Source organism: Pituophis catenifer, unplaced genomic scaffold (genome assembly GCF_029215685.1).
Source record: "Pituophis catenifer annectens isolate HBS135680 unplaced genomic scaffold, rPitCat1.0.hap2 SCAF_3, whole genome shotgun sequence".
In the NCBI taxonomy this organism is placed as follows: Eukaryota; Metazoa; Chordata; class Lepidosauria; order Squamata; family Colubridae; genus Pituophis; species Pituophis catenifer.
In genome coordinates this window covers 38,734,021-39,022,378 of record NW_027256883.1, presented here as the reverse complement: position 1 = coordinate 39,022,378, position 288,358 = coordinate 38,734,021, and positions in this window count along the sequence as shown.

The following is a 288,358-nucleotide window of genomic DNA, read 5'->3' as shown; positions in this document are numbered from 1 at the left end:
TATGAGAAATCTGCAAGAATTTTAATGTTGCTGTTGGCTCATCAGTTGATTGGGTTGTAATGCAGAATTCTGGGAGTTCATTCCTGGCAAGCTCCTTTACACCTACCATAAATGGTCCAAAAATATCTTGACAAGCACAGCCCAGACATGGTAATTCTAAATACATCATTACACATGACTAAGTTGCATAATCTTGGCTTCAATAAATGTTCTCCAACTTGCCATCTTCCAGGTGAACAGCATGAACAATGACAAAAAGCAATAGGAACAGTAGTCCAAATCTTTTGATGGCGAGGGTTGTTGGAAAATTGAGGCTTTAAAAAGTCTTCTTGCTTAATGACCCTAATTGGGACCACAACTCCATTGCTAAGTAAAGCAGTTGTTAAATCATGTGACCACAGCTTGTGACCTTCTGGGGAAGTCATAAATGGGATGCTGCAACTGTTGTAAATGTGTCATGGTTGCCAAGTGCTTAAATCATCAATACGTGATTACAAGAAAGCTACCAAAATTGTAAGTGTGAGGACTGGCCATACATAACAGTTTTCAGCATTGTTGTAACTTCAAGTAATCATTAAATGAAGGGTTGTTATGCAAGGACTGCCTGTATGTATCTTCCCATCTTAAGAACTTGGATTTCTACTGATAATGTCTGATACTTGTAGCTTCACTTCTAGCTGAAATTAGTTTTTTTTCTTCCCAACACATTTTATGATCAACAGATTGGCACCTGAATCTTTTAATAAATCTTGTCTCAGTTGCAGTTAGGAAATTTCTTTTGTGCCTTGATAATTGTACTAGGTGTTAAAGAGGCTAAGAGATTTATCTCAGTGTAATTGGCAATACATGGCATAGTTTTAGCTTAGATTTGCTCATTTAAAGTTCACATTAAGTCTCTAAATAATCAGGTTCCTTGTACCAAGTGATCAAAAAGTTTAGGGTTACTAGAATGAAAAACCTGGAACTGTGAAAATCGCTCTGTAATACCACAGCATTCGAAAATTAAATTTCTGCAGTAACGAATTACGATATAATGAGGTCACATTAGAGGAATAAGAGGCCCAGATGCCTCAGTGATTTAATCTATCTTTTCTTGTAGGCCTGCACCTAATTTTAATGAGTATTTTGATAGATAACATATTTAGTTCAAAATAGGTCTTTGAAGATGGTAGTGAGTGTATTACATTTTAAAGATGCTGTGATAGAAATTCATTTCTTTAACTAGCTGATAAGGAAAAACGACTCCACGAATGCATTGGTATCTGACATACTATTATGACCCATCTGCTTCAGTAGAGTAAAGTGACAGTAATGTATCTTTATTGGGCTGCTTCCTTGATGCTGCAGAGGCTCATTTTCCAGGGCTAATGAAAAACCAAGCGATATTAATGAAACAGGTATCTATGGTATGAATCTTAACTTCTTACAGGGATTTGGACAACACCAAAAATAAAATGTTCCAAGTAAGGTCTCTAAGAGACACCCATTTGTGGAAAAGCATATCAAAGGAAAATTAAACAGAGTACTGTTTTTCTGTAAGAAATGAAACAAGTACCTGTGGCCTTTAAACACATGGGATGAAACAAAAACCTACATCATTTATTATTATTAAAGAATCCCCATCTTTGCATTTCAAAAGACATAGGCTATAATTTGATCCAAAATTCCAATTCAATCTTACTATCTGTTTTCAGTGAAAAGAACTTATCAATCCAAGAAAAGAATGTGTTCCCCTGTCAGAAGATGAGCTGTGCCAAAAACTAGATTTAATGAGCATCTAGTTTGCCATGCTAGAGTACTCTGTAATTTGATAAAGACTTCCACATAACAATCTTTATGCCAGGGGTGTAATCCAGCAGGTTCTGACAGGTTCTGGAGAACCGGTAGCAGAAATTTTGAGTAGTTTGGAGAACTGGCAAATACCAACTCTGGCTGGTCCCAACTCTGGCTGGCTGGGGTGGGAATGGAGATTTTGCAATATCCTTTCCCCAGGAGTGGGGAGGGAATGGGGATTTTGCAGTATCCTTCCCCTGCCACACCCACCAAGTCACGCACACCAAGCCATGCAATGCCCACCAAGCCACGTCCACAAAACTGTTAGTAAAAAAATTTGAATTTCACCACTGCTTTATTTTATTTATTTATTATTTATTAATGAGATTTATATGTCGCCTTATCTCCAGCCAGACTCAGGGCGGCTCACAACAGTTAAGAAACATCTAATAAAAAGTTAAAAAATAAAATCCAAATTTCATAATTTAACAGTTAAAAGTACAATTAAGACTAACAAGTTAAAATTAAATTAGAATTAAAACCCCATCAGTCCAGGCTGGCCAAATGAAACAGCCACATTTTCAGGTCGTGGCGGAAAGAGCGGAGGTCGGGGGCCACCCGGAGCTCCAGGGGCAGTTGATTCCAAAGGGTAGGTGTACCCACAGAGAAAGCCCTCCCCCTGGGGGTCGCCAGTTGACACTGTCTGGCCAACGGCACCCTGAGGAGGCCCTCTCTGTGGGAACACACCGGGCGATGGGAAGCTGTTGCTGGCTGCAGATGGTCCCCCAAATATCCCAGGCCTAAGCCATGTAGGGCCTTATAGGTAATCACCAGCACCTTGAATCTCACTCAGAGGGCAACCGGCAACCAATGCAAGTCGCATAGGAGAGGTGTAGTAGAGGGCTCTCCTATGCCCATCTAATGCTGCCAGTCTTTTAAGATTCTTTTAGAAAGTTGTTTCTTATATATACTGTACTTTCTGTTTTATTTTTTATATCTTCTAGCTTTTCATATTTTTCAGACTCTGATGTATCTTCTGTGCTTTTTAAGTCATAGTACCCCTTCTTATTTCATTTATTTTATTTATTTTAATTTTTATTTATTTTTATATGCCGCCCTTCTCCGGAGACTCAGGGCGGCTTACAATGCGTTAAGCAATAGCCTTCATACTTTTGTATATTTTATACAAAGTCAGCTTATTGCCCCCACAAACCGGGTCCTCATTTTACCCACCTTAGAAAGGATGGAAGATTGTTCAGTTGCTACTAAGTATCTTAGCACAGTTTTATAATTTAATTTAATAATACCATTTACACTATCTCAATTCAATTAGGCAATATATTATTACTACTACTATATTTTCCCCAAAATATGACCCTGTCTTATATTTTTTTTTGAGCCCCGAAATAAGCTCTTGGCCTTATTTTCAGGGAGGTCTTATTATTTTGGGGCACGTGGAGCAAAATGTGGCTCCTTTTGCCATTTTACCTGATTTCCAGCTCTGTCTCCTTAACCCTAACCAGAGAAAATGGTGGGGACCGGCTGCGCATGTGTTTAAATATTTTTGGGGAGAGCTTATTTTTGGGAAGGGCTTATTTTCAGGGGGTAGCATATTTTAGCACATGTGCTCAAAAGTGCGATTGGGCTTATTATCAGGGGATGTCTTATTTTCAGCGAAACAGGGTACTATAAAACTATACATCTTATGTTTATGGTTTCAGGATTTGGAAAGGCTAGCACTTTAGGACTTTCTGGAAGGCCATAAAAATTGGAGGGGCAGAATGCTTTTCTTGTGCCACATCCCATCGAACCTTCTGATAGCTGTAAATCCTAAGCAAGTGTCCAAACAGGGTGGACAGAATTATTCTAGTAAGGGTAGTCTCTTAGATGTCCAGAGTCAGATGTTAAGGGCTTTAAATGTAGCATCCAAAAACTTGAATGTTGGATCCAACAACTCGAATATACCTGTAATTGTAGCTCTTATAATAGACTGCTTAGATTGACAATAAGCATGTGGTGCACTAGATTTTGGATCCTCTGAAGTTTCTGGGTGGTTCTCAGGGGCAGCCCCATGTACAGCACATTACAGCAATGTAATAAAAGTTGACAAGAGTTTGAATTACTGTCCTCAGTAGATCTTATTCCAGGTAAGAACACAACTAGTATTATCAGTTTTGAATGTTGAGCTCATTCCAGTTTTAAAGGTAAAGTTAAACATGAAATAATCTAGCATATACTTGTATCAAATCTAACTAAAGTAACATAGCTTTGAAATAACAAATCACACATTTGAAGCCTCAGAACCTGTTAAAATGTATAGTGACTTTTCTATAAGATTATCTTTAATTATTTGGGACTTTGCCATCTTTTCCTATTGAATTTGTATTTTTCTTTCTGGCTGCTGTTTCAAATACTGAACATTACGGTACAACATAGCCCTCACCAACCTCCAGCTCTTCTATTATAATCATGTCTCATAATTTACAGCAGGTACAGTTAATGATGGCATTATTTTTATTTATTTATTTATTATATTTATTTGTTTTGTCAAGCATGTATTAGATAACAGATGTAAGTACTGTATATACATGATTATTAATATATGAAATGGATATGAATAAAAGAGAACATTAGGACAGGGATGGTAGCAGAGGTGGATTTCAGCAGGTTCTGACCAGTTCTGGAGAACCGGTAGCGGAAATTCTGAGTAGTTCAGAGAACCAGTAAATACCATCTCTGACTGGCCCTGCCCCCATCTATTCTCTGCCTCTCAAGTTCCAGCTGATCAGGAAGAATTAGGGATTTTGCAGTAACCTTCTCCTGGTTTGGGGAGGGAATGGAAATTTTACAGTATCCTTTCCTGCCATGCCCACCAACCCATGCCCAACAAGCCATGCTACGCCCACCAAGCCCCACCCACAGAACCGGTAGTAAAAATTTTTGAAACCCATCATTGGATGGTAGGCATGTTGGTGTGCTTATGCACGCCCCTTAATTATAGACCCTGAATTTAGAGTTTATCAGGCTGGGGAAAGATGATGCTGTACCTCCAATATTTGAGAAATACCCCAGAATGCCATACGACCCGATTAACCATTAATGGAGCCATTGGCTATAATTATAAAAAGACAGATGCTTTAAAAATACAGGTCCTCTTTGACTTACGACTACAATTGAGCCCAAAATTTATGTTGCTAAGCAAGATAATTGTTAAGTGAATTTTGCACCATTTTATGGCCTTTCTTGCCATAGCTGTTAAGTGAATCACTGCAGTTGTTAAGATAGTCACCTGGTTGTTAATCTGCCTTCTTTGCTTGTCAGAAGGTTGCAAAAGGTGATCACATGACCACAGGACACTGCAACTGTCATAAATATGAGTCAGTTGACAGGTATCTGGATTTGGATCACATGACCTTGGAGATGCTGCAACAGTCGTAAGTGTGAAAAATGGTCTTAAGTCACTTTTTTCAGTGCTGTTGTAACTTTGAATGGTCACTAAATGAACTGTTTTAAATTGAAGACTACCTGTATTGTATACTTCATTCAACCACTGAAAGAAAGATTGAACCCTTTAAGAGTTTAAATTGACTCTTTTACTCAAAGATCAGGATATAATTGAAGATGGAATCTTAAAGTGAGCCTTTAGGGCTATATGGAACTGGATTAAACAATGGGACTCGGATAGATCTTAACAATCAAAATCATTCTACTGTAGTGACTTAATCTTCCATGCTTATTTATAGAATGCCAATACACTCATTTGTTTCGCATTCAAAATCCTTGGCAGAAGAGCCAATAATGATTTTATACTTGAATTTATATAATTATAATTAGGGGTTTTTTTTTTGTTCCCCAAAAGTGAAAAGAAAACACAGTAGATGTCTAATTCTGAGTGTAGCCTTGTTATGTATGAAACAACTAAATCAGGACAAAAGCCAACAAACATCTAACTAGCCCTTGAAAGCATGAGATCAATGTCATTTTGCCCAGGTTTGTTTTTTATTTTAAACAAAAACAACATTTCTGGAAGAAATAGTTTTAGGAAAACAAAATAATCCCACAAGCTCAAGTAAAGGGCTATCCGGTTACAGTTCCTGAATTACACAGGCCAAACATCTATAGAAATGCATCTATAAAAATGCACAAGAAGGCTATGAAACAACTTCTGACCCGATTTATATAAAATGATGGTTTGGGCTAAGTATGTTTTGTGAGCCCAGCTATTTCGACTGTAAATCATGAGCTCTCTGCACCTATAAACCTTTTGATTCTTAGGGATAATAGATGTAGAGATAGCAGAGGAGCTCTGCATGCTTATGTCCTTTGCTTGTCTAAAAGACATGGCATGTTTCCATTTATAACATCCTTCCCTTTTAACTAAGAAAAATCCTCAGAACTTTCATTATTTCCTTCCACTCTCAATTCAGTCTTCCTCCTCTTCTGAGCTATGAGGTTTGACTATTTACCTAACTCACTAAGAGGAGGCCATAGGAAATGGCCTTGAGGAGAAAAGCCATACCAACAGTCAACTGGCTCTTAACTACAGATAGAATTTCTCATAGCCATGTTATTTCCTAAATAACACTTGCTTTATTTTTTTTTTTATGCAAATACCAGCCTTAAGAGTATCAATTATGCTCCTAATTTTAATGCTTTTCTTTCCAGACATTTTCCTACTTCATAAAGCTCTTGGCTATCCCACAGATTTATGATTTCCTATGCTGCACATACCCACCCAATTACATTTCATTAAATAAATATGTATTTCAATAATTGTTTCCTAACAGATCATACTAAGAAATTGACTGCAACTATTTTTGAGGCTAAAATTGTGTTCACCATGATAATTAGTTACTCTGAACCTAAAGCAAGTAGGTGAATCAGGTTGGTGGACAGGTAGATGAAATTTGTAGTTGCTGAATGGAAACTATTCACGTTATCCAAAACTCTGGGCCTGATTGTGTTTATGACCTTTAACAAGTTTATGACTCGTTATGCACGGTCACTCACGCCCTTGTCACCTCACGCCTGGATTATTGCAATGCTCTCTACATGGGGCTCCCCTTGAGGAGCACCCGGAGGCTCCAATTGGTCCAGAATGCGGCCGCGCGGGTGGTGATGGGAGCGATGTGGCGCTCCCATGTGACCCCCCCTGCGCGAGCTGCACTGGCTCCCAGTGGTCTTCCGGGTGTGCTTCAAGGTTTTGGTTACCAGCTTTAGAGCGCTCCATGGCTCAGGACCAGGGTACTTATGAGACCGCCTTCTGCCACCAGTAGCCTCTCACCGACCAGTTCGCTCCCATAGAGAGGGGCTCCTCAGGGTGCCGTCGGCCAAACAATGTCGACTGGCGGCCCTCAGAGAGAGAGCCTTTTCTGTGGGGGCACCTGCCATCTGGAACGAGCTCCCCCCCGGAGATACGGAGAATCCAAGACTTACGCATCTTCCGCCGCGCCCTAAAAACGTTTTTATTCCAACAGGCTGGTCTGGTCTAACTCTCCCTTTTAAATTGGCTTTTAAATTGGGTTTTAAATGTTTTTTTAGATAAATTGGATGTTTTAATTTGTTTTCTGAGCCTAAATTATTTAATCTGTTTTTAATAGTTTTTTAACTTTTGTATGTCTTTGTATTTTATCTTGGCTGTTCACCGCCCCGAGTCCTTTGGGAGTAGGGCGGTATACAAATATGATAAATAAATAAATAAACAAAAAATATAAACATTTGTAGACACTGTATAACAAATCTACAGGAGCACAAGGATAGTAATCTTTGCTACTGATAAATAAACTGAAAAAATATCATGCTTTGAACTGAATCTGACTGTATAGTTAGCATGTATACATTTTTAGTCAATGTGTAGGACAGGGGTCCCCAAACTTGGCACAAGTCTTAAAGCTTCCAAGTTTGAAGACCTCTGGTGTAGGAGAAAACTAAAGATTGTTTCCTGGTGCAATTTCATTTTGCTTTATCAACTGAGCCAAAATGTTAATGTCTGATCATTACAGATCTATTCAAATAAAGCTGCATTTAAAACTGGGCCTTGGTGCCTATCCAATGGTATTGCTATAATATCCTCTTGAATTAAGATTGTGAAGAACAAAAATAAGTTCATGGACCTAAATTTAAAATCCAGAGGAAAAGATCGAACAGACTTTAAGAACAATGTGGCAATAATATTCCCCACAGCTCAGTTGTTTTGCTATTTTCCTGTACGTAGAAGATAGCAAGTTATGTAAACCTTGGTCTAGTAGGAATCATTGCAGATAGTAATTTGGCTGCCATATTTTATTATGTTGCATATTACAAATCTAATTTACATTGTGCCTATCTGCCATAATGTGTCTGAGACTTCCATTCATATGTTAATGCTGGAAGATCAGGTTGCCAGATGAATTAGGCTTGTGCTTGCTATTTGTGTATGACCGTTTGCTTGATGAAATAGTATGTACTTGTTTATGGCTGGAAAACTATGTTATCTAACTCACTGTTTGCAAAGTATGTTGTAAGAACAACACTTGCCAATCTGGTGCTTCCAGATGTGTTGGACTGCAATGCCTATTGCCAGCTGCCATAGATATACTGATTACGGTTGTAGTACTGTATTAACTCTTCTATTCAACAAAGCTTAAAAGTTGGGAAGGCTTTCTAACATTAACAGTGTGGAATATGTCTCTACTTTGTGGTGCCAAACAGTTATTTTCTAACACTTTACAGTTACAGAATCATTTATCTTAAAATCTGAGGGAGGTTAAGCTCTGAATAAGAATCTGAAGTTATCATTGTTGGAGAATGACATGTTCCATGCGTGCACACAAGTGTAAATGTTCAGTTTTAAATAGATAAAGGAGAAAATAACTTTTAAAAAACAGAATATTTTTTATTTAACAAAATTGCCTTTGAAAATAGCAAAATTAACTAGATAAACAGATTGCACCTTCATAGGAATGTTGATTATTTATTATTAAGAGAAGTAGATATTTGGTGGATTTTACAAAATAAGAAGATAAGAATAATATGGTGATTGTAGCTATGGAGAGCTCACTGGGAATAAAGTGTTAAAGACAGAAAAGTAAAACATGAAAAAAAGAAGCTTACCTTACTTTATTGACTTCAGACTTCAGAAAGGCTGAGTGAACCTTGAACTGGTCAGAATTGAACTCCATGCTGTTGCCAGAGTTGCCTGCAATACAGCATTCTAACCACAGCTCCTGGCAGTCAACTTCCCGATAAGAGCATCACACCAGATTTTTTTTGCAGAAAGTGTTTGAGGAATTTGGCAAGATGATGACTGAAACAGTTGCCAATAATTTGGATGCTTTTAAAAAGGAAATGGAAAAAGGATTTGCAGAGATAACAAAAGGAAATGAAAGAAGTTAAGAAGATTGAAAAATCTGTAGGACAATTGGCTGAAGGTGTAAAACAAATTAATGACAAAATGAAGTACTGGAAAGTAAGTCAGTAGTTATAAACAGAAAGAAGGAGAGAGATTTAGATAATTTGGCCTTACTGGAACTGAGAGAAAAAGAATTTTGTTTAAGATTTGGAACAATTCCAGAAAACCATGAAGAGATATCAGAGAAAAGATTGTTAAATCCCAAAATTTTTGGATTGGGATGAAGATGAAAAAGAGTCCAAGATTCATAAAGTTTATACAATTAATACACAATTTTCAAAATTAAGAAATTTTTCAAGGGAGGTTCTGTGAACTTTGTAAGAAAAATAGAGATTAAGTTCTGTAGCAGCAATTTAATATTAGATTGAGAACTGATAATTCAGATGTAATTGTGCTTAGAAATTGCAATTAGAATACTGCGCCAAAGAAAAGGGTGTTTTCTGACAAATTCCAGCAGAAAAAGTTTCCATTTAGATGGTGTAAGATGAAAGGAGTGGTTTCTATTTTTAAACAGCAGAGATTCAGACTAAATTCTGTGCAGAAATCAAAAATCTTTCTGTGAAAAGTTGAAGAAAAATGGGAGGAAATGCAAATGGAAAAAACAAGGATAGATGTGACTAAACAAATGCTTCAACAAAATGACAGGACAATGACTATATCACATTGAGTGCTATATGTACTGATATTTCTAAAATCTGGATGTAATTATGGATTCTAATGTTTAACTTGAAATATAAGTAGAGCAAATGCTCTTCAAAAGAGTGGTGGTGGTGGTGGGGAGATAAAATAAGATGTGATTTGCTTACAAGAAATACATATTAGGAAAAAGGGTATAAGATATTTGAGCCCAAAAATGTGGATAAAGAATTAATTTAAGCAGGAATGAAAAAAATGGAGATTTTTGTATATAAATTCTCAACTGTATCCAGAGCTTATATTGAATGATCCAGGGGCTTCCTCTGACTTTAATTAGTTAATTAGTACCTTCTAGTCAGCTTGTGCTGCTGTCTATAATTGACAATACTTTAATCAGTTACTTGCTGAAGACTTTCACTGTAATTTTTGTTGGTGATGTCAAGTTAAAGCTTGCATCCTCTCCCCATTTGTCCTCTTTTCTAATTATCTGTGTCACCTTTGCCTGTTATATCTGGTAACCCTAATTTAGAAAAATTATGCTATTGCAACAAATCAAAGACTGCAAGCCTCATTGAGTTGCAGCTAATCCGAAAATTCAAAATGAGTTTCATGTGTCTCTTTAACTTCTGAGGATATGCAAATGTATTGAGAAATACAGTACACCTTTTCACTTCTTTTGTACCAAATTAAAATTTGCTCATCATTATGCATATGTGAAATTTTCTTTCTGCTGCTGGGTTTTGTATTGTGAGGTTTTAAATATCCAGTTCTTTCCTATCATTCTATCTTCTATCATTGTTATCACCAAACAAAAAAGAATTAAATACAGCTTTGTGGGAATTTAAAGATGAATAATATTTAACGTTATGGACTATGATCCATTTTATCATATCCTTGCAGTATCTTGTGTTTGAATGAATATGTACCTATAATACATAATACAGTGATGGTGCAGTGGTTAGAGTGCAGCAGGCTACTTCAGCTGATCACTGGCTGCCAGCAGTTTGACAGATCGAATCTCACCAGGCTCAAGGTTGACTCAGCCTTCCATCCTTCTGAGGTCAGTAAAATGAGGACCCAGATTGTTGGAAACAGTATGCTGACTCTGTAAAACCGCTTAGAGAGGGCTGTAAAGCACTATGAAGTGGTATATAAGTCTAAGTGCTATTGCTACTGCTATAATAAGAGGATAATTTCAAGGTCAATTATCCATATTTTCTGCTTTTCATTTCTCTCTGTTTTTTTAGGGTTACTATTATTTCTAGTTTTTCTTCTGGCGATTTGTATTTGTGTGCACAAACATTAAGACAATTCAGGGGGGCATTTCATGCTTATGATATACAGGATGCAGTTGTATACACCAAATGTGTACAAGATCAGGAAGAAGACATTGGTGAACTGAATTAATTTAATTTATATGCCAAATGTAGGTAACATCATTGCCTGACTAGATGGCTCAGTGGCTAAGACACTGAGCTTGTCTATCAGAAAGGTAGCACAGTTCAGCAGTTCGAATCCCTAGTACAGATCTCCTGCGTGAGCAGGGGGTTGGACTAGATGACCTCCAAGGTCCCTTCCAACTCTGTTACCATAAAAAAGAAGATCATTATTTTCTATGTATTTAATAAGTTTCTCCTTTTGTAATATTAAAAAGACAACATCATTTTTACACTGATTTTGACTCCACTAGACCATATGGATATGTCTGAAGCTTCACTGATAACATATAAATGTGGTTTTCCCATTGCCTTTTTATGGGTTTGTTGTTTATTTTCCAGTTTAGATCTTGGACTTTCTGATAATCTCCATTGGAGTTCTAACTAGACTCGAGCTTGTTTAGTTTTTCAATATTAGCCAAAATTGGCTATTAATTACAATTGGTAGGGATTCTGCAACATCGGCCCCAAATCTGTATATAACTCCAAACTTTTGGATGCAGCTCACATAGCCCTAACAGCAACTTGAACAACAAAAACAGCACCACATTTTTTTGTAAATTACGGTAGTAAAATGCATGGAGAGGGATTGGCTATATCTTTGGGGATCCACGTGTGTTGTTCTTCTTTTCTAGGACTCCATTGAAACTACTGCCATAATGAATATGCAGTATAATGTAGTAGGACAACTTTTTTAAAAAACTTCAAAAGAATAAATAATTGTCTTGTTGGAAAATGTTGCAAATCGGAACTCTTTTCTCTGTCGCTGCAACATACACTCTTTTTATCTCCCTTCTTCTCCCCCACACAACAATGAGTGACATCTATAATTGTCCCTGAATGTCCATTATTTAATATTCTTAGTTAGTGGTCAAGCTGGGCAGAAGCTCAAAGAAAAGAAGGTTTTAAGTAGCAGGCAGAATAGCCTCCATTTAATTAACAGGTGCCAGAGAAGCTTTATGACTTTAAAACTCTTTGGAGTGATTTACCTGCTAAAAGATATATAAACCATGTGGAGTATATCCCAGGGGATTTGTTGAGCATTTCCTGAATTGTAATGATGTGGTTGTTTCCTGCCCTAGTAATAGCTGTTGTCCCAGAGCACCTTAGCATCACAGCTACTAATGCTTGTGTTCCCTGAAAGCTACTAAAGTACCAGCAGTTGCTGTAAGTGGCAAGAATGCCATGTAGCCTATCCAGCACAATCTAATGGAGATTAAGAGCCATTAAGAGCTCTTTGCTGCAATACAGTTGCTATTGATCAGGCTAACTCAGTAGTTCTAGCCAATGATCTGTTTACAAATGTTGTCCCTTTCCTGAATTTTACTGGCAGAAGAAAACCTATAAATGTCCACTAAGCCACTTGGACCTTCTGTTTCCTTTTCAGCCATGCTTAACATCTTGTGTTCCTGCTCTTTGTGACCATTAATAATTGTTCTTACCCAAGATTTCCAACTGTGCAAGCATATTTCGCTTTACATATCCAAAGAGACGTGTGTGTGCATGTGATATCACATCAGGCCAAATCATGCAACTCAACTTTCAGTGAGAAGCTTAGGCCATAGAGAAACTCAGTAGCCAGTGGGCATAACAATAATTTCAGGGATGCAACTTCTGTGGAGCAAGAAAATTAAAAACATAAAACTAACACTACTGTTTTAGTCCACTCTTCTGTGATAAACGCCTGCATCTGAGAATTCACCACCTAGTCATAGGGTAATAGTTTTTCTACTGCATTTAAAAATCAGGTTTATAACAAATGAATGTGTTTATATTGGCAAATATTTGAAGAATTGAACAAAAGGGGTTTTGATAGAACTGGACATAAGCAGTCTTTCTTCATTAAATCTTGGGCTTTCTATGCTGGGATAGTAAAAGAAAAATTATCTTAGTTTTTAGGCAAGACGTCCCGTTACTAATGTGTTTTTCATTAAAATAAAGAGAAATTTCTTGTTTTGCCTTGGATTTAATTGAAGCATGAGAACACCGGAAAGCTGCAGGTAATTTCTCAGATAGTCCCTTCTCAGTATATATCATTTCTAAAACGAACTATCCTTCACGAATAAGAACTCTATCAAATAAATAAATAAAATAGAATATATAAAAATTCAGAAAGATTTCTCTATTCAGCATCAGTTTCCATAGAAATGAGTCTTGCTTTGGATGTTATCCCAGTCACCACAAAGGTGTAAACTATAAAAAGGCAGCAGCCTATGATCAGAACCAGCAACTCCTCAGAAAGGAAATAAATATATTGTCCAGAAGACACACCAGAGTAAGAGGTCAAGAAGAAGGATTCTTTCTGGCTACTTATTGACAAAAGAAGCAAATTAATAAAGAAGCTATTCTGTTTATTGTCTTTTATTCAACATTTGACAAATATATATATATATATATATATATATATATATATATATATATATATATATATATATATATGCATATATATATATATGCCTAGAGATATTTTTATATAACAACCCCCTAGGCACACATATGCAAATGCACACAAACTCACACACATACCCATCTTCTTTTAATACATTTAAAATCTGATCTATAATGCAGAAAGCATATTCTAGGCTTGTTCCATAGACAGCTCCATGGATCATCAGTTCCTTAAATAATCTTGCAGCATTTTCTGGTAGCTAGCTGGGCCTACCAACATGGATGTTCTGACTTTGCTACCTATATAGTTAAAAGTCACAATTTAGGATTTACCACAAGAATTTGAAGGGACAACACGCTGACTTCCCTATGCCCTTTTCAGGGTAAATTGCTCCAGCTAAGCCTAAAGCCAAGAATCATTAACACAGGAGGTTCCCAAGAATGGATACAGTCCTTTGATTGGATCTATTCAAAACTGACCTTGCCTCTCACTATTCCTGCACAGGATAAATCCCTATAGTCAACAAATTGCTGTCAACAGCCTCCTTTCCAAGTTATGCCTCTTCATGATTAATCATAGTAGCAATGTGTCCCTGAAACATTTATTTTAAACTCCAGTAATGCGACAAGGAAATTCTCATATCTTTTAGTGTTAATTTAGCTTTTCTCATCTCCCAGATTGATACTCTCCACATATGCTGGATGATGATGAGGATGAGGATTTCATGTTTTCTTCCTCTGGAAGGTTCTCTCTTATGTCATAATGCTACATCTCTTTTCATGTGTTGCATCTCTTTACCAGTCCTCAGAACAGTGATTACAGATGAGAACAGGAATGATAGGTGTAAATGAAAACACACCAGTTTAGAAAAGATACATTAACCATTGTCCAGTATGTTGAGCTGCTCTTATGTGTTTGCCGGTTTTCAAAGAATTGTAAATGCCCCTCAGCATCTAGCAGATCCATTCATAATTCATCAGGAATCTCACTAACTATAATTTAAACTGATTTGTGATGGTGTTGGAAAAAAATGAGGGCCACTTGCCATGATATACAGTACAAAGGATAAAAATCAGCCAACATTTTTAATAAAAATATACACAGTTATTTTTTGTTTATAGATTTAACAATTCTTTCAAATGTTTCCTTGTGTCTCTTTTCTTCAGATAGTTATGCATCATGCCATTTTCAAAATATGCACTGAAAACATCCAAGCTATTTAAAAATATTTTAATTAGGTGGCAGCCTTTCAGCTCTGTATAGAATGATCCTAAGACATTTTTCTGCCTGAGGTAAAGAAAATGCTGCTATTTGCCCCTAGTTCACCTGAATGGGTGTCTCAAAGCAGAAAATCTCATATTTATCTGTCCTGCATGCATAATAAATAAAATACGTAATAATTAGACACCTTTTTAATAATCAAAGATGCCTCAGGAAATTGTCTCAGTTGGCCTCATAGTAGGGCTGGGTCTGGTCCCCTGGCCTGCAGAATGGTTGGATTCCCTCTCCCGAGAAGGGAATTCTGGACATGGGAGTTACTCAGAACTGGGCAGCATATGAATTTAAATAATAATAATCCAATTAATAAGCACTATCTTGATGTGGTTGTGGGATCTGTGTGCTGTGAGAAAAATCAGAGCTATCCCAGAGGTTCAACCATACTGGCAAGTCTCCTCGGAGGAGCCCAATAAAGAGTGTTTGTCCCATAAATAATATGGTAAGATGTAATTTACAGATACTCATATTGGCTTTCGTCACCCAAGTCAAAAAGGACAGTTGGAGTTCCTGGTGACAAATGGACTACAGGACTCAGGACTGTTGGCTCAGCCGCCAGAGCCAGCAGCTGCAGGTCTACTATAAGAAAAGTTATTTATCTGTTGCAAATATACAAAGATTGAAAACAATGAAATGATATGTTATTACAAATCAAGTTGAAGAGGGTACCTGAAAAGAATGCACCAGTTCTGAAAAGAACAACCACAATCAGAAATATCAGAACCAGGGCTAGCAGGTCAATGTCAATTCATGAGAAAAAAAGTATGCAGAATTGGAAGAAGTACAAAGATTGTCCAACGACAAAGAAATTGAAGCCTTGCCTGAAATAGTTCAGAGTGTAGAGGCAAACCAGGGTCAGTTGGCAGTAGATGGAGTCAGCATAGTTATTGAATTGTTTTCATTTCCAAACCAAGGTCCTTCTCTGCCTTCTCAGAAAGAACAAAGCCATATAACTAAATAGCAATAGAACTTAGACTTATATACCGCTTTACAAAGTTTTATAGCCCTCTCTAAGTGGTTTACAGAGTCACATATTACCCCCAACAATTTGGGTCCTCATTTTACCTGCCTTGGAAGAATGGAAGGCTGCATCAACCTTGAGCCTGGTGAGATTTGATCTGCCAAATTGCAGTCAGCCGGCAGTCAGCAGAAGTAGCCTGCAGTACTGCACACTAACCACTGTGCCACCAAGGCTAAAGGAAGAAGAACTAAAACAAAGAACAGGAGAGCATCTAGAACAGTACAAAAACAACAAAACAAGGTTGCTTTCATTGAAGCTTGTTCCAAAGAAACAGTTAGCACAAGTTTTAAAAAATACTAATACTGTACTATAAAATATAAGCAGCAGCTCATTGCAAGAAACAAACCAACTAATGTTTTACTTGGAAAAGCTTACATCTTCAGTGCTATCTGTAACACCATTAAATATCCACACCTACCTATTCGATCCTTAGGAAGGACTTGATAAATGGATAGAAAAATACCAAATCCAGTCTAAACATTTGGCTGAGTGTGTGTGCAACCAACCATAATAATGATAGTAACTGGCTGGCTTATTTTGGACAGCCAGTTCTTATTAGGTACAGCTATTTCTGGATGCTAAGGCATGGTATTCTTCAGGTTGAAAACTCTAACATCAGTTAGAGAGTGAACAGTGTACTTTAGTGATTAGCTGGTGACAAGCCAAATGTTGTGAAAAATCCTGTCTCCTGAGAAGTTGTGAACTTAACTCCCATCATCGCCAGCCAATATAGAGTATCGATAATGTAACTGTAATATCCCAAATATCTGCAGAGAGCAGACTATTTATCCCTAGGTAGGAGCCAGAAGGGCCTGAACTCTTGCAATATCTAAGCACATTGTAAAGTTCCTGGAATAATTAGCCAAGCTTTTGATCTGTGTAATTTAAAGATCTCACATATGTAGGATTTAAAAACAAGAACAACAAAAGGAAAACTCTACTCTTCCAGTACTTCTCCCCTGTTATTCTACAAATTGTCTAGGCACTGGTTTTGTCAGAATACTTTTCCTTGGAATTAAAATTGCTCTTTACCTTTTCCATATGACTACTCCATACTCAACATAAAAGCTGCTGATATTCATGTATACTTTCTTTCAGAATCCAAAATATGTGAAATGGTTGTTAAATTTAAGATAGTTTACAAGGCCATTCCATTTGAATACTAAAATATTTCAACATGTACCTGCTAAATGTAATGTAAGTGTAAATATTTCAACATGTATTAAATAGAAAATGCTGAACTCAACAAATGCTGAAGTCACTGACCTAAGTTCTAGAATGCCAACTTTTTCCTTCTGAGTCAGTAGATGAAATATGGAAATAAGCCACCCAGAAAGTCAGTTCTTACTGAAAGCTCATGCTCAACCCTCCAAACTCTTACTGTTGTCCCTCCAAAATTTATAAACATCTTCTTCTTCTTCCTAGCGTATTCCCACAGGTGCAGGGCCCACTTTTTGGGTCATTGAGTGCCACTTTGCATGGTCAGCTGTGTCTTCAAGGTGCAGGCCCATGGCTTGCATATCTTTGTTGATGGTGTCTTGCAATCTCTGTTTTAGATGCCTGTGAGGTCGCCGGACATTGACTTCTAGTTGGTAGGCAGTCTTGGAAGGTGCTGCTCTCTGGACATATCCATACCAGCAGAGTCGGCCTTCTTTCATCTTCTCTATAATTAGTGCCACACCAATTATCCAAAATGTATAAACAATTTGGAAGAGTTCCCATTATTAGATACTTAAGGCAAGAAGTAAAAACCCATCTCTCTATCATATCTAGCAACACTTCAAATTTTAATTCCTCTAGAAAAAGAAAATACTATTTCTTGACTTGTGAAAATCCCATTTACTATGTTGGTCCATCCTGTACATTTTATTTTACTCTTAATAGAGAAGCATAGGATTAATGTGAAAAGGAATTTGTACAAACTATAGAGATTTCTAAGAACTAATGATAAACAGTGGGAAGAAATATACATGCATAGACTTGTGTGCATAAATTCATATGCGCGTGCACACACACATACACACTGTGACACTGATCTGACTGGAATGTCAACAGCACTGCAATGCAAAATGCTTTACAGCTTTACTTAATAGATTCATGTGCATTTTCTACACCAGGAAGGCTTAATTAAAGGCATCCTGAGAACCTTCACATGTGAATTCCCTTGGGAAAGCTTAGCTCTTATCAGGCAAAGGCTATTGATTCAGGGGAAGAGTGTTTGGGCAGCATACACCACCACTGGGATGGAGTTGCTTCAAAGATAAGGTAAGGGCAATAAATAATAATGATTATTATTAGCTGTGTGATGACTACTGTATATGAGGAATGCATTTTTGTCTTTTAACCTACTTCCCCTTTGGGGAAAATGAACTAGCATAGACAGGAAAGGTCATCTAATCTAATTGGAGAGCAGAAACGAGACAGTCATAGAGTGCAAACATTAGGAATGCTTCCTGGCTTTGGCCTTTTTCTATTCCCTGGATTGTATGCGTGCAAAGTATGTAAAATAAAAGTGAATAAATTAGTGCCACTTGAAATGCAAAAATCCAGATGACCACTAGAGTTAGAACTTTCTGTATCTCTTTGCTGTCCTCTTGTGGTCAGTCAAAAGTTGGCAATCCAGATATAGACATCTTAAAATAAACATTTAAAAGCTCTGCAGAGTTATTTATTTATTAGACTTTTATCCTGTCTTAATTTTTTTTTATAAATAACTCAAGGCACCTAATATTTTTTCCTCCCCCTATTTTCCCCACAACAAGAACAATCCTGTGAAGTACACCAGACTGAGAAAGAATGACTGGCCCCAAACCACCTAACCAACTTTAAGGCAGGACTAGAATACACAGACTCTTGGTTTCTAGGCCAATACTTTAACCAAAATAATTATGATTTTTACAAGTGGAAACATTCCAATATGTTTTTGCTAAAGTTCTATGGTTTGCCAATCCCTGGTGGGGGAGGTCTGGGAAATTCCATATATGGTTTGATGAGTTTCTTTGGGATTCGCAACAGAGCACGTACAACTATCTATCTTCCCTAATAACCTCATTGCACATGCTGTGCTTATTATTTTAAATGCTATTTTCCCATTGATGCTCTTTCTGTACTAAATGCTGTTTCCCATTTATAGTCCCTTTCTCAAATGAAAGCTTGCAAATTGTTTCTTCTTTTTTTTTTACATTGTCCTGAAATACTGCTTATTGCTATTTCTCCAATATGTGTGTGACCTTCCCATTTACTGTGATTTTTCTGGGAACTTCTGCATCTCTGCTGTTTACCTTATGAGTGCTTACATGCTGTCATGGAATAAAATTCAACCTATTTCTCTGAGTTTTCATAGCTGCTTTGGCATGTATTGTTTTAAGTCCTTTGTTGTTAAAAGTCTCATTTGTACAAAAGTCCTATTTCCTGCAAGACTATATATCCAGGGGCATCCATGTGAGGATGTTAAAAAAAATAATTAAGATGACAGCCCCAATTGGGCAATTGACCCAAGTAAAAAATGGATCAGGACTTTAATCATCCAGTCATGGCCACCATCTTGACTTTTGGAATCCTCTCCCTGCATATAAACTCAGAATAACAAGTTGCCATCTGATATCCTACTAAACTATGAGAGCTCCCCTTATTCTGGTCTGGTAGATGTCACCTTATTTAGTTTTCCTTTGATGTGCTCCTAAGGAACTGAGTATTCCAGGGAAATGTTAAGTTTACTTGTCCATCCTTCAACTTTTAGTACAGGTGGGAGGTTATTGTGGAGGTGGAGGGTGTCATGATAAATGCCTAACTACTATATCTCCCTGATCACCCGGACCTTCAAGGGTTAACTAACCACATATCCCATAATCCCTATAACCACTCCTTACCTCTTAGCCCCTCCTCCTGGGTACAAAAGGTCCGACCACATGGTCCACAGATGATTCCAGATGTATACCTGAAAGAGAAAGGTACAAGGTCAGTGACCTCCAGTACCAACAGATCAATAATAAAGCTACAGAAAAGAATTGGAGTTTGTCTTTGAGTTATTGGGCTAGATCCAGCTTTTAACAAAATGGTAGCAGAGGTCGGTTGCCCATAACTCCAGACAATGACTGAACCCAACACCTACCCTGAAGAAGCAAACAGAGCACAGACCAGAGCTCTTACCAAGAAGATGGCTGAGAAGCTTGCAACCAAAGCCACAGCCATGGAGGAGACAGAAGCTGGAAGCGAGCAGGACTCCAGCCTGGACTCACAATCAGATGAAGAGGGGCCATCCAAGGAAATCACCGCCCCCGAAGAAGAAACAGCACAGAAAATGAATAAATTCAAACTCTCCATCCTGAAACTGATGGAGGGAAGCAGCGACAAAGAAAACCTCATCGCGGACCTTCAAAGCCTCTTCGAGCAACAAGAAGCAGCGATTGAGGCCCCAAAGACCACCGAGAAAGAAAAGCCAGCAAAAAAGGGTAAGCCACCCCAACCCGATGATCCTGAGCCGGCAGAATCCATTTCCGCGCCCCCTTCCCGGCGGCCATCTTGGGACGAGCACCAGCCAATGGGAAGCCAGGATTTGAATCCCTTGGCGCGAAAATGCCCAAACCCCGAAACAGACGAGGGGGACTCAGAAAGCGACTACGAAGAGCCCGACTCTGAAAGCGACCACGAAGAGATCACAATAACTAAGAAAAAAACGCCTACCGATCTCGAATTGCAAAAGGCAATCGAGACCATCACCGCTGCCCTAGGCTCTGCTTTCGAGCCTCCTGCGGCACTCAATAAATCAAAGAAAAATCCTGGAAAGCACAAGAAGGCCAGGACAACCAACAAAGACCAGGCAACCGAGTCACAGCCAACTAAAAACACCGCACACACCAACAACCGGCACAAAAGACCGCCCACCTGCAGGAAGAATCAACCGCAGAACTCGAACTCACCACCCGCTACACCGACAACGCGAGGCCCGAGGGAGAAGAGAAGAACCAGCTACTCACCAACGCCACGACATCCATCAGGCCAGTCCACGCGACCAGGGACCAGCGACCACGAGGGAGGACCCGCCGCCGCTGCCGCCATTACCGCCGAGCCGCTGGGTGCAGGGAATCCTCGACCTACGACCTCCGCTGCTGCTGCGCCGCCGACCCGCGAAAGTCCTCGACTTGCGACCGCGTCGCCCCCACACCTTCTGCCCTTCTTCGCCGGGGATCCGGCCATCCAGCAGTGGTGTCCACCTTCAGGAGGAATCTTCGGACCCACCGGGGGCGGGCCCAGCCTCCCACCGACAGGCCTAGGCCTAGGCCTGGGAGCTCCAGCAACAGGAACCTCACCCGATGGACTCCAGCGCGGAATGAGCTTCACGCATGCCCAGTACCTGCCTGTAACAAGAGAAGCAAGTTACATAGATCCAAGCAAGTACAGAATGGCCACAGACATCCCAAAGCCTTATTGTGAATTTAATCACATTTTGGACCATGGACAGCTTCCCCCAGTAAGTAACCTTACTAATATTTCTGGGGCAAATTATACCAATTTGCCAAAATTGCAGTTAGATGGGGGTAATATTATAGAATGGAGCCAACAATTAAGAGTTGCTCTCATGAGAGAGAATGCACTGTTCCTAGCTAACAGACCTCCCCAAAAGCCCTGGTCACTGGATATTGACTGCATTCATCACAGGGCATTTTGCATCATGTTAACCTCCATTCCATCTGCTATGTATCCATCTATTGAGGACAATCTAACTGTTTATGATATTATGCAAAAACTATGTAACCTGTTTTATAGCCAAAGCAGAGCCACTACCACTAGGCTATCTAGGGAGTTCCACTCCACCAAGCATAAAGCAGGGGTCCCCATGAGTGAGCACATCTTAAAGATGAATGCTGCAAGGGCAGAACTCATGCAGAGGGGGGAAATCATCACTGAAGAGAGCATGATAAGCATAATCATAAACTCTCTTGATAGCAGCTGGGACAGCTTCATGACCCAACTAAATAGCCTCAGCTTGCAATACCTCACACTAGGCGCACTGACCAGTCAGCTCGTTGCAGAGGACACTCTGAGGAGGGAACGCCAACTAGCCAAAGGGGACCCTAGACCCACAAAGAGGGTGGATTTCCAGGATAGGGCCAGGGATACCTCAGAATGTTATTCTTGTGGATCAAGGAACCACTTAAAGAAGGATTGCCCCAGGAACCATAGGGATAGGGGACAGCATGACAGTAGAGGGGGAAGGTCACCTGAACGCAGGTTCCCAAAGGAAAGAGGGCGAGGGTGGTCACCCAACCCCAGGAAACACCACGAGCGCAGAGACCACTCCAGGGACAGTAACTCTGGCTCCATGTATGGGATCAGGCACGATGACCCAAATGACAAACACAAGATAGAGAGAAACTCATGGCTTCTAGATTCAGGGGCCACAAGTCACACTACCTGTAACCCAGAGCTGCTAGACTCACTCACAGAAATAGACTCAGAAATAAAGGTGGCAAACCAAAGCAAGGTCAAAGTAGTGGGGAAAGGAAACATACACATCACACAGGTAGGGGACTTAAAAGGAGTACTGTATGTACCAGAGATTCCCCACAACGTGCTAGCCATCACAAAGCTGACACGAGACACAAATATAGAAATAAAATTTAAAGATGGAAAGGCACACTTGATCAAGCAAGGGAAAGAGATAGGAAAGGTAACCATACACGAGGGACTTCCCTACTTTACACCCAACGCAAGGGAGGAAGAAGGCATTGATACCAGCACAAACCACAAGGTAGATAAGTATCCAGAAACAGAGGGGGTGCAGCAGGAGGCAGGATGTAGCCATGAGAAGACAAACAAGTCTGTATCTATCGGCAAGCCATTGCATGATAACTGCGCCCACCTCCTCCACAGGAGACTGGGACACATAAGCTTCCCCATTGTAAAGAAAATGACGGAATGTACCGAGGGTCTCAAAGTAAAGAAATGCGAAAACTACTTGGAGTGTTCAGTTTGTAAGCGTTCTAAGATCAAGGTTAAGGCCATCCCCAGGGGATCCAAACGAACCACGGAATACCCCTTCCAATTGGTGCATATGGACTTGGTAGGGCCAATGAAACCCTCTGTAGGACATAGGAAGCGATTCTTCCTCACGATTGTGGATGACTACACCAGATACGGGTATGTCTACTCCCTCAGACACAAAAACGAAGTGTTCCAAAGGTTTAAGGAATTCCACAGAAGAGTAGATATGCAACATAACATGAGAATAAGGCAGATAATGACTGATAGGGGCTCAGAGTTCATGGCCAAAGAATTCACAAGGTGGCTGAGGGAGCAGGGCATAGCGCATTACACCTCTTCACCCTTCTCCCCCTTTCAAAATGGAGTCTCAGAGAGAAAAAACGGGGTGTTGCAAACCATGATGAGATGCGCCCTGGAGGATGCTGGGATGGGGCAGCATTTCTGGTCAGAGGCATTACACTACGCTAATTACACCCTGAATAGACTGTGGTCAAGCTCTATCAATAAGACACCATATGAGATGCTATACAACAGAAAGCCCAACATTGCACACTTACACATATTTGGCGCCCCAGCTGATGTCCACATTCCCAGACAGCTAAGAAGAAAAGGGGAAAAATTATCAAAAAGGTTGAGGTTCGTGGGTTACGAACCGGGCACAAAGGGCTACAGATTTGTCGACAACAATAACCGTTTTGTGGTTTCCAGATCAGCCAGTTTCCACGAAAACGCAAACTGGTCGAGGGTACACTCCAATGACATCCCAACCAATAGGGTCACATTCGAGCATGACCAAGGGGAAATGGAGGTCAGAGAGGTCACAGGGCACAAAGCCAACCATCGCAAGGCGAGCGTCAAAGGTTGGAAAGAAGGGCACCCTTCACTGAAGATAGATGACCTGACGGACAAAGAGGCAGACAACATGCAGGAAACCGAGCCAACCCCCAGCAGGCCAATCAGAGAAACCAGAAACAAGCTACCAAAGAAGTTAGAGGACTACGTTATGACCATCCACAACACCCATTTCACGCCCAGCTCATATGAAGACATCCTCGGGCTCCCCCAGGAAGAGAAAGAAAAATGGATGTCTGCCATGGGGAAGGAGATGGAAAGCCTAAGGAACCTCCAGGTATACTCACCTGCCCAAGTTCCAGAGGACAAAAAACCAATAGGAACCAAATGGGTGTTCAGGGTTAAGACATTAGAGGACAACAAGGTCCTATACAAGGCAAGACTAGTCGCGCAGGGTTTCGCCCAAAGATACCCGAAGACTATACAGACACCTACTCGCCAACCGTCAGGGCGGAGAGCGTCAAAAGCGCCCTGGTGGTGGCCACCATCCTGGGCTTGGAGGTCTTCCAATTCGACGTACAAACAGCGTACTTGCACGCCGAGCTGGATAAAGAAATATACGTCAAAGCGCCGCCCGGGTACAACAAAGGTGAGAACCAAACCTGGCTGCTGAACAAAAGTCTGTACGGGCTCAAGCAGTCAGGCAAAAGGTGGTATGACTGCCTGGCCAAGGCCCTCAGATCCATGGGCTTCGAGGCCACCTCAGCCGACAAATGCTTCTTTACGAGGAGAGAAAACAACACATTCGAAGGTGTGCTCGTTTACGTGGACGACATCTTGTACATCAGCAAACACAAGGACAGATGTGACAAGTTCGCCACTGACCTGGGTAGCCACTTCTCCTTAAAGTCACTTGGAAAGATTGACAGATACCTAGGGGTCCAAGTGATAAAAACCAACAAGGGTTTCCGCCTCTCCCAGAGAGAAAAGATCATCGAGCTGCTGTCCAAATGCAACATGTCCGAAGCAAAACCCAGCAAGACCCCCATGCAACCTGAGTTCCTGAAGACCATGTATGAGGAATCTGAACCTTTCACAGACAACAAATTGTATAGATCAACGATAGGGTCACTGCTGTACATATCCAACTGGACTAGGCCCGACATCGCCTTAGCCGTCAATCTGCTGTCCAGGCATGTAAGCAAACCCACGGTAACACACTGGAACACCATCAAAAGACTACTTAGATACTTAAAATTCAGTGCGGATGCCCTACTCTGCCTAGAACCAGAAACATCCGAGAAACCAAAGCTAACCTGCTATGCTGACGCTGACTGGGCTGGGGACATAGAGTGCAGAAAAAGCACCTCAGGCTACGTGCTACTACTCAACAATTGCCCCATCCATTGGTACACTGGAAAGCAAAAACTGGTGGCCACATCAACTACGGAAGCAGAATTTGTTTGCCATTTAGTATGGTTCGATGACCTGCTCTGCGACATCTGGGCTGAACCCTCATATCCAATAGTTATCCACGAAGACAACAAGGCAGCGATAGAGATCTCTAGGGCCGATGCCATAGGTCAGCGTTCTAGGCACATTGACATTAAATACAAACACGTCAGGCAGTTTTCAGAGATAGGTTTCATTAGGGCAGTACACTGTGACACAGAGGAGCAAACAGCAGATATCCTCACTAAACCCCTACCACATAAACAACATGCTTACCTCATGTCAAAAATGCGTGTCTGCTTGTAATTCATGCCTGTACCTGTGTATTCTCTGTATGTATGCAAACACCGCCCCAGGTACCCAGTTAGGCATTTAGAGGGGGTTTTGTCATGATAAATGCCTAACTACTATATCTCCCTGATCACCCGGACCTTCAAGGGTTAACTAACCACATATCCCATAATCCCTATAACCACTCCTTACCTCTTAGCCCCTCCTCCTGGGTACAAAAGGTCCGACCACATGGTCCACAGATGATTCCAGATGTATACCTGAAAGAGAAAGGTACAAGGTCAGTGACCTCCAGTACCAACAGATCAATAATAAAGCTACAGAAAAGAATTGGAGTTTGTCTTTGAGTTATTGGGCTAGATCCAGCTTTTAACAGAGGGATCTCTACTGATGACCGACTACTCTGTGAAAGAAATAGAATTATACCAGCAACCTGCAGCTCCAAGGCAGACATCTAGAGTCTGTACAACAGTTACAGTTTTCTGAAAAGCACAGATGTCCCTTAAACCAGTACCTGGTAGTTAGTTAAATTATGAAAAAAAAAACCCAATTCCCTCCTGTGGCTAGATTCTTCGTAGTTCTAACAAAAACCCATCGTGTTTAGTAAAAAGTCATGCAGCTTTAAAGCAGCTAAAGAATTGATTGGGAAAGGAATTAAGGATGAGTGAAATGTCACACTTAGGCAATGCTAACTTTAAAATATCAGTGTCTGAGATAAATGATGTTAGTCACACTATCAGAGGCTTAGAGGTTTGCTCCGCTAAGGGCCTCTCTCTGTTCTTACTTGCATCTCACAGTGCAATAATAAAAGAACATGTTTTCCCAAGCCACTTTGATAATAGATCACCTTTACAATAGAATGCAACCTCTGTTAACTTGGCCTCTCTGGATGCTTTGGACAATAGCAACCATCATCCCCAGCTAGCTGACACATCATGCTAGTCAGGGATAATGAGACTCACATGGTAAGGTGCTACATTCCCAAAAGAGAAAAAGAAGAACAAAGAAATGGAAACTATAGTCCCAGCTTTTTATTTAGCGACAATCCCAGGGTTAAAATGAAATGTAGATTAAATCCCCCCACCCTTCTTAAAGAGAGAGAGAGAGAGAGAGAGAGAGAGAGAGAGAGAGAGAGAGAGAGAGAGAGAGAGAGAGAGAGATTCTTTGTTCTTTCTTTTGCATGTGTCATCCTAACAACTGTCATGTAAGGTTAATGACAGCCTCTCATTACCCTTGTCAAATATATAATAATGTGGTCCAACAACAGAGCTGAATGGCTGCTGCTTGTCAGATCCTTGTTTTGCAGAGCAGATGGTCACTATATTTGGAGCAGCCCTGCTGAAATCTATCAGCACGATCTGAGATACATGTATGCAGGAAGCAGTTTGCTCTTAGCATGGGTTGAATGCTAAGTGGGGCTCTCGTGAGACAAGCAAAGGGCTCTCCTCCTTCATCTTCTTCCCCCTCTTCTTCTTCTTCCTCCTCCTCCCCATATCAACAAAACAAGGAGATGCAACAACTTCTTTGTTTTTTATTACAAACACAGGCACGTCTCACCTTTAAGAGCTCTCGAGGTGGCAACAATAAGAAACAAACACAATTGTTGTATTATATTATAAAATACTTTAAAATCAGCATATACCTTGCCAGATAAAACTCATAGGCCTATTTTCATATTTTAGTGTTTGTATTGACACGTTAACTACATATTGTTTCTGAATATTTTAAAAATGGATATAATTCCACAAGATATAAATATTCTTATATATTTTTTATATTTTTGTTGACATCATGGAAATCCTCAATACCATTTTCTGCTCAAAAGAATCTCACTTTTGTAAATTGTAATATTGTATCAAATTTCTGAAGATTAATCACACACACACACACACACACACACACACACACACACACACACACATATACATTATATAAAACTAGGAATTAAAATATTGTGAATGTTAAAGTTTCTTAATGTTTTGAACTGATACCTAAAAGATTCTGCTGCAAGAATTTCTCTGAAATACAGCATTATTAATTTCCAAAATATTTTCCATGTAAAATGCATTAATGATCTTGAGTTTTGGTTTTTATTCTGCTGATTTTGCAGATTTCCAAAATCCCTCATTGTGCGACATCTTTAATAGGCCTAGCTAAAATGTCACAACAATTTGCATGCTTTTGATAGATTTGCATATTTTTGTGACCTTTTAGTTGGCTTAATAAAGATATTACCTTAACATGGTTTGGGTTTTTTTTTCTTCATGGTGAGATTCAAATTGCTTTGGAGAATTGCAGACAATGCAATGTAATGCATTTTTTTAAAAAAAAAACCTTTAAATTGAGAAGGTGATGTGCTATTAAATCTGCCATAAAGTATTCCTTGCATAACTTAACTCTCAGAAATGTTCATTTTCTGTGCATGTGTTTTTCTGTGGGTGTATGGGTGTGTATCAACAGCAGAAAGAGAAAATGTGCATCTACCATCGCTATGATGTTTTTCTCTGAATGAACAAGTGCTCTTGGGGTTGTTGAAGTTAGTTATAAGTACATGACAGTTTATTTCTATGACAACTGCTATGATAAAACACATCATTTCCCTTCCTGTTGCTGCATCCCTTAATGCAGCAAGAAAAATGTAGTAAAAAAACAAACAAACATTGCTGGATGCAGGCTTGATTTCTCATGTGATGTTTGGCAAGTAAAGAACTCTATCACTCCTTACTTATGGGGCATTCTATACCATTTTCTATGCTGCAGTTGCCTAGATTTATATTGAGGATACCCAATGGTCTTTGAAATATAAGGTGAAAAGGTTTTTTAAAAATGTTTTCACTATCATATTTACTATAATATTAAGCCTAGAAGATTAAGAGTTTATGAATCCCTGCATTGGGACTGGCTTTCCAAATTCCACTTTCCATGCCTGAAAAAGATGGACCCTTAAGTCAAGTGTCTGAACTGAAGATAAGAATGCCTGTTGTCTCCTACAATATATATCCCATTGGACAACTGCCATGGTATAGAAATCCTTGTCTCTTTGCATAGTTCAGGATGGAAAGCAGAGGTGGGTTACTCCCGATTCAGTCCGGTTCTATAGAACCTGTAGTAAAACTGTCAGGAGGCTCCTCCTACCTGCCACGATGTCATCATGGTTGATCTGCACATGTGCAGAAGCGTGCGTGTTCCCACTGCGAACCGGTAGTAAAGGTAAGTGGAACCCACTCCTGATGGGGAGGTACCTTCTTTGCTGAGTTCTCTGTTCAGATGCTGCAAGATGCTGAACGTAGACCATAAATGCTCAAATTCAAATGACAAAAGCAAGGTTACATCAACGCAGTACCATCTTCACACCTTTTGTAGAAGTATGATATTGAATATATGAATGAAAGGAAAGGAGCTTGTGGCATGATGCCATATTAATATTACTTTAAATTTGATGAAAGCCTTTGACTCTGTATATGCTTCTGCTCTAAACTCATGTTTGATTTTAGTAGTTTGGTCCAATTTCCCATCCACTATTACAACAGCCTTGCCACATTTTTAAATCCTGTGAATTATGTTAATTTGAAGTTAGGCCACATGGCATTGGTGACACCTCTATGGCTCACCACGTTCCTGGTGGAAGAGTGGAACTTGGTGGTCTGGGAATCTCTGATTCTCATACCAGAGAAAGTTAGTGTAAGTAGCAATGTGGTCATTTCTTGGCCTTACTAGAATTTAACTTGGAACCGGCCAAATTTAAATTCCTGCAGGATTTAAACATGGGGACTAACATATAGAAAGGTACCCTGTTTCCCCCAAAATAAGACATCCCCTGATAATAAGCCCAATCGGGCTTTTGAGCGCATAGCAATAAGGCCAAGCACTTATTTCAGGGTTAAAAAAAAATATAAGACAGGGTCTTATTTTCAGGGAAACATGGTAGTAGTCTATGGTATAGGTTCACAGTTAAGTTATTGTATCTGTGGCTTTCTGCTGTAATTCTCTGCACCTTCCTACATCTGCTCAGAAATGCAAGACAGGAGAGAATTTAATTAGATATTTCATATAGAAGCAAGGAGCTGGCATTTTGCAAAGCAAAGGAGAAACAAATTATAGTTTAAAATTATCCCTTTAGCTTTCTCTGGGTGACAGGAAAAAATTAGTAAAATAAAACTCAATTAGCAAAAAGGTTGGTAGCCACTTAGAACTCTTGAGGAGTGTTTGTGTATGTTAGTGTATAACACACACACTTCAAAATGTCTTTTCGATAATCTGGTTTATTCTTCCATGTGATATAGATAGAACGCTGTTACATTTCCAGAGGGTTTTTTTTTTTCTTGCATGAAGACCTATCAGTTCTGATTCGGCAATGACATTTCCCCCCATATGTTCTAGCCTTTGGAGACTTTAGTCATAAATGTTTTATTGGTAGCTAAGAGCTTTGGCCAAACATTTTAAAAGTTTGTGCAGAACATGATGCATGGTGGCATCATGTTTTTCCCCTTTATCAATCCTCTTGGGAGCCATCAGGAAGTGAGGGCAGTCATAGAGAAAGCTGGATCAGCAGAACCTGGCCTGTTCTCACAGTTCATTTCTTCTACTTTGCTTGCTCTCTTCAGAAAACAATTCTACAGAACATGGTGGTGGTGTTTTTTAAAAACAAACAAACCTTAAATTAATTCAGATGTAAAAGAAAATAGCAACAATAGTAATATTTTACAAAAATATTGCAAAATTACACTTAGAATTGAATTACACTTAGAATTAGTGACCAGGACACCATAATAAATCACAATTTCCTATCATTTGATGGCTTAGCTTAAGTCAGTGCTTCTCAGCTTTGGCGACCAAAGACGTGAAGACTTCAACTCCCAGAATTCCCCAGCCAGCAATTTCAGTGGTAGTTGTAGTCCACACATCTTAAACATCTCCAAAGTTGAGAAATACTGGCTTAAGTCATTGGCTAGAATTGGCAGGTAATCCTCTGACCTTTTTTTTGGCTAGGTTAAGATCTTTACTATCTTCCCTTACTTCAAAGTGGTATAAACCATTTTAAGCTACTTTTAAAATGCTTCCTGCTCTTGTGCCATTCTTCCCATGGATTTTCTTACGGATGGCAATTATTGTTGTGCCCACATGAGGTACACAAAATATGCTTCAGTATTTGAAATGATCAGATAAGCATATGGTTAAATATATTAAGTCTAGGATTATTTCAATTATTTTCAGTTTGGATTTTTCTCATACTTTCTTACTTATTTGATCACTGAGATAGAAAATAGATAGAAAGAGATAGAAAAAGAAGGAAAAATGACAATGTTTTAGGATAGTGTTTCTCAACTTGGGCAATCTGACAATGTGCAGACTGTAACTCCCAGAATTCCTCAGCCAAGCATAGCTTCAAACATCCACACATCTTCAAACTGCCGAGGTTGAGAAACATTGGTATAGGACGCAGGAAGAAGAAACTTGGTGAAAGGTTCAAATGAATTTTTTTTGTCCCATTTGACACTTTTCAGAATCTTTCAAAGTCCCTGTCCTGAAGGAGAATCTGGAGCCTAGATTCCTTCTCCATCCATAATTTGAGCTCCTGTTGAGTATGAAAAGCAGTTATTAGTCAGGACAGATTTGTAAGAATGTTTAACATGATCTCTATTATCATCTCCACTCCAGGGAAGCTGCGTTCTTAGGCCAATTCAAAATTCTAAAATAGTTTTCAAAGGCATTTCAAGTACTGTGAAGAAGAAGAAAAAAATAAATACCTTATTGGAAGCTGGTCAAGGTTAGGATAACCTCCTTGGAGGACAGGGGTTTGGGGGGAAAGTACTTGCTGTTGAGCACAAATGTGCATGGAATGCTTTTTGAAAAAAATGTGCATTGACCTTTAAAGAATATGCACACTGCTTGGGAAGTGAATTAGCTGCAGGCAACAATAAAAATGCTTCAGGTCAGCTGGGAATTCAGTGGTGCTTTCCTGCCTTTTCTCTCTTGGAGATTTCGACAGAGAAAGTGTGGTTCTCTAGGACCATTCCTCAAAGCTGATGATAAAAAGAATCTTACCTGCAATTTATTATGGATAAAAGTGAATGCAGTATGGACTCATTCTTCTTTCAAAGAAACTGATCCCAGTTTGGATCAGAACCATGAGACTATGGTGAGGAGAATCCTATGGTGAGGAGACTATGGGGGGAGAATCTGTGGCCCAGCCGCCCTTTGAAGATCTCCTGATAAGTCCCAACTTCTTTCCCCCTAAACAGTAGAGTGGAAAACATTAAGATAAATTATGCATGGATTGCTAATATTAGCTTAAGAAAAGCAATTTTATCCGGGGAACAAATTCTACATGGCGAATAGGTACCTTTTCCCTCAAGTATCACAGGGAGTGAAGGTTCATTAGACATGCTTTGTTAACTTTGTGAGGTAGCTTGCACAACAGGCATGCCCAGTTTATTGTAGCTTTATTGTAAAGTTACATTAACAGAATTTTGCAAGCCTGCATCTCTTCCCCCTCTTTTCTTTACAAAGAAACTTTAGTTGAAGAACTTAGGAAGGAGTCATTTTGCAGACTCAGTGGCTGCATGTCTGTATGCCATTGCCTAGTCCGTGACTCTTCTTCCTGCCTATCAAGGTCATTCTCATATACTCTAACGCCTAGATTCATCATTTTGTTGGATGGATCATAAAAGAGAAAGGTTTAGTACATTCCAAGAACTGCTTATTGAAATGTTGCCTTGCTGCTGAATCTGTGTACTATATGAAGCTGGAGCATTTAATCCATTTATATGATTTCCTTCTTGCAAAAGTAACTCTGGGCAGCCAAAAACATGTAAATAAAAACAATTATTATAAGAACTTTTAAATGAATCCTCTTTGAAGTATGTACAGAATCAATATCCTGATCAAAGATGATTCCCAATTATACAGAGCTTCAGACTATTCATCCAAGCATGGATTAAAGTTTCCTTTGATCATTGCAATTATTTGTATATTGCAATAATTCTTTCTCAGTTTAACTCTCTATATATTTAGTGCCGCATAATGGGGTGAGCTCCCATTACTTGTCCCAGGTTTTGCCAACTTAGCAGTCTGAAAGCACATAAAAAATGCAAGTAGAAAAATGGTGGGAAGGTAACAGCATTCCATGCACCTTTGGCATTTAGTCATGCCGGCCACATGATCACAGAGACGTCTTCGGACAGCACTGGCTCTTCAGCTTTGAAACGGAGATAGTTGGGAATGACTAGCACATATGTGCGAGGGGAAACTTTACCTTTACCTTATATTTAGGCTTACCAGGAAGACTAGCATAGGGAATTGGAAGCTATGGCCTTCCCAGTGTTGCTACTGCTAGTCCTCAACAACCATGCATGTCCAATAGTGAGGAATGCTAAAGGCCATAGCTCCTCACATTCTGGGCTAATATAATAGAAGCTATGCAATTCATTTGCTTTCAGATCTTGCAAAACCAACATGAGTCTAATTTAAGTTGCACTATCCATATGTCTTTTGCATGAAAACAATTTGATAGCATACTAAAGAAGATACAAATGGTCCCCTTTGATTCAGTCATGCAGTCCAGTTTTCTTTTTCTAATAACAGCAGGGAAAATGCCTCTGGACTTGCATAGGAATACGTCTAGATAATTTCTGGAGCAATTCTCATGCTCTTGGCTCCATAGAAGTCAAGTTGTTGAAAACTCATCTGAATTGAATTTCACTGTATATTTTCTGGCACTTAGTACAACCTGTCCACTTGAATTAATTGCAAAGTGAGCTTGCATTTAATTAAATGTGGCAATAGGTTCATCAAATGATCATCCCTTCTGCAGTCTAGTTCAAAGATTCTCAAAAGTTTTGCGTCAGCGGACACATTTGAAAATTTGAGACCATGTTGTAATCTATTCTAAAATGGCCATCATAAGTCAAAGTATAGGTCTTCTGCAGTAGCTCATCTAGACTCTCTTCCTCAAGATATTATTTACTATTTTAGCTTTTGTCCCAAAGGTGCTTTTTCAAAAGGCAACTGACTTTCTTTGTTTTTCCTGGAAAATGTTTCACTTCTCATCCAAGAAGTTTTCTCAGTTCTGAGTCAGTTCTGAAGAAGCTTCTTGGAAGAGAAGCAAAATGTTTTCAAGGAAAAACAAAGTCCAGTTTCCTTTTAAAAAGTATCTTTGGGCCAACTATGACCTGGATGACTGGGAATCTCCATAGGCATATCTCAGCATTTTTCCCTTCTGTGCTTGGATATATATGTCCAAGCCATGCAAATGCCTCGGCACAGAACATAAAATAAAGCTGAAAACCAGAGCTATGCTTCACAATATGCTACCTTGCCAGACAATCAGGTTTTAAATGAAAAGAATATGAAGCAATGCTAAAAAAAGTTGGGTGGATCAGTCTATGACCACCACGGGAGGCTTTTATAGGCATGCTGGTGTCCCTTTATTACTGAATCAACTTCTAATGTCAAAAATGACATCAAATGAGATGATGAAGAACAAATTACCTGTAATCCAATAAATTATAATTCACTTAGAATTATAAATTATAATTCACTTAGAATTATAAATTATAATTCACTTGGAGCTTTGCTATTGAAGTCAGTGATCTCTGGATGACATTATGTTTAGTAAACAAAATACAAATGTCCTCACTGAACTGCTCATGAAAAAAGAACTTGTGCTATTTGGCAAAGTCCCTGAAGATAGTTTTTGGTTTGTTTGTTTAGTATTTGTAGAAAACAATTTAAAAAGAATACCAGATACTGCTGTATCAGCTACTTTGATAGCAGGCTTCATCTTGCAAAGACCCAGCAATCTATCTCAAGGCAGCAGAACACTGTATTCCTGACTGAAGCAGGGCTAATCTGTTCAATAAGATTCTTTGCATTAAGGTCAGGGCTTTGTGTGTATGCGCAGAGCATGTGCAGATGCAAGCATTAGTTATTTCTGCTCCTTTTAAGGACTAGAGTGCCATATTATTTCAAGATTTTATTTTAAAGAACACTTTCTTTAGCCTACCACAAAACAAAATAGCCATGTACACACATTGGTATGAACTTACCTACAGCCATTTCAAACCCTGAGGTCCTTGACACAGTTATTGTTGTGTTATAAGCACTGGTGGGATTCAGCAGGTTCGCACCTATTCGGGAGAACTGGTTGTTAACTTTCTAAGCAGTTCGGAGAACCGGTTGTTGGAAGAAATCCTATTTTGTTGTTTTTTTCCCCCACTTGACAGGGCTAATCCTGTAAGGAAGGCAGGAAGGAAATGTTCTGGTGTTGTTTCTAGCCTAATCTTTATTGCCCTGCTTACAGAAACTGCCTCTCTGGTTAACCCTTTTTACATTGTAACAGCTAAGGCGAAGTGCCCATCGATGTGGCCATGCCTACCCAGCTGGTCATTAGGGCAGAGAACCGGTTGTTAAATTATTTGAATCCCATCACTGGTTATAAGTATGATAGTCCAAGGCACATGGAAAGCATGATGTGGGAAAATGCTATGTACTTCAAAAGGCTATGACTTTAATGGCATTTTCATAAAATACATAAAGTAGGAACTGTTTTAGTAATTTTGCAATGTGGAATGCATTTTTAACATGCCGTTTGCAATCATGTTTATTCCACAGTAGAAATTTGCAGCATGCCTTTTAATTTACATGGGCTGGATATAGTAATTAAGCCATTTTCTCATTTGTAACATAACTGATTGCTTTTCTTGTGTGCGTGCAAAATAATGTGAATACTTGTCTAAGCTAATCATTCTTCATTATTTACGAGCTTGAGTAAAAAAAAAAACTGAACTATTCTCTATTTGGAAGTTAGAAAGAGCTATTTCCTAACTCAGAAAGACAATAGTGAATATGTTTGCTGTATACATTCTGAACATGGGCAAGCTGGCACGATCAAGGAAGCAAGCACTTCATGAAGTCACAGTTGTCTTTAATGCTAGTCTTGGGATAAGTAAAGAATCTTGGAAACTGCAAGAATTCTCAACCTTTATTTATATAGTGATTTATCAATGGCAGAATTACTTTGAATGGATAGAAGCACTTTCTCCCAAATTTCTAGGTACCTGCGTTGAGTTGCCATTTATAAAATAAGCTAGTAATTGATTCACATTCTGCTCTTTATTGGGTATATCTAATCTTTCTTTCAGCATCCACACAAAATCTCACACATGAAGGTACAAATAGAATGTAAAACATGTACATTACAGGGCAGTTCAGGTTCCAAATATGAAAATTTTCATCTTTGTTGAGTGTCTTTTCCTCTTCTTTGATTCGATGATCATAATCTTCTCCTTCCATGTCCAATCCTTTCCACCCGCTTGGAAGGAGAAGGAAAACCTGAGGTGTAGCTTTTCTTCACCTTACTCCTCCCATTTCTTGCTTTTTCAGAAAGGCTGGTGAATAATACTGCAGGAAGTTCTCAGTTAACAAGCGCAACTGAGCTTGGGATTTTGGTTGTAGCTAAGTATGTGACCATGTGATGTGACTTGATGTTACAGTGATTGTAAAGTGAGCCATTGTGGTTGGTGAGCAAACCACATTGTTGTTAAGCAAAGCCATTCTCCCAAATGGATAGGGTTTTTTTTGCCAGAAACAGCAAAAATGTTGTGAATCACGTCATATGGATTGCACAATGCTGCAATTAATCATAAAAGCAACCCCATTGCCAAAAATATGATCATGTAACCTGTGGGGGCAATAAGCTGACTTTGTATAAAAAAGAACACCGCTTGGGGGGGCCGAAAGCCCTACTAAGCAGGTATATACAAAAGTATGGAAGCTATTGCTTAACACATTGTAAGCCGCCCTGAATCTCTGGAGAAGGGCGGCATATAAATTGAACCAATAAATAAAATAAATAAATAACCATGTGTGTGTGTGTGTGTGTGTGTGTGTGTGTGTGTTGTGGCAATTGTAACTTTAAAGATAAGTCACTAGTAACTCTGATTAATATTCATCCTGACACCAGGCATAAAGCAAGAGGCACATGGAAATACTTCTCATTTAGAGATACATTGAATGATATCCTACACCTGTGATGGCGAATCCATGGCACATGTGCCAGAGGTGGCACGCAAAGCCTTCTTTGTGGGCATGTGCACTGTCGCCAGCAGCTCTTCTGGTTTTCAATATGCGCAAGTGCACGGGCCAGCTGGACTTCCAGTTTCTGGGCTCTGGCGTGTGCAAAGACAAGCTGGCCTGTGCGCCTGCGTGTGCCAGAAACCCAAAGACCAGGTGACTTTCTGGGGCTCTGGTGCGCATGCACACACACGCATTCCGGTTTGGCCACTCGGTGCTAAAAACGTTTGCCATCACTGTCCTACACTTTTAAAGGAATTATTTTGTGTATCTTCATGAAGTTTTTTTCATGAAGCTTCGGAGATATTTTTCACGGGAGTGATTACTTTCCTTCATTACACGCAATCTTAAAGTTAATGTATTATTTATTTGTCATAAGATGTGGGTGTGAAATTATTGTTGATTGTCCTCCTTGGATTGCATTTCTTGCCATGCTGTATTCCTGCAGATCTTTCATCTGCACCTGATACACAAACAGGAGAAGGAATAATGAGTATAGGGGGATAGGGGAAATATTATGCTCCTCGTGGGCGAAAATTTAACTGGTGTGAAGCCATTTAGAGCCTATGTTAAGGAAACCAGCACAAGAGCCCTCAATGTGGAGCAAAGCAACCATCTCTCTTCCACAACTTATGGAGCCTCTGAGTAGGATGTGTGTGGTACGCAGCTGCAGATTTATTTATTTATAGTACCAAGCACTTGAGGGAGCACAGCAAGCTGTTTGTGACAGAGGCTTTTTCTAAGTCAAATTGCAGTGACACACATATATATGCAAAAAAGGCCACTCACACCTACACCCCATTGCTACTGTCTCATCTTTGCAAGGTACAATGCTTGATTATGCTGTTTGCCTCAGAGGAGACCGGTTTCCTACAATAAAACAATATAATCTCCCAGGCAGTAAATGTCAGAAATCCTCTTCAAAAAACCTTTTATACAGCTGATAAAACTGGGGCACAAAATCAGTGAGCAGCTTGTAAAAGAGGAGGCAAGGGAGACATATTCACAACAGAAAAGGAGAAAATGTGCAGTGAAGCATATCAGCCAATCCTCTTTCATCTTCTTACTTATTCTGCCTCCTCTATAGCTGTATGAAAATGTTGTTTAATTGGGAAAAGCAATGACAAAACCTGGCTGGCAAATTGGGATGCATCTTGCTAACTACTTTTACTTCTTCTTCTTTTCTTTTTTTTTTAGCTTACTGTAGTTCAGCAGTGAAGGCTGCATGTCCTTGGCTTCTGCAAGCTTTGGTGCTTTCTATGAAATATTTTCATAAAAATCCAAGCAGCTAACCAGTAAATCAAACAATTGCAGTAACCTTAGCTCCCTTGCATATTTGCTTATGGCCTGATGTACTATGTAGTCTATCCCAGTTTATTCACAGCTATCCATGTGCTTGTGCTGAGTCCCTCTAATTCAGTCAGGCAGAAATACATATTTAATTTAGTTGGGGTGAAACAGTAGATCTTCATAATGCATCCAGAGACCAGTGATTGGTCCAGCCCTTGGCTTCTTTCTTAAAAGGCTTTTTAGTATCCAATATAATGCCAGTTTTAAAGTATGTTTTACATTTTTTAAACATTCAGGTCAGGGGTGGGTTCTACTTATCTTTACTACCGGTTTGCATCGTGCCCGCACGCTCTTCTGTGCATGCATAGATCACCTATGATGATGTCCGGGTCAGTGGGCGAAGCCTCCCTCCGGTTTTTACTACCAGTTCTTGCAAACCGGTCCAAACCAAGGGCAACCCATTACTGATTCAGATTTTGATCTTAAATTTATTAATTCTCTTGAATACTACTCAAGGAAGAAAGGCAGAGTAAAAATAAAATAAATATATAAATCAAAGGGAGAAAGGAAGCAAGTAAGTAAGAAAGCAATGGCATTACAACAATACACACACACTCTCTCACACATACATATAGTTGCAATGCCATTGCTTTCTTACTTGCTTCCTTTTGCTGTGTGTCTGTGTGTCTCTGTGTGTGTCTTACCATACATTTAGCATTATCCCCAAGAATTAAGAGTTTTGAGGAACTGCCATTAAAATTCAAAGTCTGACATATTTTAAAGTTTTGCTAAGCAAAATTTCACAATATATTTGCATACTTGATTTTGGCTACTTTCTAGCATTCTAATTATCAAGCACAGATAGATATAATAATATCAATAGATCATATATATATGTCATATAGTGAATATAATTACATGCTAGGTTTCTCTTACAGTCTAGAAGGGTATCTCATTATGTTTCAAATTATCTTATGGGGAAAGCAGGATGGTTTATAAGCTTACCAAAGGTTACTAGTAGCAGTAATTTTCCTAAAAGTCACAGCTCCCAATTAGAAATAATTTGAAATTCTCTCTTAATTTATATTGCTTAATGCAGTGGCCAACACATTCCATAATCTTATGAACCATGCAGAAATTCTGTGACTAACTCAAGGGACTTGGCTTAAAAAGAAATTGTTGCAGCCATTTTTAGTTTTTCCTCAAAAGAAAGAATATTTTAAAGATACTATAGGATGTTTAGAGGTAGCACTACATTTCAAGTCCACAAGGAAGATGCCATGTGGGACTCCACATAGAATCTTAAACTCCGTTTAAGCAGCTGAAGATCATAGATAAAATGTATGTGTGCATGTATGTGAATGCACATTCTTCATGTGATTTGAATTACCACAGTGTAGAAAAAAGCCAAGCAGTATGAACAATGTCTCATTTCAGCCAAACAACATGCTAATACATTGTGTTGTAGTGAAGCAGTTAATGTGCTGGATTAGAACCAGGTTGAATTTATCACTGACTCAGTCACTGGAGGCTCAACCTCTCTAGGGAGAGGGGCAGAAAATTATATGTATTATCTTGATGACCATTAGGAGTGGAGTATAATTAGAATAAAAGGATCCTGAAAATAACTTCTTTAATGTGTCCCAGGTTTTCTTTGCTAGAAATTAGAAATAGTGAGAAGTATGAGAAATGTGACAATTGTGGCTCCAATATATGGTAAGAAATTAATAGCTTATGCAATGGCCCTGGGACTCAAAGGTCTTTTAATTTTACAAGAATTGTTCATGGTAAAATTGATCCAGCCTTCTGGGTTTCATCCAGATATACTAAACTACAAGTCTCATGATTCACAATCTTATAGTAAGTCTTGTCATAGTTCCATGAATCAGGAGGGTATCTGGTTGAAGATAGCTAAATAATGTGCACAAGCTGAGACCACAGGGCCATGAATATGTCGCTCCCCACAAAGCTTTGGATGTGGTCCCTAGAAAACTCCAAAGTTACTACTAAGTAGTGATGCTGAATGTGACAGAAGGAAAAGTATTAAATAAATTATGTTGAAGTATGGTATTAGTTCTTTTTAATTAAAGATAAATATAAAGAAATTCTCTCTCTCTCTCCCTCTCTCCCTCTCTCTCTCTCTCTCTCTCTCTCCCTCCCTCCCTCCCTCATCTATCTATCTATCTATCTATAATGCACACACAAATACATGCACATGTGTGTGTATAACATGAAGGTTGGGGGCCTGCTTTAAAGCCACATGCACACCTTAGCCTGGAAAAGCAACTGAATATTCCAGACTCTCTTTTTCCACTGATATAAAATCTTGGTATACCTAGGATTTTATGACATACACTGAAGTCATGGTAGGCTCTCTGCCAATACCATTTGTTCGAGAAATGCTTTGGCATAAATTGAAGTTTCTGGAAAGAAGATTACTGTATGTAATAGTAGAAAGTAAGGATGGGAGTTTCATTTATATATATATATAAATGAGGATTGGGGCTATAAAAAGCCCTTTTTGCCAGTGCCACTGAAATGAGAAGTGTGACTGATGTCATTGGAACTAATTTTAGGGACACCCTTGATCAACTTAGCAGCTGGCAATGACAGTTTCAGTTTCAACCAAAAGAGGGCTCCAATGCTTTGATTTAAGCACCAAGTGAAGCTGTTGTATTATTTGGGATTTAATTGTAAAAGTAAATCTCTAAATTTCATTGTACTGGATTCCATGGAATGTGTTATGTAAAGTAATAGTTTTAAGATTATGTTTCCTATTAGGTTAACCTAAAGGAGGGGTAGCTCAGCAATTAAATCTGAGCTAGTAATGGCTTCCAAATATACAATTTTATTTATTTTTTAAAATCTAATTTATATGGCTGTATATCTCAACAAGTGATTCTGGACAGTGAACAAAGTTAAAATAAAATAATTATTTTAACTTAAAATACATTAGCAACAGCAACCCATTTTTAGAGGTGTGCGGCTATCTCTTACATAAATTGGAGCAAAATTATGGAAATTGTAAAGAATAAGCCCAAGCCATCTAGTAGCCATCAAAGTGGAGAAGGATGGCCCAGGCAAAGTAATGAAATACTAAAGGTATTAATTAATAGTAAAGACAGAGAAATATATCCCTTCCCCCATCCCATATTCATGGTAATTTATTTCCCAATGTGGAAATTTTGCTACCACTTTACACATACCTGTTCAATTCTCCTAATGTAAACAAAAGATGGGAATAGCTACTGCAGGATTGTGTAATGTTTTGGTTTGCTGGAGAAGGACAAGGAAGCCCACGATTCAAGGTTCCGTTTAGCTAAAGCTCAAATGGGGGATTTTAGGTGAATCACTTTCTCTCAGCCCATCTGCTTCATAGTTCAGACTGACTATAAAATTAATGGGGCCATAATATATCAACCACCTTGAGCATCTTGAGGAAAGAAGATACACAAAATAAACAAATGAAAAATGCCCATTACAAATATCCATTAAACCAGAGATTGAGTCCAGATTTAGTCATATGCACTGTAGATCCACTACAATCAGTGAGATTTCTTTTACTCATGATAAGTAGTACATATCTGCTTTCAAATAAATTAGAATAAATAAATTTACTGCATTTAAAAAAGATGTACAGTTGACTTCCATGAGATTCTATATATTCAAAATATTGCTTCACACAAACATTTTCCAGTGACAATCTTCCAGATATGTCAGTCTTTCCCAAATTCCATGTTAGATGGAATTATGGAAGTTAAGTTCAACTTATATGCAGGCCATCAGTCTGAAAAGGCGTCTTCTGGTACATTGAAAGTGGGATAGAATGGGAATGAGAAGAAGGAATTATTGATTTCTTTTTTGTATAAAATTTCATAGGGGAAATATGTGATGTATGTGTAAAAAAGAAAAGAAATGAAATAATTTAGACCAGCAGAACAAATCTAAATATCTTTTTCTCTTGTTCTTAAAAATGGATTTTGGGGGGGGGCGGGATTATGGAACTACTTGCCTAAACATTGATTCTCCCAGTCCTTAATCAAATATTTGCAGTTTAATACAGGCTAAATTTCTGACTTTGATGGTATTAGCCATTTGCTGCATGAATCTAGTGACCGTACTATTCATGGTGCTAAAAACACTGTGTGCTTGCTTACTGATGAAAAACAAGATTCCATGTGGAAATACTTTTCTTTTATCTCAGGAAGCACACAACTTCTAAGTTGAAAAAAGGTAATGGATAAGGAGGTAAAATAATCCTATGTAGGGTACCAATTTGCAAATTAATCAGATGAGGCAGCTGATTTGCCTAACCAACATCACCCCACCACACGTAAAAACTGTGGACATCTTCAAGGATTACCCACATTATGTGGCTTGGTACAGAACAAAGAGCATACTGGATTAAATCTTACATAAATGATTTATTGTCACATTTTTTTTTCACCCCACACAATTGTAAAGGCACCTGCCTGCATGTATATACTCTTCAGAATGAAGCATGTGCAGCAGAATCAGATAATCTGGTGTACCTCTGCACAATCTATTTCTTTTTTCTAACCAGGAAGGTCAATGCAAACAGAAAAGTTTTTTTAAAAAAAAGTATAAGAAAGACATCGTTATACAGAGAAGAAAAGATATGCTATAAAACTGACTACCATAATGGTAAATTATTTTGTACTTTGCCATTTTTTAAAACTTGGTATTAGTTTATGCTCTTTCTTACCATCCTAGAATCATTTTTTTCCGGCATTGTAATTTTTTACACAGTTTCATTTAAGAGTGAACGCTACCACTCTGAGTAACAATATATAAGTGAATCAGGAGAAGGGCTGTGAATTCTACTGTGATGCAGACATAATGTGCACAATATCATGTTGGAATTGCTTTCAGAACTTCCTTAAAAAAAAAAAAGACAAACTTATCATTCATTTTTACCGACCTTCCTTCTTAAATATGAGCCATAGCTGTATGTTCATTCAATTAATCTTACACTGACTTCATTGGGATTTAAACTGCTTCAGTACATATGAGAATGAGACCTACATGGGTATGTTCCTTGTGCATGGCACGGATTTTTGGAGCTCCTAAAAAACTAACACAAAGCAGCGCAAAAACAAAAAACAAAAAAAGGTTTGGTAAACAGACCATTATTATTTTCTGAGTAACATGGACATGATTTAGGCATGAAGTGTATTCACAACAAACAATATGTATATCTGTATTTACATAGAATGAGGAAAATCAAGTGTGTATTTCCAGGCCACCATGTCAGGGAACAAAGAATAAATTCTACTGGCAATGGAAAACCTCCTATGCAAAATGCCTGGCCAGTTGTTGTCCAGCAAGGCTTTCATTTCCTGCACTTTTTGTATTTCAGAGGGAATGAGGGCCTCACCTTGGGAAAAATATAAAACGATCTTCCTTTCAATATAAATGTCTGCCCCAAAAATCAATTTCAATTTCATCTTTGTTTCATAAAAAAAAAAAAGAAGAAGAAGAAGAGAGAGGAACGGAGGGAGGGAAAGAAAAGAAAAGACCTACAAGGCTATAAGTAATAGCTACCCACAGTTTTCTTAATAAATATTTCTGGAGCAGTAAAAAGCTATATGAATGCTTTTTTCTACTTGTGAACTGGCTACACTTTAAAAACATCTATAACTAGATGAGCAGATAATGTCTAGATTCTGATTCCATCATTTCTTTTTCCAGAGATGGCTCCTTCCCCTACCCTTCCCTTCCTCTCCCGCTGCTCTATTGCCCGGCATTTTTTCCAAAGCGCCGCTTTTTGAAATGTGCGAGGGATTGTGTGACATTTCAAGAACTGCTATCAATATGCATCCACAGGTACAGTTATGTCCTGTACAATAAATCATCCATCCTTTGTGTTCAAATAAACATTAGAGGGCCCTTCAGTAGCAACTCCTTATCTCGTCTAGGCAGGATTAGAAGATACGCTCCTCAAAGCCCAACTGGATATATTTTGCTTGCAATCTTGCTTAAATTATCCTTGCTGGATATAAACATCCCTTTCTTTCTAATTTCAGAAAGGGGAAACAATGTTTTCATTTTAGGGATGCTAACTCATCACCGGTCCCCGCCTGCAGCATTTACTCTCTCATTTGCTCAAATGCTGCATTCTTTTAAATTTACTTAAAAAAAAAAACAAAAAAACCCAACACCCTAAACTGGAACCATGAGAGATTTATTATGGAAAGCTACAGCAAGGAGAAATGTATGCCAACCTTCCCCCCTCCTGCTGCTTCAGTGATTCAAGCATTGCCTCTGCAAAGTCAGTGTGCTGTTAAGGTAGGTAAGTTACGCACACAGCCTCTATCGTTCTTTGTGCTATTATGTGGACTGGAAGCTGTGCAGTTGCCTTATTTGCATCTTTTCCTGTATTGGCATATCAAGTGAAAAAGAGATTGTTGGGGTGGGGTGGGGTGGGGTGGGGTGGAAGAAAGGAAATCCACCAGCTTTTAACAGATGATATTGTATTGAAAGCCTAGCTTTTAATGAAACCACATGTTGGAAATTTTAGTCTTCTGTAATGGTTGATGCTTCTCTTTTCTCTGGAGCAGATTGGCTCGTGCTGCATTTTCTTCTTAACCTAGATTCACATTAAAGGGGTGGCAGTTTAAATGCACTGCCCAGTGTTGCTGACTAATACAACCCAGCCTTATTCTTCCAGCTTCTTGCAACTCCCTCCCATCACCATACAATGCAAAGTCACCGCAACCAGTAATGTGGGCCAGATTCTGTTTGGTTTGATTAAGAAACATCCTCAAGGAGAAGGGCAGGGAAGGAGTCTCTTTGAAACTTCCCCACCCCAGCTGATGGCGCAGAGACAACCACTTTCTAGCTAAATTAGAAATGTCAGAAAATGCCATCAAGGGGAAGGCATTCCAAGAAGACTATTGTGGCTTGCTGGCTTCCTCTCATTCGCTCTCATCCTTCATAATATTAGCACCATATAGATTTAATAATGAGATGACTGGCAACATTTTGATGATGGAGCAGTTTCTATGATCTGCAAAAAAGACAGCATCTGCTTTTCCCGTGTACCAATTAATTATTGATGCAACTGAAAATTCAGGAAGACTTTTCTTCTTTTAGTATAAGGGAAGAAGAAGAAAGGTTGAGCATTTTTGCCAATCGGAGGGGAATTACTGGTATATCATCCTGACCTTGGAAGGTGTGTTTGTGTGTGTCTGTGCATGCGTGCGTGTTGTATTGTATAATGCATGTGTATGCTCAGATACACACACACAACATATTTCGTTCTTTTCTTCTCATCACTATCTCTGCCAAGCAGGATGCTGCTGTGAAATTGTCACTCTTATCTCTGATTTCTATTTTCAATCTGTGCTTTATTAGTGCTTTTAAAAAAACAGCACAATTCTCTACTTACTGTTCCGTATAACAGCTTTCTTCCCAGTGCCTTTTTTACAGTGAAACCTTCTGCTGAATGAAAGAGCACTTCTAAATATATAGGGTTTATTTGTTGCTGCTTGTAAGCCAGTTCATAAGGGTTTTTTTTTTCCTTTTTGTTTCTCTCTCTCAGATTACCTGGAGTGAAATGTTACTCTTTGATCTAATGTGATCTCTTTATCATGGGAAAATCATACTCCATATTTATTTAGTATTCTCCAAATATTTCATTTTCAAAAGAACACATGCATATATTTTATACCTTTGCAATCACCTACTTCGCCATTGGCGATTAATCTAAAAAAAGATCGAATAATTCACTGCCCCATGCCATTCACATATCACTTGCTACCATCTGTGCTACTCAGCAGCAGCAAATGATGGGTAATTAACTCAGTGCTTTTGTCTTTCTGCCTCCAAATGTCTGACACATATATAGATTTGGTTCTCGCTTATATAGCTTTCGTTCTCCCTCCCAATTTGTTTCTCCCTCTTCGTATATACTGGAGAAGAAAATAGTGGAGGCTTTAGATAAAGAAATGAAATGATGCTGCATACCTGACCAGCCTGGGGAGAGGGAGGAAGGAAAAGTACACACACACAAAAAAGCAGCGATACAGTGCAAAGGAAAGAATAGAAGCCCCCTCCCCAACCTCTACCAAATGCTAAATCTAAGAAGGCGAGTATCTCGCCTGACCTTTTGCTCTCCTTAATATCAAAAGAAAAAAAAAGGAGTTGACAGTGGACAATGCCTGCTTCGAATGCAGAGACTACCTCCTCTAAAGCTTTGAGGTCAAGGTCAAGATGCAACCATGAAGAAAAGCTTCTCTGTCAGCTGGAGCATGAAGGGGAAGCATGAAAGTGGGGCCATATTCAGGGAAAGTAGCAAGCCTGGACACAAGCTAGTGATCTCTCTAATTATATATTCTCTGCTAAGGTGGTGGAGCACCTTAATGCAGGACAATTGTCTGGATATGCAATCTTGCTATTCTAAGGAAAGGGGAAAAGACAGATATCCAGTGTCATGTTTTCAGCATGTACAGGACTGAAAATATCCCTTTGGTAGATTTAACATGGCACATTTATGTACAGGAGGAGGGTGCGGATGGTGGGGGGGGACAGAAAAATCTGGTGTAAAAAGAATTTTCATTCTCGAAATCTGCTAGCAAAATATGTTTCACATTTCAGGGGTGTTGATGGTCTTAAACAAACTGTAATTGCATTAAAAATACAATTGAAAACCCCCACAGCGCGGGGATAAATACAAGAAGTGGCCAGAAATAGATCAATGGCTTTGGAAGCTTATTGGATTATCTTGGACCAGGTGTTATTTCTTGATTTTAACCAACTCAGAAGGTTGTTATTAGAAAGGAGATAGAGGGAGGAGATGCTATGCTGAGTTTATTAGAGGAAGAGCACAGTAATAAACACTGGGTGCATTGTTTCGTATAGGTTCTGGTAGGAAAAGAGCATGTCCTAAACATGTGGTATGGGTTGCTAAAACTATTTGTTCTTGAAAATTTTCCCAATCTGGTACTCTTTAGATGTACTATGTCTGCAACTCCCAGAATTCTTCTTGACTATGTACATGCTTCCTTGGAATTTGGGAATTTAACATTCAGTACATCTAGAAGATACTTATTATGGGAAGATTGATCTATTACAATAAAATCATCAACATTATCATCATCATCATTATCCCAGAAGCAATAACTAAAGTTTTGGTAAAGCTTCATGTCAATTACCAATTTATAACAAAGCATGAAAATTTGGCCTGTTACTTTCAGAAAATCCACATATTGGGATATTGTTGTGGCACACCAGACTCAGAAGATGAGGAGGTTGGGGAAGAACCTGGGCTAGTTTTGGAGCCTGGGGAAGGCTCTGATGGATGCTCAGCATTGAACACAGAGATAGAGCCAGGGCCGTCTGGCATTTCCCAGCCAGAGAAGCAGCTGCCTTCGGAGTCAGAGATGAGGAAGAACAGTTGGGGCCTGTTCCAGATGCGCATATGTGCAGAGCAGATAGGAGAGGTGAACAACGAAGGACAATGAGCTGGCTCCGGAACCAAAACAAACATGGATGCTGACTGGCCCCTCCCTGGCTGGGGAATAAATAGGAAGCAAAGGGAGAGGTTTGGTTGTTGCAGACAACCATTCGCATTTCTGGAAAGTTTGCTCCTTGTGTGTTTCGTGCGACAAAGACTGCCTTGCCAGAACTGAGGTTTGTCTATTTCTCTGTTTGAACTGACTTAATTGGCAGTCTCCTGGCTGGGAACTCACAGCCTTGCATTTATCATAACGAGCTGATAAGGAATATTGTTTCATTTAACTTCTTGCAGGACTCTTGCCTGGACTTTCTGTTGGTGAATGCAGTTAATTCCCAATGTGTAAATAAAGAAGTTTTTTTCTTTGCGGAGAGTCTGTTTCTTGCTTCTGCAAAGGCTGCGAAGGCCGGGTTTCTTGCTTCTGCAAAGATTATTTGTCCATCTTCCTCTCCTCATCAACTGTTTTCAATAGTACCCTACTCTGAATACATAAATTATGTTTAAATATTAAGATAGAAGCTACATCCCTGTTCCATGAAACTTATGGTCTGCTACCAAAACTGTGTGCAACAGTTGTGCACAGCGATGGTGCAGTAAATATAAATATTGCCATTGTATCTTCACTCATGGGTGTAGATATAGCTTTATCAATTATATTTACAACATATGCATTTAAAATTATCACAGAAAATTGTCCACATTTTTATTAGAATTTGTGTATTTCTCTGCTTTAAATGAAAACTAAACAGATTTCTCCATCAGTCTACATTTCTTCACAATTCTGATATTAGGACAAGGGCAAGAGTGGAATCAATAAAATTTAACTCCTTCCCACAACAACTACAGGGATTGTGACTATTGTGTGAAGAAGATGGATTCCAGAACCAAGTTGCTTTTAATCTATTTTCAACATACCCTACTTTCTGAAAGTTGCTGCAAAACATTGCTGTAGTGCAGGGGTTGCCAACCTTTCAGACTTCAGGTACCACTAAATTCATAATTTTAAATCCCGCGGACCACTAATATGAATTTTTAAAAAAGATAAATAGTATTTAGTGAAATATAAAAAATGCAAATAATTTTTCTGTGGACCATCAAAATTTTCTTGCAGACCACCAGTGGTTGGTGACCGCTGCTTTAGTGCAAAAATGTGCTATATATGGATCTTGATTTTGCACTAAAAGTGGCAAACAAAAATATGCATATTTGCCAACAATCTCTGTTTATTTCTGTACTTGTAAAAAATTGGTTTAAAAAACAAAGTTTATGACTTCTGTCATATATGTTTAATTTATATAGTTACTATTATACCTTTAATTATAACATACACTCTCACTCTTTTTTGTTACATGCAGTTTTCCAACCCTAGCATGAAAATACATAACAAAAGCTTTGTTGTCTACATCCCACACACATTTGCAGTATTTTCCATCGTAAAAGCACTGCAATTATCCACATTTTTTTTTCCTCCAAAGCCATTTCAAACTGCAGTGTAGGCTTCTCTTCTGCATAGGCATACTGTTTTGCATGCATTCAATTTTTCTGAATTGGGTAGGATGCAGGAATTTATCATATTGCCTTGTATTTTAAATGATACCAAGTTCCCTGGGTTGCATGAACTCTGATGAGAAAAATAGAGAAACTCCATGATTGTAGAGAAAAAGAGTCAGGTACATGTTACCAAACTATCTATGTGACTTCTTGACTTCCTCCAGATTATATGTTCCTCTTTCAATCAAATACATTTCTATTATAGCTTGCTCAATAGAATGACTTGATTTTGTCATTTAGTGAATGAATGAATGAATGAATGTAAACTACCACTTTTCTGCAATTCTGTGGTGGAAATCATTCTGATACTGATAATCTGGCATCCTCTCCCTCTCCCCTCTCCCCTCTCCCCTTCCCCTTCTCCCTCACCCTCCTGCTTCCCTTCCCTCCCTTCCCTCCCTTCCGCTCTTCCCTCTCCTCTCCCTCGTCCCCTCCCCCATCTCCCCTCTCCCCTCCCCTCTCCATTTTCCTCTCAACAATTGATAAGTAATAAAAGTCAGTTTGTACAAATTGCACTTTTAATGGAAAATAGATGTATTGCAGTGAATTGGGCAATCAAATGCAGCTTCTCACAGCCAAGAGACAAACTGCAAGACTGAGAGCAATAATTCCCTCAGAGAAACCAATGCACTGTGCGTTTCACTGAATCAGTACTTGGCAATTTGATGACCTAGTATTTTTTCATTGAAAGAAAGGAAGGAGAACACAGAAAATTAATGGATGCTAAAACAGGCAAAGAATATCTGGCAATTTTGCTCATTGACTGCAACAGGTAAACCCTAGAATGACAACAGAAAAAATATTAAAATTATTATTGTAATGAGTGGAACACACACACACACACACACACACACACACAATTTAATTGTACAGATTAAGAACCATCTTTTACATACATGTAGATTTTTTAAAAAGAATGCAAATTACCTTTTTCCTCACAACTTTGCTGTTCTCTATACAGCAATGTTGTAAGAAAATCTATAGCTTGAGAGAGAAGTAAAACAGATCCTTCTCAACTTCTCTCTTCACTCTTCTTTCTTTGCCTTCTTTTCTGCACAGTGTTTCTTGATTGTCAGCAAACTTTTCTGCATTCAACAAAAAGTCAACTGGCCATTCTACAACCATCATCCTGAAGGAGTTTTCTGAGCAAAACAAGGGGGTTGTGGTAGTGACAACAGGATCTCTGATAGTTCTCTTGAACCTTCTCAAAGTCATCAGGAGGGAGACCCAGCCACTCTAGTGGATGGAGTGCCCCAGGTGACACATTAGGAAGACATTGTTGGATGGTTGTATCCAATTCATTAGCTGTCCCATCTGCTACTCAGAGTGACTTCTTCATTCCATTTAATGGTCAGATTGGAGATAATTGATCTGCCTATTTATTGGAAGGCACCCAGCAGATCATCAATTTCAAGTCCCTGGATATCCAATAGTTAAGAGTTGGGATGGATTGCAGCCTTTGAAATGTGGCTTTTAAGGAGAATCTTTAGAATCTTTTGAAGTCTGAAAAGAACAAATCTTGAAGTCCTAGAGATAGCACAAGAGAAAAGAAATGTCATAAAAACCATAAAAAAGAAGCTATTTATGAGCTATTTATGTCTACACTTAGAAGTAATTCTCATTCTATGCAAAGGGCCCTGACATTACTAGAAAGAGCAGTGGAGTAAAAAGAGATAGGAGACAACAAAATCATGAAGAATGTGCAAAAACAGCACAGAGGCAGACATAGTGAAGACTAAGGGTAATCAATCTCCTGAAAGGAGAAGCCACTTGAACTGAACTGAACTGAACTCAGGGAAAATTTAATTTCAATAGTTACATCTATTTATGGAATTCTTGGTGGCTTCTGAGCTTGGTTATTTTCTTGCAGATATTCCATTATCCAACTAGGTGAAATAATCAGCCTCACAGTAATGATGTTACCTAGTTGAGTAATGTTGTATGTAAGCATACAACAGAGCTCAGAGAGCATCAAAGACTCCACAGTTCAACCCTGAGCTAAAGATATTGTCTTCTACTACATTTTTGTTAGATTTATATCTCACCATTTTTTCTAGGAGTAAATAACAGCAGATATAATTCTTTGACTTCCATTTTTTTTACAAGTTGCAATAGTAAGTTGGACTGAGAGAGGGAGAATGATTTGCACAAAGTCATCCAGTGAATTTTCAGGGCAATGGTGAAGCACAGTTGTAACCCAATTATCATATAATGATATTACATACATATAAAGGAACACGTTTTAAAATACACAAAATAGAGAATATTTCACTGATTGATAGCAACTTGAATATTGTAACTACTTTAGCAACTGTCTCTGGAATATTGCAATACATGGCTGCTGATAAATAAAAAATATACGAAAGACACATTTTATTCTTTACATTTATTTTATTTTTATAGGGTTATTTTCTGATGGTGTCTGGAATAGTACATTTTAAACAAAGTAAATGTTTATATAGTGTGTGATCTAAAAAAAGGAGGTAATAAAAATATAGCCATTTTGAGTTTTTACTCTGTACCTCTATCTATTATATATATAGTTTGAATTAGGATTCCAGCATGGCCTTCCATAAACATGATATACAGAACTGGTAAAACAAACCTTCAGTGAGAAAATTTGTCAGTGTATAGCTTCGCACTGCATACGAAAAAATGATGAAGGAATTATAAATAGAATACTTCTCATGCATAGCGATTTCACTTCAGATGTGTAAAATCAAGATTTAGAGGGAGGAGGAGGAGGAGGAGGAAAAGAAGAAGAAATAAACCAATGCCTTTCCTTTGCTTCTCTTCATGCACTGATGCTTTGCTTGTATTGATGATTGAGATCATCACATGATCAACCTCATGTGATGCAGATGGGAGACTGATATGTACAAGATGCCAGCAAACAGAGAAGGAAAATGACCAATGAAAGATGTTACACAAGGAGTCCTGACTGATGGAGAGCAAATAAAAAAAAGCAAATGTAATGTTCCCTTTTCCCTGTCTCTGAGCAGTCTGCTAGACAAATTCAGGCCAGCCTCCTTGGAGAGAGAGGGGGGTGGAATCAAGCCATTCAAGATTACCCTACTTACAAATGAGTAAGAGATTACCTTCCTTGACAATGAAATACAATAGCAGCACTGATCTGAAACTGAATTCTTCTCTTGGCATGCTTTAATTTTATTTTGAGACCTTTTCTGAGCTAGTGACGAGTTGATTAAAGAGGAATTGTCTCTCCCACCCCTTCCTTTCTTTCTCTCTCTCTCTCTCACAGACTTGATTGCAAGCATGAGAAATGAGGAATAAAAATTCTGTAGGCAATCTTTTCCGAGCTTCAAATTGCCAAGCTACTTGTGTTTATTTCATTTGCCCACATTGTTAATATTTTAAAATAGCAGATTACAGAAAGAACATGGATGATGGGGTGAGTGTGCATACATGGGTGTTTGATCTACTTGCAGACTTTTTGAAGTTTATTCATATATTATTGCCAATGTCAGTTTCCTGGGAACCAGTGAAGGGTACAAATTACAGTGGCCATTGCAAACAATACTACGAAAGGCAATAAATCTATTATTATCATCACCACAACCATCAGCGCTACTAATACCATCACCATTACCATCACATCTGGAGCCCACATTTTAAAGAAATGAAATTTCAAAGGCCTTCCAGACAATCAAGCTTCTGGAAGGTCATGAAAAGGAAATCACCCTTATATTTATTCCAGAGTAGAAGAACCCTCATAGAGAATGGCCGCTTTCAGAACTTTCATATTACCTCTTGGTAATTGGGCATTTCCTATTCGTGTTCCTAGAATTATCTGGAATAGGTAGCCTCATAGATACCGTCACAGAAGACTTGTAAGTCCATCACCGAACTTAGAAGCACGCCAGTCGTTACCGAGCCTCCTGATACAAAAGTGCTACTGCACCTTCCTTATCTTGCAGTTCCACTTATTTTTTTCTTTCCAAGTCTCCATTATGTTGCTTTCATTTTCTTCTCTCAGTATACAAGTGACATAGCCTTAAGCTAGAGTCCTAGGTTTAAGGATTCAGTTAATATAAATTAATCTCTGGGTTTTGCTGTTGGACTGTGATTGTGAAATCAGAGGCAAATGTAAAGCATCTGGCAGACCATAGGGCTTGGAGTGAATCTACTCACTTATTCTGTGAGATTCCTTGCCATTAGAATAGATGACCTGGGAAGCTTCCAGGCATATAAAATCTCATTTTAGTTCATTCAGGAAAGATTCAGCATACAGGAATCTATGAATTTGTGGATATTTGCAGGTGTCACAGAAACTGCAATTGTGAAAGCACCAACATAATTAAGTCCAAAGAAAAGAATATAAAACAGCCATCTTACTTTATTATAGAAAAACAGGGAGCTGAGGCGGTAGGACCTTTCCTCCCTTGAAGTGAGACAATAAGTTGGGAAGGTTTGAGTGAAAACAAAGTAGAAAATTGGAGGAAAAGAAAGGAGTAGGTGGTGGAAGGGAGCACAAGAGAAGGAAGTCCCATTTCATCAGCCTGACCTACCTAGTCAGGCAGGGAAGGTATGTTGAAGATCCTGTCAGCCAAAGAATTCTGCCTGGTAGGATCCAGGAAGAGACCTTTCTCTGCTGTTGCCCTCACCCTGTGGAACACTCTCCTCCCCAGTGGTAATGTGGGCCCCCACTTTCCTCACTTTCTGGAAGGCATGAAAACATAGCTTATGGCCTTGCTTGGGGCACACAGAGAAACAAAAAGCTACGTGGCTGGTCGACATCCTGAAAGCCCTTCTCCATCTTTTAATTAATTTTTAACATTGCTTGCCTCTTTTAAATTTTATATACTATTTTTACACTGTCCAGAATCACTGTGTGAAGGAGATAGGCTGTTTTAAAATTGGGGAAAAAGTCTTTAGTCTTTACAGAAAGCTTGGAATGGGAGGTATATGAGGCAAATTTATACCTATGGTTCTGCCAGCAGGCCTGGGGAATCCAAAGCAGGATGGAGCCCATTAAATGGCTTGAATAAATATGTGTTGTCGCCAGGATGGGGATGGGTAGGGGGCTATTTTATTATTTTTTATTATTTTATTATTTTCTTTTATTATTTTTATATGATGTTTTTATATTTGTGTAAGCCACCTTGAGTCGCCATCGGTTGTTAAAAAATATGGAGCCCACCACTGATTGTATGGAAAAATAAGAGTTAGCTTAAATGGTTGACCAGTATGGCTGTGCTGGAAAAGAATAAAAGAGAAGTTTATTATTCCATTAGTTCACAGTATAGAAACATTAAAAGAGACTTGGGGAAATGGCTGTTATCTCCAATACTGTTAACTTTGCTACCCCAAAAGAATTTAAATAGGCATACAGTTTAATGAGATGATAAAACTCCTTGGCTAGCAATTCAAGTCAATATCAGAGCCCATAATATATTAGTCACGTTGGCCCCCAGAATTCCCCATAGGTTAGAAGTAACATTTCAAAATTGTATATTAACACAATCAGCAGCAGCACTCAGCAATACAAAGCATTTTAAACCATCTGACTGACTAGATTCATTGCTTTGAAGCAGGTCAACACTTTGATTCACAAATATGCATTGACGGGGTGATTACCATACCATTGAATTTTATTGTTGCATTGGCTTTGCCTTTCACTCCTGTACACTGCTGTGAAGTAATTGTGTGAAACAGTGAATAAATTAGTAATAAATAAATAATATTTTGTCAAATTAGATAAGTCCTTTTAACTTTAGTTTTAGCTTCAGCTTTAGTATTTACTGGTCCAGATTCTATTCTGTTCTGTTCTGTTCTACCCCCCCTCTCTCTCCCTCCCTTCCTCCCTCTCTCTTTCCCTTCCTTTTTCCCAAGCATATCTTTAGTTATAACCCATCTCTAAGGTTAGCATGTAGCAGAAGACTAAATGCTTTCATTTTTTCTTGTATAATTCTCAAGGAAAATTTTATGAAATTTCATTTTATAGCCTGCACACAGAAATGTTAGTGGCAGAATAACTGTATCAGTTGGTCACTCTGGTAGTTAGACCGAAAAAAAAGGATAGGATTTGCTCTGGTCATATTGTTTTGCATAGTTTACCTCTCATTTGAAGCGGCAAACATTGCCCTTATTAAATGAAAGGAGCAGACAGTGCCTTGCATGTTTGCTAACATAAGCAAGATCAAATGATTGCTCATTAGGAAGACGCCCAATTATTTCTCTCTTTTTTTTACTAATTAGAAAAATAATGTCAGCTTTATGATTCCTTTGCAAAGGTTTATGACCCATTATCAGGCACCTGCACAAAAACACTGCTGATCAAAACCCACGACTTTATTTAACCCTGGAGTCATGGAACTAGAGGATCTCTGATCATTTTTATGAAGTTTTCTTTGCTCCTGTCTCATTTCTCTAATTGGGGAACAGACGAAACGTGCAATTTTAAAACAAAGTCAATTTTTTTTCTTCAGATTTCACTGAGAAAGTTTTATTTAGAAGTTTGAATGTGGCCACTTTTGGTTATTTAAAATTTGGAACAGCTCCTAAAATTAATATGAAGTTAAATCATATGTCTGCTTTATTTCACCCCTTAGAACCATGGATGCAAAGCAGTTCGATAAAGGTGTTTGCTCAAAGGATCATTAAAACAATGTAGGGTATGTGTGTGTGTGTTTTAAATGGAGATGGTGAAGCTGAAGTTTTCTCCTTTCTGTTACATGCTATCACTCAGAAGACTTTCTAGTTACAGGTATTATTGACTTACAAGTAGTCAATCTTGACTAATAGTCGCTTAGTGACTATTCAAAGTTATGACAGATTTCCCATGGGGTACTTACAACCCAGTTCCTAAGTTCCAAAAGCCACCATCTTCCACAGGTAGATGACCACATGTCAGGTGCTTGGCCACCAGCCCACATTTATGGCTGTTTGCGGGATCCCATGGTCACATGACCATTTTTGCTGAAATCTGGCATTTACTTTTTTGTCAGATTTTGACAAAACTGGTCCATAGCAAATAATTGGTTCACTGAACAACTGCACATTTGCTTAACGGCTGTCACACAAAAAAAAGGTTGTAAAATTGGATGGTTGACCTGTTTTATGACTGTCATGACTTACAACCATAATGGACAGGTTCTATATGGTCATACATTAAGGGCTATCTGTACCCACAGTTTCTAATCTAAAAAAGCCCTATAGAATATTTCTCTTATAATGTGTTCCCCTGGGACTTAATGAAAAGCCTGGGAGACTGCATCCTGAGTGAGAGATGATGGGAAAGCAGGGCTTTCATATACATCCCATAATTATCTTATATATAAATAAGTGTAAAAACAATATGTGCCACCCATGGGAAATATACTGAAATTCTTTCTCTTTTAGAATAAAAAAATGTTGTCTTATTAACTGAAAGAGAACTGTAAAAACAATGTAAGAGAATCTTTTTGTGAGGCGTTAATCAAAGCCTCAAGTTTGCGAATTAACAGCAAGATCTTAAGTGAAAATCAAAAAGTTAAAGGTGTTGATATATGACTAAATGAAAATAGAAAACAATCCCATTGTATGTTTCTACAACAGGAACCAATATCCAGAAAAGCAAGTTAATTTCAAGATTCAAAGCAGATGGTTAAATACAGTTATACAACAAGAGCAGTAACACTCCCATTGCTATATACTGACAGGCAAGTAACACTAACTAAATATTAGTGTAGTGCTACCAGTGGGATTACATTGTCCATCATATTAAAGGACCAGAAAGAAACATAGAATAACAAGACATCTATAATGCTGCATTTCAGCATCCCACAGCTGTTCTATCACATGGTATCTACTTCACTAAAATACTCACTTCACTTTATTTTGTCCTGGTCCCTATGACTGGATCATTTACCTTTAGAGCTGCACATGTGTATATGTGTATATATGTATATGTGTATGCATGAACGGTGTGTGTGTGTGTGTGTGTGTAATATAATAATATAATATAATGTAATGTAATGTAATGTAATGTAGTGTAGTGTAGTGTAGTGTAGTGTAGTGTAGTGTTATAATAATATAATATAATAATATAATATAATATAATATAATATAATATAATATAATATAATATAATATAATATAATATAATATAATATAATAAAATAATGTATTTGGACCTGAAATGCTGCTTTGAAAGGGTTGCTTTAGCGGGGAAAATAGGAGGAGGAAGGAATATTATGCCTCTTGGTTGTCTTATCCCAGTAGTGAAATCCATTTTTTTATTGGTTCTGTGGGCGTGGCTTGGTGGGCGTGGTGTGGCTTGGTGGTATGGCTTGGTGGGGGTGGATACTGCAAAATCCCCATTCCCTCCCCACTCTGGGGTCAACCAGAGATAGTATTTGCCGGTTCTCCAAACTGCTCAAAATTTCCGCTACCGGTACTCCAGAACCTGTCAGAACCTGCTGGATTTCACTCCTGCCTTAGCCCCTTATTTATAAAGTAATAAAGGGATAAAAACCAATTCATCCATCCATCCAACCAACAAACAAACCACTCTATTAAAAGAATTGCTCTCTGGTTCACCTATAGGATTTTATTGCTTTTGATCAATAGAAAACTATTGCAAGATCGCAATGCAAGCTCTGCCTCTTTCAGAGATGGGGGCAAGATTGCAATGTATTTAGAAAAGCTGCAACATTGCTTTGATCAAATTGGCTCTTTGTTCCTGGCACACCATGGGCACCACATCCCCTTTCTCTGTTTGGTATTAATGTCCTCTGAAAAGGCATTCATAGTACTGTATTTCTTATTTTATATCAAATCAGAAAATATCTGATTTTAGGGGGATCACTTTCAGGATGCTGCCTCCCAGATACCACTGTCAAATCTGAAAATAAGTTAAAAGCATGTGTTAAATGGCTTGTGACTAATGTATTGCCCTTTTAAATAACTGAGTTTACCTCCATTTGAATGAACAGTATTACCTGTCAAATGGAACTACAGTGTTCACTTTCATTACATATGGGGTAAAACCCATTACCTTTCTTACAGTGCTTTTACATGTATTGTCTTAGCTGTTCCACCAGCACCTTCAATACCAGAGCCTGTGAAGTTTAATTTAAATTAAACTTAGTTTAAATAATTAGATCAGATTTGTTCTATATAGATTTATGATGTCATAAACTACTTCTGGCTATGAAGCATCACCACTATACTGGGAAGCCTAAAAGATAAGAAAGGAAATAGAGTATAAGGATGTGGCATTACATCCATTGCAACCAGAAAGGTTGTGTTTACTCATTGATTATTCAACTCTATCACATATTATGCAGATTATAATACAACATAATAAAACCCCCATGTTTTGAACAAACATTTGAAATATTTTAATATATTTTTTCCTTAATAAATAAAAATGGAGCTTCAGATGTAACCTAATTTATTATTTCATTGGCAGTTTTTCTGGATACTGTATAAAAAGTTAGCGTGAAAGTGTTGAATTGCAAACATGGGATAGTTGTGTCTTTATTCATTATTCTCTTATCTTTCTGACTCTCAACATAGTGGAAGAGAGCACAGTATGGGTCCTGAGAGATAGGCTTAAATAACTCAGGCTTTTCTATCACTGTGTTATTTCCTAAATTAAACTTGATTTATGATTTATTTTTAAAAAAACAGAAGCACTAGCATCAAGAATACTTTCTGATAAAAGTTTTATTCTTAACTTTCTCTCGCCAGGCAATCTTTCTGCTTTATAGAGTTATCTGGTTTTTTTCAGCAGTAACATATTCTGTTTTTTGTAAACCACTTTTCCCCTTTCCCATGGTGGCCTGCTCCTTTTGGAAGGCTTACAGCTAGATGATCAATGGCTTTGATTCATTTCCTATGGATCAGTTGATCAATAACCACAGTTTGGGGAAATCAGAGTGCTTGCTTATTTTTATAAATGGAACCAAAAAGACAAAAATAGATGCTGCCGTGGTGAGTTTATTTATGCTTTGGTTTCTGGTTGTTTTTGTTAATTTGTATATTGATCTCTATGAAGCAGTAGCAAAAGGATGCAAGTTGGTACAGCAGGCCAAAATTACTTTTTATAAAGACAATGGCCCTCCATGTAACTGACAACATTTGGTTAATTCATTTTTCCTTTAGTGGCTTTGGGGGATGCTATGTTGAGCTTCATAGTCTAACACAAATAACCAGTAGTCCATGGCCCAAATGCAGTAATAAGAAGCACCTGATAGATGTAGAAAAGCTGTCATTCCCTGGGCAAGCAAGGTCACTTTAAGGACAGTGCAGCACAATATAAATAGCATGACAATCTCCCTTCAGCCAGGATGATATCATGCTGGCAAAATGATGGTACATAAAAAGGATCTATTTCAGAAGACTATAAAGGAATGTAATTTAATTTCAAGCATTGCACTATTTTGCAAAAAGCTATCAATAGCAAGATACCTTCCCAGTTACATTTCAGTAACAGGAAAGGATCTCTGCCTACAATAATTTGTTGGAATAAAGCTGAATATAAATTAGCCCATAAATGATATTCACATATCAAGTAGGTAGGAGCTCTTCTGTTTGGACAGTAATGGGATACAGTCCAAAAACCTCAGTAGTTGTATTCTATCCTTTTAGGTCTATTTTGAGTCTCTTTTCAAATCTACACTGCAAGTTAAAAGCAAGAGACTGCAACTTAGTGGTTGAAGTGCTATTGAGCGTGCTTTTACATAGCCATTCTTTTCACTCTCCTACAGTTCAAACTGACCAGCTTCAAAATGCTGAGACAAGGCTCTGACAGCAAAACTTCAAGGGGGAGGGAGGAGCCAAAACTCAAAATTAAGGGAATGTTTGTCTCAGCAAAGGATTTGTCCTCAAGCTCTTAAGAGCTTCAGCACACCAAGCAAAAGGACTAGATTTATTGTATTTTCTTTTATATTTACCTATCCAGCAATACACTCTTTTGGCTTTTGGGTACAGCTGAGTTGTGAGATGTGACAGTCAGAGACTGCTTTTGAAGTAACTGAAGGTGCTGTGTGGAAATGTTCCGAAATAAAGCATTAAACTAAGACCACAGCATTAATGAAGCAGCAGAATATTATGTATGACCTAGTCAGGTAAAGAATTGTATTTAATATATTTAATATATTAAATTATTTAATATATGTTTGCATGATTTATTTTTCCAAAAGTTATGAAATGTAAGGCCCATTTTCTTTCAATCCATAAAAAAATATGTTACAGAATGATTTCAGTTAATACCATATTTCTTCTATCTTTTTTTCATGTAGTGCTTAAAATGCTGTAGGGATACTTGAAGTAACAGATTCAATGTTATGTATAGTATATAATATTAACAAATGATATTGCAGTAAGCACTAGACTAAACACAGAGTAGGACCATTGATATCAATAGGACCAGTTAGTCATGGCTAACTTGTGCCATTGATTTCAATAGATCTCTTCTTACTTTTTGTAGCTAACCCAAAGTCTATGATTCCATATCATGGAGTAGGGCGGTATATAAATCTAATAAAACAAACAAACAAACAACAAACATATGCCAAGAAATTTAAATTGTCCATTTCCATGTGTTTATGGCACATTTGGTTCAGGAAAAGGGCAATATTTCATTTGGCTTTATTAAAATGGAGTCTAAAATCAAATTCTCATAAGTTGCTGGTCAGATTCCTATCCATGTGAATGAAAAAATACTACGTGTCTTCATAAAATCCATACTTTCTGCCAGTTTCAAGAGTAATTTTAAATAATATGTATAACCTTTTGTCACACTGCTGAACCAAATATATTATTGTGTATAATAGTTTCCAATCAGCAAATAAATAGAATTTGCATGCAATGGACAATTTCACTTAAAGACCACAAGACTTACATAAATTATTCATCTTCTTCTTCTTAGAAGAAGACTCAGAAAGTTTTAAAAGCAACCCAAGAGCCTTCAAAACTTGCCACTAAATAGTAAAAGTAGATATTGAGACTAACACTTCGTTTATTACTAAATTTATTACCAATTTACAACTTTGATTCTTGGAAATTAATACAGTTAGTTGCTAATAGAGAGCCAGTTTGGTGTAGTAATTAAAGCTTCAAGTTAGAAAGTGGAAGACTGTGCATTCTATAGCTGCTCAAGCACAAAGCCAGTTGGGTGACCTTGGGCCAGTCACTTTTTCCCTAGCCCTAGGAAGCAGGCAATTGCAAAACATTTCTGAAATGACTGATCCAGGCAGATGCTAGGAAGCAAAACTGACTTGAAGGCATTAAATAAGATGTTAGTTAATTTGATCAAAAATAGAATCAAAATGCTATTTTTCCAGTCCATATCCTACTTTATGAAGTATAGCTTTTGCAGGCCATTTACAGGTCAAGTGTGGCATTCAACACTGAAAGCTTGCAACTTTTAGCATAATGGCACCAGAAGGAGAGATCAATTCCCCTCCACACAAGATTTTTCAGTGTACACATCATGAATTTTATTAAATATCTTTGATACAAGTTGCAAAAAGAGATTATGCAAATTGTTTATCCTCAATGTTTTTCCGCTCCTCATGAATGTATTTTTGCATGCATTGTTCCAGAGAGTGCATTTTTACTCATATTACTTTCCTTGTAATAATGAGCACCTTGTGGGTGCTCCATCACTGGAGGCTTTTAAGAAGAGACTGGACAGACACTTGTGTGGAATGGTGTAGGACCGTGATGGAGAACCTATGGCACGCATGCCACAGGTGGTACGCAGAGCACTCTCTGCAGGCACGCCAGCCGTTGCCCTAGCCCAGTTCCACCACTCGCACCACCTGCCGGTCAGCTGGTCTTCACGTCACTGCCATGCATGTGCAAGGGCAGGGCACATGTGGCGCTCGCACTGTATTTTGGGAGTGTAGATGTGCGCGGCTCCCACACACCCCATTTTGGGCCTGGAAAGCCTGCACCAACCTGGAAGCCAAAATGGGGCAACGGGACACACAAACACATGCATGAGGGCGCTCGCATTGCATTTTGGGGGTTCGTGCACATGCGCTTTGGGCACTTGGCACCAAAAAGGTTAACCATCACTGGTGTAGGCTCTCCTACTTGAGCAGGGGGTTGGACTAGAAGACCTCCAATGTCCCTTCCAACTCTGTTATTCTGTATATGAACTTTGGGACATTTTTCTCATGAAGGACACAAACTGTATCACAATATATATCTAAATATGAATTTCAGCACAAATGCATATTTCAGGTTTTATGTTTTGAGAAGGCTGAAAATAATCCATTTATCCTTCTGATGGACCAAATTTCTTATCTATCCCAAATCATTACAGATCTGATGCTATAAATTAGTGTATGAACTCTATTGAATATATCTCAAAATGTTACAAGAGCCAATAGAAAGAAGTTTTAAGAAAGCAATAAAATTAAAGTCTCTTTCCTATTTAATTGTTGATTGAAAAAGAATTTGGATACCATATCTTTTGCAACCATGTTTCCCCAAAAATAAGACCCTGTCTTATATTTTTTTGAACCCCGAAATAAGGTCTCAGCTTTATTTTCAGGGAGGTCTTATTATTTTGGGGAGGGGATCCTCTTGCCAGCTTACCTGATTTTCAGCTCTGTCTCCCTAACCCTAACCAGAGGAAATGGCGGGGAGCGGCTGTGCATGTGTTTAAATATTTTACAGGGGAGGGCTTATTTTCGGGGGAGGGATTATTTTCAGGGGAGGGATTATTTTTTTGGGTAAGGGTTTATTTTTGGGAAAACACGGTACTCAGACAATAACAGATACCTGTTAATGCATTTAAATATAGCAAAGATGCAAGCTTTCATTTGAAATTAAAAGGAACTTGAATTACACTATCATTACTGTTGGAAAAGATATGTGAATAGTTGGATGCAACATAACTCAATCCCATTTCTAAATCAGTTGGGATTGCTTTACATGCATTCAAGCAAACACAACTCTGTATGGAGATCTTCTTTGGTAATATTTTCTCAGCAACAAAGGGAGAAATGTTTCCCAAGACCAGTTTTCAAAATTTGTTAATTTTAATTTAAATATATGCCACTATGTTTTTATGGGGCTTTTTCATAATCTTTTAAAGTTTGTTGGGAAATTACTTTTTAAAATAGGCTTACTGGCAGTGTTTGAAATGAAAGAACTAAATATGAAGCTAAGATATGACTCATTGAATAGATTCAGACAAGTGACTAGTTTCTCCTAAGCCTAAAGCATTCTTCTATTAATAGCCATTGATTACCTGTTCAAATATTATCTGGAACTTGCTGAATTTAAATAAGGATTTTACTTAATCTGAAAATTATTACCATAATCAGTGATAAAAATAATATCAACAGCAGGGGTAGCACTGTGCAAATATGGCATTTGGGGTTTGTTGTATTTGGATAGGACACCATAGGGAAATTTCAGGTCTATTGACAAGATTGGGAAGTTTGAAAGCCAATCCAGAAAGACAACGAGTAAAATCGTTCTCTATATTGTTGCCAAGGTGAGAATCTTTTATATGTGTATAGGAGTTTGAAGGCATCTTTGTCATTGTTGCTATTTTCTGATTCTGTTATTCAACATAGCACAAATATCCAAAAAATTTAAATACATAAAAACATAGGTAATCTCGGAGTCTATGAATTTCAGTCTTGGCACTGGATACAATTACTGAAAATAATGATAATTTATTGTACAAAGAAACTATCATTTTGACTATCAGGCCACATCAAAAAAGATCTCATGCAAAAACAGTTTTTAAAAACATGATATTATACTTCAGATTAAATTGTCTAAGAAATTTTAAAAATGAATATTTCCTGCTTATTTTATTTCATTTGTAGATACCTTTACACAGTATAAGTTTCAGTGATAAGCTGAAGATAAAACTTGAGATTTTCTCCATACACAAACATGTTGGTTTATGGACAACTCTGAAACTCAATAACCTGCCTAATCATTTTGCCAATACAGCTTTAAATTGGACTGTTTCCCCTAGAAAGTAAATAAATAAAAGCTACACTTGGAATTTAAGTCCTTGCCACTATATTGCTTGGTGACTCAAGTATTGTGTCAAAGGGCAAGTTTGATTCAAGGATGGCCTCAGACACCTGCTATCTGAGGTGAAGGACAAATTAGATTGTTCCTGTGTCATGAACTGAAATTGACTGGATTGTCTAGTGAATTGTATTTTACCACTCACATTCAGCATTCTCCTTTGCTGGAATAGAGTTGCAGACTAATTTGGGAACTGCAAATCATTTGAGTGCAGTGTTTCTAAACCTTGGGAACTTTCAGATAGGTGGACCTCAACTTCCAGAATTTCCCAACCAGCATGCTGGCTCGGGAATTCTGCGAGTTGACATTCACAGATTCGAAAGTTGCCAAGGTTGTGAAACATTGGTTTAGTGGTACTCACAGCTCTTTCCTGTCTTATCATAGCACTCTTCCTTATCTTCTGTGGACCCACAAATGCTGCAGTAACAAGGAACTTCACCATCTTCAGCTAAAACACCAATTACTGTTTGTTTTGATGATATTGGTAATATTACTTACTTACTAATTAATTAATTAATTAATTAATTGATGCTTTATTTATTTATTTTCACACTTTCCATCTCACCTAAGTAACTCTAGATCGTTTACAACAACATAATAAAACAATATTAAAACATGACTGAAAGCAAATTAAAAAGATAATTAAGAAAAAGTTATGAGTACCACACTATTACCGTGTTTCCCTGAAAATAAGACCCTGTCTTATATTTTTTTGAACCCTGAAATAAGTGCTTGGCCTTATTGCCATGCACTCAAAAGCCTGATTGGGCTTATTATCAGGGGATGTCTTATTTTGGGGAAAACAGGGTACTAACCTTGACCTAATATCGTATATTTTTTGTGGTTCTACCTTTTTGTATGGTTCAGAAACAGCAGCTAACACAAAATGCAATTGCAAATAAGTTATGTGGTGCATCTAACTGAAAATATTTTTTTGTTGTTGTTGTTAGTTGCGAAGTTGTATCCGACCCATTGCGACTCCATGTTTATGACTGTTAAATAGATTGTTTCAATTTCTGGTGATTATCTATATGGTCCTAAACAAGTTGGGACAAAGATACTCAAGGTAATTTTTTTCCCAGTGTAATTCTGTTTGAATGCTACCAACATCACAATTCAAATTCATGTCACAACTCAGGGGACAGAGAAGTGCCCTCTTTTCTGTGTTTTTGTGTGTGAAGGTGATATATGTAAAGGGGAAAAAAGTGAGGGCTTGTGGGGAACAATCACATTTTATTGTTACATACAGGATCACTTTGAGGGAGTCTGAAATGTATAGGAGAAGAAGAAAGGAAATTGTAACTCCCTGATGACTTCCCCTGGAGGAGAAGGAGACAGATTACAGAAACTAGGTTGTTGCCTTTTGCTTGGTGTGAAAGGACATGGCTTATGTTATAAGGTGCTAGTATCAGTAGAAACAGTGGTGGGATTCAAAAATATTTACTACCGGTTCTGAGGGTGTGGCTTGGTGGGTGTGGCTTGGTGGGCATGGCAGGAGAAGGATACTGTAAAATCTCCATTCCCACCCCAGTTCAGTGGAAGGTTACTGCAAAATCCCCATCTCGATCAGCTGGGCAGAGAATAGATGGGGGTGGAGCCAGTCAGAGGTGGCATTTACTGGTTCTCCGAACTACTCAAAATTTCCACTACCGGTTCTCCAGAACTGGTCAGAACCTGCTGAATATCACCTCTGAGTAGAAAGGATGGCTTGGGCTGAGGCAGCCCACAGTAAGGTCATCCTATGTTCTCATCAGATGCTACATGACCAGCTGTAAAGGCCATGCTATAATTTACATTGCCTTTGAGAGACTTATGAAACATTCCCAAGGTAGATAACCGATAAACTTGTTGAAATCTGGCCTTTTTGCATTCTATTGGCTAAGAGCCCAATGATCACTATTGTTGTGCATGACCATAAAAATATTTTGTTGTACCTGCAGTATCTCAAATTGCTTTTATTCCTTATTTAAATGGTTTCCCCCTCCCCACAATAGGTTACAATTATGTGGCTGCAGCCAACAACTTCAATTTTTTTACCCTCTGTTAAAATGCTACTGGCCACATCCATTGGATATTTACTTGGTATCTGCAATGGAAAGTGTATAGTGTTTCCTCTGGGAAATAAAACATCTGCCAATTCTACTGCAGCTGAAAATATTTTTATTTATCTTGGTATCTGGGAATTATAAGGGCCCTCTGCTTACTGATTAGCGATTTAGTGATTAGTGATTTAGGCTTACTGATTGAATAGGGTAATTATATAGCTTGTTTTATTTTATCCTACTTATAAAATGTAACATATCTTATGTTCTACTTTTAAAGTGTATATTGGTTATTACAGTTTAGGACAAATGATAAATAAATGTTTTCAGTGACAACCAAGCAAGTTGATTGTTGTATTGGTTATAGTAGAAGGTTTATATTTTTCAGTCAATATGTGGAAAGTTCTGACAGAGTGGTTGAATGGAATGCGTAAGTTTGTGATGCTGGAATGTGCTCCAACTGAGAGGTGGAGGCTCATCCTGGACTCGTGGCAGACAACATGCATCATTTTGAAGACTGAAGCAGGAGGAAGGAAGAATTGGAGAATTGGACTGTGTCATGCCCCAGCAGAAAAGGACACACTGCATTGATAAGGAGCTGTGATGGTTGGAGCAGGCTTATGGAAAGGTGCCCAATCCATCCAAGCCCTATGGCTGACTGACTAACATCGACCTTCCACATTTGCAATCCAAGTTTCACTTTCCTAAATCATATTGGTGAAATTTCTTATCTGCTGTCTGCTGGATTTAACTGTGGGACAACCTACTAGTCAACCTGGTAGACCATCAAGACTATGCATTAGTGGTTGATAGTCCATTGCTGTAACCATTATGCCTGGTTACCATTAGAACTATTTCAAGACAAGCTAGAATTTCAGTATGTCAAAACGATTTCAGTTTGAAACTCTGGCTTGTATTTTCTCATTGGCACAAATATACATTTGCTCCTAGGAAAAGACATCCAGAATGGATATCTTTTCTGGAAAGACATTTCCAGAAAAGATATAAATTGCCTTGTGTGATACAGAAGCTAGCATCTACTTAATGAACCATGAGAGAATCTGAATGGAGCCAATGACTGCATTGGAAGATCTATGTATTAATTTATAGTGTTTGCATTTTAATGACAATTATGATAGAACAATGCTTCAGCTGTACTGCTCTATTGTCTTTGGGAGGCTCTTCCTTGCATTCATACAATAAGCAGTCTGTATTATAACAGTTTTCAGCATAATAATGTAGGCAGTAAAATACTTTAAAAAGTGTTTGGTATCTAGGGGCAACATATGTTAATTCTGAATCTGGACCTTGCATTAATAGTATCACTAATTGGCAAATCTATTTTCTTCATTGAAGGCCCAGCTGCTAGATGCTTCCAAAAGAATGGTATATGGCCATGAAATGTGGATTTAAGTTGGAGGGATGATCATAGATCATCATCACCTCTCAGTTAATTCATACTTCATTACTTACCTGATTTAAATATATAAATAGTAGTACAGAGTTGTCCTAAAGTTTTTATTTATGAACTGGATTGTTATTCAATGCCCTACCCAATTCAGTCTCATTTGAATAAAATTCTGCATACATAATTCCATTTTAATGTAAATTTATTATAGAAAAGTATATGTCTGCCTTTTCCAGTTCTCCATTGTTTCAGAAACATTGTATATAACTATTTCTACCACTGCATCATTTTAATAGTGACCTTGGGATGAAAGAAGGACAGCTACTGCTTATGATATGGAGCTAAGTCTAAACCTGATCTTTCTCACTGGAGAAAGTTTATCTATGTCCTTCCTCCTTCCCTCCCTCCCTCCAATATAGGTGTCCATGGAATCTCTTCTGGTATATTAAATTACATTTTGACTAATAATGCCATTTTGCTTCTCCTGATCTCTGCAGCGGTTGATTTTCATCTCTAGCTATGGCATCCTTCTTTTCACATCCAGATACTTAAGTGAATGTTTGAAATAATGCTTTGGCAGAATTTTCTATGGATGCTGTGTTCCACAAATCATGAATTGTATTAACAAACAGTATTTAAAACTGAGGTTAACGTATCATATTCTGCTGTGAAACATTAATGGACTGCCAGAATCTACCAACTAGATCAAAGAGGAGAAATGAATGCACGGGCTGTAGTTGCAGTATCACAACTGCATGTGCATTGGGACTGAGCTTGCAAACTTCACTTAATTTCATCATGGTTCCATCCTCCAACTACACGCAAGGTTCAGTCTTACAGCATCGCCTCCATCTTGTTATAAGGTTGAGGAACTGCAGCCGTCAATATATATATATATATATATGTATATATATATATATATGTATATATATATATATATATATATATATATATATATATATATATGTATATATAGATTAAGGTACAGTTTTTGTTTTACAGCACTGCATGGAAAAACAGTTGCTGCTAATAACAGCTCTGTGGTTGGTTGATTTAAAACAGGAGGACAGCTTCGAATGACACGCAGACTGTTCACCAAGGAGGATATTCTTATCTTTAAGCCTCTCTGACTGGCTGTGTTTAATCGTGCTGAGAGGCCAAATTAGGCTGCAGTGTTCGGGTATTGCAGAAATATTTAGAAATGGCTCTTCCTTCCCTCCTTGCATTGCACATTGGTTTTCTGAAATAAAACAGGAAAACATGGTGCTTAGATTTAAACACATTGTTTAGTTACTAGTGTATATTAAAACAAAACAAAAAAGAAAAAACAATGTTTTTATAATCTTCTTATATTTTGGGGAGGGACAATATTTAGGAAATGGTAGCTTTTAAAAAAAAAATGAATGAAGCAAAGGAGGGGCACAAGAGATTAGCAGCCCAAAGCCTCAGTGGTTGTCCCGCCCTGTTCTGTGTTCTTTGAATCCAAAAGACCATATTTTGCTTCAAAATTCACCCCTAAGTAATAATCTATTGTCATTTGAAGTAGTCTAGGTCATTAATACAATTTCTGTCATTGGCACTACTCATGCAATTTATATTTTTTTTTCATGATTACGCATTTACATCATTTGTATCAGTTTACATCGATTAGCATAACTATGTAATTGTGCAAATGATGTAAATTACATCAATGATTAAATCCAGCTTTAACAGACATTTTGATTTAACAGATATCTATTTTCCCCATTTGATCTATTAAACCACAACTTTATTATTATAGAAGAATTAAGAGGCATATAATAGAAAGGGACATGGTGGCCATTTCTACTGCCTCAGTTCACATTTTTGTTAGGCAACAGTATCTCAAGTGCAGAGCAAATGCAGTTAATGAATAAAATGACATCATGATTATTATGGAGGCAAATTCCTTGGCACAGGGGTTTCCAACCCCCAGTCTGTGGCCCAGCACTGGATCATGGCCTATTGAGAATGGGGCCATGCAGGCAGCATGGGTGCAAAGTTCCATTTGCACAACGACAAGTACTTGTGCAAAACCATCCTTTCCCCCTTCCGCCACCGCTGCTGACAGTCCACAGAGCTGGGATGGTTGGGGATTGCTGCCCAGCACTTTCCTGGGATGATCATTGTAGCAGGAGAGGATACTGTATGGCATGATGAGCCTCTTAGATATAAGAAAACAAGCTGAAATGTAGTTGGCAATTCAGTCTGAAGGACGCAGAGTCTCTCTCTCTCTCTGTGTACATATAGATACAGATACACAAACATAGAAAAACAGGGTTGCAAAACATGCTGGAATATAGTCTTTTAAGTTCCATCTTTCTCTAAAGTAATGCTTCCTAGGACAAAAATCTTGCAAATTTAGACTTAAAATAGCAAAAGCTTCTCACATTCTAGTGAAAAATATTATAATACGGTAAGTATCTTTGGACTAAAATAAGTTCCTTTACAGGATTGGACCCTATATCTTTTAAATGCTAACATCCATACTAGTTTCCTCTTGAGTTCCAAATATATTTTCCTTTCTGGCCACATTTTGTAAACAGCAGTGGGAATTACAAGTATACCTTTATTTTATTAGGTAAAATAAAATATTATTACAGTTTTGAAAATGAACACCTAAGAAATTGGTGGTGCAAAAAGAACAAATTATTTTTTTGTTCCCCAAATCCTTGTCTTCATGTTTTCTAGTTTAGGGTGGAAAGAAAGAAAACTTCACAAATATTTATCTTTACTATTTGCAAGGAATGATCATAACACAAATTATTTATCCAACAGCTCTGAGCTTGTAACAGTTCCAATAGATTTCACATATCTTCTTAAATTTCACTATCTTTAGCTTCCTGTTGTTTTCAAAATTGTTTTTCCTCCCTCTTTGAAGGTATGTTCTTTAGAATCAAGATGTAGAATATCCAGGAAATTAAATTACAAAGTGTGCTGTTATTTTCTCACCCAAAATGGCAATGAACTTAATTCACTGTCAGTTAATAGTGAGTGTATCGCCAGTATATTAAGTTCTGCATAACTGCAGTGGCATAGGAGCCATTCACTGAAGCCTAATGCAGGCAAGAAAGTGTGTTAAATCAAATAATATGAATAATTCATGATACAGTGTTTTATAATCTGAGAGATAAACAGAAAAAAAAAGCAAACAAAATCCTAAATACAAAGAGGTTTCCTTTTTCAGGATATTTGTTTGTAAAAAAAAAAGTTTCTATTTGGTAGAGCAGATTATGAAATGTATATTCAAGTCATGAAAACAACACAACAACTCACCCCTGCTCCCAACCTTGCACAATGGTTCTTTCCCCGGACAGAATTTCTCAGTGCCATAAAACAAACTATCTGGTAAAGGCTTTGGTTATTTGTAGTGTTTTTGAACTTTCTGCTGTCTTTTTGGTGTTGTTAAAACTGGCCTTCTTCAACCCTTTGCAACCAATTAGAAAAGCAAATAAATTATCCACTTTATCTTCCTGCCAAAGAAAAACTTGCATCTGCATTTACTTCCAGGGAACAAGCAGGGTAATGGGCCTGCAGCCTTCTAGTGAACCTTCCTCAGCCTGCCTGCCATTTACATAAAATCCTGGGAAATGGTGGGTAGTTGCCGAGTGTAATAGAAGCATGAGTTGGATTTGCTCTTTGTGGATGTCAAGGCTTGTCTCCTTAAATGCCCTTTTGCAGCATGAAAACATTAGTTGTAGTAAACAGATAAAAAAAGCATTTTGGTCTTATGTGAAGTTACATTGTTAGTTTTCTAATGGCTTCAGATGAGACAACAGTAGCTTTCCCTCTTCACTGTCTCAGTTGCTTGGCCATTGCTCGTTTTCTACTGCTTTGAAACGGTGAGGGCAAACAGAGTTCATTATTCTGCTGTATTCCAGGCTGAAATAATTATAAGCCTAGGCCATCTGTGCCTGTCTTTTACAACACTTTCCTGAGGACAAATTAAGGGCACTTGCTTGAGGTCAAAACGCACTCCTGCTGTGATGTCCCCATCTTCCACTTGCAGGAAAAAGCAGAATAGAACAATGCATTTCAAAGGCCTTAACAAAATTATAATTGGTTCTAAGCTACAGTTACAGAGTCTGTGCTCAATTTAACACATTTGCATACCCATAATCAAATATTACTAATACAAGCTACTGTACTTGCATAGTGAGAGATAGAGATAACTTTAAGTCAAAACCAGTGTTGAATAAGCATATTGCTGATCACCCAGTGGATATTTCCATTGGTCTCTTATGTCCATGTGGCCTACCCAATTTATCTTTAGAGAATCCTCAAAGATGATCTTGCCCTTTTCAAAGTGGTTATGAAAATAAACAGCTTCTCTCCTCTCCTCTAATATCTAACTGTCCCGTGGTTTACTTTGAGTATATTAATTAAAGAATGACATTAGGACGATGAAGGAAACATGCCTTATTTATTGCAGAACCTACCTTTTGAAACAGCACACTCTGGCTTGCCTGCATTCAAGCAATCTGTAAAAACTACACTTTTCTCCCAGTCTTGTGTTCAGATATTTGGGCTGGAGCAGTGGTGGGATTCAGCCAGTTCGCACCACTTCGGGAGAACCTGTTGTTAACTTTCTGAGCAGTTTGGTAAATTGGTTGTTGAATGAAATCATTAGGGCAGAGAACCGTTTGTTAAATTACTTGAATCCCATCACTGGGCTGGACTCTTTTGAGGTCATATGGAAGAAAGTTATGCTGCTTTCTCAGATGACTGTTGTCTTTTTATGTAAAGCTTTTTAGTTTTGTGCACCCACGGCAAGTTGTTCTGGAGTTGGGTGGTCTGGTAATCTATAAATAAATATATAAATTTATGGGATTTGTGCAGCCAGTTGCTCATTTGCAATATTTTTCTTTCCTTTTCGGTCTTCTGTAGTCATGTTCTAATCCATGCATACACACACAACAAGCAGCTTTAATGTTGTATTAAGGCCCTAATGTTATTCTCCCAACTCACTAGCAAGGTGAGGTCTTAATGAGTCAGAATCCACAAAGCCAAGGCACAAGGTCAGCAGGCAAATATAAAGTCCAAGTTCAAGACACAAATTTGTAAATCCACACATGAAGTCCAGGGTCCAAACACAAGTCCAAAGTTCCAACACAGTATTCAAAGCCAAGGTACAAGTCCAGAATCCAGTCATGAATCCAGTCATGAAATCCAAGACCCAAGCATGAGTAATGAGGCACAGGTTTGGAAGCAGAAGTTCATGAAGTCGGAGCATACACATGGCAGGAAGTGAACACTTATCTCCAACACCACTTTCTCCACATGTTGGGCTAAATAGGCACCAGCTGGTGCAATTCATTAGGAGGGGATGAGGCTGCCTCCTCACAAGTAGCCTCACTGACCATTGTTGCACCTCCCTCCATTGGGCTCTATTTGATCTGGGATCCAGACAGGGATCCAGCAATTCCTCATCATCTCTGCTGACTGACTTTAGCTGTGCCTCTTCTCCACCCCATGCCTCTGACTGGTTATCTCTATTTCCCAGCTGCAGATGCATTTCTCCTCTTGCCTCTTCAGCCAGATGTTCATCTGGTTGCTCATTTGCTGGCCTCTTCTCCTCTTGCCCATCCACTCTTGGCGTGGAGTCCCCTGTGTCCTCCAAGTCTCCTCTACAACCTGCTTCAAAGTCCCCAGAGCCGGCTCTTCCTTGTCATCCAAACCAGCATCCAGGGGAGCCATTACAAGTCCTAAAGAATGACACTTAAGTCCCCAAGATTTTGAAATTTATCAGAAATTTAAAAACTGTTGTGAAAGTTGTAGTTGTAGCTCTTCTCTGCAGCATGATTTGTTCCCATGTGGACTAGCAGGGAGAGATAATTGTCAGTGGATTTGATAAGTTTGGAAGTTGTTCTGTCATGTGGATTTTTTTTGCCCCTGGCAGATAGAATCATGAATCAATGGGTTTGGTTGACAGACATTTGTTCTGATGATTGTGGATGTGAATCACCAAGTACAATGATACTCTTTATTGTTTTCTTGCAGGGCAGAGTATATCCCCTTATGCCTTTTGAGGAGCTACCATCCTGTCTCTTGTTCTTTTCTCCTGTTCTATGGGGTCACATTTTTCTATTCCTCTAAGCTCAGACACTGCTTCTTTTGTGAGGGTCTGAAAGATGGTTCTGAGTTCAGTTGTAAAGAATTACTTTTTGTCAATTTAGTCCATGAGCTTTGATTATGTTTCCATGAGAGTGCTGTAGTGCATCTCTCCTTTGATCAGTGTTCCTCTCCTATCAGCTAAAGAATGGCACTTATTACTCCAGTTCTTTGACAGTTTCTTCAAGAACTTTTACAAACTTACACCTGATGCAAATATACTAAGGTTGTTCTCTGGCAGAGACAGAACCATGCCTCTAGCATTGTACATTAAGTGTGCAAAATCCTTCATTTTGTTTCCAGAGGTATTACTGAGAATATACTATTTTTCTTTTCTTTCTAAACTCTCAGGATAGTTAAGGATACATCATGGACTTAAAGGTTCCAACTTGAATTCACCCATCAAATTCTTTTACTCTCACCTTTTTTGGCCATTATATTCCTCGTTTGGCCTCTGCTTAATCATCAGGAAGATATTCCATGTAATACTTATTGCCATTTAGCTCTTGCCTTTTCAAATAACTTGCTATTGAGGTCAATAGTTAAAGTTAATTGAATAGGTTTACACATCATACAAAATGCTTGTTTAGCTGGGGTTTTTTGAATAAACTGCAGTAAGCTTAATTTATACGCTACTTTAAATTAACATTAGTCTTTGACGGTTTAGGGCTATACCTTTCAGCCTCACAAACTTTAACATGTATTAAGATGTTTTTTTTAAATCCACCACTGCCATTTAAGCAGAGAGTAGAGCACCCTGTTATGTGTAATACCTAGGTTGCCATGTTACCTTAGTGACTAGATGGAACCATTTACCTATTTGAATTATTTTAACCAACTATTTTTCTAACATTAGGAGAGAGAGAGAGAGTGAGAAAGAGAAAGAGAGAGAGAAAAAGAGAAAGAAAAAGCAAAAGCAAAAGAGGAAGAGAGGAAGAGAAAGAGAGAAAAAGAGAGAAAGAGAAAAAGAGAGAAAGAAAGAAAGGAGAAAAGGAGGAGAGAAAAAGAGAGGAGAGAGAGAGAGAGATGTATATATACACACACGTATACTATGTAACTATTGGCATCTCTAGACAGATCAAGGAATGGCAAGTCTTTGTATCTTTGTGCAAATAGTGTCATGATGTGTATGACATCATCATAGTTTCTACTGGATGCAGGGGTGAAATCCAGCAGGTTCTGACAGGTTCTGGAGAACTGATAGCAGAAATTTTGAGCAGTTCAAAGAACCGGCAAATACCCTGGCTGGCTCCAGAGTGGGGTGGGAATGGAGATTTTGTAATATCCTTCCCCTGGAATGGGGAGGGAATGGAGATTTTGCAGTATCCTTCCCCTTGAGTGAGGAGAGAATGGGGATTTTGCAGTATCCTTCTCCTGCCATGCTCACCAAGCCATGCCCACCAAGCCACACCACATCCACCAAGCCACGCCCACAGAACCGGTAGTAAAAAAAATTGGATTTCACCACTGATTGGATGTCTATCTAATTGAAATTATTTGAAGCAGGTAAGCTATAGCTATAGCTATAGCAGGTAAGCTATAAACTAATTATGAAGCTTACCTAGCCATTGGAAAAAACAACAACACATGGGTTCAGGAATCTGAAATAAATATTTTGGCATATTCCACTTCCCCAACTTTCACAGCAGAAATCAGACACAGTTCTTTCCCTTTATGTTTCTATAGCAGGAATAGATTTCTATATCAGGAGTGCTTTAATGTGTTTAAATGTTTAATATTAAAATATTTAACATTTTAGAAATAATGATTTTAATTTCATCTTTTATATAAAAGAATAGTTATTTCACAAGTTTCTAAAATAGGAAGAATTGAATCATCCATTGGTTAGATGTAATAGAGCTAAACTTAAATTGTAGTAATCTGTAAAGTCTTATTAATGGAAGAACCTGGTGACCTAATTATTCAGAATCAATTATTCAATCCCAGTATCTGAATTTTAATATAAAATACAGAATTACATAACCCATAGATGTTAAACATATATTCTATTTCCTTCTAGAAGATAAAACCCTATCCCAAAATTTCTAAAAATGTAAAAATATGGCAACAGAGTGTTTTGTAGATGTGCCCACCTGTCCTAAAAACAGTGGATATAATTCTAGCAGAATTCTAGAATGTGCAATGGGCCTTTAATGAAGAAAAATGGCTTTTTCATTTAGCTCCTTCCTTGAATTATTCTAGCTCAGTCTATGCAATTAATATTACAGTGCTTTATATAACAATGTCTCTCAACCTGGATATAGTACTAGACAACTTTAAGGTGGGTGAGATGGCTTTTCTGGCTGGGGAGTTGAAGTTCACCCATCTTAAAGTTGCAAGGATTGAGAAACATGCTTTAAAATTAATGTAATGATTTTTTATATTTCTCTTATTAATTCAAAAAAGTTCTCAATTCAGTATGATGTGATGGATCCCTATAATATGGAGAAAGTAGTAATTTTTTAATATAGTGATCTCTTTGAAAGAAGCAAAACTTTGGACTGAAGGACCTTGTGAAAGAACACATATTTCTCAAGAACAATTTATTAAAAGTAATTGATAAAACTATGAAACTAAAAAATATGAATAGGGTTAGCACTACTTTTAATTAAGGAGATTGTTCAATTTCATTTGTCCAAATACATTTTTTCTCATTATTTTCTATCACTGTAAGTAGTCATGGGAGGAGAGAAAATGCTTGCTAAAAGAATGCAAGCAAATAGCAATATTGAAGTCAGTGACAAGTGAATGAAAAGCAAAGGCTCCTATGTTGTGTCACCGGTGGATGGCAATATTGAAATCCTAAAAGCTCTTGTGCATTCTTTAGCATCTGTTCTTCAGTTCAGCTGGTGAAAAGTTGCTGTGGAAAAAAGGTTGAGTTGCTCTTATTCTGAAATAAAAGTATGCAATGAGTACTTGCTCTGTGATTGAATTCTGAATGCCAACAAGTTTCTCCAGTTGATATTCACTGTCAAATTCAGGTTGTTTACAGTGATGACTGTGTTGACATGAATACTGTGCATCTCTAGGCCAAAAAAATATAAATGGTGAACGAAAGAATGATTTGTGTGAACAAGAATAAAGTAGATGAGCTATGACAGTAATCAAATAGTTTCACCATCTGCTATCAGTCCAGGTTTGGTGCCATGTGACTTTCTATTTTTCCCAAATCAAATGAATATTTTCATGGGCATTTGTTTGACTCAAATAAAGAAGGAGAAAGACTGTCATGACCTGGTTGAAGAGACAAAATATAGAGTTCTTTGGTGAGGGCTTTAAGAGATTAGTCTGTCATGGGCAAAAGCAGGGGTGAAATCCAGCAGGTTCTGACAGGTTCTGGAGAACCGGTAGCAGAAATTTTGAGTAGTTTGGAGAACCGGCAAATACCATCTCTGGCTGGCCCCAGAGTGGGGTGCGAATGGGGATTTTGCAGTATCCTTCCCCTGGAGCGGGGTGGGAATGGAGATTTTGTAGTATCCTTCCCCTGCCACACCCACCAAGCCACATCACACCCACCAAGCCACGCCCACAGAACTGGTAGTAAAAAAAATTGGATTTCACCACTGGGCACTAATGAATATTAGTGATTATGTGGAGAAATACAGGTTATAAACAAGCTCATTTCTAGTATTAAAATATCTCTTCTTAAACTGAAGTTATGGGGGCTGGAAACATAACTTTTCATTCACCCATCATGCCTGTCTATTTTGATAAGTCTTATCTGTTATGCAAATTGCTTATTTCTGTTTCTGAATAAAATAAGACTAAACAACAATAATGCTATGAGCTCTCGTCCTGTCTCCATCAGGTCCTGAACCCATGCATTATCAGTGACATATTTGGATGTTTCAAAAATAGAAAATAAGAACATGAATGACGAAATGTTAGTAGTTGTACATTTATTTAGTGACATTCCAAAGATAATCAATTAACATGGCCCTTAATTTAATAATAATACCTGTAAATGCTAATAAATGTAATTTCAGGTGTACTCCACTCAGACAATGGATTTCCCATGTTTCCTTTAAAAAAAATAACATTCAGAATCAAACTGAGACAACAAAGTACCTTTAAATGTATAATTTGTGATTGCCTATGTTTTGTATTTCCAATAATCACTTCTGTTCAATCTTGTTTTGGTACATTTGCAGCAATATATATTATATACTGGTATTGAATACCAACCAGTACAATGCCACAAAGAAAATCCTATTATCATTTGTCAGAAATCTTTACTTCTCAGTTTATCGGTCAATTAATGTCTGATGAGAAGATGTGGAAGAAGCCCCAGTCAAAACTGATACTCATTCAAAACTAGTTTTTAAGAGACTGGGTAGTGTGCTAGTGCAGAACTAGACGAAATCAAGGTTCATGCTTAGTCTTAATCATGGAAAGTCATTGGGTAACTGTGGAGCATAAGAGTCTCTTAGCCAGGTCTTCTGCATCATGGGAGTGTTGAAGACAATTCTTGTTAAGGGAAACATGATTGTTGTGGTGGTGAAAAATTGGATGTGGGAGTGCTATGTTTGTCACTTTAAATTCCTGTAGGAAAAACAGGGTATAAATAACAAGTAATGAATAAGTGTTATTATTGCAACAACTACATAACTATCCACAAGTGTTTTATACTGGGAAGTATGCAGGAAATTCTAATTTTATGGACCTAATTGAAATACAGAAGATTAATTCATAATTATGCTGACTGAACTCTGAAAAGCTTACTGGAGTGCTAAATTTTTGCATAAAAATGTATAGTACCTAAAAGAATTAGAATACGATTAAACCTATGGGATTGTCCTTTTATTGCTAGCGAGCAAATGGCCTGAAAGAACCTGATGGTGACAAAGGAAGGGAAGCAATGATAACTGCTGATTTCTAAGTAAAGAAATCTAGTATGAATATGCTGCAAAATTTTATTTTGGAAGCAAAGAGACTTTGATGGAACTTTTAGCCTCCAACTATCTTATACGTGTAATTTTCTCAAGGGTTTATAGCTTGGTAGTACCTGAGAACTGAAGAGGGCAATGTACTTGATAGTATAAGTAAGATGACCAATAGCAAAAGAAAAAAAATGAAGCCATGGCATACTGCTGGTTCCTAATGGGGTGGAGAATATTCACCTTGCATTGCACAAGAAGTCTTGGATCTTAGAACATAAAATAAATTTAGTCAGGATCTGTGGAAGAATATATTTGTAAGTCCCATTATAATAATCTGCATAGAGCGGGGTGTGATGCTAGTTTGCCTCCTCAGGGTGCACCCTGGATAGAACGGTAGTGTGAACCAAATGACTAGCAAACAGTGGCAGCCAGATTACATTGAAGAATTGGCAGTTAATGACAGCTGGCAGTCTGATATCTTTGTAGAACTCCTGACTCTCTAAATACATGGCAACGGTTATGTTGTGTTTAGTTTAGTTTTAGTTTTATTGAATTTTTATACCGCCCTACTCCCGAAGGACTCAGGGCAGTGAACAGCCATAAAATAAAACAATATAAATACAAAATTTAAAATAGAATAAAACGAATTAAATAATTTGGCTGAATTTAAAACCCCAATACTTTAAAACCAAATTTAAGATTTCCATTTAAAAAGGAGAAAGACTTAGGTCAGGCCAGCCTGATGAAACAAGAAAGTCTTGAGCGCGCGACGGAAGGTACGCAGATCCGGGATCCTCCGTATCTCTGGGGGAGCTCGTTCCAGATAGTAGGTGCCCCCACAGAGAAGGCTCTCCACCTGGGGGCCGCCAGTCACCATTGTTTGGCCGACGGCACCCGGAGGAGTCCCTCTCTATGGGAGCGTACTGGTCGGTGGGAGGGTATTGGTGGTAACAGGCGGTCCCGTAAATAGCCAGGTCCTAAGCCATGGAGTGCTCTAAAGGTGATAACCAAAACCTTGAAGCGCACTCGGAAGACCACCGGGAGCCAGTGCAGCTCACGCAGGAGAGGTGTTACATGGGAGCGCCACATTGCTCCCATCACCACCCGCGCGGCCGCACTCTGCGGCCAGGTGTTGATCAGGTGCCGAGCCTAACAGGACATATCGAGGCTGGTTTCCAGAGAGGTTTTAAAAACCACAGCTGTGTTCATCAACTTTACTGCAGCATGCAATACCATGTGGAAGAAAGGTGTGCCAGGTTTTGATCTTCCTCGCCAGCATTGGTCAACTCTGAACAGGATCCGTACCCAACTGGTGTCTGCCAGGATTCATTGTTTAAGTGGGGTCTTGTCTCTACCCACCAGTGTGACTGTGGTGCTCCTTGACAAAATATACACCACATTGTGTCCTAATGTCCATCAAGAGCTCACACAAGCCCAATGTCTGATTGAACTACTATAAATCCATGTATTTGCTATATGCTAAATAAAATAAATATGCATAGAAGCTGTATTACTCAACAGAGTCCATTTTCTTATCATATTTCAGAAAGTCCCATTATAATAATCTGCATAGAAGCTGTATTATTCAAGAGTCCATTTTCTTACCATATTTCAGAAAATTTCATATATGCAGCTCCATTTCTTTCCACCATGCAAATATAAAAGACTTAGCTGCAGTGTTACATCCACCTAATAATTTTGCATTGTAGATGTATACACATATTTTAATGTGCCCTTTATTATCCCTTGATGGATGGGGTACATAATTTAAAATCATTTAGTATAAAGTTATGTAGCAGGCACATCCAAGCAATTAATACATTCCAACAATTTACAGTAATAATTTACTCTCACACAAAATTATTTCTACATATTTATTTTATTGATTCATTGTATTGCTTTTATAATTTCTATCACATACATTTTAAAAAGGACCTCAGAATTGGACAAAAATTGGCAGTTGCAAAATCTTGCAAAAAGCACCTTATAGATGAAGAGGCCAAGTGCTTTCATAGGGGGTGGGGCAGTGGTGGGTTGCTACCGGTTCACCCCGGATTGGGTGAACCTGTAGCGGCAGTGGCGGGAGGCTCTGCCCACCCACCCGGATGTCTCTGTACATGTGTAGAAGCTTCTGCGCATGCACAGAAGTGTTGCGCGTGTGCGTGAGTGAACTGGTAGCGACGGGATTCAAATCCCACTACGGGGGTGGAGTAATTGAGATGTCTAATGCTTCATGTGAGACAGCTTTTTTTAATCACATTCCAAATTTTACCAACCCATATTTTGAAAATCAATGCTGCGGTTACCTTTTTGAAAATGCAAATACATGAAAAATGCAAAACAGTAAGTTCTCCAACACAGTTTTCAAAATGGATTTTGCAGTATCCTTCTCCTGGAGTGGGGTGGAAATGGAGAGTTTGCAGTATCCTTTTTCTGCCATGCCCACCATGCCACGGCCAGCAAGCCACGCCACGCCCACAGAACTGGTAGTATAAAAATTTGAATTTCACCACTGATACATACATATTTGTACATACAATATCCAGGACTAGAACCTCTAAGCTTTTGAATGGAAACACCATTACACAGCAGTGTTTTAATATTTTCCCAGGCTCTGCTGAGTATGTGAAGGTTCAAACTAGAAATAGGGCTAATAAAATAGAATCAAGATCTGACTCTGCATTTATCGGAAGAGTTCCATCTACACTGTATAGTTTGTATATTCAGTTTGATCTTCACAATTTTAAGGACTATGTAAAGATTTCTTTCATTTACCCCATAAAGCTCTTTCATTGGATAGTATGATTAAGAGGAAATAGGCCCCATAGCCGTCTCAGTTCCTTTCTTTACATTTCTAGGTACATTTAAATGCCATAATCTAACACAGCACATTATTCCATAGTAGGGCAATATTCATTGTCAAACATACAATTTAACATTAGATCTTATAAGTAACATCAAACTATTCTTTAAGCTCAGCTGCTAGAATCACTGAACAACACAATTACTGGGCAAAACTGAGCACAAAATAAAGCATTCTTAAGTCCACTGATTTCAATGGCTCTAAAACATGACTCAGTGTGAGATAGACTGTGAAATCATAATAATTGGAGATGGCAGACTTCTGAACAAAGAAGCACATGATAAGAATAAGAGATGGAAATCTGGAGAGATTTGTAAACTACAGGAAGCTGGAGGACAAAGGAAGATCATATCCAGATCCTAAATACCTAAAGAAAATAACTAGTTTTAAAAATCTAAGTCTAATAATGTTTCTAAATTATACAGATATGTGCATTCTAAATTATTTTGCATATTCACTCACATTTTCTCAATGTGTTCTTTTTCATTGTTTATTTTATTGCTCTATTATTTTACTTCTGTTTATACTCTTTTCATTTTCTTCCTTTTTATTATTGTAAACCGCCTAGAGTAGCCCCATGGTGAATTAGGCAACAAATAAATTTAACAAGTAAATAAATAAATGATTTATGAGGCCTTATATTATCTATTTAAATTAAATTTGTAATACTAAAAGATATATATTATTTTAGAATGTATATATACTAAGTATAGCTAATAGACATATTATGGGAGAGTACACATCAGCCAAAATCCAATTCAAATTTGTGACTAAAATTTGTAATTTGTCATTTGAATGTTGAATTGAGTTGATCTAAAGATTATTGAGAGCCTGGTGGATATAGTGATTTACTTCCTAGGCTAAAAACCAGGAGCCAGTGAATACTAGTTCTGTTTTAGGCATAAAAATATTTTGGTTATTGGGTCAGGTAGCCTTCAGAAGAAGACCCTGGCAAAGCACTTCAACAAATGTTGACAAGAAATATCTTCAGGAATAAGTGTAACCTGAAGGCACACACATCCACAAACACAAAAAGGACCTTTTACTTCTATAAAATGTGAAGAATTTCATCCAATCTTCAGAACAAGGAATTACCTTCATTCAAAAGTTTGAAGAGGCAATTTGATATATGAAATTATGCATTTCTATTTTTTCTCTTGTAGTGTGCAGTCAAACCCAAAAGTGTCACTAATATACATGACACAAATGCAGACATATTAAAGTTATAACACGTTTGTGTCTTTTTGAACTCTCATGCATAGCTATAAAGCCTAAAGGCCAAAGTAGTCCTGCGGGATTTTGACAGCTGTAAAATGCATAAACTGTAGTTGTTTTTCTGCTGTACCATTTTAAAATCCTATCGAAAAGACTATATTGCTTGATGAATATTGATTTGATATCAAACTTCTATTATTTATTATTTATGAAAATTGTAAATGGGTATGGTCATTATTTCTTTTATTTTGAAAACTAAAGATTTATGCAATAAATAATTACATAAAATGGCATCCATAATATTTGGTCAAGCCTAATTTCACTGACTATATATAGTACTTTATAGTATCTATTACCCATAGTAACTAGGTTTACTAAACTAGTATATGTGTGTGTGTGTATGTATGTATGTATGAAAATTCAATTGCAATAACTTTACCTTTTATTATTCACTTTATGAATTAGCCCCAATTTACTAGTTTTATTTGTGTCAACATATTTTTGAATACTATTAGCATAGTAATCAGACCAGTTCTCGAGTTCCTGAATGATGTGTTAACTTCTGAAGTAAATAGACATGCAGTGTGAAGAGTGAGCTGTCACTTTGGAAGTGGATTCCTCATCTAAATTAAAAAGCAGTTCTAATTGAAAACTGCAATATTGGCAAGATTATGAGAAAATAAAAGCACTTTTCTTTCAAGCAAATGTTCATAACTTTTAACAGGAGGGAGAAGTAAAAAACCTGAAGCAACATAAGAACAAAATCATGTTGCTACATTTTGTAAATGTGTAATTTCAAAATGGCTTCTTGCTTTGCTGGGAAGAACATTGTATACATTGACAAGGTTGTATAAATCAATGATAATGGAAGTGTACGTGTGTATTGATTGTTTTGCTCACACCTATTCATGTGCTTTTCATAATTTTGACCACATGGCATGGATGAATGCATATTACTAGATTCTGCAGGAGTTTTATAAATAGCTAAATTATTGATTTTTCTGTCAAAAGTATTCTGAAAAAAGCTAGTTCATAGACACACTTAAATCTGCCTTAATCTAAGAGAGAACCACCTTAATGCAATCTGTTTTAATTTATTGGATTAAAAATAATTCTAATCTTTCCTCTTTAAGGGTTAAAACTGAATCATGTCTGTAGCTCATTTCTATAGTAACCACAAGACTGAGACTTTTTTAATGGGCACCTAATAATTAGAAAGTGCTAGAAGGTATAACAATATAATGAATCAAAACTGATAGACTTGTGGGTTTCCATAGAAACATGTATAATTATGATAATCGGTCCCTGGCGTACCCTCAAAATCGTATACATTCAGTTAAACGCAATAAACATTAGGCACTATTTAGTGAGCTGTGATGCAAATTAACAGTGTGAGATACAGGGAGCCTATGAATAAAATTGCTCTACAGTTTATTTCAAACTAATTTCTCAGATTGCTTTAATAGGTATACTGTGTGGATGGGAAGAGCAGAAAACTGTGTTTTGTTACTGGTAACAACAATAATATTTCAAAAAAGTGGACTGAATTATGGTTAATTTACTTCAGCGCATTATAACATGTAGGATCACAGATTGCCCACTGAGAAAATAACTTAGAGGGGTGTCAAATTATTTTTTTAAATGAATATATTTGTATCTCTTCTTTTCAAAGAACGATATTCCTACTTCACAATAAAAAAAATAGTGAAGTTTTCCGCTCATGGGTTTATTTATTATTGCTTAATGAAATTACTGGCTTGGCCTATGGTTGTAGAACCTGCTCTGCAGAATGTGAGTACTATAATTCAGTAAAAATAAAAATGATCTTGTAGTATTTTATAGTATCTTTGTAGTGTATTATAGTATTTGTAATATCTTGTATACTACACACATGCACACACAAAACAAACAAACAAACACACACATCTAGAACTATTGGATCTAGATTACAAAAATCTGGAAAAACCAACAGAAAAGAGATATAGAAAACTCCTAGATTTTTACTCACCAATTTGATTGTTCTAGTACATAAGAATATATCAATATGTTCCTTACTTATTTAATATCTATATAGGAATCTATATTAAATCAAATAAATAATAGTAGTAGTTTATTAAACTTGTATACCAGTTGAATCCCAATGACTCTGAGCAGCTAAGAAAAAATAAAGAAATTACAATAAAATCAATTTAAAAAAAGATAGCAAATACGACAGACCACTTTTGAATGAAAGGAGGAGTCTTATTCTCCCTTCCAAAGGTATTTATGGCAATAAAAATAATAATAATAATAATAATAATAATAATAATAATAATAATAATAATAATATGATACCCTTAAGAGCATCAAACATTCACATCTTCCAGGCCATTGGAAAGAATTCAATAGGTGGATAAAAATGCCAAATCAAGTCTAAACATGTGGCTGACTGCGCAACAAACCATAATATAATAATAGCTGTAGCTATACATGCATGAATCTAATGTCCAGTAAAATGAAAAAGAAAGGAAAAGTCAACAACAATTTACAAATTGGATTGCCTGCAATATTTCCATGAAGACTGAAAAATCACTTTATTAAATAAAAAAGCAGAACTCTGTATAACTGCAGTAAGTATGGCAGTGATCATTCACAGTTAACAATTTGTAGAATTGACCTGTCAAACTGGCAGCCTGCGGGTCAGATGTGTCACGTGCAGGCCATGCCCATCCCAGCTCAGCTCCACAAAGGCAAAAAACACCATGATACGTCATGATACATCATGTGACGCAATCGAGTTTGACCCCATGCTCTAGAGTGTAAAGCATGGAGACACTGTAATAGTGTCTTGTGCATACGGGTGGAGATGTATACAAGAGACAAAGAAAGAGAAGGGTTAGTGTGTCAGGCACAGAATTAATTACTGGACCTAGTACTGATTTGAAGACCAGTGACTGGGTTGGATTTTGATGACTAGAATAAGGATGAAAACCACATTGAGAAAAAAAAATCAAATCAAAAGAAAAGAAAAGAAAAAATAAAATTAAAGGGATTGTCAAAGCTATCCCACTAATAATAATTGTTTCATACAATCACAGTTAGATTACATTATAAAATATAGAGCATTTGTTTGACAATTATAGCACTAAACTTTATTAATTCATGAACACAAATGTTCACAATAGCTTATTTAACTTTAACAATTTTTACGCTATTTTTCCTTTACCCTTTCTCAAACACCAATTAATTTGTTTTGACAGATGCTAAAATATCTTGTGTATTACAACAAAAGCCTGCATTTTTAATTAAAAACATGGTCTCAAGTTTATTCATTTTATGGCTTTAGATTTATACTTTTTTAAAAAAACAACTATCCCTAATGGTAAATCATATTAATGATAGCTTTAAAGAAGATGTGAATCAAAACTTAAATCAGAAATTATGGCTCAGAATTATGCAAAATATAAAAAAGAATGCCAGAATAAAACTATTGTTATGAATGTATAATATGAAATAATGATGGTTGAGCAGTAATTATTGTATTAGTGTGGTAAATAAATAGTTTTTTCAACCATTTCAGTGTGATTACTATATTTTTGCTTTTATTAGAACCAATTTACTGCAGTTTTAATAAACTATATAATTGTTACTATGGGTTTTTTCCCTGCAGCGTTACTGTAGTTTAGTTGTAACTTCATGAATTGTAGTTTCATTATGGATTAGTATAATACTTTCAATTTCAGGTAAAGATAAAAATATTTTTTCTTCTTCTTAGTGTTTTTCCACATGTCCAAGTTGTGCCCTACTACCCCCTACCCCCCCCCCGCATCAACCAATAATGATCACTGAGATCAGAAGTGAATGATTGGCTTTGACCTAATCCTGATGTTGCGTGCTGAGAAATAGTGAATGGCCAAAGTCAGCCAGCTGGCATTCATGACTAAGGTAAGACTAGAACTCACCGTTTCCTGGCTTCTAGCCTATGCCTTACCCACTAGATCAGTCTGACTTTTGAAAGAAACAATACCAGTCCATGATTTAAATTAGATTTTTTCTAGCTTTTTATGTAACATTCATTATTTTCTATTATATGAGAATTGGGTGTTGTTTGTGTGTTTGTGTGTGTCCCCAATACAATCACATGTGAGCAGCCATGATCTTGACTTTTTTGCTCCTAACTCTGGTTCATAATACGTTTTCAAGACATATTATGCCCCGGCTTTGTATTCAGGAGGCTTTTTACTTTCCATATACCTCCAAAGCAATCTTTCTTTTATGCAGCTTTATAAAATTCCTATCACTATTTATTTATTAGACATTTTGTTCAGAAACTTAAGGTAGGATACCTTGTCCTCCTTTTTATTTATTTATTTATTTATTATTCATATTTCTATGCCGCCCAACTCTCCGAGGATTCTGGGCGGCTTACAACAAAGACAGTAAAAACAATATACAATAAAAGACGTTAAAAAACCCATACACACCGCTCATGGCCAGATCTCACAAAGATCGCAGTGGTGAGATCAATGGCTCCAAGCCTGCCAGAAAAGCCAGGTTTTCCGGAAGGCCAGTAGGGTGAAAGTGGTCCTGGCCTTAGGAGGTAGCTGATTCCAGAGAGCTGGGGCAGCCACAGAGAAGTCCCTCCCCCACGGATCCGCCAGACGACATTGTTTAGCTGACAGGACCCGGAGGAGGCCAACTCTGTGGGATCTTACCGGTCGTTGGGAGCTATGCGGTAGAAGATGGTCTCGAAGATAGCCTGGCCCTAAGCCATATAGGGTTTTAAAGGTAATAACCAACAACTTGAATTGTGACCAGAGATCAATAGGAAGCCAGTGTAGCTCACGGAGGATTGGTATAATGTTTTCTCCCTTCTGAACAGTTTTGCTGGGTGAGAGTAACTGACCAAGTCACTTAGTAACCTTCCACGACTGACATTGAGCAGTAGATTTCCACACCTGAAGTCCAAAATGTTTGACCATTAAATTACATCAACTCTGATCAATGGAAATCATGAAAGGAAGAGTTAAAAAAATTATCAACCTCCCCAAATTTATTGGATTTTGTTTCATTGTCAACCAGTATAGCCAAAGTCCTCATGTTAAGAAACCATCATCAATTTGGAAAACTGAATTCATTCAATGACCTAAGTCATAAACCCAGGATCCTACATGCCCAAATCAGGGGTGGATTCTACTTACCTTTACTACCGGTTCGCAATGGGATCGCTTGCACATGAGCCTTGCTTCTGCGAAGATCACTTCAGATGACATCAGGGTCAGTGGGCGGAGCCTCCTGCCAGTTTTACTACCAATTCTATAGAACTGGTCCAAATCAGGGGCAACCCACCACTGGCCCAAATGTTCTCCCTGTTTTCATGTCTATCATTGTTATTTGTTTGCACAGTAAATTAAAGGTTTCCCTCGCACATATGTGCTAGTCATTTCCAATTTTAGGGGGTGGTGCTCATCTCCATTTCAAAGCAGAAGAGCCAGCGCTGTCCGAAAACGTCTCCGTGGTAATATGGCCAGCATGACTAAATGCCATAGGTGCACGGAACACTGTTACCTTCCCACCAAAGGTGGTCCCTATTTTTCTACTTACATTTTTTATGTGCTTTTGAACTGCTAGGTTGGCAGAAGCTGGGACAAGTAACAGGAACTCACCCCATTACACAGCACTAGGGATTCAAACTGCTGAACTGCAGACCTTTTGATCAACAAGCTCAGCATCTTAGATCCCTGAAATTAACTATTTGGGTAGGAAACTTTTTTATGAACAGTTTTTATCTTCATCATAAAAGCTTAAATGCCTTTCCCCAATTCCATGAAGGTCATTTCTTCTATATGTGGAATTCTTCATTTGAATATGGGCATGATGGTTAGAAGGCTACAATTAAAAAAAAAACATTTTAAAGTCCTATTTTAATGCTTCCCTTAATAGTAGTTGAAATGAAAATCATTTCATAGACATTTCTGTTGACGCAATACATTTAGTTGTCAAACGTATTAGATCCAATCATGGAATATGACATTTCAGCTCTTATTTATTCTTTTCAGCTTTTATTATTTATTTCTCAATCTGCAAAACAACTGTATTCTGCTTCAAGTAGGTAGATGCTTCATAAAAAAATAGTAACAGTTTCCTCCAAATTGCAAGTAAAGAGCAAGTGTGTTCCATGAGTTCTCTCCTTTCAAATCCTGGGTTTATTCTTTCTTTATCTTGCTTACTATGCTAAACTGACGTCATGAATAGGATAAAAGAGTGGATAGGGAGGAAGTCTCAATGAAGACAACCTGGACAGAGCAGTATCATTGCCTTTTGGAATGTACAGGAGGTGTGAGAAAAAAAATCCTTTGTACTGAGTTGAGTAGAAAGATGGAAGAAAGTGTGTGGAAGACAGTAAGAATGGATGTGAATATGAGTGTGTAACAAATTACAGAAAAAAACCAGTGGTGAGCTGCTGCTGGTTCAGACTGCTTCAGGCGAACTGGTAGTTCCGACTGAACTGGTCCCGCCCACCTACCCCCCGCCCTATTCTGTTCTCTATTTCTTTCTTTCTGGCTCAGCTGATTTGCATGGCACAGCTGATTTCCGTGCCTCCGCTGTTCTGTTTACTGGGGCTGCCTTAGAAGGTAAGCAGCTGAGCTTCAAATTGCTGTATTTTGAATGCTGCATACAAACGCGTTAGGCGCATGCGCAAAGCGTGCATTCACCAAACCGATTGTTAAACCAGTTGCAGCCCACCACTGGAAAGAACATGTAGGTTGTCTCTGTATGTCTATGAGAAAGAGACAGAGAAAGAGGACTTTTTTCTTTCATTCTATATCTTTCTTCCTTGCCCCAATTTTGTCTTTAAAATAATCATATTTGGGTTCTTTCTTGATTTATTTTGAGGAAGAGGAGGCAGAAATAATGATTGAGGAACCTGGTTATTCTATTTTGATCTTTCTAACATCACTGGTTGGCAAATCAAACATTACCCAAAGCATATTCTGTAACTCTTATAAGAAAATTTACATATTGTGGAAAGAATAAAAATACAATAAATACTAAATAATAGCATCTTATTCCTCTCATTTGCTTAATTCCATGTCCTGCAGAAAAATAGAAAGTGAGCAGTACCATTCTTATCATTCTTACTGATACACTTCCAGTAATGTGGTACAATTTTCTATATTTGCTATAAATCTCTACATTTAAGGTAGAGAGATCAGCTTCATCCTGCAGTATTAAATAACTTGTTTATATGTAATCCATACCAATCATTTTTGAAGCATGATTTCATCTTTCTTTAATGAAAAACAATACCTTTCATGTAAGTTTTGCTTTTTATACAATGGTTTTAGAGAAACTATTTATTAGTTTTTATCATTACCATTGGATGCTGAATCTAACTATAAGGTATAATATATATTTTAAAATATTCATTCTGATATGTTAAATATCTTTTGTATGAACCAGCTATTTCTGATGTAAACACAATCCTAAAATTACAGAAGATTAAAGGAACATGCCATGCAAATTTTCAGTCTTGAGATTCAGCCTTCAGCTGGATCTTTTTCAATACTTATATTACAAATCAATTATTGGTGAAGCGTTTCCAGCATTAGCTGTTTTGAAACATCTTCTTGCTGTAGCATTTCCTTAACACTCTGCCGATAATAACAAGGATATTTAAAGATGTTATTATGGCATAAGCTTTGTCAGACTCACAGAATAACAACTTGGTGGGATTTTAAGATATCACAAGATGTTTTATTTTTTACAGCAGCAAACTTACCTGGCTTCCAACTGTCAACAGTGAATTTGATGTTTTAGCCCTTTGTATTTCTAAGGCTTATAACTATAGGATTTTCTTAGTTCTCAAATATGGGCATCTGGTCCAAGCCACAGTGACACTTTGGATATCATGACATAATTGCATTAATGATGTAAATTACGTAATGCACATAATTTAACTCTCTTGTTTTCCCCCATTGCTCCATGGATCTCATGTACACAGTAGACAATTATGTTATATGGACTTACCTTAAGTCAGAGTTCAAGGCACAAACAGAGCGGTAAGCATATCCATCTGAATAATTTTACAGTTCTTTTTAGATCTCTGTGCTAAATGAATAAGACGTTTGGAAAATATTTTTTCCAAGGATGCTAAGACGAATCTTTCTACATTTTTATGGTATATTTCCTGTGTTTTTAAGGGCTGATCTTCATGAGCAATTTGCTTTAGTGAAATATAGATCATTGATCATTTCTAAAAACCTAAACCCACAGTGTATTTTTGCTATTACTGCTTCCTCTTTCTGCTCCCTCTTTTTTGCTATATGTCAAAAGTAATGTCTTCTGACTTCTGCTGGCTTAGACAAAGCTGTCTATCTAGTTTCCCCTACCCTTCCATTCTAATTGAATCAGTGGTGATTCAATTGGTTCTAATCAATTTTACCACCGGTTCGCATCATGCACACGCTTCGCTCACACGTGTGCCGAATTTGTGCTTTGCACAAGCGCATTGAGAAAAAAAACAGCTGAGGCATGGCAATCCCCTCTGCCGCGCCTTACAGCTGACCAAAAAACAAATGAAATAAAGGTAGGTATAGCGTGGGGGTGGGGGGGAAGGGCCCAACTGACATGCAGAGTGAACCGGTTCACTCTCCTATGACAATTTCCACTACCAGCTCTCCTGAACCAGGGAGAACCAGTAGCAACCCACAACTGAATTGAATCCTACTTATAGGAATGGTACTTCCTTCTAGTCACATGTTGCTGTTCTCAAGGATAGTGGTAAAAAGGTCAGTGTTTCTTGTTCTTTTTCTTTTTCTTTTACATTTCACTGATGGAATAGTGATCTGTCCCTTCCTTCCTTCCTTCCTTCCTTCCTTCTTTCCTTCCTTCCTTCCTTCCTTCCTTCCTTCCTCCCTCACTCCCTCCCTCCCTCCCTCCTCCTTTCCTTCCCCATAAAATAGTGAAAGTAGGGTCTTTCTTTTTTAAAAAAAATCATATGAAATTGATAAGAGTTTGCCCCTTTCTCCTTCCAGCCCAAGTGACATGAAAGATGGAACATTTTCTGTGTTCTTTTATCAGTTCAGGAGGGTTTACAAAAATTGGAATCCAGCAGTCAGAAACTGTGGTAAACATGGTTCAGAAAGAACATCAAGCCATTGCCATGAACATAGAAGATTAAGGGGATAAAATCTGGAAAGGGGTTTCTAAAACCAGCTTCAGACCTTGTAAAATCCCATCATGTTTCTCTGTCCTGAAAGTATCCAATCTTTTTATGCAAGAAACAACTATTAAAGTAGTAGCACTTTTATACAATATGAAAAAAAAAAAGGTCAAACTCCTTAATGAATAGAGGCTCACTGTGTTTGTTGAAGCAATTTTTTGAATTGTTTTCTAAGATATCACACCTCTAAATTATAATGTAGGCCCATGTCCCCTGTCCTGTTAGCCTGATGTTCATGCTTTCATAGGTCTATTGAAAAGTGATGCACCATAGAACCAAAGGAAACTCACAGAGCCCCAGCCCTGTGGAATGAACTGCCCCTGGAAATGCGTAAGATCTCCGACCTCCGGGTATTTCGTTGTGCACTCAAGACACTGTTGTTCCGCCAGGCTGGGCTATCAACATAACAATTTTAAATTGGGTTTTAAATTCCTGGGGTTTTAAATTGAGACAAATTCATTTAATAATTTTAAACTATTTTAACTGATGTTGTCTTGTGTTTTTAATAGGCTGTACACCGCCCTGAGTCCTTCAGGAGAAGGGCGGTATAGAAATAAAATTATTCTATTCTAAATTATTCTATTCTATAATGTTCCTCCCAAACAATCTACTATATTTGGCTTCTCATGGTCTTAACAGTCACTAAAATATTACATTGGATTTTGTATTCCAGTTGGCATTATTGTATAATTAAACCATAAATACTATTTCTCCAATTTCTTTTGTGGCTGTGAGTGTGTGCCTTTGCGTCAGTGCTGACTCTGGGCACCTCCTTGTAGCAGTGAAAAATTGATGGCTTACATGGATTTTAAATATCTTTAAAAATCATGAGGTTTGTGGAAAAAGTTGTATAATTTTATACAACTGCACTTCAGAAAAACCACTTTGTCTAGCAGTTAAGCCACAATGCTACTACAAACTAGAGACAATGAGCTCCACAAAGCTCATGATTTTGAAACCATTTTTAAAACTCAGGTAAGCACTCAATATTTTCAATGCTGCAAGAGTGAGAAAACAAATACTGTGCATTTTTTTTATTTTTACTGTCCAACAAAGCTGCATTTGAAACCTTTACAATAGTTTCTTTCCATTTCCTTTTTTTCTTTGACTTATATAATCTATTTTATTTGCCATTTTAATATATGTTTTATATTTATGTTTGTGTATTCACATGTTGTGGCCTACCACACTGATTTGCAGAAAACATTTCAGCCAAATCTCTGTACAGAATGTTCAATTTAAGCTTCCAAATTAAGAAAGTGAATTGGGGTGATCAATACGCTCCAAACACTGAAGGGTTTGGATATCTAGGGAGAGGGATGTGGCACTTCAGGCTCACAACTACTATTTGTAATTGTGCAGTGATTTCTTTTAAATCATTGTATGCTGGGAGAGATAGTTCCCAGTATGTCTGCATTGCTTCATTTAAACAATATACTGGTAATAAGCATCCAGTCTCATTCTGGCCTGATGCATCTTGTTCGCCTCTCCTAAAGTGTCTGTGAGGTGGGATGGGGTGTGAAAAAGAATTGGCATCAACAATTCAAACATTTGCTTTTGTGTAACTGGCATGCAGAATCTGAAGGATGTGTATGTGCAATATAGACATATTATGGATATCCTGATTAGATGTGACATCTTGTAAAAGTATAAAAATCATAGTCCTGAAGTACAGCAGGAATTTAGCAACACTTCTATAAATGACGTTTGCTATTAAAAAGAGACAGCAGATCTCAGATGGAGAACTGAAAGATAGCATAACCACAGTTAGTAATGGCAGTCCTGTTGCCATTTCTGGCTGATTAGTCAATGGGAAGAGCAGCCAACAGCAATACAGACATAAGTAAAAGTGAATATTGCAACTTATTGCACATGAATTCTTCACCTAATTTGAAGCCACATTTTTCATATTATACCCATGTTCCACAAAGCAGGATTAGAGAAGAAAAAACACCTCTAATTAAGACTTTTACAATGGGGGGGAGGGAAATAGTAAATTTTACACAATTGCTCATCACCTTATCAGTTACATGTTGAATTAAAAAATAGCAAGGACAATCCTTATACTATGAAAATGCCAATCCCTCTAAAGCTACATTGTTTTTAAAAAGCAGACCATCCTGTATTTTATATATAATTAAGCAACAGTATGAATTTATTATTACCACAGTATTCAAAACAAGGGCTTATTCTGTAAATTTCAAAAGCTTCACTAAGCAGATCCAGTGACCAATGAGAAATGAAGTTTGTTTAGGTCCATTCCCAATGCAAAGAACTTGATTCCCATGCACCACATCTTTTGTATAAGTTACATAATACTTGTAAAACAGGTTTCATAAATGGAACTGTGATTGCTTCTTTGAAAGAGTCATTTCTTAGAAGGAAACACAACTGAAGGTACACATTAATGAACATACCTGAAAATACATTTTATATGTAATTTTAGTTGGCAGGGTACATCAATAGGAACTAGATAAAATTAAACCTGCAACAGTCTAGGATTTGTGAAAGTAAGAGCTTTTTGTTCACCCTGATGCCAGATCAAAGAGAACACTGAGAGTGAATTCTGTAATAGTAGCATTCTAGGAAATCTAGGAAATGTATTTGCCTGGTGATGCTCTTTGCTGGGGTAATGCAGACTGTCAAAGGCAGAAAACCATTTGAACATGTGCATTTGAACACCTTATTTTAGTAAGACTCAATAAAATTTCAGACAAGTGCTGAAAGACAAGATACAAAGCAGGCAATCCTTTCCAAGATGAACTATTTGGTACATGAGTTTCATTTTGTCATCTTCTCTCCTTCATTTTTTGAAATGAAGGAGAGAAGATGAATTACTATGATTGGCCACACAGTTGGATTTTTACACTGGATTTGGGGGTTTTATCAAGTCTTTTCCAAGGACCTGGATAGGCAGACGTTGTTTGATGATGTTAAAGGCATAGTCTCAGGATGTAAGCTGTTGTAAGTAAAGTGTGTTTTGCAATTGACTAATAGTTATTTTGTCAGTGCTGATGGTAATAATGGTATTATCTTGCTTTCTTTTGCCACAGGCATTCTCCTTTTATTTGCAGATCTTTGAATTTTGTGATTTTTCTCCAGGTATTTCCCTCCCTCCCTCCCTCCCTTCCTGGAGAATGCTATTTTGTCATCTCTTTGCAGCAAGAATCTCTTTGGAGCCAAATATGGACAGTCCTTCTCTCCTTTTTAGTCTGGAGAAAAGTTCCAATGAACCAATCCTTTCACTGGCTTCTATTTCAGCCATGTATGTTGAGTCCAGGAAAAAAAAGTTGTGCTCAATCTAATACGTTGTCCCAGAAATCTGTGACCTTCTAGATTGTCTTGACCACTGAGGAAGGATATGAATGCAGAGTACAGGTGACAGACCACACAGCAGTAAGACCTCTGCCCACTTTTCTGGGATTGACTGGTTCAAACTTCTCTTCAGACAAGGTGAGATGTGTCCCAGTCAACTCCACTGGATTTGCACAATTCCCAACAAATTCAAGCAACTTGAAGGAAGATTCTGGTCACCTGAAAGAGAGTGCCTGGCTAGCTGTCTGTGAACACCATAAGAACCGTCTAACTGCCACAAAGCAAATCTTAATGAAGCTCTTATCAGTAGTCAGTTAGTTTTATCCATCTTCTATGTCTTATGACACCTTACTTGTCTTTTGTATCATTTTCTCTCTCAGAGCTCCTCCATAAACCCTATAGGATCAACAATCAACAATCACAGAAAGTTTGCATTAATGCAATCTGATCCAAGGCCCTTGTTACATGTTCATTTCATGTGACTAAGCCTTATAAACCTATACTATACTATACCTATACTTCATCCTCAGAAATAACTACGAGATCCCTCTGAAACCCCACTGGGTCCATTAGTCAGCTATAGTCAGGCCAATCAAATAGACTTAATTTCCTGCAGTATGTGTACATGATGTATGAAGCATATGTACAAAACATGCATAAAATGCATATATAAAAAAGGGATTTAATGACAATGCATAATTCCCAACCCAGGATACCCAGATACACAGAGACATTGCTGTACGTGGATATATTTAACTGATTGTTGCAGCAACTCAAATGAAAGAAATATATTTGAGTATGCAATTATTTGATAGAAAGAAAAGGAGTAAGGGGATTGTTAGTAGTAAGAATTTGATCTTATCTTTATTTCAGCCTCTAAAACATAAGTCAAAATGCTTATCTAGAAACCTTTAAAAACTCTGATCAATAACAGTGGGAATTGCAGGTATTTAAACCATCCCTTTGTGTCCCTGTATTGTTAAATGAATCCATTATAAGCTTACTTTGATGTCCAAAATAAATAAAAAAAATAATTAAAAAGCTGAAATTTAAATCCCTGACTTCAAACTAAGATGCCTGTAGTATAATTCACAGTATAATTTTCTTCTCCGTTAGCAAGAGGAATGCACAGAATAATAATAATTATTTTTTTGGCATTCTGTATCATTGATTACAATTCTTAATTCTTCAGTTTTATACTAGAGACTGTATAACTGTATCGAGAGAAGCACAAAACATTTAACAGTAATAATTTATTAAATTTATATGCTGCCTGACTCTGGGCAATTTACAAATAGTGACTGTAGACTAGAAAGACTAGTGATTCTCTTGGAGAGGAACTATCACAAGTAAAAAATTTAGAACAATAACAGTCCAGCCATTGAGAAAGCCAGTGATGGATAATATTTATTCTGGTTGAACATTTCCATGCAATACCACAATGTAGATATGGTGGTAGACAGTGGACCCGAGGTGGTGCAATATCCTTTCAGGCCAAGAACTACTGTAGACTAGCATTTTATTTGGATAAGTGGCTAAATGGATGCTTCTGCTTCTGAGATACACACCTGCAGGAAATGGGCACATACAAATTTCCCTTGCAAACAGAATTTGGAGGCGTGGTATTTATGGAGCTAAGATAACACTAAGTCTTTAGGACAAATAGCTGGCCAGAGAGTATTGGCAGGAGGACATCCTAGAAATGCTATATGTATGTATGCATGTGTCAATAAATAAATAGCTGTTTGTATATCTGTCTTCCATATATGTATTGAACCCTCTTTTAAAAACCATCCAAATGATTGGCCATCATAATGTCATTCAATAAAGGTTAAGTTGTATTGTGTGAAGAAGTAATTTCTTTATGTCTGTTCTCAATCTTCTTATGAGCTTCTAGTTTAACCTATAATTTAACATTCTCCTCCTTCCACCGCCAGCACCAATGGGATGGAAGTTACAATCTCACTCCAGATCTGTAGCTCCTTTTTAGTCTCAGTGCTTAAACTGGCACACTGTTGTAACCTTTAGAATTCTTTAGTTCTGTTAATACAGTTTTATTAGCTTAGTGCCAATCAGGTTTCTAAACTATTTGAATTATTACAAGATGAATTTTGTTTGCACTGAGACTAAACCTATAAACAATCAGTATTGTCAAAGGTATCTATGAAAAAAAAAAGAATATTAGATTCATGTAGGGGATAAAAATAAATAAATATATGATCCAAATGTGTGCAGATTTGAGTTTTGCATTAATTTCTGGTATTTTTGTTCTTCTAAAATTATTTGTTTTCCTACAACTATTTTAAGAATTTTAGGGGAGAAATCTTAATTTTTATTTTTTTAAAAACAGGTAAAGTCTGTTTTATGTTCAACTCCTGATGATTTTAAAGCCACATTCCTTTAGTTAGCATAGTACCAAAGCTGAAGTAAGTTCTCATTGGCTTCTTCTAGAATGAAGTCCTTCGTTCTCAATACCCCTGAATGCTAGTAGGACTTGAAGAATTATACTGGACATGTCCAAATTCATAATATCCATTAACCACGAATATTAATATATCCACAGTATGAGAAATGAGATGGTATTTATCCCAGAACTCAATGTGTTGTTGATCAATCAAGACAGTTGGATTAATGAAACAAAGCTGGTTTTTTTCCTCCTCTTCTTCTAGATTTTTAATGAGTTGGCTCCTCATTCCGTTCAGTGACTTTCTTTAAAAAATTTGAATCACATTTATTGTAAACTTTCAATCAGCTGCTGTTTTTTTTCCAGATTATTAGAAAAACAATGCACGCTTACAACACGAGACAAGATTACATTCTGTATTCGCTGAACCATCTGGGAAAGTACATTTCAACTAAAAGCAAAGCCTCAGGCTTTTCTGCAAAACAAGGGAGAATTTACCCAACATGATATACAGTGTGTATTCCTGCAGATAGTTCCTATGGCTTGGCTCCACAGTCAATTATTAGATTACCATCATTTGACTATTGTGACTATCTATCAAATGCACCTTTCCCAGATGCTTGTTCACATTATTTTGGACCATAGTAATTTACTGCATAGGCCTTGGCAACTTCCCATGAAATCAGCAGAACACAAGAGCTTCTTTTTATGCTCCTTCATTGTGAAAAGGCCTCATGCTTACCTATTGTATATTTATTTCCAGAATTATGTCATGCTATTTTGGAATCAGTGCACTCTTATATAATTTCCTAATGCACTGGGAGCATTCTCACTGACAAATATATTTCACCTTTTTTGGACCTTTATTGCATTGGTAAATGCATTGCCATAAATAATTCTGTAAGTATTCATTAAATACTGCTGGAAAGCAGTGCATTAATTTTGCCTGGGGGTACCAAGCTGTTTCAGTAGCGACAGCTGAAATCTTAGCATACTTCTCCAGAAGTAAATCAAACTGAACTGAATATGGTTTCATTCTGAGTAACGTACACCACTGATCAAATGGCTTTTAACAGTACAACATCTACTAAACCCTTTGAAACAATAGTTCAGATTTTTAAAAAGGATTCATAAGATCGCTAATGCACATTATTGAGTTCAAATTCGGTTCAGAGTCACCTTGCAATATAACAAGGAACCCATGCCAGATCATGAACTCTTCAAAGCTCTCAAATGTTATTTTTCAAAGGTTGACATCTTTGCATTCATTGCATCTGGGAATGAATATTGTTGTCTGAGATAATTTGTGAACCTGCCCAAGTGGAGTGTCTTAATGGAACCTCACCTTGGCCTCACTCACCTTCCATTATGGTGTGTCTGCTCTGCCCAGGATGACTAATGCACATATTGCACATATTAGCCAGAATGTTCCTTAGTGTGTGATACAAAATTTTTCTAATCCCTACATTTTGTAGAACAGAAAGTAGTTTTATAGATCTTCCAAAGATCGGTTCTTCCATATCTTGTTTCCTTATCATTTAACTATTTCAGCAAGTAGCAATTTTGAAGATCACAGAAACAATAAAAAAAATTATTAGAAGAGAAGTATTTTTAATGGCTTGTAAAATTTTATCTCAAATAATGGATTGCAACAGCCTTGCTACAGATGTGGGCTTCTAGAATTCACAGAAATGACTATGATGGCTGATAAATTCCGTGATATGTATTAGCCAGAGTATTCATTGGTATGTGATGCAAACACATACACATATGCATATACAAACACGTGCACATGTGTATGCACACACACACACAAACACAGAATGTCAAGTCAATCAATCAGTCCAGGAAACAATTATTTTATTGGTTTTGGGATCCAATAAAAGTAAAGGACTGTAGATCATTTTTAAGGAGCATAGAAAGAGACTGAAGAAGAAAAAAAGCTGTGCTTTCTTGTTCATGTGTGCAACTTTTGAATAATTGATTCAGAAAAAGAAAAAAAGATTTCTATGATAACAACTATTGTATCAAGCTCAGTTGTATGAACAGGCACAATTATTGAAAAACATGTTATCACTTCTGTATTCATACCATTGCTTGAATTTTAATGAAGGTGAACTTCTGTTCATTAGGTTTTGATCATGTTTTGATGATGTTGTACACTGTACACTGTGCTAGTGATAGCAGGGCTTTATAAATAATTTATTAATTATTATTTATTTAGCTTCTGGAAGGGAACAGCTTCAGAGGCAGAAATAATCTTCACTCTCAGAACTGCTTTCATAGAAAAGTCATTTAGGTGGAGTATTTAATGTATTTTTTTAGCTGTTTTTAATGAGATTTAGCAGCTGGAAGCAAGGAACAGACTGAAAAGGAATATTTGGTTGATTGTTGGTGGATCACTGAGTGGCAACTATATTCCAAGTTGTTAATATGTACCATACACTGATAACTCCGTATTGTTTTCCCTGCCTTTTAAGATGCCTTATTTAGCAATGCTATCAGGTGCTATCAGGGATCTAAGACGTTGAGCTTGTCGATCGAAAGGTCGGCAATTCAGCGGTTCAATCCCTAGTGCCGCGTAATGGGGTGAGCTCCCGTTACTTGTCCCAGCTTTTGCTAACCTAACAGTTTGAAAGCACATAAAAAATGCAAGTAGAAAAATAGGGACCACCTTTGGTGGGAAAGTAACAGCGTTCCGTGTGCCTTTGGCGTTTAGTCATGCTGGCCACATGACCACGGAGACATCTTCAGACAGCGCTGGCTCTTCAGCTTTGAAACAGAGATGAACACCGCCCCCTAGAATTGGGAACAACTGGCACATATGTGCGAGGAGAACCTTTACCTTTACCTTTATCACTCCTAAATTCCTAGGATTACTTTTCCCAGTGACATCACTTTTTCTGAATCATTTCTCAGATGATAAATCAGTTCCAACACTCTATATATGATAAAACCTTTGTCAGAAAAATCTCAGATATAATTGTACTTCAAACATTGGCATGGGCTTGATTTCCTGTTCTCTCAACAAACTCCATGAGCCATCACTCTTTCCTCTCTTATCTCTTCTTTCATAGCCATGAAATCAGAAGCATCCACTTATTATTTCAACCAAATCAGAGTTGCTTGTTACAGATAAACTTGGGGATATTGTGGCATATTTAAATTGTATTAATTGAGAATAATCCAAAATGAAATCATGGATTCAGAACCTTTTTTATTCTATTCATAAGTTTGGTTTTTTAAGAAAAGGTTCTTTGAATTTTGTTGGAAAATGAATGAGATAGCCTTTTTATTTTTCCTCTTTGCCAATCAAATGAGAGGAACAGAAGAGCATGTTGTAAGTTCACCAGGCTCACCCAGATTTGTTTAGTTTAAAGGAAATCGTGGTTTTTAATATATCTGAAACATTATTTAAAATATTCACATATGATGCTTCACTATATAAACAATGCTGAGTATACATTATCTTAACAAGATTTGCAATGTTATTATATTCTTTACTGAAGATGAGAGCTAAGCTAATGACTTGTCTGAAGCTATCTGCTGATTGCTTAACAAAATACATTTTGATCCAGTGTCTTTAAGATTCATATCTTAGATTCTTTAGTTATTGACATGGTCAACCTGCTGCACTAAATTATCTCATATATGTCAGAAAGTACAACTGAAATTCTTACTCTGAGAGCCAAGACCATATAATTATATCAACTTTCAATTCTGGATGTCAACAGAACTTGGGTCCCTTGATTACTAGCCAAAGGCAGTATATATACCAGTTATTTAGATAATTAAAAGATTATCTAAACTTCATGTACTATTTGTAAACTTTAATACATGGTAGGCGCTGTAACACATTGATTGATATGTCATGGAACAAAATGAAACAAATGCTTACATTCTGGCATACGACCTGCTGATTTTTAAGGCAGATTGGGCAATGATGTATGTATGTATATATGTATGTATATATATGTACACACACACACACACACACACACACACACACACACACACACACTATATATATATATACCCAAACTCTGGCTCAGATATGTGGATGACACCTTCATAATCTGGCCTCATGGGAAAGAAAAACTGGACAACTTCCTCACACACCTCAACAGCCTACACCCCAAAATACAGTTCACCATGGAAACAGAAGCGAACAACCAACTTCCCTTCCTGGATGTCTTAGTCTACAGAAAATCCAATGGCTCCCTAGGACACACTATCTACCAGAAGAAAACACACACAAACCGCTATCTGCACGCACTCTCACACCACCACCCTGCCCAGATCAACTCTGTAGCCAAGACACTCATTTCCAGAACAAAACGCTTAGCTGACGAACAACACCTAAAAACCGAACTACACACTCTTACTAACGTACTAACATCCAATGGATTCCAAAGAAATAAGATCACCAACCTAATCCAAAAAGAAACCCCCACTAAAATCCAAGACAGAGAACAAGAAAACGGCAAAGCCCTCCTCCCATACATAAAAGGCACCACAGACAGAATAAGCAAAATCCTCCACAAACATAACATCAATAATAATAATAATAATAATAATTTTATTTCTATACCGCCCTTCTCCCGAAGGACTCAGGGCGGTGTACAGCCTATTTAAAAACACAAACAAAACAATGATATAAAATTTAAAATAATTAAATAAATGGCTCAAATTTAAAACCCCAATAAATTTAAATACCCCAATTTAAAACTATTGTATTGATAGTCCGGCCTGGCGGAACAACAGGGTCTTCAATGCGCAGCGAAACACCCGGAGGTCAGATATCTTACGAATTTCCAGGGGCAGTTCATTCCACAGGGCTGGGGCTCCCACAGAGAAGGCCCTCCCCCTGGGCGTCGCCAGCCGACATAACTTGGCTGACGGCACCCTGAGGAGACCCTCTCTGTGGGAACGAACTGGTCGGTGGGAGGCTATTGGTGGCAGAAGACGGTCTCGGAGGTACCCGGGTCCTATGCCATGGAGCGCTTTAAAGGTGGTAACCAACACCTTGAATCGCACCCGGAAGACCACCGGGAGCCAGTGCAGCTCGCGCAGGAGGGGTGTCACATGGGCATAACGGGTTGCACCCATAACCACCCGCGCGGCCGCATTCTGGACCAGTTGGAGCCTCCGAGTGCTCTTCAAGGGGAGCCCCATGTAGAGGGCATTACAATAGTCCAACCGGGAAGTAACAAGGGCATGAGTGACCGTGTGCAGGGCGTCCCGATCCAGAAAGGGCTGCAACTGGCGAATCAGGCGAACCTGATAAAAGGCCCCCCTGGCCACGGCCGTCATATGCTCTTCTAAAGACAGCCGCGCATCCAGGAGGACACCCAGATTGCGAGCCCTCTCAGTGGGGGGCAAAGATTCACCCCCAATAGTCAGCGATGGCACCTGCTGACTATATCGGGGCGCCGGAAGCCACAGCCACTCGGTCTTGGAGGGGTTGAGTCTGAGCCTGTTCCTCCCCATCCAGGCCCGCACGGCCTCCAGGCAGCGGGACATCACATCAAGGGCATCGTTGGGGTGGTCTGGGGTGGAGATGTACAGCTGGGTATCGTCAGCGTACAGATGACACTTCACTCCAAAACCACGGATGATCTCACCCAGCGGCTTCACATAAATGTTGAACAGGAGGGGCGAGAGGACCGATCCCTGCGGCACTCCCCATGCGAGACGCCTCGAGGTCGACCTCTGCCCCCCTGCCAACACGAACTGCGAGCGGTCGGAGAGGAAGGAGGAGAACCACCGCAAAACGGTGCCCCCTATTCCTAACCCCCTCAACCGCTGCAGCATGATACCATGGTCGATGGTATCAAAAGCCGCTGAGAGATCTAATAGGACTAGGACAGAGGAACAACCCCTGTCCCGAGCCCTCCAGAGATCATCCACCAACGCGACCAATGCCGTTTCTGTGCTTCACCCCTGCCTGAAGCCCGACTGGTACGGGTCTAGATAGATAGCTTCATCCAGGTGCCAGGGAAGTTGTCGTGCCACCACGCTCTCAACAACCTTCGCCACAAAACGAAGGTTGGAGACTGGACGATAGTTGGCTAATTCAGCCGGGTCCAGGGAAGGCTTCTTGAGGAGGGGCCTCACTACCGCCTCTTTCAAGGCAGCAGGAAAGGCACCCTCACCCAAAGAAGCACCTATAATCCCCTGGAGCCAGCCTCGTGTAACCTCCCGGGAGGCCAGTACCAACCAGGAGGGACACGGGTCCAATAAACACGTGGCGGCACTAATCTTACCCAGAACCCTGTCCACATCCTCGGGAGTCACAGGATCAAACTCCTCCCAGATAACATTCTCAAGACCTGCCCCGGTCTCCTCCCGTGGACTCATCCAATCGGAGTCCAAGCCATCCCGAATCCGAGCAACTTTATTGTGCAGGAATTGCACAAAATCCTCAGCACGACCCTGCAAGGGATCTTCCCGCACTCCCCCCCGAAGAAGGGAGTGGGTCACCCTAAACAGGGCGGCTGGGCGGTTCTCTGCAGATGCGATAAGAGCGGAAAAATGGTTAGATTTTGCCGCTTTTATCGCCACTAGGTAGGTCTTGATATAGGACCTCACCTGTGTCCGGTCGGAATCGGATTGACTAGTCCTCCAAATGCTCTCTAGGCGTCTTTTCCGACGCTTCATCTCTCTCAGCTCCTCAGAGAACCAAGGAGCTAATTGAGATCGGCATCGGGTCAGAGGCCGCAAAGGCACGACACGATCCAAAGCTCTGGCGGCCGCCCTTTCCCAGGCGGCCACCAGCTCTTCAGTCGAGTCATGTGTTAGAGTCTCAGGAAACGGCCCAAGCTCCGTCAGGAACCTTTCGGGATCCATCAGGCGCCTGGGACGGAACCATCTGGTCGGTTCCGTCTCCCTGCGGTGGGGGCAAGCGGTAGGAAAGTCTAGTTGAAGGAGTGAATGATCTGTCCATGACAAGGGTTTAATATCTAGGTCCCCTCTACCAAGATCATTCAACCACTGACCAGAGATAAAAATCAGGTCCAGAGTGTGTCCCCCTATGTGAGTGGGGCCTTGAACTAACTGGGTCAGGTCCAAGGCCGTCATGGAAGCCATGAACTCCCGAGCCACCTCTGACGCCTCACCTGCGGATGGGAGGTTGAAATCCCCCATGACAATAAGTCTGGGGGTATCAACCGCCACCCCGGCAATGACGTCGAGTAGCTCGGGCAGGGTCGCTGCCACGTGGCAGGGAGCCAGGTACGTAGTCAGCAAACCCATCTGCACTGCACGGCCCCACTTCACACAAAGGGACTCACATCCGGCTATCTGAGGAGCAGTGGTCTCCCTCGGACAAAGACTCTCCCTAATGATCACCGCCACTCCCCCACCCCTCCCCTGGGCCCTTGGCTGATGAAATGCACGGAAACCTGGCGGCCACATCTCTACGACGGGGACCCCCCCCCTCTTGGCCCAACCAGGTCTCCGTAATACCTGCCAGGTCTGCACCCCCCTCCGAAATAAGATCACAGATGAGGGGGGCCTTATTAACCACCGACCTGGCATTACATAACATCAGCCGCGGACCCTGGGCCTGAGGCTCTACACAACCCAGGACACGAGTCACGCATTGGGGGCCGGAGTGCGCAATCGCTCGGAGACAGCACGTGCACACCCCCGACACTTGATATGACCCCCTGCGCCCGTCGTACCTGCCCCTCCCACTCATGATTTCAATTACACAGCCCTTTCTATTGTCCCCCTGCCCCCCAGTTAAATTTCCTGTCACGACCCCTCTGCTGCAGCTAACCAACCCCTCATCCCGCACAGTCGCTATCTGGACCCCCCCAGGTCCACTTTTACAACTCCCACCCGTCAAGACAGCATTCTGCACAAACCGAAAAATATCCACCATCCTAAGGAACCCCAAAGACAAAATTGAGTTAGAAAATCAAGGAGTATATGAAATCCCATGCACCGCCTGCCCCACCACATACATCGGACAAACCAACAGATGAATAAGTGCACGCATAGAAGAACACAAGAACTCAGTCAGAAAAGAGGAACCAACTTCTTCCCTGGTCCAACACCTTAAAGCCACAGGACATGATATTGACTTTAAAAAGACCAGAACTATCGCCAAAACTGAACACTTTAACAACAGAATAATCAGAGAAGCCATCGAGATAGAAAAACGCCCACACAGCATGAACAAACGAGACGATACCTCCTGCCTACCAGACATTTGGAAACCCGCCCTTATTGACAAACGAGTCCCTAACACGACAAATGACACCAGACCTACACTCATGAGAGCCACACAGGATGTCACCACCACACATCCACGCAGAAAGCAGACTCAAACCCACACTGATAATGAGCCACGACCAAGGACCAGAAGTCAGACTGCAGCTGCATCATTAGCCACTTTAAACCCCTCAAATCCATACATGAAGCAGACTGACACCCACCATGAAGAGCTCGCACGGCCACAAACACAAAGCCAAACAACAACAATGCAGCTCACCAGCTCAAATCCCCCTGCAACTCAGACTAAGCTGAGCACAACCAAGCCCCCACCCAAACAGAACACACCCCCAGCCAATCAGAGCACAACCAACCTCCCATCCAATCAGAGCACAGCCAAGCCCCTAACCAATCAGAACACACCTCCACCCAATCAGAACACAGCCAAGTCCCCACCCAATCAGCTCACACCCCCACTAGCAGTTAAAAGGAAGAGACAGCTGAGATCTCACATTGCTCCTGGAAGCACGAAGCCGAGAACACCAGCCTGAAGATGACGAATGAGACTTCGTCGAAACGTCGCCAAGACACTTCCAATTTTACGTGGGAGAAGACCCGAATAACCAAAGACCTACATACAACTGATCGCAGCTGTTTCTTCCTTTTAACTGCCAATAGGGGTGTGAACTGATTGGGTGGGAGCTTGGCTGTGTTCTGATTGGGTGGAGGTGTGTTCTGATTGGTTGGGGGTTTGGCTGTGCTCTGATTGGATGGGGAGTTGGCTGTGGTCTGATTGGCTGGGCGTGTGTTCTGTTTAGGTGGGGGCTTGGTTGTGGTCGGGTTAGTCTGAGTAGCAGGGCGATTTGAGCTGGTGAGCTGTGTTGCTGTTGTTTGGCTTCGTGTTTGTGGCCGTGCCACCTCTTCATGGTGGGTGTCAGTCTGCTTCATGTATGGATTGGAGGGGTTTAAAGTGGCTAATGATGCAGCTGTGGTCTGGCTTCTGGTCCAGGGTCATGCCTCATCATCAGTGTTGGTTTGAGTCTGCTTTCTGCGTGGATGTGTGCTGGTTACATCCTGTGTGGCTCTTGTGAGTGTGGGTCTGGTGTCATTCTTTGTGTTAGAGACTCATTTGTCAATAAGGGCGGGTTTCCAAATGGCTGGTAGGCGGGAGGTATCATCTCGTTTATTCATGCTGTGTGGACGTTTTTCTATCTCGATGGCTTCTCTGATTATTCTGTTGTTAAAGTGTTCAGTTTTGGTGATAGTTCTGGTCTTTTTAAAGTCAATATCATGTCCTGTGGCTTTGAGGTGTTGGACCAGGGAAGAAGTTGGTTCCTCTTTTCTGACTGAGTTCTTGTGTTCTTCAATGCATGCACTTATTCTTCTGTTGGTTTGTCCGATGTATGTGGTGGGGCAGGCGGTACATGGGATTTCATATACTCCTTGATTTTCTAACTCAATTTTGTCTTTGGGGTTTCTAACCAAAGACCTACATACAAACACCCGCGAAAACCTCAGAAAACACACACACACACACACACACACACACACACATATATTTGTTTTCTCAGGTTTTCACGGGTGTTTGTATGTAGGTCTTTGGTTATTCGGGTCTTCTCCCACGTAAAATTGGAAGTGTCTTGGCGACATTTCGACGAAGTCTCATTCGTCATCTTCAGGCTGGTGTTCTCGGCTTCGTGCTTCCAGGAGCAATGTGTGATTGCAGCTGTTTCTTCCTTTTAACTGCTAGAAGCACAAAGCTGAAAACACCAGCCTGAAGATGACAAATGAGACTTCATCGAAACATCGCCAAGACACTTCCAATTTTACGTGGGAGAAAACCCGAATAACCAAAGACCGACATACACACACACACACACACACACACACACACACACACACACACACACTGGTATATCAGGTATATCAAGCTGAACTCTGGTTGTTTAGCAAACTTTCATTGATACAATTATGGCTCTTGCTCTTTTCACATAGTCTGTAGACAAAGTAACATCCTATTTATATGCAATCTGTGTTCTTATTATCCTTCATAAATGATTATATTTTGAGCAGAGTACTATGACCCTTACTATTTCCTCCTCCCTGCCATAGTAAATCACTGGATCCTGATGGCATCCATGCAGGAATCTGTAAAGAAATCTAATATCTAACTGCTGAACTCCTAAAATATAATGTAACTCGTCTCTCAAATCGGTTTCAGTGCCAGAATACTGGAATAAAGATAAAGTACCACAAATGTTTAAAAAGAGACCCAGGGGAGATCTGGGAAATTATTAGACCAGTCAGCTTAACATCTTAAGGTCACAGTAGACAGCTCAATGAATATGTTGACTCAGTGTGTGGTAACTGTAAAAAAGGCAAATTCCAGATCATTAGGAAAGCGATTGAAAATAAAGCTACCATCACTGCTTATATACAAATCTACAGTGTTACTTGTATTGGGAATATGGTCTGTAATTTTGATCACATTTGAAATAGACTATACTAGAGCTGATAAAATATGACATTTACATAATATATATTATTGTTACTTGATTTTTAAAAATGAGATAAAATCAGTTTGTTAAGATTTATGGTTAACAGATGCATGCCGACTTCTAGTAAGGCTTCTGAATTACTACTTACTCCTGTTCTAGATTACTGCTTCTTCAATATTAATTAATGGCAATTAAACAATAATCTGGAAGCCGCATTGGGCTTTTGGTAAAAATTATTAAATTCTCTTCCTCAGAAATAGTCCTTCCATGTAACTGCACTCCTGGGATCCCTCTTGGCTAGTTCTGTCCACTTCCCAAACAATCTAGCAGCCTGCCATTAACCAGATTGGGTGGCTCCTACTTCTTTTGCCTAATAAGCAAGTCAGAATTGCAACTTCTTAAGGAAGCTTCCATATGCATATGCCTTAATATGCTATGTTAGACTGAGGTATAGGCATTTCTTGTAATTTGATCTCTGTTCACTTCTGTAACACTTCTATTACAGATATTGAAGTGATCAGTAGCACTGACAACAGCCAGCGCTGATATATAGATTATTCTATCACTCAGAAAACAAAAACAATTCTTGTATTAGGATACCGAAGAATTATTGACTGCCTGGTAACAATTGGTTTTGTTGACTTTGGAAAAAAAAGAAGAGGTGTGCATTGCATGAATACTTAGCAGGTCTGAAAAACCCCTCTCTACTTAATTAGGCATAAAAAAGCTTTCATTGTTTTTTAACTGAAATATCTTAAATGGATAATGTTTGAGAATATTCTGTATGGAACATGTGGAGATATAATTAATGAAAGCTATATTTTTTTTAAAAAAATCAGATTTGAGGTCAATCCTGAGAAAATGCAAAGCTGAATCTGAGAAATGTTTATGTACCTAAGGGAATTTATAAGCTTTTTCCTTTTGGCTGGAGTCCAGTTTATATCGTATGCCAAATTACAAAGTGCTTTTGAAGTTTTTAATATGACTTGCTAACAGCACAGTGCTTAAGAAGGGATGTATAACTTTTGCCTTCAAGAATTCCACCTGAGGTAGAGCAAATTATTTATAGTAAAATTTTCCAAGTTGACTTCAGATATTGTTAATAGATAGGCTCTGGCCAGTGGCGTAAATGAAGATTTTATTAATATTATGGTACTCTTAATAAGACTGTTGCAGGCAGCTCTGTGATTTCAAAACTTCAAAAAGAACCCTGTGGAAGAACACAGAAATATATTGCTAGAATTAAGAAAACCCTCAGTTTATTCTGATGATTGTTAATTTTCCAATTTATACATGTTATTAAGCCATGTGGATTGCATTGAAAAAGAAGAATTTCAAATACAGTTATTTTTTCTGCATCACTACATCTGAGGAGGACATATCTTTCACCAAGGCTTTGTTTCTGATGTTTTAACAAATAATGGAAATATTTAGCTTCTTAGATTTGTAAAAGAAAAATAAGAATACAAATATTTTGAATAAATAATTTATTTTGGGAAAGCCAGTAAACACAGAAATTGATCTGTTAGTTGGTTGGTAAGAAAGTTTTCTGTTACTAACTTTCTTTTGCTTCTTCCATTCCTCCTTTTGTAGCAATGCAGCAAAAAAACAATCCTTTCCTCCCTCTCAGTGGGTTATAATAACTGAAAAAAGAGTATATAGCAGCACCTTTTCTCTTTTTCTTCTGCTTCAAAGACAGTATTAGCTTGTATAGAGACCATTCAAAAATGGAATTAATAACAAAAATTAACCTTTGAATTGGTTGAACAGTTGACTGAATGGCATATTTTTGCTTCATAAAATAAAAAAATGACTGTTAAATGAACATTAAAAATAGAATATGCAAGGGACACTAAAGGCTATACAATAAATAAAATAACTAGAAAATGAAAAAAATAGTGGAAAGGAGGGTGCATAGAATATGGCCCATTTTAGGGTTGAGAGAGAGACAATGGACTGAATAAGCTCTAGAATGTACCATTTCTGGTAGCTTAAATCAGGTCTGCTGGATTGTATGATCTGCCATCAAGAAAGCTGAGAGGTACATCAACTGTTTTAATTTAGGATGTCTATTTGTCAATTGTTTTAAATTTGTTTTTATTGATTTGTTAAATTAAAAATATGATAGATTTGTACTACAGATATAGTGTCTGGGATATATATGGGAGGAAATTTCATAGCTTTCAAGACAGTTCCCTTTCTCTCCTTGAATACAGACTTTCAGTACTGGACTAGCAGATATAGGTAAGGAATCTGCTATCTTCTAGACATCCTCATTAGACAACTTCCATCAGATTTAACCAGCGTGACCAATGTGGAAATTGTAGTTCAAAACAAAAGGCATAAAACTGTCAACATCTAGTAAAGAAAATGTATACTTGATTATTCATGTAATAACTACAGCTAGAATTGTATTTGCACAAAATTGGAAAAGTGAAGACATCCCTACAGATGAAAATGTGGTTAAGAAAATATTAGTATGTACAGAAATGAATAGATTAACACTTGCAATTAAAGGAAATGAAGAATCTGATTATTACCATATATGGGAGTTAATTTATCAGTGGTTAGAGAATAAATATGAAAGTAATATATTATAAAGGCAAATAAAAAGAGAAATGTTACAATAGTAGATATGTTAAGTATTAGTAGTAATATAAAAATAGATACAAATAATGAATGTGGTAGTAAACTTTAATTGTTATGACACAAAATATGTACTCAGATGACACACTGTTTAATGAAAGATGAAATGTTTGCATTAAAAGAAAATAAAAAAAAATTATTTAAAAAAACTGTCAACATCTTTTCAATATAAACATAAACTGTGACACTGAGAGATTCTATAACTATGGATTTCTGCATAAGGGTAAATGTGTGAAATCTTCCTTCATACTAATTTGGAATATATGGTGACCAGGATATGTCACAGGAGGCACATCAGCATGAAGATAGGAGGTTACCAAGTATTTGTCCCTCCCCTGGTTATCTTCCACTTATGTGATCTTCAGTTCCCACACATGCCTTCATCCATACATGAAGATGCTGAAACTTTGCTTATCTGGAAAGCATCCAAATTGAGAAAGTCTAGCTTAGCCTACAACATTCCATCACCATCTTCCTATGTTTGATATCCAAGTGAAGTGATCCCACAAATAAACTTAATATCTTGAAACCCCTTTTGTTTTGACTTTCATTCAAGTTTACTCGAAAGCTTCTTCTGAGAATACATGATCTTTTTGTTTGATTGGCATTTTGGTGTATCACAAGTAAGGATTCTTTTATTAATTTATTCTTTTATTAATTTATTCTTTTATTAATTTATTAATAAAATTTATTAATAAAGTTTATTAATTTATTTAATACTACTAGATTTTGCTTATCATCTATTATATTTTTGTATATTAATACTTGTCTTAATGTAACTGATGGTGATCTCCTGAAGGAAAGGCCAACTATAAAGCTAAGCAATTAAGTGTTCCTTCCATTGAGAATCATATGAGAAGAATGAGATTGTGCTCATCAGCTTAAAATGCTCACTTAAACAATTTACCCTTCACTTTCCATGAAACACAGCAATCCTAAAAGCTATCACTCTAAAGGTGACAACAGCAAAATAAAGAACCGAGAAAGTACACTTTAAACATTCTCCAATTTGTCAAGATTAAAACAAAAGGAGGGCTGCATAAATCATAATGAAGAAAGAAACAAAAGAAATGTGTCAAAACAATATAGCTTGATAAAATCCTTTTTCCAAAGGTGTAAATTGCCAATCTGACATAGCTGTCTGCCTAAAATATCCTATTTAGCAATGAATTTTCCCCTGAAAAAAACAAAACATATTTTCCTCTCAGTTTCCAGGAAGGGCAGAATTTTAATCTGAAATAGATTTTGAATAGAAAAAATAATAACAATAATCCATCAAACAACAACATGATCTCTAGGTCTTGGGAAGGACTTTGGGAATGCCAAATCCAGTCTAAACATCTGGCTGACTGGGTGACCAACCATAATAATAATCCTCGAGTGAGGCAGTCTTTGACATGGTTGTGGGCCTTGTGTGGTCTGAGGAAGAGGAGCACTATGCCAGAGGTTTGATCATACTGTTCAGTCTCATCAGAAAAGCCAGACCAAGAGTGCCGCTTCTATAAACAATGTGGTGAGACATAATTTACAGAAACCTATACTGGTTTGGTCATTGCCCAGGTCAACAAGGAACAGGCTAGGTCAGGGGTCGGCAGCCTTAAACAATCAAAGAGCCACTTGGACTCGTTCCCACAGAAAAAAAAGACACCGGAGCCACAAAACCTGGATGGGCGTGACCAACTCAATGTCACTTACTCCCACCCAGTCACATGACTCCCCTAGCCATGCCTACCAGCCACAAAACCTTTCTGTCTTTCCCTATCTCCCCCTCTCCCCTCTCTCTCTCCCTCTGTATCTCTCTCTCTCTCTCTCTCTCTCTCTCTCTCTCTCTCTCTCTCTCTCCCCCTCTCTGTATATATGTGTGTGTGTCTCTCTCTCTCCCACTCACTTCGGGCGACCATCTTCGTCCTCCCACTCCTCTCGTGATGCCCTGGCTGGCCGTGGCTGAGCCGGGAGCATGCACACATGTGGGGAAACCCTCCTTAAGCAAGCTGCTGCCCACCCCATGTGCACCTTTCTTGAGCTTCGGTGCTTGCTTGAGGAGGGTCTCCCCATGTGTGTGCATGCTCCCAGCTCAGGAGGGAAGGAGAGTGCAGGAGCAAAGCTGCCCTATACCTGCCTTCGTACCACATTTGCCGGTAAAGCAGCTTTCCCTTCCTGCTGCTTCGGGCTGGAGTCCAAAAAAAAAAGTAAGAGGGGCAAGGGTGGGGCCAACCAGTAATGGGACAGGGAGCCGTGGCAGAGGGCCCAAAGAGCCACATGTGGCTCCAGAACTGCGGGTTGCCGACCCCTGAGCTAGGTATTCTAGTTCCTGGATATATGTTGATAGCTAGGCTACAGGATTCAGGTCTGTTGGCTGAGCAACCAGGGTCAGCAGCTGCAAGACTACTGGAAGAAATATATAAAGACTGGAAACAAAGAAATAATGATTTATCGTTTGCTATATAAATGAAACCCAACAGGAGAATATCTGAAAAGAATGTACCAGTTTTGGAAAGAGCAGCATCCAGAATTACAAAATAACAGAATAGAGGCTAGTAGATCAATGTCAATTTATAATACCAAATAAAGTATCCACAGAGTTAAAATTGAAGGAATTGCAAAGGTCTACTCAGGGTGAAGAAATTGAAGCTCAGAAGTAGGTCAGACTATAGAGGCAAACCAAAGGGGAGTTGGCAGTAGATGAAGCCAATGTAACTGCTAAAATGTTTTCACTCCCAAACCAGCCATCTTTCCTCTGCCTTCTCCATCCTGCTAAGATGAAATACAAGCAAGCTAGAATAGATGAAAGAAAAAGAAGAAGATGAACAAGAAAACCAAAGAATATCTGATCAAGAAATATCACCTAGAAACAAGGAAAATTAAGGAAGCACTGGAAATATCAAAGCAGCAAATAACAGTCATAGCAAAGAAGATCAGATGATAAAAATTGCACACTATAGGCAGAATTTCCAATTTCACTTGAAGCAGTAGCATTTATACCAATCCACAAATGCAGAGACTGCAATGAACCAGTCAACATCTGAAAAGAAAAAAAAAAAACTAGTGCAGTTCTGGGTGCAGCTATAGGACAACCTAAAGAAAGACAGCAAAAATGCAACTTGAAAAAAGAAAGTAGATAAGAATGAAAAAGCAGCAGAAATTAAAGAACTTGTAATAATAGCATAAATGATGAAGAAAAGGGCAAGGAAGTTCAAGAATTGGTCAGCACCAGATAAACATGAATTGCATGTTTTTTGGTTGAATCATCTGCCGATCTGCACCCACTCATTTCTAAGCAGTTCAATTTTTATTACTGAAAGGAAATGAAACTGAAACTTAACATCTAACAAAGTCAACATGATCATGAAGAATCCAACAAAAGGGGCAGCACCAGGCAACTACAGGCCAACAATCTGCTTACCAACAATTTTCAAATTGTTAACTGGTGTGGTAGCTGATAGCATCTTCTTGAAAACAAGCTTTTTCTACTTGAGCAGAAAATAAACTGTCCAAACAGCAGAGAACAAAATAATAATAATAATAATCAGCTTCTCATTGACAAGATGATTTTGGAAAACTGCAAGAGATGGAAGACCAACTTGAATATAGCTTGTATAGATTGCAACAAGGCATTTGACTCCCTGTTACATGATTGTATAAAGCCTAGAAACCGAAGTCAGTAGAAGCATCAGAAGCTTTTGCAAAGATCAATGTCATAATGCAAGACAACCTTGCTGGCCAATGGCAATAGACTGGAAGAAGTTAATATCAAAAGAGGAATCTTTCAAGGAGACTCATTATCATCAGTACTGTTTGTTATTGCATTGATCCTTCTGTCAAGAATACTGAACAAGTCAGGTCATAGCTATCAAACATCAAAAACATCTGTCAGGCTATCACACCTTGTTTACATCAATAATATGAACCTATACCAAAAACAGCATCTGAAATAATATTCTTGCTTAACCCTGCCTTATACAAGAAATTATAAGAATATAATCACAATTGTAATATAGTTTGAACAGGGCAAATGTTCTACCCTTACTATCAACAGAGGAAAAATAGCAAAAAGAAATCAGGATGCCCTATGGAAATAACTTCAATAATCTGGAGGAAGAAGATCATTACATGTACCTGCACATGCTTCAGGTTGGCAATATCAACCACCCTGAAGTCAAGACAAAGTTAGTAGTGAATACATAAAAAAGATCTTAAAAGTCCAAACTCAGTGAAGGAAATAACATCAAGGTAATTAAGACCTGGGCAATTCCAGTAATTAGATATCATTGCTATATCATCATCATCATCATCATCATCATCATCATCATCATCATCATCCCTTGCTCTGGGAATTTAGAATTCAAATAGACAGGCACCTGTCATATAACACCCCAGACTTAACAACTGTTGATAAGAAAGTCCAAAAAAAAAAAAGTCTGGGTAGTAGATGTGGCAGTACCTGGAGACAACAGAATAGAAGAGAAAGAACTGGATAAGATCACAAAATGCAAAGACCTGCAAATAGAAATAGAATGACTGTGGCAGAAGCAAGCAATGGTAGTCCCAATAGTGCCTTGGTTACAATCCCAAAATAACTGGAGCACTACTTGAATACCATCAGCATTGATAAATTCACCAACAGTCAATTGCGAAAGGTGACTTTACTCGGAATAATTTACATCCTGTGATGATATTATTAACACCATCAAACATCCAGATCTGCCTATCCCAGGTCCTTGGAAAGGATTTAAGAGGTAGATAAACATTCCAAATCCAGTCTGAACATCTGGCTGATTTTGCTACCAACCATAATAAACATAAAAAGAGGATTGAGCTTTATCACCAGAAGTACCAAAGTTGTTGTTTTCCATCACGCATGCCATCACTCTGAAACTCTCTGGCTATCCATACTTTAAGGCAAGTAAGAGGAAGAATTTCCTCCAGATGTTTTCCTCAGGATTGAAAGCCTGGGGTGCGTTGGCCAAAAGTATGGTACACAGTGAAATAAAGGTCATTGGCACATAACATATATTCTATTTTGAAATCTATTTCAAAAGCAAATTGTATTTCATCAAACTGAATGGGAACTGATCGAAAAACAAAGGACTATTTTTCTGCAGAGCATTAAAGGATTAGTATCTCATCCACTGAAATTAGTTAATACATTTTAAATTGCTCAGCAATAATCACAGGTCATCATTATTTTAAGGAATGTTTTGTCAGAAGATGTAGTGTTGGGTCACTACTATATTTTTCATTCAAAACAGTATGATCCTGTAACAGGGTATAAGTTACTTAGTGGCTTTTAATCATAATGAATATGTACAATCTCAAGCAAACTACTGAATGCCATTGAATGAGGAGAAACTATGCCTGCCCCAATGTGTTTTCAAAACATTGTACGTTAAGGAAAACAGGATGCTAAACTGAGCTAACATTTATTCTGATCCAGTACAACTTTTATATTCTGATATGTGATTCTGAATCCACAGCAAATTCATGTGTTTGTCTTAACCTTCCTTTTCCAAATTACTTAAAGGACTTTGGATGCTTTCAATATCATGTTTTAAACAAAATGTAACAAGCAGAACAAGCCTGATCAAGATCCAAGAAAATCATGAGGAAAGCACAATAAATTAACCTGGAATCTACTTCTTGCTTTAATCCAATCCTTCAGGCTACCATTTTTACAACGAATGAATTGTTTTGCATTACTTGAATTCAGCAAGGGCAGAGACTATCTAATGAAGCAGCTTTTGACTGATTGTTGCTTTTCCTTGGATGAGATATATGCCATCTGTCCTAAAGCAGATTTTGGGTTAATTAGTTTACTAATGTCAGAATATATGTGTTATCATCAATAACTTTTTTTAAAAATAGTTACTGCTAATAATCTATCAGAGTCTCTATTTTCTGCATGACCTTATAATCTTTCCCAATGGTCTCTCTTTCTTTCTTTCTTTATGACACATTTTGCATCTAATGAACTGGATTATATATTAGTGATTTTAATTGTCTTGTTAATACTGTGCTTTATTTAGTACTGCTGTAGCTTTTTAAAGGTTGCTAACTGTCTGAGCACCTCACCAAGAGAAAGGTATGGAATATATAGGATAAATAAAAATATAAATAAATCTTAGCCATGATACATAATTCATTTTTTCATGTATTAATTTGTTTAAACAATTTATATAGTCACCCATCTCACCATAGATGCTGAGTAGCACACACAGAATAAAAATAAAAGAAACAGTCTTTAAGGTATTGATAAGCAATTAGGATAACTGCAGACATTTTGGACTATAATTCCATGTATCTAACCATTAGCCACATTGACTGGGGCTGATAGGAACTGAAGTATAAAATACATACGGATAAAACAGAATAATACAGCCAATCTAACTTTCAAGGTGGCAGTCATGCAGTATATTATTTAACTGGATTCAAAAAAACAATTGTCTTCCATGTGATGGATCTTTTTGGTTCTTGATTAATTAGATGGAATTTTCTCTTTTTATTTCTTGGTATTCTAAACTATAGCACTGTTATCTTAGCACTCTATTCCTGTAAAGAGCAATTTGACTGAAAATTTTTTTTTTTGCTTGTCCTCATTTTTCATAATAAATATTTGGTGGAATGTTCCAGGAATTAAATAATAAAGAGCCATTACATCAATGAATGCAACAAAACTGAATTTTTCCACAAGATAGATGAGGAAAAGAGAAAGGGAAAGTAATAAATGAAACCTTAGGCAAGAAAAGTATAAGAGGGATGGCTGCCTGAAACTGACCTTTATGGGAAATTGGTGTAGGATCTGTAGGATGACAGCAATGGGATTGAATGATAATTCTAACAAAATCAGAGTAAGTAGAATGAAATATGAATTTAGTACAGGACAGAATTCCAGGAAATAAGTTTCTGTTGTAGAAAAAAAAGAGATGAAAAGAGACTGGAGCAGGGTTTTAGAAAGAGAAGCTGAAAAAGCAAGAGTGCTTTGAAAGAAGGAGTAAGGGCATTTTGTTTGTTTAGAATTTTATTTGTAATATGTGTTTGAACCTGTACGTTGATACACACACACACACACACACACACACACACACACACAACCCTGTTAAGTGTGTTGGGCACCCAGCTAGCTTTCATGGCTATGACTGGACTTACGGTCTCTTACTTTCTAGCCTGGTGCCTTAACCACTAGATCAGGTTGGCTTGTAACTGACCAACTCACATACCCTCTCATTGTCATAAGACTTACATGAGTGTACATCATCCTTATACATCCAGTTCAGTTATATTCATACATCTTGAAAAATTCATCTCCATTTAGAATCTTTTTTTAAAAAAATTTATTTGAAAATACAAACTAAACAAAACATATCACAACAAAACATACAAAACATGTAAACATATAAACAAAAATTCAAATATATATATCAAGTTTATCGTAACTGTACTGTATGTTCTTATTTGTGCTTTTGACTCCTTAATATTATTAGTCTACCTCTTATGTCTATTTTGGTGGTTCGTTGTTAACCTATATATGTCCTAATTTTCCTATCTCTGCCTTCCAACCAGGTGTACCACTTTTCCCCTACTAAATAGTAATTGTGTTCTTCTCTATTTTGTAATTCCTTTGTGAGTCTGTCCATTTCTGCACATTCCATGATTTTTTTAATTACTTTTTCTTCAATTGGTATGTTGCTGCTTTTCCAATGTTGTGCAAAAACTATTTGTGCTGCTGTCGTTATGTGGATAATTAAGTATTTGATTTCCTTTTCATATTGTCCATTTATTATACCTAATAGAAAGGTTTCTGGCCTCATCTCTATTCTTTGCTGGGTTATTTCTTCCATTTGTTTTCTGATTGTTAGCCAATATTGTTTTGCCACTGGGCAGGTCCACCACATGTGATAATATGTCCCTTTGTGGAGTTTACATTTCCAGCATTGACGGAGTGTTGGGGAACACTCTTGCCAGTCTGGCAGGTGGGAGGTGCCACCTATAAAACATTTTATATAAGTTTTCTTTATAGGGTACAGACATTGTTAACTTATAATTTATTGTCCATAATTTTTCCCAATTGTCTAATTCAATGTTCTAGCTGAAATTCTTTGCCCATATTATCATATTTTCCTTAACCACTTCTTCTTCTAATTTGTATCCTCGTAAAAAATTATAAACTTTTTAAATCAATTTCTCTTGTGGTCCTTGTAGAATTTTATCTAATTCGTATTGGCCTTTTTGGAATCAGAATTGTGTCAAATCTTTTTTATACCTCAATTTTATTTGTAAGTATGGCCACCAGTCAATGTCTGTACCCATGTCCTTCAATTCTTGTCTCGTTCTTAGTTCCCCCTGGTTGTTTAACAAGTCTTTGTATGTTTTCATTTTGGTGTTGTCCATAGCGTTTGGGTAGATCTGAGCTTCCATAGTCGACAACCATTCCGGGATTTTATTGTAGTGTGTTTTTTTGCTGCCCTGCCAAGTCTGATATTGTGCGTGTCTAATCATGTGCCTCTGGAAATATCCATGTTGTCTATTGGTGCCCTCCCATAGAAACGCATGCCATCCTCGTTCAAGGTCAAATCCTTCCAAATTCAATAAACTTTGATTTTTAAGTTCCATCCATTTTTTGATCCAAATTAATGCTGATGCTTTATAATATGATTCCCAGTCCGGTAAAGCCAATCCTTCTCTTTCTCTTGTATCCTGCAAGTGTTTTATTTTAATTTTTGCTTTCTTGCCTTGCCAAATGTAATCTGATATTAATTTATTGAAGTCCTTGAAGAAATTCTTCCCCGGTTTTATTGGGATCACTTGGAATAGATATAGAATTCGCGGTAGAACATTCATTTTAATTGAAGTGATCTTTCCCAAAAATGACAACTGTAGTTTTTTCCAGACTTCTAAATCTTTTTTAATTTGTCTTATTAATTTGTCATAGTTATCTTCTCTAATTGATGAGCTTTTATTGGTGAGCCATATTCCTAAATATTTTACTTTCTTTGTCATCTGTATGCCTAATTCGTCTTCTAATTCCTTTTCTTGTTGGCTAGTAAGGTTTTTGGTCAATATCTTTGTTTTTTGTTTATTAATTTTGAGTCCGGCTACTCTCCCATATTTTTCTATTTGATCTAATAATTTGATGCCGGTTGTTATTGGTTGCTCTGTAATAAATACGATATAATCGGCAAAAGCCTGTAATTTGTATTCTTCCCTCTTGATTTTTAGGCCTTTTATTTCGTTTTCTCTTCTAATTTCCTTCAAAAGTATTTCCAGGGCTAGTATAAATAACAGGGGGGACAGAGGACACCCCTGTCTCACCCCTTTTGATATTGGAAATTGTTCCGTTAAATCACCATTTATTGCTATTTTTGCTGATTGAGAAGAATAGATTTTCTTTATCATATTTGTAAATTTAGTGCCGAATTTCATAGCTTCCAGTTGTAGTGTGAGGAATTTCCAGTTTAAATTATCGAAGGCCTTCTGTGCATCTAAAGAAATTAAGGCCGATTGTTTATCTATATTCATTTCATAATATTCTAATATGTCAATTATTAGTCTCATGTTATTTCTTATCTGTCTCTTTGGGATAAAGCCGTTTTGGTCTGAATGAATGTATTTATTGATTATTTTCTTAATTCTTTCTGTGATGATTGATGTAAATAATTTATAATCCATGTTTAAAAGTGATATCGGTCTATAGTTTTTAATATGTGTATGGTCAGGCTCTTCTTTTGGTATCAATGTGATAATGGCTTCTCTCCAAGAATTGAGGATTTTAGCTTCCAAAATTGCATCATTAAATACTCCAAGTAGGATTTTGTCTATTGAATGTTGGCAGTTCTTGTAACACTCTGCAGGTATTCCGTCCGGACCCGGGGTTTTGTTTATTTTCTGTTTCTTCCTCGCCTCTATTATTTCTGTTATCATAATTCGCCTATCCAACAAATCTCTATGTGCGTCTTCTAATTCTTTGATATCGGCTTCATTTAAATATTGTCTGATTTCTTCATCTGAGGACTCTTCCTGCTTATATAGTTTTTGGAAAAATGTTCTTGCTATGTTCTTTTTGTCCTCATTCCTGTAGTGTATCTCTCCTGTAGTTGATGTATTGTCCTTCTCTTTTTTTCTTTCTTCAGCTTATATGCCAACCATCGTCCTGTCTTATTTGCGTATTCAAAGTGGTTTTGTTTCACTAGTTTGATTTTCCTAGCTATTTCTGTTTGTGTAATCAAATTTATTTTATGTTTTATCAGATTTATTTGTTCTTTGATCCTTTTATTTTGGGGTTCATTCTGTAGATTGGATTCGTGCTCTTTGAGTTCTTTCAGCAAATTATCTCTTTTCTATTGTTTTTCTTTGTTTTTCTTCACCAAATATGCTATTGTCAATCCTCTTATATAGGCTTTTGCCGTGTCCCACAGGTTTTGAAGGGATGTTTGCTCATTATTGTTGATCTCAAAAAATATTTTCATTTCTTTTTCTATCATTTGTATGTATTCTTTATCCTTTAAAATTTCAGTGTTCATCATCCATCTCTTCTTCTTCCGGTAGCCTTTCCATATTATTTTTAACATTTAGAAGCTCTGTTTGGTCAAGAACCTTAGTCTTCCAACAGAATTTTAAAAAGATGTACTTGTTTTGATAGATGGATTATATAGCTATTCAGGCTGCTTCAATGATACAAAAGAAGGATTTAGAATTCTTGGGAACATGTATAAATCACCTGGTTTTTTTTAATTAAATCAGCCACTATTTATAATAGTGTCAACTTTAAGAAGTGTAGATCAACTCCCAGAATTCCCTAGCCAGCATGCTCAGCCTTTCTGTTAAGTTCTTCCCGGTTTTCTCAATGGAGGCAATTAAGGAGCACCTCCAGCATGTAATGTGATTTCAATCAGTGAAGCTGGTGTCCCCTCTGTCTTCCTCTGGTGCATCCCTCTGGCTCAGTACTGTAGGTTCAGATCTACATATGATCTGATGAATGAATGACAATCTTCCATGTTAGACCATGTGACCAATATCTGATAACCTAGTCCTGTTAGCAGAATTGGCTTCTCAAAGCAGTGTAATCTCCAAAACCATCAAGTGTTAAGATGGTTATTGTGTTATCAGTAATATAGTGAATTGTCCCTAGAGGACGAACTCTGTTTATCATTACCACCAAATAGGAAGCCCAAGCTGATTGGAAAAGGATATTTAAGTCAGCCAATGGACAAGACCTGAATGCCATGAACCTGGTGAAACAGGAATGTTTGTGTAATTCATCAAGAGTGTTTCCTCGCCTCTTTCTGTGAAGGATATAACTCAAGAGATAGAGTTCTGCCCAAGAAGTCCAGGAGTGCATGGAGTTTTAACTGACAAATAGTTGATAAACATGCAAAGGTGCCTTTTGAGATCACGGAAATTTACACCACATTCTACAGATCTATATAGTTACGATGCCAGTGCACCATCATAATCATGTTCTACAGCAACTGAAACTACTTGGGTAAAGCTCATCCTTTATAAAGTCAACCTTATTGTGAATAGATCAAACCAGCTATGGATATTTGATCTGTTTTGTAGCTGATTCCAGATCTAAAAATTGTGAAGTAAAGATTGCCTGCCCATACTAAAAACATTCTGACTTGGCAGTTAGTTCCAACTATTCCCAGTAATCTAACTGTAGTCCTCCTCTCAGATTCCATGCTCCATATATTGGACATAACTTGATGAGATATTATGGACCTTTGTTATTAATCATCAATGGATTCTTAAAGTGCTATGATGTATACATCTATGGCACTAAGACTGGTTGCTGATTGCTTGCTATATGGTGATGACTTTGATGTATGACTGCTTTGGTGGTGATTATCCTGTGTGACTACTTGATAGTGAATTCTTGCCTTAGAAGATGAACCTACAAACAACATTGCTTTTCCATATGTTTATAATGTGCATCTTTCTAATAATAAATGATGAATAGCCAAGGTCAAAAAATGCCGATTAAGAGACAACAAAAAGCAGGCAGATGCACAAACCCATAAAAAACAGAAATTGCTTTAATTATTACAAAAACGATTAAATTATTTTTCGAATTAAAAAGGATTCAATAATGTGCTTTGTTCTGAAGCTTATCTTTCACTTCTTGCATAGCTATAATGGAAATGCAATTCTTAAACTTATATTTAAGGTATTAAGTAAGGCTGTACTACATAGTCAAATCTGCAACAACTTGGAGATGAATGTAGAAAGAAAAATTAATTTAAGATGATCTGTTGGGCTGATTGTATACAAAACTGTTTATACCTTTGTGATAAAAAGAAATATGTTGGCATTTTTAAAACGGTTTTGATTTTTATATGAGTATTGGAAAGCCTGCTGAATTTTGCCCTCTCCTGTCAAAGATATATTGCATTAAGACAGATAACAGACTGCACTAGCTGTCTTAATGGAAGTTTTGTCTAGCAAAATACGGATATTTTGATATTTGCAAATATTAAAAGATTTTTAAAAATAGAAAAAACAACTCTCAAACTTTATTTGGACCTTTCTGAGCACATGCAGTAATTTGGTTTCACCTAATTCAGAGACTAACTGAGAGAAATACATTTTGAATTATGAAGACCAATTGCTTAATGTATAAACAGCTGGTTGAAACTAATGCTGCTGCAGCTATAAGACCACTCTGGTCAGACGAGTCTTCTAGAGCTCCATCTCAATTTACAGCCTGCTGATAATTAGACCATTCATGAATAAATAAGGTTTTCTTGAGAGAAAAGATGTGAAGTCATGGAAACACAGCCAGACTTTTTGTTAGGTTGACTACCTTCAGTTTGTAGCTTCTATATTGGAAGTATTTTCCAGCAATAGAAAATACATACTACTTGTTATTCTTTCTAACCTCTCTCCCCCCACCCAAATGTTGGGAAAAAAATGTATAAAGAGCCTTTAGACTCTGTCTATCTGTCTGAAAACAGAATGTCTAGAACCAGATCAGGTGTGGAGGAAGAAGGTAGCAAAAGAAAGATAAGTTCAGCAAGGGTCCATGAAGGAGAAAAAAAATCGCCTTCATTCATGAAAAAAATAATAATCCCCTAATGTATTCATATGAGAGATAGAGTGGAAGCAATGGCATTGGATGCTTCATTTTAAAGCCCCTTTCCCCTAGTCACATGACCTGGAATGGATCCAAGGTCCACACATATGCATACAAACCAGAGGTGGGTTTCAGCAGGTTCTGACCAGTTTTGGAGAACCAATAGCAGAAATTTTGAGTAGTTCAGAGAACCGGTAGTAAAAATTCTGACTGGCCCTGCCCCCATCTATTCTCTGCCTCCCAGTCCCAGTTGATCAGGACAAAATGGGGATTTTGCAATAACTTTCCCCTGGATTGGGGAGGGAATGGAGATTTTACAGTATCCTTCCCCTGCCACGCCCACCAAGCCATGCCACGCCTACCAAGCCACGCCCATAAACCGGTAGTAAAAAATTTTGAAACCCACCACTGATACAAACAAATATAAATGTAATAAGAAAGGACAGCAGAAATACACAGAGAGAAACACAAGGTATGGATCAAACCCTCTCAATTTCTACTGAGACCATCCCAATCCCCCATTATCCCCAGTCTCCAATCATCTCTGTCTATCTGTCTTCCCACCCACCTGCCTGCTTGTATCTCTCATGCACACTGATTCTTCTCTAAAACGAAACACAGACATAACATATCTTCACAGAGAAGACACTATGATGTTCTCTTTTATCAGTATGACTACTGGTCATATTGATAAAACTGAAGAAGCAGTCCCATGTTTACTTATCCACAAATAAGTATAATGAAATATATTTGTGACTCAGTATGCCTAAAATTGCACCACCAGTCTGCTTAAAAAACCTAGCAGAAGTCATAAAGGATGTGAGAACAGCAGTTAATGTCATTTTTTTTCAAAATAATCATGGGACTATTAGTAATTATTATAATTGTTCAAATCATAAACATGAAAAGCCTTCCATCATAGTTAAATCAACTTACAATTAATTCATCTGAACAACAAAAAAAAAACATTTCCATAGTGGCTTTTTATTTTCCATTAAAAAATAATTGTCAGTATTTTTGGGGGCGGGGAATTATATTCTCTTCTAAAATGACAACATCCTTAACTTTGTATGCTCTTTTTTGAGATTAGCATCATTATATCCTCTCAAAATATAGAGGCTTATCCCCACACTCTGTAATTACTTTAATTACAGGATAATTATATAAATAATGTATTTGAACACAGACTTCACTTTCTTTAGTTTATAAATATTATTATGTTTTCAGACGCATAAACAAAAAAACATTTAAGTTTATCTGAAGAACAGGTGAACTGACTGCTACTGAAAAAGGAACAATGAAAACATGATTATTGCAAACTGTCTAACTTGCAGATCATTATGAAACAATTAGATGTGCACATTTTCCAAACATTTAAAATAAACTGAATAACAAGAAATCCTAATCGTAGGTTTGGAAACAGGTTCTAACATCATTTTTTTTGTGGATGGGATAAAATTGACAAAAATAAATTTGTAATAGACACAATATCCTACATTTTAGTAAGCAAAATCAGGTGTGCAATTTCTGTGACATAAGAAAGAAAGGACAACTAACTACAAGTAATTTATGCTAACACCAATTACGTATCACTTTTTATCTTCTTCTTTTCTTTACAGATAACTATATTTATATACTGATTCTAACTTTAAAAAATATTTTAAAATACTAATTTAATTCTGAGGTTCCATGAGCCTCATTTAACAGCTTTATGAGATTCTCAACAGCACACCAAATACCTGATTATACTGAAGACCTGCTCTATGAAAAGTTTGAAGCGGTTTGGTTAAAAAAAGTTAAAGAATAGCTTCCTCAAATATTTGCAAAGCTGTCAGGAAGCTGAATAATGGTTTCTGTTTATATATTACTAAAATAATAAATTCAGCACCAAGTAGAAGGGATGCTCAGTGGCTAAGATGCTGAGCTTGTCAATTGAAAATTCGGCAGTTCAGCTGTTCGAATCCCTAGTGTCGCGTAATGGGGTGAGCTCCTGTTACTTGTCCCAGCTTCTGCCAAACTAGCAGTTTGAAAGCACGTAAAAAAAATGCAAGTAGAAAAATAGGGACCATTTTTGGTGGGAAGATAACAGCGTTCCATGCGCCTTTGGTATTTAGTCATGCTGGCCACATGATCACAGAGAGGTCTTCAGACAGCGCTGGCTCTGAGGCTTTGAAACAGAGATGAGCATCTCCCCCTAGAGTTGGGAACAATTAGCACATATGTGCAAGGGGAACCTTTACCTTTACCTTTAGAAATTCCAGAAGTGGAACAGGTCGCTTTAGAAGATAGAGTCATCTTCACTTTTAAAGACTAATGCTATGTCCATCTACAATGTCAAAGATCACAGTATATTTTTGTAGTACATAAAAGAATCTGAAGAAAATTATCTTTATGACTTTATGATGAAAATTATTGGTATCAATCTGAATGAAAAATGAAAAGCTATGATAATCTACAGATTTAATCCTGCCTTTGTGTTGAAGTGGATAGACAAATTTTTCTAACTAGGAAAGTTGGGTATAAATTGCTCTTTTACAACATATGGAAGAAAAGAAGGGTTGCAGGATTAGGTAGGACCTCTTTGTCCAGTGACTCACTTCCATGTGATTGAAGGAAGAGTTTTTTAAACAACCACTCCCTTCTGCTCAAATTGTAATTGAGCCACAAATTTGAATCTTGCTGTCGAATCCATTATGGTTTTGTTTCTGAATGACAGATCATTCTTAATGAACTTGCAGCATTTTGGTATGCACATTTATAATGCCACCTGAGAACTGTTATTTGGGCTTGAAGAAATATGGTGTCCTTTCAATAACAAACCCTCAAAGCATTAGTGATATAGAGGCTTTTCAGTGATACAGAGGCTTACCCTTACCCCTTAAACAAAGACAGCTTTTGTTTTTCATTGCTCAGGAGTCATCTTATTTTTTGTCAATCCATTTCTGGTTCTATTGTCCAAAATCATGTCAATTTCAGCAACCAAAATGTTCCACAGTAAAAAGTAGGAGAAATGAATCTCTAAATATATTCCAAGAATGCTTCCTTCATTTCAGCATCTGATCTGGAAAATGGAAAATAAAGTTTCTGTAGGTGGAAATTAAAAACATGTGTTTGTCAAACACATTGGTGATAATTATGAAATTCAGAGCAAAAGGCCTCTTCACATATTAAAAATAAACATTACAGTTGAATAAATTCTCCAACTGTATTTGTTTGGTTCTAAGATCTTTCTTCTTAATATATAGTTCCAATGACAGCTTATTTCTGGTCCTACATGCAGTAAAGACAACAATAATTGTCTACATAACCTTAACATTAAATTTAAATAATATTTTTAAAAATGGCATAAATGTCATGTTACTGCAATTGTGTAAAGGTTTGTAAGGAATGGAGTATAAAAATAATTTTAACAATCAATTTCATCATAACCTCAAAGACTAGGATATTTTCTAGCTTCTGTTCTTTTTTACAGCAATTATGAATACACTAAATTTACTTCTTCTACAGTTCAACAAATCTCTTTTCTTTTTTAATCTATTCTGTTCAATTATCAAAATGATAAATAATAAATTTATTTTTTTCTGTTTCATGCAAAAGATGTAGAAGAAATTTCCAGTCAGTAATAAAGATAGATACTATCTTTTCTCTAATCAATGAAATTAATTTAGCAAGTTCCATCATCTTTGCCAACCATTTCGCCAAATGATTCCATCTTTCTGCATACAGTAATTACACCACAATTGTCATTAAAAAAAACAAAACCAAATTTCCATGACTTTTTTGTAGCTGTTTGTCCACCAGTCCCAAAAAAGAAAATCTCTGGTTAAAGAGCCTTGATAGTACAGGGGTTTAGTGCACCCTGTTATTAACACAGCTGCCTGCAATTTCTGCTGGTTCGAATCTCTCCAAGGCTCAAGGTTGACTCAGCCTTCCATCCTTTCTAAGGTAGGTGAAATGAGGACCCAGTTTATAGGGGCAATAAGCTGACTTTGTATAAAATATACAAAAGAATGAAGGCTATTGCTTAACGCATTGTAAGCCGCCCTGAGTCTCCGGAGAAGGGTGGCATATAAATCAAATTAAAAAAAAAAATTGTATCCTAATTTAACCACTGGAGGGACAGTGGTTAGAATGTAGTATTGCAAGCTAACATTGCCCACAGGCTAGAGGTCAATCCTGATGGGCTCATGGTTGGCTCAGCCTTCCATCCTGTCAAGGTCGGTAAAATGAGTACCCAGATTGTTGGGGTAAATATAGTGGCTTTGAAAACCACTCAGACAGTGCTTTAAAGCACTTTGGAGCAGTATATAAGTCTGGGTGTTATTGCTATTGCTAGTTTTTTAGAACTACTCAATCAGTGATGTACTTGAATCCAGAATTTTCACATTCACCAAACATTTTTATAATGTTATTGCTTTTTAACATAATAACAAAAAAGATACAAATCTCTGTGTCTTTAATATAGTTAAAAGATTGATAGTGCAACATTAGAAAGATAAATATGTGGCTCCATTTACTCAGTGAATTAAAACTTGATTTCACTTGCTACTTATAAGTAGATTGCCTATAGATGAAGGCTTTGCATGGAGAAATATAATGAAATACTGGACTCATATGAAAATACAATATACAAAATACAGTAGGTTAAAAAAGCATGATAGCTATATAAGTGTGTTAAAATGAATATGTGTGTGTGTTTAACAAAATGTTTGCATTAGATAATTATATATAGAATTTCAACTGTTTACTTTAATGACATATAATACTTCATATTTTGGTTTTTTCTATTTATTTTTTTCATTTATTTTTAAGCACTTCTTATGTATTTTTTATTATACTCACCCTTTAAATATTATAAACTCATTCGTAGAATGTTAAAATCCATAAATAATTTTGTCTATTTCAAATCTCTCTAAGAATTGTAAATATGAGAGCTATTGACAATTATATCCGTCTGACACCAGTTCTTCTCTTGATTTTATTTTACTTTGTCACTGTTTTTCCTGCTATAAAAATTTAGATGTATCCTTCTGCCACTGTTTCAATGGTACATCAGTTGTCAAAACAAGTATTGCCTGGAACAAAAATTCATTTTTATCACAGAATTTCTCCCCCATAATGACAGTTATAATTTCTTTTTAAACTTTATTCCATAAACATAATTATTGTAGAATAAGAGAGTTTATACTGGTTATAATTATACCCAGTATTTTACCATCTTCTCAATTTTAAAACCTGTTTTATTCAACAGTTCTGTTTTATCTTCTATTTTCATATTGTTGTTAGCATCCTTGTCTTCTATTTATTAATCTTAAAACTGCTAATGTATCAAATTCTTTTAATTTGTTCATTATTGTTTTAATTCCCTTTAAAGCAGGGGTGTCAAATTCAAGGCCTGTGGGCCGCATCTGGCCTGCGGGGTGCTTAGATCCGGCCCATGGTGCCAGCCTGGAAATAGCAAAGGACCAGCCCACTGAAAGTGAAAACAGAACTCGGGGATGCTGCGTGTGCCCCCCTTGCCCCATTTTTAGCAACAATGGCCTCTGTCAGTGAAAACAGAGCTAACACCCCCCCCATCGCCACACTCCCCCCCAGCCCTTCAAGGTCAAACACAACCCAGATGCAGCCCTCAATGATATCGAGTTTGACACCTCTGCTTTAAAGGATCTTCCAAAACCAACAGCAATCATCTACAAAAGCCCTTATTTTATAATTTTATTTTTCTAAATCTTTACTCCTACAGTCCTCTCATTTTGTCTTGCATATCTGTTCAATTCCACCAATGTGTTAGCATCTGGAATTAATTAATTAATTAATTAATTAATTAATTAATTAATTTATTTATTTATTTATTTATTTATTTATTTTTATTAGTTTGATTTATATGCTGCCCTTCTCCAGAGACTCAGGGCGGCTTACAATGCATTAAGCAATAGCCTTCATACTTTTGTATATACCTGCTTAGTAGGGCTTTTTTTTTGCCCCCCCCCCAAGCGGTGTTCTATTTTATACAAAGTCAGCTTATTGCCCCCACAAACCAGGTCCTCATTTTACCTACCTTGAAAGAATGGAAGGCTGAGTCAACCTTGAGCCTGGTGAAAATTGAACTTGCAGTAATTGCAGGCAACTGGCAGCTAAATGCTACTTTTAACAGTAGTTTAGTCTGCTGCGCCACCAGGCTCCTATAAATTATTTCATTTGAAATTTTGCAGAAATTTAATTTTCTTGGAGTTGACTTGGGGACCAGTGCCTAGATTTTCAATATAAAAAGCAATAAACATTATTTTGGAGGTGGGCAATTTGTTCAGAGGCTTTGCTTTGTTGAAAAGATACAAACATTTTAAAAAATCCATTGATTTTGCTTTGTTCTGTATGATGCAAGCCAAACTGCTTCCCCTACAAAGGCATCTTGCATTTGGAGAATTATTAATATTTCTATGATTGCTGTACAGTTTGATACCATTTATACTGATTTATGCTTTGTAATAAATTTTAAATATGATTAAATGAACACCATATCTGCCAAATAAAGGCATTGCTACTTATTTGGTTTTAGAGATAAACTGAGTTCAATGAGGAATACTTTCAGAAACGCATAGCAAATCTATTTCCAGATAGATTAAATAATATATTTTATGGGCAGCTTCTTTTGAAAAGTTTCCAAAAGTTTTAACTACTAGGGTACACTGCCCAAGAAATGCCATGATATCTTTCTGTGGTGTCATTTATTGATCATGGCCTTATTTAAATTGTATTGACTATTGGCTTGTTTACAGATTCAGTTAAATGTAGAAGGATCTATATAAAACTCTGAACATTTTGAAACTTGGATGTTTCCATTACAGGGCTGGAGATGGTACTGAAGATCACCAGTGCTCCAAGCTGGACTGTGAAACTGTATGAAAACTTTCCAGAAGAAGACAGTGGCAAACAACTTTCATTCTGTTCCCAGGAAAGCGAAAAGAACATGTCCATGTGGTCATATGATGTCTCAGAAGCTGGGCTGGGCTTTGCAATCTGCAGTTAAAAATAATACAGATCGACATAATAGAGGGCATTATTTGTGATATCACAATTGCGGCTGTCAGTTTTGGAAGACAATTTTCTTTTTGCTTCTAAACTGCCACATATTTTAGCTGGGGAAGTTGGGAGGGGGTTGTTGTTGGAGCGGTAGAAAGTTAGTCATAACAACATTCCATATTCAAGGACTTTTGCCTGCATCTGATGGAGACTGCCTGAAGATTGTATCTGGTGGAGTGTGAAGAGTTGATTGGACAATGTGATGAACCTGTGGGTGTGGGGCAGGGCTGTGAACTTTAGTTGGATTGGGAAAACCTGGAAGCTTTCAGATTCGGGTTTTCCCAAATGTGCCAACATGACATCTCTAATAAATTGGAACTTTGAGGAACCTCAGGCCTCAGAGCTTTATTTTGTTGAGGGTGTTCCTTGGAACCCTGACAGCGGCCCTGTCTTCTTCTAAGACATTAATTTGTTCTTTTCTTTGATATCACACAGTCAAGCTTTTATGATATTCTGTTCAGCTTTTATTACATTATAATTTGTCCTGTTTATTGAACTGATATCTTTCTCTGTTCCGGCAGCTGGTTGTTAAATTATATTTATTTATATTAAAATAGCTTAAAAGTAAAAAAAAAATGTAAATACAGTATGGATAAAGCAATTAATGAAGAAGTGAATGATTTCTACTTCTTAAAAATGAGAGTGTTAGCTAAATTTGTATTTATGATTTTGTGTAGTCTCCTTGCTTAATAGAAAAAGGCATCCATAACTAGGAACACTAAAATAGGATATAAATTGGCATTGTTAGGGAAGGAAAGGTAAGAAAAGATACAGTCTTCCAATTGTCTGCTTTTGTTAGTTCCTGCTGGGTTCTTTCTGAGTTGGCAACTTGAGAGCAATTCAGGTACTATTATTAGATAGGAGTAATTTCATAGTGCCGGAATTAAAGACAAGAGGAACATTTTTTATTTCTTGCTAAAATCTACTGTCTAAGATTTAGAGCTTGGCTGTAACATAAATTTCCATTCTCTTGATTAGCTTCAGGGAAAATAGTCCCAATTTTCCAACTGTAACTAATAAAAAGGGTCAACTTTTCTTATGATTCCAAAATTGTAATGCTGTATTTGAAATTGGATTTCATTCATATATACTATGTATCACTGCAGAATGAATATGGCAATAATTCCAGAAAACTAAAATAATTGTTTATTTAAAAAAAGCATATAATTTCATTCATTTTACAATAGTCATTCAATAGCTTAATTGAAACAATTATAGCCAGTAGTGGAAGTTGTGCATTTTATCTTGAATCTCATTTTAGTATAAATCCAGCAATTCTGCTTAATTGAAAAAGAATAGAATAGAATACTTTATTTGGCCAAGTATGATTAGACACACAAGAAATTTGTCTCTGTGCAGAAGCTTTCAATGTATATGCAAAGCAACAGAGTAATAATAACCATAATATGTATGGGTGACTTCAAATAATTTTAATAATTTTTAATTGATTTTAATTGAATTTTAAACTGCTTTTAATTGTTTATGTAATTCTTTGTTTTGTTTTTGTAAGCCACCCTGAGTCCTACAGGAGAAGGGTGGCATATAAATTACATAAATAAAATAAAATAAAATAAAATAAAATAAAATAAAATAAAATAAAATAAAATAAAATAAAATAAAATAAAATAAAATAAATAAATAAATAAATAAATAAATAAATAAATAAATAAATAAATAAATATGATACCAATAAGAGAGGGTAATAGAGAAGATAAGAAGGATAATAATATCCTATACAACATGGGTAAATAAACTTAGATATAAAACAATGCTGTGGGAATTAGGTTTTTCAACAGAATAATGGCAGAAAAAAAACTGTCCTTGTGTCTAGTTGTTTTGGCATGCAATGCCCTATAATGGCTTCCTGAGTTGAGGAGTTGAAACAGTTTATGTCTAGGATGTGAGGGGTCTGTAACTATTTTCTCAGTCCTCTTTCTGACCTGTATAGTATACAGGTCCTCAATGGAAGGCAGGCTGTTGTAATTGTATTTTCCGCACTAACCTCTCTTACTCTTAACTGTTTCCCCACCACTTTAATTTTATTCTATCTTTTTGCCTATATATGGTCTATATCAGTGATGGCTAACCTTTTTGCCATCGTGTGCCAGGAGCGGGAGGGGAGGGGGTTGCATGCATGCGTGCCCACACCCATAATTTTATGCACCCCACCCCACGCATGCGCACATGACCCCACCACTCCTGGCATGTGATGGCATGATGGGCCCATTTCTCTCTCCCCCCAGGCCCCAGAGCCTTTCTAGGAGCTTGGGATGGGCGAAAACGGTCTTTCTCACCCCCAGAGGCCCTCTGGAGGCCGGAAATGGCCCATTTGCCAACTTCTAGTGGGACCGGAAGTCCCGTTTTTTGTTCTTCCCCAGCCTCCAGAGCCTTTCCAGGAGCCTGGGAAGGGCGAAAATGGCTTTCCCCACACACCCCCAAGGCTGGAAACAGCCTGTTTCCCTACTTTCAGTGGGCCCAGACGGCCCGAAAATCAGCTGGCCAGCGCATGCATGCACACTGGAGCTGAGCTCACGTGTCCACCGATATGGCTCCATGTGCCACCTGTGGCACGCATGCCACTGGTTCGCCATCACGGCTCTATACAGTACAATTTTTGTAGTGTATTTTATCCATCCTGATTTTTTAAAGCAATAATTCTGTTATATGCCTTTTTCTCATCCACAGCTTCTTTTACTTCTTCATTCCATGACTCGATTAAGCATCCCTCTTCATATTTTTCATTAAGGGTAATACCACACATATTCTCTAGCATAACTCTATTCAATATGTTCCAAGTAACTTCGATGTGCTCTTTCCTTTGGTTTACTACTGATTGGAAAAAAAGTAATATATATTTTAATTTTTTTTGTATAAGATTACTACTTTTTCCGCATCAATCATTCTATTTTTACATTACTAACTTTCATTCCTTTGTTTTTACTCCAATTCCCAAATATGGGGAAACCATTCCATCACCCATGTACCTTTGTTAGTTCTCTCAATATTTCATCATAAACAATAAAATCAATCATGGTTTCAGATTTATATTCATGTCTTTACCTTGTAAAGATATAAATAATTGAAACAAAGGATCTTTTTCAGACAAATGTCCATCAATCAGTCACTACTTGTATTTATTCTTGGTTCTCCAAATAGTTAAACCACTTTTTCTCTGGACTCTTGTCTTATCTCATTCCCAGTCATGTTAATTTTCTATACAATATTCAAATATCTAAAGTTCCATTTTTTTAAATCAAATTTCATCTTAAAGGAGGAATCTTTTTGTTCCTTGGCTCCAAATGCCCACAGGTAGGACTCATTATCACCAATTGAGCCTAATTAGTCAGAAGGACTCTTGGTTTTAAGCATGGCCCTTCTTTTCCCTGGAGAAAATTCTCAAAAGTACTTTACATTCCATCACCGTTAAAATTCAAGGCACCCTCAGAACAGGTTTACAGCATGCATAATTTCTTGGATCAAGCAGCACAAGATAATAATATTCCTATGAAGTTGTAAATGTAATCAAATCTCTGTTCTCTGGGTGCAATAGTAGTTAAGGAACTATATCAAGATTTCATTGTGCAAAACTGCATTTTAAGTTGTGTATTTGTTCCTGGGAAATAGGAGTTCTTTCTTGTACCACCAAGACTGCATACTTTGCTGGTTCCTGGTCAAGATACCTTGTACTATTCAGAACAGAGGTAGTTAAACTGATATCAAAGAGCAATCACAATATACTTCCAGATTTGTTTACCTAAAATTCTCCATGTGTTCTGATTCCAAGGTGCTGTAGTTGATTTTTTGGAATCAATTTGAAAAACTCCTGTTTATGAAAATGTCCGTTAGTGAATTAGATAATAATACTGAACAATAAATCCATAAACGTATCTGACATTTTTATTTGGCTTCTCAATTTGCAAATGTTTTCAGCGCAGCTTTGAAAAGATGGTAAGGTATTAAAATTATTTACACTTCTTGTGGTGAAGGGGAAAGACATTTATATATTTATTTACTTTTTCTTTATTCTTATTTTTTTCTTTTCTATTTTTTCTTTGCAACACATTCCTACAGAAATGTGGGAATGGAAAGGTAGAAAATGAGCTAAGTCTAACAAGGAAAGCAAATCTTGCAAAAAAAAATGTCTTCAAATGTGTCAACAGAACGTTGGTCCAGAATGCAGCCGCGCAAGCTGTCATGGGTGCACCTAGGGACACCCACATTACACCAATTTTCCGCGAGCTGCACTGGCTGCAATTGGTCTCCGGTCACAATTCAAGGTGTTGGTTATTACCTTTAAAGACCTACATGGCTCAGGGCCAGGGTATCTTCAAGACTGCCTTCTACCGCATAACTCCCAATGACCGGTAAGATCCCACAGAGTTGGTCTCCTCTGGGTCCCGTCAGCTAAACAATGCCGGCTGGCAGGCCCATGGGGGAGGGCCTTCTCTGTGGCTGCCCCACTTCTCTGGAACCAGTTACCTCCTGAGGTCAGGACCATCCCCACCCTATTAGCTTTCTGAAAAGCGGTGAAGATCTGGCTTTTCCGGCAAGCCTGGGGCCATTGATCTTGGTCTTGCAATCCGATGAGATCCAGCCATGAATGGTGTGAATGAGTTTTAATGTTTTTAATGTTTTTAATTCTTAAATGTTTTTTATAATGATTTTAAATGCATTGTGAGTCTTCAGAGAGGGGCAGCATACAAATTGAATTAATAAATAATAAATAAACAGCAAGAGGAACAAAATGCAAGTGGTGGTCGAATGGAGAAATCTTGACAGGTAATCAAGAAAAAAGAGAGAAACTCAAATTTTCTTCAAAATTCTCATCAAAACAAAAGGTGACTCTGTAGCACAGACTGGAAATCAACCTAGAGCTCAATAAGGGTGTGGGAAAGGGTCTTCCAGCTAATTATAACTGACTAAGTCTCCAGTCCTGAAGAGATACACCCTGGTATGCAGAAGAGATTTGCTGAAGAACTATTGAGACCTTTGTCAATTATCTTTGAAGAGTCCTGGAGAATTTGGAAGGTGTTACAAAATACAGCAAATGTGTCTCCTTTTATCTTCTGACAAATCTCTAAAAAAGAGAGAGAGAGGGAAGTGAGAAAAAAAAAACAATTTAAACATCTATTATCTCATACTAATATTCTCCCATATATCTACACTGTAAAAACATACCAAAAAGCAATGACATAAACAGAGGAGGCAACAGGACCATTTCAGGAGACCTAGTCATCAAGGGGATCAGAAGCAGTCTTTTGTTGCGTTCCTATGCTATAACAGTTACAGCAACACTTTAATTGTATGTAGAAAACTATTGTAAACCAGTGCAAATATGTTAACATTGACATAATATGATCTTAACATATATACATGTTAGCAGCATAGATCCTGCATTTTTGACACAAAATGTTGTCTGCAACCCTTTTCAAAGGTTCTATATACACAAGGAAGCTAGATCGCAAGATAAGGTAGTCACAACTACATAGTTAAGTAGATTATCCCATCACTGCCCACAATTTAAACATTCATGCTTTTACTGAGACTTATCCACACTGACCAAGGCTACATATCTTGAAACTTCAGAATTTTAGGCATAGCTCTGAATATCTCAAAAATTATCAAACTGTAATTTTTAATAAGGGACATGGTGGCTCGGTCGCTAAGATGCTGAGCTTGTCAATCGAAAGGTCGGCAGTTCAGTGGTTTGAATCCCTAGTGCCACATAATGGGGTGAGCGCCCGTTACTTGTCCCAGCTTCTACCAACCTAGCAGTTCAAAAGCACGTAAAAAATGCTTTCCCTAGAGAAATAGGGAACACCTTTGGTGGGAAGGTAACAGCATTACGTGTGCCTTTGGCGTTTAGTCATGATGGCCACATAACCATGGAGACATCTTTGGACAGCGCTGGGTCTTCAGCTTTTAAGCAGAGATCAGCATCGCCTCCTAGAGTTGGGAACAACTGCCACATATGTGTGAGGGGAATCTTTACCTTAATTTTTAATACACAACTACAAAACAATACAATTAGCAGCACTATTTAATGTAATTAAATATAAATTAAATTAAATCACTGCCTGTTTGGAGTAGCATACCACTCAAAGGCCAAGTATGGCCTCTGGAACAGAAAATATCTGCATCCTAGCTTTGACACAAGAAAATGCTTCCTTGTGGCACACGGCATACACATGGAGGAATAACATTCCAACCATCTCTGCAGCTGAATAAATAGAAAGGGGATGAGGAGAAGAGAAAGGAGGAATTGCCTTTCACCACCATCTGAGAAAAAAAACAATTGTCCATTAGTGAAGTCTGTGCCTACTACATATGAGAGTAATTATTTCAGAGCAAGTTCCTAGAATAAGCTGAATCCATTGTCCAAGATCTTCAATCTATGCTGCTCTAACATAGTGCAAAAGCAATTAGTTCATAAATGGTTTATAATTCATTTATATTACAGACCTTAGAAATATATAAAATAAATTAAAATATATGTATTTTGAGGCACATGCAAAAGTAAATATTAATGATAATTAATGATAATTATATGTTAGTATATAGACAAAAATATGTAAATGCAGTAGAAAGAAAGATGATCTGATTAGATGTCAATGTCTTTGGTTATAGCGTTATTTATTTTTCAGAAATGTTCAGTCATAATGTCTTCTCTCTCATCTCTCTTTCCTCTTCTACTGGAATCTTAAATGAGATTAATTTGTTGCAACCAGATTGGGAGGCTAATGTAGACCTCAGTGAGACTTTGTGCTCAGTTCTCCATCCCACCCTAGTGTGACAAAGAAGGACACTTGATTTTTAAGGTATCTATGTGGCTTCTCCAGCATCTTGTAATGCATAATGGCAACACAAAAACTGAGAGAGAAATGTTACCTCAGCTTCCCAGCTTTATTTATGGGACTCCAATATCCTGAAGAAAGGCATCTTTCTTCAGGAGGCTACCTGAAACAAACATAAATTTGCAACTCCAAATAATATGTCTATAACTATAGAAATACAAAGACAAAGAAAGTTTTTTAAATGTCAAGCAGTACTTCAAACAATTTGTTCAGGATCTAAAAAGGCTGCAATAAAAGACTGGAAATGTATTTCTTCAGATGATTATCAACACTTAAAATCAGAAAATTTCAGCTTCTGCCTTCTGCTGCTGCTCTAAGTTAGGTTGCAATAGCAGCAATATGTGTTTATTATTTATTTATTTATTTATTGGTTTGATTTATATGCCGCCCTTCTCCGGAGACTCAGGACAGCTTACAATGCGTTAAGCAATAGCCTTCATACTTTTGTATATACCTGCTTAGTAGGGCTTTCGCCCCCCCCCCCCCTATGCAGTGTTCTTTTTATACAAAGTCTGCTTATTGCCTCCACAATCCGGGTCTTCATTTTACCTACCTCGAAAGGATGGAAGGCTGAGTTAACCTTGAGCCTGGTGAGATTTGAACTTACAGTAATTGCAGGCAGCTGGTGCTACTTAACAGCACTTTAGTCTGCTGCGCCACCAAGGCGCAGGACTCTTATATCTTATTCTCCAGACTGATATCATGTGGTGTTAAACGATGTAGTTTATGAATTTATTAGTGTTCTCATCAACTGTAACATTGCTGAATCAGATCGGATAGACATAGACAAAATTAGAGCAACAGTTTTCCTGTTTGTTGAGGTTTTATTTTCCAAAATGGCATTCCTGTCTGTCTGTACATGGATTGTTTTGGAGGAAATTGTATCTTTGAAATGAAAATTATTTTAATGAAATTTCCTATACTTTTTTTCACTATCTCTATTGACTAGTGATGGCAAACCTATGACACTTATATTTAAGGTGACACATTATGACATTTTAGAAGAGATGCCAGCATTCACTAATACCCAATTCTGGAAATCATACTCCATTCCTGTGCAATTTTTAGAGGCTATATTCTTTGTCTTTACAATAGTTCTTCTAGATCAAATAACAGTTGTCATTTGTGCATAACAACTCTGGTGTCTTATGACTTCCTGTGACATTAAACAGAGATGGACTCCCCCTCTCCCCAGATGCAAAACATGGTACATTTTATACTCCAGAAAAAAAGATTATCTACAGGACAGATAGTGAAAATTTTCATAGTAACTTCCCATTCAACAAAAACCTCTAAACATACATTTCTTACTGAACAAATATTAATTCGTTCACATAAAGGAATTTTCCCCAAGCTCTTTTTATTGCAATTTTGTATAAATGCTTCAGCAACTTTCATCATCATCATCATCATCATCATCATCATCATCATCATCATCATCATCATCATCTAACTGTAAATAGCATTATAATAATCTTTTATGTTTGAATAATTAATATTTTGAATAACAATTTTTAAATTATTTATCATGCTACAAATAATACGATATTCTTGTGCGTTTTAAAGATGTTGAAATAATAAAAAAGAAAACTACTTTTAATAGTTTAAAGACATATTTTTGCCCTTTCATTTTTGCACGTTACCTTCTTGCATTTGTAGTATAATGTGAGACAGTGGATATTTTTAAGCCACAGCATGCTGCTCTGTGAAAAAAACATTTAATTGTTTTTCTAATCTATGAATTAAAAATTGAATACCACTGTTACTTAAAATTAATCTTACTGTTCAATGAATACAAATACAGATTTTTTGGGGGGGGGGGGGTGGAATCCTCTGCTTTTATTATGAATTCAAAAGACAGAAAAAAAGAAAAAAGACATTGCATTCTTGGAACAATATATTTTTGTGCTTGAAAACTTCAAAACAATTTGATTTCTCTATTAAAAAGTTAAATGTTAACTCCATATAAATATAATGTTTGTCTCAAGGATGTAGATTCTATCCAGTTAGTAATCTATGACTGACCCTTTCTTTCCTTATTTGCTCACTTCTTTTTCAGATCTCTTATATGTATTCCCAGTGTTTGCTGATGGCCAATTCTTTATTCTTTTAACTTTTTTCATGGCACAATCAGGTCACTGCATTGGCTTTAAACCAGGGGTGAAATGCTCCCGGTTCGGACCGGATCACCTGATCTGGTAGCGATGGAGGCGGGTGGTTTGGAGAACCAGTAGCAAAAATCCCTGCCCCCCCCATGCCCAGCTGAGCCGCACAATCATCAGAGTCTTTTTTTTTTTACTTTTAAAAGCATTTTTTCTACAACCTCTTCGGCTGAAAAAATGCTTTTAAAAGATAAAAAAAAGCCTCTGATGATCGCTCAGCTCAGCTGGGATCGTCAAAAGCTTTTAAAAGCATTTTTTTCTACAACCTCTAAAGAGGTTGTAGAAAAAATGCTTTTAAATGCCTCTGATGATCCAAGCTGAGTTGCCTGATTGTCAAAGGCATTTAAAAGAAAAAAAGCCTCTGCCGATCAGGCAACTCAGCTGGGATCATCAGAGCCTTTTGAAAGCATTTTTTTACAACCTCTTCGCCGAAGAAATTGTAGAAAAAATGGTTTTAAAAGTTTAAAAAAATGGCCATGCCCACCCAGGCACATTACCTCCCCCCCACCAAGCCACGCCCACAGAACCGGTAGTAACAAATTTTAGATTTCACCACTGCTTTAAACCAACACATCTGTTCCTAATAAGCAATGTGACTAATATTGCTTAAGGTTCCTCAGGGGTGTCAAACTGGCGGCCCGCAGACTAGATGCATCACCTGCAGGCGACACCCTTCCGAGATCCATGAAAGGACACTTATGCTCTATGGTATCTAACTGTGATTACAACAAAATCTGTTTCTCTCTCTCTTCTTCTATCATTTCCCATACCATTAGAGTTGTTTTGTGTACAAAAGATGGTTAAATATTTTAAAATACAAAAGAATAATTTTAATTAAAAATCAGTTAAAATTTTAAATTATTCAAATGTTCATTCAAATGAATTTATATCTATCCCTAATTTTGAGAAATGTTCAACAAATTAACATTTTTTAAATTCTGGCATCTTCCAATCTCTCCATTTATTTTCTTTTTAAAAACTTCCTCTATCATTTTTGTATTTTATATATTTTTCTTCTTTGAAGAATTATACACTTGACTCATCAAGCCCATTCTTCATATTTTCCTATTTTGCTTCTACTGAGTCCTTGCATGAATTTAAAAGGATGCTGCAATGATTTTTTTCTGAGTAGTAATAATAAATGAAAGTTGACATGAATCAGAAAGTCTAGAATAATCAAGATCTAGAATAACTAAGATAAAGCCAGTAGCATAATGGTTAAAATTGTGGACTTCATATTGCTCTTAGCATGCTGCTTAATTCATGCACATTCATGAACATTTCCAACCTGGGTTATTAGGAAAATAATATGGAATATTCGCATGATCACTATTTTGAGATCCTTGGAGAATGAACTATCAAATATAAGAAACCACAAACATAAAAAAAAAAAAGCTCTCAAGCTCCATCGTTAAAATCTGGCTTGCTGGAATTTGGCCACTTTCTTCCAATGAGGACAATAATTAAAATTTCAAATGATATGACGTTGTCTGGATAGGTTGTTTTTTCTAAAGAACAACAGCCATACAAGAAGCTGCTGGACTCTACTTAAAAATCCATACATAGGCACAACACATTGTTTCCTTTATAAGTCATTTAAATATAGGAAATTTTTGATCCACAGATATATAGCTTTTCTGTCTTGTACGTATACATATACATATACATATACATATACATATACATATACATATACATATACATATACATATACATATACATATACATATACATATATATACACATACACATACATATACATACACATATACATATTGTTAGGAAATAATTTTAGCTAACTTGTTGGGTTGGCAATATATAAACCATCATTATAGCTTTAAGACTGCTGTATTGCATCATACTGTGTCCTGATTGGTTAGCTCTGTAGCCAATGTCCTTAAGAGGGAGCTAGAAACATGGTTTGTTTCTCTTTGCTTCTCTTTGCTGATCGTTACTGTTTTTGCTGTGTTTTGCTACTGTTTGCAAATACAGAAGAATTGATTAGTGTGTATGACTACAACGAATGGTAAGAAGACTTTGTTATTGGATTATCCCTGGACTATTGTTTTACTATCTACTGCTTTATCTGTGTATGACCTGGACTGTTTATTGGACTGTACCTTATTACTATTTCCTGAAAGTAAACACAACTCAGTGTATCTCTGTGTTGGCTGTGTTATTTCGTAACTACTCTCAATCGCTTTCATGTGTACACGCTTGCAACTCAAGGGTTGCTCTGCGAAGTCCTTAACACATACACACACACACACACACACACACACACACACACACACACACACACAAAGTATTTTTCTATCGAAGCACCTGGTCTACCCCAATATGGGAAGGAGCATACTGCTTCCCTTTAACCTTTCAGCTCTAATCCAGGAGCCCTCAAGCAGTCACATTCATGACAAACCATTTTATACCAAATTTATATTTGCTGAAAAAGAAATAAAGGGAGACTAGTATAGATCTATTTCAAGCTATTTAGCTCTCATCAAAGGTGAAAGGGAAGCAGTATGCTCCCTCCCATATTGGGGTAGACCAGGTGCTTCAATAGAAAAACACTTAATCTCTCCCCTGGCTCAAGCTGATAAAGGGAAGAGAATTTGTAGCTCAGAGGTTAATACAACTGCCTAATATGCAGGCAGTCCAATATATATATATATAATTGTCCTAAAGATGCGAGTTCCAGATATAGTTATAGAAGAGGCGATAGACATCACGATCTCCGGAACTTCTATATATATATATATACAGTATATATATAGATCCCATTTAGGATCACTTTATATTTTCCTTAACAATACATGTCAAGCCTATTTAAGAAGTGATTGCCTTAATCTTTGAAAGGAGATCTATAGCTGGTAACCCATCTAGCAGTGAGACAGATACTCATCTGTGGGGTCCTTCGTGCTTTCTGGAACAACTTGTTTTCTTGAAGATATCTCATTATCAAACTATAGGTACCTGGTGTTTGTAGACTATTACTTTTAGAATTCCATATTTCTTTTCTAGCCCATCTGTTTTTAGCTTCTATATTATCGATATGTTGTACTGTAAAACTTGTAGGAGAACAAGCCTTCTCGAAATATCCTTCATTAGGGATAATTTGGAATGGTAACATATACAGTGGTCATAAAGGGGGAAGATGATGCAGTTTTATATAATTGTTATATCGTTGTATAATTATTTTAATAGCAATATCATGCATCTCATCACCAAAGGAAAGACTGCAAGCAATTGTCTTGTCTACTTACTGGGCCAGCTGTTCAGTTGCTAGGTTGATAGGAAATTCAACAACTGTGCTCTGCAGCAGAATTTGGACTGGAAATACTTTCCAGTGGGGATGTCTTTCTTGCTAGGTCTTTAGGTCATTCTTTCTTTCCTTCTTTTGTTTGAAAGTTCTTTATGCAACCTCTGTGGACCTTTTTCTGTCTCTTTCTTTCACCTTCTATTTTGTTTTGATGTTCTGTTTGCTTTCCTACAGCCCAGATGATCATTGATGATAGCAGGAAACTATCTTGAGTAATGTGGTTGAGAGGAATGCAGAAATGGTCCAGTTGAAGTTTATTGCCATTAGTAGTTAGAAATCAATTAGCTGAGCCAGAATCTTCCTTCCTTCCTTCCTTCCTTCCTTCCTTCCTTCCTTCCTTCCTTCCTTCCTTCCTAAATGTGGTACCCATATGAATCTTTGAGGGTAGATCATGCCAGGAAGCAGAAATTGAAATGGTAGATGCACTGCCTGAATCTCTAATTGACAGGACCAGAACATACTTACTATGATAGGACCAAACCAGATAGGCAAAAACAACTGGAGATAAGTATTCCCTCAGAAAGTCAGGTTGCATGACACAAAAGTCTTTAAAGGTAGTACCTTGAATTTCCCCTCAAGCCCTATAAATAAATGCAAGTGTATCTATCTATAAAGCTTGATTCCTGGCTAGGGTTCAGTGTGGTCCTCTGGGCTGAAAAAGTTGCCTAGTCTTCAGTAGTGGATTTCAAATCCTGTTGCTACCAGTTCGCTTGTGGGCATTCACGTGTGCGCCTGATGCTTCTGCGCATGCGCAAAAGCATTTGGGCAGGTTGGCAGAGCCTCCCGCTACCATCGCCCAATCCGGGGAGAACCGATAGCAACCCACCACTGATACTCTTATTTTAGAGTAAGAAAGAAAACTCACTTATATGATGGAACTGTAGGTGAGCATCTAAATAAAGTATAAAGAATTGGATCACACTAAAATCAGAGTTTACTGATTGAGTGCCAAGTTTTTCTTATCAAAGGGATTTCCCCCCCTCTCCATCACAGACTCCATCTGTGTCAGTCGTCCTGCCACTTACAGTTATCAGGGCCTGCAGTGGTGTATTTTCCACAGCTGAGACAGCAAGGTTCATATTTAGATGTAAAAACTCTATTAAATCAGATTCCTCTTTGGAAGATATTTTTTTCTGGGTCTGGCTCTATCTTATGGGATGCAAACTTCTCTATGTGCTTAGCTCCTTAAAACATTGCCAATGAGCAATTTATTTCTTCTTTCTTAATATGCATTGTTGCTCTCTTGTTATATTGCATCTGTAGTACTAATCAAGGTCATGACATTTTCTCCCAAACACTAAAATATTGATCCTTTGCTCAATTTTTTTTTAACTGAAGCAGCCCAGAAATCATTAAATATCAATAGAATGAAAAGTGGAAAATAGCAAACAAAAGCTCTTTAGAAGTCTCTCATCAGCTTTAAAGAGTGAGTACCATTCAAATACTAACCAAGTTGGGCTGTAAATAAATTACTAAGCTTTATTTAAAGGATGATGGAACACTTTTCACATAAGAGCAACATATGTCATCTCATACAGCAAAATAGTGAAAAGACAGATGGAGACTATTGTTGCCTTCTCCCTACAAAGAATCTGTCCTGTGGAGTCATGGTAGCCACGAGTTCTAGCATATTCCTGGCACTACTTGGTCATCAACCTGCAGTTGTTGAAAAGGATTTGAATTTGAATGTTCTATAGTTCTAAATTTATTGACTGATTGATTTTATAGCAACAGCACCTACTGTATATACTGCTTCAAAGTTCTTTATAGCACTCTCTTAAGTAATTTACAGAATCAGGATATTCCTCACAACAATCTGGGTCCTCATTTTACTTCAGAAGGGTGGAAGGCTGAGTCAACCTTGAGCCTGTGAGGATCAAACTACAGGCTGTGAGCAGAATTAGCCTGCAATACTACATTCTAACCACTGCACCACAATGACAATTATATACCACCAATTTTGGCAAAGTTCAAGGACATAATAACCTGTCATCTACTTTTTCCTTTCACAAGAATCCAGTCAGGTAAATTATGCTGGGAATTATTGTTTTAATTTCATAGATAACATCACATCCTGTCCAGAAAGTTGGAAGACTGAGTTACAGCCTTCTGACCCTTCATACATTTGACTACTTCTGCTATGCATTAACATTATATGCATAAAGATCAATAGGCATATATTTATCCTCAGCAAATTCTGAAAAGAAAACCCATGAAAATTAGGACCCCAAAAATAAATATGTTGGTCACATTATTTTTAAAATTCTCTATAGCTATTTTAACCCAATTGCCTATTTCTAATTCAACATAGTTCCTATAATTTGATACACATTTATAGTACATTCACCTGTTATAACTACAGCTTAATAAATGTGAGTAAAGTATGACATTATGGATGCATATCAGCTGTAATTATCAGGTAGTATCAGGTGATGGAAAAGATTATAATGCTCTTATTAGACTGATTTGGGGTTAAATAAACAATCTGAACTTCTGTAATGAAGTTTTCCATTTGCATTCTTGTTCTACTCTTCAAGTGAAAAAAAACCAGAATTTAGTCCTTGATATTCTGTAATTACTAGCGTTACTTTCGATTAAAAAAACTATTTGAGAGCATTTATTTGAATAGAACAAAACATATAGGCCTGCTGTCAATTTTTTTGTACTTTTATTGTGTTATTAATGAATGGGAATATCTCAGATAAGGATTTTATTTTATCATACAAAATATATTAGCAGCAATGGTAAGTTTATTGACAACTAGCAATTTACAATAATAATGAAGACAAAGAAACTAGGATCAAGTTAACAAAGACATTTATTAAGGGATACTTCTATTTTCATTCTAGCACCACCTTACAATGTTTCACTAGTGGATAGGGATGAAACATTTTAAGACCATTGTTTATCACATTGCATATCACAATCTCTCCAGAAAATTTGAAAACATATATTTCAATCTTTGTCCACATGCACATTTAGATAGAAAAGTTTTTGTTTCAATGGAACCTCCACCACAAGATGTCCAGCATCAACATAATGGAATGCTTAACGGATCATAGGAACACAGATCATACAGTAAGAGGGAAAACAAGGCCATTAAAGAAGAGACTCTTGAGTCCAGTGGGGTGGGTGGAAAGGCAAAAAAGAGACTCAGAATAACTCCACTTAATTAATATATTAGGTATAACTTGTGCATAATTATTTTGGTAATGTTCAAGATTCTATTACCTTAGCCTACTAGCAATAAAGATTCCTCAGAAATCCAAGTAGCTCTTGTTTCCTGAGTGACAGCCTTGTATAAGTACTGCTTAGCAATCCCTAGGAATTATATATATATGACAAACCTCATCTCTCTCAACTGAAGAATCTGGGGGTCTCTTTAGAAGAAACTAATCATAAGTCTGTGTTAGTCATGTATTATAATTGTAATTGTTCTTTTGCTATTTCCAGTTTTATATCACTTTCTTTATTGAAGATATCTCACATCAGTCTATTAATAAACTATAATTAAAATACAAAACATAACCTTATACATTTACAACAAATTAGAAACTTTTAGAAGTAGGGTGGGAAAAAATAACAATTCACATGTTTTATTCACTCTGCAAAAATTGTTATTAAAGCATTCTAATCATATTATCTTCTAATCATTAGAATGATGGCAATTTTGTTCTAATACACGGAAGACATCAAGGTACAAAAAGCTGAAATCTACAGATTCTGAAGATCTTAACAATTTAAATCCAGGGGCTTAATTATGGTGATATGTATAATAACCATTTCAAGTAAAGCTCTAAAAATTAGTCATAGACAGAAGGAGGACACATAATGTACTGTGTGACTTGTAAGAAAGACATCCAAATGTCCTATTTTACTATTGCCTTTTCAATAAAAATTATGCAGGAAATTAATAAAAAGATGTTTTCTTGCCAAAAATGAATTGTATGAGAAGACAGATCAAGGAGAACTGTCCACTGCTTTACTAAGATATAAAAACTTTGCTACCTTGAGGACAGCAATCTGAATCTGTTCATCCTAAGCACTGATTCATTTTCCTAACTATGTCGTGCTTGTGAATCTTGAGGTTAATTTATTAGATTATTCTAATATTCATCAAAGACTTTTGGATGTACCAGCTCTTCACAGTTTAATATGTTCATTTGTAGAGAGCAGGTAGGAGAAATGAAAACTAATTAAATGATTTATTAAAAGTCTTTATTTTTTTTCTCCATTTTTTTTTCTGTCAGTCTCAATTTCTTTCAACTTTTTTTCTGGATGAGGTCAGTAAAGAAGCCTGAAATCAGTTTTCAGTTGCCAATATTTCATCTTTAATTCTGGACAGAATGTCACTTCCCTGGACTGAGCTGGTGTGTAATTTGAAGGTCCTCCTGGCTTTGCTTAGCTTTGCTTAAGGACCAGGTAGCAGCTGTGACTGGGAGAAAGGGCTTTGCACAGATTTATCTAGTGGACAGTTTGCACCTTTCCTGGACTGAGAGGCCTTCTCATGATCATTCATGCCTTGATCAGCTCCCAGTGGTACTCAATTACTTTGTTACTCCCCAAATTTGGTACTCAATGCCTTTTAATGCATTTTTTTTTTTTGCCCCAGTACTCATCATTTGTTTGGTACTCAATGCACAAGCTAGAATTTACTGGTGTCAGCTGCCTTTTCACTTCATTATTCCTTATGGGAAAGATTTGTTTGGTACTCATCATTTTTGGTACTCATCTCACCTCCCGGAATCAATTAACAATGAGTACCAAAGTACTACTGTAATTAGATTGGTTGCTTCCTTACACCAAGCTAATTACAGGAGGGGTTTTTGCACGACTTATTTACCATTAAAGTATTTCATTGTTAAGCATGATATTTTGATAGAGTCAGAATGAGTGGCCAGCTTTGACATTTGATGCAGAGGGTAAGGTAGTATTCAGGAGTAATTTTCTATAAATTGGATTGAAAAATTGTTTTCACTTATTTCAGTCATTTTTCATGGATCATTAACTGCTGAATAGATCAGTCTAGTACACTTTATGTCAGTTGTATCATGGATGATGGTATAAGAGCATCTACTCGTACGAACTGCTGACATTCAGTTGTTAGTTATAAAATGAAAGCAACGCATATAATTACACTAATAGATAACATAACTGCATAATCTGTTTTAAAAGTATTTGCTGTTATATTTTCAAATCTTAAATGACTAAATTATCTTGAGTTGATTCCGCATTCAGAAATATAACTGGGGAAGTCAGGATACCCCAGATTTTTATTATTGACTTACAGTAGATAAAGAAATAAAGGGAATATTATAAAAGTGGAAGGAATGCAAATTGGATAAGAAGAGTAATACATACCCCCCTCCCTGCGTGCAAATTAAAAATAATACTGAAAGTCTAGAAGAGATAGGGTGTAGATTCTTGGTTTGATGGCATTATACATGACAAGGGTCTTAGAATAGATAACAAAACTAAAGATGTCTAGACAATGTGATGTGGCTTTCAAAAACTGTAACAAAATTTTAGAGTGAAAACATAATTATAGTTATAGATGGAAACTGACTCTATGCTGCATAAATCAAATAGCACACGACTACAGCTCTGGGAAGCATCCTTTAAGAAAGGTTCAGACAGTTGAAAAAGATGCAGAATAGTGTAAGGAAGGTTGTCAAGAGATAGGAAAATAAACTGTTCAGAAGATGGGGAAACAAACTTTGCTAGGAAAGACTAAGGGAACTGAGAAGAAACAACTGGGGAAGTTGAAGATATATAAGATAATGAATGGTCATGACCTGTTTTCTATAATTTTAGACTGTATGACATAAAACAATGTCATTGTTATGGAAAGGCAGATTCCGGTTGAATGTCAAAGAAAATTTCTGAAAAGTCAGAATACTTGTGGAAACTACTACCTCTGGCAGTGACTGGACTACCTATGAAATTAACTGGCTGTAATAAAGTCAAATATAGATACACATTGGCTAGATATTGAATAGAACAGTGAGTTGAACTTGATTACCTAGAAAGGACATTGTAAAACTCTACTCTAAAGTTAATTTGTCCTTAGAGACCTAAAAATGTAAAAGAAAAAAATCACCGATGTTTAATCCTATTTTGAATTCCACTTGTTGCCTATCAGCTTAGTGTAGTCATGAAAATGTTCTGCATCTGAAGTGCTGTCAAGCTGATTCTGAATCTTGTCTGCTCTTCTATGTGCAAATGTTTCCTCTTTTTTTTTTTTTATCTGCTGCTGATTTATATATGAACCAACCAAAAGTCAGATTCTTAGCTCAATGGAACTATCCTTCAAAGATAGTCTGCAAACAATCAATATAGTTTGCAGACTATAAATCCTTCATTATTAAATACTTTCACTCATGAGCACTAACATACCTTTGATAAAGTTATAGGATATAAATGCAAGCAAACATTTTTAGCAGTAGAAACATTGCATTCTCCCCCTATTGCACCAGGGGTCCACAATCACAAGTCCGTGGACTGGCCCCAGTCCACAAATACCAGCAAGTGAAGCCCCATCCATGGGATGCTGGCAGCACACAAAACCATGGTTTTCTGGTCTGCAGAAAACCTTTCTGGTATTTTCTAGGTATTTAGCCTTAGAAAGTTTCAACATGGATACTTCCATTTTTTAAAGTCAATGATTCATGACATCTTTTTGTTGTTGTTATGTATATTGAAAGGGCATTGCAAATGCAGACAGTGAAATTAACTTATGCCCTCTGTACTATATTTTTCTTTTACATAATCTATGCCTATATGCTTTGCATAAAGAAAAGAGAGAGAAAGAAAGAAAGGAAGGCTTAACTTTTCTATTCTGTTTATTTCAAGCATTAGTAACAAATAGTAATGACATCAGTTAATTAGATTTTGTCCTGAGCTGACTGCAATTTCCATTGAACAGACAAACTACATTCTTAAAACTGTTACCAGCAAACACATACTTTGTCCAACATCATGCAGGACTTTATCCGAACAGACTTTAACTACAATAATACTGAGGATCTTATTTTAGTTCATGCATGTAACAAACAGAAGCCAAGTGCAATTTCCCAACTATTAATTCTGTTGCAGTTGACTTCAGATTTACCTGCCTTAATCTGTATATTCACATCCAAGACATAAAATCACCTTCCTTCATCCTGTTGCAGTTGCAATTCATGGCATTATTATACCTATTAATATCTGTTCAGTCACCTGAACGACCATAGCAATAACCTCTGCCAAGAAGAAAATGCTTTTGCATTTCCTTCTTGTATGGGCTCTGAATCTCACAAGGATCATGCTGAAGGAAACAAGCACATTTATCAACTATCTACATCCAGTGATAGCACTGTATTTCTTATTGCTCAATCTAGATTATCTGGTACCACTAATTCTATTAGACAATTTGAAAACCCACCTCTGCATGCAGCACCAGTATGCAAAGACTTGACTGTGTCTTTTGGGATCTCTTTGAAAAATTGTAATATGATATGTGATAGAAGCTGGAAATTATAAATACATTGGAAATATTAATCTTGTATAGGTTGAATAGGTTAATAAAAAAGGAGTGTTTCTTTGGGCTCAAAATCTTTTTCTTTAGGATAAATGTCATACCAGTCAAACAATCATTCCTTAGCTCCAGAAAATCTGATATGATAGAGATGATTTAAGTTGGGGAATAATTCTAGCTTCCCAAGCTAAGTATCCTCAAAATGCTTGCTGTGAATTGTAGCCCAGATTATAAAATGTGTAATTCACTTTTCCATCAAAAATTAAGATACAAATAATTCTTCCTTTTGTGACAATATCTGTGTACAGTGCTGTTCATTGTCTTTTGTCTGTCACATTGAAATCTCCTTGAAAATTACATGATGTTATGTAACACTTCTATATACAGTATATTTGCCTATAAATTGCCTGAGAACAAGTCATTAGTTTTGTAGGGTCGACAACTAGATGGTATCCAAGTTCTACAGTATTCTGGGGTTTTTTTTTTTTTGTTTTTTTTTATGAAATAGTGAAAACCTTTGATGGCATTTATCTTAACATCAGAAAAAGAAGCATATATTAATTAAATGTTCTCACAATTACATGTTACAATACAATCATAATAAAAATAGTAAATTTCTAGTGGTCTGCTCATAAAGGTAAACTAAGCAAAAAGGGAGTAAGATTTAGGAATAAAACAGAGTTTTGCAGTATGGAAAAAGAAGGCTGGGTGCTAGCTGCCTTAACAACCTCGCATTGATTTTGTGACTATGTCAATTACTTTTGGTACATGCTTTCTTCCAGACTCTTTTTTATTGATCCTTTGGTTACCTATCTACATGTTCATCCTTTGAGTTTATGTAATGAGATGTATAGGATGGGACAACTGTCTCTCTACCTGAAAAATAGGTACCACTGAGCAAAAGAAGCCAGAAAAGTCTTATAACTAATCAAATAGTCATGATTAAGCAAAACCTAAACCCCCTAATGTCAGTTACTGTTGCTCCAAATGTTCTAGTGTCAAAGGCATTGGAAGGGATCAGAAATGATCAAGGACTTAAAGATAAAATACAAGATTTATGATATGATAAACTGAGAATGATCAAGTGATCTGAGGCCTGGAGCCTGAAACCTGGATCATTTGTGGAAAATCAAAAACTTTGCAATCAGAATAGAGCTGGAAGGGACCTTAGATGTCTTCTAGTCCAGCCCCCTGCTCAAGCAGGAGATCCTATACCATTTCAGACAAGTGACTGTCCAGTTTCTTTCTAAAAACCTCCAGTGATGAAGCACCCACAACTTCTGAAGGCAAGCTGTTCTACTGGTTAATTGTCCTCACTGTTAGGAAGTTTCTCCTTAATTCCAGGTTGCTTCTCTCCTTGATTAGTTTCTACCCATTGTTTCTTGTCCTGCCCTCTGGTGCTTTGAAAAATAAATTGACTCCCTCCTCTTTGCAGCAGCCTCTCAAATACTAGAATACTGCTATCACATCCCCCGTACCCCAATCCTTGTTTTTTCTAGCCAAGACCAAATCGTGCAACCATTCTTTATATATATTAGTCTCCAGACCATTAATCATCTTAGTTGCTCTTCTTTGCACTTTTTCCGAGTCTCAACATCTTTTTTGTAATGTGGTGATCAAAACTGGATGCAATATTTCAGGTGTGGTCTTAGACTTACCCCAGTCTGTTGTTATCTGCAAATTTGATGCGTTTTCCTTCTTTCCCCTTATCTAAATCATTTATGAAGATATGGAAGAGTACTGGGCCCAAGCCAGAATCTTTGAGGTACCCTAATGCATGCTTCCTTCTACTAAGGACTACATGTTGTATCCAGTTGATCAGCCAGATATGAATCCATCAGGTGGTGATGCTGTCTATTCTACATTTTTCTATCTTACCAAGAAGTAGGCTATGGTTTACTGTGGTTTAAGTCAACTTTGACTTAAGTCAAAGTCAACTTTAAGTCAACTTTGTCCACAGTATTTGCCTTATTCACTCATTTAGAAACTTTGTTGAAGAATGCAATATGATTTGTCTGGCATGATCTGTTTTTGACAAAACCACATTGACTTCTAGTAATAACTTTGCTTGTTTTCAGGTGTTCACAGATCCATTACTTATTTTTTCAGGATCTTCCCAGATATTGATGTCAGGCTGATTGGTCATTAGTTTTCTTGATTCAATATAATTAAGAAACTTGATCATGCTGTTTGACAACTAGTTTTATTTATTTATTTATTTATTGGATCGATTTATATGCCGCCTTTCTCCGGAGACTCAGGGCGGCTTACAATGCATTAAGCAATAGCCTTCATACTTTTGTATATACCTGCTTAGTAGGGCTTTCGGCCCCACCTAAGTGGTGTTCTTTTTTTATACAAAGTCAGTTTATTGCCCCCACAATCTGGGTCCTCATTTTACCTACCTCGAAAGGATGGAAGGCTGAGTCAACCTTGAGCCTGATGAGCCTTGCAGTAATTGGGCTCTTCATATCTTTTCATATCTTTTTCATATTTTTCATAAGTTTTCATATCTTTGGTCTTGCATCAAGTACTGAAGTCACATATTTTCCTCACTTAATCGAGTCAAATGCTTAAAACGTTCAGAGGAAAGTATATTTTAGCCGAGTGGGATAATCTGACTATTTAAGACTGGCAAATTCAAACTGTTACAGAATAACAGAGTTGGAAGGGACCTTGGAGGTCTTCTCATATTTCTCATTAGCCCCAGGACAAGGAAAAACATGTTCTGCTTTTATTAAATTTTCTGTTCCTCACAAGCTACAGATTCTGATTTTGGCTGCCATATCCATCAGAATTTATGCTCCAGTTGTTTTCCTTTTCTCTCTCTTGTGGACAGCCAATTATCTTTATGGGTTGGAGATGTTGGCTACAACTTCATGGTCGCAAAGCAGTGAAGCATATCAACTTCTATTTTTATTTATTTATTTGGATGGATTTTAACTGCTCAGAGATGCAAGAATGTGCTGGATTCTGTCAATCAGATTTAATTACTGTAATGCTTCTTTGGCAGGTTCTTCTTAAATGGTCTTTCTCCTATGTAAAATGATATTGATTGTTACCTACATTGGATTTCATCAGCACATTGCTTCCACTTTATGTAAATTGTGAAAAAAAAATAGAAACTAAATCAATTTTTGAACAGTCAAGTCAGCTGGGAAAAAAAACTGTTTCTCCTTCTTCACCTTTCTTAGATTGGTCAAAATTTCTAATTTTCTGAGGCATCTCTTACATAATGCAAGTTTGAATACTAGACAATTAACGTCTATAACAATTCTATACAAGTTCAGTAAAAAATGGTTGCTTCATATTGAGAAGAATATGATATCACATCTCATGTATGCATTTAGTCAGATATTCTTATTCTCCTTTCCCATTAATGAATAAATAAAATTATTTTCCATGTTGTGAAAGGAAAGTACTATTTGATTTTTTTTTCAGTCAAACACCACAGGAAACTCTAACATCTAGCATATTTCAAAATCAAGAAAGAAGTGATCTTACCATGAAATGAAGTGAGCATCTCAAGCAATAATACTGAATACTGAAATAGTGAAAGCTGGTATTGAGGTGCTGAAGGAGAAATGTGGGTACCCATGTACCCACAACTCTGTCTCTAGATCTCTGGGATACTTTGGAGAGCACCATTCCATTGCTCAGGTGGAAGAAAGTTTCAGTTCCCACAAAGACAGTGTTCCTACAGGAGAGGAAGTGTCATCTTATTTTTCAACTCAGAAAGAAGGAGAGTCGGGCTATTAAAAATGACATTAAACATCACTTCAACACTTTTACATCCATGATTTATACTCCAATCAAATATGTTCAAACCACTTTTTTTCCAATAAGGTAAATAGAAATAGTATGTTTTCTGGTAAAGATGGTTTTCAGTACTGTCTTAAATTTAAAAGAATGGTAGAGAAGCCACAGTAGTAGAAAAATTTCAAAGGTGAAGTTAAATGCATAGAAGTCCAATTCGTAGAAGGCAGTACACATGACAAAGCACCAGTATTATGATTTTGTCTACCACATATATAGAACTCACATGAGTAATTCCTAAATATTCTTTTTCTATGCCATATTCCCAACTTTTTTTTCTAGTGTAAATATGATCATGCACAACAGTATGTATAAATATGTGCTTATTCATTTAGCAAGATAGGTTATACGGGAGATAATTGTAGATATACAAACATTTTCTTTTTGATATGTATCCAGTCTAACTTTTCCACTGGACATTTTATATGAGCACCTAATGGAAAGTAATGGAGAAGTGGTCAGTTGAGTTTCCATAAGTTGCTGACAATTGCATGCTGCACAGATATTAAACTAAGCCACGTTCAGGCAGTAAGTTTATGTCTAAACCATAGCTTATAGTTTACAGCACAAACTATATATTTTTCCATCTTGCATAGTTAGGTTGCTTTAATAATTAGTAACTAGGAAGGACCATACTTCAATACTAGAATATCTGTCTAAAGAAAAAGATGCTAGGCTTCATTTTTGATATTTCCAATTCAAACAATCACATAACATATAATGGGAAAAACTTCCCAGGTAAAATACCACAGTGTTGTTCCCAGATAGAGTACAGTATTGATCTTGTTGATCAAATTATATAACTTGGTATAATAATGTAATATAGCTTCCTGAAATTTTACTGATTTTCATTCAACAATACATAATTTTTATTGGTGCAAATTTGCTTTAATCCTGAAAAAAAAATACCAACATACTTTATTTCGCAAGCCATTTAAAATCTCTGATTTGCCATTCATTTCTTTGGCACTGCAGTAGAATATTTGCCTTCTGAGCAGGACCCCATTCATCAAACCTTTTTTTTTCCTTCTGCCTCTAAGACTCACTTGCACTCTCAAGGAAAATAGATCATTCCTCCACAACAGAACTGTAGAACAAGAAGAAAACAAATATCAGCCACAGTGGCATTGATGGCAATTTTGGAACCAACATATTGCTTGCTAAATAATAGTTCTCTACTTTTCTGGAATTTAGAAATACTATATAATCTGCATACAATAGACACAGGTCAACTTTTTATTCACAAGGAAATGATTGTATAGAGATGCAGATGTCCAACTTTTCAGGATGTTTTTAGTCTAATCAAAGCTGGTTCCCTAAGACTTAAGAACAAGGTTTTTGAAAGTGCTGCTTCTAAAGGTTTGGAGATTATAGGTCCCAGAATTGTCAGTAGGATTTCTGGGACTTGCAATATGTGTGAAGAGCAATCAAAATGAAAAATGTTAACATAAAGAATGCCTTTATAACAGTGGAATCTGTTAATGAAATTTCTCTTGAAATTGCTTTGATATTCTTGCCATTTGCCCAATGATATCAAGATCCAACTATTGATGTTTAGATATCATCATGGCTTCTTATAGATAACCATGATAGTTTACTTACTATTCCAGAGATTTTGAATGCATTAATGGATTAGATTAGTTTAATATATTAACCAAAAGAGTTTTAAAAGTCTTCCCCACCATCATTATTCATTCTGTATAATTTTATTTTTTCATCGTTTGAAGAAGGAGGAGGGAAAAACACCCTGCAGTCTGTCTCAAACAAAAAGTTTGTTCTTTTCCTTTTCCACTGGAGAAATTCATGATAATTATTCTTCTGCACCTGCCTAATGGGGCTGAAGTAATTCAATTGTCATATTGGTGTAGATTGTTGCTTTGTGTAATGTATCACCCCTGCTGTTTCTCTTTTAAAAAATTCTATACTCTTCCATTATTCAGCAAGGCCTAATGATTACTCCAACATTTGCACAGGCTGCACTATTTTGATTTTAATTGACTTCACTCTTTTAATTAAATATATTTGGTTTTTAATGCTTTTGTTGACATGCATGGTTTTGTCTTTATCAGTAGTTCTTTCCATTTGCTTTCTAGTGTCTATGGACTTTTTATTAATGGCTCATTTTAAAGAAGAGGGTTGCACTCATTAGCTTTTGTATTTATAAAAAGCTTGAATAGTTTAAAGATTATATGAGAAATACTGAATTTGGAAAGATTAAAACAAGCCTCAACATATGTCTTCAGTAAAATGTGGAGTGCATACATTTATAATGAATAGATTTTATTGCAAAAAGGACTGTATTTTAGCTTACCTCTAATTTATTTTGGAACAAATTATTAAGCCATTAGAAACATATTGGTCAAGTGCTTTTTATACAAAGGTATATATATATACCTTTTTAAATATATATATATATATATTTAATTTTTTTAAAAAGTATACCATAGATAAACATTATTTAGCTAGAACTACTCTTTTTTTAGGAATTCTTTTTGCAATTGTGGGAGGAAAGCAATTAATGAATATATATATATATATATATATATATATATATATATATATATATATATATATGCATATTCTTTCTAGCCGGGTTTTACCTATGTAAACTTAGTTGTTCTTCAGCCCTAGAACAACTAAGTTTACATAGGTAAAACCTGGCTAGAAAGAATATGCACATAAAAGCCTATGAAAAAAGAAATATATATATATATATATATATATATATATATATATATATATATATATATATATATATATATATATATATATTCATTAATTGCTTTCCTCCCACAATTGCAAAAAGAATTCCTAAAAAAAGAGTAGTTCTAGCTAAATAATGTTTATCTATGGTATACTTTTTAAAAAAATTAAGCCGATCTTTCAGTAATTATATATTTTCCTTTCTTTAAGAGAACAGCTATTTAAAGCAAAATAATTCTTAATTTTCTATACAAATTATTGTTATCCAGATGTACAGCTATGATCTTTATATGTATTTATTTTTTTAATATTACAATATTCAATCTTTCTAGTAAAAATATGGTAGCATTGATACTAATATCTTTTCATTTTGGTCTCAGAACATCAATAACTCTATTGGGCTGAGAGAGAGTTACTGGCCAGTAAATGTTGAATTGAATATAGATTATTTTGTGTCCATGTAAGGTATTTTAACCACTAATCTACACATATGCTGACCTGTGCACCCTTCTCTGTAGACCGAAAAGTTAGATTTGACATCACAATGGAGGGAAAGATGGAGCTAGATTTAGAGGAACATTCAGAAGAATTCAATGGGTATTGTCAAAACTATCTTTGGATCTAGGTCTTAAATCAAGGTAAAGATCTCTGTCACCAGTTCTGTACAAATTGAAGCATTTAGATTCTTTTTATGTTGCTATGGTCTCCCATATTGGACAACAATAACAATTGCACTTTCAGTGAAGCAAAGATCATTGTATTTCAAGACTTATTAAAGGAAATTTAAGACTTACTAAGGCTATCTTAGTATGAACGTGAATTTCTATGTATTAAAACAATTCACATTCTGTTCAGACAAAGTATTTTGATTTCAATTGCTAAATACCTGATTCATAACATGGTTAAGCCAATGTAGTGAGATATATGTAGCAATTGATGCACTTGACATGAATGGAATGAAATGGTCTTAAACATTAATGCTTCAACTTAATCGGTTTGTAGATTTGGCTGCCTGTCCTTTATAAAAAGAACTAAATTGGCTTTCATCTTTAATTGAAGAACAAACCATGAGACACTTAGCAGGCTTTTCCAGCAAGCATAGCTCCAGTGCCTAGGAGATTCAGAATTTTCAGGAAAGGAATGCTGATGGCGAGAAGCCAGGGTATTCAATAACTATGAACAATCAAACTAATTTTATCTGCACAAAAAGAATGGATCTATAACACAAATGCCTGGGAAGAGATTGGCTGCCAGCCAGCAAAACATGGAAATAGCACAATTCATTCTAGGTTATAAAAGCTGGGAAGTGTGCAAGAAGAGGAATGCTGGGATGGCTAGGGTGCTGGTGACATAATCCGGATACCATAAATATTAAGATGTATAAATGTTACAAAGTTTTGAGAAACAGAGTGATTAAGAACAGGAAAGGTAGACAAGGATACATATGGTCCCATATCTACTTCCCTGATGCATCCAATTTATTACAGTATAAGAACAGCAGGATTGGAGGATGACATCTGGAAACAAAAGTAGACTAATAATTTTAAAGATGCAGGTGGCATCAGTCAGATTGCTAAAAGTAAAAAAAGACTTAGAAGAGTTTCTTAACTTGTTAAAAAAGTAAAATGAAAAATCTATCTAATAGCAAATATTTAAAAAATAAAGGTAACAGCATCCTAAGGACTACTGAAGAAGTGATGGTGTTAGACAGTTTAACGTTCCTTCGCTCTAAATAATAGGTAAAAAATTATAAAATTAAAATTAGATATAAAATAATAGATAATAAATATGTGTGTGGGTGTGTGGGTGTGTATAAAGGTAATGGTTCCCCTCGCACATATGTGCTAGTCGTTCCCAACTCTGGGGGGTGGTGCTCATATCCATTTCAAAGCCAAAGAGCCAGCGCTGTCCGGAGACACCTTCGTGGTCATGTGGCTGGCATGACTACCGTAAGTACCAAAGGTGCACGTAACGCTGTTACCTTCCCACCAAAGGTGGTCCCTATTTTTCTACTTGCATTTGTTACATGCTTTCAAACTTTTTACATGCAAGGTTGACAGAAGCTGGGACAAGTAATGGGAGCTCACCCGATTACGCAGCACTAGGAATTCAAACCACTGAACTGCCGACCTTTCAATTGACAAGCTCGGCATCTTAGCCACTGAGCCACTGCATCCCTTGTATATACATATGTATTGTTCTGTTTGGGGCTTGGTTGTGCTCGGGTTAGTCCCTGCAACTCAGACTAACCCGAGCACAACCAAGCCCCCACCCAAACAGAACACACCCCCATCCAATCAGAGCACAGCCAACCCCCCATCCAATCAGAGCACAGCCAAGTCCCCAACCAATCAGAACACACCTCCACTCAAACAGAACACAGCCAAGCTCCCACCCAATCAGTTCACACCCCCACTAGCAGTTAAAGGGAAAAAACAGCTGCGATCGCACATTGCTCCTAGAAGCACAAAGCCGAAAACACCAGCCTAAAGATGACGAATGAGGCTTCATCGAAACGTCGCCAAGACACTTCCAATTTTACACGGGAGAAAACCTGAATAACCAAAGACCTACATACAAACACCCACAAAAACCTCAGAAAACGTATGTATATATATATGTACATATGTATATGCATATGCATATGTATATGTATATCTGCTGGCTGCCAGAAAAAGAAAAAAAGCCCAGAAACTAGTGAATTGTGATTTCACTGAACTAGGGCTGCATAATATCTTGGTTTACGTAGGTGGAATCTGGCTAAAGAGACATACACATAAAACCTACGAAAAAGAAAGAAAAACATATATACATATGTATATATAGATGAGATTCTGCCGAAATGTTGCCAAAGTACTCTCAATCTTACACGGAAGAAGACCCGAATACACCAAGACTTGCATATATATATATAAATATATATATATTAATCCAGGGAGGAAAGAAATAAGAAAATTAGATAAGATTCTGAAGAATACTGTTAAGTGTATTTATATGACAAATAAATCAGAACAGTAGTCTTTCTAGTAGCAAGCCATGGCTGTTAAAACTGCACACTTGAAAAAAAGCAAGAGCAAAAATATCCCTTTGGATTACAGATTTGGATATGGTTATTATGGGAACCAGGAACTGTGGGGAAAAAAATCCAATCAATCCAGAATCAAATAAACTTTAAGTGTTCCCTTGAAATGAAAATCAGCCAGCAGAAATGCATATACTTTTGACATTTGATTGAAGCAAATTGTGAACTAGAAAAAACGGTTGTGCTTGGCAAGTTTAATGTAGTATAAAATGGTAAAGAATAAAAGGGATAAATGAGATTAGAGGAATGTTCTTAGAACATCTATGCATTATACCTGGAAACTGGTTGAAATATGAGCAAAAAGCCCAAGTGGAGGGTGCCAAAGTAGTTGATCCAATAGCAAAGCTCAACACATTTTAGGGAATCTGCCCCATATTGAAGTTACTTTACTTTTTCTACCTTTCTTGCTTGCTTTTACATTAAGCTTTATGTTAGACTAGTGTTGCCTCAGAATTTTCTTTAGCCATCAAATAATTTGATTTTTAACAATGGTTTTCACTGACAGACCACATGCCATAACTAGTAATAGGCAAAGCCTCATGTAAGTAATTAAATCTACAGGAACAGTTCTGCTTCTCATTTCTCATTGTAGCAGATAATCAGAATGCTGCTGGCTCAAGTGTAAAATGCAGAAATTAATGATCCTATGTAATACCCATTAGTATTTTTGTTTGAAGACTAAAGGTAGGGAATCCCACCAATTGTTGAATTCCAATTTAAACAAAGTTGAGAGAGAATATTACAAATGAATTTGTATTCAACATAATTTAATATTATATTGAAAATGGGAGACACAAAATCCATCTTTGAGATGTTTGTTCCAAACAACTCATGCAGGAAAACAGCTGGAATATTATAAGTGTATCTTTCTGATATGCAATAAATATTAATCTTTGCTGAGTAGTGACCAATAACATTTTATGTATGGCATCAATATGAATAATTGCAAACCCCATTCTGCTTAGGACTGCAATAAAGTACTGAACTACAACTTAGAGCCAGATCAAATCTAGTTCAATTAATTTCAACATATCTATTCTAACTATGACAGATGTATTCTATGTGTTAAGCAAATACATGAATTTTTAAAAATCCAAAATTGTAAACATATTTGGCTTGTGTGCACACTGAAGTTATTGTTAATCAAGTAGAATTGTATGTTTGAAAGCAATCAATTACATAATGGTATACATTTTGAAATATCTTAGTAGTGCTTTTAAACTTTATTATTTTCATGCCTAAAAATGTAATACAGATCATTTGTTGTTTGTTTTAAAATTATTTCTACTAATTTGGATAACAAATTTGGATCACCTCTACATAGTCCTTTAAATAAGCAAGAATATTAATACTGGAAATATTAGTTACATCTTCAAAAACCTGACCAACTAATTATAATAATTATTCTTTCTTTGCCTATATGGCTCACATTACTTGTTTGAATGCTGGCAGGGATTTGTAAGTATAAGGAGAAATGTAGGAAGAATCCTCTTGAATTAGAACAAACACAGTTTCATCATCCACTTTTTTTGCTATGAGCACTGATGTTTTCAGGAAATCTAGAGGGCAATTTTGTTATTCTTAATTCTGTCTAGAAAATTAATCTTGGATACAAAAAGATGTGCCTCAATTTAGAGGCCAACCTGTTGAGTAGATGCCTACTAAATACTAAATAGGATAACCATGAAACACAGAATGCAGGTAATATCTTGAGAGTAAACATATATTAATTATAAAAACAACAATCAGAATTAGAAAGTAGTCATTTCTATACACAAAAATAATAGACGGAAGAGCTTTCCCCACATTTAATGAAGATCCATTATGCCAACAGTGCCAATAACATTTACAATAGGAGTAATCAGATCTTTTGGTCATCCTCAGCTTCAATTTACAGGACCTCTTTTGTCTGTTATCCTCTCACTTGTTTCAAACATTGTTTTCTGACAAATCTGTCATGGGCTTCCTTCTGATCAATAGCACTTGAGTTAACCTGCTGCAAGATGCATTTATTTCTTCTTCTGCACTAAAATCATTATATAAAGGTTAGCAGGCAAAATCCCAAAATAAATTGCACCAAAATAGAAAGACTCATTCAAAAAGACTACTTCAGGGATGATGATACAAACTTCCATGTAAATGAATGAACATGAAAAACCATTCCTCCATTTTTTATTGTTTTTCTTAGAAAATCTATCAAATTGAGGGAAGTATATCTATAAAGTGCTCTGTTTATCCAAGTTTATATATTCCAAAGAAAGCAGAGGCGAAAGAATAATAAAACACTGGAAAGAAATTAATAACCATTTGCTTCCATTCTTTTTCAGTTTTTATTTTATTATCATATGGGAAATTTCCCTGACCACATTGGTTTTTCACTATTTCTTTTTATGCATCTATTATTTATCTGTATATATCTGTATATGTATATATATCTATGTGTAGAGCAATAAATATATACAGATAAATAAATAACAGCCTGTAAAATGAGTTTCATGATTTCTGGTGATATTAGTTTTTTTAAAATAATAAAATAGAAAAGTATGTCTCCAGAAGAGTTTATAAATAGTTCTGAAGGAGTTCAAAATTTGTTGTTATCAAAACTGTTGGATTAAATAGGATTTGTCCTGTTTTAGGCAGAAAATTCTCTAAGATCCGATGTGGCAGCAATCAGAACCGAAGTAATATTTAGCCTAGTCTAATAAATTCATATATAAATGGGATGAAGAAGCATCAATATATCCTTATTTTCAGATGGCAAAACATTTGGGACTTGATCACACTTGTGTTTACCAACACTTTGTGTGTTCTCATTAGATATCTAAGGGGGGGAAAAACTAATTTTTTAAATAAGTGTTAAACTGATCATGGTACCAATTGCTATTATAAAACATTTCAGCTGACTGAGAAGCAGAGTCAATGTGACCAAAAAACGCCCCTCAGTTATCTTCGTCTGTTGCAATAACAACCAAACTAAGCTTCAGCAAAACATTCATTTGCTTTAAAAATAGTGCAATTTGACCAAGACTAGGAGAATGGATTTGTATTAGATTGTAAACTAATTTGCCAAAAGCTCACAAAAAATAATTCAAATAAGATTGAGTCTGAAACATGTCATAACCATAACCCTCATTTTACCTATATGCTGATCAAATAATTATATGCGTTTTTAAAAAGTTTATAATATCAAAGCTGATAAAAGCCAATTACACATGTACAGTTTTGGCCTTGCATTGCCCAGATGTTTGTTGAAAATGAATTTTAAAAAGTATGTCTGATTTTATTATATTGTTGCTTGCTAGTGTAATGATATTATACTAAAAATATAAAAAATAGTTTCTTCCGATAGCATAATGTTGTTAGTTTCTTCTATCTTCTAGGAAAGTTTCATAGCTACATTTAGTATTAGTTAAAGGCCTTAGGGAAAATATCATATAAAACTCATAGCATATTTACCAACAACGTAAACACCATTTTCAAGTATGCTCTTGCTTTAATAGTAAAATATAATGTGCAGTGAAAACTGATCAAAATTTACTTGAAGACTTACCCTTAGGTAGTTTAATATAGGATTATAGCTATAATTCACTTTGCTCAACCTAGCAACATTTCTGCGGACTAAATCACTATTAATTTTTGTTTTGCTGCTAGAAAAAATAAACCAACCATATTCCACAATATGTATTTGTAAGATGTGAAGTAACTGGTGTATAAGACAACTTTTTCAGGGACGTGAATGGGGAAGATTGAATCAGTGGTGGGTTGCCCCCGGTTCGCACCGGTTCTATAGAACCGGTAGTAAAACTGGCGGGAGGCTCCACCCACCGACCCCGACATCATCAAAATGCTTCTTTGCATGCGCAGAAGCTTCTGCGCATGCGCAGAAGATCATGCACGTGGCCCCGCTGCGAACTGGTAGTAAAGGTAAGTAGAATCCACCCCTGGATTGAATGTGTATCTGTTTTTTTGAATTCAATTTAAGAAATAAAAAACAAAAAATATTTATTTGAAGACAAAGAAAAGTATAATAACATTATTTTTATGTTTTGCGTTATTCCTGCTTTGGAATTCTGCAGACATCATGGTGATTTTAAATATCTAGCATTTCATTTCAGTGCTTAGTTCAACTATTTCCTTTCTTTTGTCTGAAAATATTTCATAAAATTGTAACAATACCAGTCATATATGCTTCTCCATTACAGGCAAAGCTTGCTAAGGGGAAACTTTTTTGTTATTGCTATTCGTGCTATAAAAAGGCTCATCTTGTGGCTTCATTTGCAAGCTGGAATGTTAATTGAATGGAAGAAAGAAGTATTGCCTGTAATTAAGTTGGAGTTAATAAGTGCCAAGTCAGGAAGATGATGGGGTACAGGCATTTCAAGAGATTTGTCTTTGATTTCAGTTAGGGCCAAATAATTGCCCCCCACATAATAATAGTTCCAGGCTTATAAACCCCAGTGCCACCCAAGCCGCTAACAAGCTGGCATGGTTTGAGCATGACAGACAATGAAGGAAGTGTGTGCGGTGCGCATGTTTGGCATCCAACTAATGAAGAAAGTCAATTGGCCCTTTGTCTTGGGGGTCTGAAGAGCCGTGTTGTAATGCTTCGTTTCTTGGTTGGCACTTGTTCAACTCATTGCTCATGGCCTGACAAAGCGGCACTTGTGTTTTATTAGTGGCCAAGCTGAACTCTCCTTCTTGGGCTGTGTTTCCTCTCAATAGAGTGCTGCACCAAAGGGCATCCTTATTTGAAAACACTAAATCAGAGCATGATGATCTTTGCCCTGCAAATGCAACTAAGACAACAACCGAAATGTTTACAGCAGCTCCCTTTTTGTTGGAAAAGCTGCTGCTTAGCGGCTATGTCAGTGAATATTTGCGATGCAATGTAGAAAGAGACAGCACAACTTGGAGGGTTGAGAGATGTGCTCTAAGTTGCATTTTTAGATGTAGAATGTGGTTGCTCATCTTAGTGAAATGTTTGCTAGGTTTTTAGATTTAATGATTTAATGCTTTTTTTTCATTACATGGCTCAATATTCCCCATGCTGGAAAATGTTTTCTAATCCAGGTATGGATAGAACTACAGAGAGTTCATTTAAGCAATGATATAGCATCTGTTGCTCTACTCACTGCTGGTGTAAGATGTTAAAAAACATGTTCTATTAACATTGCTCTTAAAGTCACATGTGTTTGTCATGCCAAGTATGGAACAGCACCAGCTTTACTGATAACATGTTTCCGCATTGCTCTTCTTTCAGTCTTTTTCATTCACTTTTTACAGAAAATCCATGTGTGGCCCTGTTCAGATACACAGTTTCCCTTACTTTCTTATTTTCTTCTCCGGATTTGGGATATATGTATTCAATATGTATTTATTTAGTTTAAAAGGTAAATGGTATCTTAGGTTGTTCAAATGGATGGGCAAAATGTGAGTCTTTATAATAGGGACTGAAAGCTTTAATCAAACCGATGGCTGCAGTGGGCATTTGAATGACATGTACTGAGAAAAAAAGAGAAATCTAGGTCAAATGTTTTGATTTAATTTAACAATAATTATATATATATAAATACTACATGCTGTCGATGCAATTGTTCCCTGTGTATTGAATAGAGCCTTGGTGGCGCAGCAGACTAAAGTGCTGTTAAGAAGCACCAGCTGCCTGCAATTACTGCAAGTTCGAATCTCACCAAGCTTAAGGTTGACTCAGCCTTCCATCCTTTCGAGGTAGGTAAAATGAGGACCCGGATTGTGGGGGCAATAAGCTGACTTTGTATAAAAAAGAACACCGCTGGGGGGGGGAACGAAAGTCCTACTAAGCAGGTATATACAAAAGTATGAAGGCTATTGCTTAACACATTGTAAGCCGCCCTGAGTCTCCGGAGAAAGGGCAGCATATAAATCGAACCAATAAAATAAAGTTCACATTCTAGTATATTAAAATTATTATTTTGTGGCAATTTAGAGAGACCACTGAAGTTTTAGGAGGATTAAAAATGCACTCCTCTATTTTAAATTGAAAAATAGTTTTTACAAGTTCTGTCTGTTTTGTTTTCCAGCTCAATATAGCTAGAAGACCAAATATTAATTTTCCCTTAAAATGTCCTTTACTTGTTGCATTTGGAAATGAGAAGATTGCTTTTTTTCTCTACTCCTCATACCCTTTGCTAAATAAAAAAAAAAATGGGGGAAAATAGTTAAAACAAAACATACACCTGCTCAAAAAAGACCAATTAAAGACCAATTATCTAATTATTTACCTAAATTGAGCAGGGAAAAACTAAAAACTAAAAAGAAGCTTCCGATTAACATTAGTAATAATCTTATTTACAAGTTAGACATTTTAGAAAGAAATAGTGACCTAATATACTGTGCTTGTGTGAAATCTCTATTTCACTTCCTACTGATTAAGGAATAGAATGATGAATGAATATTATTCTTTGAATAGAATAATAGAAAAAACCCAAAAACAAAGCTGGATTGTGCAATCAGGACACTGCATAGTTATTCCATAGGAGAATACACTATATAGTACATGATTCCATTTCATTGGCTTTTGCATGTCTCCTTTGAAAATGGCATACATTTTTCATAATTAAGAAATGACGACAATGTTTTTATTATATTTGGCAGGACTTTGATACAAAATTTTAAATTCAAAAGGGAAGATATAATTGATGTTTTCTGCATATTGTTATTGTTTAACTATGGAAGAGAAGGAAAGGAAAGGAAAGGGAAGGGAAGGGAAGGGAAGGGAAGGGAAGGAAAGGAAAGGAAAGGAAAGGAAAGGAAAGGAAAGGAAAGGAAAGGAAAGGAAAGGAAAGGAAAGGAAAGGAAAGGGGAAAGGGCCCTTATAATTCTTTATCATGTATTTTGCCTAGAAAAAGAATCCAGATATGGCTACCACAAGCAATTAGCTAAAATAGAATCTTACTTTTGCAAGCCAAAAACATAGTCCTCATCATAAATAGTTTTTGTATGCTTTCATTTTCATTTTAAAACAATTTGCATATGCTTAAGACTTTAATAGTATAAATGCTGTAAATTCAACTAAATTTCATATTCATAATTGTAAACTGTCCAGAGTCATTGACTGGGAGATGCGGCAATATTAATTGAATAAACAAATAAATCAATAAATAAATTAAGAAATGAAAAATCTATTTGAAAATATACTCTTTTGAGGACAATAATATTCATATTTTTGGACAAGAAAGCTAAATGGTTTGAGAGATGAGTGAAGGAATCCATTTTATTTATTTAATTTGTCGAACATGTACTAGATAACAGATGTAGGTATAAATATGGACATGAACATAGGAAATGAGTACAAATAAATGGGGACAGTAGGACAGGGTTGGTAGGCACACTGGTGCACTTATACATGCCCCCTCTATACACCTCTTAGGAATGGGGTGAGGTCAACGGTAGACAGTTTAAGGTTGAAGCTGTGGGGGTTAGAGGATCTAACAACAGAATGAGGTGAAGCATTCCAAGCATTGACCACTCTGTTGTTGAAGTATTTTCTGCAATTTATGCCAAAGTGGAAAATCCTTTCCTTAGTAGAGGTGGAGGCTGTCCCCTATTTTTTATGCTGCTCTTTCATCAGTGCCCAGGAAGATTAAGACCACTTCACCAAGGAGGTCATCTAGGAGAAAGTAGCAATGACTCTTAATGGCTCTCTGCCTCACCTAATGAGCCTATTCAGATTATGTGAGAAATGAAACCAACCTGGAAGACATATATGGGATCACCTTAACCAATTTGCTCATACTGAAGAAGCTACTTGGATAAGCAGCAAAATGTTTCAAACCAACAAGAAAAGAAGTCCAGTTGCCATAACTCAACTTCCAGATAACTTTACATGGATAACTGAGAATCTACAGTACATCAGCATATACAGTATAGGCAGAGTGATTCTGCAATAAAAAGAGTTTCATCAGCGATAATCCCAGATCCATAGATGCAAATCTTTAGTTTTACCTACAGTACTTTTTCTTACAAAGCTGAACCTGATCTAGAATTGGTTTTTTTTTCCTACCCCATGTCACATTATTCCAGAAGAGCCTTAATTATCTGAATTTCTATACAATGAAATTTTCTTCCCACCTTAAACTCAGCTGAAAAGATTTTGGTTGAGGGAAGTACTGCTTCCCATTTCATAATTTATTAATAGATTCCTGCAATTGCTCCAAAATATCCAACTTTAAATAGAAACTGTCTGTTGTGATGCATATTTCTAAATTTACTTGGCTACAGTGTTTCATTTAAACATAAATTCTCATCATTATCATTTCTTGGAGTGAGTATGTAGCTGAGTTCACATGGTCTTGATCAGCACCAAGAGAGAGCTCTTTATCAAGATTCATACTAACATCACTTATAGTTTTGCTGAAAGAGGAGGGAGATTTAAGGACCAGTCATGAGGTGCTGCTATAATCTAAGTATACTTGGTCAAATCTTGACTATTTGCAGTCTTGAGGAGACTAAAAAATCAATAATTTTTAAGCTGATTCTTCTGTGAGTTACTTAACACAACTTTCTGTGTTAAAGATTGCAAGCCAAGTTGAGCATAGTCTCTATGAGTGAGCACCATTATATATGGTAAATTGTAACATCTCTATCTCTTTGTTTTAGTATCCATGTGAGGAAGAGACAAGTTGACTAGCTGAAAATTTGCAGCCCTGCAACCATTATTAATTCTCAGATGCTTTCTAGACTTTAATCAACATTTTTACAGTACCTTAAATATTTATTGCAGTAATATTATTTTCTGAAGTTAGAGTTATGATGACTTTAGTAAGCTTTCTCCTTACTAAAAGAAAAACTGTTAATTACTTCAATACAAAATTGGCCAGAAGTGTAAAAGTAGAGGCTCTTTCTTCTTCTTTTTCTTTTTTTCATCTTAAATCTATGGAATAAGAACTATTTACTACTACCTACCATACATTTTTAAAAACTAATTCTCATATGATATGATGAAAAAATGTTGCATGCCAAAATTCTTTCAATGGGGAAGACAATTTTTAATTTTTATTGTGTTTTTGCACTTATTTAATTATGAGGTGGCCAAAGGAATCATATTCTAACTTTCTTTGAACAATTATCCGTCCAGATATTTAAACCTTCTATAGTTTCCCACTATTTAATTAAATCCAAAAAAGGATATCATGAGGGAATTCTTCCATTGATGGGATTTTTTTCACACTGGGAAATGTAGCCATTCGGGAAGACTTCAGAGAATGTGTTTATGAATTAAGTGTGTACCATTCAAATATGCACACACAACACCAACAGTAATACCGTCCACTACTTCAGAAGTAAGTACATATGGAATAAAGAAGAAAAGCCAAAGTTTAAGACAATCTTGCAGAAACCGTAGGATACTTATCAAGCAGCATTACTATATATCATCTCTGGCCTAAAAGCCCTTTGGATATCCTAGTCACAGAATTAGCCCTTCAAGCTTTGGTTGCAAAATCTTAACTCTTATATATTCTGGGGAGGATTCTAAACAAAACTATCAACAGACAGAATGAATTCCAAATGTATTTTATTTTTTTAAAAAAGGCAGTCATGGTATGTACTGAAACATATGGATGATGCTTTTTTTTTTATCAGCCATATGGTCTACAGTACAACATTTTAATAGCTCAGACACTATTCTTAGATTGTTTAGTTCATTTTCAAGAGAATTTTAATTATATTTTAGTATGTTAGATAAGTATTTTAGTGTGTTGAAAGTTTGGAATATATTAATAGAAACTTGTAAATTACTTTTAAACATTTTCCTTGCTGTGTATTACAGTATTACAGTAAGCTTTTAATTGAACAATGATTGGGCATTAAGCACTTTTAATCACATCTATTAACCAGTAATTTATGTGAATCTATAAATATTTTAAAAATCACCCATAGTGATTGTTTTGTCTGTAAAACTGATTTTAGTGGAATAGTTCAAAATATGGCCTTATTACAAATATGGTGACAGTAGATCTCCACTCTGTACTGAATAAGCACTGATGAAATTGCCTTTATTTACATAATAAATATGTGGGGTTCAATTTCACTCTATCTCCCAAAATTAAGGTGGAAATGTTTTTTTCCTTTTTTTTATTTTATTTTGAGCAGTGGATTTATTACTAGTGTTCATTTTTGCTAATGCAAATATTGATTGAACATAATTTCAGCATAGAAATTGATTCAAATTTTGTGCAGAGCCAGCATAGCATGCTTTCATAAATAGGATACCCTAAAATGACTTTGCTGAGTTCTTTTAAATACTGGGAAATTAAAAATATCACTGACACGATATTCTGATGTGGCTAGTGCATGTACGTGTTTGTGGGTTGGCATTTATGTGTGTCATATGGGGCAGTGAACTTTTCTCATCCTATTTGGCTTCAGGATTATTATTATAATAATGAATCTATGTGCAATTCAACATGCATTGCCAATGCCAAAACATTATAACTATATTAATATTAATATTATACTATATTATTTAACCCATGTTGGTTTTCACCCAAGACAATGCGTGGATAATGCGCCCTTCCATAACCATTTTACAAGTTGACCAGGAAAGGACAGCTATTGGGAAAGATATCAAGATATGCCTGGTAGCACATCTTTTAACTAAAAGACACAAGCTTTCATTAGATGCCTTGGATTAAGTGAGTTATAGTTACCATAATAAAATATATGCCTGCACTATTAACCTATTACTATTAACCTTCTCATAGTTCCCATCACCTATCTCCTCCCATTTATGACTGTATGACTGTAACCTTGTTGCTGATATCCTTACAATTTATATTGATATTGTTTCCTGATTGCTTATTTGTAACCTGTGACTATCATTAAGTGTTGTACTTTATGATTCTTGATGAACATATTTTTTATTTTATGTACACTGAGAGCACATGCACCAAGACAAATTCCTTGTGTGTCCAATCACACTTGGCCAATAAAAATTCTATTCTATTCTATATTAGCTGGAGATGATACTACTGAATTTCTGATTTTGATTACATAGGCTATATAATTCTCCTCTGAAAATCCAAAAGGGTTTTTTTTCAAGAGGCAACTGGATTTTCTTGTTTTTCTTTGAAGATTTCTTGGATGAGACGTGAAGCGTCTTCAAAGAAAAACAAGAATGTCCAGTTGCGTCTTGAAAAAGCACTTTTGGAACAACTATGACCTGGATGACTGAGAAACTCCATGGACACTCCTCTGAGAATGTTTCCTGGAAATGAGACAGTAACCTGGCAATCATACTTCTTCATGAAGGACATACCTATCTTTTACCCATTAACACTTTATTTCTCAAAATCATAAAAATGTAAAGGCTAAATGCATCAAAAAAAGGACAAAGAGAAAGATTAGACAAAACATTAACCAGAAAAGCTTGATTAAGTTCTACCCTTCTTATCTTCAGTTTCACTTCTTTTTCTTACTATGAACTAGGTTGATGAATTGAAGAAAGTATGAGGAGGACCAAAAATAGAAATATTATCTTTACAGAAAAGCAAATGTTTACTTCTGTTACAAAAACTTTAATTCTCTAATTCTTCTAAACTTAATTATGCTCAACATTGTTTTAAATGCAGATGATATAGCATATGTGCTGAACTTACTGAGAACCAATTCTGAGTAAGATAACAATGGGATACTAGCTTTCTGAAGAAATGATGGGAGGCAAGTAAAGTCATGAAATCTGTGATAAATGTGACCATGTACTTTGTGGCTGGTTGCTTTAAAATTCAAAGTAAGCTTAAAATGCATCCTTTGTATATTTGCGTAACAAATAACTGTGAAGATGAACATCTTCTGCGACATCATACTAGGATCAATCAATAACATCATATAAAAATATCTATGGTATGTAGGCAGAAGAAAAGATGTAAAACACGGGCTTTCTCTATGCTCATTTCTACTCTTTTAAGAATGCATGTGACAATGAAGACTACCCAACATCAGGCAATACATAATTGAAAGAAAGAAATCCAATCTCTTTTGAATTAAGAGAGAAGTTAAAAACAAGTTGCTGAAATAAAATTCAATAGATTGTATCCAGTGGTGTCATTTTACTAGCACAAAGCTGTTCCTACAGTCAGACATACTGTTTTCATCCTTGTACATGGCTAAAATTCAATACTTGATTCTATTTGCAAAAGCTGTTCCACAAGCCATTGCACAGACAGCTTCTTGCACAACCTTTTGTACAAGTTATTATAGTATCTGTTTCACAAGTCATTCCTCATAATGTTGCAGAACTTACTATGACTTAATTAGACTGGGTGTGGCTTGTGTTTGTTGTTCTAGCGCAGAGCTGGTGACCCAGTGACTATTACTTTTTTAAAAAATAATCCCTAACCACTAGTTAAGTTGAGTGTAGTTTATAGAAAGCCAATTTGGTCTGGTGGATGAGATCCTGGCCCAGAAACCATGGGATGTTAGTTCTACTCCTGCCTTAGGAAGAAAAGTGGATTGGGTGATCTTGGACCACTCTCTTTCTTTCAGCCCAACACACCACAGAGGCTTGCTGTTGTCAGAAAAATAGGATGAGTATTAGGTATGTTCACTGCCTTGAGTTATTTATAAAAATAACAAAGGTGGGAAATAAATAGGTAATATGTTTCTAATACCAAAAGAACAACACCATTATACTAGTGGTTGTGTTGGTATTAATTTTTTACACAAACAACATTGTGCATAATGTGAAAAATTGTGCATAATCAGATTGCAGCTGGAGAAGAAAACCATTCATTGGGACTAAAATCTTCATAGATTCAGCCTTGCTGAATCTTAACACAAAAGGCCATTTTTTCCCCATGTTTGTTTTATAAGTATCTCTATTCAGCCACCATCTTTTATCAAAACAAGAAAAAAGAACAACTGGTAAATTTTAAGGAGTGTTTTACATAAAAGTTCTGAATCCAAAAACTACTTAGGTGGAATAAATTTTACTTATTTTGACCATTTTGAGGCAGAAACAGAAATTTAGAATTACAGATTTCTTTGCCTGTTGATTATTATACAGAAAAATGAGCACCCATGCAACATCAAGAAAACTGGTATTATGCATTCTTTGTTCATAATGTTTGCTCTAGGATTGGAAAAGATTCATTAATGCCCACTACAGAATAGGTCTTTTAAAATAATTAGGTATAAAGATAATAGATGAGATATTACTTTGCCTTTTAATTTGTAACACTATCTGATACCCCACAGAGATGTGATATAATGCAAATGGACCAAACCACCAAATCAGGATTCAACAGTGAAAATCAGCATCCTGTAAATTCAAATAAGCCAGCTAATTTCCAGTCCAACAAGGTAATTTCCAGCAAGATTCTTCTGATGTTTTTCTCTGTTTGTAATTTGCATAATTAAATAGCTTGGTGTTTCAAAGCAGCCACAGTAGTAAGGTCAGAGGGTTATATGTTAAATAGCAACAACCTCATTTTTTTAAGAAGAAGCAGAGAGCAGCTGATCTGCTGTCATATAATTTTCTCTTGCTCTTCTCCCTCCCTTCTTTTGGGGTGAAGGATCACAGGGTATTACTTTGACATAGGGAAAAATAGGTCTTTGTGCCTTTCCAAGCAACAGAAGATCACAGATGTCCTTGAATATTGAAAAATCTCTTTAATGATTTCTTTCTGCCTCCCTCCCCAAACAGCAGGTCATTTTTTTTCTGACATGAGCATCTCTTTATAAGATATTGCCTCTATAAAGAATGAAAAAACTAAAAGGTCATATGTCAAAGTTTTGAGCTAAACTTAAATATTAAGAAATAATATTCCTGTCCTTTCAAAAATCAGTTTCATTTGACTGGTTCATAAAGGTAAACAGATTATAGACATTTCTTCTGTTATTTTTCTTCAACTGGAGATCAGCTATAACATTTGGCATTAAAAAAAAAGGATTACATGGGGTTGATATCTAGCTGCTTTGCTTCAAAAATTGAATAAGTTCCTTTCTTGGATGGAGGATTACGTTAGCAGGAATATTTATTCCATGCTTTTTGAAAAAAAATTGGATATTGCCTTTTGGTTCCTTTATTTAGAATCAATATGTTTGCATGAATTACTAGCTTAAATATCACTGGTTTTAATGGTCTGTTCATTAATTTTCAAGTTTGAATACAAAAACTTAATATCTTTCCATTTTGTCTCAGAATACCTTCTAAAATCAACACAGAGCAAACTTCTAATGATATATCACTACTAAATCTGTACCCGAGGTGGTTTTCTTTAGCATTCAGTATTATGGAAATTGGTGCAACACATATGAAGAGCATCAGGCTGTGGAAAGCCGCTGAAAGGATTATGAGGCCTTCATGAACTATTCAGCAGTGTGCTTTTTCTTGGCATATCCAGAACATTGGAACAAGTGGTAGTCAGCTTAAGTAGGCTTGTTTATTTTAAAGCTTTCAACAATTAGTTTTGTATACAAGTTTATATATTTAGGGCCATTTTATTGCCATTGGGGTGTGATGTTTCATCAGCGCTTTAGCAAGATTGAACTGTTATGTATTTGGGAAAAACAAATGAAGCCAAGTGAGGTTTGCTCATCAATTTATGTTTATTTATTTATTTAAAATATTTATATTACTGCCTATCTTGGTGGATAATTTGGGGAAGCGAGCAATTTAAAATGTAAATAACACAAGCAACAAACAATGCTATGCAGTGCAAAGTCCATACACTGAGCCCTCAAAACATATAAGCCAACATTCAAACTACGGTAAATTTTCCAAACATCCTGGCCCAAGAATTTGGGGGAAAAGTATTTCAGACATAATGGAAAACCAACAGTCTTGGAGCCATTCAGATCTTGGCAAGAAAATTGTTCCATGCTTCAGCTTTATTGTATTACAACATCACAGGAAAATATAGCAAACATCCTTATACTTTCTAGGTAATTAGGAAAAGTTTTTTTAAGATAGCAAGTAAAACTGTCTGACTTCAAATGCTGCATTCAAGGCTGCATGAAAACACCAGGCCTATATCTCTGCAAAAGATGCAAACTTCCAACAAAATGGGTATTTAGGGAGTGCAATCATCCACAAAAGACAATTGAATAAAATACTCTTATATTCAGACATTACTGTATATAAATTTGAAGTTCCCCAAAATTTCACTAGGGAATTTAGACAATATCAACTATTCAATTTTTATGGGTTCCATGATCGGCTTTATTTTATGTTTTTGTCTGGAATTCAAGAGGCTGCCACAGTCTTCGTTTGAACATTTATTTGGGAACAGAGGTATGTTTTTACTTAGGTGAATTGGCAAGTAATTGGTAATCCTCTTAGGGGGTGTATACCATTCTTATATTAAATATATAACTCCTACTGTGTGAAAGATGTTTCTCCAGCTGAATACAGTCTGAAGATTTTCCTTCTCTTATCTTCACCCCAACCAACAGTCATATTGAGTAGTATCTGCTGAATAGCACTTTTCTACCTACTGCTTTTGGGCCCTAAGATAATTTGACTATTTCAAGGAGTGTTTGCTGACGTACACTTTGATCATAACTCTGCTTGAAGCCAACTTTAAATTTCACTGTCTCCTCACAGCATAGGATCCAGCTTACCTCCGTCACACAGCTACAATCTTCAGACTGCCCAGCAGGGTTCTCTTAGATAGGGAGAATTGCTTTGGTTTCAAATTCTGCTTCAACTAATAACCAACCATCTCCCACTGACCTCTTTCTATTCAATTTTTTAAACCATTAACTTGAATAAGTTTCTCTCCCATAGTAACCGTAACTAAGGTAGCAGGATCTGAGTTTAAACCATCATATAGTAACAAAGAAGGCCTCTGGACCTCTTGGTTACATTATACTAACCTCATACAGGGGTTATTCACATAACATAAACACTACAAAATAAAAGCAAACAAATATTTTTCTTTCCACAAGGGGCATTTTCCTGGAAGATTTATAACAGAGTCTGCTGGTTAAACTTTTGGCAGGTCAGAAAAGAGTGATAAGCAAGAATATTGTAGTACAACTTTAAACAGTTCACCTTTAATAAGTTCTTTGAAAAAATAACCTTCCAGGTTATCAAGGAACAAGTGGCTTTTGTAGATGCTTTGAGAGAGAGCATGTATGACAAGGACCAGATATTCTGTTACACATAGAATTATCCCAAGTGAAAATCCCCATCTCAACTAATGAGTTGAGGACAAATAATCTGCTTGAACCAAGTTTATTGGACTTTGTGGGAAACAGAATACAACAGGGGGAAGGGCAAAAGCTTATATAGAGCTTGTTTACATGAAGATTTTTTCTTTTCCAACAAATAGTCTCTGAGTTTACTGTTTCAAGCCCTTAGCAATCTTTTATTTTTAAGCATTAAAACATGCCCAAATCCATTTTGTTAGGCCAAGCCATTTTGGGAGTAATGTTCTCGTTCACAAGCAATACTAAGGTGGGCCACTGTCTCAACACACTTCCATTGATCAACCTGCCCATTAAAAAGAGAAAATATCAATCAAAGTTATAGCAAACAGAGCTACAGGGTGGGGAAAAAAAGGAGTAACCCAGTACTCAATAGTATGGGACACAAGAGGACTATGGGTCTCTAAAACATGTAATGGCATATTGTAATTAGGGCGGTGTTCACTGCTCTGTCTTCAAACTTATATGATAGATATGTTGCTATTATGTTAAGAAAGTTGGAGTCCAAATTAATATAATATGACTTCCATCTCAATTTTAATCTTGTACAGAAAGAAGTTGGCTATTTTGTTCTACCAGATCTTGTCATTGTCATGAATGGCAGTTTGCTTTATAAATTATTTCAGTCTTTATGTGAATCTCTCCTATAATGTGCATCTTCCCTGGCTTTTCTCATTCTAATGGATTCTCAAAGGTCAAGAAATTATTCCCTTAGGCCAGAGGTCTTCAAACTTGGCAGCTTTAAGACTTGTGGACTTCAGCATAGCTGGCTGGAGAATTCTGGGAGTTGAAGTCCACAAGTCTTAAAGCTCCAAGTTTGGGGACCCCCGCCTTAGGCTATTTGAGACAAAGAATTGTCAGTAACTAGATTGATTAAATTATGGAAGGTGTGTAAAGAAAGTACCAATGGTAGCAGGTACATCCTCCACTACTTCTAATGCTCAAGAATCTCACCAAATAAAATCTATATGCATTCAAAAATAAGAATTAAAATGAAAGTTCTCATCCAGGAAACATATACGTTAGAATACTGATGAAAGCCAGCATTTTTAAGTGTAATTAAAGTCTTCCCTAAAGAGGCTGCTCAAGTTATTTTCCCTTGACAAGTTTCCCTGCACAAGGTTTTCTGCTCCAGAGTATTAGAAATAGAAGGAAAATCTCAACCACCCAAGGCTTTTCATCGCAGAGAGCAGCAATGCACTCAGCCAGGGCTTTCTGTACACATTTCAGATTTATGACCTCTGATTTATGACTGCCGGAATCTCTAGTATTAGTCATAATGCTCCCTCCAAAAAAGACAGCAAGGTTATTCTTGTTGAGTAAAAAATATCTAACATTAGATTATCTACCCCATCTCCCTATCAACTACTCTTATTCTTTCTGATATACTGTGAAGCTGAAGAAACCTAAATTCTTACAGCATCACAATGTGTCCTTCATCTATTAGAAGTAACTGGCAGAGGTTTTTAATAAAAAAAATGCAAAAATATTCTTCTATATCTCTAGCCTGTCATTGGGGACGTCAGCTGGGACAAGAGGTACCAAAAAAAGTAAAGATAGAGCAATCAAAGTGATGTCCCTTTTTAACATACATAGAATACATGTAAAATAGAAGCATGCTTTCAACTGCATGACTGGGACTATCATCTTTATTTTTTCACACACACACACACACACACACACACACACACACACAGAGAGAGAGAGAGAGAGAGAGAGAGAGAGAGAGCACTGTTTTGGGCACCAGTGTATTCAGAACTGGACAGAATAATTGCTCTCTTGAGAACCATTAAGAGCTGGATTTTATATTTTATATCCCACTTTGTTTCTTCATATCAGCAACCTTTGAATAGGAAATAAGAACAGGCTAAAACAATGTTAATACCAGTGAAATTTTTAATATCTGTATTCTTATTCTGTATTCTTTTCTATTTTTAAGTACTGTATTCTTCCATGGAGATTATTACCAAGCACAAGCAAAAAGCTTGAATATCATTCATTTCTTTATTTACTTTCTTCTTTAGGAGCTTTAAATATATCAGCTTTTGGGTCTCTTAAGGCTTCATCTGCTTTTCTCAGTTGTGAACTGTTTACCAAAATTCCATTATTTTTATTTAGCAAGACATGGTGCTCTTCAAAATTGGCTTTCCAACAAATACAAGGGTATATTGTTTAGCCAGTTTGTTATTCTAAGGTTAAAAAAAAAAAATCTGACATAAACAAGCAACTGAATGAGATAGACAATCACATTTTAATCTTGAACACCAGAATATATTTACAAAAAGCTGAAGAGGGAGATAAAGAAAAAGTAAAAAAGTAAAATATTATTGGAGCACCACTTTAGAATTGCTAAGCTGTTAGTCCTGGAAAGTGCAAAGAGACATGTATCTACATGAACTAAAAGGTAATGCAATGAATATTTAGACCTATGTCCATGAATAAAATATAAATGCCATATTCTGGGTGCAATTCTGCACATTGGTGTTTATCTGGAGCAAATTACAGCTCCGACTGCCCTCCAATTTCCCTTAATATGCTATATCATTTAATAACCATGGGAAAAAAAAGATTCTTAAATTAATTTTATACATTTTCTTTCTACGTTTCTGCTTTACAGTGCCATCCTCTGAAGCAATGGAATGGAAAACAATTTTATGTCTCCATTTATGGAACAACAAATGACATTTATTTATTATTTCTTGCACAGTTCTAAGACCTGGCTCTGAAGGTTTAAACAAGCAGAGTGAAACATGGGTGTATATTATGTGTTACAGCATATTTCAATGTAAGCCAACCCTTCCTCAGAGATTTGCCACATCCAGAACATAGAAGAAAATAAAAAGGATTTCTTTTGTTTCTCAGATGCTCCAGCAAATCAGAAATGTACTTTAATAAATAAAAAATAACTCTAGTGGCAGCCCATTATGATGTGTGCAAACATGACATATTTAGTTAATTTTATATTCTCTTTTTATAAGTCATCAAACATTTTAGATTGGTTCTAAATTTTGCAGGTAAATGGTACCCAGTGTACTTCTGAAAGAATTCCATTGATACTAGGTTTCACAAAAGTCAGGCCACTAGTAGTGAGTCATTACGGTTCACTCCTAGTGCGTTTTGAGGGTCGTAGTTTCCAGGTTTTGTATCGGTGTATTTCAAAATGACCTGTTTTGAAATTTTGCAGGCAATGGCAAGGTCAGAGACTTTTACATCTATGTAATAATTAGATGTGACGAAAGGCAGAATTAATACGCAAAACTAGCATTAAATATGTTGTTGATTTGTTTCTGGTTCCGTTTATCTGGTTGTCAACAACAACAAAAAAAATCTGCTTTTCACACATTTAATTCTGCTCAGGCAGAACAGTATGGCTTGAATGAGCAATTTTGGGGTCCCTATCTGTCTGACGACCCATAATTTTTATTGCAGGAGAATGTGTGCGTGCATGTTTATTCACACACGTGTGTGTATGTGTGTTTGTGTGTATAATCAGATTATCAGATTACCATTGGCAAATGTCCCAAACTCTGGCTGAAGTGCAGTGCTTGTGGTTTCTCAGCAGCTTATGCTAAGCCTGCACCATGGAAATAATCTTTTAAAACCCAGGAAACAAATCAACCGCAATAAGGATATAAGTCACTGTCATTAAGGAATGATTAGGCTAAACATTTTTATATACTCTCTAGCCCAGTTTCATGTTGTAGATGATTTTAGATGTGGGGGAGAAGCACTATTATTTTTTTTTCTTTTGTAATTGCTTAACTCTATGATATCAAATACAAATATTGAGCAGTGCACAATTCAATTAAGCTATTTTATTAATTTGAGAATAATATACATACACACACATATAACGTTACCTGGGCATAATGGTAATAATAACAACTGTGTTTTTGTTGTAGTTATAATAAATATCCAAAATACATTGTTTTGGCTGGATATTCATGTCCTATACCTAGGAACCAAGTAAATTCATATTCATTTATGATCGTAAGTTTTATGTGCCTAGTGTTATTTTGGAATTACTTGTGGTTTATAAGCAAGTCCTTATATTTCAGCATTTGGTGCATTATGTTTTTCCAGTGACAATATATTAATGAAAAGAGTAGTTTTCCCCATTTCTTAATATTTCTGAATGAAATGGGAAGTAGCAACATTTAATGCAAGGGCCTAACCTCATGACAGGGCAGATGAGGTAGATCTGCAGACGTGCGCATGCTTCTGAAGTGGGGAAAAACCAGTAGCAATAAATTGTGGGACAGCACGAATTTTTTCTCCCAGTCTGACATGTGCACATACATACATGTGCTTAAATGAATCCAAGCTCTACAGCTTAGGTTTGTACCTTCTGTAGCTGGAGAATATTTAATTTATGGAATTTGTTGTTGAGTCTTGATAGCCTTCTTCTTCTCTGACATTTAAAAGACTAATATTTATTAAATGCCCCATCTTTGGATATTGCTAAAGCATTTGATATTAGTGAAAAACATATCCCAAGTCAGCACTGACCTCAAGTTTAAGAGAGCAGCTGGATCACAAGGTCTAGCTACAGTAAGTCATAGAAAAAGTACCAGGGAAGCATTACTGCTATTATGTGGCATAATTCTTGCTACCTGCACATAAAATGCTCTTCTGTCTAAGCATATGTTTTTGCTCTCCTTCTATCCCTCTCCCTCTCCCAAGCTCATGAATAATTCAGAGGTTGATAAATATGCAATTTTTAAAAGTGCAAGCACCGCAGCACATAAAAAAAACCTGTGATTTTCACATACACAACCTGATCTGTGCTTAAAGATGATGATTTTCCAAAATTGTCCAAATTTTTTTAAAAAGGACCTATATAATTTCATTTCTCTGTACCTATATAAATATCTACATATGCAGCTGCCTTTTCAGTAGCATACACACATACAGAAATGTGCTGTGTTTCCTTTCTTTTTTTTTTTCATAAGTTGTGAATTGCATGGATAAGAATATAATGCAAAATACTTTTAAACCAGAGTTTTAGTTTATTGTAGATAAATATATCTTTGCTACAACCAGTTTGTAAGTCATTCAGTAAACAAAATACTATGTGGTCTTATTTTTATTGAGCTTCTTTTAATAACTACTCTTAATTTAATGTCCCTTGAATTTTCTGGCAGAATCTGCAAGTCTGTGACTTTGCCTTTAGACTCTACAAGTTACCCATAAAAGCAGTATCAGAGAAAAAGAAAAGGCAGAGAGCTTCCATCTTGTACACTAATTGCTTGATTGAAATCCTGAAACAAAATGGTGGTGCTTAGATGAAATACAGAAGAATGAAAGATTTAAAGAATATTGACATAAAACCAGCATAAATCTGATGCAATTTAGAGAACAATCAGTGTGAATATCAATGCTCTGAACAGTCAGAGATATCATACTGCTCTTTTAGCTTGGAACAGCTAAACATAAAAATTATTTCCGTCTGTGAAGGGTAATCTTTTGGCTAAATCCTTCAATTGGAAACACCATGGGTAAGAAATAGACCACAGCATTTAATTTGGACTGGCTAGTTGGATGCCTATATATTTTCTTTAATAATTTCAAATTTAATTAAATCATACTGCTGATGCCAGTCATCCCAACACCATAAAGCATGATTAATTGCATGCTTCAAGAGTTTTGAGCAAAGCAGTCTCTAATAGATTATAAACAAGAGCCTACTTGTATCTCACTATTGAAACAGGGGTCCTACCTAGAATTACAGGATCCTGCACCAAAATTAAATGCGCTGATGCAGTATCTACATGCAAGGCAATTTTAAGCATTTTTTGCCTTCCACCAGGCATCTCCAGATTTGACTTGGTCTCTTGCAAAAGAATGTTTTACTATTTGCATGGTGATCAGATGGAATGGCTTACCCTGATATACAAACAAGATCAGACACACTATAAAACTGGGAGTGTCCTGTCACAGTAAAGCAGCTGGATTCTTATACATCCTTCTTTGCTTTCATTGTATTTCAATTCAGATCAGGAGCAGGACAAAGGGCTTGACAGACCTAAGCATGGATTGTCACCTTGATTTGTCCAGACTAACAGAGATGCAGAAATGAATTATATGAATTGTCGAAGAGCAAATAAGCTTAAACATAACATTTTCCAAAATTATGTTGAGAAGCAATGGGAAGCTACCAAAGAATTTGTTGGGGTAGCTTCACAAAATAATCTAAATTGACACATCATATGTGATTTGTATTATAATAACAACCACCTATACTGTGCTTCATTTTCAGGTTGATTTCTTCTAGAATGTATTTAACTGCAGCTGTTTTTTTCAAGTGTCAACTCTTCACAGAGAACTCTGAGCATGAGGTCTTAAACCTATTTGCAAACGAGCAGATGCACAAAGGCTTATGCCTAGGCCTAGGGATATACTAAATGATATGCCTGCATTATCTGATTTCTGGATTATTTTTTCCTCAAACTGTAGATTTGTGCAGATTGCACAACCATACGTAAACTCCGGACACGTGATTCAAATATGGAAACCTATTTCTATGCAGGAATAGTAATTTATGGATTTTAGTGCATGTCTCCTACTGTGCATGAAAAGCCTAGGTAAGCTGCCAAGAATCTTTCTGTCTACAGTGGGATAGAAATACGTTGAACAAATAAATAATAATAAAAATAAAAATCAGCTTGTTTACATAGCATGTGATAAAGCACATAAGGATCCTTGAGCTAAATGTGTGGTTGGTATTATCGACTTTGGATTATTCAATGGATTATTCACTGGTAATGAAAACAAAAGTGATGCCTAGAATGAATTCTCTTCCTTTGTGTCCCAACCAGCTATTAGAAGCAACCGTGCTAAGCAGCTGTTCACTGGTGCATATTCAGCTTAGGGGCATTGTTTGTGCAATTCCTAGTACTAGACATGGACCGGAGGGAAAGGAGGGGAGGCAAGGCAGATATTGTTGCTACTGCTGCTGCCCTGCTGTTGATCCAGAGGAATTATAATTGATCTAGAGGAGCAATTTGTGTAGCAAAACCAGTATCTTTCACAAAATGCACTTATTACTTTTGGGCCCTGAGGTTTTGCAAAACATATAGTACTTGCAAGCAACTCCCAGTTCATTGGTAAAGTGATATTCTCTCCCCCCCTCCAAATAGTGTTATCCACATTGTGTCAATATATATTCCTAGCATATTTAAAATGTTAACAACTGTTGGGTTTTTTTAAAAAAATAAGATGTCAAGTATAGTGCATAATATACAGCATTTCAAAAGAATGACTTTAAAAAGAAAGAAAGAAAATGAAAGAAAAATATTCAAAACCTGTTCTACCGACTCAACATTCTCTACAAAAGGAAATATAACAACTCCAGAGTAGCAGATATTTTAAAGTGAATGTCAATTTTCCATTTTGGAGAACAACATTCTTTTAAAACACATTTGAAATATATAAGGTTTGGAATTATCTGCATATGCTGCATTAGTATAGTATATATTATAGTAAGTTCTTGGTGTCTTTTATGAATTGTTTTCTTTTATGAAAGAATAGCTCAAAGACTATTTAGGAACTCATTTCATGAGCATTCACACTAGTCTAGTCCACCTTTAAAAAAAATGGGATTGCAGAAGAGTAGATAATTATTGAATGGCTGCATGGATTGTACAAAATCATACTGCCTTTCAGCTATGACAAATTCTTGTTGCAAGTATAAGAAACTAAATCAAGAATATAATATGTGCATGCATGCACATGCTGTGTATTTGTGCATGTATGAGTGAGTGAAATACTATCTTAGAAATGCTTAGTTTTGACTGAGAAATAGGGTTTCATGAAACCAATTGTCTGTTCACTATATAAAATATAGAATATGTTCTCCCATTTAAAATAGAGCTTTGTCCTTCAATATAGAAATAGTCACTTCTAAAGAAAATACTTTCGCAAATATTCTACTTATACTATAAGTCTTTATTTACAAGGAAAGGTTAGTAGAAGAGGCACTGCTACAAACTCCCGTAATGCAATCATTTCCAAGCATGCAGGTTTTTCAACAGCTATGGAAGATTAAGTATATGAAACATTTGTAGGAACTGAGAATTGAATTGTAATTAAATTGTAGAAGCTTATATATACATTTAGTTCACCGATGCCATGTACATTTAATTCTGTTTACTGCATTTAACCTATACCAAAATGCTATGTGCTTCCCCTTAGGTTTCTAAAACATGCAAAATAGCACGAGAAAGAAAAATCAAAGCTTACCCAGAATATATGGTACGGCTAACGTGCATCCATCAAAGAGCTACATATTCATGTTGAAGGCTTCAGCCCAAACAAAAGATGCCTCTCCTGACTACATTTGTTGCTTAACGTTTTGTTTTGTTTTTATTTTTAATGCAAGAAACATCCGTGTTATTTTTACAACAAAATTTGGTCAAAAAGGAACCTAAAAAGACCAGAAAAATAATTCCTTGTCCATAGAGGAAAATTATATAAATTTCTCTTTCCTGAGATTTCTAGGCAGCCAACCATAATAACTCTTTGACAGTTCACCTGACTGCAGCAGAAATGGGGGATGTGATGTGATGGTTATGGTGGATGACAGAAAGGGGCCATTTGAAATGCTACTATGCTGTTTATATGGGAAGATTTCAGCAGGTTTCAGCTTTTCCTAGTTAGACAATCTCCATTTGGGGAGGATTTCTCTAATTGCACATGTCTTGCAAATAATAAACAAAGCAGAAAAGTTGCATTATTTTGTCAGATTGCAACACTTGGGGTTGAATGAACGGAATTTCTAATTGACTTTGACAGTCTCATCTCAATACAAGCCAAACAAAAGGCTTGCCTGTAAGTCCTCATTACAAAACTTGGGAGTTGTGTTTCCTTCTGTGTTATGATTTTCCTCAGACATTTCTGTAACTTTAAGGTTGAACTTTATCCATTCGTTGCATAGAATTGTAGCACATGAACCACATACAAGGTTCTGATGAAAATAGTGTAGCAAAGTACAGGGTAATCTTTAAGACAATTTCACCTAAACACAAAAATAAATATATTTAAATTCCATAAGACAACATCTAAACCTGACTCATTTTCTTTATCCTAATTGGTTTGGGTAAAGCCTGTGGGATTCTGGGTAAATGGAATAACTTCTCAACTGATCGAGGATTTGCAGGACCAAATATTTGTCTATTAATAGACGAAATGACCTTAGCTTACTTTTGGGGACGCTAATTTCTATTCAGCACTGGATAGAATATTTAAACCAGAATGCCTATATGCTCTTAACATTGTTTTAAAAAAATAATTTTAAAAATAACAATAAAATCTGAGTAAACAAGTGAGTGAGTATTAATGGCAGGAAAGAAGAATGTATTTTACATTATTTCATAAAGGACAAGAATGCTGATTTTTATATGCTGCCAAATCCTATGGATCTGGATATATATATATATATATATATATATATATATATATATATATATATATATATTATATTATATACTATATAAATACTATACTCTAAATAGATCCATAATCACTCCTTCATTAATCCATTCACTAGTCTGGGTAAAGAAAAAAAATAGGCGACTCAGGGTTCATACAAACAAACCCTTAAACATGACAATTTATTTTTTACAGGCAGCATATTCACATGAAGCAGAACGACAAGATGTTTGAGTATGATGGAATCTCATCACAATAGTGGAATAAAAAGTGCTGTATTCTGAAAATAACAAACACATAACTGTATAAAAACTATTATATAAATATCCTGTTTCGCCCAAAATAAGACATCCCCTGATAATAAGCCCAATTGGCTTTTGAGCGCATGGCAATAAGGCCAAGAGCTTATTTCAGGGTTTAAAAAAATATAAGACAGGGTCTTATTTTCGGAGAAACACGGTAACACAGAGACACATTTACATGTATAATTGCTTCAGGTTCGTGGCTATATCTCCTATTTGGAAGGATGCAGACAACAGATTGCAAGTTAGCTTCTGGACTGGACCTCCTAAAATAGCATGTCTATTGAATAGAGATGCTATTGCATAAAACTGGTCTTTGGTTGCTTTCTGGCCAAAATGTGCCACGAGTGATTGGTGCTGCCCTTACCAATAGCAAGGAGTGCTGCCTTTGATTGTTTGTTTTTAACAAATTTATATATGACTGTGTGGTAAAAGAAGCATGTGGCATCCTTTGACCAGATAAGTAGGTATGATTGACCATCATGGCATATGGAAGATTGAGCGATAGGGTTGTAAGAGAAATAAATGCTAAAAAGTAAGAATTAGCAAATGAAAAATAAGAAAGAAAAATAATTATATTGTGTATTTATGGAAGTAAGAGAAAGGGGAAATGTTTAATAGACCTGAATGAAACTGGCCTGGTCTTCTGGTCAGTAAAGCTTGAATATTGGCAGGGAACTAAAGGTCAAACAAAATTTTTAATGAAAGTGTTAAATATATATCAGCAAGCATGAATTGGTGTTTATTGTTCTGGCCTATAAACAGGAATTTATAGGCTGATATAGTTGCATGTTGATCTCCAGTGAGGATAATAATGAAGTACTGGGGGGGGGGGAGAGATGGGAAAATTATGCAACATTTTGTAGAATTATTTTGATTGATTAATTATGTGCCATCGGGTCTTTTTATATATATATCTAGTGACCTCATAGATAGATTTTTCTCCCTGATGATCTGTCTCTAACCTGGATTTTCAGGTCTTTCAATGAAGTACTTATTGCCATTGTAACTGAGTTCATCCACCTTGCTGGGAGATGTAATCTTCTCTTTTTGTCCACCTTTTCCAACACTAGAGCCTTCTCCAGAGAGCTGTGTCTTTGCATAATAGTACACATTATTTAAAGAATTGGAAAAATAAGAAAAGAGTATACTGGTTTACATGTGAAATCTATTTGTTTTGAATATGTGCTTTAAATTTAGGTCATATATATATATATATATATATATATATATATATATATATATATATATATATATATATATATATATATATATATACATACATACATATATACATACATACATACATGTAGGTCTTTGGTTATTCAGGTTTTCTCCCGCGTAAAATTGGAAGTGTCTTGGCGACGTTTTGATGAAGTCTCATTCGTCATCTTCAGGCTGGTGTTTTCGGCTTCGAAAACACCAGCCTGAAGATGACGAATGAGACTTTGTCGAAATGTCGCCAAGACACTTCCAATTTTACGCGGGAGAAAACTCAAATAACTAAAGACCTACATACAAACACCTGCGAAAACCTCAGAAAACATATATATGTATGTATGTATGTATGTATGTATATATGTATGTATTTGTTTTCATAGGTTTTCACGGGTACAGGTATGCAAGTCTTGGCGTATTCAGGTCTTCTCCCGTGTAAGATTGAGAGCACTTAGGCAATATTTTATTTATATATAAATAAAATTTATATTTGCTGACATTCACGACAAACCATTTTATACCAAATTTATATTTTTCTTTATCAGCAAAATATAAGTTTGGTATAAAATGGTTTGTCGTGAATGCAACTGCTTGAGGACTCCGGGATTGGAGCTAAAAGGCGAAAGGGATGCAGGTAGACCAGGTGTCTTGATAGAAAACACTTAATCTCTTCCCTGGCTCAAGCTGATGAAGGGAGGAGAACTTATGGCTCAGAGGTTAATACAACTGCTTAACATGCAGGCAGCCCAAGTTCGAATTCAAGTAAGGAATGGCTAGCTGATATATATATATATATCTCTTTGGTTATTCGGGTTTTCTCCCGCGTAAAATTGGAGGTGTCTTGGCAACGTTTTGACGAAGTCTCATTCGGCATCTTCAGGCTGGTGTTTTCGGCTTCGTGCTTCTAGGAGCAATGTGTGTGATCGCAGCTGTTTCTTCCTTTTAACTGCCAGTGGGGGTGTGAACTGATTGGATGGGAGCTTGGCTGTGTTCTGATTGGGTAGAGGTGTGTTCTGATTGGTTGGGGGTTTGGCTGTGTTCTGATTGGATGGGGGGTTGGCTGTGCTCTGATTGGCTGGATGTGTGTTCTGTTTAGGTGGGGGCTTGGTTGTGGTCGGGTTAGTCTGAATAGCAGGGGGATTTGAGCTGGTGAGCTGTGTTGCTGTTGTTTGGCTTCGTGTTCGTGGCCGTGCCACCTCTTCATGGTGGGTGTCAGTCTGCTTCATGTATGGATTGGAGGGGTTTAAAGTGGCTAATGATAGCGGAAGGTTGCTTTGAAATGTTATATTAATATACATATATATATATATATATATATATATATATATATATATATATATATACATATATAAATCTCTTGATTTAAGAGATATATGTATGGGGGGATAGAAAAAGGGTAGATTATGAGCAGAAATTGCTAAACTGGGAGATATAATAATATTATTATGCTAAATTAGGAGTTATTATATAATGTTATAGTAAAATGTCATTTTGAAATGTATAGTATAAGGGGGATATGATAATATTATTAGAAAGAAAGGGTCAGCATATGGGGATGGAGTAAGGGGATGGTAAAGTATTATATAATCTGTTATGAATTTGGGTTTTATTATGAAGAAGCCACAGGGGGAGGGGAGGGGGGAGGGGGGTTAGGGAGGAGGGGGGAAAAAAAGGGGGAAAATTTGTATTTGAAAAACTTTTTCAATAAAAAAATAAAATAAAAATAAAGTGGCTAGTGATGCAGCTGTGGTTGGCTTCTGGTCCGTGGTCGTGCCTCATCATCAGTGTGGGTTTGAGTCTGCTTTCTGCGTGGATGTGTGGTGGTTACATCCTGTGTGGCTCTCGTGAGTGTGGGTCTGGTGTCATTCTTTGTGTTAGGGACTTGTTTGTCAATAAGGGCGGGTTTCCAAATGGCTGGTAGGCGGGAGGTATCATCTCGTTTATTCATGCTGTGTGGACGTATTTCTATCTCGATGGCTTCTCTGATTATTCTGTTGTTAAAGTGTTCAGTTTTGGCGATAGTTCTGGTCTTTTTAAAGTAAATATCATGTCCTGTGGCTTTGAGGTGTTGGACCAGGGAAGAAGTTGGTTCCTCTTTTCTGACTGAGTTCTTGTGTTCTTCAATGCGTGCACTTATTCTTCTTTTGGTTTGTCCGATGTATGTGGTGAGGCAGGCGGTGCATGGGATTTCATATACTCCTTGATTTTCTAACTCAATTTTGTCTTTGGGGTTTCTTAGGATGATGGATATTTTTCGGTTTGTGCAGAATGCTGTCTTGATGTTGTGTTTGTGGAGGATCTTGCTGATTCTGTCTGTGGTGCCTTTTATGTATGGGAGGAGGGCTTTGCCATTTTCTTGTTCTCTGTCTTGGATTTTAGTGGGGTTTCTTTTTGGATTACCTTGGTAATCTTATTTCTTTGGAATTCATTGGATGTTAGTACGTTAGTGAGAGTGTGTAGTTCAGTTTTTAGGTGTTGTTTGTCAGCTAAGCATTTTGTTCTGTAGATGAGTGTCTTGGCTACGGAATTGATCTGTGCTGGGTGGTGCAGATAGCGGTTTGTGTGTGTTTTCTTCTGGTAGATGGTATGTCCTAGGGAGCCGTTGGATTTTTTGTAGACTAAGACATCCAGGAAGGGAAGTTGGTTGTTTGCTTCTGTTTCCATGGTGAACTGTATTTTGGGGTGTAGGCTGTTGAGGTGTGTGAGGAAGTTGTCCAGTTTTTCTTTCCCATGTGGCCAGATTATGAAGGTGTCGTCTACGTATCTGAGCCAGAGTTTGGGTTTGTGATCAGATTTTTCTAGAGCTTGGGTTTCAAAGTGTTCCATGTAGAGGTTAGCAATGACAGGTGAGAGGGGTGATTCCATGGGTACTCCTTCTATTTGTTTGTATTTTTGTCCATTATAGATGAAGTATGTGTTGGATAGGCAGTGGTTGGTCAGATCTAGGATGTGCTTGGGGGGTTATATTTGTTTTGGATAGCTGTCAAGGCTATCAGAGCACAGCCAAACCCCCAACCAATCAGAACATACCTCCACCCAATCAGAACACAGCCAAGCTCCCACCCAATCAGAATAACCCGAATAACCCGAATAACCAAAGACCTACATACAAACACCCGCGAAAACCTCAGAATATATATATATATATATATATATATATATATATATATATATATATATATATATATATATATATATATAATACTTTTCTAGTCAGAGTTTTTTCCTACGTAGCTCAAGATGTTTGTATAGCCATAGTTGGGTGATATCTCAAATCACCACTTTCAGGCTTTATCAGACATTTTGTGTTGTCTGTTGTGAGACTTAAGGGAGACTGGGATAGTACTATTTCTGCCTTGTGAGGCTTCATCGGCCAGCCACACCCTTATTTTATGACTCCTCCCTGTAAAGGTCAAATATTTATTTTTATTTTGTTCTTTTTATTCATAGGTTTATATGTATAATACTTTTCTAGTCAGGTTTTTTTTCCTACATAGCTCAAGATGTTTGTATAGCCATAGTTGGGTGATATCTCAAATCACAATTATATATGTATATAATCTCAAGAATATATATAATCTCAAAATACACAGGAAGTCCCTACTTAATAACCACAATAGAGTTCAGCAATTTAGTCACTAATTGGAAAATCACATGACCTTACTTCACCTTTGGTTGTTAAGTGAAATTATGCAATTACTAGGTGAGAAATCAAATGACCATGACTTAAGAATTTCAGTTTTCCTTCTATATTGTATAGTGTTGACTCTACTTATTGTAAATGAAAATGTGCTTGTTGCAAAATGCGCAAATGGTGATCAAATGACTGAGAAACTGCAACAGAAGCAATGCTTCTGTTGTCAATTGATGTATGTGTGTTGGTTGTGAAGCACACAAAAGGCAACCATGTGATTGTGGGATGCTGCAATGGTTGTAAATGCAAGGATTGTTTGTGAAGTTATTTTTTTTTAGCACCCTTGTAACTTCAAACAGTCCATGCATGAAGAAGACAGTAATTGAGGACTGCTTATGAATAAAAATTCAAATGCATGATTGATTGCTTATAACAAGAGTTAGTAAAGGGTATAAGAGTGGTTCTCCAGAAAAAGAGAATGTTACAACAAAAGTAGGTAACATTAAAAGAGGCGGATGGCAATATATTGAAAGTGTGGCTAAACAAGGATTTCCTGCAGAGTAAAAAATAATGAAACTGAAATTAGAAGATGTTAGAAGTATTTCAGAGACTTGCATAGATATGATAATAATAGGCTGAAGAGTGGTAATGAAACAAACACTATATGATGGTGTCAAGAAATAAAAGGATGTCAAGGAAGTTAAAAATACTGTGAGAATATCGAAAAAATAGTAAGGTTTCAGAGCTAGATAATATAACTGGAAAAGCATATGGATATGGTTTGTTCTGGAAGTAACTTTTAATTTGTTTAGCACATGTGTGAAGAATATATTGAATTATATTTATTTATTTATTTATTTATTTTTCAATTTATATACCGCCCTTCTCCCTGAGGACTCAGGGCAGTGCACAGCCAGAATTAAAAACATGAAATACAAATATTAAAAACAATTAAAATATATATAAATTTGGCCCAAAAATTTAAAAAACCACAAACCAATTAAACATTTAAAAATTTAAAAAATTTCTTCCTAAGGCAGCCCGGCTTGCTGGAAAAAGTGGGTTTTAAGGGCACGGCAGAAGGCACTGAGGTCTTGGATTCTCCTTATCTCTGGGGGCAACTGATTCCAGAGGGTAGGTGCCCCCACAGAGAAGGCTCTCCCCCTGGGGGTCACCAGCCTACATTGTTTGGCTGATGGCACCTGAGGAGGCCCTCTCTGTGGGAGCGCACGGGTCGCTGGGAGGTCGTCGGTAGCAGCAGGTGGTCTCGAAGATAGCTAGGCCCTATGCCATGGAGCGCTTTAAAGGTGATAACCAACACCTTGAAGCGCACCCGGAAGACCACCGGGAGCCAGTGCAGCTCGCACAGGAGCGGTGTTACATGGGAGCGCCATGCTGCTCCCATCACTACCTGCGCTGCTGCGTTCTGGACCAGCTGGAGCCTCCAGGTGCCCCTCAAGGGGAGCCCCATGTAGAGAGCATTGCAGTAGTCAAGGCGAGAGGTGACGAGGGCGTGAGTGACTGTGCACAGGGAATCCCGATCAAGAAAGGGCCACAACTGGCGAATCAGGCGAACCTGATAAAAGGTCCCCCTGGTTACAGCTGTCAGATGTTCCTCCAAGGATAGCTGCATATCCAGAAGGACACCCAGATTGCGAGCCCTTTCTGTGGGGGCCAAGGACTCGCCCCCAATAGTCAGTGATGGAGTCAACTGACTGATCTATATCGGCCACAGGCACTCAGTCTTGGAAGGGTTGAGCTTGAGCCTGTTCCTCCCCATCCAGATCCGCACAGCCTCCAGGCACTGAGACATCACTTCAAGGGCATCGTTGGGGTGGCCTGGGGTGGAGATGTACAGCTGGGTGTCATCAGCGTACTGATGGTATCTCACCCCGAAGCCACGGATGATCTCGCCCAGCGGCTTCATATAAATGTTGAACAGAAGGGGCGAGAGGACTGATCCCTGCGGCACTCCACAGACGAGAGGCCTTGAGGTTGACCTCTGCCCCCCTGCCAACACAAACTGTGACCGGTCGGAGAGAAAGGAGGAGAACCACCGCAATATGGTGCCTCCCACCTCCAACTCTTCCAGCCGGTGCAGCATGATACCATGGTCGATGGTATCAAAAGCCGCTTAGAGGTCTAACAGGACCAGAACAGAGGAGCAACCCCTGTCCCGAGCCCTCCAGAGATCATCAACCAACGCGACCAATGCCATTTCTGTGCTGTGCCCAGACCTGAAACCCAACTGGAACGGATCTAGATAAGATGTTTCTTCCAGGAATTGTGGAAACTGTCGCGCGACCACACTCTCAACAACCTTCGCCATAAAGCGAAGGTTGGAGACAGGACAATAGTTGGCCAATATTGCCGGATCCAGGGACGGCTTCTTGAGGAGAGGCCTCACCACCACATTGAATTATAAAACAAAATTTGAAAGAAGGGTAAATGGGTTGAGAGGAAGGAGAAGACCAAGAAAGTCTTGAACGCTTTTATCATTGGTTGGGTAAAACCTCAAAAAGGGAGTGGTGAAAAATTTAAAGAATAAAAAGGTGTGTGTGTGTGTGTGTGTGTGTGTGTGTGTGTGTGTGTGTCACTCTGTGTGTGTTTGTGTGTGTGTGTGTGTGTATTGACATAGTGAAATTAAGTATCGCAAGGAAAGAAATATATGGAAAGTTATACTGAATGATACTGGTGTGTAGCATTAATTCTGTTTATTTTTCTTTTTTCTTATCTGAAGCCTTTACTTTTGAGATTCACTTTCTTTTCTAAGCTCTGCATAATGTTTTTTACCCCAAGAGGGAAGAGTTTGATGGATATGTATGTATGTATGTCACTCCTTGAGCTTATTTCCATTTGAAAGATAGTCTTGTATGCTGAAATGTGACTTTGCTGGATCAAGGACTCAAAATGGACAACAAACAGAATTCTGAAGAGCTAATGTGAAAATGATGCAACACTATCAACTTTAAAAGATGGTCTTTTCAAAATAACATCTTAAACAAGATAAACAAGGTACCTGCATTCTAGGAATAAAATGTTATTAGTCTAGTTTCTACCAATGAGAGATAACATGCATCTCTAGATTATTCCATATTATTTAAAGCAAATCTTCAATATAAATTGTGCCCAAAATTGCCCTTGTAGAAGTTTATATATTGAGCTTCTCACTTTGCAATATTACAAAACTGATTTTTTTTTAAGGGAAAATCTTTTCATGCAGTTAGTTTATAGAAATATTGTTCTCCAAGTTTATGCTGTTAAATTAAAAAAATATGTTTGGAACCAGTTTTTCCTTGAACAATTTTTATTTCTCCACAAATATTTTGAAGTGTTGTTTTCAATATTGATTTTTAGTTTAGCATTTTTAGAAAGTTAAGCTCGTTAAGCATTTTGAGAAATAATTAATTGCTTAGAACATATCTGATATGTTCCATAAAATGATACATGTTAGTTTCTAAAGAGAAGCCAGTTTGATTTAGTGGTTACAGACATACTGTAAGTCAAAACCAAATAATGGCAGGATTTGGGGTTAGAATGAAATAATGAGGCTTTTGATAGTTTTGGTGACAAACGGATCCTAATTTGGCCTTGTTTTCTTGTGTTGGTACTGGCTATCTCCCTTAGCATTTGACCAACAAATCACCACAATCATGGTTTATATTTAAGACTACTTAGTTCAAGGTCCCTAGAGATCCACGTAGGCATTTTAAACTGCTTGATTTGGATGTCAGAAATAATCCTATCTTTTAAAGACTAAGTATGATCCTTGTATAAAAATTCCATTATTTTAAGAAATAGCAAAATTATAAGAAAAACTTTATTTTACAAAGAAATTATCTGGGTTCCTTTAAATAATTGCCGAGACTTTGAAACATTGCAGTTTAATACGGTCTTGCTTTTCATTGTTAAAAATATTGATCTTTTGTAGTTTATGCTCTTATATTTCCTAAATTGTAATTTAACTTGGTTATATAAAAATAAAGGTAAGTTTAACACACACATACATAATGTGATTTAGAGGTTAATACATCTGCCTAAAATGCAAGCAAGCCCAGGCTCAAATCCCAGAAGGGTATAGCCCCCTGAGGGCTGGGTGCTCTCTCCACTACTCTTCTCTCTATATACCAATGACTGGATCTCAAAAGATCCCTCTGTTACTGAAGTTTGCAGGTGATACAACAGTGATTGGTCTCATTGGAGGCAACAACGAATCTGCATACAGACGGGAGGTTGAACTTGTGGTGCAACTGGCACAATCTTGAACTAAACACACTCAAAACAGTAGAAATGGTAGTAGATTTTAGGACAAACCCTCCTATACTACCACCCGTTACAATACTACACAACACAGTATCAAAAGTAGAGACCTTCAAGTTTTTAAGTTCTATCATATTTCAAGACTTAAAATGGACACCTAACATCAAAAATGTCATCAAAAAAGCACAACGAAGAATGTTCTTTCTACACCAACTCAGAAAGCTCAAACTCCCCAAGGAGCTGCTGATTCAGTTCTACAGAGGAATTAGTGAGTCTGTCATCTGCACCTCTATAACTGTCTGGTTTGGCTCTGCAACCCAACAAGATAGACACAGACTTCAGAGGATAATTAGAACTTCAGAAAAAACAATTGCTACCAACCTGCCTTCCGTTGAGGACCTGTATACTGCATGAGTCAAAAAGAGGGCTGTGAAAATATTTACAGACCCCTCACATCCTGGACATAAACTGTTTTAACTCCTACCCTCAAAATGACGCTATAGAGCACTGCACACCAGAACAACTAAGCACAAAAACAGTTTTTCCCCAAATACCATCACTATAATAATTCCCTCAACACTGTCAAACTATTTACTAAAACTGTATTACTATTATTCTTCTCATCCTTCCTATTACCTATCTCCTCCCACTTATGTCTATAACCTTGTTGCTTGTATCTCTATGGTTTATATTGTTTTATTTGTTTCCTAGTATGATTGATTGCTTATTTAGTAACCTCTAACTATCACTAAGTGTTGTATCTTATGATTCTTGATGAATGTATTTTTTTTTCTTCTTATGTACGAAGAGAGCATATGCACCAAAGACAAATTCATTGTGTGTCTAATAAATAAATAAATAAATAAATAAATAAATAAATAAATAAATAACATTATTGTCATTGTATGTGTATACACAGTATACCCATACAACGAAATTCACTTAACACCCAAAGACCAGGTCCAACACACATAATAATCCCCAAACACACTCCCACCCACCCACTAAGTGTCTAATCACACTTAGCCAATAATGAATTCTATCCTATCCTATCCTATCCTATCCTATCCTATCCTATCCTATCCTATCCTATCCTATCCCATCCTATCCTATCCTATCCTATCCTATCACACAGACAAACACACATACACACACACACACACACACACACATATATATATCACATATATATACTCAATTGAGTTAGAAAATCAAGGAGTATATGAAATCCCATGCAGCGCCTGCCCCACCACATACATCGGACAAACCAACAGACGAATAAGTGCACGCATAGAAGAACACAAGAACTCAGTCAGAAAAGAGGAACCAACTTCTTCCCTGGTCCAACACCTTAAAGCCACAGGACATGACATTGACTTTAAAAAGACCAGAACTATCGCCAAAACTGAACACTTTAACAACAGAATAATCAGAGAAGCCATTGAGATAGAAAAACGCCCACACAGCATGAACAAACGAGACGATACCTCCCACCTACCAGCCATTTGGAAACCCGCCCTTATTGACAAACGAGTCCCTAACACGACGAATGACACCAGACCCACACTCAGGAGAGCCACACAGGATGTCACCACCACACATCCACGCAGAAAGCAGACTCAAACCCACACTGATAATGAGCCACGACCAAGGACCAGAAGCCAGACCGCAGCTGCATCATTAGCCACTTTAAATCCCTCCAATCCATACATGAAGCAGACTGACACCCACCATGAAGAGGTGGCACGGCCACAAACACGAAGCCAAACAACACAACACAGCTCACCAGCTCAAATCCCCCTGCTATTCAGACTAACCCGACCACAACCAAGCCCCCACCTAAACAGAACACACATCCAGCCAATCAGAGCACAGCCAACCCCCCATCCAATCAGAACACAGCCAAGCCCCTAACCAATCAGAACACACCTCCACCCAATCAGAACACAGCCAAGTTCCCACCCAATCAGCTCACACCCCCACTAGCAGTTAAAAGGAAGAGACAGCTGCGATCTCACATTGCTCCTGGAAGCACGAAGCCGAGAACACCAGCCTGAAGATGACGAATGAGACTTCGTCGAAACATCGCCAAGACACTTCCAATTTTACGTGGGAGAAGACCCGAATAACCAAAGACCTACATACAAACACCCGCGAAAACCTGAGAAAACATATATACACTAATATGTACAACACAGTTGTACATATTGCAGCTGTGTCTTGTAGAACTAACACTTTCTTTTCAATCTCTTTCCATTTTGTTGAGATATTTTTAGTTTATGCCTATCAATCAATACAATCAATTTTCCTCTCATATTTGTGGTCCTTTCTGTTCTTCATGCCTCATTAAACACATCAACATGTTTGTTTTTAATTCACTAATTTAGACCCAGAGTCTCTTGCAAATGAATTGGATGTTGAAAGGGTGAGATTGGAATGATATATTTCAGCATTTTATGCATTTCTAGCAGGACAAATTAAAAACACCTGGTTTGTTCTTGTTATCAATGACAGGGATTTCTTTTGATCTTTAGGATATTTCAAGACCTTTGCCTTCTTAGATTACACTATTTTAATGAAAGAGTTATCTATTAAAGCAGATAAACTTTAATAATGTTCATTTCAGATATTCAGAAAGAATGTTTGAAGAAGGCAGCAGGACAGAACATGTAAGACCAAAGACTTTCCTGGTGAGAAAAAATGTGAGTACTACGCCTTTATGGAAGCTCAAACGAAAGTATATATGCAATCAGATGAAGTTCTTACACTCAATTTCCAAAGGATATCTAGGAAGCACCTATTAATGTTGGTACAGGAGATGCAAATAATAGACTTTCTCTACTAATAGTGCATGGACTTGAGGAACAAAGTTAACATGTTCTCCTGTCAGCATGGCATGGATGCAGCACAATTCTATTGTAACACTTTTCAGCCCTGACTTAATGTAACCCTAAAATTTAGTGGACACTAAGCCTAAAATTTCTTTGGCAATGGGATTTTCCCTTGTACTTTACTGTGGTCCACAAATAATTCCAAATGAAAAGCTGTAACTGTTCCTTTCCTTTGAGAACACCTAAAATATATATCTCTGATGTCAAGGAAACCTAACCCTAACCCTAGTTTCATTTTCATTTGCACTGGGATTTTCCCATGGTTTTAAATGTGGTATAATGAGAAGTCTGAACATAAAGCTATCACTGTCATCTTCTTTAGAGAACCTCTAAGAATATATCCCCAACATTGGTTTTCAGCCCTGAAAGGACTGGTTTCCCTAAAATCTCATTGTCAATGAAAATGGGACTAGTTTCCCTAACAGGAAAACTAGTTCCATTTTCATTGACAATGAGATTTTCCTATGTATTTTTACTATAGTCCACAAAGAAATCCAACTGAAAAACTGTCACCATTGCTTTCCTTAGAAAACGTACTTGAATCTATCCCTGACATCAGTTTTTGGAAATTGATGGTGAAAGCCTTTTCTTGGGATTCCTTTGTGGACAATAGTAAAAACCTTGGAAAAATCCCATTGCCAATGGAAATTAAACTAGGATTAGAGTTAGGATTAGTTCTCTTTAGAGTCAGGGCTGAAAACTTTAGAGTCAGGGAGACTCTTGAAATTCTCTAAGGAAAATGAGGTCACAGCAATTAGTTCAGAATTTTTTATGGACCACATTCCCCTTGGAGTCAAGGCCAAAACTTATATTAGTGATAGATTTTTGAGGTTCTCTAATGAAAGAGAATTTAACAGTTTTCTTTTCAGACCTGTGTATGGACCACAGTAAAACCTAACTCTTATCCTAACTCTAACCTTAACCCTAACCCTCATCCTAGTTTCATTTTCAATAACAATGGGATTTTTCCATGCATTTTACTCTGGTCCATAAACAGATCTGAACATGAAACTGTCACTTTCACTTTCTTTAAAGAGTCTTTAGGAATCTATCCATGACTTTAGTTTTCATCCATGAATCCAATGGATCCTAACCCTAATCCTTGCTCTAAAGCTAGTTTCTTTTCATTCACAATGGAATTTCCCATGGGTTTTAGTGAGGTCCACAAAGTAGTCCAAAAGTAAAGCTTTCACAAAGCTTTCATCTCTAAGAATCTATCCCTTATATCAATTTCCAGCCCTGACTCCAAGAGACCTAACCCTAACCCTACTTTCACTTTCATTGGCAATAGAATTTTCTCATGTATTTTACTGTTGTCCACAAAGAAGTCCAAACAAAAAGCTGTCACTTTTGTTTCTCTTAGAAAACCTCTAAGAATTTAGTTTTCAGTCCTGACTCCAAGTAGACCTAACCCTAACCCTAACCTTAGTTTGATTTCTATTGGCAATGATTTTTCCCATGTTTTTTACTGTGGTCCTTAAAGAAGTCCAAATGGAAGGCTGTCACCATCACTTTCCTTAAAAAAAGTTAATTAAAATTAATATTGACCATGTAAATTTTTCCATTTTCTGCTTCAAAGTAGACAGGTTTATAAAAAGAATGGGTTAATAAAGTACATTAATCTCACCCTCTTAAGGTGACCTTAGAAAAATAGATTATGATGAATCTGAGTATAATACAATGTTAGAGAATATGGCAGGTTTGCTTTGAAACAGCAAATTGAACACAAAAAAAGAATACGATGTGAAAGGTCAGAGTAAAATAAATACTAAAGGATCAAATTAAATGCTAATTCAGGTCAATTTTTTCTTTGTGAAAATATACACACAACAACAATCAGTTCCAATCTTTACACAAATCTTATGTAAGAGGTCATCAGTGGTAAATGTACAGGAGAACAGATCCTGTAGCATTGTATGCAGTGATGTCTGTTCATAATATATGGTAGTTATAGAATCAGCATGTGAAGTAAAGAAAAATTACCCCGACAGACTTTTCATATAAGATACTTTTTTAATTGAACCACATTCCACACAGTATAGAATTAAGTACAGTATATTAGGGTGTATATTGGGGTGAATTAAGTACAATACATTGGGGTTCCAATTCACTCCTGGAACATATATTTTTGAATGCTTAAAGTTTTAGGAACTTATCCTACATTTACAAGACCCAATTTGTGACCCAATTTGTAATGTTTAATATTGCAATTGCAAGGAAAGTGACTAGAGGATAAAGTCTGTCTATTAATATTTCTACTTCAGTGTATTATGTTACATTATCACAGTTACTGTATTTGTGTATAATCTTAGGTATCAGGTTTTATGGCTGATTCAATTGACGTGAAAGAAATACAATATAGATGGTTGAGATGCAATTGTTCTTTCCCACTGATTAACACACAAGTTAAATAAAGAATAGGAATATTTGGTCCATTCTATTCTGTACCTAGCATGACACATACCTTAAGAGAGTTTACTTCTTGAAGCATTTAAGCATTAGCTATTCTTATATTAGATATGATTTTACCAGTAACTACGTGTAATCCTCTCCAAAAAGAAAAAGTAATATTAATGACTACAGAGGATGAATGCAGACTTCATTAATAAGGTTTAGTTACTGGAGCACATTTCTTTCACTTATGAAGAAGATGCTGCATTAGATAATAATCGGAAATGGTTCCTCTCAGCTGCCCTCTCCTACTCTCTGCTGGAAGGAAGGAAGGAAGGAAGGAAGGAAGGAAGGAAGGAAGGAAGGAAGGAAGGAAAGAAGGAAGGAAGGAAGAAAGGAAGGAAGGAAGCAAACAAGCAAGCCTTGGCTGATAAATACTGTTGAATTTCTTACATTTGTATTTTAATTATCTAGTCACCTTTGTTTACACAGAACAGGCTATATTGTACCAGAGATTCCATTTAACAGATTCTAATATGTTGAAAATCAGGTACATATTATTTAGCTTCATCAGATATAAAGAGAGAGAGAGAGATAACCCTAATCTGTATTAAAACATCACAGGTTTTAATTTTAAGATTTGGTGATGCTTTTATGTTAATCAAATGCTTATCTGAAGCCCTATTTATATAAAAACATCACTACATCTTCAAGCTAAAACCTCTAAAAGTTTTGATATGGCATCAGATTATTTCCAATAATTACAAAGCAAGATTACACATGGTGTTGCCTTTACAAATCATCCATTCAAAAAGCTTTAGTCAATCCAAGTGAATGGCTGTTATCATTTTGTTCTTCTCTATTGTGTTAATGCCAGTAACTATAAGAGTATAATGTATAATGGCTCTAGTGGTTAGGATGCTGGGTTGGAGGTTAGCAAGCCCTTGTTAAGGATCCAAGAGCTTCCATGGGGTAAGCTCAGTGGTGGGATTCAGCCAGTTTGCACTACTTCGGGAGAACCGGTTGTTAACTTTCTGAGCAGTTTGGCAAACTGGTTGTCGGAAGAAATCATTAGGGCAGAGAACCAGGTGTTAAATTACTTGAATCCCATCACTGGGTAAGCTTCCATACTTTGCATCAGCTCCTGCTGGGGATATGAAACGAGCCCCCAACTGGTGTCCCCAGGGCAACACTGATTTTTTTTTAAAAAAAAAACAGGGGTTAAAACATGAGTTTTAAAACAGTATTGAAACATTCCTATAAAGGTGAAAGTATGAAACAAATACCATGTTTCCCTGAAAATAAGACCCTGGCTTACATTTTTTTGAACCCCAAAATAAGCGCTTGGCCTTATTTTCAAGGAGGTCTTATTATTTTGGGGTGTGTGGAGCAAGACGGGGCTCCCCTTGCCATCTTACCTGATTTCCAGCTCTGTCTCCCTAACTCTAACCAGAGGAAATGGTGAGGACCTGCTGCGCATGCGGTTAAATATTTTCAGGGAGGGCTTATTTTCAGGAGAGAGCTTATTTTAGCACATGCGCTCAAAAGCCCAATTTGGCTTATTATCCGGGGAGGTCTTATTTTCAGTGAAACAGAATATAATGCATAGATTTGCCATGATAACCATAACAAAACAATTATAACATTCAGAATACACTATAAGGGAAATCACTTCATCTTATCCCAGGACTTGCTGAAAGTACCAACTTTTCACAACTGTATGAAAGCCCAACAGGTTTAGCACCATATGAACCTTGAGGAGGTGTAGTTCCACAGGACAGCATAACTATAGACAAGGTGCATGTTTAAGGCCCCAGAAAATGACAATGCTTTACAACCAGGACTGTAGCATCCCAACTCTTCTAGATCATCTGATCACTCAGAAAATGGAAGAGAAACAATCCCACAGGGAACCAGTTTAGAAGACTGGTTTTTAGAAGATTTTACATTATGATATTAAAATTATTTTCATTTACAGTCCAGAGACAATTAGCAATAGTTTGCTCATCCCAATCCCAGCAAACTGTTTTAGATTTGGGAAAGCTTCTTTATATTTTTCTTTTCTTTGCAGATTTAAGGTAGAAGGATCAAGCCAGCAAAAACCATTATAATTTAGTGTAACTACCCTTAGAAAGTGAGTTTAGCCTTGAGAACAGTTGATAAAAAAAAAAGGATCTGAAAGCATTCTAAATATTTGAAGATATCTGACATAAAGGGAAACATTTATTCTCTATTTCTCAGAATGCAGGGCATGGAGTGTTGGTCTCAAGCTATAGGAAGACAGTCAATGGTTAAACCTTTTTTTAAAAAAAAAATCTTGATAGTTTTCACAGTAAACCAGCTTCCTAGAAAACCGTGGGTTTCTCTTCACTGGATGGCTAGATGCACATTGAGAAAGTTAAATTTGGTTTTCTGCACTGAGAAGAAATTATATAAATGATTTCTCTAGAATTCTACAATTCTAAATATGCCCAATGGAAATTTATGATTGTTATTTCCTATACTTTTAAAAAATAAAAATGTGAGCACTCTGGTTTGTTGCTTATAGTGGGGAAAAGGCTTTATTACTTACTTCTGCTGAACCATTTTCTTGAGCTTAATGTTTTCTCTCCCCATTTTATTTTGGCTTATTCTGATACATAGCTATCAGACAAAAACTTCTGCATTTAGCAAGAAGGTGATCACCACATAATAATCCAAAAAGGTACATTTAGAATAAAGGTATGCAAAAATATGTTTATGTATACATGTGTTTTTATACTGTAGGACATACTGATAATTGTCAGAGAGCATCTATTTGTTGTCCTTTATGAACTTGTTCCACCTTTATATAACTAACATTAGTAAATTTAAACTCTGGGCACTTGATGATGGCCTTTAACAATTATTGCTAGAATTATGTAAATCGAGTTCAAAAGCTCAGTTGTGTTTTTAATTTAATATGCACTGTTTAGTCTGCCATCAATTATCATATGTAAACAGAATGTACAAATAAAATTAAAGGCACAATAGTTGTTCTGAATGGTCTGTGATTATTTTCTGATTATTTTTGTGGTTGCTATTTGTGATGTTCGAATATTGAACAGTACATTTGTTACATTTAACTGGAGCAAGGTGCTATCATATTTTTATTGTTACCATTGTATTGATGGTTCTGCATGCTAAAAATTGTTTGGGATTTTGAATCTCTCCCCACTTTCTCATTAGTTGCTTACTTAGATCCAAGCCCAAAGTTTCTTTTACTCTTAATTCAGTATATCTAAATGGTTCAGTGTTTCTCAGCAGTGGCAACTTTAAGATCTGTGAACTTCAACTTCCAGAATTCTCCAGTGAGGTATGAGATTGAGTGGAAATTCACACATGTTAAAGGTGCCAAGCAGTGATGGGTTGGTCCCGGTTCAGTCCTGTTCCATAGAACCTGTGGTAAAACCGGCAGGAGGCTCCGCCCACCCACCACAGCATCATCATGGCTGATCTGTGCAATTGCAGAAGTGCACAAGCATGCTCCCTCTGTGAACCAGTAGTAAAGGTAAGTGGAATCCACCCCTGGTGCCAAGGCTGAGAAACAATCTGATGCTTAGTTTGTTCCTATACTTTTCTGAGTTACATTCAGGAAACTTCTGGATACCCCATAATCTAAGATGCTAAAGATGGTACCCTGATTTAGAAGTCCCATTTCTTAAAGCGAAGTGATTTTTTAAAAATAATTTTCGAAGGTAGACTTTCTATCACTAGTCAACCTATTAAATTTTACATTATATCAATTATATTATTTTAGTAATGTAGTTACACTATTTTACTAATTGTATTATTTTATTCTGTTCTGCAACACAAATTTTATTCTGCTTTTCATTATTATTATTTTTATATTTTAGAGTGAATGTTCTTGTATCTTAGTATTTTATTAGTTTAAGCTAGGCAGTGGTTTAGAAATATTGTAAATAAAATGAATTAATGTTTCTATATTTTGTTTCACTCTTAGTAGTTATTAGAATGGTGATGCAGGAATATGCTATGATGACGGTCATAATCATAACATTCTTGCCCTTGGAGTGCATAGAATTCTGTGATACATACCTAGTTCTGTTAACCATTCATTGTATGGTTTCACCCCCAGATTCCTTATCATCTTTGTTGCTCTTCTCCACACTTTATCTAGAGTCTCAGCATCTTTTTTTGTATTGTGCCAATCTGAACTGGATGCTGTATTCCAAGTGTGGCTTCCATAGTGCAGTATGGCAAGGTACTATCACTTCTCATGACCTGCTATCTCCTATTGATACAGCCCAGGACTGCAGTGGCTTTTTTAGCAGTTGTAGCATACTGGGTTGAAAGGAGAGCATCAATCAACACGTGGAGCTATTCATGTTTGTTATATTTGCAAGTAAACATTCAGCAGCAAAGCCCAATAGCTGTAGCTTGTAGAAAATGGTTTTGCATTGAGGTTAAAGGAAGAATGAAAATGAGTATTTGGTAGAAATATATGAGGGCCATGTTCAATTGGATTGCAAGCAGCAAGATTCTTAGCGAAATATCTTTAAATTCTGCATTGAATCTAACTACCAAGAGTAGTCAATAGCTCCTTCTAAAATGGGGGGGGGGAGTATAAAAAGTATCATATTCTGACTCAATATATTTGAAAACAGAATGGGTGTTCTTTGATCCTGATGACTGAATTAAAGCTAGATTTCAGTCTCCAGATCGGTGGGGGAGAGAATTGTTTGATTTGAATTTTAATGTGAACCTCAAGTTTGCACTTTTGAAAATCTATAGATGACCTGGCAGATGGTTACCCTTTTAAGTGGCAGTCTTCCAGTTTTTCTCATCTTTGTGTTGCAAAATATCTACTGACATACTTACATTTTGTTTCAATCTATATATTGATCTGAGTGGTATGCACTTCAGACTGCTTTGTGCAGAAGTTTGCAAATACCATATTCCTTAGGCATATATACATTGGTGCTGGAGTATCTCTCTCTCCTTTGCATATATAGTAACTATGGGCAAATAAGACATATTAAACAAATATAAAAGATAGCAATAGCAATAGCATTTAGACTTACAGTATATACTGCCTCACAGTGCTTTTCCAGCCCTCTCTAAGCGGTTTACAGAGTCAGCATATTGCCCCCAACAATCTGGTCCTCATTTTACTCACTTCGGAAGAATGGAAGGCTGAGTCAACCTTGAGCCCGGTGAGATTTGATCTGCCAAACTGCTGGCAGCTAGTGATCAACAGAAATAGCCTGCAGTACTGCACTCTAACCACTGCGCCACCGCGGCTCTTATACCTGACAATAAGATACAATGCAGAGTTTATGTACCTCTCAGTGTGTGTGGGGGGGGGGGACTCCTTTCTAAGCTTCTTACTTTGCCTGTTACTCAATTGTGGGCTCATACCCTTTTATCTGATTGTTCCCTGAACAGAATCTCTTCCTCATGGCTTGCAAGGTCATTCTCAAATTCCATTATATCAACATACCCAAGTTGCATTGTAGCTAGGAAGACCTTGTATAGATTTTTGTTGTGCATTCATTCCTAGATCATGAGTCTTTGGTCATAGTTATTCATTCCCTAGTCACCTCCTGTATGGATTATATAATGTGCTCTACTTGAGATTGCTCCTAGGAAGACACATGTTACATCCCTGCTTTGTGGGCAGCATTGGTTTTCAGTTTAGTTCTAGATCCAATTTAAAATGCTGTCTTTGACCTTTAAAATCCTTCATGGGATCGGGAGAGGCTATCAGAGAGAGACTGACTCTTCCTAGGAGGAGAGGCATGCTTTAAATCCTCTTATGAAGGAGTTGTATTTTATAGGACCTAGGAGGTGAGTTTGCCCTCTGGAACATTACCCCTCCTGAGGTGAGATTAGTCCCAAATCTCATAGCACCCAGAAAGCCCTTAAAACATGCTTTAAAAAAAAAATCAGGCATGAAGCTCCCCTGGTAAATATACTCAGAGTAATTTTGTGTGAGATGACTGGTCAAATAAATTAGATTAAATAAATAAATAAAAAGAAATCTCCGGTCAACAGGAAACAAAGCTGTCAATTATTCATGGTGTAGTGGTTTCATGAGGTTAATTTGTTTCTATTTCCTGATACTATAATGTAGCATATGATATATAATATGCATATATAATGTGTACATATATTTTACATGGATAGAAGTGGATATAAATAAAATCAATAATGTACAATATTCTTATATGGTTTGTTACACAGTCAGACAGATATTCAGACTGGATTTTGCATTTCAATCTACCTATTCAGTCCTTCCCAATGGTGTTAACAAAATTATACATATTTTTAAAGAGTAATTATCTTCAGCAGGTGAAATTCTGCTTGAAATATACATAGTAAACATAATTTATGTAATATGGCTAGATAGGCCTCCTTTCCTCCCTTCTTTTCCTATACCTTAACATTTATTTGATCATTTAACTTACAGTAAATACTTTGAATAGTATTGACTTTGGAAGAAGAAGTAATTTAAAAAAAATTAGATTATGCAGAAATTAATAGATTAACTTTGATGATTAAGGATATGGAAGAGTTAGAATATTTTAAGATATGGTGGCTCAGCAGACTAAAAGCATTGTGATTAACACCAGCTGTCTGCAATTACTGTAAGTTCGAATCTCACCAGGCTCAAGGTTGACTCAGCCTTCCATCCTTTCTAAGGTAGGTAAAATGAGGACCCAGTCTGTGGGGGCAATAAGCTGATTTTGTATAAATACAAAAGTATGAAGGCTATTGCTTAATGCATTGTAAGCCGCCCTGAGTCTCCAGAGAAGGGCAGCATATAAATCAAATTTAAAAAAAATATTTTTATTGTTGGTTAGAAAAGAGATATAAATGATTAATTTCATAATTATGTATAAAAACTTGATGACTAGAATATGGTTATAGTAATGAATTGTTATAATGGTTTGGATGAAGATCAAGATAGAAGAAACTTTTGGAAGAAGAAGAAGAAGAACTGAGGAAGATAACATCGAGATGTCACAGGGAAGGGATGACTGATGTATTAAATGTTTGTTTGTCTTAATTTTTTTTTAAAAAAGAATAGTACTGACTTCAGTTGCTCTAGCCCTAGCATATTTTACATAATTTAATAAATACATTAGATGTTAAATACTAGATTGTGTCAACTAACACGTTACCCTTGTTCATGTGTTTTTGTTATGTTTAGATAGTTTTGGGGGCAATTTTGCAATCACTTTGTGGGCCCGCTGCAACTCTTAGTAACATCCACTGAAAAGATTGCTTTTTCTGGAGAAATGACTGGCTACCACAAACACTGATTTACATAGATTAATCCACAGACATAGTAATAACAAGGCAGCATAATCCATAGCGTATAATCTCACCAGTTTCACATAATCTTGAAATCTCTGTACATCTGGAGCTTAGATTTAAATTAGAATCCATGATTGCAAAGCCTCAGATTTATTTCACTTTTATTTCTTGCCTCTTAAAATGGGGAAAAGAAAATGCATGAAAAGAAGAATGGAGTGCAGAACAAGACAAGCCTTTGGTCGACTCTCTTACATTTATATAAAAAGCAAAAATGAAATAATTTTCACTGATTATATTTACCAGAACCAATTATAATTATTAACTACAATGTATATCTGTATATAGCACTTTTCTTTTTTTAAGCCCCATCACTAATATTAAAAAAGCGATTGTGCACCATACTATATTCAGATTTTTTTTTGTCTTCAAATAAAGCAAAACACATTTGCATATCCAGATATACACTAAAAATTAAATGGGTTTAAACACAGACACAGTAATTGTAAATTCAGCTCAACTCTCTTAAAACTTTAAAATTCACATATTATGCTCTTCCCATCATGGCTACATGACAACAAAATATGACTGTATCCTGTCTTGTTCTCAATTAAGAAAGCATCAATCCACACTGAAGAATGTCTAAGCATCCTAATAATTTAAGATGCATTTTAAAAAGGATATAAAATAACTCCTATTTTTGTCCTCCAAGACTTTACAGCCATTTTAATTAACTCATATAATAAACTTTCTTCTGCCAGACATTTTCTGCTATCTTTCTTTTTTGCTTCTGGAACTGTCGTCACTCAGCTCTGACATGCTTAACACAATTGGCAGAGCATGGATAGTGACCCTAATGCCTGACACAAATCATTACCACTAGCACATTTGTTATACATATTTGTAATTGCTCTAGATACTTTATCTGTGACCACTAATCATAAGTGTATGAAACATCATCTTCTCTTGTAATTGTAGCACACTTGAGGAAATTAAACATTTAAATGTAGAAGTGATAAGCATTATAATTAAAGGTTTCAAATATGAATTGTGCAGTTGCACATGACTGCCTTGCAATGAGTGTAGTCTTCTTACTTCTAGCAAACCTAAGAAACAAAGACCCATGGAAGAAAGAGCATAGTAACATGCATAATTGTCAGCTACTCAAACAAAATATGGGGAAAAAACAGGGAGCACATAATATCATGTGGCTTTCAACATTAATATTGTTGCTTACATCACTTCCATGACCAAACATATGGAAAGCCTTATGCCAGTCTCTACTTGGAAAAATTAAATGGATGCATAAAATACCTTAATCTAAAAATAAGGACAAATAATTCCTTCTTCCTGGATCTCTTTTGCTACAGAAAATACATAGTTTACTTGAGGGTTTCTTCAGCAAAAATGAAAATCTTACATACCCTCTCAGAGAGTGGCTTATTTTAATACTAGAGAGACAATGGCAAGGAGGTTTAAAAAATACAGAACAATACAAAACCGAAGAAAAACTGACCCAGTTATGTGATTCCTACAAAGTATATTATAGGAAATTAAGAGTTTCACTTATTCTTCCCCACCCTGCATCAGAATTTTTGCTAGAGGTGAGGACATACATACATACAGAAACTTTATACTACTCCCTTTTGGGGTAAGCAATGTTACACTTTGGCATAAGCAGTTTCTGTAGAAAAGTACTAAGAAATACTAACCTAAAGAAAGAAAGAAAGAAAAGGAAAACATCTAGTGTACACCCACACTATGTACATGTCTGTATGTCTTTCTAGTTGCAAGTGATCTTCCTTCCACTATGTCAATGTTTCATACATCGCCTTTGTTCTTCAAATTTCTCAATTTCCTCTTCCTGAAGATCATGTCAATTTTATCTAATGATAACTTTTCTTGACCATTCACTCTTCCTTCATAAATTTATTTCCTTACTCATTGCCTTTGTAGGGACAAACAACCTCTACAGAGATCTTTTAGATCATCATTCACTTTTGCATTCAAACCTCATTCATCCAGTATCTATTCATTTTTAAATCTATCCCATTATGTATAATTTTATTATTTTCCCAGAAAATTATTTTCAAGAAATTAAAGATAAACATGAAATAATATACAGTAAGAATAAAGAAAAGAACAATTTCAGTAAGAAAATAAAATATAGAAAGACAGACAGAGAGAGAGAGAGAGAGAGAGAGAAGGAGAAGGAAAGAGAGAGGGAGGGGTAGAGAGAGGGAGGGAGGGAGGGAGGGAGGGAGGGAGGGAGAGAGAGAGAGAGAGAGAGAGAGAGAGAGAGAGAGAGAGAGAGAGAGAGAGATTTACATCAATTACAATCAATCTTATCCTCATTCCTCTCTCACTAAAATTGCATCTTGATTCTCTCCTTCCCATATTCAACCCTTTTCAATCAGCAGATCCATAAATCACCTGTTCCTTGTTTTGCTTGCTGGATAGCTCCTTCTTTTGAATCCACTTGCATTTCCTGCACTTCCTGTTTAGACCTTCCAAGAAAGTCTTGAGCCTTTTGGACTAAATTTAGTTGCTTAAAAGTTACATTCCTTCAAGTTTATCCTAAAGAAATGGTATCTTTTTCTATTTGTCAGTCAAAAAAGTATATTATATTCACTTATCAAATATTTTCCTACTTCAGTTATGAGTTTGGTTTTCCTTACTCAGCTCTCAGCACTCTATCTGCAAGTCCTCTGCAGCATCCCTCTGAATCCTGTGGGTTTATTTGAGGGTACTTACCTTCTGGAGCTAAGGTGGGCAATCTCACAGCTCCTCCTTGTTTAGAAAAGCTTCAGAGGCCTGGCTGCCAAACTCCACCTCATCATCATCCTTGATACACAAAGGTATGTCTGCCATTTCTCTACTTGAAATTTTGTTTGTATTATCCATACTGCAAACATATATTAAGTGCCCCATTCTATTAAGCGTTAATGTTTCTTCTGACATAACTCGCTCCTCTATAACAAAGGGGAGATAATATGCTCATATTTTCCCTTCCCTTCAAATTCATTCCTTATCATACTATCCACTACTTTTCTACCAATCCTTGACATCAAAACTTGTCCATGACTTTTTTCAAATATAGTTAGCTTTCTACCAAGGTACACTAATTTAGTTATATGGTCTAGACCAGTGATAGCTAACCTTTTTGCCATCGCATGCCAAAAGTGGGGGAAGCGCAGGAGGGTCATGCACATGCATGTCCACACCCATAATTTAATGCGCCCCCCGTGCATGTACACATGACACACACACACATGCTCCTCATGCTTTTAGCATGTGATGGCACGGTGGGCCTGGTAGGCCTGTATTTTGCCCTCCCCATGCTCCAGAGGCTTTCTTGGAGCCTGAGGAGGGCGAAAATAGCCATCCCCATCCCCACAGAGGCCCTCCAGAGGCCGGAAACAGCCCATAGTCCAACTTCTGGTGATCCAGAAAGTCCAAAAATCAGCTGGTTGGTGCGCACATGCATGCTGGAGCTGAGCTAGGGCAATGCTCGCATGCCCACAGATATAGTTCCGTGTGCCACTTGTGGCACGTGTGCCATAGGTTCGCCATCACGGGTCTAGACAGTATTGCAATCATTCATTCTGTTTTCTCTGTCAGACCACCTTATTCTTTGGTTTTAATATCCAAATACATGATTGCATCATGCAATCTAACTTTCACTGCAAACCACTCAGGTTGTCAAGCAACAAAGCAATATCATCCAAATACTTATGTACACATAAATTCTCATCACTTCAAACATGTAATATCATCTCAGGCATTTCTCATCATTTTATCTACAAATATGCTGGGAAACCAAGGGATATTCCATAGCAGTGTCTTAATATTCTCTGATCAATATGGACATTCATGCATTCCATCTATTCTCACATGTTTTATTCTCATCAATGCTGCACTTTAGATAAGATAGCACTTATCTAAAAATCTTCATCCCTGTCTTTTCATAAAATATTCCATAATTCAAGCCTATTCACTTTATCATATATTTTATTTAGTTCAAGAAATGTGATTTCTTTCTTATGTCCCAAAGGTGTTTTTTTTCAAGCGGCAACTGGACTTTCTGATTTTTCTTTGGAGACATTCCGCTTTTCATCCTTGGAGAAGTGAAATGTCTTCAAAGAAAAACCAGAATGTCCAGTTGCCTCTTTTTAAAAAAGCACCTTTGGAACAACCATGATCTGGATGACTGAGAATCTCCACATACATTTCTTTCTCATATGCATATGTTCCTCAATAGTCTGTTGCAAATCTGATTGGACACCTGAGTGGCATAAAGTTATGCTGCATTTCCCAAATTTTGCTCCTTCTCACTTTTTCTTCCTCTTAATCAGGTTTCTGCTAAGCACATTCCAGAACACAGTTAAGAAATGAATTCCCTTGTAGTTTTTAGAATCACTGTTGCTACCTTCCATATGTGTAGGGCCAATAACAGCATTCCTACAATAATTAAATATAGATTCTGTTTTCTTATTAAAGTTAATAGTTAGCTACTCCAAAAGCAAAGCACTTCCATATTTTAACATTTAGTGACACTGTCTGCACCTAGCATCTCACCATTTTCAACCTTTTCATAGTATTTTTTAATCATTTTTTTCTTGCTTTAATTCTACTTTTCAACATATTAATACAATCATTCTCACTTATTCACTTCTATTTTTAATTCCATTTACTCTACCAGAGGTTATTTATTTAGGCCTCGTGACTCACTTCTAAAACAATAACTATTATTATTATGGTTGGTTACACAGTCAGCTGGAGGTTTAGAATATGGCAGTTTTGATCCATCTATTGAGTTCTTCCAAAGGACCTGGGATAATTATTATTATTACTATTATTTTGAAGATCACAATAAATTTATTAATAGTAATTCAGTACATATATTTTAGGGAAAAGCATACATTTAACAAACGTTTGTATTAAAAACATACACTTTTCCCTATGCAAGTGAATTCAGGAGGCAGACATAACTGTTTTTGTAAAGTTTTGTTTAAAATATTATGAGTCATTCAACTGAGTTTTAAAAGATTTAGCAACATATCAACCACTTTAGCTATTATAATAATTATTTCTGTATAAGGCACTCAAAACATTTCTGAGTTTATAACTTGGTTTTAGATAGGATGGTGATGATGGGCCTTCCTCCTTGGATCATTGTGAAGGTAGGGATGGGCCAATATTTTAAGATTTATATTTGAGGTTTATGGTTTCCTTTCCTTTTTGTTAACCTACTATTTCTCAAGGAATTTTTGTATATTCACATAATAAATAGTATATAACTACCATAGTAAACCTCAAACTTCTGAATCAGAAGAGCCGAGGTGGCGCAGTGATTAGAGTGGAGTACTGCAGCTACTTCAGCTGACTGCTAGTTCAGCAGATCAGCGGATCAAATCTCACCGGCTCAAGGTTGACTCAGCCCTCCATCCTTCCGAGGTGGGTAAAATGAGGATTGTTGGGGGCAATATGCTATTTAGTATACTGTCCTTGGTGTAAGCCGCCCAGAGTCCTCAGAGAGTGGGCGGCATAGAAATATGAAAAATAAATAAATAAGTAAATAAATAAGTAAATAAATAAATAAAATCACTTGGAATGTGTAATTTTATATGAAAAATATTAATATATGAAGGTAGATAGATAGATAGATAGATAGATAGATAGATAGATAGATAGATAATAGATGATAGATAGATAGATAGATAGATAGATAGATAGATAGATAGAGGGAGAGGGAGAGAAAGGGAGAGAGAGAGAGAGATATCCTGTTTCCCAAAAATAAGACATTCCCTGATAATAAGCCCAATCGGGCTTTTGAGCGCATGGCAATAAGGCCAAGCACTTCTACAGGGTTCAAAAAAATATAGGACAGGCCTTCTCTGTGGGAGCCCCAGCCCTGTGGAATGAACTGCCCCCGGAAATACGTAAGATCTCCGACCTCCGGGTGTTTCGCTGCGCACTAAAGACCCTGTTGTTCCGCCAGGCCGGGCTATTAACATAACGATTTTAAATTGGGGTATTTTAAATTTCTGGGATTTTAATTGGAGCCTAATTATTTAATGATTTTAAATTTTAATTGTTGTTTTGTTCTGTGTTTTTAATAGGCTGTACACCGCCCTGAGTCCTTCGGGAGAAGGACGGTATAGAAATAAAATTATTATTATTATTATTATTATTATTATTATTATTATTATTATTATTATTATTATTATTATTATTATTATTATTTTCGGGGAAACACATGGTACCAGTAGATAGATATGGTAGCATGATATATAATAATAAGTAACTTTCATCTGAAGAGAAGAAAAAAATTTCAACATGGATAGCTGTTCCTGTCACATTATAAAACATCAGCTATTAAAGTCTTTTGGAATTAAACAACAACAACAACATGATGATTAAGCCTGAACTAATGGATTTTAGTCTATCTTTCATTAACTTGGCTGACATCAGCTACAATGGAGCAGAACCTCAGATTAGGTTCATAACATGAACCTAATGTTAGGTTCATGTTAGGTTTAGTAACATACTAAAAAAAGATATTTCAGTTTAGGTTCAATTCACATTGCAGAAGCCATGGGCACAACTTTGACAATAATTCCACAGGACATCATTCTATTCATTTAAATCTTGTGATCATTTTTCAAAGTATAAATAATTATTTTTTTCATCCAGTAATGGCTGGGAAAGAGACGAACCCTGAATCAGATGGTTTATCCACTGTGCCTCTGCTAATCTAATTTCCATCTTTCTTTCTTTCTTTTTCTTTTTTGCTGAAAGTCCTTTAGGGATGTCATACTCTATTGCTATTGCCATTGGGTAAAATTGCTCTTAGATTCCAACTCTCTTATATGTCTCCTTGCATTTACACAAATATTGTACCATATATTCTTCCTGGATGAATTTTTTTTTTTTTTTAGTCAGATACTGTTTTTACAAAAGCAAAGATACAAAGTTCTAAATTGTAACAAGCATTCTCCTATCCTCAGAATAATTTCAAAAGCTTTCTGCTAGCAGGCAATTTAGACCTCTGGGAAGAAGGATAAAAGCTGCTCCTGTTTTGCTCATTGTGAGGGGAAAAGTGAAAGAAGATAGAAAGCAACAGAAAAAAACATAGAAAATGGATGACCACTCATTTTTCACCAATATTGGTAGAATCTGCATACTCAGTGAGCTTATTCTACTTAGCTTTTTGAAACTTGAAGATTGTCATATTTAAGAAAATGGTATCTCAAATATCACAGGTAAAAAAAAGCCTTCAATAGCAACCATGGTATAGTTGCATTCTACATAGTAATAAAGCTTAAGGGCAATAAACATAAAAATTCATAAACACTTTCTGTAACAATGAGAATGATCAAATAAAAAGACTTCAGCAACCTGGGAGGAAGAGAAGATGTAACTGCATTTTTCCTCCTGTAATTACTGAAAATTTATCATCAAAGCTCATTCTTTTTTCTTTCCAAAGAAAAGAATCCAGTGAAGTGGTAATAAAGGCTGACCTGATTATATAAGGAAGTTACAGAGAAGATGTGTTCAATTTATCATAAGCATCTGGAGTGCAAAGAAGAAAAGAGCAAGTTTACATGAAATTACTTGACCCCAATATTTTAGAGGTAATTTTTTCTTCTTCAAGTATTTTATATCACATTTTTCATATAAAGATTATGATGGATGATACAACCAGTACTGGGCCTGCATGGGAGATTATGGTCCAAAGCTCCCAAAGAAGTGGCATAGAGATTTTTTTTTTAAAAAAAAAAGCATAATAGCAATAGCAATAGCACTTAGACTTATATACCACTACTTAGTGCTCTACAGTACTCTCTGAGCAGTTTACAAATGTGAACATATTGCTCCCAACAATCTGGGTCCTCATATTACCAACCTCAGAAAAATAGAAGGTTGAGTCAACCTTGAGCTGGTCAGAATCAAACTCCTGTCTATTGGCAGTGCTAACCTGCAATACTGTGTTCTAACCACCATGCCACCAAGGCTCCTCAACCAAACAGAAAGTTACAGTATTCTTTTCCTCTGAAGTATTCCCTAAAAGGCCAAAAAATAATTTTCCTTCTTCCTTCAAGAATTGAGTTTAGACCTTTTTGTTAAAGAGAGGAATGTCAACAAGGTTAGAGTGTCCTCAGGGATTGCAGAAGTTAATGTGAATGGAATGGAATGAAATTATTCATTATTCTTGTTTGTCTATAATCCTAATTTATTAAAGGCATATATATATATACATAAATCCTACGAAGAGTAAGAAAATAGATATTGTACATTTACAGGGAGGAGATGTGGATGTGGCTTACTGATGATGGCTAATGAGCCAGAAATAGATCTATATAAATCTCTCACCAGGCAGCAAGGGCCTGCTGGCTGCCAGAAGGAAAAAAGCCCAGAATCGAGTGAATGTGACTCCACTGAGCTAGGGCTGCAGAAAAACCTTGGTTACGTAGGAAAAACCTGGCTAAAAGAAAAAACACACATAAATCCTACGAAGAGTAAGAACATATATATATGAATTAAAAGAAATAAATATTTGACCTCTACAGGGAGGAGTCATAAAATATGGGTGTGTCTGGCTGAAGAGGTCCAAGAAGGCCAAAATAGTGCTATCCCAGTCTCCCATAAGTCTCAGAAGAAACAACATAAAATGTCTGACAGGCCTGAAAGCGATGAATAGAGATTTCATCCCACCATGGCCATTTAACATCTTTCAACATAGGAAAAAACCCTGATTGCAAAAATATCACACATTTATACCTATGAATTAAAAGAAATAAATATTTGACCTCTACAGGGAGGAGTCATAAAATATGGATGTGTCTGGCTGAAGAGGTCCAAGAAGGCCGAAATAGTGCTATCCCAGTCTCCCATAAGTCTCAGAAGAAACAACATAAAATATCTGACAGGCCTATATTTGTTTTCTGAGGTTTTCACGGGTGTTTGTATGTAGGTCTTTGGTTATTTGGGTTTTCTCCTGCGTAAAATTGGAGGTTTGCTCCTAGAAGCACGAAGCTGAGAACACCAGCCTGAAGATGACGAATGAGACTTCGTCGAAACGTTGCCAAGAAACCTCCAATTTTACACGGGAGAAAACCCAAATAACCAAAGACCCTACATATATATATATATATATATATATATATATATATATATATATATATATATACACACACACTATATATATTATACTATATATTTATATATAGTAAAATATATACCATAAAATAAAAATACTATTTATGGTTTTGTTAAACTGGTCAAATCTTCTACAAAATACCTTACAACCTCCACTCCCCAACACACACGTTTTTACATGAAGCTTAAACCGAAGTCTTTTTTAAGAAGATTAACTGACAATTTAATGGATTGTACCAAAGATTGTTTAATTTGCAAATAATCTAAATGTAATGAAATTTCTAATGCAACATGCAAGCTACTCTGGGTTCACAAATAATGAGCTGTTGAATCTTTTGTTATGAAATCATTTTGCTTGGTGGCAAAATACCTTTAAGCCAGTGTATTACATGAGCAAATTATAGGACCTGTTACTGACAGTGAAGAAATGACAGCAAAATTTTCTCATTAAAATCATACTGGAAAAAAAATATAAAATTATTTACTATCACCATCCCATAAAACTGTGTTCTGGTATATATGAACTACTTGACTTAGAAGATCAAAGTACAATTTACAATTGCTTAAAGATTTATGCCTTCCCTATGGACAAAAATGCTGTGCCAATGTAGAATTACATTTAGAAAATTAATGTTCTGATCCCATTGAGAGTTGTGTTTATTCTCCAAACCAATGGTGTTGGTTTGTCATGACTCACTAAAGTATTTTTTTTAAATTCTTTATTCTTTATTTTCCCTTACAGTAAAATAAATCCTTGCTTCTAGACATATGAAAAATATAAATTATATCTCTTATGTCTTAGTTGTCACACACATCATTCTTCCCCAACTTGGTGCTTTCTAGAAACTGCATTCTAGTACTTTAAGAACAACTATTAAACCTTGGAGAAGGGGGATTCAAAATCCATAGGTGGAGTAATATATTTGTGTCATTTGTTATCAACTGAACTATGACTTGATTTTAACAGCTGTAATTTCAGTACTCGTACATAAGTAATTGAGAAACATTTATTTAGGGAGAACTTGAAACTCTCTGAGCTTGATTGTTTTCTTGCAGATATTTCATTACCCAACTAGGTAACATCTTCCATGCTAGAAGAAAATTGGGTTTGCTTGCCCTGTTAGTGTTGGTGGGAGTGTTGTTTTATTCTTGGTAGTTCCTTGTTTAGGCTGTTGCTTACCATTTGATTGTTTGTCTGAGTTGGTAGTTCCTTGACTGAGGTATTGTTTACTGCTTGAATGTTGGTCTGCTGTTAATGCTGGTATTAATTCTACAGTTCAACCCTGAGCTATAAATATTCTCTTCTATTGAAACATTTGTTTGTTTATTCTTCCCAGCAAGCTTGGACAAATTGCTACTACACAGCTCTCCTTCTGATCAGACCCAATTTGCATGTTTAGAAGCTGTCCATCACTCCATCCAACAATTTAATCTGGTACACATAATAGCAACAAAATAAGCCATCTCCTTCTTAATAAAGAGTTCTTGAACTCAAAAGCTGGTAATTGTTTGGTAAAACTTCAATTGTCCTGATTAAACAATTGTATGAATTGATTTTGTTTATTTAATTAAGGGAAATTAATTTTATGGGAATATGCATGAGTTTTTATCTATTCGTCATATTCACTTGGCTTTCTGTCTTTAAAACCTGTTCACTTCAGAGTGAACTAGCTGCAGATAGTAACCCAAGTCTGTGCAGTTCTATGAAATCTTTTCAACATATGAAATATTATGTCGATCCCTAGAGGCGCCTATGATTTTATGTGGCTTCAATGTCTTATCATTTGCATTAACAGAAAAAAAATCTGAGGTGTATTTTTTAGCATTTCTTTTGAATTTACAAAATTCAGACAAGTAAACAGTGTCACAGCATGTTTAATATACTACAGCAGCTTTTGGTACATAGTGATTTCTATTGCCTGAATCCAAAATTCAATATGGTTAAATGTTCCATATTTGGAAGCATTTGATTGTACCATTTTTTTTCTTAAAGAAAAAAAATAAAAATGAAAAGTTGCCTTATTTTTCAAAGGCAATACAAATAAAGTTGCTTTGATTCTGGTGATACAACTACATGAATGTGAATGTAAGTTAAGAAATACATTCAGACTTTTTTCTTTTAACTCTTTTACATACCTTCAGAGCCAAAATCTGCTTTTCAAAGACTGAAATAGACATTGCATTTTGACAAGCATTATTCTTTCTGCATTGTAAGCACTGATGGATCAATTGTATAGATTTGTTCGTATGAAGAAACTGTATGAATCATAAAGAAATTTCTTAACTTTTATTTAGCTTTCCAAAAGAAAAGAAGCATGTCTCCTTGTACCAAGATACATTTGAAGGTCCCCAGTGATTATAGGGGATTTCTATATAGCCTGACATGTTAAGGTGAAAAAATTTTCAAGGACAGCCTCACCATCTGTCATCAGCTTGGTTTCCTGACACTGACAGCTGTTCTAAAATGGTCAGTGGACCTCATGCATAACAAAAATCTTGCTCTTCAGTACTGTTTATATTTCAGTTTGATTTGATGCTCTTTCAAAAGTATCGTTGCTGCTGCTGTTGTTGCTGGAAAAAATAAATTCCATAAAGCAAAAAAAGAAAAGAAAAGAAAAGAAAAGGGGGGGGAGAAGTAACGTTTCAACTTTAGGATATGTAAAAAAAAATAATTTTAAGTTCATAAAGAGATGTAACACACTATAAATGAAGAAAATGTAGCCTTTTGCTCTTTTTAAAACACAAGTCAAAGCAGGTAAAATTTAAGTTTGCTTTACTACAGAATTTTGATATATGTCTGTTGGTTGTTGTGTAGATATACGCTGTAGGATTGACAGATTGTTTTCTATTTTTATAATCTACATGATTTTCTTCTGAATAAGCACCTATAGCTTGCATTGCAAACTACTAATACCAAAAAGCTACAATTACTTTCTCATTAAAACTATTCAGAAAGGGTTTTCAAGCAAAATTTTAAAATAAAGGTGATCAGTATTATTAATATAAATATTAATAGTTATACTAACTTTTCAAACAGTCCAGTCCTACATCACTGATACAGAAGAATGGTATAGTATTTTAGTGTGTTTTGTGTATGTTTAAATAATGCTGGTAATGAATAATAATGGGGAAATGGATGGAACTTCAATTTTAAATTATTACATATTAAATTGCTAAATTCCTCAGGCTTTTTCTCTGTCACATAATTACAACAGAACTGTGCTTTTCTTCTTGAATCAACTTGTTCTAAACATTCAGTTCATAGGCTAAATTCAGTTGGAGCCTTTAATAGGGTCCATATATGTTGCTGTTGTTTGCCACCTTATTGTTTTTTTAAAAAATCTGGGTTGTGCGTACATTGTTGTTGTTTTTCTTCTGCAAGTTGCCCAGAGTCAATTGGAGGCAAGGGGTGTCCAAATCAAATATATAAATAAATTAGTAACAGATGGCCAGCCGTTTCAGATAATCAGTCACATCTAGTTTTGTGGATTTTTTTTCAGATTGTAATCTATCATTTTCTTCCTAATAAACAAAGCTTAGAAATGACCTAAGGGTCAATTCTTCCTTCAGTACATACAAATACTCTTGATGAGAGGTGGAATTATATATATAAGGAATGATGAATAAATCCCTTAGGATCTAGCTTTACTTTCAGCTGTTTTCCCCATCTCAGTAATAAGTCAATCATCTGCATGGCTTTCTCTGACTCAGCTCGTATATTTAATTCCACTGGTATATTTGCCTAAGCATGACATTCAAGTCTCAGCTTTGATAATCTGAGTTTCATATATACCATAGAGAGCCTGTAAAATTTGTCTAACGACAGAAACTTTTGGCTAGATATTGGACAGGAACATATATTGTAGATGAGACAATATGATTAATATCCAGTTTGAATATCTGGATAGATGAAATCCAATTCAAAGTTACCACTAGCAAATGTGATTATGTATTTAAGCATGGGGGAAAATGTTCTCCCAGTTTTTCATCTCTTAGTAAGAGCACTCAAAAGCATGGCTCGTTTTTGTCTCTATAACAAGGGATAGATATATCTTAGAACAGTATTTCTCAACCTTAACAACTTTAAGATGTGTGAACTTCAATTCCCAGAATTACCTAGCCAGTATGGTTCAAAGTTATCAAGATTGAGAAATGTTGTCTTGGAAGATAAATAAGGCCCATGAAACTAGCCAGTGCTTTAGAACTTTAAAATTTTGCTAACTAATAAATCTGCCAAATATTAGATGATTTTTTAAAAAATAAATACTATTGAATCCCTTACTATACAGGTTCTTAAATAACAAGAGCTGTCATTTTTTAAAAAAAAACCCAGAAAAAGAGCTGTCATTAAAAAAAAAACAACAGAAAAATATTTGATTAAATGTCCTAAAACAATCTTGCAAAATCTGTAAAGGCTACAGTAGGGATTAAGTGAATCCAGAGATGGGCAACAAAAAATGGTGCAAGGTCTGAGGGACAAAACATAGCAGGAGAGATTGTAAGAACTGAATATGGATAGCCTGGAGGACAGAAGAGAAAAGGGGGGGATTGAAACCTTGAAATATATTAAGGGTGTGAATAAGGTTTTAAAAGGCAGTATGTTCAATGTTGAAAGAACAGACTCAATGGACCACCCGGTCTTTTTCTTTTTCTGCCATCAGTTTTCTATGTTTATATGTTATCAAAAACAATATCAAAAACATTAATATTCAATATTCAATTTGCAAAAATCAAGAACACGGGGTCATAACCTCAAACTACCAGGAGGGAAGTTCAAAAGTAATGTTAGAAAGTATTACTTCACAGAAAGAGTAGTGGAAGCTTGGAGCAGCAGAGGTAGTGTGTCAATCATTGGTAACTGGAATCAGCTGCCCTCAGAGATAAGGAGAATCCAAGACCTCGGTGCCTTCCGCCATGCCCTTAAAACTTTCTTTTTTCAGCAAGCCGGGCTGGCTTAACATATTCTTTAACATATTTTTAAAATATTTTTAATTGGTTTGTTATTTTAAATTGGGGCCAAATTAATATATATCCTTTTAATTGTTTTTAATGTTTGTATTGTATGTTTTTATCTGGCTGTACACCGCCCTGAATCTCTCGGGAGAAGGTGTAGTATATAAATTTGAAATAAAATAAATAAATAAAATAAATAAATAAAACTGATTAACACATCCATTATCCAACAAAAATTAAATAAATAAATAAGTAAATAAATAAATTAAAATAAAATAAAAAATAAATAAAGAAATGAAAACAAAAACAAAAATGAAAACTCAAAGGACAGACTCAATGAACCAGTCGGTATTTTTCTGCCATCAGTTTTCTATGTTTATAATATATGCTACATTTAAATTTTATAATATGGAATACAGGGAAGTAAAATAATACCTGGAACTAGTTAATAAACTAATGTTTAGATTCTTTTTGAGCCCAAGAATATTTGGAGTTTTGGGAGTATGAAGTTGCTATGAACACAAGATCCCCCACTCCCCAGAAAGCCTCTATCAATTCAGTAGGGCCTTTATGCAGCCTGAAGGCATTGCTATAAATATCCTATGGGGTTGTATATTACAAAATGTATATACTGGCTTTCTATTTTTTTTTTCTAATTTAGAAACGTCTAAATATATCAGGTATAGCTGGGAGCCTAGTAGTGATTGAAAAAGATTGCTGCCTATAATCATTACACTGTTTGCCCTTGTAATAGTCTCTGTTAATATGATTCTGCTGTTTTTGTTTTATTTTCAAGAACAGAAATTATTTGAAATAACTAGTTACAAATAAAGGACTTGATCCATCTTAAACAAAAACTGTCTAACATATATGGTCCTAGAGCAGTGGTCCTCAAACTACGGCCTGTGGGCCGGATACGGCCCACTGAAGCAATCAATGTGGCCCGCAGGGGACCACAAGGCTGTCCCACCCACATCCTTCAACCTAACCCTAACCCCACCCGCCTTCTGGAGGCCAAGGAGACAAAAAATGGGATGCGTGTAGGCCTCAGGAGGCCAAAAATGGCATCAGCCTCCAGGGTGAGGGAGGAGGAAGGGAGGGAAGGAGAGAGAGAGGGAGGGAGGGGGGAGGGAGAGGGAGGGAGGGAGGGAGGGAGAGAGAGAGACAAAAAGGGAGACAGAGAGAGAGACAGAGAGAGAGACAGAGAGACAGAGAGAGAGAAAGAGAGAGAAGTATCTCACACATACCCACATCCCTTCACTAACCTGCTTTATACCCACAGGAGCATAACAAATTAAAGTTTAATTTGTGTATATTGTTTAATGGACTGCTAAATTGGCCATGCCTACCCGGTCACATGCCCACTTAGCCACATCCACCCAGCTGGTCTGGCTCCCCAATAGTCTGAGGGACTGTGAATTGGCCCCCTGTTTGAAAAGTTTGAGGACCCCTGTCCTAGATGATGAAATTGCTGATAGGGGCAGCCTTGCGCAAGGAAAGTAAAGTTGTTTTGGGTGGGATAGGTGGATGGATGGATGGATGTTTCTGTCCTCCTATTTACAGTTTGAAAACTTTATTTGAACCAATTTTATTGATTCTGTTGGGATTATTATCTTCAGTTACTTGGATGTGGTAAAAATCCACAGTACCCACTAACATGTTGCCAGAGATAGAAAGACAGGATTATGACCCTTTCTGGTGACAGTTTTAGTGGAATTGGGTCACTAGGAAATTGACGCATGTGCATTTTTACAGTCTAACAATTTTCCATTAAACCTGTTTACATTGAAAGGCCAGTAAAATAAAAATAGAGCAATAAAGGCCAGTGATTTGAACCTAAATTAAGCACTGATGTTTGAGATAAATGGAAGAAATGGTGGCCATGCGTTCTAAACATAAGGGAAATATAAGGGTATATATAGAAACATTTAGAATGCAACATGGGCAAGGGAAATGTTTCTCTTTCTATTCTTCTTTTATCTGAAGCATAATTCTTCCTATATTATTTCCTCCTAATTGGACGTATATAGGCCATCAGTAGTCTATAGTATCTTTTCTGCATATACACAGCCTCAGGCAGTCTTACCCATTTTCTTCTACTCCCACCTGATCATCCATCAAGTAGATGGTAGAAAAATATTATTGTTACAATGCTGTTATCAGGAACATTGGTACCCTTTCAGAGTGCTTATGCCTTTATCCAAGCCCATGCTGTCATGGCATAACACTCATCAAAACCTTTCTGACATTTATATCACTATGTTCCATCTGTTTCTATAGGAGAGGAATTCTTAGATGTTTGTTTATTATGACATACATCCATAATTGTCCTTGTTGTCTTCCACATTGGTCAATCGGAAATAATCCTTGTGACCTATCTGCACATCCTTTACCCATTTTATCTAAATACGTATGAGTTCCAGGACTGGCAAACCCCTAGAATAAATTGCCGAATGCTGGCTTTGACTCACCTCAAACCATCTATTTGACCTTTGGAAGTTAGCTAGGTGACTAAATATATTGTAACTTGTTTGAAGAAGTATAGTTGATTAAGAGTCTGAAGGAATGAATTTTTGGAAATTATTTGCAGAGGGAATTTTTGAATCATTCAAATTCTGTTAATAGGATAATATTGTCAGCACAAATCTGACATTTTGCAGCATAAAAATACATTTAAATAACAAATAGGCCCCAAACAATATACTAAACTGTACTGGTATCTTCTAGATGATGTGGAAATTTTGTTTAAACAAAAATCTGCTATGTAGCAAAGGGTGGTCTGGAAAAACTGTAGTGACAATACTGTGTTTGAAATGAAACTTGTATTGGAAGGACAAAATGGTTTTAATCACTCCAATCCCAGTGATCCTAATAGATCCCCATTTTCAGTGTCCCTACTGCCAATTATAATCTCACTTTTGCAATCCACTCACCTCAAATGTTTGGTAGTATAAGGAGTGCAATATCTCGCTATTGAAATGAAAAATAGTCTCTATGCCTGCATTTTTACCAAGATGAATATATGCATATTTAAGTCTACATTACCTTTTGGTAGAAAGTTTTGTCTCTTCCTCAGATATGCATTACATGAGTTCTTTCTAAATCTGAATACTTATACATAAGATTAGTAGAGTACATTAACTTGGGGTAAATAGAAGGTTGCACAAAAATGAGAGTTGATTGGTTCAATTGTATGTTTTATGAATCAAGGAGATAAGCAAGTGGAATTTGAAATTTCCATACTGATAGTATAAATAAAAGGTGAGATATGTAAGTATTTAAACAAACCAAATATTGCTAAACTATTGCTAAAGCAGATAAATGAGGATGAACGGGCATTGGATCCTTGCATTCTTGCACCAAAACCTTGCAAACTCTGGAGCATAATGGTGCTAAATGGACTGGGCTCTTATAAACATAGATTAAGCTTGAAGACTGATTAAATTTGATGGAATCCTATCAATATATAAAACCATACATAAAACTGCTTTGGTCACACAGAAAGTAGTACATTGAAAGACTGGAGAGGAGTCTGATATATAGATTAACAGAAAATAACGGAAAACAACACCTAGACCTTTCTACTCCACTCTACTCCATTTGCTGGAATACTTTTTCTTTGGACCAGTCATTCTCTCTCAGTACCATCTACCACACAGGGTTGTTGTCATGGAAAAAGAAGGGGAAAGGAGTATTACGTTGCTACCTTGAGGTTTTTTTTAAATTTATTTATTTATTTATATGCCGCCCTTCTCCAGAGACTCAGGGTGGCTTACAATGCGTACAATGAGTTACTTATAAAGCAATAAGGCAGGCCAAAAATCTAATAATAATATATAAAACAACCAAGATTCAGTATCAAAGATGAAAGACGGATGTCTAGTCAGCTGAGTAATAGAGAAGTAAAGTCTGGAAAAATTCAATACATCTCTTTGGTTCAACAATCTGTTTTTGAGAAAATTGAGCAAATTCACTCATCTCAGTAAGGATGTTTATACATGTATATATATTTACATACAATAGTGCTTAGTGAACAGCGTACTGCCTAAGTCAGTTGCTTACATAGTTTTTTAAATCCTAATTTCTACCTCTGTTATCCAACCATTGATAAAACAAATCCTATGTTCAATAGTATTCTGTGTGTCCTCCAATGGTTTGAGCCCCTAGCATTGAGTGGCAGAGTGAGGTCCTATCATTTCCTTCAGTTTCTGCCAACCTAGAAGTTTGAAAGCATGTTAAATGCAAGTAGGTCAATAGGTACCATTTTGGTGGGAAAATAATAGCGTTTCTTGCAATAGAGTAAATCCAATTAGTGTCAGACCTTTCCCAATGCAAAGCCCAAGTGTGCGATGACATCAGTGGAGGGAGAAGCCCGAAATGTCACTGCAGAACACTGTTGAACCTTTCAGAGTATGGAGCTAATCTGTCCTCTGTGGTGCACTCTGGATAGCGCACATGCATGAACTGAATGGACTAACAATTCATTGGCAGCCAAATAATTACTTTGTTCTCACACTGTAGCCAGTCTCCTGGCTAATGTAACATTGCCATGCACTAAATAAATAAATAAATAAATAAATAAATAAATAAATAAATAAACAAACAAACAAACAAACAAACAAACAAACAAACAAACAAACATAGTTTATTTATGTTCCAGTCGGGCTTCAGGCCTGGGTACAGCACGGAAACGGCATTGGTTGCATTGGTTGATGATTTCTGGAGGGTTCGGGACAGGGGTTGCTCCTCTGTCCTGGTCCTTCTAGACCTCTCAGCGGCTTTTGATACCATCGATCATGGTATCATGCTGCGTCAGCTAGAGGGGTTGGGAGTGGGGGACACCATTTTACGGTGGTTCTCCTCCTTCCTCTCTGACCGTACGCAGTCTGTGTTGACAGGGGGGCAGATGTCGACCCCGAGGCCCCTTGTATGTGGGGTGCCACAAGGATTGGTCCTCTTGCCCCTTCTGTTCAACATTTATGTGAAGCCGCTGGGCGAGATCATCCATGGTTTCGGGGTGAAGTACCACCAGTATGCTGATGACACTTAGCTGTACATCTCCACCCCGGATCACCCCAATGATGCCCTTGAAGTGATGTCCTGGTGCCTGGAGGCTGTGCAGATCTGGATGGGGAGAAACAGACTCAGACTCAACCCATCCAAGACCAAGTGGCTGTGGTTTCCAATATCCCGATATAGTCAGTTGGTGCCATCACTGACTATTGGGGGTGAGTCATTGGCCCCCATGGATAGGGCTCGCAACTTGGGTGTCCTCCTGGACTCAAGGCTGTCTTTAGAAGAGCATTTGACAGCTGTGGTCGGGAGGACTTTTTATCAGGTTCGCCTGATTCGCCAGTTGCGTCCCTTCCTGGATCGGGACTCGTTACATACGGTCACTCATGCCCTCGTCACCTCACGCCTGGACTACTGTAATGCTCTCTACATGGGGCTCCCCTTGAGGATCACCTGGAGACTCCAGCTGGTCCAGAATGCAGGTGGTTATGGGAGTCACGTGGTGCTCCCATGTGACTCCCCTCCTGCAAGAGCTGCATTGGCTTCCGGTGGTCTTCTGGGTGCACTTCAAGGTTTTGTCACCACCTTTAGAGCGCTCCATGGCTTAGGACCAGGATACTTACGAGACCGCCTTCTGCCACCAGTAGCCTCTCACCGATTAGTACGCTCCCATAGAGAGGGGCTACTCAGGGTGCTGTCGGCCAAACAGTGTTGACTGGCGGCCCCCAGGGGGAGAGTCTTCTCTGTGGGGGCACCTGCCATCTGGAATGAGCTCCCCCCAGAGATACGGAGGATCCCAGATTTCCACCGCGCCCTCAAAACATTTTTATTCCAGCAGGCTGGACTGGCTTGACTCTCCCTTTTAATTTGGTTTTAAGTTTTATACAAATTGGGTGTTTTTAAATTCGTTTTTTTGGGCCAAAATTGTTTAATGTACTTTTAATTGGTTTTTAACTTTTGTATGATGTATTTTTATCTTGTGGCTGTTCACCACCCTGAGTCCTTCGGGAGTAGGGCGGTATATAAATTGAATAAAATAAATAAAATAAAATAAAATAATAAATAAATAAATAAATAAATAAATAAATAAATAAATAAGGTTGTATAAGTGTCCATATTAAGATGGGTGGATTTATTCAAACCATGTTGAATCTTACAGTGGAAGTAGTAGCTTTGTGGCAGTTTAAACATTTCTATTTTGTTTTGTTTCATTAGGGAAGGGTGTAGCTTACAATTCTGGCTCATCTTCCTTTTGGGTAAGTCCTTTATAAAGATAAAATATCATACATTCCACTTCAGGGGTGTCAAACTTGCATCGCCACGGTGTTGTCACGTGACATATTGTGACTTTTTTCCCCATCGCTAAACCGGGCATGGGCGTGGCCAACGCATGACGCATCCAGCCCACAGGCCACAGGTTTGATACCCCTGTTTAACTTCATCAGATACATGGAGCATTATTCTAGATGAGAGAAACTGCTTATACACACAGGAGCTTCCCTTCTGCTAGGATTGCTTTTAGGTCAGTCACCCTGTTGAAAACTCCCACATGTCATCCCTGGCATATTTTGCTAAGACAATAGATATTTAGAATCACATTTGGTCTTCTAAATACATCAGAGAATCATATGGTAAACTATTCAGATAAGCCATTGAACCTCATGTATAGAGAGACAAAGATACACCAAAAGCAAGTAGTGAAAAGACTGAAAATAGACATGAAACAGTGTTCGGTGTATTGTACCACTATCTCTGTATTCCCTATAAAGGTTATAATCATAAACTATGTGGAGCAGGTTTGCAGGGAGCCCATTTTGTGCTTTAAAGACAAAAAAATAGTAACTTGAGTGAAGATGGGGAGAAATTTCCTCTTTTAGCTATAGGGCTTGTTATGTTCTGAACAGTGGTTGCTTATTTTCAAAGGAAGTTGTGTACACCCTCCCTGCTTAGGTCAAACAAGGAAAATCTGTTGCAAATACCAACAAGGTATAATTTTGTGCCTTTCCTACTGTCCTTGTGGTGCTCTGTGATCTGCTGAAATTGTCACCTTAATAGCTTCCTTCTTATAAGAAGCAGCATTTTGTCTGAGTTTTTCCCCCTGTATATTAGCCTAATGAATATTAATGAGAGCTTTTCCACAGCACAGCTATAAGCAAGGAAGAATCCTTTGAAACCACAAGACTTGAATAATACTGTAAAATAAGCATCTATTTTTGCATATGCAGTCATCACACAAAATGACATATTATTTACATTTAGGGAGAAAAGTGGTTTGGGATTTTTTTTTTTTTACTCTTTCAATGAACAATCATGTTACATACTTAAAAGTACTTTTTAAAACTGCTGCTACCATTATTTAATATCATAATTTGAGCTCCCATACCAAGATAAGAACACCTGTGCCCATGAAATTGTTAGAATAACTACTCTTATGTCTGACTATGCTGTCTGGTACTATGGGGAATCATTTTGCCCATCTCTGTTTTAAATTATTCAGAGAGAAAAGTTAATAACCTACAGAAATCCTAAAAAAAAAGAAAAAGAAAAAAAGAATTAAACTAAATTGTCAATGCCAAAATGTAAAAAGTTGATGCTAAAAGAGAGTATTGGAACTATTATTTTGTATGTGTCAAGATTTAAATTACATCTTGCAAAACATGAATCTTCCTAGTGCCAGAGTGCAATATTGTATCTTCCATTATGACTTCAAAAGACTGATTTTTCACACATTAAAGAAGTAACAGGATTGATTCAGCTAGTTATTCTCTCTTTAAAAGCAAGATTTCCTATGCCAAAATATCACTTGCAGCTCTCTCTTCTTCAAACATTTCGAAAGGACCAAGCCAAGGTTAATGTTGGGGTCTGGTTACTACAAAATTGCCTTTGGAGATAAAAAGAGAAAAGAGTCTGTTGCGTTTGAAGTAGCCACCTCACATCACATCATACCTCATGGATTTCAAAGGTCAGTGGAAGCCTACTCACAATGCGTGATACATCCTATGATTGTTAATATTATTAATATAATATAGTATACCAAGGTTTATAAATGTATTATTTTAAGTAGAGAACATTCCACTCAGTGTTAAATCCAAATTCTAGAATAGAATTAGATGAACTGATGGGGTCTTTAATTTATTCAAGGCAACATAGTGTTTTTAAATGCTCCTAACTCCAATTAAGAGTCTGTTTGGTATAGTGGTTAAGACACCAGGCTAGAAACTGGAAGAACCTGAATTCTAGTCCTGCCTTAGACACAAAGCCAATTGAGTGACCTTGGGCCAGAGAGTCTCTTTCAGCTTTTTGAAGGAAGCAATAACAGAATAATGGAAGAGACCTTGGAGGTGTTCTAGTCCAACCCTCTGCTCAGAGAAACCATTACTGAAAAAGTGTGCCAAGAAAACTGTGAGGGCCAAGGTAGTCTCCAGGAGTCAAAAACTAACTTGAAAGAACACACACAAAGATGTCCAATTAAAATCCTAGTTTGGTGTAGTGATTAAGACAACAAATTAGAAACTGGGAGTTCCAGTCTCTCTTCCTCTCAAAGCCAAGTGGATGACTTTGGATTTGTTACTTTCTTCCAGCCCAAGTGGGGATACAGCTAAAGACAACCTTCTGATAAAATCAAATCACTTGTAACCTCCCATTTAGATTACTGTAGCACACTTTACAGTGTCCTTGAAGATCATTTGGAAACTTCAACTGGGGCAAAATGCGTCTGCATGGCTAAAATCATGCCAGCTACATGGCACATGTAACACCACTTCTCTGTGAGCTACCCTGGCTGTTGGTGTGTTTCTGGCTGCAATTCAAGGTGCTGGTTGTCACTTTTAAAGCCCTATATGACTTGGGACTGGGTTACCTGAAGGACTGTCATTTTCTAAGAGTTTCTGCTCATCCAATCTGATTCAAAAGATTGGGCATATGGCAGATCATCTCAGTAAAAGAGTGTCGACTGATGGGAACTAGACAGGGTTTTTTTGTTTTTTTTTTTGCTGTAGCCCCTGATTTATGGAATATTCTCCCCCCTCAACCCTTTTCACAAAGCTTTAAGGACTTGGTTATGGGGCTTGGAAAATGTTAAGGACCCTTTTATTTGGCCTTACTATCAGTTGATTAGCTATCATGAGTGCTGTTTATACTTATTTATTTTGTTTTTATTGCTTTAACGTTTTTAATTGTTTTATAATTTTAGAATTATAAGCTTCCCAGAGTCAGTTGGTTGAATTGGGCTATAGAAAATGAATGAATGAATGAATGAATGAATGAATGAATGAATGAATGAATGAATGAATGAGAAGAGACAAGAATCAATATGAAACTAACAATTTCTTTTCCCTTTCATTTTAAAGAGTAAGTTTAGGGGAGAAAGCAAGCCTCAATGTGATGCTTTTAACAGGAAAATGTTCCCAAAACCAAGAATAGGCAAGATTCATAGAAGAAACATTTCCATATGTTCCAATGCTCAAGGAATGGAAATAGTGACCTCTAACTCTTGACTAAAATAAAGTTGAAGTAAACCAGACTGCATTTTCAGTCCTTTGCCATAATGAATCAGCAGGATGTTCTAGCTTATGTAATTACAAAACTCCACCAATTTCTGTCCTGTCTGGCAAAATTTATTGCATGCTAATGATTAAAGTTTCCTATAAATTGAGAAGGAGGAGGAGGAGAAATAGAACAAATGGATCACTCTTGTTCCTCTTTTGTTGTAAGCGTGCATTTGGAATAGTGGATTAGGATTTCCAGTGGTGGATGTCAATTGACTCTAGAGGTCAAATTAGAAAAGGCAGAATTCCCCCAAAAGAACAAATTTACTTGAAAGGTAGAAAGCTAATGGAGAGTAGGAAATTACCAAATAGATATGTGATTTATCTAGTCCAATTCTGTTGATAAAGTGTAGTTTTGACTTTGTATGATATAGGACTCCAGCCAACTGGGGCTTTTTGTTTTGGTGTGTTTGTTTGTTTGGATTTATATGACTGTCCTTTCACTTTCAGTGGCTCTGGGAAGCTTACAAACAATGGTTCAACAAACCATGGTTAAAATTATTGATTGACTGATTCCTTTCCTGGCCTTTGTATACAGCTTAAAGCAGCACGATTTGTGAATCAAAAATTATCTCAATGTGGCTTTCTAGAGTTTCATCAGGAGCAAGGGAGTCTGCAGAGTATGGTAAAAAAAAATAATAATCAAGAAGGTGACTACAACAGTGTCGATGCTTCCATTGGTTTTTATGGGTTGCATGGTTAGAGGTTTGATCATTCAAAACAACCCCTATGTTCACTTTTCAACAGGGGCCTTTACAAATTTCCCTGCATACCACTGACCTACAGTTAGTCTGATAATCAACAATGAGCAATGAAGTGGTCAGTATATCACAGAAGTGTGTGTCTATGAGCTTCATTGGTTCATCAGGATTAGGAGCAATCCAAGCCCAACCTACTCCAAGTTTAACTTTGTGGGAATATATAGTTGAAAAAATAGTCAAAAATTAGCAGATTAAAATATTGTGGGGTTTCCAAATACAAACTAATAAAGTCTTAGCTCATAATATGCCAGATATAACTGTGATTGAAAAATAGAAAGTGTGGATAATTAATGGGGCCAAAACCAGGGATAGTAGAATAGAAGACAAAGGATTGTAGAAGATCACAATTTATCAAGTTCTGAAAATTGAAATTAAAAGATTATGGCATAAAGCAGCCATGGTGATTTCAGTCCTTATCAGGACACAAAAAAATCTTGGACAGCACTTAGGCAATCTGCACAATGACAAAGTTTCCATCGGTCAGTTACAAAAGGCCACAGTCCTTGGATCCACACATATACTACGCTGATACATTATGCCATCCTAGGTTCTTTGGAAGAACTCAATGTGTATGAAGGTCAACTTCAGCTAAAGAACTGCCAGCAGTGATTTCGCATTGTTATGTATATAATAATCTGATTAACTGAAAAGTCCATTATGGACACAGGTCAAGGTACCATAAAGATAAAATTTGAAAAGAACAGCCACAAGTCCTTGGCAATGAAAGGCAGCAGAAAGAAACCCCAGATTTAACCACATGTTATTCATACATTGGAGGAAGCAGAACATCATCTCATTTAGGTTATCATTGGTGCAATAAAGAAAAGTTAAAGTCAATAAAGAAATGTTCAAGTCAAATTCTAGTTACAGGAAGTGCATCAGGTTCCAGGGAGAATCAAAACAGGTGTCCAAGGCAACCTTGACAGGTGAGGAAAGAATAATAATTTGATGATCCTAATATGCTACAAATGAGGCAATTTTACAGACCTTTTATTTCCCTAAAATGGAATTTCCTGCATGCAACGCATCCCCTTCTCTACCACTGAATTAGGAATTGTCCATCTGCAGAATGATACCTTTTAAGGAGTACCACCATCACTGGAGCACCTACAGAAATACTGATTCTGGATCTTCATCAAAGGCAATTAATGAAACTCCCGTGTGCCCCATGTGTTTTATCCTGATATGATTAAATATTTTTTAAATAAAACAATATGACATCTTCTCTTCTTTTCCTTCTGTATCTATTTAATTTTATCCAGTACAGTGAGAAAGCCAAACTTCTTGAGGATACCGATGCCTCTGGAAAGAGATTATACTCTATTAAAACAAGATGAATGGAATTTAAAAAATCAGGGACTGATCAAGTAGTGAAGGGAAGTCAGACCGTATGGTAAATAAACTTCCCTGTAAAATTTAAAAATGTGGAGCAAGGGGACAACAATGGCCTTGTCTATTACCGAAAAGTCTTTTTCTTACTAAATAAGCAATTGTAAAGCACTCAGCCCTGCTGATACTGGTTAAAAAGAGAAGTAAAAGAAATTAGCACTGAGATTTAGAAAGAGTGCTTTGGTGGCTATCAAAGAATATAAAAGATGCTAGTGCATGACCATCTGTGAAAACATGGTGTGCCCCCTACAGTTTTAATCTCAAACTTGCTTACAGCTGTGCAAGATTCTTTTGGAACAGATGCTTATTGTGCAATGTGGGATAAGTGACATCTGAAGAGTGATTCCAGGCAAAGAACATATTCGCTGCATGCAGCTAAATTCTGTATTGTATGTGTACTGCATAGTCCACACTTAACCTTTTCCCTCTTTTTGTCACCCCATAAAATATCAAATGTACCAGTGGCTCAGCTGTAGCCAAGTATCTTAAGTGACAGCCCAGCAGGCAGAGCAGCCTTTATTTGTCAATGAAAGTTAATGGCATAAATAGAAGCTCTTCTCTCTCACCACTTTCTTCTGCAAAGAGAGGCCTAGAAGTCACTGATTAATAAGCAGCCTTATTAATTCCAGAGGGAGAGGTGACTGAGTGGAGAAAATTAATGACCTCCTGTCTAGGCTGTAGCCCAGCCTAAAAGATGGGGGGGAAGTCTGTGAAAGGAAACAGAATTATTCCATCTTTTGCAGTGCTCTTGGACATGAAGCATTTGTCAAGATTAACAACTTTGTTTAAATTTAATTTTCGTTCTTCTCATTTAATTTGACTTCATTGCTAGCTGGTATTGCCCCAGGTGTTGGTGGTTTGGTTGCATGGCTAACCATCAAAGCTCTGTAAGTCAATGGTCTGAAGGCTGCACTTGGCTTTGGAGTGAGACTGTAGGCTAGGAGCCCCAAGCCCAAGTTAGCAGAGCCAGAGTCAAAAACCCTGCAAGTGCTGACTCTCTTACCAAGATTCAGGTGTGTGCCCCTGGGCTACCTGGTCATCAACTGGGGAAGAATTATTTCTCCTGCCTTAGAAACCTGGTGTCTTGTATCTATTACTCTAACAATCCTAACCATCACAACTATTTTCTCTACCAGTTGGGAATGGGTATTGTATTTCATCCCATTGAAGGAAACTTCCTATTGGAAGATATTTTTTAATCAATATTTTCTATAAGGAACAGTGGATCTAATACAGGGCTGTCAAACTTGCGGCCCGCGGGCCGGAGGCATCATGCACTGGCCACGCCCATGTCCAGTTTAGTGAAGGGGGGGAAGTCCTGATATGTCACGTGATGCTGCCGTGATGACACGAGTTTGACACCCCTGGTCTAATACAATTTAAGAGAAAAAATAAATGTAAATTACAGATCATCGATTGGTATACAACAGAATGACGGTGATTGTAATCATACTTCAGTTAACTAAGAGTTGAAGTGGGTTAAAATGAGGCAATCCTTGTCCCTGGATTGCCACTGAAAGATTTTTTTGTTAAGAGGACCAGCTTTGACAGAAGGAAGCTTGAGCTCCGTGTATAGTCTCCCAAAGTAATTTCTAACCGTATTGATAGTTGCCTACTGCAAAGTCTCAAAATAACGTTTAAATGCCTTTGAACTTAAAAACCTATTTCTGAAGCTGGCCCAGGAGCTACAAATAGATCCCAATTCCCTCTCTCTGTCTCCCTCACCCCCAATCTAAAACAGCCATAGGCTTAATTCAGCACAACCTACTTTTTCTATCCAAAGAGTTTTAATTTTTAATGGTTATTTTTTTCCTCATGGTCCTGAGTATGATTTCAGCAGGAGGCAATTGTGTTCTTCATCTCACTCTTTTGCCAATATTGTGTAATTATATACATGTTAATTTTGGCATTGTAAAGTCCATAACATCAGTTATTTACTAAACATTAGATATGTCCCACTATTACTGAGAATGCTGATTGGTAGCAGACCATATGATGTGGGAGCAGTTTAAGAAAGTGAGGTTGTTTCTATTGTTATTTGTTACCCCATGATGCTTTGTTTATTTAATTATTGTTTCTCTTCTGTAAAAATCTAGTATTTTTACTTTTCTTTTAAAACAAATGTGTCAGTGTTATTCTATGTAATAGCTTTATTCAGTCATAAAAGGCCATTCAGCATTAGAAAATTCATACATATTTGCCTAATAATGCCTTTTAAGTAATCTATCCCTTTGTTAATGCTTTTTTTCCCCAACTACCAAGCCATATACCAAGAATCAAAATTAGCATCTAAATGAGGATGTTTTAAACACATGCCTAGGGGTTGTGGTTTTCACCTTTTTATAGTTTGCTGTGTTAAATTATGTAAAATAGAAATGGTATTTTAGTATTAATAAGGTAATGTAACCCTATCAACCCTCTTTTCTCTGTTATAAAAAAAAGAAAAAGGTTTTCAGATATATAAAGTAGAAATAAAACTAATAATAATAACAAAGCAAAATTTTATTGCATTTTCTATTAACTCATGAAACTTTATAAAACACTTGCAAACTACTTAATTGAAGTTGTAGTTAAAATAGAAATTGTTTTACTAGCTATCATTACCCACAATATACTAAAAGAAGCCTTTTTAAATTTCAGAACAAGATTCACTACTATTGTATTTGATTTTACCCCCAGTTTAATTATGAAAAAATATTAACAAGGTATAATGTATATATAGCAAAATCTAAAATTGAGTACAAAAAAGGCTATAAAAAGTATCAATGATTCATTTAACCACTGTCTCACTTTTCAAAAGAAATTTTGGGCTTTATTGTGGTCGTAAGTCAAAGACTATGTTTTGCCCCAGCTACGGACCCCAAAGAATGCAGCACATACAAAGTTTGTACAAACCTTAGTTTACTAAATTAAATAAGTTTTTTTTTCCAAACAAAGGCTGTTAATTAACTTTCTTAACAGCCTACAAGAATCCAAAGAATAAATAATCTTAATCTTACTATGGTTGGCAGAAAGCCCAGAAGCAATTTGCAAAGAACTAAGATCAAGGCACAAAGGAGAGTGAACAAAGTTGTTCCTTGAAAATTGCTTCAGTCGGTGTTCCTCCTTAAATAGGCTAAGGGAGTGGCCAATTAGCCCCAAGCCTTACTCTCGAGAAGACCTCCTCCTGAGGTCCCACTCCTGCCTTTTGGCAGCTCTGCGCGCCCATGCAGAGGCTCCTCCTCTTCGTCCTCTTCACTTAAGGGAGCTTCTGGAGGTTTTGAAGGCCCTGGCTGAATTCTCTCCTCTGACACCACATTTTCTCCAGCCTCATTGTCCGACTCGAGTGCCAGCTGCATAGGCTGCTGGCGCAGCACCACACCAGCCTCCTCACTGTCCGAATCAGCCACCAGCCGCACAGGCCACGTACGGGCCACAACAGACTACTTGCATTATAGTAAAAAAGAATTTTACATCATTGTGGAAAAGAATAAAAAAGATCTAGATCATAATTGTATATGTGTTTTCTAAAATACCAGCTCCCTGTAATAATTCAATCTGAAGAAAGATACATTCTTGTTAGCTGAGACACGTGACAAAATAACAGACTGTTTTTCAACAAGCCTAATAATACATTTCAAAGAAGGGGTTTTTTTTCAATTAAAAGCATATTTCCCTGCAAATACTTGAGCATATCAAAGAGGTTTATTTTGAAAGTGATTTCAATCATTTTTATATACTGCATTGGTATACTGTGCAATCATATACCACACTATTAATATTATCAATTGTGTATTGATATGTTCATTGGAATCAATTATATTTAGTTCTCTAATTGATGCAGAGCTTATATTTATCTCTTATTGTTATTTTTGCATTATTGTTTTAACAATAATCTGTCCAATAAAGAATATATGTGTTACAAACAGCCTCACAAAAGCTCTTGGTAAGATTCTTCTGTTATTATAGGCAAGTTTTAAGAATGTTTTAAGAACAATATAGTTGCAAAGTTTGCAAAAATATGTTTCAAAACCATTTTTAAACATATGAAGCATGGAAGAAACTTACTGGTGTTACTTTTCTGCATCCAGAGGAAATGTATAACTTTGTGAATAATTAAATTTTAAACCTTGCCACAATTATTATGCATAGTCTTCTTAGCTTTCTTGCAAACAGACCATTTTTGCATTATCTTAATCTTGGTCATCTGCTAATTTGTTCTGAAATATACTGTTCCTAAGAATAAGAGTGAAATATGAAACAACCAATTCTTGCCCTCTTGAAAACACAAGTGTTCAGTTTTTTCAAAGATAAGGAGTAAACATGCCCACTTCCTGAGAAAACAGGAAAGTTGTGGTGCGCTTGTTAATATTGAACTGCTTATAATGATTTCACTGAAAATGCATTGTAAAAATATATAATTTTATGCAAGCACAGCAAACCATTTTTCTGGAAGTTTACTGATTGAGGATATCCTCATGAAAAGGGTTAAAGACACTATTTCACGCCAAACAGCTAGGCTCCAGTGAAATAAGAATTTAACAAATTTTCCTGTATTTATATTAAGCAGAAAAGTCCAAAAAAGTCTAACTTTTTTGCTCTTTTCTATTGCTGGAAAACAGAAACACAAGGTCCTAATCAAGACTATATCCTGTGAATCCTGTATTTGTACAAAGACAATTTGGACAAAAAAGATAGTTTGCCATTTGTGGTCTTCTGTCTTTTTATTACAGTAGGCTTAAGTTTCTATATATTTTATTTCTCTAATCATTGTTTACTAGATTAATATACTGTAACTTAATAAATCAATATTTCATTTCAACCCAGATAAGTTAATGGCATATATCATATTTACTATGTCTCAGTCAGTATAAATTGGGTAATGAATATGAATATTTTTATGATATGATTGATGCATTTTACAGTGGTGGAATAAAATTTTCTGCTTATCCATGCTTCACTCAGTCTAAGTTTTTAGATTTGCGCCATGGCTTGGGCCATCACCTAATCTTCCAGGCTGATTCCACAAAACACATAAGGTGATGGCACACATTAAAAACGAGAGAGCCTTAATTGCATGATCATCATCTTGACTTTTTGATCCACTATGCAGATGACCCTGACATTAGGTTAAATAAAACATGATTAGGTAGTTTATGATGCAGTGTCAGAGAAGTCTAACTTGAGAGAAAACCCATTTCCACACTTCAAATATCCATTCCCATGTATTTCTAAGAGTGCTGTGGCATGCATTAAAGAAGCCATATGACAAACTGCTTTGCTAGCTGAATAAGATCTTAGCAACTAGACCGTATATTAATAGACTTGTAGTGCTAATGATACACGATGTACTATTATTCATTAAGATGACCAAGAACATTTTAAGTATATCAATAGCAATTTTCACTAATATATTGGCACAAATATAATATTATTTTGTTGAATCATGTTCAATCATGTTATTTCCACATCACCAAAGGAGAGGGAGTGCATTATTCCAAAAGAAGACAAGATAGATTTGCAGTTGCTGATTCCAGAAATAATTGCTAAAAACAGAACAGCAATGAACCTTTCTGTAGTGGGGAAGGCTTTGATCCAATGACCTATTCATTTGTTCAGGTGCTGTAATAGGCAATTTCAAGGCAGCTGAGCTTCCTTCCTAGTATGCTACTGTATCCTTATATTGGGTAATCCTGTAAATAGAAATCACTTTTAAATAAAGGCTTATCCTCTTTTTTAAAAAGACAATACTCTCTATATAGAATTCATGACCACCTGAATCCATAATTATAAGATTTCAGAATGCAGAAGTATTTCCTTCCCTCCACCTAGAGTGGGTAGCTTCTCTATCTTTCTTTAGGATTATTCTGCTTACTGTGCTACTAAAATGCAGCATTTACTGATGGTGATTTTCCTTGACAATTCACTTTGCAAACAAAACCAGGTAAAGGGGGACATCATATTAGTGACAGCATCAAAAGTGCTCTGATGTAAACAATACTTACCAGTTTTCAGATTAGATTGTATAGGATGTGACAAGTGGCATTTCCATGTGATGGCCACCCTACTCCACTCTTTGGGAAACTGAAAATCTATTTAATCTCCACTATGCCTAATAAAACTGAATACTATCACAAGAAGGTTTTTAAAAGGTTTAATGAATAACTTCCATATATATCAAGTTACCTCTAGGGACAAAGCAACTTATGGACTTTCCAACCACTAACTGGATGTTATTTCGTTCTTCAAGGGAAACGCATGAGTAACATGTTTGTTGAAACATAGGTTTTTGTGGACTTAAGCCATTTTATCACAAATGTATCACATACTGTATTGTTAACTCTGGGACACAGTGAGACAGGATGGATTGGTGTGCTATGGTCCATGGGATCACGAAGAGTCGAACAGGACTAAGAAATTGAACAATAACTGTATTGTTAGGCTCCTTTATGCAACTAACCCAGGGGTGAAATGTTCCCGGTTCAGACTGGATCAGGCGATCTGGTGGTGATTGTGGCAGGTGGTTCGGAAAACCAGTAGCGGTGGCAGCACAAGGCTCCACCCACCTGCACGAGCGAAGCAAGAGCATCTGTGTGTGGGGCGTGCACTTACGAACCGGTAAGGAAGATAAGTAGATTTCACCCCTGAACTGACCCCCAAAATTTTGCCATTGTATCTGTTTATCTTTCATGTATCTGAAGACTTCTTTTCTAACTTTAGGAATATATAAGAGAATATATCTTTGAAATTCAAAGCATGTGTATTAGATAGGTGCCATATGCTTTTTCATCAAAAGGTGGCAATTTTTTTTAAAAAAAATGTTTAAACTATCTTCTATAAATAGCATGCCAGTAGTGACATTCCTTTATTATTTTGGATCTAAATTCTGCCTGCTCCTGCCATGTCTCAGTCCTTTTAGCCTCTTTAATTATAATGACAAATAGTAAATACACACAGTGATAATGTGGTGAAGACAAGTGCTGCAAACAATAACTTGTACTCCATCAAGATCACCAGAGGGTTTCAATCAGTGCTGAATTCACTAATAATGTAAGTTGCTGCACTGCAGTCAGACTGATTAACAGATAGGTGATATGCAGTTCAAGGTGTGTGTGCCTAAGGCCATTCCTTGTTAGGAAAGGGAAAGAAAGCCAGCTAATGACAATCTCAGCAGGGCACAATCTTAGGGAAGAGACTAAACTTTGAATTTCATATCCAACTCTGCAAGTCTGCTCTCCTGCCAGTCCCATTAATTCCAGTAAATTCCAATTCCAGAAAGTAACATGAGCGAATTTATCATAGGTTTTCATATCTTATTGTCAGAGTATTTAATATTGCGTTTCCTTTTAGGAAATGCTCTATTTTTTATCTAAAGGGAGGGCTCAGGAATTTCAATGGCCCTGACAGTAAGCATCAGTTCTGGCCCTGATGTCAGTAAGCATCAGGTCTGGGTAGGGCTACTCTTGTGGATAATGTTAAAAGGAAAGGGGTGAAGCTGAAAGCAATCTATAATGAAAGTGAGGCTGTGTAGATGTTAAAAAAAAAAAAAAGCCAATTCAGCTAAGAGAAAGAGAAAGAATGTGAGAAGTTTTATATCCAAATATATTTTATTCTTTATACTGTTTCCATCTTCCCTTAAAACATTAACAGAATCCATAATTGTCTGAGAATCAGTGTTTCCAAGTTAATCAAATCAGCAAATTTCCTCAACACCCAAAATAAGTTATCTAGACCTAATCCACATATCAAAAGAATAAGGTCTGCAAACACAGAGTTAATTAACTTGTGTCTCCCAGAGGAACTGCATGTTCACAAGAATAAACATACCTGCATACACATACACAAATATGCCCCTCAAGTGTCACTCTAGAATCAGCATGTGACACTCCAAACAAGCTTCCCTTATAAAAAATCTGCTACAGTACCCCATTTCTCTGCAGCCTTCCCCAAACTGTTTTGCTTTTAGGAATAAATATTTCTTATTTCCGCATAGCTGTCTGGATCTCATTTTTATTTATTCTTATGCAATCCTGGCTCGAATTGGAACCCCAAATTATTTTTCAAGACAAGAGAAAGAATAAAACAGAGAAGAATAAAATCATTTTGTATTGTTTCCAATACAACTACTTGCACTTTGATGCAATATTTAATTGAATGAGACTCTCAGGTCAGAAAGCAATCCTCTAGTTATGGAGGAACTTCATCAATTTTTCATCAGTAGAACTGGAGCTGATTTGGCCAATTCAAAGCTACAAAGAGGTCTGGTTGCTGATGGAACCAGTATTGAAATAGGTCCCCTGCCCCCAAAGGATATATCCAACTGGAACATAGAATATGAGAAGTTTAAATAAAGGACAATTTAAATGTTAGGGCATTTATTTTGTGGAATGGAACAGATACTTTAAAAGGACTTTGCTAAGTATGTGCTGAGCTATAGCTCAACAAATAGCAAGATCATTCTTGTTTCATGTCCTGCATATCAGCATTCTTGTTTCATGTCCTGCATATTAACTTCTACAAGTTAATGCTTCTGTACAGATACAATGATGGACAACGATGAAGAATTTTAGGGAAAAATACAAGAAAAGCTGAGTTTAACGTCTAGAAAAAGAAATGGTACTATTGGAATAAAAACATTGAAAAAATTAGAGACAGATTTGGTCTGCATATATTTGCAATAACTGCTTTAAGCAAGATAAATACAAATCTTATACCTAGACATCATTGGATGAACAATAAGAGAATCAAACTGATTACATAACAAGAAACAGATGGAAAGGTGAAATCCATTCAACCAGGCACTTTCAGACCTGGTATTATGAACAAAACAAAAAACAAAACAAAACAAAACAAAACAAAACGTTACAAGTAGAAAATTAATTAAACTAAGTTCCTTATTGAAAAAAGATGATATACAATTAAAATGTAAGATCCATGTAAAGAACACACTCAGTAGATTTAACCTATGTAAAAGAGAAACTGAGGAGCTAAGAGAACATATAAGAGACATTCTGAGAACCAACATATTCTAAATTTTCAAAGAGAAAAATTCTCTTTAAGACTGCTATCCTGATTGCCAGATAAAGATGGAGGATTAAAGTCTCAGGTGACAAGTAGACCATATATAATGATAGAATACAGATTTTCAACATCAAAGAAAAAGAACCATCAAAAATTGGCAACAATGGAAGAAGTAGAAAGAGAAATAAAATAGATATTTTCAAGAAAATAAATAACAAAGACATTTTACAAATATTAAGACTATTCTGGAATCCTTTACAATGAGAATTACACTACAACAGAAATATTTTATGGGGAACATATTCAGCTCCTTTAGAAAGGGAGGTATGATTTGCAATAGACTAGCAAGCCAATAAAAAAGCTCCAGAAACAAATAAAATACTTACTTAATTATTTAAAGCTGCAGGAAAAGATGAAGTTAATGTGCTAACAACAAATATAGAACAAGACTGTATGCTCTAGAGATTGGGAAAGATCAGAGACTGTACATCACATAAAGCGTGATGTAAAACAACATGCAAAAAAATTGTACCATGTACTAATTTCTTATGCAAACAAAGTTTTGCTTACAGTTTTATAAAGAATAGAGGTATTTAGGGAGAGAGAAAATACCAAATGAACAGGAATGTTAAAAAAAAAATACAGAATGATCCATAATAAGAAATGTAGTGAGGTAAGGAAGCATAGTGTCCCTGTATCTGTTTAACTTATATATAAAATATATTGTATGAATGTCAGCATTGGAGAAGATTACAGGATAGCTAGTATTAAAACTGGAGACCAAAACACTACTAAATGAAATATGGGTAGTCCTTGACTTATGGCCACAACTGAGCCATTTTTCATCACTAAGCAAAACAGTTGTTAAGTGAGTTTTCCCCATTGTACGACCTTTCTTGCCACAGTTGTTAAGTGAATCACTGCAGTTGTTAAGTCAGTAACATTGTTGTTAAGTGAATCTGGATTTCCCATTGAATATACTTGTCAGAAGGTCACAAAAGGTGATCATATGACCCTGGAACCCTGCAACCCTCATAAATGCATAGCAATTGTATGGCAACTCCAAATTTTGACCACGTGACCATAGGGATGTTGCAATGGTCGTAAGTATGAAAAATGGTTGTAAGTCACTTTTTTTAGTGTTGTATCTTTGAATGGTCATTAAACAAATGGTTGCAAGTCATAGACTATCTGTCACATTGTTAGCCAAATGTTAGGACCTAGAACAGCTAATAATTATGAAAATAAAAAATAGGAAATGAAAAACTTCAGTTAATATTTTATAGTGAAGTAGAGAGAGAAAGAATGCCATCATTAACCATCATGCTTGGAGAACTTACTGTTCATGCAGAAAAAATAAGATAGATAGTTTTGTTTTCTTGGTCTCAGCAACAGGATAAAAACTGCAGTATGATGGAAAGGAAATAGGGGATTAATTCTAGGGAAAAGGGCAATACTAAATACTTAGATGAGATCATAAGGGATAATATGTTTTTATGACAACAAAGATCAAGGTAGTAAAAATGCTATTTTTTTCAGTAATCATGTATAGCTATGAAACAGATTCACATTAACTGAGAAGGCAAAGAAGATTAACACCTTTGAATTATAGATTTGGAGACAGTTAATAGGAAGAAATAAGGATTAAGCATAGGAAGTCCTTCTTCAAGAAGAACTAATCAATCCATCCAGAGCAAATGAAATGGCAATGATCAACAAATAAAAACATACATATTTTAACATCTATAAAAGATGGACTAGAAAAAAAAGGAGTTGGCAAGATAAAGCAGAAGCACAAGTTACTGGATAAAATGAAAGAATGTCACCAAATAGATCATTGGAATATCTTTTGAAGAACTATGGATCATCTCAAAGATAGGCCAATATGGGTGTTAGTTGTCCATATAGTCACCAAGGCAGGGGTGAAATGCTCCCAGTTCGGACCGGATCCGGTAGCGATGGAGATGGGTGATTCGGAGAACTGGTAGCAAAAATCCCTGCCCCCCCCCATGCCCAGCTGAGCCACACAATCATCAGAGGCTTTTGTAAACACTTTTAAAAGCATTTTTTCTACATTTTTTCTAAAAAAAAAAAAAGCTCTGATGATCGCATGGCTCAGCTGGGATCGTCAAAGGCTTTTAAAAGAAAAAAAGCCTCTGCTGATCAGGCAATTCAGCTTGGATCATCAGAGGCATTTAAAAGAAAAAAACCCTTTTTTTCTTTTAAAAGCCTCTGACTATCCAAGCTGAGTTGCCTGATTGTCAGAGCCTTTTGAAAGCATTTTTTTACAACCTCTTCACCAAAGACGTTGTAGGAAAAATGGTTTTAAAAGTAATAAAAAAAAAAATTGGCCACGCCCACCCAGTCACATTACCCCCACCACCAACTGATAGTAACAAATTTTAGACTTCACCACTGCACCAAGGTCATGAACCTTGTATGACTCAATTACATATACGTAATTAATTAATATTGTGTTCTTAATATTTCAATAGCTATATAGTCAATTTGGTCTAATGGCTAAGGAAACAGGCTAGAAATCAGGATATTGTGAATTCTAATCCCACATGAAAGCCAGCTGGGTGGCTTTGGACCTGTTGTGGCCCATCAGCCGCCAGCAGAGCTGGCAGCAGACTTGGACAATGAGGAGGCTGAAGAAGAACTTGGGCCAGTCCTGGAGTCTGGGGAAAGCTCTGATGGATGCTCTGTGTTGGAAGCAGAGATAGAGCCAGGGTTGTCCGACATTTCCCAGCTGCCTTCGGAGTCAGAGATAAGTGGGGAAGAAGAATAGCTGGGGCCTATTCCAGATGCACGTATGTGCAGAGCTATCAGGAGAACAACTGAGGAACAGGGGCCAACTTGGGAAGAAAGGCACACATGGACTCTGAATGGGCCCTCCATGGCTGGGGAATAAATAGAAGCAAAAGGGGAATGGTGGTTGCAGGAGACAACAGTTCGTATTTCTTTTGGAAGATTTGCTTATTGTGGTTTGTGCCTCAGAGACTTCTTGTCAGGAATTAATTTACAGCTTTGAAACTGGAAGCTCTCAACCTGGCAATTATCCAAGAACTGGTAAAGTCTGTTATGGCAATTAACCCTTGGAAGGATTATTGCTTGGACTTTTCTGTGTGTGAATGCCATGAATTCACAGTAGCTAAATAAAGAGGGTTTTTTTGGGACAAGGAGTCTGTTTCTTGGTTTTGCTAAGGCTGGGTCAGAACAGGACCAGACACTCTCTCTTAGCCCTATTCACCTCACAGGACTGTTGTGGTGGTAGGGGAAATAGGGTGGAAAGAAGGAATATTAAAACTGTTCGCCATTTTGAGTTATCTGCAATAGTAATATGTGGGATTAAAAAAATTTTAATTAAATAAATATTGTTCTAAGTTCTGTCCAAATCAGTCCAAACTGATTTGTTATCAGCATACAGTTCCTCAAGGAGATGTTGGTTTTTAGCACCAGGCCAACCTCACTAACGATAATGTGGTAATAAGACAGAGAGGTGTCAGCTACTCTTCCTGCTCAAAGTGAGTGGCTCCCATCCTGTGACATCACACAGGTAGGAGAAAGACTATTTGAGCGGTGCCCTTGATTGTTACCTAAGAAACTTTTGTTCAAGTTTGACAATCTTTCAAGGATCATGAGACATAGCAGTAAAAAATTGTTGCATGCTATAGTGATTAGTGGAAGAAAAGGACACCTAAACTATTTCACCTGTATATAATCATTTTGGAAATATAAGCTATCTCCAAATATAATCTTCATTACAAAGAATGCTTAACCAGCCATCCTTTAATGAATAGAGAAAAATTGAGTGAACGCATATAAAAAATTGATGTCCAAAATCCCCAACACATGTTTTTATATTTGCCCTAATCATTTTAACACATTAATAATCCCCGGGTGGGGGATTATGGGGGCGACGAGGCGCTCCCATGTGACACCTCTCCTGCACAAGCTGCACTGGCTCCCGGTGGTCTTCCGGGTGCGCTTCAAGGTGTTGGTGACCACCTTTAAAGCGCTCCATGGCTTAGGGCCGGGATATTTATGAGACCGCCTTCTACCACCAATAGCCTCCCACCGGCCAGTACGCTCGCACAGAGTGGGCCTCCTCAGGGTGCCGTCCGCCAGACAATGTTGGCTGGCGACCCCCAGGGGGAGAGCCTTCTCTGTGGCGGTGCCCACCCTCTGGAACAACCTCCCCCCAGAGATACGTACAATAACAGACCTCCGGATTTTTCGTCGGGCCCTGAAGACCTATTTATTTCAACTAGCTGGGCTGGCTTGAGTTAAATTTTAAATTGATTTTAAATTGGATTGTTTTAATTTATGGCCAAAATATTTAATTATTTTAAACTGTTTTTAAATTTTGTATGTTCTGTTTTTTACTTTGGCTGTTCACCGCCCTGAGTCCTATTTGGAGAAGGGCGGTATAGAAATTGAAACAAATAAAATAAATAAATAAATAAATAAATAAAATAAAATAAATAAATAAATAAATAAATAAATAAATAAATAAATAAATAAATAAATAATAACTTAAAAACACAGACTAATGGAAAATCCGGTAAGTATTCCATACTATAGAGTTGACAATAACCATTAATAATTACTTTTTCTGCTTTTGCCTACACAACAAAAAGCCTTAGGGGAAGACTAAAGCTACCAGATTTAACCTGCTAAAATCCAAATGATTCCTGTATATTGTTGTGGCCATGCAGCACATGTCTGTATTTCATGCAGACAAGACTTGGCCAATAAAAAATTCTATTCTATTCTATTCTATTCTATTCTATTCTATTCTATTCTATTCTATTCTATTCTATTCTATTCTATTCTATAGGGCATGATCCAAGGAAACTATTAAATATGTAGGAAACATTTAATCTAATTTTCAGCATATTTAATTTCATCCTAGCTACTCCTCTTCTTTGTCCTGACTCTGTTTTGGAATAGTCACATGCCAAAATGGACCAGTAAGCCCTCATTAAAGCTAGGGTTGCAAACTTAGGCTCTGTTTCAAAGTCTACCATACTTAACCCTTTGTCATTGGTAGAATAATGTGCTTGTGTTCCTATGCAATGAATAGCAACCTATATAACATTTTATATAACCAGTACTGTTATTTTACCCATATTGGTTCCAGATATTCATAATCTAAAGCAGTAGTTCTCAACCTCAGCAGCTGTAAAATGTATGTGTTTCAACACCTGATGTTTTTAGCCAGCATGCTGGTGGGAAATTCTGGGAGTTGAAGTCCAAGTATCTTCAAGCTGACATGATTGAGAAACACTGGTATACAGTATAATGACCGTAGCAATTTAGTCACCAAAAAGTGGATATTAGTATCTATAAATATTTTTTTTTAAAAAAACATGTTAAGAGATTTACCTGCATTTGACTGGGAGCCTAAATTACACTTTTCTTATGATCTACTCAAACTGTGTTTTGGCAACTTTGTTAGACCTGAAAACAGAAGCTAGCCCAAGTACGTATTTCCAGACATTAGTAAATTAGTATTCACTAAAGTTTCAAGGGAGTCTTGAGTCTCTAATCTTGATGAGATATCGTAGAGTCTCTCATTTGAAGATTATGGTATTTAATGGTAAAGCCATCATTTCCCTTATCACTCTTTTACACCTTGATTTATCTCAAAACTACCTTATTATTCACAGTGGCTTTTAAAATCCATTGTACTGATATAAGAGCAATCAATCGGTAATTAAAAGAAGGCACACTGAGTTTTTAGCCATGCTGTGTCTATACAGTATCTCAACTAACTGTCCCACTGTATGAACTAGACAATAAATATTTATAGTAAAATAAAGTAGGAATACAGTGAGATTTTCCAGCCTGGATATGAAGATTATAACATATTTAAATGATTGGTTTGCTAACATCCTGTAGATATAATTAAAAACCTCTCCCACATACAACTAATGCAAACAACTATAGAAATTGAGATTATTCTGGATAAATGATGTACCTGCTTAGAGATCTTTAACAAGCCTATATTTGGTTTCTGAAGCTCCTGGAAGATAGTGATTTCATTATGAAGGCTTCATAAATAATTCATAAAGAATCCCTAGTTAAAATAAGTTTGAATCTGAAGAGTTGGCATCAGAAAATTGGTAGAAACCTGTAGGGCAGCAGAATGCCAATGCCAATAACTGTTCTAGAATTGTTCTGTCCCCGTACCATGCACACCCCCAACCAGCCAGCCAAGGGTTAAATAAACTCTTCAAACACACAACGTCAGTGATAAGGAAATTGGCAGCAACTCCGTGGCTGCCTGCCAAGAGCTTTTACTCCGATAACACAGACAAAAATACACAGTTTGAATAGTCCAGTTTGTAATTAAATCCACGGCAAATAGGTGTTGTGTCCGAAGGTGCAAGTGCCTCGCCAGAGATTAGCTTTGTCCGTCACAGAGTCCGAATGGCCACCACACTCCCTTTTATAGCCTGTGGGGTGTGATCCAGTGACTCAGCTTAATCTCTGGCACGCCTCCTTTTCTGCTGTTCACGCTTGTCTCTCCGACGCTGGCGTGGGTCCAACCACAATGTTTCTTTGTCACTATCCGACGGCTCGGAAACACCTGGCTCCTGGCCAATCTCTTCTCCTTCGGGAAACACCTGAGGCATTGACAGAGAGGAGGGTCCTGGAGAGGGAGGCCTGGCCGTCTCCTCTCCTTCATGTTCGGAGCCTTCTTCCTCCGATAAGATAGGCTCGGAGGTCGGAGCCACAACAAGAATCAACAGTGCTGTCATGAATCTTTTGTACAGGACATAAGTACTTAAATAGACTCCATCTATTTGGCTGGAATGAATAGGTTCTCTGATCTCAAAAGTTAAGGCATATGAGCTATTCCTGACTAGGTATTCATCTTTAAGGCATCACCCAACATCATTTAGGTAATAGAAAGCCTGATGTCAGCATTATTATATTAGTACCACGATGACTGTATGACTCAAGAAGGCATTATAAATAATTAATGAGGAAATCCTAGATAGTCTCTTCCCTATGCCTCATTAGATGCTCTTAACTAGGTGTCGTCTTTCCTAGACAGGCCACTAATTCTAGTAGAGAAGTTAGCTTTAGTTTCATTCTAGGGAAATCTGTGACCAACATCCAGTGAGATAAGTGAGGAATAGGGGGAGGATGAATACCTCCATACGACAGTCAGCAAACTATGGTGTTATTTTGACAGCAAGTAAACCAGCCAGTAAATCATAACATTGAAAAGACCTTCAACTTCACTCCTAATAAGTAAAACCTCTTTAGTTAAAAGGATTTAGTCCCATTTAATAGTCATTGACCCAGATTATAAGGAGGTTTTCTGAGCTGAAATTGTAAATATATAGGATGTGAATATTAGAATTATACACTGACACATTTCTCGAGCAAGATAGGTACACACCAAGATGGCTGACTTCACTGGATACTAGAGACTTCACACAGGCTAGTTCTGAAAACACTTCCCTCTGTTTTGCAAACAGGAACCACACATTCTAATTTTAAAAATATCAATCGATGAAGGTCACAAGCATGACAGAGGATACAATGCCATCATCAAAAACAGGACAGCCTGTTTTTGTGTATGCTTTGGGAGCAGAGAAGTTAAAATGTGTCTTTCTGTTCCCTCAAAACGTGAAAAAAATACGCTGCCATGAATGGATGATTTTACTACCAAACTGCAGTGCTGAAATCTGGGCCTGCTATAGGAGTCACAGAAATTAGTGTATGGGGTATAGCTCATTGGTTCTGCCCTTCCCCTTTAACACTCTTTTTCCTCATATACAGATATAGGAGATATCGACTGATTAATCAGTTAAAGCTTGTGTGTTCAATCAGTTCAGGTAGGAATTTGCTACATTGAACCAGAACACAGATCTTTCCAGCTAAATGGCATCTAACTTAATGAGATGTAGCTTCAAGGGTTTCAGAAAGAAGGATGAGGGGTTCAGTGTGGGGGATCTTTTAAAATCTATGGCAAAGATCTAAAATGATGTAACATTTGAAAAAAAAGGCATATTATTAAAGTGAGTCTGACAGCTTAATGCAATTTCTGTATAAAAGAGCTATAATTGTGCTCATTGAACGAACTCCACCCTTTTCTAAAGCTTTTTATTAAACATATTTTCTAAGACATTTTAAGCTAAAAAAAATTGTGTATAGCTGAAACCGAGTGAGTATATGTAGTGAAACCAACAATAGCTTTGGCCATTTCAGGAGCAGATTAAATTCATATTGTTACAGCAAAATCCAGTTCCAACAGAGTCTAATCACAGCAGGGTGCTGATTTGCAGCTCTAATTTCATTTTGATAAGCAATTAGTTCTGCAGAGAGAGAAAGGGACACAGTGTCAGTCCTTGGGGCAGGAAGAGGTCATACTGGCAAGATACCAAGTATTAAATAACTCTATTCTACTCCATAGAGTATTTTGAATATTCCAACTTAAATGCCTTGAAATTGGAACAAAACAAACCATTTTTGAATTATGCTGCTTTTTTTTTTTTTATCCCTGGCCCCCAGCCTCTCAAGTGAAATGGTTAGAAATTCATAGCACACTTTCTTGACTAGGTTAGCAAAATTTTCCAACAAGTATAGCACTCTGCTTCCCTAAAGGTAAAATCAGCCCATCAGTTTCTTCCTGAGTTACTGCTTGGCCATCTACTGGAAATCTGTTTGGTGGTTAATTTGTTGTCATTGTGCTCCAACAAAAAGCATCTTTTTATTAGCAGGTGCAGGCAAAGTTTGTGAAAACTAGAAATGTGCGCAAAAGGACTCCATAAAAAAGAAAGATGGCATTGCTGAGATGGCTTTTCTCTGTGATTTTCTGTAATAGACTTCAGTTTGCCATGAAATTAAATTTATAGTATACCTGCTAGACATGAAGGGACTGATTTATCCTCTGTATAATTCCATTGAACTCACTGGACTTATACCAGAATTTGGAGCAGAGACTCCAGCTAAGCTTTACTATTCCTTGATTTGACATTAAAGGCACCAATTTCATGGGAGGCGTATCAAGGAAACAAAAAGGAAACATGTGGATGATTTACAGAATGCCTTTTTATGAAAAAGGAAAATGATGAATATGTAATCCAGCTAAATGAAAACACACACACAACTCAATACAATATTTTCACTTTGAACTGAAAGACACATAACATCAAATATCCATACAGTCTCTATGGGTATGATACAGTTCATTAATCTGAATGGCGCTCTCAATTTTTTTAAAGTAATATGTTTTTCAAGAAACTTTGAGAAAGTACAGTTTTGCAGTCTTATTACTGGATTGGGCTTTTAAACTCAAATGGTAAACACATTAGAAATAGATACATTATAGCCCAATTCTGAATCACTAAGCAAACACAAAAATATAGGCAAATAAAAAAGTTTGAAACTGATAAAACAGGTAGGATGCTAGAATGGGTCTGAAGGAGGATTTTGGTTGAAGAAGCTTTATGCTTGTGTCATTGCTGAAAACCTAACAATGAAACATTCCAGCAATATATGCCTAGAATTACCTTTGGGACCATCCTGATTAGTATGGCAAGATTAGAGAATGTGCTGGCAAAGATAGGATAACAGACACCTAAATGCTTGCTGTCCTCATTATGTATGTATGTATGTATGTATATATGTATGTATGTATGTATATTTATATGTATATGCCTTTGATTCAGTTTTGACTCCTGGTCACTATCTGGACAAATATTGAACCCTATAGTTGTAATACAAAGTAGAAAATCTTTGCTTCTCATTAGATCACATCTATCATAATTCTTTATTGGAAAGCCCAATAGTTAAATTAGGCTCAACTTGTGTTTTTTTTTTTTTTAGTTTATTTTATTGGCAAGGATATTCCCATTGAATTAATAAATATATTTTCCCTGAAAAATAAATTTGGGAAAGTATTTCTAAAAGAAAACAAAGAACATCCCTCAACCCCTTTTAGTTTTGTTGGAATTCTAGTTCTTGGTATCTTGTTTTTTTATTTTTGTGATTCATTATGCTTTCTCATCACTGAAGTTGTTTTCTTGCTGTTTTTTGCTGTCTAATCACTATCTACATTTTCCCTTTTTTTAATTTTTTTTAAAAAATGTAATTTTTTTACATTTCAATATTAAATATAAACAAGCTAAGCAACACATAAGCAATGGATGTATGCTCATATTCAGATATAGATCCTCCTTTGATTGAAAGCTTGCTGTTTAACTGGCAAAACAACAATAAATAAAAGTCACAGATATACAATAAATCATTACTCCCTTTATCAATTTCTCCTATGTCATGTAATTCCCAAATAGGTGTTGACTGAACATATAACATTCTGGCCATATTACCTCAACTAGTTTAACTTAGTCAAGCCACTTAAATATCAAATCTCCTCAAAAGTGGTTCTACCAGAATACAGTAGTGGCCAAAATTGTGGAAACCTTTTGGGAAAAGTTTATTTTCTAAAACTAGCTAATAACACCACTTTTTTGGGGGGGGCAGTAGTACAATAAAATTATATACCAATGGAAAGATAATTTAATCAAGAATGTAATGCAATAACTTTTATGAAGGATTTGCTATTAGAATAGCAGTTACAGTATAAAGAAGAAAAGTGAAACACATAGAAAAAACGATATATACAAAAATTATCATCATAGAAAAAACAGATATACAAAAATTATCACGTCAGTTAATACTTAGTTGAGTAACCTTTAGCATGAATTTAGCCTTACAACATCTTCCCATGGAGTGAACCAAGTCTTTATTTCAGCAGCTGTTATAATATGAAACCAAGATTGAATGATTGCTTCTATAAACTGGGTTTTATTGCTAGGTCACTTCTGACTAACAAGTTTCTTTAGTTGGCTCCATAGATTTTCAATTGGGTTAAGATCTGGGATATTCCCAGGCCATTCCAGCAGCAGAATATGATTATCTTGAAACTCCAAAAAAAGTAGTGTTATTAGCCGTTAAACCTCAAAAATACACTTTTCCCAAAAGGTTTCCACAATTTTGGCCACTACTGTATACTCACACTGTGTGAAAAATTGGGAATATTTTTCCAGGATGTATATGGTATCACATGAGTCCTTGTACCAGAAAAGTACTGGGAAAAATTTATGAAAACTTTAGGTCCTCCCCCATTGGCCAAGGAAACAGCAGTAAACATGATTTGATCACTGAAGTCAATCATTGTTTGGAAGCTGTATTCTGTGCTGTAGATCTAGAGAGAGAATTCTATCACGGAAAAGCCTTTTTTTAAAAAAAATCTACACTTTCCAGGATTTTTTTCCAGGAAAACTAAACAGCCAAAATAGAGCAATTAATTGGGTTTGTATGTTTCCACAAAATAGATTTGTTCAGGGCTAAATCGAAACACCTAGAAATTTCATGAATGGCATAACTAACCTTCTTCCCTATGTTCCCACAATGGGAACATTGTGGGAACATAGTACTACTTTCACAATGATCTAGATGACAAAACAACACTGTTGTTTTTTCAGTTATGGAGGTCAGCAGCTTAGGAAGATGATTTCACAGTAACCTATATTTCCTTTTCAAAGAGGAGAACAAATAGCTTTTTTTCCATATCGTGGTGATATGAACTACAGAACTATACATTTAAAAGGAGACAGATTGGGGAAGGCATGTTGATGAGAGTGTATATTTGAATGTACACTACTGAAAACCGTTAAATGAACTCAGGGCATTGGGGAGCCATGCCATATGAGCAGACTGCACACTGATGTCACCACATTAGATTTATGCCTACAATGCCTGTTCCAACAACTTGTGCAGAGAGAGAGAAAGAGAAGCTGCTGATAGAAACTGTTTTTTTTATTATTATTAGTTGAATCGGCAATTCCATTAACATGCCATGAAAAGAAGTTTCATTAGAATTGTATTTCACAAATATATTTCACTACATCGCAAACATTATAGTAAATGAAAAAAATATATATTTAAAGAAAATTTAGAGCTTCTAGAAGAGGAACAAAAACAAGTTCTAGTATCAGATAATATATTGTGCATAATCCAATTGAGGAAAGAAGCTTTTTTTTTAAGGGGAAAAAAAAAGCCTTGTCCCCAGTAATAGATTTTCCGCCTTGTACTCAGTTCTCTGTATGAATAGCAAGAATGGCAGACATTTTCTCCCAGCTCAACATCAAAACCCCTTTCATCTGCTGTCTAAATGCAAACAAAGCAAACCTTCCACCAGGCCTTTCTTTCCAGATAAATTAAAACTCTCATGTCCTGGGGCCTAAATCAAGCCTACAGGCCTTCCCTAGATAAATCCTTTCTCAACCTGAAATCTTCTTGCTACACGTGCTCCTTGTAAGATAATTTTGCAGGAGTTAATCAATAATGCAACAGTAAATTGCATTTAAATAAACATTAGCAGTCCTCTTAATGAATAAAATCTCATCTGCAATTTGTCAAAGTCAGAAATGCTGGACTCTTTTGATATTCATTAGAATCCTGAAAATTAGAGCTTTGACAGGCTTTATATCCCTTCTATTTATGAATTCCCCCCCACCACAAAACATATGAATGTCCTTTATTTTCACAACAAGTATTGAATAAAAATAGTGGTATGCATGTAGTTGGAAAGAGATATAAATATATATGTATCACAGATTACAATTGTACATTCTTGAACAATGGGCAATATTTAATGAAAAACCCCTCACTTAGAAATAATTTTAATTAGTTTGTTGCAGGGTTCGAAATTAGATCTTCCCTTTATCAATATGGGATTTCATAAGCCTATTAAACCAAAATTGTGAAATTATGTTATCTTATATGTACATGCAGCACATTTATTTTAAAATATTGAATCACATTAAAATGCCTATTTTTCCTTTTTATTATAGTTTCAAATATTTCCAATGCCCTGATATATAAATTGGCTTTAAAAATGGTAAAGACGTGCTTACTTGTATAACATTATAAAAATGGATCAGGCAAACCATAAAACACATGTAAAAGTATAATAGCGATGCAGGTATACCAAACCTAAACTGAAATTCCAATCTGGTCTCCAATGAGAGAAGCTGAATTATTTCTTGAACTCCTGAGATCTTACTAATCAAGAACCCTGACATTTTAAAGCATGGTGTTGCATGGAAAAATAGTTTTGTTTGATAAGAAATTGTATCATTTCTTTCTAAATGTAACTGACTATAAATAATCATAGCTTAAGATCTTGCTGCCTCTTCTCAAGACTAATGATCCTAAATGTTTTTGTACTGAAATAAATATTAAAATGCTGAACCACTGAATTGCAGGATAATTTCAAGGCAGTAGTTAGAAGCCCCTTCTCCTAACCTAAATTGAGCAAAGGTTGGATGGCCCAATTCAGATAACATAGCAATACCGTGATAGACAAATGGCAATAAATAGATAGAAAATATCCATCTTCAGTTTCTATATCAGATCGGCTATGAAATATTCATTTTTCAAATTAGGTGCTTTTTCAGTATAATTTTATCTGGATGGGACTTTGAGAAATAATGCCTTCTTTATTATTTTTTGACATTACAGCTGGTTAGGGGAAGAACATACCGTGATTTACCTGCCCATCTCAGCATCAAATTGGTGCCATATTTGATATCAACCTTTACTAAGAAATAGAAATGCCGTATTCAACAGGGCTGTAAGCTTTTAGGGTGAAAGATGTAAAATAACCAACCCCATTGTTATTGCTTCTGCATGGTTCTAAATGCTGTTTCCAAACGCTGCAACCTATGTCAAATTATAGATAATAACAAATACTATTACATTATTTCTTTTGGTTATTCTTGACATAAATCCGTGCTATTGAAATATTTTAAAAACACAGGCAATTTAAATATGGACTGTGCCCTCCCACATCACTGTAGCTTTGCATGTAGTCATTATGAGGACGTTGCTATGTTATACTCTGAGATGCAGCACAAAGCATGGAAAGCTCTAAAGGTCAAAACACACCACCAAGTGAGCATAATGAAGAACAGGATTTGTTGCTATACCAAGGCTTCACATTCAACCCAAATTTGGCTTTACCATTGTTCAGACAACCTTTTATAGTGGCAGAATAGATTGCCAAATGATTCTGTCTAAAAGAGAACTAGAGGAAAACAAATTAGAAAAATACCCTGGAGATTAGCTCACAACTCAGGTTTGCTCACTGGCTTGAGAAATGAGCTGGGTTTGGTACTGTACAGTTTTATGTTGACAGTGAAGCATTAGGCCAGCCATTTTCAAGTGTGAAACATTCCAGCAACAAAAATAAGCCCGAATTATGCTCTTGTTATTTCCACTTACTCAAAATTCTTCTCTGTTTTTCTGTCAACAACATGTTTAATTAGGAAAAAAAAGAAACTCCAAATTTTTTTAACACTACGAATAAAATCAAAAGATAGAGAGTAATAATTCTACTGTTATTTGCCATTTCTAAAGTAAAATAATTAAGTCATTCAAATGTTTGGCTAAGATATTTTGTCTTGATCAAACATAAGTAACTAGATTTTTTTTTTTTTTGCTTTTTATTAAAACACTAAAATCTACATTGGAAACTAGATGGAAATAAATGTCAAATAGAGGATGGAGTCATGGACACAATTGGTTGAGATCCCAAAAAAGAAGATTACAGTGTTAAGATAGAATTGCAAATAATTTTTATAACTGCAACAGTCATTTATACCAAAGCCAAACAATTTTTGAATTGCTAGAGGCTGAATTTTGTGGAAAGCTGAAGTCCAGGGCAAGTAGTCAAATGAGATTCTTGGTCATCCAGGGTCATGGTTGTCTCAAAGATACTTTTTCAAAAGGCAATTGGACTTCGTTTTTTACTTGAATAAGGTTCTCTTCTCATCCAAGAAGCTTCACCAGTTCTTCAATTCTAAAAGGCGAAAGATTTATACGATCTGAAAAGAAACCAATTCTGAAGAAACTTCTTGGAGGAGAAGTGAAACATCTTCAAGGAAAAACAAAGTCCAGTTGCCTTTTTAAAAAGCACCTTTGGGAGCACAGCAAGTAGGCAACACATATGGATATTGGTAATTTTTTATATTTTCTTTGATTTGTAATCTGTTTTGGATTACAAATTTGACTGGCAAATTTGTAATCCAAATTTGCCAGACCTAAATCATGTGCTCAGAATATATTGCCTGTAAGAATTAAATGATTGAATTTGCATATGTTTATTTTATGATTGTTACTAGTTTGCAATGATATTTAAATAAAATGATTCTGATTATCTGATCTATGGACTAGTATATGCAATATGTTTAATCCAGTTATCCACTAATCCAATCACCACTGAATTTGGCAGTACACAATGAGCCCCTGTTTCAGGGAATACAGGGTCCCTGTCCCAATGTATCCAATCCTGTTTTATATTCCAGGAGATTACCAGCAAGGCTTTGTTGCATCAAGAACTCTTTCCTCATTGGCCAGTTGGGGAATAGTGAATGTGTCTTGAGTCCTGACCTGCAGTATTTGATAGGCATGCCAGGCATATTTTCTATCTGCCAACCCTGTTTCAACCTTTCTGGGACTCCATTTCTTTTCTTAGAATAACAGATTGGACAGAACTAGGACAGCTAACTAGCATATGAATTCACACAACCAGGAGAAGATGGGTCTGATTTACTATTGCTCCACCATTACTTTAACACCGCCTTTGTCCTTTTTCCAGTCATAATATGTTTAGAGAACTCACTGTCTTCACCTTTAATTGATTTAAGCAAGTTTAATGATTTGTGCTAATTTATTTGCTGATGGCATTGAGTGGAAATAATAAATAAGGGCATGGCAAATCTTTCAAAGGGAAGCATTCAGATGAAGCTGCTTAACCCATGCTACTTCACGTCATCCCTGACAGCACTTACCATCTCTTAGAGAAGAATGTGGTGCTCATCTTCCCTTGAACCCCTTGCCAAAAACTGTAGGGAGTGTTCTACTGTCCTTTGACTGCTTGACAAAGTGAGAGCTGCAGAAGATGTACTATTTGTCATCTCTGGCATGGCTGCCCCCAAGCTTTGGCAAGCTATTCAAAAGAAGTTCTCTCTACCAGTATTTGAACAATTCTGTCCAGGGACAGTGCTTGAACAGAAGTCTATTCTGGTTATAGCAAGCAACAAGGAAAGAGACACAAACTTCTCATAAAAGAAAAGTGGTTTACCCAAACAAATCCCATTGCAGAGGGAAGAGATGCAAGACCAGATTAAGAAACAGACATACAAATTGGACTGGAACTGTCCTTTATTGATATAGGTTACAATGAAAGAACCATGAAAACATATTGTGTTTTCATTTTTACCTCTATGAATTAGGGTGCAGCAATCTGAATTTTTTTTTTCTAACACTTTTTTTCTGTTTCCTGGTCTTAAAGCATGTTTCGTAACTGTTTCTGCATAATTTTTTCAGGCTTATATTTGTGGCTCTCTACAGCAGGAGTGTCAAACTCACGTCATCACGGCGGCATCACGAGATTTATCGGGACTTTCTTCCCCTTTGCTAAACCAGGCATGGGCATGGCCAGCGTGTGACGCATCCGGCTCACAGGTCGGGAGTTTAACAGCCATGTTCTGTGGTATTCCATAACACGGGAGGTATCACCAGAGCAAGATCTATGCCATCTTGTAGGGACTCTCAGCATCCTCTCTTTGCATGCATTAACTTGGAGAAGACAGTACTTTTGGAACTTTGACCCAAACCAAATAAGGGTCTTATTAGTCATAAACCACTTGGAACTGAATTTGAAAACTTATCTACAAACAATGTGAAGACCAAAAAAAGATAGCCATTCTTATTTGCTTGTAACAACCATCATTATTTGTACCGGTTATGATTCTTGAACTGTTTTCAAAGGCAGCCCCATGTAGAATGTGTTGCAATAATCTAGATGAGTGGTAATAAGCACATGAAACCCTGTTGCCAAGGCATCTTTATGTAAGCAGAACAACTGGTGCACCGATCAGCAGGATCTTAGAGTCCAAGAGGGGCAACTTTTTTAGAGGGAAAGTGACTTCTAAGGGAAAATTATGGGATATAAATGTAGCAGTAATTTAGCAGTGATCACAATATTTGGACAATAGACAAATGATAACTCTTGTCTTGCTGGTATTTAGATCAAGTTTGTTTCTATCTATCCAGTTTCTCAGAGACTCCAGACCCAGGTTTGGACTTTCACAGTACCTCTAGGCTTCCACAGTACCTGGGATGGCAATATAAAATTAAATATCATCAAGATGTTTATGGGTCTAGATCGGGGTGGGTTCTAAAAGTTTTAACTACTGGTTCTGTAGGCGTGGCTTATTTTGTGGGCGTGGTTTGATGGTCATGTGACTATTCTTTAGGATTTAGCAGAGGTACTGGTCTACCAGGCTTTTAACTGCTTGCAGAGCCGTACCAGTCTACCCATTTGTTCTTGGAGCATAAATGGTCCACCCATTTATTTTTGGAACGCACCAGTTTACCTATTTGTTTTTGGAGCGCACTGGTCTACCACCACACTACCTTTACCGTTGATCAGCTGTAGAGTGGCCCTTTGAAACACCGTGGCAAGAGTTTAAACAGTTTTTTGCCGCTCTGCCACCACAGAGAGCATCAGAAACCGCTTTCAAGCAGCTTGACCTCAATTGCCAATCTACCATCACCGAGCAGTTTACAAGGAGAGGATCAGTTCTAGCCGATCAGCTGGGAGGCTTCTTGGCTTCTCAATTTAAAACTAAGATGTCTTTGTTTTTTTTCCCTCTTCTTTGTCAAGTGAGCCCTGATTTTTTCCTTCTAGCCGATCAGCTGGGACTGGGGAGGCAGTGAATAGATTGGGGGCAGGGCCAGGCAGAGGTGGTATTTACCGGTTCTCTGAAGTACTCAAAATTTCCACTACCAGTTCACAAGAACCGGGGAGAATCGGTAGCAACCCACCACTGGTCTAGATCACTTGCAATAGCATTTACACTATAGAGAACTATCTCCACTTCCTCAGTTTTCAAAAACAAATCCTGAATAGTTCCAGCAGATACTATCCAAGTCATCGCACATTTTATCCTTGAAGAGTTCAGTCCTCATTGGCCATTTCTTATACTGCACCTGTTAAGAAGTGGGTTACCCTCAGCCCAGTAATAAATAAATAATCATGCTTCACTGTGTTTATTGCCATAGTACAGAGCTGAATGTGAGTCTTATACTATTGACTGATCATGGTCCCTTCTTATTTTTCTTATTTTTCTCAATCAACACTCTAGACATGTCTTCATCAGTTTCATTTCATGGAGCTTCTCAGTTAATTTAGGGCATCCTGGGATCTGCAGCTGAAGAAAGGCTTATCTGTGAAAGTCAAATGGCCAACTTTGGGTTTATTTTTTTTCCCTCAGTCCTAGGAAGAAGGCAAGGGCAAATCATTTCTGAAAAGGCTGCATAGAAAACTGTACAGCCTTGTCTAGGTAGCTGCCAGGTCTCAATCCCATTGTGCAGGCAAAAAGAAAGGTTATTTGCATTAGATTTGAATCTGACATTGATTTTCACCAACAGATTTAAAAAAGAATGCACATTTTTTTTTTACCACATTTCCAAATTCAGTCAAGATTAAGTTCATGAGTGAAGCTTGGCAGCTACCGTGCCCAGTAATAAACTCACTTCTTCCCAATCTCACATCTTAATTAATTAATTCTGAGAAAAGATTAATTCATTACAAACTTTCCAACAGTTCACCTTTGGGCTAAAATCCAGAAAAGGAAATGTCAATCTAAAGTGGGGTTTCTATTTCTATTTAAAATAAGAAACTAGCAAATTATTCTTGTAATAATTTATTACTCTTAACTGGAGAGGTACATATAATGAAAGGCCACCATAAAAAGTGCTATTTCCCGGAAAAAGGACATTGTTGTTTACTAATACCTACCGACAGATCAATCAATACCACTAATGCATCCTAAAGGTTGTTGCTTTTCCTGCAGTCGCTGCAAGAGAATTAATGGACTACAATGGAGATATCTTTTGCTGGGAATGCAACAGTGATAGATTACAGAGTCTATTTTACGTTAAATGTGATTTAGACATAACTGTATCAGCTAGCAAAATTAGTAATATGGCTTTCTGAAAGTACCAAGCCAAGCCAAATGCTCTTTAGATGAGTCCTTCCTGAATCCAGGGTTAGCATAAAAGGATTTGCAGCCTGACACCTGTGCAGGATCCAAATGGAGGAAACTGCCTTAATATCTGCATTGCAGTCTACTTGATCTGCTTCTTAAAATCTCTGGTCCTTCTGCTCTCAAATGCATGATGCATTAGCAAGAGAACTTACGGAAACATGCACTGATTTATTCAATATAGAAATCCCCCTTTTATCTGTATCCTCTTCTCTTTACTTCTCTCCTGTTATCATTGCGATTAGTCAGGTAGACTTTTGGCACTGCAATCTAAGCTGTAAATCACCTTAAATTCTAGTGGATTGCATTGGGTTGGCTATAGGGTTGTGTTGGGGATCAGTCCAGGCACTGGCCAACTCAGATCCTGATTGGTTGTTTCCATGCTACTTGCCCTTTTCATCTATGTAGGGAAGACAAAGCCTTGCTGATTGGAGTCTGTGTGGATTGGTCTACCACTATTCATTTTCCTTTTAATGATTGTTTCTTCTCACTAGTCCCTGAGCTTTTGTTTTCCCAAATGTTTGTAACAAGGGTGCCATCCCCACATCTGAAATGAACTTTCTTTAATTGTACCATCATTTTTCTGATGATACAGGAATCAAAGCAACAGTTTGTTCTTTTATTTCTAGGGTCCTCTGTTGGTCTGGAGAAACCTTACAGCAAGGAAGAATTGAGACTTCAGCAGTATAGGAACAAAACAGCAACACCTATATGTTGTAATTTAATGTTTAAGAAATAAAGGAAAGGAAAAGGAAGCTTTGTGGGACTGGGAATGGGAAAGCAAGGAGAGCTTAATTCTGCCTGGAAAGAAAGACAAAGGATACCAGCTGGGAGATGTAAGAGTTGGATGGAGCATAAACTTCTAAGTCTGATGATAGCTGATTGACTTAATGGGCCATGGTTGTCTCAGTGGCAAGATTATTAAAAAGAAGAACTGACAACCAATAGAGAACATAATGTCCCAGCAATCCAGGATGAAATGACAGCCCAGGGCAGCAGCTAGTCACTAAAGGGAGGGGGATAGGCCAGGCCTATAGCCAATCAGAGCTGAGACTACTGCTGAAGTGTAATGCAGTGCTGGAACCATCCACTCTAAGGGCTTAAAACAGTTTGATTGGGTGGGGGGAAAGCAGTTTTGAAATCAAAGCAGGAAAACCTGGATATAGGGCAGATTTGCAAAGGAAGGAGAATGGAAGGAAGGAGATGCATCCATTCCTACACACACTAAGTGCTGGGTAGTGTAGTTCATACTGAACATGGGCAAGCAAAATGTATGTATCTACATTTTAGGTTAATTGGAATTTTTCTTTTTAATTTATGAAATCTCAAAATGGAAGGAAAGATAGAAAATAGAAAAAAGGTTAATATGAACATATAGAGAAGTAAACGGATACATATGAACTTACACATAAATGACAATTTATAACACCAAGGTTAATGGGTATATGAAATTAAAATAACAGCTGGTGACCTTGGGTCTGTCACTCTCAGCCCACCTCACCTCACAGGATTGTTGTTATGGGAAAAAAGAGGAGGAGGAAGTTGTGTTAGATGTGTTTCTCACCTTGAGTTGTTTGTAAAAATAATAAAGGCAGGACACAAATAAAAAATAATAATAAAATAAAATAATAAAATAAAATATTATTTAGACTGAAAATCTAGAACTGAAATGATTCCCAAATATTATTGTTCAATGAATTATCTTTTGCTTTAAACAATTTAAACTTTAACTGACCATAACATTGTGTGTTGTCTCCCCTGTTTTATGGAATAGCTTTTCCTTTAATCAGTTAGCAAATATTTTGATGACTTTCCAAAAGCTGGAGGAAACTGAACTCTTTTAGAGATGCTTGGAAGAAGATGGTCCCTTCTAGAGGGCATTTGTTGTGCCCTCTTAATTTTTTTAAGGAGTTTTTAAGATATTTGATGCATTACTAAGTATATTTGGTTTGCTGAATATCAGTTTATATGTGTCAGGATGTAGCTAGATACAGTAACTAGGCAGACAGACAGATCTTAAATCTGGAAAAATGGAAATCACAATTTTGCATGGTCATATTTACTTAAGTCACTGCTCCATTCTCTGTGTTTCATTAAAAAACCTGTAGGATGACAAAGGATAACTGGTGCTTCTCTGTGATATTTCTTCTTTCCCAGTCCCCCAGTTGGTAAAATATTTCAATAATGTTTTTTGCCATATCTACTTCTTCTTCATTCCGAACGTACTTAGAAATGTTCATGATTATGCCTACATACATGACCACCTTTCAGAAGATGATTGCGCATGCCAAGAGTAATATCCTATGATAAGCTGCATACATGTATAGGGATCTGCCCCTGTAGGGAAGCATATACCAAAATCCTCTTGAAGGATGTGCTTTGTGCATGTCTTCAGCCATTGTGAAGACATGCCTTTGTTCAGCTGCCTGTGTCTGTACACAAGAATTTAATCTTTGTATGCAAGCTGTTTTGTTCTAGCTTTTTTTTCCTTCAGAAAGGCTCAAACAGATATGTTGCTATGTTTAGCTTGTCTTTATTAGGTGGGTAGGTACATGTCTTCAATAAACCTTTGGAAAAAGATATGCATAACTTTAATAAAAGGCAAAAAAGGAGCAAGGTATAGCTTTTAAAAAAATCTTATCTTGCATTTAAGATGCTGATTTTAAAAACTGAACAAAAAGAAAACATGAGGGCATTCTTTATTGCAAAATTGTTCGAAATATTGATTTTCAATATAGTCCATTCTTAGGGTTACCAGAGGTCATTACAATCAAGTAGAAGACTATATTAATCATTAACTTTAGACAAGCTAAACTTTATGGCCAGCAGTCTTTTTTGATGGGATTAGTTAACAGGTTCTATACAGTTTGTGTTATCAGGATATATGGATCACTTGGGATTGTTTGTTTACTCTGATAACATCACAATTAAAAGTATTGATAATTTACTATTAGAAGATAATATACAATATCACTATTGCAATTTATTACATCTGATATATATTACATTGTTTACCTAGAATGATGATGGTGGTGGACTTTAGGAGAAACCCTCCCATACTACCAGCTCTTACAATACTAGACAACACAGTATCAACAGTAGAGACCTACAAATTTCTAGGTTCTACCATATTTCACAACCTAAAATAGACACACAACATCAAAAACATCATCAAAAAAGCACAACAAAGAATGTTCTTTCTGCGCCAACTCAGAAAGCTCAAACTGCCCAAGGAGCTGCTGATACAGTTCTACAGAGGAATTATTGAGTCTGTCATCTGAACCTCTATAACTGTCTGGTTTGGCTCTGCAACCCAACAAGACAGACACAGACTTCAGAGGATAATTAGAACTGCAGAAAAAAAACAATTACTACCAACCTGCCTTCCATTGAGGACCTGTATACTGCACGAGTCAAAAAGTGGGCTGTGAAAATATCTACAGACCCCTTGCATCCTGGTCATAAACTGTTTCAACTCCTATGCTCAAAACGACACTATAGAGACTACACACCAGAACAACTAGACACAAGAACAGTTTTTTTCTGAATGCCATCACTCTGCTAAACAAATAATTCCCTCAACACTGTCAAACTAGTTACTAAGTCTGCATTACTATTAATCTTCTCATCGTTCCTATCACCCATGTCCTCCCACTTATGACTCTATGACTGTAACCTTATTGCTGGTATCCTTAAGATTTATATTGACTGTTTCCCTATGACTATCATTAAGTGTTGTACCTTATGATTCTTGACGAATGTATCTTTTCTTTTATATATACACCAAAAGCATATGCACCAAGACAAATTCCTTGTGTGTCCAATCACACTTGGCCAATAAAGAATTCTATTGTATTCTAGAATATATATTAAGCCATCTAATGTTTCTTTCATCTCCTCAGATCATCTTTGAAAGTGATGTTATTAAATTGGTCCCTTTTTCAGACCTTAACTGAAAAACTAATCTTAGAGGAAAATTATCTATTTTAGTAAAAGATAATCAATTTCACATTAAATCCACATTTATTTGTTCAAAGAGACAAATATCATTTCTTATCGCTATTATTTATTCAGTTCTTCAAACACCCTTTATAGAAAGTATGTATGTATGCATTTATTTATTTCGTTAAATTTGTTATGGCCACACACTCCAGTAGACTGTGGGCAGCCATAGTAAATTTAATGAAATAAGTAAAGATTAATCAAGGCCTTAGCCAGATTGTGCACGTGGAAAAGACTGCCATTTTGGGATCAAAATAGTTTATTGCATACTAAATAAATAAACAAACAAACAAATAAAGAAACACACACACACATCTCAATGTATTTCAAATACAATACTTAGTGACAAGATCCTATCACATTTTGTTGAATTGTATGGTCCAAAGAGATTTTTCCTAAGCATTCATGCATAGACTTGCAGCCATAGGATTACTGTTAAAATGCTTTAATCCTACAACTCAGTACCCAGAATATCCTGTGTAATGCTCCATTCATCACTCAGCATAGTACATTACTTATTTACCATGGAGAAGAGAAAGAGGAGAGTAAGAATTTGATTTGTCTCTATTGCATTTTAGTTTACGGTCCATGTCTTAAAAATGCATGAAGTTGTAATATTGGTATATATGTAATAGATTGAAGGATGATGGTGGCAAAAAGTATTCCATGGTAGAATACTAACTGAGATACTCGTGAACATTACTTTTACTACATGGTTACCCAAACTGTTCATTGCTGATCAGATGTTGTATCCAAAATTTTCTTCTATTGATTTTTAATGACCTGTGTCTTAAATATGATTCATTGCTATATAAATGTTAACAGTATTTATGAGTTGCTTACCTTACTAGAGGTTTTAAACAGGTGTTTCCACTGAATATTTATTAGTAAATATTACCCAGTAGAGGAGGATTTAATAATATCTGTATGAAAGCATTATGTATTTAATTTTCATTTCAAGATTCTTCTCTAGATTTCTGATTTAAACCTCTAAGGGCAACATAGAAACAGGCCGTTTTCCAGGTTTTCCCCAAGTCATCATATGTATTATCTACAGCAGGATTCAGCAACTTTTTCAAGAAGTGTACAGATTTTAAAACAATGTTTTAAAGCTCATTCATGTAAGACTACTGAAATCTCAAAAAATTTGGTGATCTTGCAAGACTGCAGAGCTTTTTAAGGGATTATTACAATATTTTTCATGTTGATAATTTTTTTCAATGATATCTTTTATTTTGATTCAGTAAATACCATTAAGAGTATTGTGGGTACCATACAAGCACTAGATTGCAAGACTCAGCTACATGGCAATATATCTATGATCAGCTCACGTCATGCGCCTAGAATGCCAAAAATGTCTGCCAGCTATCAAAGAATATTCCCCTGTCCAGTACTCAGAGGTGGCAGCAGCATCTCGCAACCTCTGGCAGAGATTTTTCTCCCATCATTTGGTGTTTCCTCTTTATTAATAAACTGGAATTGCAGAGATTGGAATTTGATGACTGTGTACATCAAGCAGGTATGCTCTCTGTGTTAGCTACAGTCCTTTCCTGACTGCTTATGGGCTGTCAGTATTTTCATATTTCACATCCTTTCCTAACAATCCATATAGAGCATAGATTTTACAGGACTGGTTTAGTGACCAAATTTTCTACCCCTCATTCTGGTACTCTATTAAGAAGGTTTTCCCCAGGAATTTGCCAGGGATAGATGTGACCTTATCCAATAAATTCAGTAAAAATACTTGCTTAATATATCTACAAAATCTAATGAATAATGTTTTAAAAGGGGAATTATTTGTCTATTCTCTTTGTAAATATCGGTTCTACATGTGTTTGTAGAAGGGATTTTATGGATTTCATGATAACAGATACGACTACAAGAAAAATAAAATGTAAAGGTCATTTAAACAATTTCAATCTGCTGTCCAATACATTTAGAGGAAACCCTAATAATCAGCATGGAAATGAATAGGACTTATTCACCAAAAGTTACTAGGTTTTGGCCCCATTTGAAATTATGATTCAGATTTAGTTTTAGTGAAGATTATATTTTATTTTAAAACATAGCTGTGTTATTGACTACCACATAAGGATAGTTGTCAATATAAGGACTGTCCTGAATGGGGGAAAAACTGTACAACCTATTTCAAACTTTAGTAATAAAAGATGTTCTGAAAACTGAATTTTAGAAAATTATAACTGAAGAAGCAACTTGGCTGACATGGAAAGAATTTCTCAATGTTATTAAACTCTTGACTCCATTCACTAGGTGAGCAGGATAAAGAGAGTTGAAATGAAATGTTTGATTTTGACTTTTCAAAAAAAATTCCTAAAACTGAGAAGTTGGATCTCACACTGAACAGGTATCACTTTCCTGGTTTAACTAGGAACAATTACTTGATCCATTTTACGGCATATTTTAGAGGGAAACAGTACTGGTCATTTTACCCTGGTATTTCTTGCAAATCTTGGAGTCAGATATTCAAATCCTTTTCTATACATTTCTCTCATTAAAAAAACTAAAACAAAACAGAATACACAGCCATATCATTTCCCTGACTTTGAACTAAACAAATGACTCTGCTGTAGCATTTTTCATTAACTTGCAGAATAAACATAATGCCATTGAAAGCAATGGGAATACACTGAATGATAAGAAGACCCTAATCTCATGGTAGCTACTATCTACTTTCCCTTAACATCTTCCTAGCAGCCTTCTTTATCTTTATTGGCATGCTTTCCCTTGGCATCAATATCAAAATCTGCCTACTCTTTCTGAAAAACATTTATTTCTCAGTAGATTACTTATCAAGGTAAAATTCAAGTCCTTAAAAAAAAGAAGGCATCTCATCTCTGTAATGTGCAAAAAAATTACTGGAATGGATCTAAATGGGCTATTTTATAAATGGGAGGCTATTTCTATGCACAGAAGGCACCTGATAGCCTTGGAAGCCATATTAGGCCGGAAGCTTCAATGCTGCCACCTCCTCATGTGTGGGAAAGTAGGAGGGGGGATTTAGGAGAGGGGAGTTAGTAGACATAATAGCGTTATTCCTATCAGCTAAAGTCAGGGGGAACCAGCATCTGGAGGAGGAGTGGTCAGGGGCTGGTTTGAAGTGGAACGGACGATGATTGGAGCATGTGATCAATTGAGGAGAAAGGAGGTGGTTTTGGGAGTTTTGGATTACTGAAGGAAAGCCCGGGTTTTTCAGATTCGGGATTTCCCAGATGTGCCAGTTTACCTATTTCTAGTAAAGAGAACTTTGGAAAATGCCTGCTTCCATGTCTTTACTGGGAGTCGGGGGTTTTCTGGAACCCTGACATTATCCCGAATTTTCCTAAAACCTAACAGCATCCCGTAAGCGGGCTGTCAGGAGTACTGAGCCCCAGCATTGACCTAAAACCCCAGGTGATGCAAAAACTCAGTGAAGATGGAAGAGAAAGGAGAAATCGGAGGGAAGCCTGCCAGGGCCCTGGATGCTTGAGGAATTGCGTATCCCTCGCCTGATTTTTCTGATGAGAGGGGACAAGCCATGGAGGCTGCAGAGGAAGCCCTTCAACTTGGGGCTTGGGCCGAAGTGTCAGATTCCTGGGAGAGGTTCCAGCTGATGGAAGGGTGGAGCTTCACCCTCCCCTTCCCAACCCCTGGAGGTGAGTTGGAGGCTAACAAAACCAATCACCCTCTCTGATCTGGGACGTGGGGGGGATTCGTAGGACACAGACCTCTCCTTACACACACAGAGGCCAAACAACAGGATTACCACAACATTCCAATCCTGCAGCAATGGGGCATCAGGCTCAGCCGACATACGGAATGCAAAACCCCACTTTTTGGGTCCCTCGCCAACCTGTATTAGCATTACTCCTGCGGAGTGCATACCGCCCGGATTGGCTTTCTGTCCCTGCCAGGGATGGATCCAGACCAGTGGTATCCTGCACCATCTGTTCCAAGCTTCAAGGGATCCCCTTGGCCCCCTCCTATGGCCAAATGATCCTGGCACTACAGGGGGGACTAATCCGGCAGTCGGCTGCAGTGCCCCCACCTCCAGCCCAGCAAACTTTACACCAGCCTGTTGGAATGCAACAGCCTGTTGGAATGCAACAACCAGCAGCAGTCCCGCAAGTTCTACCACAACCAGCCACAGCCGCTGCCCCCCCCACCTGCGAGGACAGCCCCACCCCGCTTCAGAGCAACCTTTGACTGGACGCCAGCCAGCTAGCTTATTTCCTCAGCAGGGTCTGGGCTCATGTAGATCAGTATGGTGAGCAATACGAATCAGAACAAGACTTCGTGTCGGCAATCTCAGATGGAATGAATGAGGGGGAGACTTCTGAATGGATATCCCAGCTGCATAATGAGGGCGCTGCTGAACTAAATGATGCCGATGGGTTTATCACACTGCTCTGGTCCCGATTTGAGGACCCAGACCACGTAAATGAAAATGAAGCCACGCTAAAGGTCATGAAGCAAGGTAATGAACCTATAAAAGACTTTGTATGGGACTTTAGACGAGTCGCAGGGAATCTAGGCCATTGGTCTGACCGCATAATCCTGCACTACTTTAAAGAAGCTATTGACCCAGAAGTCAGAAAAGCCTGTGGGATCCTGGGAGTGCCTGAGCATCTCCACAACTGGTATACCATGTCCATTGCTTTAGACAGAGAAGTCCAAACCCCCCCCCAGCCAAACCCCAGCACAGCAGCCGCCTCATAAAACGTTATCTAGCAACCCCATTTCAAAAACTATAAATCTCACCTACCCTCAACTGGGGGTGGGTGGGTGATGAAGTGCTATCGCTGTGGACAGAGAGGACATCGAGCTTCTGAGTGACTGGCCCCTGCCCCAGTTCCACAACAACGACCCCCCCAAAACTGCACGAGGCAGGAGGGCTCCAAGGAAAGCCCCAGACACCAACTGATTTTCCTGACAAATCAAAAGGTCCCCCTGGGGGGGGAGGGGGGCTAAGCGTTAACCCCTTCTTTTGTGTTTTGGCTGTTTTATTTTTCAGGATGTGGTTCTTTCTGCAGGGGGGGGGCACCTGTCAGCCTTGGAAGCCATATTAGACCGGAAGCTTCAATGCTGCCACCTCCTCATGTGTGGGAAAGTAGGAGGGGGGATTTAGGAGAGGGGAGTTAGTAGACATAATAGCATTCTTCCTATCAGCCAAGGTCAGGGTGAGCCAGCATCTGGAGGAGGAGTGGTCAGGGGCTGGCTTGAGGTGGAACAGACGATGATTGGAGCATGTGATCGATTGAGGAGAAAGGGGGTGGTTTTGGGAGCTTTGGATTACTGAAGAAAAGCCCGGGTTTTTCAGATTCGGGATTTCCCAGATGTGCCAGTTTACCTATTTTTAGTAAAAAGAACTTTGGAAAATGCCTGCTTCCGCGTCTTTACTGGGAGTCGGGAGTTTTCTGGAATGCTGACAGCACATTGATCCTGTCAGAAAGGACATGGATATGATTTCTACCCATTTCTGATTTCCTTTGCTACCTCCTATTCCATTTCTCACACCTGTAGGATTTTTCCTTCTTTACAAACAGAATGTCACATTCAAACAATGCACTATTGTGGAGTAAGTCCAGTGGCAGGATTTGGATAGTGAGCATTTTGGCATCTGTGATAAAAAATTTGTTCCCACTCTATAAAAATCCATAATCTATAAAGATAGGCTATGTGGATCTTCTTTGGTTCATGGGACATCCCAGCAATGTGTCCATCAAGCAAAGAGGAGCCTTGTTTTTGCTTCTGCTTTTTCATCTTTGCAGTTCCCTCAGACACAGCAGTTGCTGCACATGAGAAGTAAACACAACTCTAACAGCATGTTCTCCTTGATTGGAATGGATAATTGTTCCAGAATGTGGAAACCATAGCAATGAAATAAAATTAATATTAACTGAACTCTCAAGTCAAACTATAAATGCTTTCATTTAAGAACAGGTCTTGCCATGTTAAGAACTGATATGTTTACATGTGTGTCTCAGAGAATGCATGCATGTCTGGAGTACAAATAATTCAAGTAAGCTAGATTTCAAAATTGCTTGAAGTCTAGTAACACTTTGACAATTATTTAAGTGTGAAAATATAAAATGCTCCAATCTGCAATGAATGTGTATATTTATTATTTTACTTTTGCAAAAATGTATTTCTTTTAAATAGATTCTTTTTGTTTAGATTTTTTTTTTAAAAAATGCATATGTTTTAAATACAGGTATGCATATGCAAAGTTAAACAAATTAATAATTCTTCAAAATTATAACTTTTCTATTTTGTGAAAAGGCATCAAACAATATGTGAAATATTCCAGTGGAATACTTGCTGGCATTCCCTCTTATTAGAGTCTAAAGAAACGTGTTAGCAGACCAATAAAATGGGTGAAGCTACATTACCTACCTTCCACCCTGCTAAATGAACCAAAGAGGGCTTTGATACACCAATTGTTCTTAAAATTTGCTATATTACTATTGACCTTTTTTTTTTTTTGCTATATTACTGAGCTCCTACCTATTTAAAGCAACAGAACATAAAATAAATTATTAAAAAAGCACATTTGAAGTTTTTAAAATGTTATTCTATCTATTTTGTCTATCTCTGGACTGTGCCATTACCTCTCCCAACCAGAGAGCACTGTGATGTGATACTCTGAGTAATAGCGTCTAATAAATAAAAATAAGTAAGTTCCAGGACACCCCAATTTTACTGCTGAATGCTTATTCGGTTCTTTTTTTTGCCAAACTGTCAGATGCCTTTTGAAGAATCGGAATCATTTGTAATATATAGTAATGAATTGGCAGTCCATAAGCTTCAATGATCAGGAGGCAAGTAAGCTTTTTAATGGCCAGGGAGAAAAAATGTTGTATAACTTATCAGCTCTGCATTCTTCTTGAGCTAGAATTTCAGCTCTGGGTAAGCTAAATGCATAAAGGAAAAAAAATGAGGAGGCAAGCAATTAGTAAAAGACTATCAACATTCATTAGGTTACATAGAGAAAGAAACATGATTCATTCAGTTAGTAAATCCTGTTTTCCCTGAGCAACTCAAGAGCAATACACTTGAGCATTTCTCCTGCTTAGAGCCAAATAAGACATTATTTTAATTGAATCAAGTAACCACACCCACATTTTTGAAAATGAACTGATCCAGATATATATTGTTAACCACATTATTTAATATAGTATCTGATCCTAGTCCCAGCATCTCTGATTTTGATAAGAATCAGGTAGAAGTTGACTGTACAGACTTTTTCTTGTTGCTACTCATCAGACTAAATACAGCTGGACTACAAAGATAAACAGTATATATTCAACTGTTATGCTAAACCATATGGATCCCATCATGACGGCTTGGTTCATACATAAAAGCTTCAGCATAAATAAAGTTATGAAATTAGTATCTGTCTTTTCACAATGTGATTTGGTGAAAGATCCTGTGCCTTTTAACACTGCATAGCAAACAAATTTTGAATACAGCTTTGAGTCGCATGTAAAAACTTCCATCCAGCTTCCATTCATTCCCGGGAAGTGCCATTAGTGGGGTTTAGTTAAAATTGGAACAATATACAAATCCACATATCTAAAATGCAATGGCCTGAATTGAGCCCCTTTTCAATAAACCTCAGTGACTTCAGGAACTTCATGATATCATTGGACAAGTGATGCAAATTATGTCATTTGCATCATTTGCATAATAACATGATAACATGCAGAACATCACTTGTTACCCCTTGTCCCCTGCCAGTGCTTAACTTTCTTAGATTCATATTTCAAAGACATGTTTCCATTGCTTATATGTTCAGGTACACAAAGCAACATTAATCTTCATGGAAGACCACAGAAGAGATTCTGCTGTTTGTATTAATTTGACTTTTGGCCACAATCTAATAACTCAAATTCTTTGACCACCTAGCTGTTTATTAGGCAGTATAATTGTGCCCACTATAAATATTTTAAATTGTAAAAATAACTGGAAATGTGGTTCAATTTTCCTTCTTGGTGACTAGATCAGCAGACTATTAAGTTTTAAATGGTAATAGAATAGGCATTTGCACTGGAAACACAATTCCTGAGGGCAAGTGCCATATCTACTGAATAATAAGAGGAAAATCACATTATGTAACTTTGACAAAAACTGCCTCATATATTAGTACAAAATTCCAAGTATAGAAAAAGCAATATGTTAGAGTAAAGGATCATGACCACTCTTTTGTGACTGTGTTTGTGTTTCTAACCACATCTCTAATTTCAAAGAAATTAGAATTATCTCGTTCTGCATTTTTGCTACTTTTTTTGCTCTTGAATAAAGATATGCACAAAGAAGAACTTAAAAATTTACTTCTTGCTCCAGATAGTTTTATGTACTGAATACTACTATACTACCACTTTTTGATGGGCAAAAGTGCTTTCAAATCCTGATTAAACTCACTTAGTATATGAGACTTTCTATTTTCGGCAGGTAGGACAATGGAGAATTGAGAGGGACAGTAGAAGAAGAGAAGTGTGTGGCACTTTACACACTTCAAGAGAAGACATTCATCACATGATCAACATGATGATCAATCACATTACCACTGTCCTTGTCAAGGACTCTGCAGGATTTTGCTGTCTCTGCTTCACTGCTGTGCCTCAGAGGATGTCAGTGTGCGCAGTTAATCTCCAGCCTGATATTTGATATTGATATTCACATGAATCTTGGAACAGGAGTGGAGTATCTCATCAAGAGCAGAAGTAATGGCAATATCCTGCCCTTCCAGCAATATGCTCCAAGTCAAATATCAATCATAGCCATGTCTTCCTCCCTCATTCATGTTGTGTGGTGATGCAGTGTAACAGTACTGAGTAAGAAAGGAAAACGAATAAAATTAGGGGAGCCATACTTTTGCTGCTGAATACCTAAATACCCATTTTTTCCAAGAATTTAGCCAATCCTTTTAAAGCCATTCAATTTAATGAGCATAATTACTGTATGTCTTATAGTAATGAATTCCTTGCTAATCTTAGCCACAAAGGGAAGAGTTGAGACATCTATCACCAATAGACATAGCCAAATCCAATAGCAAACAGGATTCCATGCACCCCAAACTCACCATTGAAAAAAAATACCCAAACATTTAGTTTTTCATTGACAGGAGGGGGAGAGGCATTCTTTTTTTTTCTGAGGCCAGTTTTTCTTGCAACAAATGAAGTCACTGAGAAAAATATGGCTGAACACCATGCAACAACTGAGTAAAAATGGAACATTTCCCGCATACCCGGCCTATCTTCAGGAAAGGCCCTAATCCCCAAGGGGGAAGAGACTTTAGCTGAACAATCAGAAAACTGGCGTGCTTTGTGATGTTTATGCTGCTGCTTGTTAATGGATCCCCCTAAAGAAAGCAAAAGGGCTCTTACACAATTGAGTAGGCTATCATGGGAGTCTTCTAAGTGTGCCTTTTTTATTTGCTGCAGTCAGGTTAATGAGCTCACCAGCCCACTTGATGTTGAGGACTTTGGAACAAAGCAATCTCTCATTAAATGCTGCTTGGCACCACTCTCTTGAAGCAGAGGGACATTTGGATTATTGAATGCCTTTGTATTCTTCCTTCCTACCAGGCTATGGAGTCCAGCAGTGGCATCAAGCCCACACACTTCCTGGCAGGCATCCAGTCCTCCGCCTTCAAGCTGTATGGGCATTTGCCAATCTCAACTGCACTGGTAGGCAAACAAGCATGGCACACGACTGCTTTGGCTGTTGGCCAAGTTTGTGCAGAACAATTGCCCTTGCTTTTCCTGTACAGAGAGACACATTCTTTGCCTATTCTGCTCCATTCAGCTGATTTACATGTCAAAGTTTTGTTATGATACAAAGAAATGTGCATTTATCTACATTTTCTTTCTTCTTTTACACCTTTTATTAATCTCAGCTGTGCAGGTCATGAATTCATCAGTGGCTTTATTTAAATATCCTCTGCCTGTCAGTTTCTTCAGGGAAATGACCCTAGAGTGTTATCAGTTAGCTAGCAGGTGGGTCTGGTTATTCAGAATCTCACTGGCAACAGTACATCCTGGGTGAGGTGCAATCCATGCATGATCCAGCCCTCCCTGACATTACTCAGGAGATTTCCAATGGTTCAGCTATGAAGGCAGTTCTTGCTACATTCTACTCAGCATTGTTCTGCAGAAAGAAGAAGGGAAAACTCTTGAGTTTTAGGGGGGAAATCAGCTTTAACCTTGATACTAATAAAATGAAATAAAGTAGGTGCTTTATACATGCTTGATTTTTTTAAATTAATGGCTCATCAATCATAGGAAAGAATGTAACAGAAGTAAAGAAGGAAGCCTCACATTTGCAGCTAGATATGGAGTATGGTTTGGTTAATCAGTCTACTCTCGCTTAGAATAATGAGAACATGACTATCATCTGCACTTTCTTTATTCCTCAATAGTTATTCTTTAGAACTGATCCACAACTTTAACCTAAAGTTAAAGACTTGGGCAAACTCTATCATTCTTTCAAGGTCTGCTTTGAATAAGTCTTGTACCAGAGACAGGATATATCTTGATCTTTTGCTGCCAGAATAGGCTGCACTAGGAGAAATGAACCAAATAGTTTATCAAAGGAACAAAAAAGTATAAAATAATAAAAAAAATATGACTTCTGATTTTTTTTGGTACAGATATAGATAAAAATACATGAAACTCTGACTCTAAAATTAAAAGTGGTCCACATTATTTCTTTAATCCCATATAGTTTTAATCATCACATCCCAGAATCACAATTTCATCTGTTTCAGATTCTCAGAAACATTCCAAAAGTGGTTTCCAGGTAGAAATAAAATTGATCAAAATCTTTCTTTAATCAAAGCTGTCAATTTTGCCATCTCTATCAATTCCATCAGCTTAACCATAGAAACATAGTTTGCATCTATTCTTCATTGTAGGTATTTGTAAGTCTTTCCACTTTTGTGCACATATAGGAATTTTGACACTGTTATCATATGTAAAAATAAAATTACAAAAAAAATCTTTTAATCTATTTGTCCATTAATTCCAAAAGGGAAGTCTCTAGTTTCAAGTGTATATTTACTTTTAAAATCTTCTGAATCAGAATACAACATTTTCTTATTTCTTACATATCCACCAAATATGACAGAATGTACATCAGTTTGGTTACATTTTGAACAAATATTTGAAATCCCATTAAACATTTTGACCAGGGATACATCATTTTATAAATGTTCTTTTTAAGATTAGAAGTCCTATAATGTAAATTATAGTCCTTTATTCTTCCACATATCTCACATTAATGTAACTATATTATATCCAATGTTTTTGTCCATTTTACAATACAATCTTTAACTTCTTTTTTTTAATTGAAAAATTTTACAGAAAAAAAAAGATTCCCCCCCCAATATTCCCCCCCACCCTTTCCCTCCCCTCCCACCCAGACTTCCCAGAGCAAAATACAAGGTATTTCAGTTAACAATCATAAGCTAAATTAACCTATCTATCCTCAGACTATCTTTAACTTCTTCATGTTCTGTTTCCAAAACTGTTTCAGAACTGTTTCCAAATTAACAGTTTATGCATCTTAGTATTATTATGGTCATCATTTGTACACAATTCCATATCAGTCTCAGTCTTACCATTTCCAAAGTTCTTCTTATCAATTTTTTCCATTAAGTGAACATAAGAAAACCAGTGACATATGTGAATTTCCAATTCCAAATCTTCTCTTTCTTTTAACTTAAATTCTCCTTCAGAAACAATCAAACATCAGCATAAGTTAACTTTTTTTGTTATTATTTCTTTAATGAAGAAAGCTTCTTGGGGTGATGTTAAACATGATCAATAAAACTGAAGTTGTTATTTTTGCAATGTTGAATGTTTCAATATCTTTTGCTATCTTTGAATGAAAATACAACCTTTTTACCTGTTTCTTTTGTATCTACCATCTTGCTTATTTACTAATTTTAATTTTAGCTAGTAACAGGTTACTGAATATTAAATAATAACAGCAACAAAAGCCTTGATCTACTATATGATATAAGTAAAGGGGCTAGGATTTAATAAGTTGTCTTCAACTTAAAGCTCTCCAAATGTATTGGAATGCAATTGTTGATGACCTAGTCAGCATACTATAAGCCTATATTAGATAAAATAAGCTACTAGGAACACAAACTAATTTAGATGCTACAGCACTGCTCTGGTATATTTGCATTGAAAAAGGCACAACTTGGTCAACTTTAAAAGAATAAGTGAAAAATAGGTCCTCATAAAGTATATTATAATGAAATAGAAAGAAATTTGAAATTAGAAAGAGACAGATGATAGATGTGTGACCTAATTGGGAAAAAAACCCAAATACCCAACAGCAATGACTTTGCATTTTCACAAATTGATGAAAATATCCAGTCCTTATCGTTACTAAAACTAGAAGTATCTAACTAAAGATGCAGCAGTTTGTTGATTAAATATGCATATGTATTCCATTGTAGTTACCATATTATACAAATGATATGAATCATAAGATTTTACATTGTTAAATATGAAATTTTGCATATTAGATATATGGGGGGGGAGAACCCTTTTCAGATGTTAAACAGTTCTTCATTTTCCACTAGTGAAAACCTGAGTTATTTTCATGGCAGCTAACTTCATATCATGTTAGAAATCTATCTTTAGTCAATTCTAACTGCTCAGCAAAACTATTCCTTTTATACGTATCCTGAAATTTAGGCATTTTGAAGGTGCCTTTGCAATGATAATCATCTATAAATACATCCATTTTATATACTTTTCCAATTCAAACCACCTGCTTAGAAGTATTATTTGGTTTCATGGGATTATCCCCAGTTAAGTATATAAAATAGACATGAAAATTTGTAAATAATGCAAAATGAAATTAAGTCAAACTTCTGGTGGGGTTAATGAGACAGAGACAGAACAGAATACCATGGACAGCAAGAAAATAAAATGTAAGACTGAGAGCAGTGGTGACTCTAGCACACCTAAAAGATAGGTAGTGTAGCTGCCATCTTGAATTTTTTGACCACACTCTGCAGATGCCCCTGGCTGAGAGAGTGTTTGCAAGGAAATTGATTAGAAATGATATGAAGTGCTTGTGTATAAACTGATTGTGTATAAGTGCTTGTGTATAAGCTGATTGCAGTACAGTGTTAGAAAAGAAAAACTAATGAATTTTTAGATTATTTGGAGCCATTTTAATTTATTAATGCATTAATTCAATTTGTAAAGTAACTAAAACTGTTTCAGTCATCTCTCTGAATCTTGGTTTTTCCTTAGTTGTTGCTTAGTTTTCAAAAAGATTATGTCACAGTTAGTATTTCTTTGAAAGCTGCATTTCATTTGTATATAGCATTATTTTTATGTTTGACATCTTCCATTTATCAATTTATCATGTGAATGTACCCATCTTTAAAGTCTTAGAACTATACCCAGTTTTGTAACTTTATGCACAGATAGGCTGTTGGTCTGTAACAATTAAAAAAAAAAAATCCTTGAGTTAGTTCATTATTTCCTAATTTTCTCTGTGATTATTCTACCACAATCCAAGTTTGTTTAGTCCCCATTTCTGTGGGATCCTTCCTTTGTACATCAAATTCATCTATAAGGTTTAAAGTGAAATAGATTTGCTTAGGTCCTCCATATTTGTAAAGCTGATGTTTATTGTTTGGAATCATGACTGCAGATGCTGATTTACAAAGATGGATTGCAGGATCCTCTGGTCCCGGTGACTGACCCAGATTCGATCCTGCAACATTATCCTAGGACAGGTATGTCTGCCTTCATTGATGCAAGATGGATTCTTTGGAGAGCCTGTTCTTGATTCTTTCTTTCTCTCATGCTGTTCAGCCAATTGTGCTTTATATTCTCTTTCCCAAAGTTAAATGCTGTTATCTCTTATATTTTTATTTCAGGGGAAGAAAATGTCTGTTCAGAATCTACATTTGAGTTTGTGTTTAACATGTGTGTTTTCTGCTTACTGTTGTTTGATGTTGTTTCAGAGGGAAACTGAGCTAGCATTTAAGATATCTTCTCATACTCACAAATGCTTCTCATAACCCCTTCATCAATCCACTTTCAGGTAATTTATAGGAACAGAACAAGCTACACACCTCCAATACCCAAAAGAAATTGCCACCTATTATGTAATGGAGATATATACATCCACAAGCTTTGTATATCTTACGTAACTTAAAGACTAAAACATTATTTGTTTAAAAGCTAACCAATCACCTATCCTTGTTTCACCTTTGTCCATACATAATAAAGAATCCGGTTTTTAGCATAGTAAATGATAGTACAACAGCAGAATTGGAAGAGAAATAACTCCTTGAAATATGTGACTCCTGAAAATGCCCAAAATAAAAACCTTAAAGGCTGAAACAAGCTCTGAGAATAAAAGCTCCAAAGATGGCTGACTCCTCCCTCTTGTCTACATTATCCACATTTTCCTTCTGCACAGATTGCATCAAAAGTATAGATGTGCTCGTGTATATATGTCACAAAAGGCTGGCTCAATATTTTCAATTTATGGTGTGAATTCAATATTTCTATTAAAGACAGACTTGTTTCCTCTTTATGCCCTTGATTAGGTAGTTGTCATCTGTAAAAAGACATATCAAGGGTCTTTTACAAAATTCCATGGTATTTTTCTAATCAACAACAATAAATTCTTTTTCATAATTATTCAGCAGCTTAGAGTGCTATGTTTTGTTTTGCTTTGGTTTTATGTTTTGGTTTGTGTTTTTGCATGTTTATCTGGTTCTCTTGTTGAAGGGACAGAATTTATATGAAAATAATGCTTCACCCAATTTTGGCCATCTTGAGAATTTTAAAATGTAACTTTGGTAAGCACATTTAAATTATGTGTATATGTACATATATGCTTTGGTGTACGGTATGTATATACACAGATACAAGGAGGTATCTGCATGTATTGTGAAAGTAATCATTTATATGAAGTGAAACTTGTTTCTCTGGTTTTCTTTTATATGTTCTCATTAAAATCTTAGTACATTTTCCTTGTACATAAGTGGAAAAATAATAAATGTCATAATATGCCATGCAGTCACAGTGTCTAGGTTTGTAGCAATAAGGTGGAAGCAATGACACATAAAACCTCACAGTGGTATCTACTATCAAAAGATAGATTTTATTAGGCTATTTTTAGCAAACAGCTCTTTGGCTAAATGAGTATTTATCAACCTTGGCAACTTTAAGATGTGTGGACTTCAGCTCTTAGAATTCTGGGAGTTGAAGTCCACACATCTTAAAGTTACTATGATTGAAAAACACTGGATTAAAAGGATGCTGCCTTCCTGGTAGAGAGGCAGGAATATAAGCTATGGCTAGCAATACAGCCTTGAGCAAAGAGAAGGTGTGAACATGGGCATTTTTTTTCCACACTACTAATCAATATTGCATTAATGACTCTTGCATGACCTTTAACCCAAGAAGAATACCAATAGTACAATGCTGCAATGGGCCGTCTGCAAGGACTGGCTAATGTAAACTACCAATTTTATAATCGATCAAGATTCATCTTTGTGAAGAAAGCTTGCAATCCCAAAAAAGAGCAGGCAATTTTGGAATGGTCGGGACGAAGGTAATATTTACTTGACCTCTGCTTTCAAATAGACACGGTCCTTATTGACATTAAAAAATCGCATATATATATATATATATATATATATATATATATATATATATATGGTATAAAAGAGGCTCTCATCCCCCCTCCCCAACATATTTTTAGTAAGCCTTTGGGCATTTTCACTGTCCCTAAAAGAATATGGTTGCATGGCAACCTCTATGGTTGCTATGGCGACTCCATGTGTAAGCAGCTGCTGCAATCAGAATTAACTCCGAGCTGCAGGTTTGTCATTCCAATGCACGGAAAAGGGAAGACAAATAGACAGCACACGGCTGTAAAGGGAAACTCACCTAGATAATGTCGCTCAGAAACATATGTTCAACAATTATTTTTCCTCCTATGTTTTATTGCCACAATTACAGCTAAACTAAAATTGCAAAATTATATGGTTTGAATTTGCTACCATGACTATGTTTTAAGTCCATTCAGAGTAACCCCATAGTTCATTTTTGAGCCAAAACAAAGCAAAAAAATAAGTCATCTGCCTGGACCCTACAGAGGGTGAAAATAAGACAACTAGCCGGAAGCATCATATGACAGAATACAATGTCCAAAGTAAAATTATGGCTTTGTATGCAAAACTACCTTTGAAATCTCAGCTTTGTTTGAATATGTTTTTCGTTTACAGAATTTCATGAAAGTATCTCCTAATGCTGACTATCAAGCTGAAAGAGCAAGTCACACTTGTCCAAATGTGCTGAAATTTCATTTCCAGCTCTTTCCATCATGTGCTAAGATTGAGAATATTAGGACTACTGTACTATATCTGGATTGCAGAAATCAGGATGACCAGTTGAAGGCAGCCAAGAAATGCAGACAATTCATTGCTGCCAATTCCAATTTTTGTGATTCAGTTATGGTTATCCAGGGGTTGTGATATCTACATGATCACTTAGAAATAATCACTTAAAAACAATCAGGCATAGAGGAAATTGATCTCAAAAACCAGTTAACTGTATAGCTTAGGCTCTATAAATACATGCTTTTCTCAGTGCGTTTTTCATCATTAACATTCATAAGTATATATCAACACAAGGTTACAGTTGTATCACAAGTCAAAAAATATATCACATACCTTGAGTACTTTTCATTTAATACCTGGCTAAGATAATTTGTATCATTTCTCTAAATTGTGACACAAGTTATAGCTTTGTTTTCCTTTAGAACTTCATTAAATATCGAATATAAAAAGGTAGTTTATTCTCTAAAAGTCTTGACTGATAGCAATTAATATAATTCCAGTATGATGAATTTCATACTTTTTATTTGCTTTCCATTCCACTACCTTGTTTTTTTTTTATTTACTATCTAATGCTACATTTCAATATATTGTCTGTGTAAATGTGTTGGTGGGTTTTCCCACCTCCTTACAAGTAAAAGTAAATATATTCAATGATATAGAAGAAACCTATAGATTATATAAAAATGGGTTGGACCATTTCATTCTGTGTGCTAGATTCTATTATATTTGTGGGCCAGGATCATTTGAAAAGATAAATGATAAATATTATAAAACAATCTGTAAATCAGAGGTCACATTTCAGTTATAAATAACCAAGTAACACATATTAAACAGAAAACCTCTGCATGTTTATTGGAAGGCAATTCTCAATGGCACCTACACCTGCATAGGTCTGCCATATTTGTATCATCCTGAACACACTTCAACTAATAAAAGAATCCTCATTGCATACAACTGAACTCTTTCTACATAGACATGCATAGACTGTGCTTCATATCTAACTCATTAGGTGGGATTTCACACACTTATAACTGGGACACAACAGCAGTCTGTGCCATGATTAAAATAAATCAGCTAGAATATGTGCACATATGGCTTGCTATTTTGGAAAGGAGAAAAACAAAACAAATACAGTTTGAGTAAATAGAAATTCATTTGGTTGGTATGATGTATTACTTATGCTAATATTTATGTACCTCATAAAGCAGTCCATTATTTTTAAATATATAGAGCTCCCTGACTCATATGCAGCTTCTAATATAAAGGTTATGCATTAATGTAGGTTACCATAATTACAATGCGAACACACAATAACCAATTTTAATAAGTTCTTCTGCCCAGATTCTTACTAAAACATATATTGAAATATCTATGGAGCATATTGGCTTTTAAACATAACAGAAAATATTATCCATATTCAAAACAACTAGACATAGTGTTTATAGGTTTCTTCCTGCCTTGCTAAAATAGTGGATATTTCTACTTCAGGACTGTGAGGTGGAAATTGTAGGATATAAGCTCTTTCCTTCTACAAATCCATGCAAAATTATGCAGTAGAAATATGAACTCTGTGCTACATACTACTTCAGACAATATTTGATTTCTCTGAACACATTATAGTCTATAAACCTCTAAAGACAAAGGTTAATAATAGGAGTAGAGATAGACCTTTATCTATAGTAATGCTGGCAGGTGCTGCTATACAAAACAAATGCACATAGCATACAGTGACCTATTTTCTAATCAGGGCAAAGAAAATAACACAGAGAAATTGAATTCTTCACCATCACCCCCAACCTTTAGGAGTACCTCATAATGCAATCTTCAGATCAGCAAAAATGACCATATGAAAGCAAATGTTTATTGCCTCTCACCTCAGCAAGCATCAATGATTCCTTCAGTGTTAAATAAATTAAAACTGCAAGCATTCTGCAAAACGGGCTGAAGGAAATCCATGGCAATATATAACATCAGAGGGGGATCCCCTTTTCAAGGAATAATGCAGCACCTTCCTGCCCCCCCCCAACTACTCCGCCTGCTACGTTGAAATGTCTTGGAGACAGGCCTTGATAACTAACATTGCAACATTAAGCTGTCCTGTAATAAACTCTGTATTGGGAGATCAAGCTGCAAAAATGGTTGTTGATAAAAATATTTTGACTGGTGCCTAATTTGATTACAACCTTAAAATGATATTCACCTGTCTTTGAGTCTCTAGTAGATTTGTGCTGGTGGTAGTTCTGGTTTAAAGACATTTTGATTCCAATGGGATTCAATTATTCATATTTGCAAAACATCTTAGGAAGCAAGGATGAAAAGGACCCTGAAACTACAAACTGCCCAAGTCAAAGTGCTTTTAAAACAACTAAAATGTTATTGGATAGGAATCGGACCATTATCTCAAACTAGACTCGTCTAGGCTGTAGTTAATGTTGGCATCAGTGTAGATTAGTGGGAGGGATGCAAATCCTTTCCATAAAGCTTAAAAAAGCAAGGACAGTTCTAGCATCTCCATGAGTATCGTGCTGAAGCTGAATGATTAATATGAAGTTTTAGATATGTGGGAAAAATGTAGTCAATCCTGTGCAAAGGTTTTTATTTCGTATTGCTTTGTATTCAAGGAACACAATTTTTCTATTTTACTCATATGAAGATTGTGATGAAACAACATGTAGCAATATTTTCAGACACTTTCTAAAAAGAAAGAAGCAGGAAAGCAAATTTGTAATTGGGTTTTTTTTTTATTTTTATTTTTTTTTTATTTGATTTATATGCCGCCCTTCTCCGGAGACTCAGGGCGGCTTACAGTGCGTTAAGCAATAGCCTTCATACTTTTGTATATTTATACAAAGTCAGCTTATTGCCCCCACAAACTGGGTCCTCATTTAACCTACCTTAGAAAGGATGGAAGGCTGAGTCAACCTTGAGCCTTGGAGAGATTCGAACCAGCAGTAAATTGCAGGCAGCTGTGTTAATAACAGGGTGCTTTAAACCACTGTAGTACCAAGGCTCTAGTACCAAGGGTTGAGCAATTTGTGAAATTTAAAATGTCCAAAAGAAATTCTTTTACAATATATGCAAACACAATTTATAGTAAGACAATGATGACACCAAGCTACACTCCTATAGTTATATGGTTTGTAAAATAATACAAAACTAATTTGTAAATTAGTTTTGAAATGGTTAAACTTACTCGAGCCTTCATAAACAAGGTTACAACTTTAATTCAACTGTTTCACTGTGCTATCAAACTGCCAAAAAAGATAAAGCAGAAGAAATTGCACTGAAAAAAAATATTTCCCAATTTTTTGTATTCAAATTCTGTACAAGTTTAAATCATTTATTTCTCAGCAGTTAATTGTTACTAATCCCATCTTAATTTTTGATATATTTTGCTATTTCGTGGGGTTTTTTTTTCATTCTTTTTAAAATCAAGCAACAACATAATAGAGGCAATATAATCCTTTTATCTTCAGTTTTTAAACATTTTTAAATATTTTAAACATTTATTGTTTTTATTTCTTGGGTACATTTTATCTTGGTGGCACACTTTATAGAAAGACAGGATATAAATGTTGATATATAAACAAATAAATAGTATGAGGGGGCAATTAAGAGAGTGAAATCAACTTTTCAACTCAGTCAATAATGTTTTTAAATTGTGGTCTCAGCCTTAGACAGTTTCTCTGATGCATTTTGAATAGTTTTGAGTTACCCTTACTACATACAGATATTTTTCATAAGGAAATACTATATTCATTTTGATTCATTCACCCAAGGATATGAAAACGTGTATAAAGACACACGTATGTATGCATGCACGCAAGCGCTCACACACACACACGCACACATACAAACAGATGTTTCAAATGATACATATAGTTTTCTTCCTTCTTTCAGCCTTATCAGCACACAATATGCATGTAGGCAGATAAGTCAGACGTGAGTTCTTGGATAACAATTGAATGTTCAATGTAGCATAAGCTGTGCATTTACTGTGGCTGTCCATTTGTCCCTTTGGAGGTTATTCAGTATTCTAGACATCAAAGAGCAAGTTTCTCATAAATATAAAGCAATAGTGCAGGATGTGGATTCCTTGCATCCTGTTGTCAGTCCATCACATTTTGGCATAAAATCAGCCATGATGCCCCTTCTTTTTCTACAAATCAATGTTTCTGTACTTAGCCAAGGATACTAAGTAGTTAATAGGCACAGCCAATGTGGCCTACTTACCACAAGTGCACAGGACGTTTTGACAGTCCCACGGAAGCACAATGGTGGGATTGCAGCCTATTTATTGATTTGTAAAAGAATGAAAACAATCATGTTAATGATTACGTGAAAGATGTATTTTTTTTAAAAAAATTTAAGTAAAGCAAACTAGCTTGCAGAAACTATGCACAAACATTTTTCTCATGGATAGGTAAATTTATTTGCATGTGCACATTCACAAAAATGCATTTTAGTATGAAATACTAAGATTTATTTTGCATTTACGTCATGCAACAAATATTGTTTATCTGATATAAATAATCAGTGGTTAAAAAGAGTTAATGAACAGAAATATTTCTGAAGTCCACATTAAAAGACTAGTGTCAGATCTTATGTTCATGACTATTAACGACTCCATTATTTTTTATTATCAAGTCAGGCAAACATTTGCTTGTCCAATGTAATTGAAAATTCAAATGAAAGTAAACAGAACAAAAAAGATGAAAATAAATTGTTTTAATATAGTGAATTATATCTTTTTTTAAGATACTGAACTTCTTATCTACATAAGACCTATATAGAGAAAGAAAAAGGAGAGAAATTAAAAGCACACAACCAAACAAAATCAAAATGACATACTGGCCAAAACAGTATCCTTTTTGTAACCTGAAATCTTGTCAGTATTCAGTGGAAATTTTGTTTTTACAAGACCAAGTGTAAATTGGAAAAATATAAACATATGCCTTCTTAAGACTTAAACATGTCCCATTGTGCAAACTTGAGATTCTTCATATCTAAGTTAAACTATAGTCACATTTACTATTTCTTTGCCAGAATATTAGCTTTACCCATGCACCAAAGTAAATTATAGAATTAAAAGACTTCTTAGCCAGAAGTCTCATTTATATATTTGTACATATATATCCAATTAGCCAGACACTTATTTTCATGTACAGTTAGCAAATAATTCATAGTAATAACACCAGGAGGGAGAATTATTGCTAAACTGATAGTACCTGATTTTACTAATCTAATATTAGAAAATGTTGTAATGATTTGGACCAAGCCAGCTGCAGCAATATTTTATGTACTAAACTCATGTTTTAGGTTTGAAAACAATTCCAAAAATGTGGCAAGTCTTTAATGAAGGTCTACATATAAAGTATGTTAATGCTGTTGAATGAAACAAATTCGATTTCATAGTAATATATAATTTTATTTTAATATAAAATCTGGGTCTCCCTTTTGTATTTTTAAAAAACTTTCCAAACTCAGAAAAAATAAAATAAAATCACCTATAAAAATTTCAAGGCTTATTTTTCAAGAAATTGTAAGCATTTCATTATTTATATAAAAAAGAAAGAGAAAACGTTAACACAACTATTAATATTCTTCTTGAATAGCATAAAGTGATTTTCAAAGCTGAAAAAAAATATAAAAGCAATACAAATTGGATGTAGCTAAATAAATTATAATTAATATAATTTCTAGAGGATAGATGTACTTTAATATTAGAAGGAATATTTCAGTACTAGAAGATTAGCAAAATTATTCTTTCTTAATAAGGATATAATACAGGAGAAAATGTAACTTTTTTCCAAAACAAGCAGAATATTAAATTGTGAAATCTGGGCTAATCCTATAATAAAGAGTGTTCTGTAGTCATAACTATTGTATTGTATTAATGTTGCAATCCATTATTATTTATGTGAAGGTAAATATACATGAAAGTCCTATTGATCATAATAAGATTTATCTTGGCGTGTGTCAATATAGAATTGTGTTTTGAAAGTGCTTATTTGAAAGGAACAATGCAATGTTACTAGATCATTTTCTTCCTCCATCCTTTTTCTCAAGTTTAATTTAGCCTCATAGAATTTCTTGATAAATT